This window comes from Tiliqua scincoides, chromosome 1, assembly GCF_035046505.1.
Source record: "Tiliqua scincoides isolate rTilSci1 chromosome 1, rTilSci1.hap2, whole genome shotgun sequence".
Classification (NCBI taxonomy): Eukaryota; Metazoa; Chordata; class Lepidosauria; order Squamata; family Scincidae; genus Tiliqua; species Tiliqua scincoides.
Window position 1 is genome coordinate 170,044,020 of NC_089821.1, and position 288,358 is coordinate 170,332,377.

The following is a 288,358-nucleotide window of genomic DNA, read 5'->3' on the forward strand; positions in this document are numbered from 1 at the left end:
TTTTTCCTCCAGAAACTTGTCCAATCCCCTTTTAAAGGCATCCAGGCCAGATGCCGTCACCACATCCTGCAGCAAGGAGTTCCACAGACCAACCACACGCTGAGTAAAGAAATATTTTCTTTTGTCTGTTCTAACTCTCCCAACACTCAATTTTAGTGGATGTCCCCTGGTTCTGGTGTTATGTGAGAGTGTGAAGGGCATCTCTCTATCCACTCTGTCCATCCCCTGCATAATTTTGTATGTCTCAATCATGTTCCCCCTCAGGTGTCTCTTTTCTAGGCTGAAGAGGCCCAAACACCATAGCCTTTCCTCATAAGGAAGGTGCCCCAGCCCCGTAATCATCTTAGTCGCTCTCTTTTGCACCTTTTCCATTTCCACTATGTCTTTTTTGAGATGCGGCAACCAGAACTGGACACAATACTCCAGGTGTGGCCTTACCATCAATTTGTACAACGGCATTATAATATTAGCCGTTTTGTTCTCAATACCCTTCCTAATGATCCCAAGCATAGAATTGGCCTTCTTCACTGCCGCCGCACATTGGGTCGACCCTTTCATCGACCACCACCACCCCAAGATCTCTTTCCTGATCTGTCACAGACAGCTCAGAACCCATCAGCCTATATCTAAAGTTTTGATTTTTTGCCCCAATGTGCATGACTTTACACTTACTGACATTGAAGCGCACCTGCCATTTTGCTGCCCATTCTGCCAGTTTGGAGAGATCCTTCTGGAGCTCTTCACAATCACTTCTGGTCTTCACCACTCGGAAAAGTTTGGTGTCATCTGTAAACTTAGCCACTTCACTGCTCAACCCTGTCTCCAGGTCATTTATGAAGAGGTTGAAGAGCACTGGTCCCAGGACAGATCCTTGGGGCACACCGCTTTTCACTTCTCTCCATTGTGAAAATTGCCCATTGACACCAACTCTGTTTCCTGGCCTTCAACCAGTTCTCAATCCATGAGAGGACCTGTCCTCTAATTCCCTGACTGTGGAGTTTTTTCAGTAGCCTTTGGTGATGGACCATGTTGAACGCCTTCTGAAAGTCCAGATATATAATGTCCATGGGTTCTCCCGCATCCACATGCCTGTTGACCTTTTCAAAGAATTCTATAACGTTTGTGAGGTACGACTTACCCTTACAGAAGCCATGCTGATTCTTCCATCAGCAAGGCCTGTTTGTCTGTGTGTTTTGAGATCCTATCTTTGATGAGGCATTCCACCATCTTACCCGGTATAGATGTTAGGCTGATCACAAGGCACTAAACATGCTGTTCCTGCTAGTTTTGGAGGTGGAAGGTTTCATCTACATTTTGAAGGCATGAAAACTCCATTTACATTTAAAGAGTAAATAGGTTTCCATTCAAATCTGGAGCATTAGGCTCCATGGATTAACTAAGGGAGAGGATGATTTCATGGTTCAATCTTGCCTTTGTATCTGCGGCCTCTTGCCATCAGTCCTGTACATACTTCCTTTAGTGGTCTGGCCCTTTGCTCTCCAGGCAGGCACCAAGCACCAAGTACACATGTTTGGATTCTATCTTCTGCACATCTTGAATTAAACAGAATTAACAGAAATGGCCACATAACAATGTAGCAAAATGTGCTTCTAAGAAATCTAGGATCCAGCTGTAAGGGTTCTTTTTCCTTTCTTTCTTTGTATGTTTATGTTTTGGGAAGTCCTGCCCTTAAGCATCCTATGTCTTTTCCCAGAGATAGTACAATCTGGTCTTCCTTGTCCCAGAGGACTGTGGTATCCGCTTAGAAATCTATCTTTGTCACCACCAGAAGGCAACTTCCGTAGCTCCGTACAGCAGCTCACAAGCACAGAAAGGAAAAGAAAGACTCTCTGAAAATAAGAAATGGATAAGGTTGACCAAGCTAATATTAATTCATTCTTTTGCTTCTCATAACATTCTCTTTTCTTCTTCTACATCTGAAATTGTTCAGAAAGGAGAACTTTGTAATAGATTCTAATCTTCTGGCACTTATTTCAGATGAAAAATACAAAAACTGGGAAATGTTAGTTGAGATCAATTTTAGAGCAGAAGCAAAACATGGTTTTTGTTTGAAGGTTTATAAACAGAGTTAGTATCCAAAAGTTGGAAATATGCCATATGTTTAATGGTCCAGAGATGAAAAAAGATGAAAGTTTGAATGGATACACAGCTTGCCCCATGCATATTTACTTGTAAGCTTTAATGAGTACGGTCATGACCTAAACCTACTGTTATTCAAGATGAGGGAGCTATTAATCAGTGAGGCAAGACTGGAACACACTTGTCTCTTTTATTGAATCCATCCTGATTACTCCGTGGGTGTAACTACAACTGCATTTAAAAAAAAATTCAATGAGTACTGTGCCCTTATTATAGATAATATCAAACAGTGTAGAATCGCAGCACAGAACTTCCATGCTTACACAGGCTTGACTTTAGTGCTGGTTTGCAGTGACTGGTTTGCATTCAGGGAGCAGGAATGGCAGAGGCTCCTACATTACCAGGTATGGGGAGGACAGCATTTGGCATGGAGGTGTTGAGCTGGCCCTGCCCCCTGAATTGGAAAAGAAGAGGGAGACAGAGCAGAAGAGAAAAAGTGAAGGACACTCATGGGCTAAAAGCACCTCTGATGCTGTAGCCCACCACTCGCCTTTCTTCCACATTTCCTCTTCTGCTCATTCTACTCCTCCTTTTCCAATCCAACGGATGGGCGGATAAGGTGAGTGCTCATCATCAATCTACTGCCTCATGGATATGAATGACAGTCTAGGACAGGGGTGCGTGTGCGTGTGCGTGTGCGTGTGCGTGTGTGTGTGTGTAATGTATTACTGAATGTGCCCAATAGCCCAGTCCTATTGGCTGGGTGGCAGCAGGACTCACGTTCCACTGGTGCTGACTACCATAAAGCAGTCAGCGCCAGCCATAAAAGGTTCTCCAGCACTGCACGAACTTACATGCTGCTAAAACACCAGCAGGAAGGCTGGAGCCTTTCAACATGGTATAATAATATATACCATTTTATATACCAAATATATAATTTATTGTTATATTTCACACCAAGTAATTAAAATTTTTCACACCAAGTAATTAAAACTAAAATTAAAATAAATTAGTATTTTATACCAAGTAATTATCATTATAATTAATTATGTCCTGTAGCAAGTAATCTGCTGGTCTTTAATGGTGCCAGACATGTGCTTAATGGTTATGGTAGGTCTACGTTTGTCAGATTAAAGGTCTTTTTTAAATTTGTTTTTCTGGGCTGGCCACTGAAAATAGTCTTTCGGGAGGTGACACGTGACAGATTAACAGCTGGCAGTAGTGCAGTAGGAAACCACGTCTGGGGAGTACTTTCTATGCTAGATCATTATGGACCAGAATATAGCAATTGTGGCCTACCCAGGCCAAAAGGGCTATTTAAAAAATTGAGAGGAGGAGGCCTGACAGCATCCACTTGCAGAGGGGATAGTAGCTTCCTTTAGCCACCAGGTGGTAGCATTGCACTTCCTTGTAATGCTCTGTTGGCCCAAGTAAAGGGGGAAAACCAGGCAAGAAAAAAAAATTCCACTTATCTATTTAAGTCAGTACCGTCCACAATAAATAAAGGAAATAAAAGAAGACAGATGGTTCTCTCTGGCGACCACAGGGATGTGCTGTAGATGGGGAGGCAGGTGAGGCAGAGCCTCCCCATCGGAGTCCTTTGAAAAGCGCCGCCGCTGTGTGAAGCACCCAAGGACCCACTTGGGTTGGGTACTTTGTGTGTTGCACATGGATTGTGGGTGCTCATTAAAGCTTACATGGCGGCAGCAGCTTTTGGAAGAACTCTGGTGGGGAGGCCCTGATCACCCTGTGGGACTTCCTGCCCAGTGAGGTGTGGCAGCAGGACATCATTTAGGCAATGGTCCAACTCCATCACCTGCCCCAAACTCCAGAGGGCCTTTGCACTACTGCACGCTCGTGTAAGTGTGGAATGGTGCTTTCTCTTGTTCTTTCCCTTGGTGCTTGCTTTGGGCTTTTATGGCTGCTGTTAACTGCTTTGATTCGGTCTTGCCAAGTGCCCCCTGGCCTGAGTCTGCAGAGGCGGGCGGGGCCCCAGGAAAAGGGGCTCCCTGCAAGACGGCAGCCCGGGGTTTGCTGCCCTCTGGGCAGCAGGAGGCGCCCGGGCCGAGCGTGAGTGCGGGAGCGGGCAGGAGCAGCTGATCGGGCGGAGGCGGGCGGCGCGCACGGCAGGCAAGGCCCCTGGGCAGCGGGCAAAGGGGGTCGGGGGCGGCGCGTCGCTCCTCCGCCTGCAGGCAGAGGGGGGGACCCCGGGCTTGGCAGCCCCCGTACCCAGAGGCGGCTGGACTGGCTGCAAGAGGGAGCCTCTGGCGTCCCTGCTGCGCCCGGCCTACGGTCGCCTTCCGGGTCTGCTTGGCAGGCGAAGGTCGGGAGCTGAGCTCTGCTCGTCCCCCGGTGCAGCGGGACGCAGCCAGGAGGCGCCCAGTGCGGTGGCCGGCGAGGCTGCGCGCCTGGGCCCTCTGCGGCTTGTGGCGGGCAGTCCTGTCGATGCGTCGCCTCCCGGAGCGGCGATGCCACTGAGCTCCCCGAGAACTGCGCCCGGCGCTGCAGCCTTGGGCAGGTCGCTGCTCATTCTTGGAGGGGTCCAGACATCAAAATACCGGAGAGCAACCAGGAAGGGGATGAAGCTCGCGCCTTAATTGTATGCTGGCCATGTTTTCTGCGCGTTAAGTGTGTGCCAAGCATGTTTTGCACATTAATTGTGTCAGCCATGTTTGCACACATTGATTGTCTGCAAGCCTGCTTTGCAGGTGTTTGCACACGTTGCGTGCAAGCCATGTTTTGTGCATGTTAATTGTGTGCAAGCCATGTTTAGCACATGTTTGTGCACGTTAATTGTGTGCAAGTGATGGTTTGCACATGTTTGCACATGTTCCTTGTGTGCAAGTGATGGTTTGCACATTAATCGTGTGAAAGCCTTTACATTCTTGTGCACGTCAATTGTGTGCAAGCCCATAAGTAAAGCACAATTTGCCTGTCCACTCGGAAGCAAGTCCCACTCAAGTAGGACTTGAGTATGTACAGTAGGGCACTTGAGTATGTACAGGATTGCAGCTTTAAAGAACCTAAAAAGGATTGCTGTTAAAAGTATTTACATCTGCTTTTTTCCGTCAAAACGTCACAAAGGAGTTTATGTAGCAAAATAAAGAAAAATTATTATTCCCTATCACAGAGGACTTGTAATGTATATATTTTTTTAAAGCCACTGTAAAAAATACTGGGGTAAGGAAGCTGTCTGTTTGCTCTGTATAAGAGGAGTACTGTTTCAAATGTGCCTCTTAGCCCAGTTAGTAAAGGAGGGTGGGACTAGTTTGTGTTTTGCATCCCTGCTCGAGCATGTGCCCTGTGCAAAGCAGTAGTGACTTTCAAGAAGTAGGTCCATCTGCTGGAAGCCAGGGTAAGAGTGGCTGATCTGAAGTGGTAGAAAGGCACACAGAGATGGTCATTGGGTAGGATCTTCAGGGACATTGTAGCTAAGTCTTTTTTTCTGTGCAGTTGAGGAGTCTTTGGCAGTTTGGGGGTACAGCAACAGCATCATAGCAAGGAGGAAAGAATCCCTGAGAAAACATTTGGTGATCTGCTCTCATCCAAGGCCAGGGATATACCTTTGCAGTGATAGAAGCAGTCATTAAGGGTATGGTTGACTTGGCTGTCAGATGCGAATGTTGTGAATAACCTTAGGTATCAGGGCAATCTGTGAGAGGGGTCTCTGGAGGACTCCCTGGCTAAGTACATGGCAAAGGTTGCCTGGGAATGGTATCAAAAAGTTTTGAAAGTTCAATTGATTTTGATCAATCAGAGGTTGAAAGCCAAGGTAGAGCTTTCACAATGCTAACTTGCCTGTTCAGAGGACTTGCTAGGCTGGAAGAACTGTGATGTCTCAACAGAATGGTTTAGACCTCTAAACTTTAGAAGTTCAGTTCCTGGAGAACATCCTATGATTAAGTGCCTGAAAGAGGCAGGTTCCAATAGTTTAAAATCACTGTCTGAGAGAAAGTGACAGGAGCATTAGTTGGAGTGATGCCTTGTTTGTTTGTTTTATTAAAGATTAGAACAGCATGCTGTATGATCATAGTGAGAAAAAGAAGCAGTTGACAAAATGCACATTGTGCCCTATTAAGAGTAATTTAAAACACCTGAAGTTTTAAAATGAAAATTACATGCCCCCAAATTTAGGAGAGAATTCAAAGAGATCTGTGTATGCGCAGAACTTTGCTGATTCGTGTGTCAGCTACTGCTAAAGAGACAGTATCTTTTCCCTCTCCCCCAGTCTTTATACGGGTGCTTCGGATGAAGGGAAACCTGGAAAGGCCCAGTTCATGTTCAGTAGTTATTTTTCAGTATTCTGGATCCTGGCTGTAAGGAAGGACAAAGCGAAAAAGGCAGTGATAGGAGAATACTAGACACCTCAAAGTTAAAATGGGTAACAGGGGCCTGTTTGTAACGGGCACAGCCTGTAGGGGAAATGTTGGCCCATATTGATACCCAGAAGCTCTTATTGGGAGCGCATGCCTAGATTACATTGAATTCAGCTTTGCTTACACAACTGTTAGCTCACACTTGTTTTTCATTTTGGTATCAGAGAATGTAGACTAAAAACTGTTTCCATACCTTTGTTGATATCATTGTAAAGGAGTGGGGGATTTAGGGGAAGGAAAAAATGGGAACCCGCAACTGTAGAGAGGTGAGTTGGAACATGTGCAGTGAGACAACTATGGTTGTTGTGTTAGAAGGAAATCCCTGTTTAGGGGGTATGGGATGTATGTTGGCATACTCACCGGCCAGGCCTGAAACTTTAGCCTGAGTTTGGAACAATCAATTTTTTTTTTCCTTTTTTCTGGGCTCCTCTTCCTCCCTCCCTCACCTAAAGAGTGACTATCCTATCTGAATCACAGAAAGCAATGACCAGAGTACTGTGATATGTTTGTGCTAAACAAATTTTAATCCAGTAGGTGACGGATTCGCTCTCCAGTCAGTGAATCCAGTCTCCACCAACCTGAGATAGGTTTTCCCAGAAGTTAATAATAAATTTTGCAAGTTACAGCAGAAGACTAACTTAGTTAAAAGAGAAAACAATCCTTGTCTATTTCTTTTGTTCCCTTCCTTAGCAAACTGACAGAGGAATAACTGACTTAAACTTCTAAGGTATGTCTCTAAACCTGTTTGTATTTCGACCTCTTACTTTCAGGTTAACAGCTAATCCCCTTTACATTTTCTCTCTGATGTTAGTGCTTTTTCTCTTCTCTCTCCATCCCACACAACAAGTGTGTCTGTTTATTTTACCTGTGTGGGGCAGAAGCCAGGTTCACTCAGTCTTTGGATCTGATTGCTCCTCTCTCTCTCTCTCTCTCTCTCTCTCTCTCCCTCTCCCCCCCTCCCTTCCGCTCCCCCCATGTGGTCTTCCTTCTTACAGCTAACTCTCTTCCCAATTTTTAAAATGTTGTTTCTTTTCCTTCCCTCTCTAACAAGCCAAGAGTGTTTGTATTCTTCCTCCAATCCTTTATTCTGCCAGAATTTGGTGCTGGCTGAACTCTTCCTTCCCTTTCAACTTTAATTGAATACTTTAATTGAATACAGGAGCTTTCCTAGGAAACTTTGAAAGTCTTTATGCAAGTTGTCTCATACCCTGCTCAAAAGAATTTCAGCACAAATCCTCCTCTTTTTCTCCACACTCCCCCCCTTTCACACCATATTCTTTCACAGACGGGAAATGTGCCATCGGATCATGCGTAATAACAGTGAGGATCGCGAGAGTAGCTACCATGTTTTCCCGAAAATAAGACACTGTCTTATTTTTTTTTGCTCCAAAAAACACACTAGGTCTTATTTTTGGGGTAGGTCTTATTTTTTTTTAATGTACAACAATGTACTGTCTGCAGGTCTACTCAGAAGTCAGTCCCTTTATAGTTAATGGGACTTACTCCCTAGAAGGTGTGTCCCCTCATCGCCCAGGAGGATGCCTGCCTGCCTGCCTGCCTGCCTGCCTGTCTACTCAGAAGACAGTCCCTTTATAGTTAATGGAACTAACTCCCTGGAAAGTGTGGAAAGCCTCAGATCCCAGTAAGCAGGGTTGCCTCGCTTGCTGCTTTCTGCCTCAGCTCCTTCTCAGCGTCCTCTGTCCAAGGTAGCACAGCAGGCGCTTTCTAGGTGGCGTGCACAGGGGTACAGCGTTCCCGGTCACGTTGTCCACCCGCCCCCGCCTGAGGACCTCTTCTGCCCCCCTGTCCTGGCCCTGATCACAACTAGGTCATATTTTCGGGGTAGGTCTTATTTTTGGGGAAACAGGGTAGAACTAACACGTAGTTTACCCTCTGTGGCCAACAGATGGACCACTTGGAGGCCTCTGTTATAGTGTGGTGGACTGTTCAAGTGTCATCTTGACAATTGCATGTATTTCACTATGCTGTGGAGTGGGAAAATGTACATGTTTTCATGGTCAGCAGCTTGCCCCAAAATGGCTTGCCATGTGCCGCAATTTAAGGAAGCAAAGCAGTAGTCATAATGTGTAAAGTGGCCTTAGGCTTGTGCTGAATTAAAGGAAGGAGAAGGATTACATGAATCTTTCAGCTGCACAATTGGTTACAGATGGATTTTGGTCGCTGTAATACCAGTATATTACACAGAACTGGCTGCTATCCCTAACCACTGTGCCCTGTTTCCCAGAGGAGTCGGTTTCACTAGCTCAGGGTGTTCTCAGGGACACTTCCTCATCTTATCTTTGACTTTGTACTGTGTTTTGCCAAATTCACATTTGTAACTGGCTTCCTCCTTTAGACTTGTCTCCGTGAGCATGGATTGGATCGACATTGGCTATTCTGCCATTTTGGCCCTTGGAGGTGCTGTAGGATATATTCGCAAAGGTAAATGTTGGAACTGTAGGATGCAGAAAAAGGAGAAAGTACAGTAATTTTTACACCAGCTCTTGGATCAGTGTCATTTCACAGTATAGTTCAGGCCCCGTGAAACATTTCACCTTCCCACTTCAGAAATTAAGTTTCTTACCTTCATTTCATTGTGATACACAGCTCACCATCTGTTTGCTGTCTCAGACAAGCGATTCTGCAATGAAATACTGCTGTTTAACTCAACAATTTGAACACAAACCCAAAGCTATAAATAGATTTTGTTCGCAAGGGCATTTGAACAATTACAATTACAATTACAATTACTCAGTAAATGGTTCCCCGTTTTCTTGTACTGTGCAAAGTATATCTTGTACTTGGTCTAAATAACATTTTTTATTAAGCACTTAATTAGAGCTCATGTGCTAAATAGAATATGTGGAGGGATGGGACCTAGTCCTGATCAGAACTGGGGCTTGTGGAGAGGGCTGCTTTAATCCTCTACCCTATACCAGGGCTTTTCAAACTGGGGTGTCGCGACGCCCCAGCTTGTGGACCCTGGCCTCTGCCCCCTTAAGGGGCGGGGGCAGCCTGGAGGCAGGGAGGAGGCAGCAGTGCGATCCCCAGGATCGCATTGCTCAGGGGGCTGCAGGGGCTTGGGAGCACTTACCCAAGCCTCCTGCAGCCTCCCCAGGGTGCGGGGAGCCCGGTGTGAACCTTTGTTAGGGCTCCCCGCAGCAGTGAAAGTGGAGCAACTGCGCTCCACTTCTGCTTTAGCAGAGGTAGGGCGCGATCGCTCCGCTTTTACATTCACTGCTGCAGGGAGCCCTAACAAAGGTTCTCACCGGGCTCCCTGCACCCTGGGGAGGCTGCAGGAGGCTTGGGTAAGTGCTCCCAAGCCCCTGCAGCCACCTGAGCGGTGCGATCCTTGGGATCGTGCCACTGCCTTCCACCCACCCCTGCTGCCTCCCCCCCGCCCCTGCCAGCAGTTACAGTGGCTCAAACTCTCCTGGAGAGTTTGAAAACGACTGCCCTATACCCATAGTTATTATCATATTGGGGCCATTGCAGCTCCTATTTGGGGGAAAACCTGAACACACCAGTTCTAGTGATGCACTTAGTGTAATGCATACTTTGGCCCTTATAAAGGGCCCTTATAAAGCTATCATAAGGGCCCTGAGGCCATTAGATATATACAGTAGCCCAGTGGCCCTGAGGCTTAGTAGAAGGAGTTGTTCACTGTAGATGTTAAGTAAGACGTTATCCATTTAGCCATATAAACATCCTGAAGGTCCTTGGAGTATCCCTCAAAGTCTGGATGTACTGTTTCTGCAAACTTTAAGGAATTGTTTAGAGGGAGCCCACATAGCAGCACTGAATCATAACTAAAGATCTCTATCGTATACGCAGTCTGAAAAAAGACAGTGGTTGGAATTGTACAAGGTTGTCTGCGTGCAGTCCAAGGTTTCTAGGCCTCTGTCAAACCTCTCAGCCTTGTACTGAATCCTCTTACTCCAGAATAACTGTTTAGGAAGTTGGAGGATCTTCCAGACTAGACAGTTGTCTGGTACAATATGGGGGGAAGGATGAGGCTGTTTTTCAGACATGACATCTGAAGTCCTGATATATGTACAGTAAAGCTGGCCAATGTCAGCTGATGCTTATTCTTCAACTTGAATTCGTATTAAAGAACCAAAATTCTGAGTAATTTTTTCACGTGGGGAAATTTTTTCAATAGGGGAAAGCAACATGTGGGCATGCATTAAGTGATATTTTTGCTTTTTTCCCAAGCTTTCTTGAATTAACAGATATGCATTTTAAATGAATAAGCATTTTTATGTTCCAAATGTTAAAACCATGTTTTTAGCACAGTTTTGTATATTTATATATTTAGGTATATTGTATGCAATTTATTTTCCACCCATTGTTGTTCTTTCCTAAGCTTGTGTATATCTGATCTTTATTACAGGCAGTAAAATCTCTCTGATTGCTGGCCTCATCTTTGGTTCCATGGCTAGTGTGGGAGCGTACTATATAGCACAAGATCCCAGAGATGTAAAAATTTCATTGTGTAAGTACCCTGCTTTACCAAAATAAAGCATAAGAGTTACATTCTGCGCAACAACAGAAGTTGTTAATCTTGTTAAGAAGTTAAGTTACCTTGACTTCTGGGGCTTCTGTTGAGCAAACACTGTAGGGCTTGTAATGTGTTGAGGAATTGGCAGAAATGATTGAAAGAGCAAATCCTGTTTGTATAGAGTTCTGTGTACCTACTAGAGTTAATGTCATTGCTTATATCTTAAACATAGAGCCTACCACATTCTGCTGTGCTCAGAAAGGTTATTGGGAAGTCATTAGTTAGTGTTATTTTGGAGTGGGACATAATTCTAGGTCTCTGTAGCCTTCAGTAGAGCAGTCAATAGAAGGCATTGTACGTTCTGTTAGAACTTTATGTGACTTAGCAGATCATGATGAGTTAGTGAGGCAACCAGTGGGGGAAACGTCAGTTCCTTTCTTTTCTGTAATATAAAGAGTGGCCCTGATTTTATTTAGAAAGCAAAAGGAATTTTGCTGTAAATAGAAGTCTTTGGCCACACACATATGAAAAAGCAACCCTTAATAGTAAAACTTATGGTATATTTGTTTGCAGTCACAGCTTTTATTGTGACCACTGTGATGGGCGTGAGGTTTAAAAGGACCAAGAAACTAATGCCAGCTGGAATCATAGCAGCTCTAAGGTAAAAATGTTTCCTAATTTATTAATTTTAAAATAGTCATTGGGCTCCAGTTGCCTATAGCATCATTGTTCAAATGTTGCTGTTCATCCAGCCCTGCTCTTACTCTCTGAGCCAGAGGCAGGATCTTGTCTGTTCTGCAGTTCACTGAAGTATAGAATATTGTATAGTAACTTTTTGGACTCCTTAGGAACCTAAGGATGAGAACATTTCTTTTTTAAAAACCAAAAGATGGAAATTTTCAGAATGCTGACTTCTGTACCTTTTGGGTTTTTTTCGTCCTTGGGCTTAATATGTAGGTGGCTCCTTAGGAGTCTGAGAAGTTATGGGGTAGTGAGTGGTGGTGATGGACATAGTGAGGAAGCACTGGACAACGTAATTTTTTGCTGCTCCCTATGACTTGGAAAGATTTGCATGCAAATTATACAAAATAAGCATGCACACATAATTTGTGCAGGTAACAAAAATCAGTTTTTTGGCCGGGAGTTTGGGTTATTTTGGAGAAGAATTAAATAGTGCTAGTAATAAAAGTGCATAAATGTATACTCTTCTATCCATTAACTAGCAGCATTTTTGTTAATCTTATTCTTATTTTTTACTTAGCCTCCTGATGATCCTGAGACTCGTTCTTAAGATGGTATAACAGACCAAAGCTACAAGAAACAGTATCTTTAACATTCCATATGAACAGACAAATTATTTGTACTTTGAATGTCTCTATACGAATATCAAGCACTTTTTTGTTAATGACTACAGAAAGGCAGTGTTACTCAGATTTTGGGTGGCATTCTTAGCATTTTATTAGGTTGCCCTTAAATAATATTTTCTGACTGAAAAAAACGTGACTAACTAACCCCTTTTAATGACGATCTTAGTATTTTTCTGGGGTATGAAATTTTTCAGTAATTCCTTATTCCCTCAGAAATAAAGAATAGTCACAGAACCTTTAAAATGCAGGTTAATTATCAGCTGTGCCATATACTTACATACATCCAGTCCTAAACCATTACAGATCATGATATGAAGTGATACAGATTTGTTTTGATTTTACGGATTATGTAATATTGCATCTCATTTATTAACAGATTAGCAAAGGATGTATTTGATTCATATGGCACTAAAATTATTTTTTGATTCAGAAACACACAATATTTTGCTTCTGTCCTAAAATCCAGATGGTAGAACTGCCAAAACTTAAATAAAGAAAAGTTTAATATATTGAAGGCATGCTGTCCTGTAATATATTGTGTTGCTGACATTTTTAAAAAACTTATCAAAGAGTTTTGGATTATATTCTTAGCAGTATTTTCAATATGCAGAATGCATCTCAGTGTTGTCTTTACAACAACCCCATAGGGTAAGTTAAGTATTGTTATCCTATATGAGGCTGAGGGACTGAGACTGATAGGGAGTGGATTACCTAGCTCCACCTAGTGAGTTCATGGAAGAGGGCGAGACATGAACCAGGGAAGTCGTGATTCACAGTTCAGTGTCTTACAGTCCAATCCTATCCATTCCCTCTCCTGCTAGTGTAGCTTGCCAAAAAAGATGAGCTAAATCCGGGGGGGGGGGGGGAAATCAGGCAACTTCAGCAGGAAAGGTGGATTTAAATCCTTATCCCTGCATAAGCCTCCTGCTCTGCACTGGGTCTCCTTGAACTTGCACTAGCAATGTCACTAGCGCAGGTCCAGGAAGAGAAAGAGTCGGGGAGCTGCTGTTGGAGGGAAGAGGATCCACCCCCTCTCGCAGCTTCCCCTTGTTCCTCCCCCTCCCCACCCAATTTTGTCCCTTCCCAGCCATATTACCTTCTTTAGGTGGCTGATATTCTGGTGACATGTACTGGAAGACTCCAGCCTTCCTCCAGTCATCCAGCAGCATGCTAGCCATAAGATTTGGCGGCTAACTATTACATCACACCAAGTGGATTTTGCTATAAGAGCTACTGGTGGTATTAAAAGTAAGCTGTGTATCATTATGTCCCTGTGCCCTTCCATCACTCTCACCTAGAAGCTGTATACTGATCCATTGTGCAAAAGGTAATGTTTAGGATCCAAAGAAAAGACATGTCAGCTGTTACTAGTTCTGGCTGTTTTCACCAAATTCATTCATCCTTCCAAAGAGCCAAGTTAAATGGGGCCAATCTCTTCAGATGTGACACTGTTGCAGCAAAAGCAAAGTTCTGGCCTGATGCCTTATATCCCTTCTTCCCCAAAGTGATCCTTGTTTTTGGAACCCTTGTGATATATTTGCTTAACTACTCTGAAACATACCCTCTAGTCCCTTCCGATTCATGTTATTTTCTGTATTCGTTCATGTTGGTGCTTACCCCATTGCTATAGAAATTGGTGGAGATGAAGAACCTAATCCAGAAAACACACAAGCATCCATTCTTGACTTGAAGCAGGCTTAGGCCATGATCCAAAGCATCCTTATTTAGACGTACCCTATTTGGAGGATCATTAGGAATATGTTTGGAATTTTGGCCATTATTACATTAAATAAATGGAACAGGCATTCTGATCTCTCATTTTGTTGGAAGATATTCAGCCCTCCCATCCCAGTTTCCCCTCCCACCTTTCCCCTGCCCCTAGAGGCACTCTGGAAACTGCCTCTGAGGCAGTTTGCACACAGTTTGCACACAGAGGCAGAAATTACCAGACACTACCAAAAAAAACCTGTACATCTCTCTCTCTCTCTTTAAGAATTAATTGTATTTAATTGTTAAGACAATTATCCTTTGTAATGATTGCATTATTACAGAGTAAAAGTGTCATGCGATAAGGAAACCAGAAGCAAATAATCCATGGTAACTTCTGTTCTAAATTTTACCAACATAACCAGCATTCACATTTTATGGGTTAAAGGCAGATTCTGCCATACTCATGAAGAAGAAATGTGCAGTAGTGAGTGGTAGAATACCAGTGATTCATTGTCCCCTGGGTGACTGAGTAATGTCTAAACGAGACCCTAGCAGCTTTACAAAAATTTTCACGTACTTTATGTATCTTGGCATTCTAACATTTTCAAAAAAAGTTTCAGAAACAATAAAGCTAAGAGGAACTGTGATACTTGACATTAATCTTTCACAAAACAGGCCATTGAGTGAGTAGTGTATGTGAACAAGCAGTGTTGATCAGGTCGCCTTATGCTGACATTTTCGGTTATCTTCACAGCTGATGTTTTCAGAAGCTGAAAATCTTCTTAACCTGTGCAACATACTTGTCATCTGGTGGGGCTTTTCTCTGACTTCCTGGCTGCAAGAATTTCTTAATATTGGGGGTGTTGCTTATTCTTGCTTTGAAGGCCTAGATTACAAAAGAAAAAGCCCATCAAAGAAAAATATACCGACATAGATAAATTTACATAAAAAGCAGTTTGGGTGTTTCCAGATCCGTTCTGAAAAAAAGGGGCTTCCAGCAATTTGCTACTTACCACATTGAGTGATGTTTAAAAACAAATGTTGTACTACCGTAATTTGACAGTGTTTTAAAATGGTAAGTCTATGGCAATCCTTTAGTATACAGAAATGGTTAATTGTGTGAGAAATGGCTCTCAAGAGGTACATGTAATTTGAAGAAACATGATATAGCCACTGTGCTGAAGCTTCCGTGACTGCCTCCCCACCACTGGATGCAGTGCATGCCCCATTGGCACAGCTGCACAGGCATTGGAAAATTGGATTGGGGCCTCATTGTGGTCCTCTCCAACCACAAGCTTTTGCCTGGTGCAAGATTTGTTGGGGTTGTGCTGGTTGCAGGTCTGGCAGATGCCATCTCATCTCTGGGGCCTTTATTTCTGATAGCAGTAGTAGGCCCAATAGCAGCATTCCTAACAGCAACAATTCTTTCAGAGTCATGAAATACAACTGGATACGTTGGTAGTGTGAGCTCTATTTTTTTTTTCTGTTAGCAAATGAAGATTCCTATCAAGGAATTCAACTGCAATGAATTCTCTAGTCAGTCACCTATGAAAAGGTCTGTGATTGTGTGACAAGCCAATTGGAACTTAGAGTCTTCCTTGGAAGTACCTTTTCATTCATCAACACCCTGTATTAAAAGTGGCATAGATCATGTTTACATGCAACCATATTGAAAAATTAGGCAACTTGTCACATCACCATTTTGCTCACCTGCAGCAGAGGAAATTTAGAGAGACTATCAGACTTCAGCTCCTCCACCATTAGAATAGCTTCAATCAGCTGTACATCTGCAAAGCTCAAGTGGTTACCAACAAGGAAATCTTGTCCATGGTCTTTTAAAACCTATGATACATGGGGGGAAAAGTTAGATCAGTTCTGAAGGTGTATGGAAGAGTCATCACCAAAAATCATAAAGACAAGGTTCAGCAGGGGCTGATGGGGGTGAAGCCATAGCCCAGTGGCAGACCCTGTGCCTGCAGAGAAGCCCACTCCCTGACCTGCCCAGGTACTAGGGCTGGGAAAGACCTGTCGGAAATTCTGGAAAGCTGATGCTGCTCAGTGTAGACAGTGCTGAGCTAGATGGACCAAACAGTTGATGAAAGAAATCTGTATTTCTTGTGGGACCAACTGCGTGACATTAACATATGATCCACTTAGTTTTTTCATTTAAATATATATTTTGCACAGTTGCATGTGCACATATGCATTCTATAGCAACCCTACTACATTTTGAGTAGCTATGACACTATGCACAACAGCACTTAAACATTTCAGTACTTCTATATGATTCTGATGCTGCAGAACCATGGACTTTTCCCAATTTCAAGCTTTGTGCCAAGGCTCAGCAAGAGCAACCATTCTGCATTTTCCACTTTCCTGCATTGACAGTCATGTAATGTCATATTGCTGCACAATGTATGTTTCTCTGCCCCACTCACTTACCTTTTCATAAACTGGAAAATATCTAGTTGTGGCTCTCTCAATGATTAAGGCCAATTGCTTTTGTTTGTCCTCAATGGGTTGGAAAGGGAGCAACATTATCATCCCCATTAGATCAGTTGTTCCTTCCACATACATGTCAATCCTAGAAGAAGATATTATCACAATTACTTTTATTCTGTTAATTTTTATTGGTTTACGTTATTTTGATTGATTCTACGAGGACATTACTAAAAAGAAATTGCTTGTGTACAAAGATGATTCACTACCATTGAAATTAATGCTTAGTCATAACTAACTTTCTTAGGGCACAATCCTAATCAACTTTCTAGCACTGGCATAGCTGTGCCAGTGGGGCATGTGCTGTAACCTGCAGTTTGGGGGGGCAGTCATGGAGGCCTCCTCAAAGTAGGGCAATGTTTGTTCCCCTACCTCAGAGTTGCATTGCCCTTAAATCCATGCTGGAAAATTGGTTAGGATTGCGGCCTTAGGGTAAGAATCCCTGTTATTTTTTTAAATAGGCAATGAGCACAACCCTTTGTAGGACTATGTCTACACCCTTTTAATGTACTGTACATCCAACTTCAAGGCAGACAATGTGAATAAACCATGATTGTCACAGCTTCAGGAGGCTGTAATAGTGAGTGGAGTAATGACAAGCAGAAGGTGGTGCATTGCTCGCCTTCCACCAATGCTCTACTCAAAAATCATAGCTTTCCAATGTTGTTTTTCATTTATAAAGTTCCAATTTCATAACATGCATTTGCAGTTTGCCCTTCATACCATAGTTTTTCTATCACTATGCTTTATTATTGTAATGTTACCATATAGCATGTTTGGCCAGTGGCATTGCTAGGGTTGTGTGGGACGCACTGGATGACGTGCAAAGGGGGAGTGACTCCACTACTGGCCAAAATTGTGAAATCTTGGTATTTTTGAATAATACCACCATGTTATATATCATTCAATGCATAATGTCATGCAGAATGCAATGAAACAAACCACCTTGAAATATCTCTATTCTATCAAAAGTTATAGCCAAAAAACCAGCTCTGGTGGGGTAATGGTGCATCCCCATGTGTACTGTCTGGGGTGTTGGCCTGCCCACTGCATGGGAGGAGGTGCATTATGGGGGTGACGCGCTGACCTCCCACACAAGGTGACACAAACCCTAATGACACCACTGTGTTCAGCTGCCCATCAAAGTCTCTGCTTGATGAGTTAGCATTTCATCAGACATGCAATATAATTTTCAGACCTTTATAATTCTGAGCAGCTTAAAGGGTATGGAACGACATCCCAAATCAGAACCCAGGGTGAGAAGTTCTTGTGTGCTTGGGGCCTCTCATTCATTTCAATGGAAGGGAAGCTCTATGCCCTAATATTTTTTGGTCTGCTGCTCCCCCGTCTCTTCACTGAATGGGGAAGCCCTTGTGGATAGGGGAATTTCCATGAACTTCAGGATTCCTATAAAGGATCACTGGAGAGGTAGAACTAATTCATGGAAAAGGATCAGTCAGTCAAGTAAGGAATGGGTCACCAGAATTTGTCATTCTACTTGGTATCTCCTGAGATCCTTATCCAGTTTCATATCTGTAGGAGGAGTGTTAGAAAGCATGTGTACTTAGCAATCTTTGGCAAAGAAACAATCACAAAGGTCATTTTGCTGCTTGTACAAGGTCAGGGCCCTTCAGACTCCAGCATGCGGGCCAGGTCTGGAACCCTTCCAAACCTTTTCCTGCATGACCACCACTTACCGTTCTAGGGAGAAGCCGTGACAAAGTGTTGCAGTTTGCCCCATTCCTCTTCACATCCAGCTTCTAATCAGAAATTTAGGCGCAAAACCTGCTGGGGTGTCAGAGGCCAGAAGCAGCTGGACGCAAAGAGGAATGGGGGCAAACGGAGGTGCTTTGTCATGGCTCCCCCGTGGAACGGTAAGCACCAACCACGCTGGAGAAGCCTTTGTGGGCGTGCAGTGGTCTCCACTTTGGAGACCACTCTAGACCACTGTTCTAGACAGAAACTCATCCTCTGCAGAAGAGTTCCAGCCTTATACTATATAAAGCTTTTCCTTCCTATATAACTGTATTATGTGTTTAACTGGGAAGTACATTGTGGGATATACAGCATCTCTTGAATACAGAGATGCAGAAGATATTTTAGAATTCACATCATACAGTTCGTACTTGTAGCTTAACTGAAAGTAGAAAAGATGTTTCTAGTGCAGATAACAAGTCTATGATAACATCTACGTTTTAGTAAGGTAAGTGTGACCAAGACACAGTACAATGCTTTCTCCTTGAGGTCCTTCCCATGGAGATTGTATTTTGCTGCAATGTAGTTGAGGATAGCTCGGGACTGCACCATCTTCATCCCATCAATTTCCACCATGGGCACTTGCTGAAACAGCAGGAATCCATCTTTTGAAAGAAAAATTTAAAAGCATCATTCAATATTCACACAAGCTAAAACGGAACAAGGTTTTCATTTAACATTTCAGATTGACCCAGTCTGCGTCCTACGAAACCCAAAATGCAAGCGTTATGATCTCCAACTCACATCACAACTTAATTTCCTTGCAGAGCAACTTTCCTATTAGTTTTGATTTTGAGTTTTATTTGAAAGCTTTCTTGCAAGCCTCCTTGTCTTTATTATAATACAGAAAGTAGGATAAAAGTTTTAGAAATAAAATATAGTGGCTTAGTAGATTTTTTTATTTAAAGAATTAATAATGGATAATTATTATCAATAAAGCATGGATTCCTATAATTGATTAATATTATTGATTATAATTAGTACAATGTAATTAATAAAAATTAACCCACCCCTATTTAAAAATACGATCTCCTCACCCACAGACTTACCACTACGCAATTTTTCCAAGTCTTCTTTTGTTTGTATAAATTGTTCTTCAAACTGAAACACAGCAGAAGAACAAAATGTTTTCCCTTGTTAGACATAGATTATCTTGAAAAGAACCATTCATGGATACATGCCTTTTTGCCATCATTTAAAGCAGCTGATGCTTCTTGAAATATTTTGCAACACTACAAGATACAATATGACCTTAAAGTTTCATTTCTCCCATGTTTTACATTGATTTGCTTTATTTATTTATGACAGTAGGACGCTGGGATGAAAATGGGCTCCTTGTACAAATCGTGCTTGAACAATACACAATACGGAGTTTCTTTACCAGTTTCAGAGTGCAGATCAACCACCCTATTCAAAGGATCAGGGAACTGTAAATAACCTCTAAACAGTTCAACTCACTGAACCAACCAGACCGACATTTCCTAAACATTTCTCATGCTTTTCTTTCTCTAATCGTAAACTCAACTATTTTTACATTTCATTGTCATCAATACATTTCAACGTTACTGTTATAAGTCAACTTATCGACAGTATTGTTAAAATGAATGGAAAATTGCTGTGTTCTATAATGCCTTGTAATATTCCATGCTACATTAATGGACTCTTTTCCCTCAGTGAGGAGATAAGACTGGAAGTATGTAGTTATTCATTGAATTGGTGGTATATAATCAGGAAGCTTGCTTCCTGCAAACTACTGTATTATTTTATTGCAACACTCCTGTTCTTTTCATAGGGCTTAGGCATGAGACTTCAGTCGTATCTGTGTCTCCCACAATGCTTACTACCATCCTTACTGGTTTCCAACAGCTCATTATGAAGTGACCTCCTAAGCACTTCTCGTGCAAATTGAGATTTAGGCGCAATCACCCCTGTAATTCTTCCATTGCAATCAATGGGAATTGGAAGCGTCACAGTTCAATCCTATACACAGGTTTGGGCTGATGTGCAGAAGCATTTGCGACAGCAGAACAAAGTTCTGCTATTGCAAAATAGCTGCTGACAGCTCTGATGGTGGCCATTTTGGGAGCACTTCCACAAGAAGCTGCAGTGCTATGTATCCACTGATGGACCCCGCCACACCCACCAGACCAGATAAGGAAGGGTCAGGGGTGGGGAGGGGGAGTAGAAGAGGTCAGGGAGGCTGCAGGAGCGGGTGGATTTGGCAGCAATGGCACACACCAGATCCTATTCCCTCTTTCACAGACTCCCAACCCTTCTTCTCCTCCAACTTGTGCCAGCTATTGAGTGCAGCAGGTCCAAGAATACCCACTGTAGAGCAGGACGCTGACGGAGGAGTAAGAGGAAATAGTTCTGAAGCCTCCCAATCTACGACTACTCCCCTTGCTGAATACAGTGCACTCCTTTTTGGTGTGGCTGCACCATCAGGCGGGAAAGATTAGGATTGGACTGTTAATGCATGATACTCTAAGCTTTGAAATCATTTAGGGTAGATGCCAGGAACAAATTATTGGAACAATGTAATAACCTAAAGGTTAGTGCCCTAAAGATTAGGACACAGGGGTGAGCTGCTGGGACGGGATTTATTCATTATTAAAGTATATTCCTGCTCAGAAGCAGGTTTGTGCTCTGCATTTCACATGTAAGCTAGGCCCAGTATACATGAGATTCTGCACAGATTACAAGTGAAAAAACTTATTTGCAGAAGAAGCCACTCTTTTCAGCCATCAGTTCATTCATCCTCTCCCCCCCCCCCCCACTGCCCACAAACCTCAACTCCGGCTACTGCAAGCAACCAGCGGATGGATTCCATCTTCCCTCTCCCCTGGACATAGTAAAGTTTGGGTTTTGCAGTCATCTTTCAAGCTGTCTTGTAGTCAGGTACGGCACAGAACAGTATTAAGTAATGTCCTGATGCAGAGGTGGGAGAAAAACAAAGACAAAAAGGTTATGGCTCAAACCAAGTGCAGCAGAGTAACAATGGGAACTAAATAGTCCAAAGCTCAAACGGGTAACAGAAGGAGTTTCCATGAAGGGACCTTGAGAAGGGAATGGAATGCTATTTCTTAGTAGTGCTCCTGGTGCTTTCTGGGTAAGCAGGATAATTCTGCACCACTTTTCCCCAAGGGTTTCCTCATGTCTTGGCCAGCTTTCCTTGTTCGTGCTTTTGTTTGCCATGCAACTGCTAATGGTACAGGAGCCTTCCTAGAGAAAAAGTTGTGATCTAAACTGCGAATAGTCATTTTCAGCGTTTGCTAATAACGTGTCTACTGGAGATTCTTAGCCCTCTCACTAAGCTATATTCCCATAGCTTCAGTGGGAAGAAGGTGAAGCATGTGAAAATTCAAATGAGTTACATTTGCATTTCTATTTCTTTGACCATGGATTTACAAAGCCTATGTACACAATGAAGAGCCACTGAAAATCATTCTTTTCCCCCCAATGCGTTACTTACTGTGTATGTTTGCATTTAGAATTTGAAAAGTCTTCTATCTCAGAACAGCTGCACAATCCTATGCATGTCTACTCCAGAAATATGTCCCATTGAATACTATGAAACTTACTCCAAGGTAATGATTGCAGCCTTAGTATGGCAGCTGATCCTACAGCAACAAGCTATTCACCTAGGGAGTGGTTCTCACACTTTTTTGACTGGCATCTCCCTTGACCTACTGGGCCACTGGCCGCGGCTCCCTAATAGGCTACACTCTTATACATTATATAGGGCAGTGGATTTTTTGAGAGGATTCCACAGCTCCCCTGGCTGGTTTCCGTGGATCCCCAGTGAGCCAGAGCTCACAGTTTGGGAAACAGTGACCTAGGAGAGACATCCATGGCAAAGACTACTTTCCCAATCTAGCTGACACAAATGCACATTTTGGTGAGCTGAGAGTGGAACGATAACAGAAGGTTGTCTGGCTGTTAAGCCCTTTACAGACATGGCTTATGACAGAGAAGCATCTCGAGGTGGCTATGACACGGCCATCTGATAGAGGCTCTATTGGTTGTACATGCCACAAGAGATATGCCTCTACCATCACTACAACCACAGAAAATCTGCTTCATCATTGCTTGGTCAAGGCCAGGGAAGTTGAAGATTAATTTGCAAGAGGGGTGTTGCAACACTTTATGTTAATAAATGTTTGATTGAAATGACTAACTGGATACAGTCTGTCAGCAACATCAGTCACTCTGGTAGGACTCCTAAGCATTCTAAAGCTTCCAAATAGACAGACATTCTATGGGTTCAGTATTCTCCACTTCTGCAACTCTATGCCAGGAAAATAGGGTTTTTGTATTTCTGCCCAGGTTGCTGCTGCTGAAGGCACAAAGCACTGTCTACTAAGCAGCAAGTCCCATTAGAGCCAATGTGGCTTGCTCCCAGGCAAAAGTAGATTGCAGCCTTGTTATTACCTGGGAGTAAGGTCCACTGAAATAAATGAGACTAACTTCTGGCAAAGTGCAGTCTTGGAAAAATGCAATGGTGCTGCTGTCTACTTTGAAGTCTGCCCTAGTCCAAAGCCAACATGTTACACAACAGGGGTTGAAAGAATATTGGAATCTAACTATCTCTGAATGATAAGCAGCAGTGTCTTTTGAACCATGAACATTGCAGTTTATGTGAACCACAATGCTATTTGCCAGCTGACTGAAGGAGATAAAAGTTACCCCAAAAGCAGTTCAGTGACTGCTTACATACTGTAATTCCATTGACTTTTGACAAACTACTTCTAAGTGCCCATAACAACTTCAGAGAGGTATGGATGTGGGATAAAGCCACTCTTTCTCTAAAAACACCTATAAAATGTTTTCTAGTTCAAATTTGCTGCTGATTAAAAATGTTAAGGCATGGGGAAAGATACAATTATGAAAGTTTTGAAAGCCTTCCACAGTTTTCTGCAGAGCTACTCTGAGCACAGAAAGGGATGGGCCTGTAGCCTTCTGCCACTGCCTTTGTGATCTTTATTCCTGATCTCAGTTTTTTGTCTCTGGAATGGCTGGAAAATAGATGTTACTTCTGAATTGGTTGCTGACCAATCTATAGTTTGGCATATTTCAGTGTAACTTTTGCAATACTGCCCTTTGAGTTTAAATATGACCATAAGGTTATTGAACTGATACTGAGGATGTTGCAACTAGATTGGCAACTTCTGAACTGATATGGGTGGCTGTGTCATTTGAAGCAGCTTGCCATGTGCTGTGCAAGCATTAGCGAAGTGATAATGGCTATCTCCATGCTCAAAAAGTCAGCAGCTGTTAGAAGCACAAAAACAGACCTTGCTGCAAGCCTAACCACACTTTCCTGAGAGTAAGCCCCACTGAACAAGATAGGACTTACTTCTGAGTAGACCTAGTTAGGATTGTGCCCTGGATTGATTTGTCATTCAGTTGACCCTTGTTGCAACAGAGTAAATCTTTCCATTAGAAAGATTAGAAAGATAGTGGAAATATTTTTTTTGTAGTTGTTCCCCCCCACCCCCCTTTAAGTTAAAGACTGTTTGCTAAGAGAGAGTTTTCTTTAAGCATTTAAATGTTAAAAAGTGGGAGTCAGATATTCTATTGATGGTTTATCTGGTTTGATTTTTAATCTTCAGGGATTTTTATCTTAAACCACCAGTTTGAACATATTATCAACTTTTTATATGAATTAAAAAACAAGAACCGTAATATATAAAAATGGGTCAATTTTAAAACACTAAGGGCACAATCCTAGCCAACATTCCAGCACTGGCATAGCTGTGCCAGTGGGGCATGTGCTGCATCCTGCATTGGGGGGTGGGGGCAGTCACAGAGGCCTCCTCAAGTTAAGGTAATGTTTGTTCCCCTGCCTCAGAGTTGCATTGTGCTTACCTCAGTCTGGAAAGTTAGTTAGGATTGTGCCCTTAAACAAATTTCTGAGGTCCCAGTCCTATCCAACTTTCCAGCACTGTTGCAGCTGCATTGCAGCCTGGGGATAAGGGAACAAATTTTCCTTACCTTGAGGAGGTCTCTGTGACTGCCACTCCACCAAAGGATGCAGTGCACGCCCCATTGGCACTGCTGCACCGCCCTGGAAAATTGGATAGGATGGGGCCCTGAGACAGTGTCAAAGCATCTATCATTTCTTAGCAATGCAAATATAAGATGAATCAGGCTTTGCGCAAGTTACAGCTACAACTCTATACACACTTTCCTGGAAGCAAATGCCTTTGAAAGCAAAGGCACTTACTTCAGAGTAGACATGTATAGGCTGTACTACTGTAATTTTCTAGCTGGAGATTTTATTGTCAGTTAGGCTTGTTTGTCATTTTTTTTCCTAGCAGCATGATAGAAAAAATTCACAGCTAAAACTTTCTCCTTGCTCTGCATCTCTGGCAGGGCAGTGATGAGAAAGTCTCACCTGTTGAACTTCTAGCTGCTTTGCAGCTTTGGATAACACAGGAACCTTTCCAGAAAGAAGGTAATCCAAATGCCCCCCTTCTTGATGTGTAATTAAGGGAAGTTTATACTCAAGGAATGCTTGAATTAAGCAGGCTTTCTCACCTGCCGCTCTGAACTAATCCTGCACATGATTCAGCCCACAGCATGCCTCATTCATGTAACTCCTCTGATACAGAATAAATACCAGAATGGTGGCAATCAAATGGGTTTTATCCACTCCTGCTGTTGCTCTCTATGGTTGCCAACCCTCCAGCCTTGGCATTAATCTGCGGGTGAGAATGGAAAGCCATCCTGGAGATTTCTGCAGGGCCATCAGGAATCTGCAATGTTATACCATGTTGGAAAAACAATCTCCAGGAATAGCTTCAATCAGAGTTGGCAATCCTTATGTCCGTGCTCTCTCTCACTCTCCCTCAGCCAGCATTTGAGTAGGAAAACAACCTCTGCAGTCAGTTACTGTTTTTTTCCAACTCACTGGAGCCTCTTCTCACTGTCAGCATGCTTTCATTTTGCTTCTGTTCTCTTTGCTCTGAAATCCCTGGCTCCCATGCTTCCTTCCTTGCAAGCACTGTACAGTAAAATGTAATCAAAATGCATTAATATGTATTAAACTATAAGGGAGTAAGAACCAAAAAACTTCACCCACCGCTTCTGTTTTCAATAACTTCCAGACGCTAGAGTGTACCGTATCAGTAAATACTCACCCCTGAATCCAAATCCTTCTCAGCTTCTTCTGAACAAAGAAACTGCACTCTGGCTTCCTTGCTCTGCCTTCTATGAAGACTCTCAAATGCTATTGTGTGATTCCTCCTACTTAAACTCAGTTTTTTGTACTTTGCCAACAAGTATCTGAAGACTCTTTCAGCCAGCCCTGTACAGGGGGAGGAGGAAATTCTCTGCAGTGTGTCAGTGCTCCAACAGTTAGAGCCTTCTCAAATTCCAGAGTGGTAAACCATGTTAGCCTACTACAGCAAACACACAGAAAAAGAGTACCTTGAAGACAAACTCTCTTGTAGCTTAAGCTTGATACGAGAAGTGTTCTTGTCGATTGGCAGATTATGAATACAGAGAAAAAAGTGGGGGAAAGCCCACAAATGCAAGAGTAGGTAACTAAGCATAAGTAGTGATCGGGTGGAGCAGAGTTCTGAGACTTTTCTTACTGAGGGGAGGTGATGTCACCGGCTAGAATGCTCAGGTACTGCCTTTGAAACTTTTTCAAAGGACCTGGGCTACATTTTGTCTAGGAGCAGATGTTAATGTCTAGGCCAGGGATATCAAACTCATTTCATACAGAGGGCCCAAGTTAGCATGCTTGATGCCCACTGAGGGCCGGAAGTGACATCATCAAACAGAAAGTGACATCATTAAGTAAACCAGGGGTATCCAAAGTTTTTGGCAAGAAGGCCACATTGTCTCGCTGACACTGTGTCTGGGGCCAGGGACAAAAAGCATTAATTTGCATTTCAAATTTGAATAAATTTACATACCTTTACATAAATGAATATATTAAAAATAACCTTATATGAATGAATGAAGGTCTTGCGATAGTTCACGGCTTATAAAAGGCCTTGCACAAAGTAAGGCTAGCCTTTCCTTTTCTGCCCCTACTGCATCACAGATGTGAAACAGCAAGCAGTGGAGGGAGCCCTCATCCCACAGCTCACCGAGAGGTCAAACAGTTGCCCTCACACTGAGAGCAGTTGCATGGGCCAGTGTGGGCTCCAACAAGTCTCCGGAGGGCCAGAGGCTCATTGGAGACTGGGAGCTCCCTGAGGGCCGCATTGAGAGGCCTTGAGGGCCACAAGTGGCCCCAGGGCTGGAGTTTGGGCACCCCTGAAGTAGGCGATGGCCAGAATTAAGCACTATGTTCTCAGAAAGAAACTCATTAGCTGCAAATGATAGAAGAGAAAATGGGCAAATCTTGTTCTTATTTTCAAGATATGAGAGCCCAATTATGAAGCTGGGATAGCCCAATTATAATGGGGGCCAGATAAATTACTTCCTTGGACCGCATTCAACCCATGGGCCTTATCTTTGACAGCCCTGGTCTAGGCCATCATCTTTCTCAAGGGCTACCTGAGAAACAGTATTTAAAAGATTTCTATGCCTGCTGAAGGACTCCAGGGAATTTAAAAGTTTTAAAGTACAATAATTCATAAAAGCAATAAAATTACAAAGCAAACAACTCATAAATCAATACAAAAGGGGAGCGAAGAATGAAACAAAATGAAACCAGCAAAGAATGAAACAAAATTCAGAAAGACAAGTCTAAATCAGGGATATGACCTCAGCCATTGTCCAGTTTTACCATCACCCCTGCCATGGCACACTATTGTAATAAAATTTTTAAAAAAAAGCCTTTAGTATGCAACTTGTTCAGCCTCCTTAAATGTGAAATGCGAAACTAACCCAGATCTATGTTTCGCCTCAGAAGACCTAAATTTGCAGCCAGTCCCTATAACCAGGAAAGTACTGAACAAATTCTCACACAGCCAGCATCACCCTGTTTTGCTTGAAATTAGAATTCAGATCCCTTTAATTCGCTCTACTCCCAGACCTAGATGGAACTTCCACAAAGCCAATTGGCCAAAATTTGTCAAAAATCTTGACAGGACTGTACAATGGATTTCACCTACAAGCCAACATTATCAAAGATTCTTGACGGTAATAATTGCTGCAGCAAAAAGAAACATCCCCCGAGGATTTAGACAAGAACACATCCCAGGATGGAATGAAGAGACGGAAGAACTTTATCAGAACTTCCTACATAGCGGTGACCCAGAGATTCTACATAGATTCGACCTTCTACATAGTCTGGACGCAGCCTGACACAAGAAATGGGAACAACTTACTTCATCATTAGATTTCAGCAAATCAAGCAGGAAAGCTTGGAGCCTTTTAAGGCAACTGGGTGGTGCTAGCCAACCTGCACGACAAATACCCAGTGTAACCCCTGATCAAGTAGCCTCTCAAGTTGTATCCCTTTCCAAAGCCCCAAGGGAGAAAGAGCACTCGACTACCATCAAGAGAGCCCTTATAGCTTTTGGCAGTCGTCCCAAACGCATTCCAAATTTTCACACCCGTTTTCAATCGATGAAGTCAACGCAGCTATCAGCAGTCTGAAGTGTGGCAAAGCCCCTGGCTTTCACGGCATCCATCGTAAGTTTTTCATACATTCTGGGAGACACACAAGGAAGTGGCTTGGCAAATTCTTCTCAGACATACTTTCAAGTGGATATCTTCCACTGGAATTTTAAAAAGCTAAAGTAATATCAGTTCTGAAACCCAGTAAACCTCAAGACAGAGTAGACACTTGTCGCCCAATTGCCCTTCTCAGCTCATGTTACAAACTTTTGGAGAAACTAATCATAAACAGGATTGGCCCTATAATAGATGAACACCTGCCTGTAGAACAAGCAGGCTTTCGATAAAATTGTAGCTGTGTTGACCAGGTGTTGAGCTTGACAAGCTATACTGAGGCTGGCTTTCAACGAGGTTTAAAAACTAGTTTATCAACCTAACTGAGAGACATAAGAACAGCCTGCTGGATCAGGCCATAGGCCCATCTTGTCCAACTTCCTGTATCTCACAATGGCCCACCAAATACCTCAGGGAGCACACAAGACAACAAGAGATCTGTGTCCTGGTGCCTTCCCTTGCATCTGGCATCCTGATGTAGCCCATTTCTAAAATCAGGGGGTTGCACATACACATCATGGCTTGTAACCCATAATGGATTTTTCCTCCAGAAATTTGTCCAATCCCCTCTTAAAGGCATCCAGGCAAGATGCCATCACCACAGGCTGTGGCAAGGAGTTCCACAGACAAACTACATGCTGAGTAAGGATATATTTTCTTTTGTCTGTCCTAACACTCCCAACACTCAATTTTAGTGGATGTCCCCTGGTTCTGCTGTTGTGTGAGAGGGTAAAGAGCATCTCTCTATCCACTCTGTCCATCCCTGCATAATTTTGTGTGTCTCAATCATGTCCCCCCTCAGAAGCCTCTTTTCTAGGCTGATGAGGCCCAAACGCTGTAGACTTTCCTCATAAGGAAGGTGCCCCAGACCAGTAATCATCTTAGGGCATAATACTAACCAGGTCTATTCAGAAGTAAGACCTATTGTGTTCAATGGGACTTACTCCCAGGAGAGTGAGGTTAGGATTGCAGCCTTAGTCACACTCTTTTGCACCTTTTCGATTTCATCTATGTCCTTTTTGAGATGTGGCGACCAGAACTGGATACAATACTCCAGGTGTGGCCTTACCATCAATTTGTACAACGGCATTATACATAGTATTAGCTGTTTTGTTCTCAATATCATTTCTAATGATCCCAAGCATAGAATTGGCCTTCTTTACTGCTGCCGCACATTGGGTCAACACTTTCATCGAGCTGCCCACAAGCACCCCAAGATCTCTCTCCTGTTCTGTCACAGACAGCTAAGAACCCATTAACCTATATATAAAGTTTTGGTTCTTTGCCCCAATGTGCATGACTTTACATTTACTTACATTGAAATACATCTGCCATTTTGCTGCCCATTCTGCCAGTTTGGAGAGATCCTTCTGGAGCTCCTCACAATCACTTCTGGTCTTCACCACTCAGAAAAGCTTCGTGTCATCTGCAAACTTAGCCATCTTGCTGCTCAACCTTGTCTCCAGGTCATTTATGAACAGGTTGAAAAGCACCGGTCCCAGGACAGATCCTTGGGGCACACCGCTTTTCACCTCTCTCTATTGTGAAAATTGCCCATTGACACCCACTCTCTGTTTCCTGGTCTTCAACCAGGTCTCAATCCAGGAGAGGACCTGCCCTCTAATTCCCTGACTGTGGAGTTTTTTCAGTAGCCTTTGGTGAGGGACCATGTTGAACACCTTCTGAAAGTCCAGTATATATATAATCCTAAAGTCCGTGGATATATAATGTGCACAGGTTCTCCTGCATCCACATGCCTGTTGATCTTTTCAAAGAATTCTAAAAGGTTCATGAGGCAAGACTTACCCTTACAGAAGCCATGCTGATTCTCCCTCAGCAAGGCTTATTTGTCTACATGTTTTCAGATTCTATCTTTGATGAGGCATTCCACCATCTTACCTGGAACAGATGTTAGGCTAACCAGCCTATCGTTTCCTGGGTCCCCCCTCCTTCCCTTTTTAAAGATTGGTATGACATTTGCTATCCTCCAATTCTCTGGCACCGTGGCCGTTTTTGGGGACAAGTTGCTTATTTCAGTCAAGAGATCAGCAACTTCATTCTTCAATTCCTTAATAACTCTTAGGTGGATGCCATCAGGACCTGGTGACTTATTGATCTTTAATTTGTCAATGAGGTCTGAAACATCTTCACTTTTAACCTCTATCTGACTTAATTCCTTGGTCAGGAGGGGCCGTTCGGGCAGTGGTATCTGCCCGAGGTCTTCTGCTGTGAAGACAGATGCAAATAACTCATTTAATTTCTCTGCCATCTCTAAGTCTCCTTTTATCTCCTCTTTCCTCCCTCACCATCCAGAGGGCCAACCACTTCTCTGCCAGTTTTCCTCCTTCTAACATATTTGAAGAAGCTCTTGCCATCTGACAGTTCTGATTGGTTCTAATAAAGTTGCAACCAGACTGTGGCATTGGAATGTGTTCTATTGATCCTGCACAACTACCTGTGTGCGCAGGAGACTAGAACAGGGGTGTCCAAAGTTTTTGGCAGGAGGGCCACATCATCTCTCTGACAATGTGTTGGGGGCCAGAGAAAAAAAGAATTAATTTACATTTAAAATTTGAATAAATTTACATAAGTTTACATAAATAAATATATTAAAGATGAACTTATATGAATGAATGAATGAAGGTCTTGTAATAGCTCAAGGCCTATAAAAGACCTTGCACAAAGGAAGATGTTGCACAGATGTGAAACAGCAAGCAGTGGAGGGAGCCCTCACACTGAGGGCAATCAAACAGCCCTCACGCTGAGAGCAGTTGCGAAGGGCCAGTGCAGGCTCCAACAAACCTTTAGAAGGTCAGAGGCTCATTGGAGACTGGGGGTCCCCACATTGACAGGCCTCGAGGGCTGCAAGTGGCCCCAGGGCCGGGGTTTCGGCACCCCTGGACTAGAGCTAAGTAAATCATCAAACAAAGATTTGAGTAAAGTTAACAGGACAAATGCACTACATAGCTAATATATTTCAGCTTATCCCTTATATATTTCTGCAGTATCCCAGGAAGAAAGGTGGGGTGCAAAGGAAGACAATACACATGAAGTCACCACACATTTCACCTTTAAGGAGCCATCGGTCCTCCCCTGCAACCCACTCAGTGCCCCACAGCACCACGTGAATGACTTGCTAAATTATTACCTGACCATGAGTACTTACTTTGTGGAACTCCTGGACACAGCAAGTTTTTCTCAACTTCAGGTTTTTAAAGCTCCAAAGCTCCACCTTCTGATAGGAGAAGCCAGTGTATTCAGAAGAGAAACACCCCTCTCTATACAGGGAGGGGAAAAAAAAACACATGTAACACCCACCAATACTGCCTGATGTGTGACTTTTTTCACCTATTGAGTAATCCACAATACAAAATGCTTCCTCACATGCATGGCACAGGAAAACTTGGTTTATCTCAAACTTGGGATGAATGTCCACATTCCCGTGTTTATATGATAATCCATGAATTACCTAGTAACCATGATCAAACAATGGTTGCGATGTGTAGTTGAGGTCACTGGAAGTTATAGAGTAAAATCCAATGCACATGTTGTATATACGTAGTTGCTAGTGAGTATAAAACACTGTTCAGTTCTCTTGCTCACGTATAAACTTCTTGTTTCCTCTATGCTCATTACTGTCCTTGGATTTGATTGCTTCTTTCAGGCTCATGTGTGCAGTTTAATAGGTAACTGGAAAGTGGCTATAGCCCAAATCAGAATCTAAACCAGGGGTGCCCAAACCCCTGCCCAGGGACCACTTACAGCCCTTGGGAACTCCCAATTTGGCCTGTGGGGAGTCCTCAGTCTCCAAAGAGCCTCTTTCCCTCCAGAGACTTGCTGGAGCCCATGCTGGTCCAACGCAACTGCTGTCAGCATGAGGGCGACTGTTTGACCTCTCGCATGAGCTGTGGGACGCGGGCTCCCTCCACTGCTTGCTCTTTCATGTTTGTGATGCAACAGAGGAAAGACCGGCCTTGCTTTGTCCAAGACCTTATATAGGCATTGAGTTACTGCAAGACCTTCATTCATTCATATAAGTTCCATCTCTAATATATTCATTTATGTAAATTTATTCAAATTTGAAATGTAAATTACTTTTTTTTCCTGGCCCGCAACACAGTGTCAGAGAGATGATGTGGCCCTCCTGCCTAAAATTTTGGACACCCCTGACCTATATCAATGCAAAAGTGTCCAATTTGTTCATTGCTTTTCATCCACAATAAATCATTATAAGTCTACTCAAGCCTTATCTGAACTACCACAAATGCTTTTAGGCTTATCCGCAGAATTTGTATTCTTTCATAAGATGGGAATCCTAGGTGACTATAGGCCTCAATCTTTTGAACTACTGTGCTGCTAGTGGAGCCACCTATCACTCTAAGAATTCAAGATCCTCTGGGTGTTTAATACATAGCCCAATCTAGCAGAACTCCCGTGTGCCAGTGCAGCCATGCTACCTATTTTACTGGAGCAGTGGCTCCCCCCGAAGCTTCCCATTCCACCCATCTACCCACCCCCTACCGGATACAGTAGATGCCTTTTTTGCATGACTGCATTGGCTGGGGGTGGGAATGACAGGGTGGACTCTGAGACACTTCCAAGCAAGAAGTGTCTGAAAGGCTTAGCATGTTTTTTTTCTGACCGAGTGTGTCCATTCCGACTAACTTCACTTGCCACACACATGAAAGGCAAGATGCAGTTTCTGTCCACACAGTTGTGCCAAATCAGGCATGACACTGCTTGGTCAAATAAATACTGTACTAACATATATCAGCTGAAGAAGGTTTTATTTCATTTTCATCTAGTGACATAGTACAGACATTTCCACTTCATAAACCTTGCTGTTTTCTGATTGATTTGGATTTTAGTTGTGCCTGCTTGCTGTAGTCCAGGGGTGTCAAACTTGTTTCATACTGAGGGCCAAACAGCATTCATGATGCCCGCGATGGGCCGGAAGTGATGTCATTAGGCAGGAAGTGATGTCATTAAACAGGTCATAACCAAAAATAAGCACTTTTTCTCACTTTGGAACTCATTAGCTGCAAATGACAGAAGAGAAAATACACAAATCTTGATCATATTTCAAGATATGGGAGAGCCCAATTTTCATGGGGGCTGCCCTTTTAGCAGTAACACCTCAGCAGTTGAGAGCCTGAGGGCTGGATAAAAAGCTTCTGCAGGCCGCATCCGGCCCCCGGGCCTTATGTTTGACACCCCTGCTCTAGTCCCTTACAATAATCTGAAATACATGGTTCCATCTCAATACCAGCACTTCATCTATTACGATACAGGTGTATCGAATATTTTAATTAATTCCTCCATTTCGTTTGGATCCGTTGGTGGTCTTTTTGGGCTAGCTGGTTGCAGGAATTTCTTGCTCATGGGGATGTTGCTTATTCTTGCTTTAAAAGCCTAAAAAAAGACAGATGTAGAAAAACATTTTAGAATATGAATAGAACTACTTTGTAGCACCACCCATGAATACTCACATGCTACCTATACAACTTAAGGATACTTTCAGTTGATAATGAATAATGATATTTTTGAGAAATGTTTTTAAGGATGCTTTTCTGAAATTTGACAGCACCATTTGAACTTCATTGCAATCATGAATAGGTGATATGTACATGTGAATGTTTACAGTGCATTCATTCATGACTTTCTCAATGGATGTGGGCCCCATAAGTCCTTTAGCCTTTGCACAATAGGCCTTCCCATCTCTGTTCCGAATTGGTGTCAGCCAGACCACATACGCGACTGCCTTGTGCAGAATCAATGAGTGAATCAGTGACATAGAGAACTTTGAGTACAACGTAACGCTGACTGACAGCGGCTCGGCAAGGTTTCAGCAAGGGTCTTTCCCAGGTCTACCTGTGGATGCCAGCAATTGAACTGCTGACTCTCTGCATGCAAGGCACCAGTGTTGGGAACTTAAGTCAGTGACTCAGACTCGAGTTGTGAAAATGTGTACTTTTGGGTGACTTGGCCACTCATGAGTCGCACACATGGAAGACTCTGAAAAAGACTCAAGTCAGGGCTCCCCTGACTCAGTACTCGTCCCCACATTTGCTGACTTGATATGCCTGTGCCTGGGGGTGCTTGCTTACTATTTTCGCCGCAGGGAAAACCTTGGGGGGCAATCATCCCAATGGCGAGCAGTAGGAAGTTCCAGCCGGGAGTCAGGAAAAGGTTCGTGTGAGCAGGAGTGGAAGGTAGGCCTGGGCTCTCTTTTCCCGACTTTTCCTGTCTCTGATAGGAAGGTGTGAACAGATTATCACTGGACAAAGGATCAGCATTTTCATATTTCTATTGGCTGAGGGAGGGCAGGAGGGAGCAGGGGAGGGGAAGCCTCACTGAATTAGCAGCTACAGAGGGTCTACTTCTGAATAGAGCTGCAAGGATCGGGTCATTCTGGTAAGCCTCCCAGCTGCTGCATGTGACCCTCCTCCCTCATGCCACTTCTGTCCCTGCTCATACTCAGTCCCACCCCCTCCCACAGGGCGGGGACATCAGAGAAGTGAGTAAAGGGAACTCCAAGACAGCCACAGACAGAAAGACTCTCCCAGGCAGCAGCCCCGTTTGACATGCAGCGCTGGCTTGACATGCTTGCACGGCAACATGAAAATCACCTGCCTACACCCAGGTGAATGTATCACCTGCCTACACCCAGACCAAGCCTGCAATCGAGAGATATGGCGACTCCGATCTAAAATAGCAGACCCCCACCACCACACAGGACAAATGGTAAAGAAGAAGAAGTAATGATGTAAGTATGTCAGCCCTGACGTTCTAGCTCTTGCATTGTTTTAAATGTGAAATGCCCGCCTTCCTTTAGCTATCTTTGTGCCAAGCTGTGTGATCTTACCAAAGATCAGTGAGAAGCACAGCGGCTGGGCTCAAGGATTTCTGATGGGAGGCTTGGGTACTCTGCTCTCGTCCCCCATGAGCCTTACGCATGGGGCATTTGACTGGCCTAGTGACTTTTCTGGGAATAATCTGCTGGGGTGTAGATCAAGAAGCTTTAGAGGTGAAAGGGGATTTAAATCCTCTTCTGTAAGCCTCCCGCTGTACAATGGACCTGCACTAGCAATTTCTCTAATGCATGTCTAGGGAGAGAAAGGAGGTGGGAAGGCTGCCAGAAAGGCAGATAGATTCTGGTGTGTGCCATCACTACCGAATCTGCCTTCTCTGAGTTTTCCCACCCATTATACCCCTCCTTGCCTGGTTTCACTCCCTCCTTGTCTCTGTTCTTCCTTCCCTTCTCCTTCCTGCCTTCTCCTGCCTCTGTAGATATGGTAACATGCACAGGAAGGCCCAAGCCTTACCACCAGTACCCTGGAAGCGTGCTACTCAGCACACTGCCATAAGGTTCTTTATGGCATCAAGTGCTAGCAGAACGCATGTTTCACCAGCACTCACAGCCCATAGGACTGGGCTGTTTTTCTAGCATGCTATTGTGTGGGAGGAGCAGTAGTGGTGTGTAGTGTAAAAATGATGACAGAAGGTTCCAAGGCCCACAACAAAAGGGCACCTGAGGATCGCAATGCCTGTAAACTAAGGAGCCTTTTGCAGGCTGATCTAGAATGCCACATTTGTGCCAATGAGCTCTTGGCTGTGCTGTCACATTAAATTAAATGGTGGTAAAAGATAAGCACATACTAAGGGTTGTACTCATAGATCTTACTGCCTCCATTGACTTAATGGTGCAACCCTTTTTGGGAAGGCGGGTTCTGTGCACCAACCAGTGACTATTTAAGAAAAACCCACCAGGTTGTAGTAAGTGCATGTAGCCTTGTGATGCAGTGCTCTACATTCACAGCGAACCCTTTTCAAGCTCTGGGAACCTTCACTATCACTATGACATAAATCAGAAATGTTACAGTGGCATCCCATTTATATTTGCTAAAACTGAATGTAGCATTAAACTTCCTGTAGCTTGACTTCAGTGCTGATGGAGGGTCAGAAACAGCCACCGTATTCTCTCATTGTTCTCTCTGGGGTATCCTGTCCTCAGTGTGCTGCTATTTAGTTGCTGATATGGCTGGAGAGCTCCAGGTAGCCCATGAAAACATGTAACAGCTGCTGTCTTGGACAACTCTTAGCCAGTCCTCAGAGAGGCAGTGTGCTTACCTGTAAAAGAGGGAATTTGGAGACTGTCCACCTCTTCTACCCTTCAAATGGTTTCAAGCATTTGAATATCTGCTCTACTCAATGTGTTTCCAACGAGAAAGTTCTGTCCATGATCTTTGAGAATCTAGAATATAGGAAACATTAATAAGCAAGGATCAGTCTTGGGACCATTGCTTTTCGACTTGTTCATAATATCCTGGAGTCAGAAATAAGCAGTGAGTGGCCAAGTTTGCAGATGATGCTAAACTTTTCTGGGTGGTGAAGACCAAAAGGGATTGTGAAGACCTCCAGAAGGATCTCTCCAAACTGGCAGAATGGGCAAAATGATGATGAAAAACATCATCAGCAAAATGGCAGATGAGTTTCAAAGTAAGTGTAAAGTCATGCACATTGGGGCAAAAAATCAAAACTTCACATATAGGCTAAAGCAGTGGTATTCAAACTGGGGCGTTGTGACGCCCCAGCCTGTGGGTCCTGGCCTCTGCCCCCTTAAGGGGCGGGGCAGCCAGGAGACGGGGGAAGGCAGCGGATCGCGCCACTCAGGGTGGCTGCAGGGGCTTGGGTGCACTTGCCCAAGCCTCCTGCATCCTCCCAGGGATGCAGGGAGCCCTGCGCAACCTTCTGCAGGGTTCCCAGGTCAGTAAAAGTGAAAGTGGAGCAATCGCGCCCCGCTCCGCAAAACTGGAAGCGGAGCACGATCGCTCCGCTTTCCCTTCTGATGGGGCTGTAGGGACTGGGGTGCACTCACTAGTCCCTGCAGAAGCTGTCCCTGTATGCAGGGAGCCCTGCACGAGCGCCTGCAGGGCTCCCCAGGTCAGGGAAAGGGAGAGTGGGGTGATCGTGCTCCGCTTCTGCTTTTGCCAGACAGTGTGTGCACCCACAGCAACCCCACTCCCCGCGGGCTGGTGAACAGATGATTTTTCTGCTGGAGCAAAGCAGTTTTCAATTAATGTGTCAAATGGCTTGTAGTGGCTGCTTTTCTCACAGTCTCTCCAACTGTGTTTTGCAGGGAGTGGCTCTCAGGTGGCTGGGTCCCAACCCTCCTGGAATTTCCACCCTCTAGGAAAGACTCCACCCCAGCTGGAGCAAAGAGTGCCCATTCCATGGGAAGGATACATGCAATTGGGCATTTCCCTATGTTTTCATCATTTCAACCCGTGCACATGAGAGCTGCTCACCAAACAGTGACTTTCACCTTCCTAGAATAACATTTTGAGGGTTTTTCTTTAGGGTTTTTACTGTATTCATATCATATTTGATATTAAATGCCTAATACCTCCTGATTTAGGTATCTCAGTGAGTGGGGGCCCAATCCTATCCAACTTTCCAGCACTGGTGCAGCTACAGTGCAGCACCGAGGGAAGGGAACACATGTCCCCATACCTTAAGGGAGTCTCTGTGATTGCCTTCCCACCACAAAATGCAGAGCACACTCCATTGGTATGGCTGCACCGGGACGGGAAAATTGGATAGGACTGGGCCCTGAGTTAGCACACGCCTTTCAGAAAAGGCTTGTTGGATGTAGAAGTTTGCAATCCTATTGTGTGTAACCAAAGCTTGCTTCTCCCAAGGATACCCTTTGCTGAAATTGTTTTAGCTGAAAGTCAAAAGCAGCTTTCCTTAGGTTATGTGCTAATGAAACATCAGGCTGCTGAGGGGCGCTGTGAGATGGGGCTGTTTTCCCATAAAACGATTCTTGCAGCTCATTAGAGTGCAGACTCTTCCACGACATCTTCCAGTTACACTACAAAGTTAGTCAGTAGAGAACAAAGTTCAGTCCTCTTGCTCTGGAACAGGCTCCTTGCTTCTTATCTGTGCATTATTGTCCTTGGGGTTGATTGCTTCTTTCAGGCTCAAGCCTGCAGTTTTAATATGCAACTTGAGAGTGGCTGTGCTCCAAACCAGGATATAGACCAACGCATATAAACTAGGATATAAACCAGTTTGTTCACTCTCTTTCATCCACAATGAATTGCTTTGATTAACTCAAATCAAGCTTTATCTGACCACTACAAGTCTGTTTATATTCTTATCTGCTGTATTTGTATTCTTTCATAAGATGGGAATCCTAGGAGACCAAGGACCCAATCCTATTGAGTCACTGCACTGCTAGAATGCATTCTGGTGCTGCAGTGTGCTATATCAAAGCTGCAAAATGCAACCTATCATTCTGCATAGCCTGTCTGCCACCACAGCCACATGCTAAGGCACTCTGGAAAAGCCCAGCAGCTAGTAAGTTGGTGCGGAGAGCAGTGGCATAGTTAAGGAGGTGCAGGGGGTAGCAGTTGCACCGGGCAACAAGCTTTAGGGGGGCAACAAGTTGAGCTTGACACTAGTGGCCAAAATTGTGAAAATCTTGGTATGTATGAATAATACCATCATGTTATATATCATTGGAAAGGTAATTTAATGCAGAATGCAATGAAACAAACCACATTAGAATATCTGTATTCTATCAAAAGTTATGGCCAATTAACCAGAAAACAAAAACACAACTGACTTAAGGAACAAAAAGTGGATTTCTTTAACTCAAAACTGACCTATGAGAATGATTGCTCTGAAAGCCAATGAAATGTTATTATGATACTGCATGGAACCAATAAGGTGTTAATATGAGTCAGCTCTCATTTCCAGGTATCATAATACAGCTACTCCTGCTAACTGGAAAAGAGGCACTTTTTCAAGTGGAGCTCTTATATTTAGCAGGAAGAGATTAACAATCCCCTTTACTCCAGTACAGTGTCTCTAACCAATAAGGGACACACTTTTTATTTATTTACTTATTAAATTTGATTTTGTCATGTGGGGGGGGGGGCTACAAAATCTTCTTTGATCCCAGGTAGCAGATAGATGCCTTAGATATGTCAATGGCTTGGGGGAGGTGGCAGATAAAGTGGGTGGTAAACTGCTGAGGGGAGGAGGCAGGTTTCTCCCCAATTTTCACTTTTTAAAAACCCCAGGCATGATGTCACTTCCAGTTGTGACATCACTTCCAGGGCATCATTTTGAGCTCCGCACCAGGCTACCCATTCATTAGCTACGCCACTGGCAGAGAGTGGGAGATGGATGGGAGGAATGGGGAGAGGAGGTGGAGGGACAGGGCAGAGATTGGGGTAAGCAGGAGAATGTCAATGTCAATGAATGGGGAGGAGGGAGGTGTTGATGGCAGCAGCACTGTGTATATCATATTCCCCCATCCAACATTGGCATGGCTGCATTGGTGCCAGAGGAATTGTGCTGAATTGGGCTCAGTTAAAACAGCCTGAGGATCTTTGATTAATAGAATGAGACACTTTCAAGAAAGAAGCAGATTAAAGGCTGTTTTGTTTCCAACTGAGTGTGACCCTCCTGACTAACTGAACTTGCCAAACACATACAAAGCAAGAGGCAGTTTTTGTCCATGTGTCATGACACTGCTTGGTCAAATAAATATTATACAAAAACACATAAGCTGAAGATGTTTTATTTCATTTTAGTTTAGTGGCACAGTACAGACATTTCCACTGCATAAATCTTGCTGTTCTGTGATTTGATCTAGTTTCCCGCTATTCAGATTTAAGTTCTCCCTGCTTGTTAGAGCCCTTACAATGGTCTGAAATATACTGCTCCATCTCAATATCAGCACTTTGCTGACTGCGACATCAATACATGGACTATAATCAAGATGCACAATTGAATATTTTAATTGCTTCTGCAGCAGTTTTTGCATCTGTTGGTGGTCTTCTTGGGCTGCCTGGCTGCAAGAATTTCTTAATTGTGGGAATGTTGCTCATTCTTCCTTTAAAAGCCTAAAAAAGGAGAGAAAGGTAGATAGAAAAACATTTCAGAACAGGAATAGAACTACTTTGAAGCACCACCCTTGAATACTCAGTATAGAGATGGAGCAAATCTGAGTAGCCGGGGGCTAGCCCGGGCTGCCTGGGAACAGGGCTAGGATCCTGGCAATTTCACTAGCACATGTCTGAGGCGAGAAAGGGGACAAGGATGCTGCAGAATGGGGTGGGGGGGGTAGGATCTGGTGCACACCATCACTGCCAGAGCCACCATTTCCTAATCTTCTAAACCCCATTATGTACCCCTCACCACATTGTTTTGCCCTCTTCCCCTCCCTGGTCTGCCCTCCCTGCCTCCTCCCACCTTCCCTGTCATCTTACCTGCCTCCGCAGGCCTCTGTAGGTCTGGCAACGTGTACAGGAAGGCTGAGGCCTTCCCACAAGTTCACTGCTGGAAGGCACTTTTTGGCTGTTTTACAGCATCAAGTGCTAGTGGAACACATGTTCCACCAGCACTCACAGCCCATAAGACTGGGCTGTTTTTCTAGCACACTATTGTGTGGGAGGAGCAGTAGTGGTGTGTAGTGTAAAAATGATGACAGAAGGTTCCAAGGACCACAACAAAAGGTCACCTGAGGATCAAAACATCTGTGAACTAAAGAGCCTTTGCAGGCTGATCTAGGGTGCCACATTTATGCCAATGAGCTCTTAGGTATGCTGCCACATTCAATTAAGTGGTGGTAAAAGATATGTACATACTAAGGGTTGTACTCATAGGTCTTACCACCTCCAGTGAATTAATAATGCAACTCTTTGTGGGAAGGCGGGTTCTGTGCACCAGCCTGTGACTATGAAAAATCCACCAGGTTGTGATAAGAGCTTGTGGCCTTATGATCCAGTGTTCCATAGTCACTGCAAACCCTTTTTGAGCTCTAGAAACCTTCACTATCACTATGAACATAAGAACATAAGAACAGCCCCACTGGATCAGGCCATAGGCCCATCTAGTCCAGCTTCCTGTATCTCACAGCGGCCCACCAAATGCCCCAGGGAGCACACCAGATAACAAGAAACCTCATCCTGGTGCTCTCCCTTGCATCTGGCATTCTGACATAACCCATTTCTAAAATCAGGAGGTTGCGCATACACATCATGGCTTGTACCCCGTAATGGATTTTTCCTCCAGAAACCTGTCCAAACCTTTTAAAGGCATCTAGGCTAGACGCCAGCACCACATCCTGTGGCAAGGAGTTCCATAGACCGACCACACGCTAAGTAAAGAAATATTTTCTTTTGTCTGTCCTAACCCTCCCAACACTCGATTTTAGCGGATGTCCCCTGGTTCTGGTGTTATGTGAGAGTGTAAAGAGCATCTCTCTATCCACTCTGTCCATCCCCTGCATAATTTTGTATGTCTCAATCATGTCCCCCCTCAGGCGTCTCTTTTCTAGGCTGAAGAGGCCCAAACGCCATAGCCTTTCCTCATAAGGAAGGTGCCCCAGTCCCGTAATCATCCTAGTCGCTCTCTTTTGCACCTTTTCCATTTCCACTATGTCTTTTTTGAGATGCGGCGACCAGAACTGGACACTATACTCCAGGTGTGGCCTTACCATAGATTTGTACAACGGCATTATAATACTAGCCGTTTTGTTCTCAATACCCTTCCTAATGATCCCAAGCATAGAATTGGCCTTCTTCACTGCCGCCGCACATTGGGTCGACCCTTTCATCGACCTGTCCACCACCACCCCAAGATCTCTTTCCTGATCTGTCACAGACAGCTCAGAACCCATCAGCCTATATCTAAAGTTTTGATTTTTTGCCCCAATGTGCATGACTTTACACTTACTGACATAAATGGCATAAATTAGAAATGTTACAGTGGCATCCCAGGTATATTTGGTAAAACTGACTGTAGCATTAAACTTCCTGTGGCTTGACTTGAGCGCTGATGGAGGGTCAGAAACAGCCACCTTATGTTGGAGTTGGTGTAACTCTGTCTGCTGTCCAGAGGGGGCAGGATGCTGTCCAGAAGGGGTCAAGCTATGGCCCAGTGACTCTGACCTTTCTACCTGTTCTCTCTGTGATCCTTGTGGGGTGTGGCCCTAACCCTTTATCCTCCCTTCTCCTCTGAGCACTTTCTCTTGTACTCTGACCACCAACCTGTTAAGATGGCACACACCAGGGCTCTGATGCCCAGGCCATCTTAAGCACAAGGCATGCAGGGCGAGGCAGCTCCAGGGCCTTGCTATCTCTAAGTGTTAGCTGAACCTCTGATCCTAATCAGATGCTGTAAATATACACTCAATGGAACTGTAAGTAAATAACTTCTTTTTGCAACTTTAACAAGTCATTGCCTCTCTGTCTTTTTTTTATTGATTAGCAGTCAGCTGGGTGAGGGAGGTTCCCGAGGTGATACTCAAAGGGGGAATCCGCTGCTTAAGCTACTCTTCTTCCCCCCAAAGAGGAAACTATTTTTAATTTCCTCCAACACCTTATTCTCTCATTGTTCTCTCTGGGGTGTTCTGCCCTCAGTATGTTATTATTTAGTTGCTGATATGGCTGGAGAGTTTGAGGTAGCCCGTGAAAACATGTAACAGCTGCTGTCTTGGACAACTCTTTTGTCCTCAGAGAGGCAGTTTGCTTACCTGTAAAAGAGGGAATTTGGAGAGACTATCAGCCTTCACTTCTTCTACCATTAAAATGGTTTCAAGCACTTGAATATCTGCTCTACTCAATGTGTTTCCAACGAGAAAGCTCTGTCCGTGATCTTTGAGAACCTAGAAAAAAGGAAACAGCTTAATAAGCCATTCTTTGGGTCAGGGATCTCCAGACTTGGGCCTGCAGCACTAGTTTCCCTGGCCCACAGCTGACAGTTCACTTGGCACAGTGGCTGAGAGAAACAGCAAAGCCAGCTCAAAAAGGGAGAATTGCTTCAGGAACGGCAAAAAGGAGCAAAACCAGGAGACATTTTAAATAGAGTTGCTCCTGTGCAGGTGAATCTTTTTACATGGCTCACTCATACCAGGTTGTGGCAAGTTCTGGGAAAATTAAAAACAGAAGATAAAATTCTTGTGCCAGCCTAGGTGGCAAGACTGCTTTGAGACACCTTTGTAAAAGCAAGCAGTCCCGCTCATTCTTATGCCACCAGCCAGTGCACCTCTGCCTCCTCCACAGGAGTAATTGCAAGTCTCCTCCCTCATATTCTGAAAAATCCCTTAAATTCCTAGTAGCTTGGAGCAATATCCCTGGAAGATTTTCTACCTGCTGCTCAACTGAAAGGTTCCACATAGCCATCAGAGCTAGTAGCCACAAGAGACTTAACGTACAATCCTATGCCTACTTACAAGTATGCTTTATTGTGTCCAGTGGGACTTACTCCCAGGTGTGTACAGGACTGGAGTGTTATTTTTCTTCATGCCTTTGTCCAATACCCTTTTAAAGCCATCTCAGCTTGCGTCCATCACTTTTGCAACACAAACTATAGCATACATACATATAGTATGTCACATGCTTGCTACATGTATGCCACACTGTGCCTTTACCTATTGTTTTTCTCCTGCATTTGACACACATGAATCTAGTCACACTGCTATACTGGTAGAAATGTATAAATAAGTTTAATGTACATAAATAAAAATCATCATTTCTGGCACCCTTAAAAAAAATGTAATGTGACTCTTGTCCCAAAAAGTTTGGAGACCCCAGTTTTAGGAAAATATACACAATCATGGAAATATGAATGGACCTTTTCTGAACGTTACCTCCCTGAAGAATATTTTGTGACTTTACAGGGCAAGGCCCTTGTATCATGGTCCACCTACATCTTACACTAAGCAGGTGTGTAATGCCAGTGTTCTTTTCTTTATGATAAGGGTAAAGTGGATCACAGTGGTTCTAGGACATTTTGCCCAAGTCATATGAATTATTTGTTGCTAAGCATAGAGCTAAGATTGGGAATGACTCGATTAATGCAAGCTGTGCAGAGAGAAATTGATGGGATTAAATGATTCTGTGGATGCCAAAGCAAAAACCCACAGAAAGCCAGCAAGTTTTCATGCAAGTCATTGTGCTATAGTAGTGTTTCTCAACCAGTGGTACAGGTAGCACCAATGATACTTGATGTGGTGTCTGGTGGTACTCACTGGACCCCTGCCACCCAGCAGCAAGACCAGGAACGTGACACAACAAACAGTGGTAGGAGGCTCCAAAGCATGTTTTTCCGTGCTGAAGGAAGCCCTTCTGTCCACCTGAGCCTCTTGCTGGTGTTTGGCACATCTCATCAGGGCTCCCAAACCCAGAAGTAACTGGCAATTATGTCACTGCCAGTTACTTCTAGGGGTACTTCAAAAAGGTGGACCATGTGAAGTGGTACAATAGAGGACAAACGTTGAGAAAACTGTGCTATAGGATTTGTGTACCTTCTTTTAGAATGGATTTTTCTTTAGATTGTGAGTATTTGCAAAAGCTAGAGTTGTGTTGTTTTTTTTAATTTTGTTTGTTGACAAAAATGAGAAGTGTAGAAAGGAGTGTTATGTGTTTTTATTTCATTATCATCAAAAAATAACACCTCTAGCAACAGCCAGTGGAGACACAGCACAATCACTCTCCCAGAAGAAACTACCTGTTGCATCTCTGCACGAGTCACTTTTTGCCTTTTTACAATGTGGAAGAGTATCCAGAGCAGAGACACCTGCTCAAGGGGTCTTGAGGTGTGCACAAGGGGTGTGCTCCCATGAGAACAGGGAAATCTTTCTCCTGCATACTCCTACATTCCAAAACATGTTCCTTTTAAGGCAAGCCATCGCTTCCATTTCAGAAGAATTCAGTTCAGTTTCAGTTCAACAGTGACTCAGCTATTAGGAGTTTCAGAAACACTTGATGATGGAAATGACATTGGATGCTACAAGTTACAGAAATCATTATCAATAATGTTACCAAGGGTTGCAACTGTCTGTTACTATTGAAGCTGGTATCTTACATGGGAGTAACAGCCCCATCCTATCTTTCCACCCACTGAGGCAGTTGCACCAAAAAGGCTTGTACTTCTATCCTGCTGGAAGACAGTCCCAGGTGTTAGCCTCTGAGGCCTGGATGGGTCTACACTGACCTGCACCAGGGAAATCGCTGGCGTACGTCATCATGGACCAGGGTCCAAGGATCGAGTCTGGGAAGGGTTTAGGATTGTGTGGAAGCTGCTACACTGAACCTTCCCTCTTCTTATACCCAATCCACCACCCTCTTGTCTGCCCCTGTCACCGCTCCATCCGATCCATCCACCCCTGCCCCCATTCCATCCTCCCCCTGCCCTGGTCCACCACTCCTACCAGATTACCTGAGTCAAAGGGCCTTCATGAAGACATCACTGCACCAGGGGCCACTGGAGAGGCTTTTATGACTGCTGTAAATCAGTCTCTGCTGGCAGAATGCTCATTCCGCCAACAACTTAGCAGCTCAATGGAACTGGGCTGTAAGTCTCATTGAACAGAATGAGACTTAGTTCTGAGTAAATATGCATAGGTCAGTGGTTTCAGTTGCTTCCTGGTGTCATACCTTTTCAAAGACTGGAAAGTATCGGGTGGAAGCTCTTTCAAGGATCAGTGCTTCATCCTTCTCCCTTACGTCAGGGGGTTTGAAAGCAAGCACCATAAAAATTTCATTTAAATCCAACGTAGCTTCACAATACATATCGATTCTGAAAAGAAGAGTCTTGGCATTAGTCTGGGCAGCTTCTGGTTAGAGGTGTATAACTTGCTCTTTTGCTCCAGCTTCAGTTTAAAAAAAAACTACTACTTTCAATTCCATTTCTTCCATTAACTAAGTTATAATTTTATAATTACGAACTAAATCTATAGATGAACAACAGTTCATGTCAAAAAATTCTTAAAACAAATATAATTCAGATGAACAGAAATTAGCAATGTTCAGTTCAGTTTCATTGGTCAGCTTGGAATTAAGAAAATCCACTTTTTGTTACATAAGGCAGTTGAGTTTTCTTTTTCTGGTTATTCAGCTATAGCTTTTGACAGAATACAGATATTTTCACAATTTTGGCACTAGTAGTGTCAAACCCCCCCCCCCAGTGAAAGCATCACTTGGTACAGTATGCACCCCCTGCACCCTTGAGTGACACCACTGGTTTTTCTACTGGTAGATTTAATTCATAGTCTGTTTGGGGGGAGGACTGTTTGGGGGGAGGACTATCTTCCTTGGAAAGCTATTTCCACTACAGTGAAGTGGTTGCTGGGTCATTGTCATCTGGCTAATTCACAGAAATAACATCTTGAGTTGAAAAGGCTCTTACAGCCCAATCCTATTATCCTCCCCACACATATACACGATGCAGCAATATCGAAAGTGCTAGCATGCGTCCTGCAGGAGTGGCAGTTGCAGAGGCCTCTGGGCGAAGAACATTCATTCTCATACCTGGGGATACCTCCGCAGCATGGAGGAGTCTACTCAAACCTGCAGTAGCAAATTTTGCTGGTGAAGGTCCTTGTAGACCTGTGCTGTGGGACTGGGTCCCCCAAACCCCATTGCTGCTCCATTCCACCCTCCCCCATCTTCATTCTACCCATCCCCAACCCTGTCTCACCTACCCTGATGTCCTACCTGCCTTGGTGGATCTAGAACAGGTGGAGGAAGGCTCTGGCTTTCCTGCTGATGCTCTGGCAGCATGTGACTCTGTGCATTGCCCTAGTATCTTTTATAACTTCTATAAGGCAGATAGTGCTGGCAGAACAGTAGTTCCACCTGCACTAAGAATCCATAGGATTAGGCTGTTATTCTCATGGACAGCCATAAAACAAAACCACATATCTTCAAAGAGTATGCTTTCTTTTCAATTGGGAGCAATCTTCAAGGTTACTATCAGAGGCAGAGCCTCCAGTTGGGCTAGTAGATTTTGTTAAGAAAATGAAGTCAATCGGCGTAGAAGCAGATCTACTAGGATCATTAAACCAAGTAGAAGCCTATCAGGTGATCAACTGTAGATTCTTAGATATTGAGCAGCAGGAACAACGGGGTGCTGCTAATAAGACTTGTTCTCCATTATATTTGTCAATTTACTTAAAATATGGACAGTCAACCCCATATCTACATCTTTTAACTTGTCCGCAGAACCCCAGAGTGCTCTCATTAGCTAGGCGTAATCTGATGCCATCAGCAATTCTATACGGCAGATTTAATGAGGCTCCTTATCCTGAGAGACGGTGTGTATGTCAGCTTGGGGGTGTGTGTGTGAAATCTTATTGCAGATGATCCTGTATTGCCCATTGTATCCAGAGTTGCGATTACCACATCTGGACTTGATATTAGCAAAGATAAGTGGGCGTACTGCTCAGGATAAAATGTGGTGCATCCTCATGGAGGAGGATGCTAAGACTATTGAGAGGGTTGTTAGTTTTCTGAAACTGATGGCAAGACAGAGAGGAATTAGTTTGGTTGATTCTCTGATTAGATATTATTATGCTTATATGCTTATCTTCTGGTCATTGTATTATACCAATAAAGGTTACTTTATTGGCAATTCAAAGTTACTAATGAGCCTGTTTGGGGGTTCCTTGAATGGCTGAGCTCTGGAGAAGTCACATTTTTTATTGTACCAATGAACAAGAACTTCACCACAATCTGGAAATCCAATTTGTTCATATTGCTTCACCCTGAACTTTTACTTAGCTAGCAGTAGCTTAGAGCTGAAATGTGCTGACTCATAATGTGTCAGCAGTTTGTATGATAATCTAAGGAATTCCTTCTTGCATCAGATGTAGACAAAAGGAGAAGAATGTAATAGTGGCTGAACATAGAAATGGTTCAGTACAGTGCTTTCTCCTTGAGGTCCTTCCCATAGAGATTGTATTTTGCTGCAATGTAGTTGAGAATAGCCCGGGTCTGAACCAGCTTCATCCCGTCAATTTCCACCATGGGCATCTGCTGAAAGAGCAGGAGTCCAGCTTGAAAAAAGAAGATGAGAGAAGAAGCCATTTACTCCAAAATCATCACCACCACACAGAATTTTAAGGAGCATCTCACAGCTCTTGTTCTGAAGTCGAGCTCTTTCTCATACAGAAAACACAAAGTAAGAAATGTCTCGATTCTACCCTGGGCACCTTCCAGGTTGCGGAGTTGTTGATGCAGGGATCACTGCATCATGCAGGCTGGCAGGGAACCAGGCCAACTGGGAATGGTAAATAAAGAAGAGTTTTACTTAACTTCTCCTCCACTGCTTGGTCCCCTAGGGGACTCCTCAATCCTACACTAGCTCTTTTGCTGGCAATGCCTTGAGGGGCCTTTGGGGCAGGTCCAGGTTGGGAGGGTCATAGGATCCAGTGGGCACCACTGCTGCTCTTATCTGCCCTGTCCTGGCCCAATCTGTCTCCATCCTGGCCCCCAATCCACCCAAAAATAACCTCTCTCCCTAGCCATGGATCGTCAGCAGCCAATTTGTGGGGTGCTGTCAGCGGCATGAGGAAGCGAGCACTGGAGGCAGTGCTCCATAGACCAGCAGATAGGCTGCCATGACTGCATACTGCACAGACAGAACTGGGCCATTAGAACTGTACTAGGCTCCCTAGCCCCAGAGAAAAATACCCAGAAGGCTTTTAAAGAAGGAAATGCATTTCTCCCCAGCAGAAAATACCTAGTTGAACAGGATCAGTCTATTTGTAAAACCATCTAAGTAGCAGAAAAGCTGCAAGTCTAAGCGTATTCACTAGGGAATAAATTCTACTGAACACATTTGCACTTCCAGCTAAACACTAATGGTCAGAATATGAATGGACAGCCCAGTCTGAACTGGGCTGGCTGCCAGCAGAGTGAGAGTTCTGCGGCCTAATTGCCAGCCCACTGGTGGGAGTGAAGTTGCACCAATGGGCCAGCACTTCCACTGGTGAGTGCAGAGAGGCCACCAGTGCAATGACTAGTGGGCCACATCTACTGGAGCTGGATTGACAGCAGAGGGAGTGTTGGTGGGCAGAACGGGATGGGAGATGGACAGACCTGGACAGGGATTGGGGGCGCGGCTGGGATGGGCGGAGGGCACATATTGATGACGATAGCTTTGCCAAAATCCTCTGCATTGTTTTGGGCCAAACTTGTACCCTTGCTGGAGGGCTAATGCAGGTCCAGGTAACTGCAATCCTGGCCCCTGTGACGCCTAGGTCCAGGACCACAAAATGCTGACCCCCCCCCCCAATACGCCAGTGGATCCAGGTAGGCCCAGAGGGCCCATGCAGAAGTAGAGTCAGGTAAGCAAAGAAATAACAATAATACAATGATACAGTTCCAGCCTTAACTATTGTGGTCATCCTGAAATTGCAGATCTTTCAATAAACACATATAGTAAATACAAACAGAAACACCTATCGTAGGTTTTTGAAGCAATATCGGTTAGGATGCTAAAAAGCTCTTCCGGGTAATGTAGTGTTGATGTTAAGTGTTGTCATGTATAGGAATCCTGTTGACCTCCAGGGAAATGGTCTTCTTTCAAAAACAGAGACTTTGCTGAAGGATATCTGAGCAGCAACTTTTCATTCCTACCCATTCAGACATAGAATAAATAGCTGAGACTCTTCAGGGCACAGTGAAGCAATTGCACTATGAACAAAGTGACTACCAACTTCCCATAGAGGCCCAACTGCTCTTCATATGATTTGTACTAAGCATCCAAGCTGCAATCCTGCAATGTAAAAATTTTGCCTCCTACCATTTATAGCAAATAATCTTGGACATGAGCAAGAGAGCACGCTGGTATAATTCTGTTGTCTGTCTTACTGCAGCGAAAGGTTGCAGTCCTGTGTATACTTTAGTTACTTGGGGCAATGCAGTATATTAGTATATATTAGTATATTAGTATATATTAGTATTTATATTAGTATAATCACAATCTCAATAACAAAAATATAAAGGCCTTACTTACCCTGCCTTAACTTTTCTAACTCCTCCTTTGATGAAATAAGTTGTTCTTCAAACTTAAAAAAAAGAGAAAGATTTCAAGGATCTTATGAGATAACTGCATGCTTCATATGTATCTTAGTTTTCCAGGTTTAGAAGTGCTGTAAGCTTTAAGCTTTAAGGAAGCTTAAAGCTGTAAGCTTTAAGGAAGTTGATTCCATATCATCTCTATTGGGGTCATTCCTGGGATTCATGGGGGGGGGCGAGTGGGATTAGCATGACAGGCAGTGTATAGGAGACCCCAAAGGCACACGGCTTCAGCAGTAGCAGCATCTCCAGTTTGGGGGGGGGGGGGTGGCAGGCTAAAAGCACTGCAAGTGTTCCCCAATGGCACCCGTCAACTTCCATGCTTGCAAGAGCATAACTATGCCAACTAAGCACCCCCGCCCTGAAAGTGTGTGTGGAATCAGGTCCCCTTTCTGTTGCACTGGCAGCTACAGCAATGGCAGTGAAAGAAGACTCTTTCCTGTTCACTGCTCAGTTCTTGATTAGGCACCATCAGTGGTCCTCAACCAGAAAGCTAACTAAGGAGCGGAAAGATGATAGTTCTCCTTCATGTCGACCTCTATAGTTACAGGTACTAGTATAAAGGAGGACTAATGACTGCTCCCCACCACCCTCTTGTAACTCCGTTAGGGGCCCTGCTGCAAGGGGGAGAAAGAGCTGCAGCAGGGGATGGGAAGAACCTGTGGGTGCTGGCTTGCCAGGAAGCCCCTTGTTGTTTCAGGATTTACCTATTGAGCGACACCTAGGCTGTAGGGAGGGGATATATGTGCTTTGTGTTGGCCAAGCTATTATTTAAGTTCTATTTCATATTCCACATAATCAATCATGCCTGAAGAAAAAAGTGCCAGGAAAGGCAGTTTTGTGCTTAAAAAGCAAGTTTTAAAGCAATCTGTCCACCAGATACAACAAGAAGAGGACAAGTTGGTGGGAAACTATTGCCCATCCTCTCCAGCCTTGACATGTAGGACTGGGGAATAGTGACATTCAAATTAGCTTCCTGAAAAACATTCCTAGATAAATGCAATTGTTTCAAAACTTTTTCCAAGGGCTGATAACAAACCTCAACTCCTGCAGCCGCCAACATCCACCTGACCGTTTCCATTCGGCCTCTATCATTAAAATAGTGAAGCTTGGGTTTCCCAGCCATATTTCTAGGGGTGTGATCTAGTGTGAGCATAAATAGAGATCATGTTTAAAGAGACAACGTATGGAAAATGATTTTAGTACAGGTGAAGCAGCACAAACTATAAAAACACCCCACTGATGCACTGAGATCAGTGGTTTCCAATCGGTGGTTCGTGAGACCCTGAGAAGTGGTCTGTGACATATTGGGGGGGGGGGGAAATGATTGCCAATCAAGTGATCCCCTACGGACCACCAGAGAGGTCGCAGAATGGATTACCCACAGCCACAGCCAGCACTGAAGTGTCAACAGTGGTTGTAAGTAGTCTGTTCTTCACCTTCTCTGATACTCCATGGGGTAGTACTTGCTCAGAAGGTGCTTCTCCACTGACCACCAGAGGGGGCGAGACCAGACTCCCACACGCACAGCTGTTGCTTCCAGCATCTCACCAAGTAAGTGTTCCCCCATAGACAACCAGAAAGGGCAAAGAACAGACCACCTGCAGCGGCAGTTGGCACATCCAGCATCTTGCCGAGTGCTTCCCCACAGATTATCAAATTTAATTATATTTTTTGTGAGGGGTGGGGGAGTTGCATGCAGTCCACAACAATTCCAATTTTTGCCTCAGTGGTCTGCGGGCTCCTAAAGGTTGGGAACCTGTCATTTAGATGGAAGTAATTTGATGTTAAAGCTTTTTTTGTCAAGGTTTCCATTCAGAATGATGATGCATGTGCAAATATGGCACACAGTACAGAAAGAACAACTATCAAACTAAAGAGTTAGGGTGAATGAATATTTTTATTTCCATGTTCCTTATTTGGCTTTCGGAAGAGAGCGAAGTTACAATTCCCCAGTTGCAGCCTCTCCTCTCCGAAATATTTCTGATGTCCCTATAGAATTCTCTCTCTCAGTGGAGTATCTAGCGGGGTTGGGGGGCGGTCCACCCTGGCTACCACCCTTGGGGGGTGACACCACAAATGCCCCAACATTGCAGAGGTTCGGAATTACCCCATTATACTATATATCGTTGGATGTGGAATTTCCAGTGGAATGCAATGGAAAAAAACGGATTGAAATAACACCTTTCCATAAAAAATTATGGCCAAAAAACCGGAAACAAAAAAATGCATGGAACCCTATGGAAAATGAAACCGAGCCATATCACATGTTTACTTGCAAGTAGGCGAACTTGCCATAGTTTGTGGAAAGGGCAGACTGAGAGGAATCCAATGACATCAGAATGGTTCCTATCCAATTAAAGCTGCACCCCAAAAATCACCCAAAATGGAAGTCCCTTCTTCCACGCAGATGAACGTATTGAGCCCTATGGAAAGCGAAAGTAAGCCACACGGTCAGGTTTACTCGCGAGTAAGCAAACGTGCCTTGGCTCCTGGTCAAGTCACGCAAAGGGAAATGCAAGGCTGACTGCATGGTCCCAATCTGATGAAAGTGGAACTCAACGAATGTTCCAGAAGGCAGTTCCCCCTCCCCGCCCCAAAGAATGAAACATGCTTCAGCTGGTAAGGTCCATTTTATTTGTTTTTAGGCTTGTAAAGCCAGGTGGGTCCTGATAGTGCTATGCTTGAAATATAAGAATTTACACTGAACTGGGCACTGGGGAGGGTTGAAAATCTCACTGATATTTTTGTGGGGGGAGGGTGTTCTTTCCGGCAGGCCACAGAGAAAATTCACTTGGTGAAACAGGGCTGGCTTCCCCTTATTTATCTATTTGTTTTTCTTTAATTATTTATAATAATTTATTTTATTGTGCTTGATTATGTCACTTCCAGCCATGACATCATTTCCAGTGGGTCCTGGACAGATTGTCATTCTAAAAAGTAGGTTCCAGTGTTCAAAGTTTGAGAACCACTGCCTTAACTCAAAACAGGTCAATGAGACATTCTTGGGGGGGGGGGGGGTGACACCCTAGTGACCAAAATTCTGGAAATCATGGCTTTTAGGAATAATACCATCATGTTATATACCATTTGATGCAGAATTTCATTCGTTGCTTGTGGGGAAATATTCACTGCATTTATTTTTCTGGCCATTATTATTATTCATTTCAAATCCTGAGCTGCTTAGAGGAAGGGCGGTTTAAAAATGTGAATGAATGATTAATAATTAATTTAATAATAATAATAAATAATTTATTATTTATTAATTATTGTTATATAATAATTATTATATATTATATATTATATATAATTATTAATTAACTATTAATTAATAATTAATAATAATATTAATTAATTATGTCATATGGGGTGACAAAAATTTATGGGCCCTGGGTGTCAAATGACCTAGCTACGCCCCTGCTCTCTCTTTTCAACCAACTTATCACGTCTTTCATGACATGCATAAGTCCAGCAGCACAAGAAACCAAAGGTCTGACTACTCCCTTTGAGCAAACCCTCTGTTATTTGCCTTCCTTGTCCCCCTATTCTCCTGAGACTCTACATTGCTCTTTTTAGACCTATATTTTACAAGGTGCATGTAGTGACTTTTTTTAATATAGAGAGATGGATAAATTACAGAGCTGTCCACCACTGCCTGGTAATACCTTGATTGGGAGCAACCAAGTGGGAAAAGACATAACCTTCAAATACCAAGTTTTCCAGAATAAATCATCAGCAATGCAATGTAGCACTTGCACAGTTAATCAAAAGAAGAGCACAAAAAAGCTGGTCATTGTGTATGAGGAAGAGTCCAAAGCCTGCCTTTTACACCAGATGTAAATCACCCCCACCCCCAGACTGCTTTCTTTGAGAAAGAGTTCTGAAAAACTCTCACAATTCTTGCCATCTCACAGCCCAATCTTATGCATGTCTACTCAGAAGTAAGTCTCATTAAAGTCAATGGGACTTACTCCCAGGAATGTGTGAATAGGATTGGGCTGTCACAGTCTTCATTGGTTCTAATAAATCTGCAACCAGACTGTGGCACTAGGATGTGCTTTAATGACCAGGCACAGCTACCTGTGTGTGCAGGAGAGAGAGTTAATCAGCAAACAAAGATTTGATTAAACAGGTCAAGTACGCTCTATAGCTAATGTTGTTGTTCAGTCATGGGCAGCCCAATCCTGAGCTGCGGGACCTGGCAGCTCCCTCACAGGCTCCTGCTGGATCCAGAGCCTCCCGCACTACTGCAGGAGGCTCCTCAGGAGAAGGGGAAGTTCGTCCCCTTCCCCTGGGTAAGGGAAGCAGCCCTGCAATGGGGCTACTCACTTTAGTGGTGACTGTTTGGTTGCTGCTAAAGTGAAGGCACTCGTATAGGGTGCACAGCACTCCACGAGTGCCTAGGATTCTGAGGAGCTCGGCTCTGCGGGTCCGCCTCCCCTCACCCCCCTGGAACTCCCCCGACCATGCCTCCCACCTCCCCGGAACGCCTCCCCCATGCCCCGACCACGCCCCCATTCCCCATTCCACAGCCCGGCGGTCACAGGCACCGCCGAGCCGCGGAATGCAGGCGCCCACTGGGCAATGGCTCAGCACCGGCCGGAGCTGAGCCAGCTCTGGCAGGAGCCCGGTGGTAAGCCCCACAAACATGCCTTATGGCGCAGACCACAGGATTGGGCTCTAAATCGTGTCCAATTCTTTGTGACCCCAAGGACCACAGCACGCCAGGCCCCCCTCTCTACCACTAACTTCTGGAGTTTGTCCAAATTCATGTTCATTGCCTCGGTGACACTATCTGACAATCTCATCCTCTGACATCCCCTTCTCTTTTTGCTTTCAATTTTTTCCAGCATCAGGGTCTTTTCTAAAGAGTCCTCCCTTCTCATGAGAGTCCTCCCTTCTCATGCTCCCTTCTCAAAGCTTCAGCAAACGAACAGTCAGGGTTGATTTCTTGTAGGACTGACTGGTTTGATCTCCTTGCAGTCCACGGGACTCTCAAAAGTCTTCTCCAACACCATAATTCAAAAGCATCTATTCTTTGGTGCTCAGCCTTCCTTAATACATAGCTAATGTATTAAATACTAAATTATCTGCAATAACCCAGGAAGAAAGGCAGGTGCCAAGGAAGGCAATAAACATTAACTCACCACACACTTCAACCTTAAGAAGCTATCATTCCTCCCCTCCAGCCCATGCAATGTCCCCCACAGCTTCACATGAATGATTTGCTAAATTATTCTCTGACCACAAATACGAACCTTGTGGAATTCCTGGACACAGCAAGTTTGTCTTAAACAAGAGGGTGAACTTGGCTGCCTCAGGGTTATAAAACTCTGAAGCTCCACCTTGTGACAGGAGGAGCCAGCCTCTCCTTTTGCTTTTGTAAACACCCCTCTCTACACAAGGGAAAAAAACCACCCATCTATAATGCCTCTGCTGTGCGAGTTCTCATCTCCAACATCACTGTCCTACTAAGTAACCCACAATGGAAAAGGCTTCCTCACATGCATGAGATAGCAACACTCAGTTTATCTCAAGCTTGGGGTAAATGTCCATATTCCTGTGTTTATACAGGTGACTGGGTCCCAAGTATGGAATTTGCCCCTCCCTGGAAAGGCCCTACCCCAGCTGGAGTGAAGAGCACATGTTCCATTGGCAAGATACATACAATTGGCCCTGTCATAAGAATGTAAGAACAGCCCCACTGGATCAGGCCATAGGCCCATCTAGTCCAGCTTCCTGTATCTCACAGCGGCCCACCAAATGCCCCAGGGAGCACACCAGATAACAAGAGACCTCATTCTGGTGCCCTCCCTTGCATCTGGCATAGCCCATTTCTAAAATCAGGAGGTTGCGCACACACACATCATGGCTTGTAACCCGTAATGGATTTTTCCTCCAGAAACTTGTCCAATCCCCTTTTAAAGGCATGCAGGCCAGATGCCGTCACATCCTGCGGCAAGGAGTTCCACAGACCAACCACATGCTGAGTAAAGAAATATTTTCTTTTGTCTGTTCTAACTCTCCCAACACGCAATTTTAGCGGATGTCCCCTGGTTCTGGTGTTATGTGAGAGTGTAAAGAGCATCTTTCTATACACTTTTTACTTCCCATGCATAATTTTGTATGTCTCAATCATGTCCCCCCTCAGGCGCCTCTTTTCTAGGCCCTATTTTTTTGTCATTTTAACCCATGCACCAAACAGTGAATCTTGCCTTCATCGAGTAAAATTTCAAGGGTTTTTCTTGGGGGTTTTAAAGTATTCACATCATATTTGGTATTAAAAGTCTAATACCTCCTGACTTGGGTATCTCAGTGAGTGGGGGGCCCAGTCCTATCCAACTTCCCAGCACTGGTGCAGCTGCAATGCAGCACCGAGGGAAGGGAACACATGTCCCCATACCTTAAGAGAGTCTCTGTGATCGCCTCCCCACCACAAAATACAGAGCACACTCCATTGGTATGGCTGCACTGGGACGGGAAAATTGGATAGGACTGGGCCCTGAGTTAGCCCACGCCTTTCAGAAAAGGTTTGCTGAATGCAGAAGTCTGCAATCCTATTGTGTATAACCAAAGCTTGCTTCACCCAAGGATACCTTTTGCTGAAATTGTTTTAGTTGAAAGCCAAAAGCAGCTTTCCTTAGGTTATGTGCTAATGAACCATCAAGCTGCAGAAGGGCACTGTGAGATGGGACTATTTTCCCATAAAACGATTCTTGCAGCTCATTAGAGTGCAGACTCTTCCACGACATCTTCAAATTACACTACAAAGTTAGTCAGTAGAGAACAAAGTTCAGTCCTCTTGCTCTGGAACAGGCTCCTTGCTTCTTATCTGTGCATTATTGTCCTTGGGGTTGATTGCTTCTTTCAGGCTCAAGCCTGCAGTTTTAATATGCAACTTGAGAATGGCTATGCTCCAGACCAGGTTATAAACCAAGGCGAAAGTGTCCAGTTTGTTCACTCTCTTTCATTCACAATGAATTGCTTTGATTAACTCTAATCAAGCTTTATCTGAACCCCCTCAACTCAGTTTATACAGCTGGGCCCTCTTTATCTGTGGGGGTTTGGTTCCAGAACCCACGTGGATGAGAACTTCAGTGGATGTTCAAATTCACTTACCCTGCTGTAGCCACTGTTTTGCACCTGGTGGACCTGGGGGCTCTCACAGAAAAACCCTTCCTGTGAGTCTGGGTTTTGCTCACCCCCTTTTGAAGCAAGCAGACAACTACAGCTGGCCAGTTTCCCTGCTTTCAGGACACAATGGAACCTGGGTTCCTACCCCTTCCCTTGCCACAGAACACAGGAGCTGTCTCCTAGGATCTGCGTCTGATCCACATCACAGCAACAGCTGCCCATTCTCAGTAAGCCCAGTCTGGGATGCAAGCCAATGAAGGAGTGCCTGGACTGCGAATCAGTCCTGTTCTGTGAATCCCTGACAATTGAGATTTAAAATCCTTGAGACTGAGAATCCCTGTTCTCTCTCTCTCTCTCTCTCTCTGTTTGCTTTGCCTTTCTTACCACCTCCCCGCTAAGTTTTATTTCCTTTGATAGGTTTGCCGTTTCTCTTGGGTGAGAAGCAGTTTTGAAAAGAGACTGGATCTCCAGCAGCAGGCCCTCTCCCCATCAACAAAAAATACTTGGAAGGGGAGGAGAGCTAAGCAAAACAACAACATGGAGCAGGGATCTCAGTGCAGAGTGGGAGACCCAGAGTGGGAGTAGTAGAAAAACTACTTCTTCCCCAAGAGAAACAGCAACCCCATCGATGGAAAGGGGGACGAACTGAAGGGAAGGCAGACAGACCTCAGTTCTGCCCTCTGCTCTCCCCCCATTCTTTTTCCCTCTCTCCTTCCCTGCCCCCCCACCACAGAAAAACAAACCCACTGTTCTTACTCAGTCAGATTGCCCCCAGCTCCAAGAAGGAACAGCTGGGCCTCTCCTATTTTCAGCAGGAAGAAGAGGGCGTGGGGAAGCCCACAAAACTGGCCAGTAGCCAAGTGCTTAATCTGCATTTTGCTCAGAGCCTTTGAAGGGGAGGCAAGGGCAGAGGCAAGGGAAGAGTATACTCTTCCATACTTCTTAAAGTATATGTCATCTTTTTAGTAAGAAATTAGGGGAAATTTAGACAGTGAGCTCACCCCATATTTGATGCTGTAGTGGAAAGAGGTTTCTATAGAAATTTGGCACTTTGGTACTTTCTTTGGATGGGAGGATAATCTGGCTGTGACACTGGTTGCCCCATTGGCTGCTGTGGCTGCTCTGGTCACACCCGTGCCATGCCCCTGCTAAAATACATAAGCTGCAGCATATTTTATTGCATTGTAGTACGTGTATTGTCTGACATGGTATGGTACAGACATTTTCACTTTTTAAATCTTGGCGTTCTGTAATTAAGTTTCCCACGGTGTAGATTTAACTTGTTCCTGCTTGTTGCAGCCTTTGCAGTGATCTGAAATACGCACTTGCTCCATTTCAATATGGTTGAAGCGCAGGTATGGGGGCCATAATCCTAGTGGACTACTCAGTGGAATGCTTTAATGGCTTCTGCCGCTGTTTTTGCATCCGTTGGCGGCTTTCTAAGGCTACCAGGCTGCAGGAATTTCTTAATTGTGGGGATATTGCTCATTCTTTCTTTAAAAGCCTAAAAAAGTGAGACAGACAGAAAAACATTTTAAAGCAGGAATATAACTATTTTGTAGCACCACCTTTGAATATTTGTTACCTGTACCATGTTTACGGTTCATTCGTTATGACTTTATTCATGGATGTGGGCTTCATAAGTCCTAAAGACTGCAATCCTAACCACACTTTCCTGAGAGTAAGCCCCATTGAACAAAATAGAACTTACTTCTGAGTAGACCTGGTTAGGATTGTGCCCTTAGCCTTTCAAATCCTTTAGCCTTTGTGCCATAGGCCTTCACAGCACTGTTCTGAATCTGTGTCAGCCAGACCACCTATGAAACTGCCTTGCACTGAATCAAATAGCAAACCCATGATCTACTGTACTTAAAGTTCTCTATCACACTGACTGACAGTGGCTCTTCAAGGTTTCAGGCAAGGGTCTTTCCCCGTTCTACCTGAAGACACCAGGGACTGAATCACTGACTTTCTGCATACAAGGTGCCACGGAACTATCACCCCCAGCATAATGGGTTGTGGAGGTGGCTTTACTGCCTATACTGCTCTTCACTCCTATGAAAGAGCAGGCTAGATGTAGAAACCTTTTTGAAAGGAATCCTTCTGTGATTTTAACTGTTACAATGGGAATCATTTCAAATAAGAAAACTCTACCTGCAAACCTGACTTTTAAATAAAAAAAACTAGAACAGCCCCCAGACACTCACACACATAATTACTTATTTTATCCTCAATCAGGTTATTTTGCAAACACCCAATATCTGAATTCCAAAATAAAATGCATAAACAGGTGTGACTTAGGTGTAGGCTTATTCTGGGGCACTACAGTATGGGAAGAGCAGTGGTGGTGTGTGGTGTGAACATGACGACTGGAGGTTCCAGGGACCACAGCAGAAGGGCATTAAGGGTTGTGCTCATAGATGCACAGCCTCCATTGAATTAATAGTGCAACCCTTTGTGGGAAGGTGAGTTCTGTGCACCAGGCTGTGCATATCTAAGAAAATTCACCAGATTGGGATGAGGGTTTGTGACCTTGTGATTCAGTGTTATACAGTCACAGTGAACACTTTTCAAGCCCTGGGTACTTTCACTATAAATATGGTGTGAATCAAAAGTGTTACAGTGGCATCCCATGTATACCTGGGGAAAATGAATATGGGCCCAATCCTATTCAACTGTCCAGCGCTGATACAGCTGTATCAGTGGGGTACATGCTGCATCCTGCAGTGGAGGGGCAGTGACAGAGGCCTCCTCAAGGTAAGGGCTGCATTGCAACTGCACTTGAAGCTACAAAGTTGGATGGGATTGAGCCCTGTAGCATTAAACTTCCTGCGGCTTGACTCGAGTGCTGATGGAAGAACAGAAACAGCCAACTTATTTTCTTATTATTCTCTCTGGGGTGTCCCTGCTCTCAGTGCGCTGCTCTTTGTTGCTGATATGTCTGGAGAGCACAAGGTAGCCCATATAAACATGCAACGGCTGCTGTCCTGGACAACCTCTTCTCTTAACCAGTGCTTAAGGGACAGGTTGCTTACCTTTAGGAGAGGGAATTTGGAAAGACTGTCAGCCTTCACCTCTTCTACCATTAAAATGGTCTCAAGCAATTGAACATCTGCTCTACTCAAGGTGTTTCCAACGAGATAGTTCTGTCCATGATTTTTCAGAACCTAGAATACCGGAAACAGCTTAGTAAGCATGCAGTTCTCTAGGTCAGAGATCTCTATACTCAGGCCTGCAGGGATCTCCAAACTCAGGACTGCAGCTTGCAACTGGCCCATGCCTGGCCTTCGCTTGGCACCATGGATGATGGAAACAACAAAGTCAGCTCAGCTGTCAATAACTGATGGAGGAGGAGTCAGGGCAAGGAGGTGAAGTACAAGAGGTCGCAGGGAGAGGAGGAGGCAAATGAAGGAAAGAGAAGAGAACAAAGGATTGAAGAGAAACTGAACAAGTGGAGAGGAGAGGTTTGAGGAAGAGGAGAGAAGCGCGAAGGAAAAGGAAAGGAAGAAGCTGGACAGGGAACAAAAGAAGCAGCAGTAGGTGGAGGGAGAAGGGTGAAAATAGCCCCAACAGTGCCTCAGCTATCAGGAACTTTAGAAACAGTGGATGAAGGAAATGATATTGGATACCATATTACAGCAGGTATGATCAGTATTATCGAGAATGTTTACCAATGATTAGAACTGTTAATTGAGGTTCAGCGATACCCTCCTTATGCTATCTTATGCACACTTACCTAGAAGTAAGTCTCACTGAACAGAATGGGAATTAGTTCAGAGTACATGTGCATAGGTTTGTGCTGGTAATGGCTCCTGGCCACTTACCTTTTCAAAGACTGGAAAGTATCGGGTGGAAGACCTTTCAATGATCAGTGCTTCATCCTTCTCCCTTGTGTCAGCTGGTTTGAAAGGAACCATCATAATCAGTTCATTTAAATCCATAGTAGCTTCACAATACATATCGATTCTGAAAAAAAGAGTGTTGGCATCAGTCTGGGCAGCTGGTTAGCAGCTTATACCTTGCTCTTGTAAATTCAACATGCTCCAACTTTAGGATAAGAAAAAGACTACTTCTTCCACATTGGACACACTCTTTCCTCTAACTTAATTACAATATTATTCTGAACTAAATCTATCTATAGATAAACAATACTACCTGTCTAAATATTCTTCAAATCAGTAGCTAGGGGTGTGTGCAAAACACTAAGTTTTGCAGGGCCCCTCACCACAGTGTGCAAGTGGCCCCTGTCCTTCAGAGCCATTCTTAGGCCACTAGAGCAAAACAGAGGCTAACTGATATTAGCAATGTTGAGTTCCAAGCGTTTCAAATGTTGCAATCCTGACAGTAAACCTATATTAGTAATACTACCAACCTCCTTCTTGCCCACAAATGGTTCAAGGCAGGTAACAATAACATTAAAAAACTCCTCAAATACAACTCTATACAACTCAAATACAACTCTATAAAAAGAGTTTTTTTACACTTTTCTCTAGGAGAATCAATATGTTGTTTAAGAAACAGGAGCAACAACACAGGAATAGCCAAACAATCATAAAACTAATCTCACAATCCACTGAATTACCATGCTAGACCATGTTGCAAAAACTTTTCGTAGATGCATAATGCAAATGAATGTGCACCAGTGGATGCAAAAAGAGTCATTTAGAACGAAAATAGGAAAAAATAAATGACTGCAACTCCCCCCCCCCCAATATCCAACAGTAAGTGCATAATATATGACATCTTTGCTGAAGGTAGTGCACAATAATCCTGTTGGGGGGGTAGAAGGAAAACAATTATATCCCCCACAGTGGAGGTGGTTGCTGAGTCATTGTCATCTGGCTATCTATAGATAGCAACAACAGACACAACATCTTAAGCAGGAAAGGCTCTTATTCTCATGGACCCAAACATTAACAAAACCACATCTCTTCAAGGCTCTGCTTTCCTTTAGTCACCTTCAAAGAAGACAGGTTATTATGATTCTTTTAATAAGCCTCTTTAAGGAGGCTGAGATGTGGACACTGGAGAAGCTACATTTTTATTGTAAGAAACAAGAACTTAATTGAAACTAAAAATCAAATTAATTCACACTGCTTCCCCCTGAACTTTTACTTAGCAGGGATCTGAAATGTGCTGACTCATTATGTGTCAGCAGTTTGTATGATAAAGTATGGAATTTCTTCTTGCAATAGAGAAAAGAAAAAATGTAATAGTGGTCAAACATCAAAATAGTTCAGTACAATGCTCTCTCCTTGAGGTCCTTCCCATAGAGATTGTATTTTGCGGCAATGTAGTTGAGAATAGCTCGGGACTGCACCATCTTCATCCCATCGATTTCCACCATAGGCACTTGCTGAAAGAGCAGGAATCCATCTTGTAAAAAGAAGATGAATTAATGTAGTCATTTCCTCCAAAAGCATCATCACCACACAGATTTTTCAGCAATGGCTCACAACCCTTGTTCTGAAATTGGGTTCAGAACTCAACAGATGTGAGTTCTGCAGGCCTAGTTACCAGCCCACTGGTGAGAGTCATGCTCTGCCAATGGACCAGAACTTCTACCGATGAGCACAGCGAGTCTGCCAGTGCAATTAGTGGCTGAGCTCACTCACCAGTGGTGGGGATCCCATCAGCATTGGAGAGGATGGACTGGGTGGGTGTAATGGGTTGGGGGTAGATGGACAGGGATTTGGGACACAGGGACACTGTGGGGGTGGGCAGAGGGCACATATTGGTGGCAATAGCGCTGCTGAAATCCACTGCTCGGATTTGGGCCAAACACACAACACTACTTGAACTTTCTCCAGCTAAAGAGCTGGTGCAGGTCCAGGTAGCTTCAGAGGTGCCCATGTGGGAGTGGAGTCAAGTAAGTAAAATAACATTTCCTTACCTCTGCTCCCTCTCATGGTCTCTGGGCAACCCAGGATGCAGCAGAATATGTGCCCATTCTGCTGCACCCTGCAGGCAACTTTTACTTAGCATTGGGCCCTAATTCACAAGCAATAACATAATGATGCAGTTCCAGCCTTAACTATTGTGGTTGACCTTTTATAGCAAATAATCTTGGACAGGAGCAAGAGAGCATTGCTGGTGTAATTCTGTTGCCTGTGTTATCACAGCAGAAGGTTGCGATCCTATGCATAGTTACTTGGAGCAGTAGAATAATTCTGAATTCTGTGTTAGTATAACCACAATCTCAATAACAAATATAAAACATTTGAAGGCATAACTTACTTACCCTGCCTTAACTTTTCTAAATCTGCCTTTGATGAAATATGTTGTTCTTCAGCCTAAAAAGAAAAAGAAAGTTAAATATTTCAAGAATCTCATGAGATAACTGCATGTTTCATAGATATCTTAGAGTGCAATCCTAACCAACTTTCCTGCACTGGCATAGCTGTGCCAGTAGGGTGTGTGCTGCATCCTGCAGTTGGGGGGCAGTCATGGGGGCCTCCTCAAGGTAAGGCAATGTTTGTTCCCTTACCTCAGAGTTGCAGTCAGTGCTGGAAAGTTGGTTAGGATTGCAACCTTAATTTTCCAGTTTTAGAAGTGCTGTAGAATTTGAGGGAGTTGAATGATGTAATTCCAAGTCATCCCTATTTGGGTCATTCCTGGGATTCTTGGGGGGGATTAGCATGACAGGCAAGATGTAGGGAACACCCAAGACGCAAGACTAAAAGCACTGCAAAGGTTCCCCAATGGCACACATCCCTTCCTGTGCTCTGGAGAGCCTGCCCCTCACTGATAGTGTGTGGGAACCATGTAACTAGGCAAGTCCTCCTTTCTGCCACAATTGTCTTCAAAACATTTCTCAAAGGTGGGAACCAACCTCAACTCCAGCTGCAGCAAACATCCACCTGATGGTTTCCATTCGGCCTCTTCCATTGAAGTAGTGGAGCTTGGGTTTCCCAGCCATGTTTCTCTAAGTTTGTTCTAGTGTGAACAGGAAAAGAGATCACTTTTAAAGCACCAATGTGTGGGGAAATGCTATAGCGGCAAAGCAGTACAGCCTTTATAGTAACCCTCCATTTATGTAACACTCCATTGATACATTTAGGTGGAAATGATTCAACATTAAGCCTTTTCTTTGTTAACTTCGCCATTTCATAATGCTGATACACAAGCAAATACGGCACTCAGTGCAGACAGAACAGTTGTCAGACCAGTTACAGCCCAATCCTAACACTCCACATGGTGATGCAGCAGCATCAGTGTAGCACCTGTTGTATCCTGTGAGAGAGTTTCAGTCTCTGGCCTGCTCAGGCTAAGGGAACATTTGATTCATTGCCCAGCCTAGGGGATAAACCCAGGCCAGTCCACCAGGTCTACTTTGTCCTGTGCCAGCTCTATAGCTGGTGCAAGTCCCTGTGGACCCAGTTCAGGGGACTGAGTCCGGGAAGGGGGCTAGGATTTGGTGGATGCTGCTACTGTCAAACGCAGCCCCTTTCTGCCCCAATCTACCCTCCTTCCCACCCCTATTATCACACTGTTCTGTCCACCCCCTGTGCAAACTTACTGGGCTGTTGGGTATCTAGGGTCTGCCTTTTGCAACAGCTGGAAAGCACATAGCACCACCAGAATGTGTGTTTTGGTGGTGCTAAGTGCTGATAGGATTGTGCCATTAGAATAAATGAGTATTTTTGTCTTTCTTATTCAGCTTTCAATGGAGAGCAGCAAATACAACTCCCCGACAGTAGCCTCTCCTCTCTGAAAATATTTCCAAAGTCCCTATGAAGTTCTCGCTCTTTTCAACCAATGTCTCCAGATCTGCATCGCATGGACAATTCCAGGGTCACAGGAAACCAGAGGTCTGGCTACTCCCTGAGAGCTAAACTTCTGTAATCTGCCGTCCTTGTTGTACTCTGATCTCTTAAGGCTCTGCATTGTCTCTTGCGTGGGAGAGAGATTTAGAGCAAAGTAAATAAGTAAAAAGAGTTTTGAATAAAGTTAACCTGACAAGTACACTCAACAGCTAATGTACTAAATTTCAGATTATCTGCAGTATCCCCGGAAGAAAGGCAGGGTGCCAAGGAAGGCAATACTCATGAATTTACCACACATTTCACCCTTAAAAAGTCAGCAATCCTCCCCTCCAGCCCTCAGAATATCCCCACTGGCCCCCATGCCTTACACTTTGGAGGGACAGATAGGAGATGCTCACAATGGTTTCTTTCCACTGTAGTGCAGTGCAGTGAAAGGGAGAAAAACCCTTTGGATATAGTTCCCTAGAGCCCAGCCTGTCCCAACCAACCTTTCTCTTGAAAGAGAGTGCTGCCCCACATGAATGACCCGCAAAATTAAAATTATCTACTCTTGAGTACTAACCGTGTGGAATTGCAGGACAAAGCAAGTTCTTCTCAAGCAGGAGAGTGAACTTGGCTGCCTCAGGGTTATAAAGCTCTGAAGCTCCACCTTGTGACTGGAGGAGCTAGCCTATCAACAAGAGTAACACCCCTCTCTACACAAGGAATGGAAAAAAAAAGGACCATGTACAGTGCCTTACGTGTGACTTTTCACCTACAGCATTGCTGTCCTATTGGGTAATCCACAATGGCTTTCATACATGCATGGATGACACAGCAAAATTCACTTTATCTCAAGGTTGGGACAAATGTCTACACATTTCTGTGTTTATACAGTCAACTCAACAATTCCCCTGTAACCATGATTAGGTGATGGCTGCTCTGTCAAATTTCAGCCACTGCTCCAACAAAGCTCTAACACACATGACTGATCTTTGGGTGATGCCCACAGCAATCTTATGCTTAGTTACTTCACATCACTCAATGTGCCTGCTGGAGCAAAGATCCAGTTATCAATCAATGTCTGAAACAGCTTCTAGCAGACAGAATTGTGTTGCTTTAAGGGCTGAAAGTAACTATGTAATTGTAGCCATAGCACCTGGCAGCCAAAACTGTGTGATTGGCAGGAGGTTGGGATCAAAGTTAAGTAACAACCTACTGAAAGAACTTGAATGATAGTCTTGAGAGAGCTGCCTGCTCTTATTTGACTAGTGGCCTTTTCAAATGTTATGTAAAGGTGTGGAGGGAGGGAGGGAACAGAATCACAAGTTCAGTGTAAAGTTCCCTTTACCTCAGCTATATGTGAGAAAGGCATTCCCTATGCAGTTGAGAATCCTGAACTGACCAAGCAGAGAAACACATACATAGTTAAGCATACGGGGACTTTTAGCAAACTCTTTAGTAAACAACACAGAGATCAAACACAATCTTCTGTTCCCCTTCTTCATGCTTTCAGATATATGAAGAGGACTTGCATTTGCTTTGGATTCATATTGGGATTATCCCAATTCTCAGGTTGCAGCCAATTTGCTAGACACAGAGTATGAGCCAGTTCCAGAATACCTGTAGCCCTTTTGTCCTAGTGACAAGTGGAAAAGGTGTGACTTTTTCAAAATGTCTTTCTGCATCCATACACAGCCACACTCGCAGGATCACATGTGCCTGTGACCACCCACTGCCTGAAGCAGTGTATCAAATGCTACCCTCCCTTCCCTGGACTGACATACCAGTCCTCTCTCCTCCACACTTCTCTTCTGCTCCATCCCTCTCTTTTTCAAACTAGGGAGCAGGGGGAGGAGCAGTGGGACCAGACGATGAGCACTGATGTGCTGTCTGAGGTAACATTTCGGTGAGCTTCTTGGATGCACCAGCCCAGCTTTGCATGCCACAGTCCCAGGTTCAAAAATGGCCTTCTCAGTAAGCACAGCACAGCGAAAAGGTTGTCCACCTTGGAGAGCTCCTGCCACTCTGTGCTAGATGGAGCCATGACTTAGCAGAAGACAACTTCCTGTACGCTGCCTTTTACAGGGGGAACTGTAATAAAGCACATGTACAAAGTCCCTGTTCTGATTAATCTCATGATTTAGATTTAGTCTCAAGGGCCACTTTATTTCCATGGTCTGAGATCTCCTGTCATAAGCAGAATTTCCACACCAGTCTCCCATTGGGAAAATGTTTCCTGCCTCCATCACTGAAACACATCCCTGCAATCCCAGAACCTGATGATGCAATATTCAGTGACACACCCCTTTCATGTCTTGTCTACTGCAAGCCTAGGATCAGAAATACAGGAAATCCCACCACGTTTTAAGGGGAGATACTGTAGCTGAGTGGAAGAGCTCACATGCTCTTTGTGGAGAAGGCTCCTGGGCATCTCCAGCTACGTGTCTGAACAGCCTACAGATCTGCTTCTAGCAAGGACAGGCAGCACTACTAAGCTGGATGGGCCAATGTTTTGACTCAGTGTCAGGCAGCTTCCTCCATTCCGGGAGCAATGGAAACCATATATTTGCCTTTTTCCAGAAATGAACACACGCTTGCACGTTACATGGAATATTTTAATGCAAGAACTTACCACTCTTTAAAATAAAAGGCTAAATAAAACACTTAAAAAAGGCACTGATTTCATCCTGTCATTCACCACTTTTAATGACAGAGCAAATAAGCTTCATTAATTGCCCAATGATTTTTAATATTTGCATACATTCTGAGAAGCGGTTTCGAGTGTGTTGCAACTCTTAGACATTTGTAAGAATCTTCAATACAGTGGCCACATAAACATCATCAGGTGGTGGTTTCCGTGGGCTTCCAGGCTGTAGGAATTTCTTAATGGTGGGTATATTGCTTGTTCTTCTTTTGAAAGACTAGAAAGTTAAAAAAAAAAAAAAAAAAAAAGCTTAGAACAAATTATTAGGATTATTTCTCCTTCTTCAGTCTAGACTAAAATCCTTTTAACTGTCTATTTTAATGTACCTTTGAATGACTGTTTATAAGGTAAAAATTGTTCCAAAGCAAAACCTAATGACAATGGGCAGCCCAATCCTGAGCTGCCTGGGGTGCCCAGGCTTGGTGGCACCGAGAAGGGCTGCCACTGAATCCTGCGCCTGCCGCACTACTGCGGGAAGTGCCTTGGGAGAAGGGGACGTTCATCCCCTTCCCTTGAGTAAGGTAAGCAGCCCTGCAATGGGGCTACTCACTTTACTCTACTCACTAGGAAAAGACACTCATGTAGCGCGCGCAGCCCTCCACAAGTGCCCTGGATCCTGGGGAGCTAAGCTCCACAGATCCTCCTCCCTCCCCCAACAAGCCTCCCACCCGCCCCCTGGCACACCTCCCTCCGCCCTCTCCACCCGTCGCTGGCCTCCCCCCTCCCTGAAACGCCTCTTCCACGCCCCCATCCATGCCCCTACCTCCCGTTCCGCAGCTCTGTGGTCCGGGAGACCGACAAGCCACGGAAGCTGGGCAACTGCCCCATGCTAGCACTGGTGAGAGCCCGGCGGTGAGCCCCATGAACGTGCCTTACAGCACGTTTGCGACTGTGGCCAGTGGCACGGCTCCATGCCACCAACCACAAGATTGGGCTCTGAGACTTTTTTGCCTGGACTCTTATGAGACTGGCAGCCATTCTGCATGTAAAATGCTTATTATCATGTGTAGCTCAGTTAGGGCCCAATCCTATTCAATTTTGCAGTGTTGGTGTAGCTGTGCCAATAGGGTGCATAAGGCATCCTGTTATGGGAAAGCAGTCACAGAGGCCTCTTTAAAGCATGGAAATATTTGTTCCATTACCTTCGGGCTGCAGTGCGGCTACAGCAGAGCTGGAAAATTGGATAGGATTGGGCCCTTAGTTGAACTCCACAAGCCTGAATGGCTTAATCCAGTTTTTTTCAAACTGTGGGTTGGGACGCACTAGGTGGGTTGCAAGCAAATTTCAGGTGGGTCACCATTCATTTCATTATTTTATTTTTAATATATTAGACTTGATGCTATCATGGTATGTGACTGCATTTGGGGAAATGCTACAGACCTGTACATTTAACAAGCTACTATGTACGTATATTCTTTTAACAATGATAGAAAACGGGACTTACTCCTGGGTAAGCGTGGGTAGGATTGCAGCCTAGGATTGTTAAAATTTTTCTGCTTGATGTCAACTTCCACTCAAGACATCACTTCCAGTGAGTCCTGACAGATTCTCATTCTAAAAAGTGGGTCCCAGTGCCAAATGTGTGAGAACCACTGGCTTAAGCCATAGGTGAGTACTACAGTCTCATACTTAATGAGGAAGAAAGGAAGGCATGACACGGCCCAATAACGGATTACCTGTAGCTGGGAGAACTGTGCAAGAATATCAGGTTTTTTCTCTTCTAACATTAAAATTGCTTCGAGCAACTGGACATCTGCCCAGCTGAAGTGATTGCCCACAAGAAACTCCTGGCCATGCTGTTTCAGAGCCTAAAATATGAGAAGAGCATTGGTTTAATGTAAAATGTATATCGACTCAATACTGCCAACAGTACTGCCAAGAAGGGACAGCAACCTTCTTCTATTCCGAGATACGATACATGCCAAACCTTGCTACAATGCAATCTTGCACATATCTATTAAGAAATCCCCTTGAGTACAATGGACTTACTCCCAGGTAGGTGCGTATAGGGCTGCAGTCTTATTAGTATACATGGGTGAAGTGGGACAATCTCTGCACAGTACAAAGCATGGCAGGTGTCAGATGTTAACAACTGGAGCAGTGGTTCCCAAACTCTTACAGGGATTTGGGAACCTTGTATGTTTTTTTGGGGGGGGGGGGATGCCACAGTGATTGAGGCACCACCACAACCAAGGGGCTTGTTTACATACCTGGGGGGTAGTGCTGGCCTTTGGCAAGGTATAGGAGGCTCACAACCCTCTCTGCTTTCTCGAAAAAATGGAAGTAGCTGCTGATCTGAGATAAGGATTGTTTACATAGCCACAAGGACATCTGAGGGGGTTGCGAGCCTCAAGAGGCCAGCTCTGCCCCTCAAGTAAGAACGACCCCCTTGGTAGCAATGGAGCTGCAATCACTGCAGTGTTTTCACTGCCATCAAAGCAGGGCCACTTCTCTTAAGGGGGAATGACCTGTTTCTGGTTCCAATGGAATCCCTTTTGGAACCACTGCTCTAGCTCATCCTTCCCTTCATACTTCTGCTCCATTCTTCTCTTCCTTTTAGCATCCAGAGAGTGGGAGGAGCTAGCACATGCTCCCATCAATCTGCCACCTGAGGCAACCACATCACAGTTGGCCTCATGGGTGGGCCAGCCATGTTAGGAAACATAGGTTCAGGTTTCTGCCCTATAGATCGTCTCTGTTCCCAGAATCTTATACATACGATGAAATTCAAAACAAAACAAAAACTAGATTCCATCAAAGAACCGATTTCTGACATACGTTGGGGAAGCCACCACAGAAAGATTTTTCTAGTGCAGCGATTGCTTGTTGGAATGCTTCACAGTCACACAATAAGGCTGCAACCTGCCTCACTGTAAAGGAGGTACCAAGACACATTATCAACCCCATTCAATTTTTTTTAATGAGCTAATAAAAATGTGCTTCCTCTCTATTCTAATGCCTTTGCCATTCATCTGAAGTAACTGTGTAGCTGCCAGGAGAAAACACTGACGACATACCTTTTCATAGACAGGGAGATACCTGGTTGTGGCCTTCTCAATGATATTTGCAAGTTGCTTCTCCTTTTGCTCAGAGAAGGGGTAGAGCAGAATCATATCCATCAGATCCATTGTTCCTCCAGTGTACATGTCAATTCTGTGTGGACAAAGGAGGTGTAGGAGAAAAATAACCTTTTAAATGGCAACTTATCCGGCATTTATCTATTTAATAGGAAAAAAGATACATAGATCTGAACATTTATTAGCTAGCTGCTCAGCCTTTGAACAAAAAGAGGAAGATCTACAGTTTGCAATATCTTAGGATGATACACACTGGAACAATGTTGTCCTTCCAGTATCTTGGCATTTTCAAAAGTTGTTATTGATGTAACAACAATTTTTAATATTGACTTTTGGTTTATCATCTACTGAGCTTTGCACTATCCTGTGCAAATGATTTCTACCGTTTGTTTAAACCATAAACATCTGATTTTTTATTTTTAAAATAGGCAGCAAAACAGAGCTATTTCAGTTCTGCTGTAAAGTACTCCCATAAGAAATGCTGCACTGAAGAAAATAAATGCTTGAGAGTTTCAGCAGTGTCATTGTACCAACAGTATCAATATTACATAGAAATCTTGATATTGAACAACAAGGGCTGTTTAGTGCCGCCAGAACCACATGCTCTCCACTCTATCTCCATGTTCCAGTCAGTTTTGGGAAACCAGCCTCCTTCTTTTATCACCTGGAGTGCCCACAGGCTCGGAGAGCATTCACACTTGCAAGGTGTAATGCTTTTCCATCAGCCGTGTTATCGGGCAGGTTCAGTGGTATTCCATACTCGGAGAGGAAATGCAAGTGTGGTAGGGATTGTATTGAGACCATAACACATACCCTTTTCTACTGCCCACTTCATGACGTTTCACGCAAGAAATATCTAGGCCCTTTGCTAACTAGGATGCAGGGCTGGGAGGACTCAATCATGCTTCAGTCTCTCCTTTCCACACCTGACTCTGAGACCCTTGATAGGGTCGCTTCCTTTTTATCTGGGGTAATTGCCAGACAGAGCTCTGGAACTCTGGGCAGTATGTGAGGAAAAGACTGATGTCTATGTTGTGTTGTCTTTGTATATTTTTGTTTTGTTTTGTTCTCTCTCTGTATTTTATGCCAATAAAGGTCTTACTGAACTGAACATAGAAATCCACTTTTTGTTACAGGATTCCCAGTGTAATCCACTTTTTGTTACATAAGGCAGTTGGTTTCCTTTTCTGGTTGTTTGGCTATAACTTTTGATAGAATAGAGATATTTCAACATAGTTTGTTTCACTGAATTCTCCATGAAAGTATGCATCGAATTATATATGACATGATAGAATTGTTCAGAAATACCAAGATTTTATGAACTGCGAGGTGGCCTCTGTCACCCCCCAGCAGTTTGGCACCCATGGCCCCCTTCCCCCATTTGTATGCCACTAGTCATGACATCACACAATGTCATTGTCACTGGTTCTCCCCAGAGGGCGGGGTGCTGCTGGCTTCATGTTCTCTGTTCCAGATTCTGTGGAGACCGGGAGTCACCAGGCAAAGCAACCAGTGTGCCCTGCCCTCGGGGAGAATGTTATCTCACATATTCCCTGAGGGTGAAGCTTTGGGTGCTGCATTCCAGCTTCTGTGAAGGTTGGGAGCCTTCACAGAAGCCAGGAGGGGGTGCACAAAGCCAGCAGCACCCTGCTTTCAGGGAGAACCCAGAGGTGACTGGACAGTCATGCACCCCCTGGAGGAGTGCTTGGGGCACATGCCTCTCAGGCTCCACCCAAGTTACACCTAAATCCATCAGAGCACACTGAAGGTAGCACTCCTCTAAGAATAAAGCAAACAGACAGCTGAAAAAGCACTTTATAGTTTGAATGGGCAGACAGCTGAGAGTTTCTCAGTATGAGGGTAGCTGGAATCAGGATGCAATCTAAGGAGGGGAAGGGCGCTGCTGCCCAAGTTGTTCTTTGAGTATCTGCTGCCAGCTGACAAAGTGTCTGTTTGCTTCCAATGTTTTCTGCTTGTATATCGGTATGTAATGAACCTAAATATTACATAGACACTGTTGGGAAGCTAAACCCAGGAATACTGCCCCTGGAACGCTTCTCCACTTAGATGTAAAGAGAGCATAAACAATATTTAGCATGAGCATTAACATTTATATAGAAATATTAGGGACAAGATCCCTGTTAGGACTATTTCACCTATCTAGAAACGAAAATGATCCTGAATATTTTTCGCCTTATAAAACCTATTTGCCTTCCATAGCAAATGCAACTTTGGGTGCAGCTCTCATGGCTGTAATGGTCACCAATTCTTTTAATAGAGCTATTAAATAGAGTGAAATGGATACAGTACTGTACTCTCTCTTTCAGGTCCTTCCCATATAGGTTGTATTTCCCTGCTATGTAACTGAGAATGGCCTTGGTCTGGACCAAATTCATTCCATCCATCTCCACTAGTGGGACTTGGCCAAACAGCAGCTTGCCATCTTTAGGAAATAAGAAAAACAAAACACAAGTTACTGATTAGTCATATACTGATCCTATGTATTTGATCTTATGTAGAATTAAGAAAATGTGTTTAACAGCCCAATGTCGACTTGGAAGTTACACATGTCGACTTGGAAGTAAGTCCCTTTATAGTCAATGGGTCTTACTTACAAGTAATTGTGGATAGGATTGCAGGGGGCAATCTTAACTTGCACTGGAAGCAGGCAGGCCAGCAGGCCTGTGCTGCACCCAATGCTTCCCCTTACCCTGTGTGCTACCTGATGAGGTGGCACAGATCCCAGAAGCCCAGAGCTGCGCTGTGATCACTGCAGGATCCTGGCCCTGCCTCCCACTCCCCACCCACCTGCTCACAGTCCTGCCCACCGCCTGCCCTCCACCTACCCCAAAATGCCTCCCTTCTGCCTCCTCCCTGCCCTCCCCATGTCTCCCTGCCTTCCCCATGCCCACCCTGCATTGGTCAAGCTCAGCCAACACAACTCACCTGTGCTTCGGGGTCTGTGATGTGTGGGGTGGCCGGCGCACATCTGTGCACTGGCCTATGTCCTCTCAGAGTGGCGCAAAAGTGCCTTATGCCACTTTTGTGACACTCCCAGGCCAGAATAAGGGACTTGTGTTGGCCCAAGTGCTCCTTTGGATTGGGCCCTAAGAGAATTAAGGCCCAATACTATCCAACTTTCCAGCATGGCTGCAGCCACAATGCAGCCCTGTGGTAAGGGAACAAATGTTCCCATACCTTGAGGAGGCCTCTGTGACTACCCCCACACTACAGGGTAGGCAGGGGAAGAACAGGGTGGACACTGGAGCAGGGTGGGGGCGGATTGAGGCTGGGAATGTGCAGCATCTGCAGTAGTAGTGCTGCCAATCTCCTATCCCCCTTCCTAGCCTCAATCACCAACCAGGGTTTATTCAGACTTGAGCCAGCAAAGTAGCTGATGCAAGTCCAAGTAAATCCATGGGGCAATGGAGGCTTGCCCTGGGGCAAGGGAACAAATACTCCCTTACTTTGAGAAAGCCTTTGACACCTGAAACTCCCCTGCAGGATGCAGCATGCAGTGGGAGTTAGGTAAGATTTGGCTACTGGAGTTGTTTCAAAGATGCTGGAGGAATAGGTAGGCTGCAACTGGCCCAGTCTGCTTTCTGATAATTTTTCCAGAGGATCCTTCAGGAGGATCAGAGAGCTGACTGAAGCAGCTCAGTGAGTGGCAGGCCTCTGAGATCTCAAGCAGAGATGGGTTCAGGGCAACCCTCATCAAATTACTGCTCCTTTCCAACTTGACGCTTGATGTGAGCGTTTCAGTTGATGCCATGGGTGGGCTGGCTGTCTGGCACTCTGCTCTCCTTGCCTGTGTGCCTCATACAAACAACTCCTGGTCACAATCAGGGTAGCTCAAAACAGGTTGCTGCACACGTTACAATTAACAAAACGTTCAGTCTTATTTTAAATACTATTTGGAGCTTCTCTCTTCCACGGAGATTACAGCATTCCTGCAATCAACTACACCCTTTGATCTGGACAGATTTCTACACACGTGGGCTGAGAAAATGACAAAGCCTGAAGCCATCCTTTCATCCACCATGAGAAAGATAGTAATATGCCAATAAAAATTATTTAAAATAAACACATGTTCCTGAGAGGCTCCTGTCATCTGTGACTCATTCACACAAGTTACTACAGTAAAAAGGGCTGGTTTAAGGGCATAATTGACTGTGGCATAATGGCTAAAGGATTAGCATACTCTCAAAGTGAAATGATCTTTGCACCATCATAGGTTAAATATCTTGGGTAGAAAACCAAATGTTTTTTTTTTTCTCTTTTTCTAGTTCCAAATAATGTATATAATATTTTCCATCTATGTGACATATGCAAGACATGAAGAACAGTACTTCAGTACTTCAGTACAGTACTGACGACACGCTGATATACTGATGAGCTGATATACCATAAGGTATATGGTATACTGATATACCATAAGAACAGTGGGGCTGTTCTTATGTTCTTATGTTCTTATGATGAGCTGACCCTCAGTGGCAGAGAGGAGTTGCCGTCAAGTGGAGCGTGGGAGGCGAAGGGCCAGAAAGAGGCCAGACCAGGAAGGAATCCAGCTGGAACAAGGAATTCTATGAAAGACTAGAACTATTCAATTGTAAAAATCCCTACGGGGGTTTAGAACAGCCTGTCTGTGTAAACTACCTTGGATTAAAGTCTGAGGAGAAATCTGAGGACCAAAGAAAGGTGGTATATAAATACCTGCATAAATATACATACAGTATAAGAGAGTAACAGCCCAATCCTATCCAGAATTGGGCCAGTGCGCAGACAGATTTACGTATAACAATGGAACATAGTTCCTGCTGTTGTAAAATGGTTTTTGGTAGCACAGGCAGCATGCCATTGGTGGCCATTTTAGCAGCGCTGTCACAAACATCGACTGCGCAGAAGGGCTGCTGCCAGACACAGAAAGATAGGTCTGATAGCAATGGGGATGGGATAGTGGGCAGATGTGGAGGGGTGGAATAGGGTTGAAACAGGACAGGGAGGGGGTAGATCGAGACTAGGAAGGGAACAGTATTGGTGATGGAGGCACTACCAAAATCCCTTTCTAGCCTTGATCCACCTTCCTGGGCCCTCTTGGGACTTGCGCCAGCAAAGTAGATGGCTCAAATCTGAGTTGATGCAGTGGGAGAGCGAGGGCTTACCCCTGAGACAAGGAAATAAATGTTGTCTTACCTAGAGGAAACCTCTGAGATCTGAAATGCCTTGTGGGATGCAGTGCATGCCCTGTTCATGTGGCTTCATCAGCGCAAGGGGAATTAGGTACAATTGGTTTGTAAGGCCATGTCCCTACTTGCTGATCTCTCACTCTGTTCATATGCACAAATATTGACAGTGCAGGGCACAAAGCCAAAGCAGAAAAAGAGATTAAAAAGATTTAAAAATTTTTTTTAAAATCTAAACGTTACCTGAACTTCCAACGGTTTTTTTAACCTCAGTTGGGTTAGGTTTTTATATATAGTTTGAACGGTTCTGGTTTTTATACTTTGTTTTTGGTTTTTGATTATGTATTTTTCTTGTGCATGTTGTTACACACTTTGAGGAACCTTTTGAGGGCAAGAATGTGGATGTCTGAAATCACCCTTAGATTATTTTTGAAGGTGATTTGAAAGAGGTGTCTGCTGCTTAGAGTCATTCCATCTTCAGTAAACAGGTTTGGCAGGTCCTTTTTACTGTTTCAAAAATCAGCAAAACTCATTTGATCTGAGGCAACCATGGGACAAAAAGAATCTGCATGTATACTGTGGAAAGCAATGACCCTCTCCAACCATTTTCAGTTTGATTAAAAACTGTTGCCTCAATCCAGCTTCGTGATTCAGCCATATGTCTCTTTCCGGCTGAAATGCAAGTAATTAAAGAGTGACAAGGGATAGCACTGGCAGGCAGGAACCTCTTTGCAATCTTGTCCAGCATTAATCTCTCCGCTTTTCATCTAGTTATCTTCAAAGGGGGTTAGGATGCCTCATTTTACATCAAGCTTCAGCAAATCAGGACAGCTGGGTTGCCAGGGGGGAAGGCCAAACCTAGGGCGGAACCCTGGATAGACTAGTCAGCTTCGGTGTGACCTCCCTGGCTTGTATCTGGGGCACTGATGGTGCTGATCTGGGCATGCCTGCCCCAAAACCTAGTGAGAGCATTTGCCCTGTCACTATGAGGGACCTCCTCTGCACCCTCTTTCCAGCTGCACCATCCTCCTTCTTGCCCTTGTCCACATTTCCTCTCTTGCTCCACCTCCACTTCTCTCCAATCCAGGGAGTGGAAGGAGCAGAGGCTGGAGTGTCACCAGCTAGAAGGGTGGATTAGGATCTTTGCAGGGTTAACCCTTGCTGGATCAGAGCAATGGTTTATAAGGATTTATGATGCTATCAGGAGATGAGTCAAGAACCGAAGCATTTGAGGAAACATGTGAGCAGTGGGACGAATCACTGCAGTCTTAATGCAACCTATTCTCCTGGGGACTGGGGATAAGAATAGGCCCTCAGTTTGGCTGTACTTGTCATAAAAGGCGACTAAACAGCCACCGGGTCAATGGGACTTGTTAGCCTGGGAAGGCAGCTCATCTGAGAGAAGGAAAACTCTGATCCCAAACCTCCACTGCCTTGTGGCTAAATCCAGTTATGGAAAAGGCTTCAGGAGTCAACCTCGAGGCAAAATCCAGAGCTGGAGTCCCTGAGGCAGTTCATGGCTGAACACAGTCACGTTCTGGCAACTTCTGCGACGCTGCTGGAACCAACCGTATTAGCTTCTGCCTTTCCGCAACATGGAGAGGGGGGATTTGCTGCATGGGAAACAGTCTATCCTCCATATCTACTTTACCCAGGCTTCGTGCACTGGAGAGGACACTCTGTTCCAGAACCACCATTCAGAGCGCAATACCATAGTCTTCCGAGACTGAAGGATGCCAACACTGCAATGCAACCTGTGTTGAACCTGCAGTTCAGGTTTGATGCTGCCCACAGTTTTCCATGTACCTGCACATATTTTGGAAATATATACCCACAGGATGCAATCTTCCAGGTAATTACATATTTCCATAGTAGCACACTCTTTCCAGCATGGCACAGTTCTGCTGGGCTTTTAGCAAACAATAAAATGGCAAAGCAACTAGCAAAGTTATTCCTGCCATCACCCCCACTCCAGCCACTCTGCAGTTCCACTGTGATAGGTTATCATTCACCGAATCTGTGTTACATGAAGACATCGCCCTGAGAAAGTGCAGCTTTTTTGTCACGTGGAAAAATACTCCAGCTCCACTATTCTGATCAAGTGCAACCTCAGAGATAATTGACAAAACTGAGTAAACAACAGCCCTTATAAATCTGGCCTAAAAACCAGATTTATGTTCATTCCCACAGGAGTTGAACTACTCTGATTTAAAAATTGATCTTAGGTGTACAAGACAGTGTCAATAAACACTGGATTTACCTTCAATTAATTTCAGATACTGTGCTCTCGTTTCCAAATACGTTTCTTCAAACTGGATGAATAAAAAGAAAAAGATGGGGGTTATATTTTTTCTTATATTTAATGCAAGTTCCTTTTTATTACAAATGCTTATTGCATGGAGCTAATGCAGTTGCACAGTTAAGCATGCGAGTTGGAGAATCTGGGCTGCAAAGCTGAGAGCAAAGAAGAAAACTTCTTTCTTAATCAATCTGATGCCTTTTCTTAAGAGAAGCAACTCACGTCCTGTCCAGCTGCTGCAAAGAGCCATCGGATGGATTCCATTCGCCCTCTGCCATTAAAGTAGGTGAGTTTGGGTTGCCCAGACATGCTTCCAAGTAGATGGTCTCCTGATTTAAAAAATGCAGTTAAAAAAACCTCAGAAAATTTTAAATAAACCACATTTTTAAAAAATATGAAAAAGGCTACAACATCTGAGGCTTTTTAACTTGGTGGAAAAAATTGGGGGAAATGATTTATTTTCCCCCCTAATTCTAATGTATATAAAATAATAAATTATAAAAATTTATAACATTTACAAAATTAGGTATAGTATGGAGACAGTGGATAGAGAGAAGTTTTTCCCTCTCACACAATAATAGAAACCAGAAGTCCTCCAAGAAATTTGACTAGTGAGAGACTGAGAATGGACAAAAAAAAGGCGCTTCCTCACACAGCCCATAATAAGTTTGTACAGTTTGTTGCCCAAGATGGGATGATGGCCACTAGCTTGGATGGCTTTAAAAGGAGATTTGATAAATTCATGGAGGGCAAGTCTTTCAATGGCTCCTAGTCATGATGGCTATGCACCATGGCAGGAGGTCTAGTCTAGAGGGTAGAGCCTCCGTTAGCCTGAAGATAACATCAGAAGGTCGCCAGTTTGAGGAGACTGGCAGCTCCCTGAACGGCTGAGAATGGCAAGACCTTGAAGCAGCTGACAAGCTAAGCTGAGTGATTCCACCTGCTCTTGGTGTGAGCAAGAAGCGCCTTGGCTGCCCTCCATGTGAGAGATGGAGCTGCTTATCAGCTTGTGTGGGAGAACTGGAGGTCAGAAAGTGAGACCAAACCAGGAAGATCCATTCTGAAATGTTGTTGGTTCTTGAAAGAGAGAACCCCTGTGATTCTAAAAATCCCCTTGAGGGATTTAGAAACGCCTGTCTATGTAAACCGCCTTGAATAAAGTCAGAGGAGTAATCCGATGACCAGAAAGGCGGTATATAAATACCTAGTTATTATTATTATCTTCAGGCTCAGTTGCAGGGGAGCAATGGCGGGAGACAAATATGCTTTTCCTTCCTGCTTATGAGCTTCCCAGTGACAGTTGGTGGGCCACTGTAGGAAGCAGGATGCTGGAGTAGGGCCTTAGATCTGATTCAGCAGGGCTTTTTAAATGTTGTCACACAATTATAATTACATGATGAAACAAGCCCTCATATATATTTCTTTACATTAAGCATGTTAACCAGTATATGGACAGAGTCCAGTGAGTTCTTCTCCTGGGTCCTTTGAAGCTAAGCAGGGTTAGGCCTGGTTAGCACTTGGATGGGAGACCGCCTGGGAATACTGGGTGCTGTAGGCTTATATACCATAGTCTTTCGAGACTGAAGGTTGCCAACCAAAAGCTACTGAAATGTTATTGTTTAGGCGACAATAACTACCTTAAACAAACAAGTCAGGAACTATGTGGAACCTTCTCATATATCCTGCTTTTCATGGCAATACCTGTTATAAAAGTGGTTCCTTGAGAAAAAGAGCAACAGCTTAAGAGTTACAATGAACTAGGGAACAAATTCTACAAGTATTAATGTTTGAAAGCTTGGTGAAAACTTGATCTAAGCTTTGCTGAGGCCACGCCAATTTGCCCCATTGTTCACAAAAATGGAAGGATTAAACGTTGCTATGAGATCATCATTCAATAAACACATCACAGTTCAAAAGAACATTTCCAATTCTACATGTTTGTGCAGCACTGCTTGTCAAGAGAGTTCAAGATCCACAAGCATTCAGAAATACTGAAAGGTAACTGTGGGAGACTAGCTGCAGTTTAGATGAAACAAGAGATCTTTTCAGTGATGAACCGAGCCCTAAATGAAGAGATCTGCTGCAATTTAGGGTTGATTAAGGGTTCAAATGTGGCATGGTGGTGGCTGCAGAATTTGTGAATTTAAACTCACATCTTGCAATTCTGTAAAAGAGTGGTTCTCAGACTTGTAGCACCAGGACCCACTTTTAGAATGAGAATCTGCCAGAAGTGACATAATCAAGCAGGAAAATTTTTAACAATCCTAGGCTGCAATTCTGCCACACTTACCCAGGAGTAAGTCCCATTTACTATCTTTGTTAAAAGCATATACATAGTAGCCTGTTAAAAGTACAGATGTGTAACACTTTCCAAATGCATACATACAATAGTAGCATCAAGTCTAATATACAATGTCTAATATACAATATACTATCTAATATGTATTAAGATATTGAAATGAATGGGGACCCACCTGAAATTGGCTCGTGACCCACCTAGTGGGTCCCGACCCACAGTTTGAGAAACACTGCTGTAAAGTATTCAGTACAGGTCTTTGGGAAAGTAAATACATTTTGCATTTTAGTTAACAAAATCAGTCACTTATAAGGTTGATTCAATCTACTACTCTTCAGTTCTGCTCTTACAGTTAGGGCACAATCCTAAGCCCTTATGTCAGTGCTTTCCAGCACTGACATAAGGGCAGTGCAGCTCTGAGGTAAAGAAACAAACATTCCCTGACTTTCAGGAGGCCTCCGTGAGTGACACCCAACTGCAGGATGCAGCACATGTCCCACTGGCACCGCTATGCCAGTGCTGGAAAGCACTGACATAAGGGCTTAGGATTGCGCCTTTAAGCATACAAATTAGAATCATCACCCTATGTTAAACAGTTCATGCTAAAAAGACTAAAAACGGATTGCTTACCACTCTACATATTTAGCCCAAGTTTCACGCCATTCTGACAATATTGCAGTGTGTATTGATTTTCACAAGATGTGATACTATATATTGTTAAGTGCTCCTCACTGCCTTGAGCAACCCCCCTACCCCCCAACAGCTCATCCCCACCTCCTGCAAGCAGGAGATCAACCCTAAACATCTCCTTTGAACATCTCATAATGGCTCCCATGGAAATGAATAGCTTCTTTAAAGCTTTTCATGTTTAATTAGAAGCAAAAGTCGGCCTTAACATGCATTGGATTGCCAGGCACCTTTTGTGGAGTTAAATGGTGGTGGCCTGTGAATAACCGAACAGGAAACAGGAGCCTCCAGTGCTTCATTTCTAAAGAAAGAAGTACTGTGGCCAAGACCACAAAGTGACATTGTGCAATTGACCACCTGCATCCAGAAGAGCAGATGACAGCAGCACGATCCTTGCAAATGTTCACTCTTCCCATCCGAAATGGCACTGCACAAGGGGCATATCACCCAATAAGGTGCTATCACCTCAACAGCATAGGCTCCATTCTTGTATCATCAGAACACACATGACACTGCTTAGAGTGAGATAAATAACTGTGTGTTTTTTCACAGTACAAGACATTCACCACTGTGTTTTTAAACAAAAAATGCAGGGGGGGTGGATGTTTGTCTTTCAGACTTTTAATTAGTTGTCCCAGTATTGAATCTATCCTTAGTGATCCCAGCACAAGCTGGCTGTTTAGTAGGGTCTCCCTAGCATTTTGTTTTAGGTCACGAGTCCTTTTGGGACAAGGAATCATTTTTTCATCCCTTTTGCTATGTAAACGCCTTTGAAGACTTCTTTAAAAATATGATCGAAATATTCTTACTAAGAAAACGGATGACAAATAAACGTCCAAATATCTTAAACAAAATGCAATTCATACATAGTAAGTGAAACTGTAGGGGGGAACAAATTATTTTGAACTTTTAGCCCTCCATCCACGTCTGAAATGCATTTAGTGCATTGCCACTGACCCCCACCCCCACCCCAGAAATGACTTTCTTCTATTAAAGCAGGTGATTTCCTCCCAACCCCGGCAATATCATGTGCAAGGAAACTGCATTAAATTCAAGAAGAGAAATGCCTTTGATCTGGCACTGGAATTCATAACTGAGCATGTCCTGCTCCACAGCTTGTCTGCAAACCTGTTTCATCTGACTGAATTTCAGTTTATTTTCCTTCATCATTCCCCCCCACCTTTGTTTTCACTCTTTGCTTGTCCTAATCTACAAATTGCCTTACAACCTCCTTGCATATCTGAAAAGGTGATTATCTCCTGCTTTCTCAACCCATGCTTATCAAATGTCTGCAAATTGCAAAGATTATACACTTGCAGAAGAAAAAATCTGCAACAATTCAGGTAATATTTAAGCTATGATCCCATTAACAACTAACAGCTACTAACAATTAACAACTAACTAACAACTAATGGTGATATGGCTTCCCCATATCAGCTTATTATGTATGACCCTAGTAACAATTATGGATTGCTATAATTGTACTAACCTTTGTAACAGACTGAGGTGCTGTCCCCATCCAGCAGAGATAACTTTTTAGACTTCAGTTTTGTAAAGCTGGAAGCTCCACCTCCTTTGGCATATTCCCCTCCTACTCTCTATGTATGTCCCTTAAGAAAAATCTTCCTAATTCCACCACTAAAGGGAACTGTGTTAAAGCTGGAATGGAGCAGACCGTTAATAAATGAAATGGATGCAAAAAAACAGCAGAATATGTTAGAGCCAAAGTTAATTCGGAAAAGAGTGGAACAAGCCAGAAGAAGCATGTTCTAACTCAGTATGTGCAAAACACAGTGGCATAGATTGGAAATGGTACAAGGATATTTGCATCCTTGACAATTGTGTCCTGGTCAAATGCGTCCGTCATTGGTATTCCTGGACATTTGTGTCTATTTCTGTTTGTTTTGCATCCTGGTCATTCTACTAAAATTGGGCAACAAACCCCATGCTAAATATCCTAAGCCTCTTATCCAGGCCCTAACCCTACCTTTGCATTTTAAAAATAAAAAGTACATCTAATATATACGTATATTGGGACACAAATGTTTCAGGCGCAAAGAGAACAGATGCAAATGTCCAATAGTGCAGTGAATTTGACCTGGATACAGTTGTCCAGGATGTAATGATCCTATCACTGCAGCTCACCACACTGCTGCCTCACCCTGCTCTCCTTGCCCACATGGCTGCTTTTTCTTGCAGTTGGAAGATCAAAGAGCAGGTGGTAGTGACAGCTGCAAAGGTTCCTCTTCCTCCTCCAACAGCACTGGAGGAAGAAGTGGCCAGCTGCTGGCCCAATCCTCTTCCAGTTTGTTCTCAGGTCTCCTCTTCAAAATTTGTTTTTAATGCTTACCTCAGCACTTTAGGAAGGCTTGTGGTTGCATGGCCACCCCAAACCTGGGTCCATTTGTTCGCTACAGCCAAGTTGAAATTGGACTGCAACTGGTTGTGTGAATCAGTCCTATCCTCAAGCAAGTACAAATGTATAACCTCTCCCCCCACCCTTACATATATCACCAAAGATGGGGGGGGGGGGGGGAACTGGCTTCTAGAAACAACTAGAAAGAGTCAGGCTATGGCTAGCATCACCTGTCATGTGACCTGCAGGCTAACATTTTTGGGTGTGTGAAGGATTGTGATCCAAATTACCTATAGGTGCAGGAGTGCAGGCACTTCCAATTATAATCTAAAATCAAAACTGTGTCATGTCCGTAAGTATCTCCCACAACACACAACCTGTGTATTTTTGCCTTCTCAAAAGAGTTGATGACAACATCCCTACACAAATTGTTCTCCATGCATGCTTTTGGACCCTGGAATTGTATGACTTAAATGGTTTCACATTCAAACGGTCAAAAACCACAATTATTTACTATTTATTTATTATTACTAGGATGATGTGAGATTCTAAATTTCTTGACATCTTAATGCAATGAAAGATTGAGTTTTTGTTTTCGCATGCGGGAAAAATCCAGGTTATTAACATTTTATTAGTTATCCTGACGTTGATTGTAGCCCATAAAAGCTCAGGATCATGTATACAAATAAAATAATAACAGTCCCTCCTCAGACAGGATTTAACAGTTGATGTGGTCAGTCTGTGGAACTCCTTGCCGCAGGATGTGGTGACGGCATCTGGCCTGAATGCCTTTAGAAGGGGATTGGACAAGTTTCTGGAGGAAAAATCCATTATGGGTTACAAGCCATGATGTGTATGTGCAACCTCCTGATTTTAGAAATGGGCTATGTCAGAATGCCAGATGCAGGGGAGGGCACCAGGATGAGGTCTCTTGTTTTCTGGAGTGCTCCTTGGGGCGTTTGGTGGGCCGCTGTGTGATGCAGGAAGCTGGACTAGATGGGCCTATGGCCTGATCCAGTGGGGCTGTTCTTATGTTCTTAAGTAACCAGATGATCCCACATGTTCCCAGTTCTTATTTTCTGTTGAAAACTCTATTTGCTACTGCAATATCCTTTTTATCGGATGGAGGCTTCCGTTGGCTGCCAGGCTGCAGGAATTTCTTAATTGTAGGAATGTCACTCATTCTTGTTTTAAAAGCCTAAAATTGAAAAAAAGCAAAGCATTCACAGCAGATTCCCACTTCATTTTCCAAGGACACGAGTTACCAATTGTGTGACATTACCAGGCCCCAGAACGGAGGTTTCAGGCTTTGGGAAGCATTCAACCCTAAGATGGACAATCTGACAGTATTTCTCAAACTGTGGGTCAGAACCTATTCGGTGGGTCGCGAGCCAATTTCAGGCGGGTCCCCATTCATTTCAATGTGTATTCAGTGTGTATTTTTAATATATTAGACTTGATGCTACCATGGGATGTGACTGTATTTGGGGAAAGGTTACAGATCTGTACTTTTAACAGGCTACTATGTATATGCTTTTAACAATGTTAGTCAATGGGGCTTATTCAATGGGGTAAGTCTGGATAGGACTGCAGCCTTTGGAATGTTTGGGGAATTATTTTTTTAAATAGATGAGCAACTGTTTGGGATGGGAGGGCTATGAGGGTTCTTTATTTCAAATAAATTTTTAAATGTATACTTATTGTAAACTTTTAATTTACTTAATTTATTTGACTTTGGTGTATGGGGGTATTAAACATTTTCCTGCTTGATGATGTCACTTCCAGCCATGACATCACTTCTAGGTTAATGACATCACTTCTGGTGGGTCCCAGATTGTCATTGTAAAAAGTGCTAAAAGTGCCCCGATGCTAAAAAGTTTGACAACTGATCTACAAGATAAGCAGGCAGCCCTCTAACTGGCCCTCCTGGACTCCTTGATCCCAGATTGGGTTGGAAGTGCTTCTCCCATGTTGCAGACACCCTCTTTCCTAAACATGTATGCAGTTTAAACTGACTCCATCTTGGTTTCAGAGTCAGAACAGAGGCTTGAACTGGTCAGGTCCATTCTATTTGTTTTTAGGCTTGTAAAGTCAGGTGGGTCCTGATAGTACTATGCTTGAAATATAAGAATTTACACTGAACTGGGCACTGGGGAGGGCTGAAAATCTCACTGATATTTTTAGAGGGGGGGGGTTCACTTGGTGAAGAAAATTCACTTGGTGGAACAGGGCTGGCTTCCCCTTATTTAATTGTTTTTCTTTAATTATTTATTTTATTTTGCTTGATGATGTCACTTCACTGCATATATTTTCTGGCTATTACATTATTCATTTCATTTCATGTCATGACTATTACTATCTCTCAGTCTCACCTACCTCACAGGGTTGCTGTGAGGACAAAATAAGGGGAGAAACCATGTATACCCCTGCTTAGAGGAAGGGTGGTATAAAAATATGAATGTCGTATGGGGTGACAAAAATTTATGGGCTGCGGGTGTCAAATGACCTAGCTACGCCACTGGTCCAAACACAGCTATTTGCAACCTATTTATCCACCGAGTTTTTATCTGCAGATTTGTCTCAATGAGAATGGGGTGGGGGGAACTGAAAGTCGAACACATATTATATAGGAACTTTTTTCTTCTGCTCATTGTGGAGTTAATTGTGGTTCATTTCTTGCACCTGAGGGCCAAACTAGATGTTAAATGGAAGACCTATGGGTGTTTTTCACTTAAAGAAATACTGTAATAACTTGGACTGTCAATACATATCTGCAATTTAATATTTAGTTTAACATTCATTCTCTCCTATGATAGAGCTACAGACTTGAGACAATGTGCTGCCCAAACTCTGGCTTTCTATGTAACCTAAGACAGAAACTCTTGCTTTCATTATGTTTTCATATTTGCTTACCATACTTCCTGGTTCTCAGAAGTATCAGCTTCCAGTTGAAGGCACCTGTCTATTGGAAGTTCTGGAGACAATACCTGTCAACCTTTTATTCACCTCCAATGAACGTTTGTATTATTGACTACACCCCATACTTTGTGGTTTTCCCCAGTTCTTTTACCTGCAGTAAAGGGAACTGTGAGAGAATTGTAGACCCCTTCTCTTCTGTCATTAATATGGCCTCAAGCAATTGGACATCAGCCCAGGTCAGCTGGTTGCCAAGAAGGAAATGTTGCCCATTGTCTTTTAAAACCTACAATAAAATAAGAGGTGTATTGCATGAAAATGGTTCACATATGCTTTTAAGAGTTTCTCTCAAGCATGATTATGGGCACACAATCATATGCTATGTATTTCAATACAAGACACATTCTTGGCTCACAACAAAGTCAGGTTCATCCATCTTGCTTCACTTCAAGAGAAACTATTTGCCTCTCAGTTCCTTATTATTATTAACAGTTTGGTCATCACCATTGCAAGCTGAAATACTACTGTCCAATGCCAGAAATGACACAGGTGTGTGGCATTCTCTTTCCGACCCACTGTGTAGTGTGCTAGCCTGTTGCATACCTTTTCATAAACTGGGAAGTATCGCTTCGTGGCTCGTTCACTGATTAACCTAAGATTCCTTTCCTTTTCTTCAGGAGATAATTTGAAGTGAGCCCTGATTATCCCCATCAGATCTGTTGTTCCTTCCACATACATATCAATTCTGGAAAAAAAAGTTAGTTGAAATAACTTCTGCATTACGGATGATCACTGAGGATAAATATTCATCCACGAATGTTAGTGTTTCTTGATGGCAAACAATGGGAAGGATTTTTTTTACCACCTCTTTGTAGTCACCCTTTAGATACAGCTATCTGTTACCAATCCTAGTATGGATAAGCCTACATATGCACATCTTGTACCCAGAGATTAGGAGTGAATTGTAGCCATGGTATACAAAGCTGAACATAATCCCCCTTTAAGTCTGGTGTTGGGATTGTCTTTCATTAGAACAGGGGACTCCAAACCCTGGCCCAGGGGCCAGATGCGGTCCTCAGCAAGCCTCTTTTCGGCCCACGGCCAACCTCTTGTCCCCTGAAAGCCTCTGGCCCACTCAGCTGAACATGACCAGAACTGTGCTCTGATTGTGACTGGAGGGTGTTCTGAGGGCCAGAGGGCCCATTCATTCATTTATTCATTCATCTAAGTTCCATCTCTAATTTATTTATTTAAATTTTATATTTAAATTTTTTTTCCAGCCCTCCACATCACACCAGATATTTGATTCAGCCCTCTGGCCAAAACGTTTGGAGACCTCTGCATTAGAACATAAGAAAAAGAAAAACTTCTGCATTAGAACATTAGAACATAAGAAAAACTTCTCTCCCACTATGGCTTCCCTGCAGCTTGTAATTCAGAGGCATGCTGCTGCTGAAACTGGAGGTAGTACATAGCCATCATAACTAGTAGCCATTACTATACCTGTCATCCATAGATTTGCTCAATTCCCCTTTAAAGCCATCCAAACTAGTGCTACATCTTGTAGCAACATTACAGTTTTCAAAATTATATGAACATTTACTCTGGTATTCCGGTCACTGCTGACTCAGGATGGGGCTATAGCTCCATGTAAGAATATATGTTTTACATGCAAAAGGTCCCATGTTCAATCCTGCTTGCGAAGGAACTCCCTATAGAAACTCTTGATGAATAAACCAGAGAGGCTCCTGGGAGCTCAAGGGAATGAGAGGGACTGAAGAGGTATTCAGGACCTGACTGGCATATCTCAAGGCAACTTCAAATAAAGACTTGAGAGCAACATTAGCATGTCCTGCTCATCTGTCCACCCTCTTTTCTTCAGAAACTACACCTACCATGTCCTTCCACAACCTGTATGATTTTGACCTCCCCCTTTTGGATGAGGGCAAGGGTGCAGGGCTCACTACACCATTCCAAAGTCCCAAAGTGGTTATATTGCTTTGTAACAACCTCTAGAGCAGTGGTTCTCACACATTTAGCACCGGGACCCACTTTTTATCTGTTAGAACCCACCAGAAGTGATGTCATGACCGGAAGTGACATCATCAAGCAGGAAAATTTTTAACAATCCTAGGCTGCAATCCTTCTCACACTTACCCAAGAGTAAGTCCCATTGACTATCATTGTTAAAATATATATAGTAGCTTGTTAAAAGTACAAGTCTGTAACATTTACCCAAATGCAGTCACATACCATGGTAGCATCAAGTCTAACATGTTAAAAATAAAATATTGAAAAGAATGGGGACCCACCTAGTGGGTCCCAACCCATAGTTTGAGAAACACTGCTCTAGAGGGATAGTGAAGGTAGGGCAAAAATAACAGTCTTGTAGCACTAAAGGCCTATATCTCTTTCAAGTATAAATGTTCAGGCATCTATTGTACTCTAGTCCACAAAAGCCACTGGCATTGCTGGGGGGTGCGCGCCACACCAGGTGAGGATACGCTACGTGAGGATATGCTACGTGAGGATACGGGTGAGGATCCTCCCTGGGGGAGGATACGCTAACATTGCGGCTTTAGGAGCTACCATGACATGCCATACTCTGTTGGATGCGGAATGTCCAGTGGAATGCAATGCAAAAAACAGAATTGAAATAGCTCCTTTTGTTCAAAAGTTATGGCCAAAACACCGGAAGGAAAAAATGCATGGAGCCCTATGGAAAGTGAAAGTGAGCCATATCGCGCGTTTATGGACTATGGCGTACTTGCCATAGTCCATCGGAAAGGGCAGCTGAGAGGAATCCAATGACACCACAATGGTCCCGATTCAATGAATGCAGCCCCCAAAAAACACCCAAGAAGCTCCCCCCTCTCAGTTGTGAGTCTGAGCCCGAAACAAAGTTTACTTGCAAGTTTGTGGACTTGCCTTAATCAAGGCAGGCTGAGAGGCAGTCTGAGAGGACTCCAAAGAAGTCAGAATGGTCCTGATCCAATGAATGCAGCCCCCAAAGACATGGAAAAGGAGGTCCCCCCTCCCAGCTGCGAGTCTATGGAGCCCTATGGAAAGTGAAGCAGCCTCATTTTGCATTTACTCACAAGTAGGCAGACGAGCCTTGGCTGGTGGTCAGGCCAGGCAAAGGGGAACGTGAGGACACCAGAATGGTCCCGATCCAATGGAGCTGGAGTGGAACAAATGTCCAGAGGCAGCCTCTCCCCCCCCCCCCAACTAAAAAGGACAAAATAGTGACTTGAACTGGTAAGGGGAAAGTTTTCTATTTTGCACTTGCAAAGCCAGGAGGGTCTTTATCTTGATGTGCCTGAAATAGAAGAACTTTAAACTGGGCACTGGGGAGGGCTGGAAATCTCACTGATTCTTTTTGAGGGGGGTTATTGCTGGCAGGCTACAGAGTAAGCTCCATTGATTGGGCTCACAGGCTGCAATTCTACCCACACTTTCCTGAGAGTAAGTCCCATTGACCACTATTGGACTTACTTCAGAGTAGACATGCATAGGATTGGGCCCACAGGCTGCAATCCTACCCACACTTTCCTGAGAGTAAGCCCCACTGACCACAATAGGACTTACTTCAGAGTAGATTCACTTGGTGGAACAGGACTGGCTCCCCCTTATTTATTTCTTTTCTTTTAATTTAATTATTTATAATTATTTATTTTAATTTGCTTCATGATGTCATTTCTGGCCACGACATCACCTCCAATGGGTCCTAGACAGATTGACATTCTAAAAAGTGGGTCCCAGTGCTAAAAGTTTGAGAATTGCTGCAATAATGTGTTAGTAAGTTGACATGGGGGGTGTGTGTGTGTGTGAGACTCTACAAGTTTTCAAAATCACTAAAATCAGAGTTTGGAAGAATAAGACCATCATGTTATATATCAATCAATGCGTAATTTCATGCAGAATGCAATGAAACAAACCACATTGAAATATCTGTGTTATAACAAAAGGTACAGCCAAAAACCCAGTGGGGGCGGGGCAATGGTACATCACCACGCCCACCTGGGGCACTGCCCCACCCACTACATGGGGTGACGCGCAGGCCTTCCGCACCGGGTGACTCGAATCCTAGTGATGCCACTGACAAAAGCATATGCTGAAATGTGTTAATGACTACCTGACACTTTGTTCTTAATATTACTTTGGTTCACTAAAGAGTACATTTGGACAAAATTTTTCTGCATTAAAATAGTTATCAATAGAAAATAGCTATGAATACAATACAGTGCTCTCTCTTTCAGGTTCTTTCCATAGAGATTGTGCTTTGCAGCTATATAGCTTAGGATGGCTCGGGTTTGCACTAGCTTCATTCCATCAATTTCAACCATAGGGACTTCTTGAAAGAGCAGGAATCCATCTGTGAACAAAGAAACATCATGTCTAACTTCTTAAGTTCCGATACTGCTCTTCCCTACACTGGACAAGAGAGCACTTTTCAAGAGCTTCATGGACTTTATCTATTCCGACACAATTTGATGTGCAGGACTGCCGCCAAAGTATTTGACAGCTGGACATTACTGGAGAAAATGGCTAGATCAGTAGTGCACCTTAAACTTAGATGTGCACACAAATGTGTGCTATAGATGCATGCTTCCAGTGGCATCCCTGGTGTTAGAGCCAAGGGGCCATATGGTATTGGGCAGTGAGGCATCGCATGGCATCCCAGAGTGCTTGGAAAGCCTCCAGACAGCCTTTTAAACAATACTTCTGATCTTCCGGAAGAACTGTTTAAAGGCCCTTAGGAGTCTCAGAAGGCTTTCCAAGAACTTGGGGACACTGCGCAAGGCTCTGGAGTGCCCAAGTTAGCAAGTGGGGCACCAGCTGGGGGGCGCACTCTGTGGTCATGGCATCACCCAGGGTCACCACTGCATGCTTCAAATCAGAAATGCCTCTATCTTCCCCCCCCCCAAAAAAAAACACTATTAACACTATTCTGATTAGGACCAGGACATATGGGGAGAAGGAGCTTTTTTTCTCAGGTTGTTTTTCCATCAAAATTTGCCCCTCTGAAATGGCTATTTGTTCCCAAAGCAGCAAACTGATGCTCGGGGGCAGGTTTTTGGTGGAAAACAATGTGACTAAAAAATAATGGATCTCCCCACATGCCTCAGTCACCCACCCACTGCATAGTGCTTTTTTGCAAAACAAAAAGGAATAGAAAGAGGCTTTTCTGAAGTGCACCAGTGTCACTCTAAGGCAAAACTCCACTGTGACCCTAAAGCTTCCTTAGTACACATTCAAAGACTTCCCTCAGTCAACTAAAGAAACAGCTTTCTATGTGGTCACATGCATGCATGTATGCACACACAGTGTCTTAACCAGGAAACAAATGGAGGAACCCACTTTTGCACCAGAACTTGGTGTGCTCATTGGACAATACATAGGGCTTTGGGTCTAGAGAGGAAGGTCTTACTCTGTAGCCTTACCTTTTAATAAGTTTTCATATTGCTGTCTTGTTTCCAAAAATTCTTCTTCAAACTGAAAATGGAAAGACATAGCTTGGGTTGTTACAAAAATAGTAACAGAAGGTCCTGTAATACCTTAAGGAATTGCAAACATTTATTATAGCATAAATATTTGGGATTGCCTATGTGGGTGGGTTTATGTACACTGGGTAGTGAGAGAAGATCTTTTTTCAAAATCAAAATGAGGCCCAAAGGTCAACCAATCTAAGAGCTAACAGTGGGTGTGTCACAGTTAGTTGGCAACCTTCAGTCTCGAAAGACTATGGTATTGTACTCTGAATGCTGGTTCTGGAACAGCGTCTAGTGTGGCTGAAAAGGCCGATTTGGGAGTGACAATCCCTTCCACGCTGGGAGCAAGGGATTGAGGCCCAAAGGTCAACCAATCTAAGAGCTAACAGTGGGTGTGTCACAGTACTACATAGAACACAAATGGACTGTTCTATATGTTGACTAGGTAAACATATTTGCTTGATATAAAGCTTTTAATTAATCTGAAGAGTGAATCATCCTAACGCTGGTCATGCTATAGCATTCAGCAGTACCAATGGAGCATGCGCTTCATGCTATGGTGATAAGGGGATCAAATAGCCAATCAAAGGTAAGTAAAAAACTTTACTTAACTCTGGGTAGGGCACCTGTAGGTCTCCTTGGACCCACACCAACTATTTTGCTGGCATAACTCTGAGGAGAAGAAGAGGAGCTGGTGGGAAAATCAGAGATATGATCTAGTGTGCATGTCTGCTGCCAAGATTCATCCCCTCCAGCTCAGTCCCCAACCTGTCCCCTCCCTGTGCCAGAACCTCAAACCTCCCCTCCCTGTTCCAGATGCCAACTAACTGACATGATGGCTATGTCCAGAAAATGCTGGCCCACATGCTATACTTCTGGCAATTTGTGCCAGCGGCATAGAAGCATGTGATGATGTTCCAGCCCGTGCTGCCAGAGTGCGAGAGTTCCAGCAATGCAAGGACCAGATAGGATTGAGCTGTAAGTAGCAGATTGTTTAACCCTTGATGCACACAGTCTAATCTAATTGTCTAGTCTAGTCATAGTCTAGTCTAATTGACCCACCCAAAACTGGATTGTGACCCACTGGTAGGCCACGGACTTACAGTTTGGGAACCACTGAAATAGAAAATAAAGCAATCAAACAAAACAAATGATAATTTCTACTTTATTCCTACACATGTGTGAAAACCTAATTTACAGCCCAATCCTAAGCATGCTTTCCATTTCCTAGGACAATGACATAGGATTGCTGTTGGCAGAGCTGTGGAAACAACTCATTCACAATGGAGCTTATTTACATACTGCAAAATAAGAGCAAGAGACTGGTCATGGCCACTTGGACAGGATACATAAAACAACCACCACACAGGAAAAGAAACTTGTGAGAAGTCTATTCAAAGCAGGAAAGAGCATTCCACAAGCCTTTAAACTAGACACTGAATAGGTAACTGCTCCCTGTACTGGAGGGATGAACACACACCCATGCCCACTCTTGCTGTAGAAGCCCAGCTCACATGTCATCGCTTTTCAACAGTTGGAGCCAATTTTCAGTATGAAGAGTGCAGAAATCCATGAGACTGTCTGTATGCAACATTTCAACAGACTGAGAACGTCTTTGGTTCATGTTTTCCATTCAGTGTTTCTAGTTTGTGTGGTAGTGTTTGGTACAATCTATACCTCAGGCTTAGACAGACGGTTCTCCTTCACACACACACAAACACCTCAAGCCATGTGGGAGTGACTTCTCTTTGGGGGTAATTCTAGGTGGACTCCAGGGTGTGTGGGTGTGAGAGAGAATATCACAACCACTTAAGCAAAGTTGACTCAGGGCGCAATCCTGAGGCACACTTGGGCCAGCACAAGTCCCTTGCACCAGCCAAAGAGGGTCGCAAACGTGCTGTAAGGCATATTTGCACCTCCTTGTGAGTTGGTTCGGCTGGCATGCAGAGGCTGAATTCAGCCTCTGCGCTGACAAAGGGACCAAGTCTTGCATCAGCCAAGTTCCAGCGCAAGATAGGACTGCACCCTCAGGAGGAAAATGCTGAATATGAACATTATTTGCAAATTCCTAGAGCAGTTTGTTTCTTTACCATCATAGCCAAGATGATGTCACCGTACAACCACTGCTCTAAAAGGTCAGCTAATGTGGTCAGAAAAAAAGAAGAAAGAGCACTTGCTAAACAAGCACTTGCTTAGTCTTTTTGCCTCAGATAGTGAAAAGTTAAAGGTGGTTCAGGAGTGCATAAAATTTTCCTTTAACACTCCTAATCAGTTATCACAACTTGGGCAATTTCCATGTGGGCCTAAGGCCTGGCACCTTTCTTTAGAAGTTAAACATTAAACCCGAACTGTGGTTCGTGTAGTGTGCTTTTCTCACTACAGTTTGAGAACGTTTTTTTGTTCTCTTTGTCACCTTCTCCTTGGTTTTAAAATAATATAATACTGAAAGGAGAAGCACATATGATCGTGATGAGCTCTAGAAGTCTAAAAGCCGGGCTTTCTCCCTATCTATTTGTAACTATAAGCATTTGTAACTATTATTACAAATAATAATAATTATAAATAAATAATAAATAAATAAATAAATAAATAATAAGTAACTATTATTATTTGTAATAAGCACATATAACACATGACAATCTAGGCATAAATACAATTAAGTGAAACGTAAGAAAAGCCCTGCTGGATCAGGCCAAAGACCCTTCTAATCCAGCATCCAGTTTCCCAGAGTAGCCAACTCAAGGGAAGAGAAGGCCACAAGAGAAGGCATACTTTTCTCCCACCATAATTCCCCTGCAACTGGTATACAGAGGCACACAGTTACTGAACCTCAACCTTTTGAAGTGACTGGACTTCCTAATGAAAACCAAGAACACAGACCTCAATACCGGCTGCTGCTAAGAGCCAGCGGACAGATTCCATTCTCCCTCTCATATTGAAATAGTAAAGTTTTGGTTTCCCAGCCATGGTGTTCCAAGTGTTGGGTACTCTGAAAAAGAACACAGACATTTCAGCATTTATGGGAAAGTGGAAAGTAATGGCTGTATGGCTTGCCACTTTTTTGTCTTGTGCCTTTTATAGCCGCTTGACAAGCAACAATTCTCCAAGCAAAAAGGAAAGTGTTCCCAAGCATGGAGAAAGCATCACCTGCACAATTTCATCTGCCCAATTGCTGCAAAGGAATGGGGAGGGAGTGGCAATAGCAACTAGCCTCCTCTCGATCTCTCACAATCACATACAAACATATACATACATAGAGTGGCACTTTTACAGATTCAACATTCTGCATAGTAATACGAGATCTATTTAGCTAATGCCAACATATTTATTATTTCACTCCCCATACCACCACCCCATGTAGGCTTCAACTCATTAAACTCAAGACCTTCAGTTACTTAATTCTTCAGGACTTCAGTTACAAATTTTCTCCAAGTTCAAGCAAGCACCAGGCAGGCTGTCCTTCTTGTGACTGCATTAGAAACTGCCAAAAGTGTTTCAAGTGTTTCAGAAACTCCACCCATAGTGTGCTTTCCAGTTATGCAACGTACATTAATTTCTCTCCCCGCTGCAACCAAATGCAATTTGCACAAGTTTTACAGTTCCTAGAGGTGTCTGTAAAACCTGCAATGGCTAGCATGCTTTTCAGTTTTTAAAAGGGGATTACAAGTCTTCTGTGTACAATGTTATATGATTATTGGTGATAATAGTCTCATTCTCCAGTAGATCCATCACCCTGAACACTTTGTTTTTAACTCAGTACTCAGAAGTGCCATTTTGGTTAGCCAAAAAAAAAAAAAAGGTACGTGTGAACTATGTATTAGTGATAGGATGAGAAGATAAACCAGATGCTAATTGGGGGCTTGATTGAATGCTTTTGTGGCCCTTCCCCTTTATCATGAGAACTGGAGGCAGGCCTGGCCCAAGCTGCATGAGCACTGCAAGTGGTGCCCACCTTCTCTTGGATGTGCATCAGCATGCACACCATATCTCTCTCCTCTCCCCCGAGCACTTCCTTATCCTCCTCCCAAACTCACTGACTCACCACTTCTACATTGGCCAGGCAGGGAGCAGAATTATCTGAAAAAAGAGTGCAGACCTATGAGATCTGCTCCAGTGCTGCTGCCACAATCTTTAACAGCAGTGCTGGAGGAGGAGGAGGGTACGCTGTCCCTTCCTCGTTGAGCTTGCTCTTCTTGACCAAAATAAGAAGAAGACATAGTTGGTCAAGTGATGAGCATGGGGCACCCCCCCCCATCAGTCTGATGTAGGTCTCTTCCTGTGGCTTAAACCAATTGCTCCATCTGGCTTCACAGTGGGACCGGCTTGGCTGGAGGGGAGCTTCAACTTCTAGCTGTTCTACCTTTCAAGAGCTTCTATCCCAGTCACTCTGTAGCTGCTTTCAAAAAATGCAGTCATCTAAAGTGGAAACTGGTACTGCAACAGCATGGAGGAATCCCCAATGCTCTGATGCCTTGTTTTAAAGAGATACTTGCATGTGGACTAGAGTTTCATTACACATCTAAAATTGCAAAGCTACCATATGTTAAACCACAAAGTGGTGCTTGGGTTATTTGGAGATATTTCTTCAGGCATCTTGTTCAGTTTCTGGGTTTGGGCTACCATGCCCCGAGAGGACCATTCCTATTAAGGTCTTGGATAACAGTGTGAACTAAGAACTGCTTTTGTTGCGCTCTTTTCATTGTGTGTAATTTTGGAAAAGGAGTTGCACATGCCATTTGGCTTCATTAAGTGCTAGGAGCATGGTAAAGAGGTGGATGATCCAATTTCTGCTTGCTTTGAGAAGGCAGAAAGTGGATTAGTGTAAGTTGCATATCTGTAGCAGGCTAGAGTGTAGTAGTGGTGGCATTAGGGTGAAGGGCCCCTTGAATCTGTCACCCTCTGAACCCCTTGCAATCTGCTGCTTATGCAACCCTCATCACCTCACCTACTGGATGGGCCACCCTCGTTTGAGGGAGCAAACACAGGCCCTGCCAAATCTATGCTCTAAGGGTGACCATAAAGTCTCACCATAACCACTAGCTTTGGTGAAACAGATTGTCCTGCAGAACAAGCAAACACTGAAAAACATCCTCTTAATCGCTATCTCTCTTCTGTAGTCAAAGAGTAAGAATTTCCACTTAAGTTTTCTGCGCCCTGGGTGAAGCCTTGATACAGTAATGTATAAACAAGACAGTACCTCTGCTGCACCCTCCCCTTAGGAAGATAATAAGCTCTGTGTTTATTCTGCCTAAAGCAGGACTCCTGCATGCTGTTGAAGAAAAGTTCCCTGTCAGTTCTGCACCACTCTGCAAACTCACAAAGCCATCAAGACTACAGCCAATATTTTTATAGTACATGCTACTACAAGGGACATTTTTTTGCCATCACTCACCTTACTCCTTCAGTAAGATAAGCCTGTCACACACCCCTTTGCAAAGGCTACAAAGCAAAGGCTACAAAGACTAGAAGAGTCACCTGGGCTTGCTACTGCCATCTATTGGATCATCTTGTGTAGTAACAGTCTAAATTTTGTCCAAAGAGTTACAAGCCACTATTTGTCCCTCCTACTGGGCTGGGTGTCTATCACACTGCTCTCAATTTCTATGTTGTGGCTGTATAGCAAATTGACCCTGCATGTGCCTGATCTTGTCTGATCTTGGAAGCTAAGCAGGGTTAGGCCTGGTTAGTACTTGGATGGGAGACCGCCAAGGAATACCAGGTGCTATAGGCTTATACCATAGTCTTTCGAGACTGAAGGTTGCCAACCAACCAGGCTGAGCATGCATGGGAATGCAGAGTAACAGTCTGCACTTGTGAAACACTTGGGCCTGTGAGGAGGACCCAAAAGAAGATCAACTTGCCTTGGAGCCTTCCGACGATGGGAGAGAAATGGGGATGTTTGGACTTAAGGGACATCTTTGACATTTTTGTTCATGCAATTGTTTCTTTTTATTGTTCATTTATTGTTACCAAATAAACATTGTACGTGCCAGTGCCTCAGTCCAGGGACACTGAGACCCTCTAGGCTTAATTCTATCCCTTGCAGGCACTGAGTGCTTTCTCCAATTAAAGCTTCACTCCTCAAGTTACTAGACCTCAATGAGCACTTGGTAGCTTGCTGAATGGCTAGGCAGGATTCTGAAGCTTTGTCTCCAACAGACATGAAACAGCTTAGTAAAAGGTATTTTAGTTTATTAAGTACATAAGGTTATATAAAGTTACAGTAAGGCAGCAAATGCTAGAGGCATAAACATCTAGGAAACATATCAGCAATAAAATAATAAAGCTAGCTGGCTAGCTCTATTAATCCCTATCTCTCACCTGGGTCAATTACTCTTGTAGATCCTTTAGCCCCAGGGCTAATGTTTTCTTACGCCTGCACTCTCTTGATTGTGCAATCAAGGGCTGATAACCAAACTGGAATTCCAAATATACTGGGCCTGCCGAGAGGCAGAGGGAGCTGTGTTGCCCGGGAACCTAAGGGGAACCAGCTGACCAACTGGAGGAGGGGCCTGCTACTGATCCTGCCCATCTGTTTGGCCTGCAGGTACTTAAATACTGGGCTTACCCAGAGGCGCAGGCCCTTAGCATGAGCCAAAGGGCTCTTTGCCTGTGGCTCTTAGCCTGTGGATCGTAGCTGGGGATAGCCGACTCGCCCAGACACCAGATTACAGCAGAGGACCACTGAGAGGACCCGGAATGACCTTAACACAGCAGAATTTGAGACTATAGTTTACGGCAGCCATTTCATAAGCTAGAGAAGAGATACGTTCCTGAATTTCAGCTACGAGGCATATACATTTATCCAAATGTGTGGAAAACGTTTTCTCCTCAAAGTAAAAATCTTTTCTGCAATACAGAATATAGTTTGCCATCAGACTTGAATTGGCAAACTGGTTTGTACTTACATGGCAAACCAGAACTGCAAGCCATCTTTTGAAGTTACTGTCTGAACTATCTCCATGTGCAGTCCTCCACAAAATTAAGCTTTAGGTATGGCACTGCAAATCACCTAAGATGTACATTTGTGATTATGTGCTAAAAGGTGAACCCTGAGGGACACAAATGTTGGTGGCCGAAAGCAGGCTGGGAACCAAAATATGCAACTGTTTCAGATGCAGCTAAGGACCTTACAGTGGTGCAAACCAGATCTAATGCTAACAGGAGGGATTAAAGGGCCAGTTCAGACACAAATATTGCAAAGTCTGGTCCACACAGCACATGACCAGCTCAACAGTCAACCAATTATAGTTCGGAATTCCGCATACACACTTTTTCAGCAGCTCTGTGGTAGAATTCTAAACCTAGGCCAAACCATATGTGGAAAAACGCAGCAATACCACTAACTCCTGCAACGCCGCTGGAACCAACCGTATTGGCTTCTGCCTTTCCATTGGACCATTCCAGCGACGTGGAGAGGGGGGATTTGCTGCATGGGTAACAGCCTATCCTCCATACCTTCTTTACCCAGGCTTCGCGCACTGGAGAGGACACTCCAACTTCGCCATACGGCATCGGCACAACACGGGAAGCAGCAGTTTACCGGTTATAAGTCTTTGCTCGATTGGCGTAGAGCATGACGCCAGGGGCTGCTTCCGACGGTGGGAGAGATCATTGCATCTCATTGGGCAGCTACCGCCGGCCTTAAGGAAGGCCCATAGCCAGGGAGACAGACCAGGGACAGACTGCACTTGCTCCTGGTGTGGAAGGGATTGTCACTCCCGGATTGGCCTTTTCAGCCACACTAGACGCTGTGCCAGAACCACCTTTCAGAGCGCGATACCATAGTCTTTCGAGACTGAAGGTTGCCAATACAAAATACCACTAACTGTCTCCATATATACACTGTCAGACTGTTCCACACTCCCAATGTACTGCCATTTACTTGTTGCTATATTAGAAAACTACCATTTACTTACTACACCTTGGTGGTGTTTGTGGGGATACACCAACCAGCAATACAAAGTCAGCTGTTTATATATGTCCTTAATACATTTCTGCCCAACACTGCATATATGCAGCAGGGACCAAATGTGTACACCCGTGGGCTGGGCAAAAATGGGTGAAGCAGATACAGTCTCAGTTTCCTCAGTCAAGTAGTCCCGATTTCTCTTACCTAGAAATACTGCTTAAGTCCAGCCATATAGTGTAGCTTAACCACACATACCTTGCAGAAGGTTATCAAATTGCTCTCTTGTCTCCACTATTTCCTCTTCAAACTACAAAATTAAAAAAATACACACATTTCAGAGGTATGGAATCCAAATCATAACTGAGTGTGATCCAAAGACGTATGCTTGAGATCGTTGCAGAAGTTTTCCTTTTTCAACAACAACCATTTTTCAAATGTTACAGAACCATTTCTTATTTAGTACAGAGTCAAATTCCTACAGAAAGTGAAATGCAAAAAGAAATTGACTGTGCTCGTCACTTCTGAGGAGAGTTTCTTTCCTCCCTTGTCCCATGTTGATATGAAATTTCTTGGTCAACTAAAAACAAACTGCACAAAAGGTTAGAACCAAACCAAACCATCACATGCCTGGTAGCTCAAGTGCCTTGCAAATAAGTATTACATAGGGTTTAGTTCACCTGTCAGCACACCAATTGTATATGGTTTGTTGGTTTAAAAAAAAAAAAAAGGGTACTACAATACTCCAACTGCATGAATGGGAGAGGCCTGCCGAGACCCAAACAGTGACCTATAGGCCGGGTCTACCCTATGGGACATTATCTGGCTTCTGGCAGCAATATTTTTACCATGGCATGATACTTGCCTGCAGAAAGAGAAGTACTTTATACTACAGTTCCCATATATGAAACTGCCTTGTATAAAATCAAGTTAGACTATCTACCCCAGCATTGTCTATACCGGCTGGCAGCAATTCACCAGGAGCTCAGGCAAACCTAGGCGGCCTAGGAGTGCTGCTTTGCCCTCTTTTTTTTTAAAACCCATTTCTGCCCAGCCCACATGTGTATACATTTGATCCCTGTTGCGTATATGCAACATTGGGCAGATATGGCCTAACTTGCACATGCCCTTGTCCCACAGATGAACGAGACAAGACAAGGCACCCTCCTCCCTTCCACTCATGGTCTGCCACCTCTTTCAAATGAGTGCAGCATGCTGAAAGTTCCAGTCAGATAAAGGAGGAGCAAGATAGAGGTTCACTATGTTATGAATGTTACGTAGTATAGCTGATTTACGCAGTAGGGTTTAGAAGCCTTCTGTTAAAATCAATTCAGGGCATGTAGTCAAAGAAAGTAATCCTGTAAATAGAGTGGGGGGGGGGAGGAGGGAAATATTATCAACCCTGTAGCGCCCATCTAGCTGAAAGAACAATTCAGCATAGAAGAAAAGCCTGTGATTAGAAATCTGCATACCAACTCATTTACTAATTGTATTGCCTCCTTTAGGTGCAGGATGCACATGCAGTACTGTTGCATTTTTCTCTGCTTCCAACAATGCAAGTGGTCAAATCTCAGAAATCGAGCCCAAGAGATACAAGTTTATTCATTTCTCTTTAGTTAGAACAACACCACTTCAAGTTTACACATGGTATCTTTCCTATGTGGACATACATAAGTGTTAACAGGAAAAAAAAAAAAAACTATATAGCTAAGATGGAACAGGTACCAATTTTAGGGAACCATGACTGCCAGAAGGACCTCAACAAACATACAGGTACTTATTCTGCTACATGTAAACAGTGTACATCCAGCAGGAAAAACAAGCCTTGATAAAGCAATCCCAAGAGACTCAAGGTAGAAAGATGTTTGGCTGCAAAGTCCTCAGAATTCATGAACAATTTCCCTTTTCCCCAATTTTTTGTTGCACCAATATAAGCCTCTTCCTACTATTGTTTAACTATTAACTTATTTTTTGAGGGGATCCAAAGTGCTTTCATGAAAACAGTCTTTTCTCGCAGAAATACGCACACCTCCACACCAGCTGCTCCTAACAACCAGCGTATTGACTCCATCCTTCCTCTTCCATCAAAGTAATACAGCTTGGGTTTTTCAGCCATGATTTCAGGTCCTTGGTTAGATACCCTGAAAGAAAAAAACAATCAGACACATATTTAAGAGTTATGATGATGTCTTGCTACAAAAGAGTAATACAGAGCACAATAAAAGCCAGTCATTTTACAGAACTATCAACTATCAATATTTGTTTTAAACTCAACCGTGCAAACGTTCAATGTAATTCTCCCAGAAAAAGCCATCACTTATCACATCACCATGCTGCCCCTTATGCATGAACTGCTTCCATAATACACCTGCAGGAAGCTCTAAGGCTCACATCCTTAAAATTCCTGCCCCAAGCCTACTTTTCCATAAACAGAATCATATATACTTCTGCCATTTACCTGGTCTCCCTTTACTAGCCCCCCTTTCCTTTGTGACAATATATATAAATGTAGATTGTAAGCCCCTCAGGGCAGGGACCTGTTTTTCTACTTCATGCAAAGCACCATGTACACTTACACTGATGATGCTCTATAAATAAAATAGATCAAATGATAAACTTTACAGCTGTTTGTCTTAACGCAAAGTCAACTGTCTTCTAATTCAACACACTACCAGCTTGTGAAGTATTTTAAAATCTATACCTTATCTTTAAAAAAACCACCACTTTTAAAAAGTGCCAGCAACATGAAAAAGTCATTTTTCCTTTTTTATGTTACACAAATAAAGACTCAAGAACCACTTATTTTGCTTATAGTTTTCACCCACTAAAATTGAGTATTGGGAAAGTTAGAACAGACAAAAGAAAATATTTCTTTACCCAGTATGAAGAGAGTATGTGGAACTCCCTTCCACAGGATGTGGCGATGGCATCTGGTCTAGATGCCTTTAAAGGGAGTTTGGACAAATTTCTGGAGGTAAAGTCCATTACAGATTACAGGCCATGATGGGTATGTGCAAATTGCTGATTTTAGAAATAAGCTACCTCAGAATGCCAGGTGCAAGGGAGGACGCCAAGATGCAGGTCTCTTGTCTTGTGTGCTCCCTGAGGCATTTGGTGGGTCACTATGAGATACAGGAAGCTGGACTAGATGGGCCTTTGGCCTGTTCTAGCAGGGTTCTTCTTATGTTCTCAGTTCCCCTCCCCCCCCACAAACTTCCTTTATAGTATGCTGAGAGAAGCAGAAGAAGCCAGATGTAGCCTGAAGAAGCTCTTTATCCTGTCTACATGATAGTTGGGCTCTCTCAGCACCACCATCATTTGCTGAGCTGTGAAACAATGCATTAGTAGAAGCAGCACTGCTGAAAGGGTAGTGCTGGGAGAGTCCAGTTATCATGGGGGTCATCTTTTCAGCAGTCTAAGATATCACATATGAAAGGCCTCAGAAGGTGGGGAAAAAGAGGGAAAGGTAAACCAAACGGGGTGAGAAAGGGAGAAACTGCATTTGCACTGGTAGAGCCCAATTATCATACGGGCCACCCTTTTAGCAATGCTGCTTCTGCTAAAGCATTACTTTGCAGAGCACCTTGCTGCTGCTGAGCTGTGAAGCTGATAGCTCCAGCTACCAGGGAAAAGCTAGTCATTATTACCTCTGTGAACAGCATGCAAATAGTGGTGCTACTCACTGTAAATAGAAGGGCTACTCACTGGAACAGAGCTTCTTTTCCCCTTTTCTGTTGATGCTAAATGCCAATACTAGCCTTGCAAAGGGGAAAGTAGTTCCAAGTGCTTACAATGCAATAAAGCTACTTGGCATGAAAAGCAATCATGATCTTTTTCAACCATATTATCGAAACTGTCATCAGGGGAAGGGTGAATAACCACTGAAGGGAAACATCTGGAAACTGGTTGCAACAGGTTTTTCTGGTAGTGCTTGCATTTTGTTGGTATTACAGAAGTGGCTAAATAAAGATTGCATAGGCCAAAAGACTGTATAAAGTTGCATACACTATCTGTGTCAGGCAGAGTCCATGTTTTTGGCTATGCTTATGCTGTGCCTGTCTAATTTTTCAGCTGAAATCTGAATACAGTAAAAGGTGTCCAAATTTGCAAACCTATTGTGTTTTGGTATTCATGCTAGGCAAGAACCAGTTTACTAGGGGCAACTGGAGAAATTGGCTAACAAAGCAATGCCTCGGCAAAAGTGGTGCTGCTAAAAAGGCAGCCTGTGTGTTAGTTTGGTTTGTCCATAACTTGAAAATATCATCTAGATGTGCACATTTTCCCTTCTGTTTGCAGCTAATGAGTTTCTAAGTGAGAAAATTGCTTATTTCAGGTGATCACCTACTTAATGACACCAGTTCCGGCCCTCAGCAAGTGCCATGAATACTGTCTGGCCTGCTATATGAAATAAGTTTGACACCCCTGAGCTAGCTGATTTTGAAAGCATCTTTTACTTTTACTATCTTTTAGGAGAGGGGTTGGAGGAGAGGGACATAAACAAAATGCATTTAGAGGAATAGCTTCTTTGCTTGCCTCCATGCAGATATGTTAGTGCACTATTCTAGTAGACCATTCTAGTTTTTGATATTATCAAAGTCAAAGTAACAGACCTATCTACTCAACTTTACTTGGCAACATGTTTGCAACACCTACATCAGATATGTAAAGTGTGAAAAGGAGAGCAAACCAAGTAATTGGGAGGATGGGATTCACACCGACAGGCTGGGACAGTGAGAGAAGGTGTACCAAAAGAAACACAGGCACTCAATGAGTGCATTACAGAAAGCTCACTTCATCAGCCACAAATACTTAGGAAAGAGCACATACACAACAGCACATACAGAGAACAGACTGCATGAAAACAGCATTTTGTCAGTGATGGAACATATAAGTGAGCAGATTTCAGGTCTGCCAGATCTGCTTTGGTTTTTACTAGGTCCTTTTGTACTGCAACCCTAAACAGTGTTATCAGTGTTGTATTTCAAGTACCAAAAATAAAAGCCAGTCTTCCCCTTTCTGAACAAGCTATTCTACAAACTGAAAGACATTCTATTCTAGAAGCCCAAGATAAGGGTCAAGAAGAATTTGGGAACCATTTGCTATTCATTCAGGTTGAAAAAAATTCTCTTGAAAGTAAAAAAAAAAAAAAACCAATCAGCATCTATCTTAGTGTCTCAGGTCTTTGGATTAAGGAATCCTGGGAAAATTGTGTGTTGGCGCTTGAACAGGAGCCCAGTGTCCCTAAGTTAGTAGGAGGGAAAAAAAGTAACTTCTAAACATTTTGGAAGGCAGCAGTACTCAAGAATTCAAATGCTAGCTTGCAGATCTAACACATACAATGTCATTAAAATTGGTCTCCTAATCAGAACACTATTAGAGTAGCCAACACTGCACCATTAAAAAAAGCATGGCGAGGTACAAAATTACAGGCCCATTATCCTCTGTTCTGGCTAAATTAATGGAGAGCAAAATTAAAGACAGAAGTATTAAACACTCAGAACAAGCCCTGCCAAGAAAGAATCAGCATGACTTCAACAAAGGGAAACTCTGGCATGGCATTTGTATCACGTGGGTCCAAAAGTCTTTCTTGGTGGCTTAGCAAGGGATACCTCTGTATAGCATTCTTGACTGTTGCAGCTGTAATGGAAAATGCAAGGACCCAGGAAGATTCCTCCTTTATACACCATGGTTTTAATAATTTTCTAACACTGAGCCTGAAGGGGGAACAAGGAGGAGAAATGCCCTAAGCTTTTAGGGGGGAGCAGTGCTACACGGCAATTCACGCTCCGGGGCACTAGTCACCTGGCATGCTGATCTGAGGACCACCCCTTGAGGGCCTTTCACCCACCAAAGGCATTCTGGGGCCGGGGAAGCAGTGTGCTGCCTCCCTGACAGTCAAAAGGCCTTGTAAATTTCTAGGGTGCAAATGGCAGCAGGAGAAAGGCTTAAGTAGCCCCTCTGTGGTGTTTGTATCACTCCCCATCTTGCAGTTCTCCTACCCCATTAAAACAATGGAGGGGAAAGGGAAGGAATGGAAGAACTACGTCTTCCGCATGCTTCCTTTGTAAGATCTGATTGGGCCAGCATAAATCAAACTGTATGTTACAAAGGGCGCAATCCTAACCCACTTTCCAGCATTGGCATAGCGGTGCCAATGGGACATGTGCTTCATCCTACAGTTGGGTGTCACTCACAGAGGCCTCTTCAAAGTAAGGGAATGTTTGTTCCCTTACCTCAGAGCTGCACTGCCCTTATGGCAGTGTTGAAAAGCACTGACGTAAGGGGTTAGGATTGCATCCAAACAAAGCCAAGATGGCATAGTTTGCTGTGGGATAAGAGACTTCCAGTTCTCCTCGTGCCCCAAAGCAGGCAAGCACAGGGGACTGTGGAAAAGTGTGTGTGTCTGTGTGTGTAATAATCTTTTCCTTTTCAAGCTGTGTGAAAAGATGGCCGGCTCTTTTCTATGAGGCCAAAGTGGCAGTGGCACTACTGGCTTCTCGCACAGGCCGATTTCCAAGGTCTCCCCTTCTCAGGTTTCCAGGGTAGTCATTTCCAACTGCTGCGCTGTGGCACACGGGTGTGCCGCCAAAGATCCACAGGCAGGCCACAGGAGTTTGAGGGAGGGTCATAAGAACATAAGAACAGCCCCACTGGATCAGGCCATAGGCCCATCTAGTCCAGCTTCCTGTATCTCACAGCGGCCCACCAAATGCCCCAGGGAGCACACCAGATAACAAGAGACCTCATCCTGGTGCCCTCCCTTGCATCTGCCATGCTGACATAATGCCTTTATCGGTCAGGCCATCAGGAGACAGGAGCCCCCTTCAGCCACACCGAGTGCCTGGTCAATGGTGTGCCTCGGCCACTTCAGCGCCCTGTCAGCACGCTGTGAGACAGATGAGGTTGGAAATGGCTACTCCGGAGCGGACGAAGCCAAGTCCGGCCCAGGGAGGGAGAGGCGGCTTCCTCCACCCCGCCTCGAGTGCTCTGCCCTGGGGAAAGGCCAGTCCAATCCACGCTGACCTAGGAGTAAGCTCCGTTGACCAGCCTGGCTTGCTCCTGAGTAGACATGCATGGCTCGGGCTGCAGGCCTATCCATGGCTACCTGGGAGCAAGCTCCACTGTCTAAAGGGCCTTGCTTCCGAGTAGACGTGCACGGCATTGGGCTCTTACCCCGAGAGGGCGGGAGAGAGCAGGCGGCTGCCCTGTCCCCGGACCGGCCCCTGCGAGCCAGCTGAGGGGCCAAGCAGCCCCGCGGGCGCTCCCAGGGTGGCGGTGCGGAGAGATCCACCCCCCCCCCCGGCCGCCTGAATAAGCCAGGGCCAACTCAGGGACTGAGCCCTGAGGCGTCAAGACATCAGCGCGCTGAGGCGACTAATCCCGCCCCTTCCGGCCTCCTGGGGAGGTTCTGGTTCCGCCCACCTCCGCGGACGCGTTCGGGCCCCGCCCACAGCACTGGTCACCATGACGACTCTACGGGCATGCCACGCTTGGAATCGCAGGGGTTAGCCCCGCCCCTTCCGGCTTCCTCGGTCCGCTTCCGCTTAGCGGGCGAGTTCGGGCGCTCCACAGGCCCCGCCTCCAGCGCTGGTCACCATGACGACTCTGTGGGGCACCCCCAGTGGAGCCCCACAAGCGACCCAGCGCCGGACTTCGCTGAGTCCCCTTGAAGTCCAGCCAGGTGGCGGCGCTGGTCCACGCGCTGCGGAGATCAAGGCTGCCGCTGGTGCGGGTGCCCTGGGGGCCCTCAGGCTCGGGGGTCACCCTTCCTGGGGGCGATACCCGGTGCGGGGCTTCCCCTCACCCTGCTCGTCCCGCAGCCCAGCGAGGGCGCCAGCGTCGCGGAGCAGTTCTGCAGGCCGCCCAACAGCGGCCTGGGCTTGCACACAGCCAGCCAGTCTATGCGCAGCTGGCTCATGAGGTTTGCAGAAGCAGGCACTGACTGCATAGACTCAAACTTTTAGCGTTGGGACCCACTTTTTGGACCCACCTAGTGGGTCCCAACGCACAGTTTGAGAAACACAAACTCATCAGCATGCTAGAGCTGTTAAACTGGCCACTGAGAAAGAGGATGCTGGACTAGATGGGGTGTGGGCTTCTCCAGGAGGACTCTATGTTCTTTCGGGGTTTCCCAAAACAGCAGGACACTTGTGATGCTGGCTGAGATTCAGGAACACACTTAAGCATCTCAGCAGTAACTGAAGGAAACCTGCACATGGAGAGCGTTGAATTAAGTCAGGGGTGGCAAAAATGCACTTTAAAGCTCACCACTAGTGTACGGATGTAAAAATGTCACACTTTTGAAAGCTAAGGTATCATGAAGCCAACAGATATGGCAAACTAACAGCTCATTCTCTCCCAACATTCAATTTTAGTGTTGTTCTCAATACTTCTTCTAATGATCCCAAGCATAGAATTGGCCTTCTTCACTGCCGCCTCACATTGGGTGGACACTTTCATCGACCTGTCCACCCCCCCCCCAAGATCTCTCTCCTGATCTGTCACAGACAGCTCAGAACCCATCAGCCTATATCTAAAGTTTTGATTTTTTTTTGCCCCAATGTGCATGACTTTACACTTACTGACATTGAAACACATCTGCCATTTTGCTGCCCATTCTGCCAGTCTGGAGAGATTCTTCTGGAGCTCCTCACAATCACTTCTGGTCTTCACCACTCGGAAAAGTTTGGTGTCGTCTGCAAACTTAGCCACCTCACTGCTCAACCCTGTCTCCAGGTCATTTATGAAGAGGTTGAAAAGCACCGGTCCCAGGACAGATCCTTGGGGCACACCGCTTTTCACTTCTCTCCATTGTGAAAATTGCCCATTGACACCCACTCTCTGTTTCCTGGTCTTCAACCAGGTTTCAATCCAGGAGAGGACCTGTCCTCTAATTCCCTGACTGTGGAGTTTTTTCAGTAGCCTTTGGTGAGGGACCGTGTCAAACGCCTTCTGAAAGTCCAGATATATAATGTCCATGGGTTCTCCCACATCCACATGCCTGTTGACCTTTTCAAAGAATTCTAAAAGGTTACCCTCACAGAAGCCATGCTGATTCTTCCGTCAGCAAGGCCTGTTCGTCTATGTGTTTTGAGATCCTATTTTTGATGAGGCATTCCACCATCTTACCTGGTATAGATGTTAGGCTGACCAGCCTATAGTTTCCCGGGTCCCCCCCCCCCTTTCCCTTGTTAAAGATCGGTGTGACATTTGCTATCCTCCAATCCTCTGGCACCATGGCTGTTTTGAGGGACAAGTTGCATATTTTAGTCAAGAGATCAGCAACTTCATTCTTCAATTCTTAATAACTCTTGGGTGGGTGCCATCAGGGCCTGGTGACTTATTGATCTTTAATCTATCAATGAGGTCTGAAGCATCTTTTAACCTCTATCTGACTTAATTCCTTGGTCAGCAGGGGCCATTCGGGCAGCGGTATCTGCCCAAGGTCTTCTGCCGTGAAGACAGATGCAAAGAACTCATTTCTCTGCCATCTCCAAGTCTCCTTTTATCTCCCCTTTCCCTCCCTCACCATGCAGAGGGCCAAGCACTTCTCTGGCGGGTTTCCTGCTTCTAATATATTTGTAGAAGCTTTTATTATTCCCCTTAATGTTGCTGGCCATGAGTGCCTCATAGTCTCACTTGGCCTCCTGTATCACCTTCTTACATTTCTTTTGCCACAGTTTATGGTCCTTTTTATTCTCATTAGGGCCAGACTTCCATTTATGGAAGGAAGCTTCCTTGCCCTTTACAGCCTCTCTAACTTGGCTCATTAGCCATGTGGGAACCCTCCTGGATTTAGTGTTATTAGGTTATTAGTGTTTAGGGTTATTTTTAATCAAAGGCAAATCAGGAGCCTAGTTTGTTAATCCAGCTGTAGAAGCAAGGAAGAGCCTGAAGGCTTGACCAGATCACTGTAGTCAGCAATATTTGCTTTCTCTGAGTCTATGTTAGTTGCTTTCTAATAGTTGCTTTCTCTGAGTTTTTGCCATCACACTTTCCCAAAGCAATAAGGGAAACAAAGTAAAACAGTATTTTTCATTGGACCAAATTTGGTAGACACAGAAATATTTATTAATGTTATGTACCTTTGTATTGGCAACCTTCAGTCTCGAAAGCAGCGTCTAGTGTGGCTGAAAAGGCCAATCCGGGAGTGACAATCCCTTCCACACCGGGAGCAAGTGCAGTCTGTCCCTGGTCTGTCTCCCTGGCTATGGGCCTTCCTTCTTTGCCTCTTAGCCTCAGACTGTTGGCCAAGTGTCTCTTCAAACTGGGAAAGGCCATGCTGCACAGCCTGCCTCCAAGCGGGCCGCTCAGAGGCCAGGGTTTCCCACTTGTTGAGGTCCATCCCTAAGGCCTTCAGATCCCTCTTGCAGATGTCCTTGTATCGCAGCTGTGGTCTACCTGTAGGGCGCTTTCCTTGCACGAGTTCTCCATAGAGGAGATCCTTTGGGATCCGGCCATCATCCATTCTCACGACATGACCAAGCCAACGCAGGCGTCTCTGTTTCAGCAGTGAATACATGCTAGGGATGTCAGGTCATGGTTCAGGTCATGGTTCAGGATGTGGACTCACCTCATGGCATTACAATCTCTGAGCATGAACTGGAGGTTGTCCATGACTTTGTGTACCTTGGCTCAACGATCTCCGACACTCTTTCTCTCGATACCGAGCTAAACAAGCGCATCGGTAAAGCAGCTACCACGTTTTCCAGACTTACAAAGAGAGTCTGGTCCAACAAGAAGCTGACGGAACATACCAAGATCCAGGTCTACAGAGCTTGCGTCCTGAGTACACTTCTGTACTGCAGCGAGTCATGGACTCTTCGCTCACAACAGGAGAGGAAACTGAGCGCTTTCCACATGCGCTGCCTCCAACGCATCCTCGGCATCACCTGGCAGGACAAAGTTCCAAACAACACAGTCCTGGAACGTGCTGGAATCCCTAGCATGTATTCACTGTTATGTACCACTTCTCAACAAATTCACAAAGAAAATCAAATAGCTCAATGGCGCCCTGTCACAAAAGGGCTCACAATCTAAAAAATAAAATAAAAATTACAGAGCACCAGCAAGAACCAGTAGGAAAGACACTGTAGGAAAGACAGTGCACACCCCATTGGCACAGTTGCACCAGCACTGGAAAATCAGATAGGATTGGGCCCTAAATTGCTTACTATAGCAAGGAAGGTCTCTTTTCATTCAGTGCACTAACAAGTTCTTAATATATAAGAGCATAAATACTCTTATGCATGCTCAAAGCCCCACTTTTGCAAAAAGTGCCTTTCACCATAATTTTTCTGGAGAACTTATCCCGACAGAAAAATTCAGAAGGGATTGTTGAAGGCAGTGGTGGCTCAATCCAAGGTTGCCCAATGCCCTTCGCTCCTCTTGCGAATACCCTTCTTTTCGCTCCTCCTCCAATACCTTTGTGCTATACAGACTCATCCACATGCACATATAAGCCTTTGTCATATACAGCCTTTTCACAAGTAGATGTGCACTGAAAGCAACAGAAAAAAAAACAGTACAGTTTGGCCTTGCATTGTCTGAAAGTCAGGAATGGGCAGGCAGCTGATGAGAGCAGAACGTATGGCCATTTAACACTCACTCACTCACTCACTCACTCACTCACTCACAACCACTGACTCGCTCGCTCTAAGAGAGAACAAACAGCCCCGCCCGCTCCGTTCTAGGCTCCGAACGCTGCCGAGACTCACAAGCCGAACGCACGACTGCTCGAGACATCTGCGCACGCGTGCAACCCGCTCTGCGCCCGGCTAACTTTGAAGAGGCAACTCCTCCTCTCTTATTTGGAACAGCTGAAGAGGGCGTGGAGGAGCAGAGCCAACCGGCCAGTAGGAGAGCGCCTAATTTGCATTTAGCCCAAAGCCTTTTGGGAGCACAATCTGAGGGGGGTGAAATGGTGTTTCTATTGCAAAGAATCACTTTTTTTGCTGTGAATGATATGGTTTTCTCTTAGTAAGAAATCGAGGCCATTTAGGCAGAGCACTTGGGGTCTCACCCTACCTTGCATGCAATCGCTTTCAGAGTGCTTTATATAGTTATGAGCCCCACTGTTTCCTTGGATGTGAGGGCGATCTGGCTGCGACATCTGTCACCCCATTGATCGCCAGGGTTGATTCGGCTGATCTGGCTGGCTAGGCGGGTGTCCCCTTCCTCCCTCACCGCTCCATGTGCGTCCCTCCCGAAGCTGCGCGCTCGGTGGAAGAGGATGGCCTCCCAGATAGAAGGAGTGTACCGTTCTTCGGTCAAGGGTATACGATAGCTGCGCTCCCCTGCTAGAACCTCCAAACAAGCTCAAGGTCCATTTGTAGGAGAACGTAGGGTAGTCAAGCTTCCAAGACTCCAGACACATCCAAGTGAGGCGCTGCATGTGGCAGTTTGCCATTCTTTTTGCATCAAACCTTGTTAGTATGTTTCTCAACCAGTACTACCACACTCATCAGAGGTGCTGTCTGGTGGTGCTTGCAAATAGAAGTAGGAGCATGCTTTTCTGTAACTTCAGGAGCTTATTTACATCACCTTCTGGGATTGTGATCTTGTTTTTTCTTTTTTCATTTTTCCTCTGTGAAAAGAGTTGGCAAGCCAAGATTTTATGGTCAAACCGCTCAGGGTGATCAGATGTCATAACCGCAAAAGACGACATGGCAAAATGTAGGACATGCAAGAAAAATGTAGGACAGGACAGGACAGGACAAAATGAAAGCTAAACACACTCATATATTGTGTTCATGGGGTTAACTGAAACACTATATTACTTATTATTAAATTTAAAACTTTATTGCATATAATTTATTACATATAATTTATTAATTACAAGAAGCTCTATGCGCTGCTGGCAGGGAGGACATTTAAGTGCTTTTCCAGGGAATAAGGCTAAAAAGAGGACATGTCCTGGAAAAAGAGAACGTTTGGTCACCCAGGAGACACCAACACATAACAAAGCTGCCTAAACAGAGCTCGATTCTTCTGCCTAGTAGCACATTCTGCATTTGCATGCTTTAAATACTCATAAATGCCATCCATAGCCCACTGTTAAAAATGTGACTATTGAAAAAGGAACTGGACAAGACTTATCAAATTATCAGTCAGTATTATTTATTACAAAGTATGTTTGCTGTCAAGATCATGCAGATTTCTAGATGCCTAGCTCCTTGTAAAAATACATTTAAAAGTGTGTGTGAAAGATCACATAGCTATAACAATGGGCTTTTAAAGAAGAAAAAGTGTTTCAGATTAACCAAGTTTGTATTTACCCTGAATGCAAGATAGGGAATATGTGCAAGATAGGGAAAATACTATTATTAATGCCACTTGATGGTACTTTTAAAAAGGGATGACAATTATCCCTTTTGTGCTTTATTATAAAAGGCTTGGCAGGAACTTCTTCAAATGCGTACAGCATCTGACATATTAGGTGTAAGAAAAAGGAGCACACATACAGGACACTAATAATGCAAAAGATTGCATACTTGATGCAAGATTTACTTGTATGTAAGCTCACTGGGATTTATCACCTAGTAAGCATGTGTTTCAGTGTCTTTTGAGTCTTTTATTTGTACTGGTGTAAAAGGAAAAAAAAATTAGCCCACGTTTATCAGACCAACTTCACTCTTTGTTTACTAGTATGTATACACATATTATGATCCATGGCAGTAGTTGTGGCGGCGGCAGCAGGTCCTCCCCCTCCCACTCTCAGTGTGTAAGAGAAACTGGATGTCCCCCCTTTACTACAGGGGCCTCTTACTACAGGGGCCTCCTACTACAGGGATGCTCCTGTTGATAATTGGGGTGCAGTGCTGGGCAGTGCAGAAGTGACAAAAGTCTATTTCCTGATTCATGCCACTAGTGCCCCTGTTACTGGAAGAATCAGCCTGTAATCAGCCTGCCTAGGAAGACTCTCTGATGCCTGTGAACACCTGGCTGCTGCCCAACCTGTCTGTCCTCCAATGTCACCCTTGCTTGAAAGTATGAAGCTAAATTTTTTTCCAACAACTTGGCTGCATTACTAGCTACAGTAAATCAACTGGTAGTGTAAATTGGACCTTCCTTGGAACTCATTCCTAAATGCCTTCCAGTTCAAAAGTCCCTTGCACTTCAATGGCATAATTAAAAGTGCTGATTAAATCATCTTTTTATTAGTTAAGAGCTAAAAGATCCATTTCAAAGTGTGAAATATGAAGTCAATGGTATAGAGCAGTGGTGTCCAAAGTTTTTGGCTGGAGGGCCACATCAGTTCTCTGACACTGTGTCGGGGGGGGGGGCCTGGGGAAAAAAAGAATTAATTTACATTTAAAATTTGAATAAATTTACATAAGTTTACATAAATGAATATATTAAAGACAAACTTATATGAATGAATGAAGGTCTTGCAATAGCTCAAGGCCTATAAAAGGCCTTGCACAAAGCAAGGCTGGCCTTTCCTTTGCTGCTGCTATTGCATCACAGACATGAAATAGCAAGAAGTGGAGGAAGCCGACATCCCACAGCTCATGTGAGAGGTCAAACAGTCGCCCTCACGCTGCAAGCAGTTGCGTTGGGCCAGGGCGGGCTTCAACAAATCTCCGGAGGGCCAGAGGCTCATTGGAGACTGGGGGCTTCCTGAGGGCCGCATTGAAAGGCCTCAAGGGCCGCATGAGGCCCCAGGGCTGGGGTTTGGGCACCCCTGGTATAGAGCAAGAGGAAGAACACTGTGCCGTGTAATCAGACAAGTGAAATCAGAAGTAATTAGTACTTTTCAAACCACTTTATTAATGTAGGAAGGAGCCTCTTATGACATAAAAGGATTTTTTGCTTTAAAATCCACAATAAAACCAAAGTAGAAAACATGCTGGGTTTTCAATCCCCAGTGATACCTGTTGCCTTACATTTAACTTTGAACACATTTTTTATACAAACTTTTGTCAGTTACAGGACATACTTTAAAAAAAAAAACCCAACAACAACGTTGAAGCCTTCTTTGGCTACAATAATCTAAAACTGTTGCAGATTTGTGGTATTTGCATAATGTGGCGATTGACATTTGTTATCTGAAATGATAGACCAATAAAAACCCACAAAACCTCACCTGTGTACAGCTGGGTAGTCTGGTGTACTACTCAATGTAGGAAGCTGCTCCAGAGCAACAACTTGACCCTAAGTATATTCACTCAGAGAATGTTCAATGGAACTTACTCCTTACTAAAAGGACTGCAGCTTCTTTATAGATTTAGGAAAACCAAATTTAGAAGTGGAATGAAGACATTTCTGTCAGTTCTGTCAATGCAGAGGATTGTTTTTTTAAAAAATTAAATTTTTAATACAGAAATGATGTATCTCACCTAAAATAGATAAGAATATCTGACTTTCATGCTTTTCAGCTCCAAGCTTGCTACTTTGCAGCACTGAAAATAAACAAGCAGTCCCCCCCCCCCCCCAAAAAAAAAAGATATAACAGAAATTGCTAAGAAGAATACTTAGGTCATGGCAAGCTTTGCAGAGATGTGGATTTTTATAAAATACTGCTTGTGTACGATACTGCTTGTGATTTGTATAAATGGCACGAATCAAGACAATTTATGCGCTGTTTTATAAATGGTTTTGGCAGAAGTTACCAAGTAGAAGTAAGACTCTTTTTATGGTACTGGCCATTTAGGGAATTCGGAATATTTTGTCTACTTGAAATACACAGAACAATAAAAGAAGAATTGAAAGCATTAGGATGGACTTCAGTTTGAGGTGTTCCAGGTGAAAAATCATGGCAACATTTTGTGACACTGTAAATTAATTGAGACACTTCTCTTAAATTTAATCAATGAACTAAGTTAATTTCCCCCAACAACAGTGAATTCTTCTGTACGTTATGATCCTAAGCATATCTCATCAGAAATCAGGTTGGCTGAGTTCAAAAGATGCGTGCAGTGCAATCCTAGGCATACTTCTCTGAGAGCGAGCCCCTCGATCACAGAGCCAGCCATTCATGAGTAAAACTGATACAGTCACTTCAAGCATCAGATTGGTGGGTTGGCGCCCCATCGCTGTCATTCACACACAAAATTATTTTATCTAACTGACAAATACTTTCTGAAAATTGTATTGTCACTGCAGAATTTAAAATACCTCAAATTTATCTTGTTACTACTTCATCAGTCTTATTATACATTAAGAGCTAGGGAGGACTGCAGTAGAACTGACAGTAATGCTCTGCCCAGGCTCCACTGGAGGTTGTCATGTCATAGTCTGTGCTTCAATGCCCCCCCCCCCAAATATTGGCCAAGCATAGGATAGAGATAGTGCAGTTGTTGCTGTTGATCACATTTCTATAGCTAGAGACTGAGAAATTGCTTTAGACCACATGCTTTCCACAATAATCCATTAAGTGGGTCTAACTGGACAACAAATGGCATTCTTCTGAGAGCACGGTCAGGTGAGAGTTTGTTACTATTCATTTACCAACTGTAATACTGTAACATCTTGAAGACAAGTCATCACCTTTCAAAAAAAAAATCTCACTTCCTAAATTTTGCCAGAAGCTGGTGAGCTTGTACATGATTGCCATGCTTAAAAACAAAAAGGCTTAGTCACCATAGTTGCCACTTCTTACCCTGGACTGTGTTGCAGGGATGCAGGCCTGCCAGCCCAATGACTGTGCTGTGGTTGTGTTGTCCCTCCTTTCAACAATTGCGGCAAACAGACATCTAAATGTGCCACGGAGGCCATAAGGAAAGGATGAACTGCAAGACCTCATATGGAATGTGCAGCCTTTTCTTCTGCTTTAACTGGAAATTTAAAGAGCAATGTCTGGAGGAAGTGGCACCAAAGTTATCTGCTATTCATCTGAATCCCTGCTAAAAAAGTGAACTTCTATTTTTTGTTTCCAGCTAATGTCTTCTGTCTTATAGAGAAGAGGAAACAATGGTAGCACATGGTTCAAGTCATAGAATTATTCCTACTATAAGAGAAATGTCTTGGAAACAAGAAAAAGGGAGAAAATTCTACCCTGAAGCCTATTGAGCTTTGCAGACTGAAAAGCCTCTGCCAGTGTGGGGGTGGGGTGGGGTGGGGTGGGTGGGTGGTGGTGGTCACTGATTCTCCCTGAGAAGAGAACATTTTGAGACTTCTCTGCCAGTGAAATACATTACACCCCCCTTTATGAAATAAATGAGGTGGAATTTTCTAACTGTTGATCGGAAATGGCAGTTTGCACACAATTTCACAAATGCCAAACCTGGCTGTTTTCCTTTAAAAACAGAATTGGACAGTTTCCATTCCATTTTAGAGCTTCCATCTTTAAATGTCAGTCTTACTGACTTCTACTAAGGTTTGGCCCAGTGTTCTAGAAGCTCCGGAATTCAATTCTAAACTTACACTGTAAAAATAATCTCATGTTAACTCATTCTTGAAGATAAACTTAGTGTTTTGTGAAGGGTATGATTTTATGCCAACATGCAGAAGCTGCTACATTGCACTGGAGAAGGGAACAGCCAGGCAGAATACAACAACTCTTTCGCTTTGCTGCTGGTATTCATCTGTGCCTACCAGCTTTGTCACACTTAATATTGCTTTAAATATCCTCCGAGGACCTTGCTTCTCTACAAAATGCCCCACAACCCAACCAGGATCCCTTCATTTGCAGCTAGTTTTGTTTTCATCTTGAAAAGAAGCCACAAGTATGAAGTGGCACATGGCGAGGACAAGGGCCTGCTTACACACTACAGCTGCTGCACATCATCATCTTTACCAGTTGTTAGAAACTGCAGAGTCAAATGGTAACACCTGTCTGGGACAGTATCAACTCAGACTCAAGAGGAAGAGTTTTAATGTTTCTCTGTGATGAGGGGGAAATGACTGCACACAGCATAGCAGAGACAAGGGTTAGCTGAACCCTTTGCCCTCCAAATTTATTTTCTGCATGCAAGGAGAGTGATGGGTTTTGTTTTGTTCCAGCCATGGGAAAGTGCTCCAACATATTGTTATACCTAGGCCCATTGCTTGGGTAGGGCAACTGATGGCTGCCATGGGCCTTGCACTTGGGGGGGGCATGGAGTGCTGCACCTCACTTCTTGTCTCCATATGCCACTGCTACAAGTAAGTACTGTGGTGAGAAACCACTTCAGAACAAGAGGCAGTAGTTTGAAGCGAAGGGAAAGGCTGGAGCTGGTCTGCACATGCTTCTGTAGCAAGTGCTGAAGGCTGGGCAGAGGCAGAGAGAAGGGACAATCCTACACATGTCTACTCAGAAGTAAGTCCCATTTTTTCCAATGGGACTTACTCCCAGGTAAGTGGGTTTAGGATTGAGCCTTTAGACAAGGAAAGCAGCAGAGTTTTGCCCTCTGTTAAAAACAATGATCTCATAATCTGCCACTTCTTATGCCCTTTACATGTCAGTATGCATCAAGGACTGCCACAGACTGAAGACCTGTTGCATGCAGTCTCCTCTGATCTTATATTTACCAAATGAGAGAGAAATCTCTCCTAAGAGGTTACACACAAAATTCTGCATGCTTGGGGAGGATGCAGGGTATTGCAATTTCCTGGCTATTGTAGAGATTTATGGAAATTGCTGCTTTTAAAATACTATGTTGCATACATCATATGAGTGCTTCAGGAAACCTGTCATATTACACTCTTCCCCGTTTTTTTCTGCTTTGCTTCCTCACTGATGTTTTGTTTTTTTCCCTCCTTCCTTCTTTCTCTCCTTCAGGTGCTTGCTATCTGCCACTTCATAAAGGCAATACATATTTAACATATATTTAAATAGAGAGAGAGGAGGGGGAATCCTCACTTTTTTGGAAGCACATTTAATTTAATTTAGAGTGCTCTAATTGGTATTTTATATTTCAATTTTTGGTAGTTTTTTTGTCCATTTATTGGCCTTTATATTACCCAGTTATTTGAATATATTTAAATGTAAGTAAAGGAGCGAGTGTTTTTATTGGGGACTTAATGAGCTCAAGTTTATTGTTAATTTGAATTTTGGGGTAAATAATAAATCTTAATTAATTTAGGACCCAATCCTATCCAACTTTCCAGCACCAATGCAACCACAATGCATCCCCAAGGTAAGGGAACAAATGTTCCCATACCTTGAGGAGACTTCTGTAAATGCCTCTCCACCATAGGATGCAGTGCACGCCCCACTGGCACAGCTGCACCAGCTCTGGAAAACTGGATATGATTGGGCCCTTAAGAACTTATTTCTTATGCCTTATTTCACACACATACACAGCAATACCCTAGGCACCACACCCTTCTAGGGATGGCCCTGGTCATACACTTGTAGCCTACAGTGCTGCAATTGAGAAAAAAGCTTTACCACTTGACTCTGCTGATGAACTGGCCTTATTTTTTGACCATGTGAAGGGCATGAAGTTCATGCCCAACTTATTTTTATGATTTGCTGCAACAAAAAAATCACCAGTACATGGCCATTAAATCATGAAGTCAAACCCCTGGGGGCTGGGGGATAAGAATAGGCCCTCAGTTTGGCTGTACTTGTCGTAAGAGGTGACTAAACAACCACCGGGTAGATGGGACTCGTCAGCCTGGGAAGGCAGCTCATCTGAGAGAAGGAAAACTCTGATCCCAAACCTCCACTGCCTTGTGGCTCCACCCAGTTATGGAAAAGGCTTCAGGAGTCAAAATCCGGAGCTGGAGTCCCTGAGCCAGTTCATGGCTGAACACAGTCATGTTCTGGCAACTCCTGTGATGCTGCTGGAACCAACCGTATTGGCTTCTGCCTTTCCATTGGACCATTTCAGCGATGTGGAGAGGGGGGATTTGCTGCATTTACAGCCTATCCTCCATACCTACTTTACCCAGGCTTCGCGCACTGGAGAGGACACTCTGTTCCTGAATCACCATTCAGAGCGCGATACCATAGTCTTCTGAGACTGAAGGATGCCAACATAATAAGTCAGTTCTGGATACAAAGCTCATTGCTTATATGCCCAACATGCTATGCTCAGAACTTAACATCAAAGCATATTTGGGAAATGTAATTTTCTTCCTTCTAAATGTACCTTAATTACATTAAATAATGCATCAATTTGCTACATTTATTCACTTGTATAAAAGGTGATCCCCCCAAAAGGAAAAATAGTTTTCTTTAAAAATGTTAATTTTGAAGTTCATCATATAAAAATGCCCCCCCCCCAACCTGATATACAAATGTGTTACTGGTCCTATGAAAATAATTGCTCCCATCATAATAAAAACAATACCAAAATGGTACAAGATTGCATTCAAATACATACAACCTAAAAATAAACTCCTTAAACAGTCTTGGTCATAGAAGAGAAGGATTGATAGGCTGCAAGCTTAAAAGATGTTATCAGAGATGGTCTGATTGCTGGTCATTGTTCATGAAACATGTGCAAGACTTCACCGGTGAGCGCCATATTTTGAAGACCAGTCAATTCGTCCATGGACTGGTTGAACAGGAGGTGGGCGTGGCACCAGCCCAGGTGTGCTTTTCATAGGTATATGAAATGACGGTCTCCCAATATGAGGTCTGACAGCCTTTAGAGAAGTGTGTTCTGCAAATGAATAAGATAAAAGTGCAAGGAGAAGAGAAAGGAGCAGAGGTTATATTCAGATGGCTGTATTCAATTGGTGGCTTCGCCAATGGATCCAAAAAGGGTTTAGAATCAAATTTCCCACTTTTGAATTAACACATATTCACACACACTGGTTCCTTACATGCAGTATAGTACTCTTAAGTTCATTCAATCAAATTCCATTAACTCACAAATTTATCCAATTCACTGTTTTCTGTACAGATCCATGTGACTATAATTTGAAGAGTTTAATGCTTATGAGAAGTCTGAAAAAACAGGCAATGTACTAAGCTAAAATGTATGAAGACACTGTTTGAGGGTAGAAATGATTGAGGTGTCTTCAATCTGTCATATGATTGTAAGGCTTTCCCTCTACCTCCACAATGGAAGAAAATAGGACAGGGAAATTGTTTCACTGGGATGACCAGGAATGAGTCATTGGTTTGGGCTTTGCAAAGGGCTACGAAAAAGTCTGTATTGAGCAAAAGGTCAATATTTTTAAAAATTCAAAATCATATTTCAAAGCAACCTTCATTTTGGAACCTGTATAAAATATGCATTTTTAAAAAAAATTTCCCACAAACGCAGTCTGAAGGACTAGAAATATGATATGCATATTTCTAAAATGGATAATGAATTCTGGGCCTAGGTCACAAATATGAAATTAGAGAACAATTCTTCATTGCAGCATTCTGTTAAAGAAAATATTGGTTCATGTTTTGGTATCAGCCAAACACTTTGAAGTGAATCTACTTTGAAATATGAGCGGCTAAAGGCTCTTCTGTTTGTGCTTTTGATTGGGCACTGTAGACAAGACCTAGGACTTCTGACCATCAAGAGTCAGAAGTCAATTGCTCAAGCTAGTTTCTTTTTTGTCAAAAAAACAGGATGCAGATGAGCACAAGCTGAAGCCTAACATCTGTGCATTACAGGAAGTCCCAAAACAAAGAACTATCTAGAACTATCTTAAATTCTAGTGCAGCGGCAGTTGTACAACACATTACTGTAACATTTTCAAAACAAAACGGAGCTTACGAGAAGATAGGTCTGTAGGAGATGGATCAATAATTGATGCTAACTGAGCTCTCTGGCCAGCAGAGCCAACCTCTTTTTTCAGAAATGAAGGAATATAAGCACCTGTCAGCCCACTTGATCCTGTGTGACCTGAAAAGAAAAACAATGAGACTGATGTAGTGGGTCAGCACAAATGCTTACCAGGCACTCTGCATTTCCTCTGCAGTGACTAGGTTAAAGTAAACACCCATTAATTCTTAATCCAGCTATTGTATATGAATTGGGCACTCTAAATTATAAAGCTTCAAAGACAGTACTTCCTTCTGTCAGTTAAATTAAATTGTTAACCAACTCCCCAATCTCACTTTTGACATATAAACCAATCATGTATTCCTGTTCGTTGACTATGAAATAAGAAAAGATTTAGTATCATGGTAACATCCTGAGTGGGTAGAACTCAAAAATCTATGGCAAACATATCATAAACATAAATTAGAGTCCAATCCTAATGGGCTGTTGCTCCAGCTGCATTGTCGGCACTGGGTGTTGTAGAAATGCCTTAAGGCACTATACTGCCAGTGGGAAACACCCAGCGCCAGAAGAGACACAGTACCAGCCGGCGCTGAGCCTCTGCACTAGAAAGACACCCAGGAGGAGCACTGGGTGGTGGGTATCCTTGCCAGGTAGCGGGGGGCTTTTTGGGGTGTTGGGAGGACATGGGAAGGCAGGGACAGTGCTGCTGAATCCTATGCCCCCTCCTGAGCTGAGCCACCCGACATTGGCCTCCTTGGTTTTGCACCTGCTAAATAGTGAGTGCAGCTCCAAGGAGACCCTTTGTGGCTAGTGAAGTTCAACACAGTGTAAAAGAACCAATGTTTCTTTTGAGGAGACTCCGGTGGCTGTTCTGGCCCTGTAGGATACAGCAGTAGCCATTTCAGCGCCTCTGTATCTTGTGGCTCCGGAGCAGCTTAGGATTGGGCTGTTAGAATTGTACTGTTTCTTGGAAATCAACAAGGTATTTTACAGTTCTTGTCGTTAGGATACATCCTGGACTGTTAGGCCCAGAAATATAAATGACACTGAAAAAGCAGACCAATGGCCTGAAGATACCAGCCATCTCTATTCTTTTTTGGACTTTATTTCCCCCAATGACTGGGAGATCAAACATTCAGAGATGTTTGAAATGAAGCCAGTGCAAACTGAAAGTTTTAGGACACAATCCTAACCAGGTCTACTCAGAAGTAAGTCCTATTTTGTTCAATGGGGCTTACTCTCAGGAAAGTGTGGTTAGGATTGCAGCATCAAAGATTTCTCCAATTATTCCATTTTAATTTAGTAAGTGGAAGCAGTGTTCAAAATGTTTCAATACTGTTTCTTACTGGAGTTCAGCCTGGTGATCCCTCCTGTTACTGCTGGTGTCTTTCCAGGCAAACCAGAATTGGGCCATGGATTAGATGGGGTATCTTTGCTTGAACTGGAGACTGAATTATTCCTTGTGCTTAATCCTAGGATAAGAAATAAGGGTTGCCATTAATATGCTGCAAGAACACTTTAGCTTTACTAATATATAGAATACGTACAATATTTAATAGACTTGTACTGCTACTTAGTAATAATTTGCATGGCTTCTACCCACCATTTTAATGCTCTGGTAAACTGCTGGCAAAATCTGTGCGCCACAAAGGTCAGGCTGTGCTAAATGTCCTGAACTCTGCAGCCTGACTTATCTGCAGCCTCCAACAAATGTAAAAGGCCTTCCTCTCACTTGCCCTCAGGTAGAGATAGGAAATCCAGGGTCAAACTCCTAATGAATGGATGAAACTAACAGAGTAGTCCTGAGTAATTCACTGTTTCCTCATCTAACCTTCAAAGGCTAGTTGTGAGGCAAAAAAGCTTCTCAGAAGTCCTTCCAGGAAAGACTGGATACAAATGTAACAAGACAGGTGCAGTTCTAGACATTAGAACCAACTGCAGATGATGATGATGATGATGATGATAATAATAATGGTAGTTACGTATATACCGCCTTTCTGGTCATGGGATTACTCCTCTGACTTTATTCAAGATGGTTCACATAGGCAGGCTATCTCTATAACTCTGAGGGAATTTTTACAACAACAGAAAGGTTCTATCTTGCAAGAACCGCACAACATTTCAGATGGATCTTTCATGGTCTGGTCTCACTTCTGGCCCCCAGTTGCCTCCCACGCTGGCTGACAAGTAGGTCCTTCATCTCTCACTTGAAGGGCAGCCAAGACGCTTCTTCGCTCACACCAAAAGAGCAGGTGGAATAACTCAGCTCAGTTTGTCAGCTGCTTCAAGGACTCGCCATTCACAGAGCTGCCGGTTTTCTCAAACTGGCAACCTTCAGATGTTATCTTCGGGCTAAAGAAGCCTCTACCCTCTAGACCAGACCTCCTGCCCTGCTATCTAGCTTAAGCCCTGCTATCTAGCTTAACAAGATAGCTTGTTAGTTGTTCTAACCCAATTTAGTAATAAATATTAGCCTCCAATATGTTCTGTTTTTAAATATCAGTTTGCAGAAGTATAGAAAAATTTAGTAAAAAATTTTTTTACTAACCAGGTAAATACCTAGAATGTTTCAAGTAATGCTGTTTGGCTGCAGATATCTGTAATGTTGGTGTGTCCTGACGAAGGTAGGAGGGTGCACTATTGCCAGTCCCTATGCAGGCTGAAGGTTTCAGATCCAAGATACTCTCAAATCTGCAACAGAGATTCACAAACTAGTCATATATATATTTCATGACACATTCCTCCCTCATGCTCACTGCCATAAACACTAGCACGCTTGCTTGTTTGCTTGAGAAGTAAGGAACAAAAAAAGTTTCGTGTCTTTCCCAGGAAGCAGCAGTCAAATTCAGACAAGCTCAGTGCAAATGTAGACATGCGTGGTGTGCTTCAATAGTCAAATATGGAAAGACATTATCCACTAAACTTTTTAGTCATCTGAGTTTGACAGAGGAAGATACACAATACACAGAGCCAAGAAGATGGGAAGAGAAAAAATGGAATTCTTACCTGTGAATTCTTGTTCTGGGAGAGGAAGGGGAGCATTATTGACCAAGGCTGCAATCCAAAGCACACTTACTTGGGTGGAGGAGACCATTAAAATCACTGAACAAAGTGGTACTTATGTCTAAGCAAACACTATAGGATTGGGTTATCAAACTACAACCCCATACACCATTACCTGGGAGTCAGTGGGATTTATTTTCAATAAATATACATGGGATTTGACTACTGCCTACAATCCTGCATGCTTAAGCTACTTTAATTCATGACCTTAATGGGATCTATGTAGCTTAACTGTGCTGGATTGCAGGTCAAGCACTAAATGCATTTTCACACAGGATGTATTTGTGGGTGTTTTGTGCCATTCACTCCACATGTAAGCAGAGAGGGGGGTGGTTTAAACATAATCTACACTGTAGCCAATGTATACCAATCAATGACTGTAAAGTTTATGTGAAAGCTGATTTAAGCCTTGTGTGTGAAAACACCAAGAATTAAAATTGGAAACAAAGTTCTATTAAAATTAGTAAGATGTGCACAGTGCAATTCTAAGAATGCTTATTTAGAAGCAAATCTCATTTAGTTCAACACAACTGTGTTACTCCCTAGTAAGCCTGCACAGGAGTACAACTTTATTCCCAAGTAAATATTATTACGACAGGGGTGCAGATGTCGGGGTGCACAAATTATGAAAGTGCTGAGATAAGAACAATTAAATACACATATACAAACACAAACAAACTTGCCTACAGAGAGCTTCATCATCCTGTCTTTTGTTTTTAAAATCAGTTCTGGTAGGGGAAGGGTTAACATCACCAACTTCTAAGTCCTCCCAATCTTCTGAACCTTTCAATGTTCCACTAATATGGCCCCATCGACGACGGTTCTTTGGTTTAAGTTCACCATTTGCTTTTTCTGTCCCAATGGCTGTTTTCTGTCATTGCAAGGGGAAACGAAATGACACAACATAAGTGAGTGAAGCTCTGAGGTGTGAACTTACTGGGCCAAGATGGTGGTGTAGCAAGAGAAGGGCAAACAACAAGGATTGGAAGTGTTTCTAGTGAGAATGGAATGGGGTGTCAATACCGGAGCCAACCAATATGTGACATTTAATGCCTTAGTAGCGCCAATGGGCTCCATTGTTCCTGAATCAGTAGCAGCCAGACCCAGCAGTCTGAAAATATGACTGGGGGTAGTGCTAAAGCCCTCAAAACCTCACAATGGTTCTGATCCACAGAGGAGCCCTGATCACATGTAGTTTGGCCTTTGGGTGTCACAAGCTATAGCTGCAGTAATCTGACCCCATTGGACATCCTCATACCTCTCCTACTCTTCTACCCCAATTCCTGTCAAAGAAGTCCAAATTATATGGAAATCTTGAATGTAGGATAAATAAATTATGCACATGAAATAAATATATATACTGTATTCTGACCATGTTATTTTTTCTGCAGCAAAACATTTTCATTTATTTTTGCAATGGGATACAAGATTCAAGTAACCGGAAATACCATCCATAAGTAATGGTTTTTCATTCATAATGAAAATATAAGTGTTTATTAAAATTGAAATAAATATTAAAGTAAGCCATATCAAAACCAACAGAAAATGAGTTTTTTGAGGGGCTGCACGAGACTTGTTTCTTGAAATCAACATGAAACACTCAAAATTTTCACAAGTAGAGTCATGACGGCCATGTGTTATGACTTGCAAGTTGAGTCGAGGAACGGGCAGCCCAATCCTGAGCTGCCTGGAGCTCCAGGACCCGGCAGCTCCACGGAGGGCTCCCACCGGATCCTGCGCCTCCCGCGCTATGTTTGTCCCCTTCCCCCGAGTAAGGGAAGCAGCCCCGCAATGGGGCTACTCACTTTAGCGGTGACCGTTTGGTCACCGCTAAAGTAAAGGTGCTCTGGCAAGGTGCCTGGACAGAAACAAGGCTCTTGGGACCTGCCTCTCCCCCTCCCCCTGACACGCCTCCCCCACGCCCCCGGCCTCATCTCCCCCCTCCCCTATGACCCCGACCACAACCCCATCTCCCATTCTGCAGCCCGGCGGTCTGGGAGACCGCCAAGCCACAGAACCTGGGCGCCCACCATGCGCTGGCTCAGCTGGCTGGAGCTGGGTTAGCTCCGGCGGGAGCCCGGCGGTAAGCCCCGCAAATGTGCCTTACAGTACATTTGCAACTGAGGTCCGTGGCGCGCAGCCACACCACAGACCTCAGGATCAGGCTCTCAACTTGCAATTTGGGCTCAGTGACTCAAGCACATCCCTGATACATACAGCAAAACAGCCATACAAGTAAAATTGTGAACAACATTGTGAGAAAAAAATACATGGAGCTGAATTTAGAGGAGAAATGTTTGTAAAAGTAGAAGACAGGAAAGGAAGAAGGGGATAGAGGCCAGGAACAATTCATGCTCGGCCCAAGAAAGTATAGTCTCATTACATTAATAGCCCTGTTTGATGGATACCCTTTCCAAAGTGTGGTGAGGAAGTGATAGCACACTTTTCCTCCTGAAGCATCTGCCCCACTAGACATCCCTGGGTAAAAATGTTTTAGCAAGTCCAGGCATTTAAATTCCAATATGGGTAGGCCTGAACAGTCTGATCAATATCCCAGATACAAAGCAGAAATTGAGCATACAATCTGGGCCTACGTGCATTGGAATTTATGCATGTGTATCCCTTTCAAAATGTTATATCCATGCATAGATGCCCAATGGCCTCAGAAGCACGACGGGCAAACTGGGTGAACAGGGAGTAAAGGCAGACATGCACTCCTCTGACACATGTAGGAGAGAGACTGAAGGGGGTACAGCTTGATCAGACTATTGTCTGGTTAACTGCACCATCTGAAGTATGTCAAAATGTTGGCCTCCATTTTTGCGTTTTTCCAAATGGAGAGGCATCTGACTTCATTATACATGACTCTCTTCCTAAGTGCTAGAGAGGACATTTCTTCAAACCACTGACAAACTTAGGAGTAGTTTTACATTTCCTAAGAGATGTTTCTTAGTAGCCACAAAAATACATGATGGCAAAATTACATCTGCTTCTCTCATAGCTCAATCCTATGGGGCTTTTACCACAGTGGATGGTACATTCTGCTATTGTAAAGGCTGCAGTGGTGCCATAAATGGTGCACTACTGCTGAGTGTGCTGGAGTGGTGCTAACAGCCAGCAGCTCCATGAACATGCCACTAACAGATCTGATCCACACCGGAGCAGGTAGGTAGTGGTGGGGGTGAGTCAAGGGCAGTTCGAGGAAGTAAGAGGGAAGGCTGGGGGCTGTTCAGGGGATGGATCTCAGCAGCAACAGCATGCACTAGGATCCTACCTCCACTTTTCCAGCCTGACCCACCCCCTTCCTCTCCTTAGACTTATGCCAGCAAAAGAGGTGGTGTGGGTCCAACAAGACTCATTGGTGATCAGATGGAAAAACCAAAGCAAGTGGAAAAACCCAAGCAAGAGAATAAGAAATATCTTATTTTTTAAAGGCACAGATCTTATCAACATGTCTTACCTGCTGAGGCATCTTGGTATGAATGTCTGGCAAAACCACCTGACTAGGCTTGTCCTCTCTTAAGTGGTCATTAACAGAGGAGACTGTTTTGTATGGAAATATCAGGGGATGGGAAAGTTGATTTGGCTGGAATGGTCTCGATGAAAGGCGAACTTGTGGCTTAGGTGGAGGCTGTGCAGGCGGGATGGGTTTCATGTGAACTTGTGCTCGATCAGGAAGGTCTCTCTGTTGTTTTCCCAGCTCCTGAATGCAGCGAGAGGTGCCCAGTGCCTGCCCAACCTGGAAGTAAGGATATCGAAGTGCCTAAAACACAACAAAGATGTCCATATTTAATCTGGAAAAATTAAGCAAAACCAACCTAGAAGTTTGTATTGCAAGTCTTAATGCTAATAATGCCACAGTTCTACAAAAGGACAAAATGAAAATAAGAAAAAAAGATCTGAATATGGTTTTGTGATTAACTTAGAGGCCTTTTCAAATAAATAAATGCCTCCCTCCCGGGATGTGGAATGTGGTACCATGAGAGATTTGGGAAGCTTCTACTCCCTCCATTTTTAGCAGACTGTTAAAAGCCTACTTGCTTTGCCAGGTTTTTGGACCGCGATTACTACAGATGACAGCTGCTCTTTGTTGCTATATGACCTGAGCTTGCTATGCTATGTAATTCTGATAATTTATTCATTAATTATTTTTATTATCTTATTGTTCTTATGTTGTGAGTTGCCCTTTGATCATATGGTGAAGAGTGGGATGTAAGCGTAAGATGATAATAAGAGACAACATTCAGCTTCCTGAGAATCTCCACTTTAATTTTTAAAAGAGCAAGTTTCTAGCCCTTGCAGCTGCAAAGATAGCTTGAAAATGTGGGACAATCTCAGAAATTGCTGAAATCTCAGAAGCCAAAGGGTTAATGCTGTCATGATCTGCATAATTCCCACCATTCCCCATGACTGGTAAAACTAGAATTATGGGAAATGTAGGAAGTAGTGGAACCAATTATGCAAAAGAAGAACAATCATGACTATTTGTTCAATTTGCATAATTTATACAGGACAAAACATTTGTATTGTCCCATTCCTCAAAGCTCTCATTATATGAACTGAATGCTACTCCAAAGACTCCTCTCTGCTCATCCGTTGTCTAGCTGTATAGACAACTTAATCCTGGCACAGCTGTTTCTTCAGTTTTAACTAGGGCATAAAGACCTCCAATGGAGATTAAATTGTTATTGATTTGTATTTCTTTTGTCTTTTCACTGCCTACCAATATTAGATCAGACAAGGCTGTCCAAAGCCCTCACCAGTGGCATAGCTAGCAGGGGGTGGTCTACCCCGGGTACCACCCTGGGGGGGGGTGTAACACCACAAATGCCCAAACATCGCTAACATTGCGAAGGTTATGCGTAACCCCATCATACCATATACCGTTGGATGTGGAATTTCCAGTGGAATGCAATGCAAAAAACTGAATTGAAATATCTCCTTTCCATCAAAGTTATTGCCAAAAAACCGGAAACAAAAATGCATTGAACCCTATGGAAAATGAAGCCATGAGCCATGTCATGTGATTACTCGTGAGTAGGCGAACTTGCCACAGTTCGTCGGAAAGGACAGGCTGAGAGGAATCCAGTGACACCAGAATGGTTCCTATCCAATGAAAGCAGCCCCCAAAAAACAGCCAAGAAGGAAGTCCCTCCCTCCAAGCAGACGAAAGTATTGAGCCCTATGGAAAGCGAAAGTAAGCCACAGGGTTGCGTTTACTCACGAGTAAGCAAATGTGCCTTGGCTCCTGGTCAAGTCAGGCAAAGAGGAATTCAAGGCTAGTTGCATGGTCCCCATCTCATGAAAGTGGAGCTCAACAAATGCTCCAGAAGGGAGCCCCCCCCCCAAAGAATAAACCAGAGGCGTGAGCTGGTAAGGTGGGCACTGGGGAGGGCTAAAAATCTCATTGATTTATTTGTGGGGAGTGTTATTGCAGGCAGCAACCCCTCCCCCAAGAATAAACCAGAGGCTTGAGCTAGTAAGGTGGGCACTGGGGAGGGCTAAAAATCTCAATGCTTTATTTGTGGGGGTGGGGGTTATTGCAGGCAGCAACCCCCCTAAAAGAATAAAACAGAGGCTTGAGTTGGTAAGGTGGGCACTGGGGAGGGCTGAAAATCTCACTGATTTATCTGTGTGTGTGTGTGGGGGGGGTGTTATTGTCGGCAGGCTACAGAGAAAATTCACTTGGTGAATTCACTGGCTTCCCCTTAATTATCTGTATTTCTTTAATTTATAATTATTTTATTTTGCTTGATGATTTCACTTCCAGCCATGACATCACTTCCGGTGGGTCCTGGACAGATTGTCATTCTAAAAAGTGGGTCCCACTGTTAAAAGTTTGAGAACCACTGCCTAAACTCAAAACAGGCCAATGAGACATCCGGGGGGGGGGGGTGACATCCTTGTGACCAAAATTCTGGAAATTGTGGCTTTTGGGAATAATACCATCATGTTATATACCATTTGATGCAGAATTTCATCCATTGCTTGTGGGGAAATATTCACTGCATTTATTTTTCTGGCCATTATTATTATTCATTCCATGTCATGACTATTACTAACTCTGTCTCACCTACCTCACAGGGTTGTTGTGAGGACAAAATAAGGGGATTAACCATGTACACCACCCTGAGCTGCTTAGAGGAAGGATGGTATCAAAAGTGAATTAATTAATTAAACAATATAATTAATTATCAATTAATTATCAATTAATTAATTAAGTCATATGGGGTGACAAAAATTTATGGGCCCCGGGTGTCAAATGAACTAGCTATGCCTCTGGCCCTCACCTCTTTTACAAAACATAACTTTATGTATTCCTTTTCTGAAAAGTAGAGATGGGTGCGCAGAGAGAAGGAAGGAAAAGAAGACATACAGAGATGGAAATTATGGGAGAGAACTGTTGAAGAAAAGAATTTTGGCAGCAGCAAGTTAAGAGATGTGTGAACCCACCCAATCAGATAAATATTCTACTGAGCAGAGACTAGTGATAAATGAACAGTAGCCAAAACCATGAACAAAGGAAAAAAAACATTTTGCAACTTCTTTTCTTCCTTCATGGCTTGGAGTCCTCAGCAAGACAGTGTGCTACCCAGCAAGGCAGTGAGCTGTAAAGACAAGTCTAAAGACGTAAGAGCAAACCTGACTGGCTGTTGGCCGCTTTTTGGGGTCCCAGTGCAGCATGTCTCTCATGAGCTGTATGGCCTCACTGCTTGCATTAGGAATGAGGGTTTTGAGGTTATTTGGTACACACTGAGGCCAGCGGAAATTCATGGCACTTGCAAGCTGGTAGCCTTCAGGCCAGTCATTCTGAAAGAAATTGAAGTATGACCATCATTAAAAGAATACTTGTAGTACTGCAAACCCCACAAGATGTAACCCCTGCACAACATTTCCAAAAGAGCATAATCAATTAGCCTGGGGTAACAGGCAGCCCAATCCAATGTAATTCCCCACAAGGTGATATAGCAGTGCCAACAGTACATCCTCTGTATCCTGCTGGGGAGTTATGGTCTCCAGATGCCTCCTTGGGGCAAGAGAACATTTGTTCCTTTGCCCCAGGATAAGCCCATGACACCCCCCCTCCAGGAGTTCGGATTCAGCAGACACCACTGACACCGAACCCAACCCCTTCTCAGTTCCAATCCATCCTCCTCCCCTCCTGTTACCACCCCATCCCAACCTCCCCCACCCCTGCCTCCCTCCCATCTCCTAGCCTTAGTAACCCAGGCCAGTGGGAGTCCAGAGGCTGCTAGCTCATAGTATTGTCTGCTCACCATGGTAGCCAGCCTGCACACACTGGCATGTCATGTTTTGCAGTTGCCAGAAAGTGCCTAGCACCGCTGGAACATTCATTCTGGTGGCACTAGATGCTTTAGAACTGGCCCTTAGAACAAGCAGATTAACTTTTATTTCCACTATCAGGAAGCAATTTAACCAAGAAAATTAGTCACTCAGAAATTAGAAAATTTCTTGAATTCAACCAAGAAAATTAGTCACTCAGGGATTCTTAAAGTTCTTTTCAATCTGAAAACAAGTGATAATACAAAAAGCAGCACATCATCAGTGAGAGAACTATGGGCCCTATCCAACTTTCCAGCGTGGATGTAGCCACAATGCAGCCCCAAGATAAGGGAACCAATGTTCCCTGACCTTGAAGAGGCCTCCATAACTGCTCCCCCCACCACAGGATGCAGCATGTACCGCAGTGGCATGGTTGCATAAGTGTTCAAAAGCTGGAGCAGATTTGGCCCTAAATTCCAGAGAAATTGGCACAGTGTTGGCTGGGGTGGATTTCACCATTTTGGGGGAAATTATTTTAGGTTCTCACTGAGCTGGTAAATCTGTGTTCGGACATACATAAAAATTCTGAAGTGGCAGACCTTGATGGTTCAGTATCTCACTGAGAACTAGGCCTCAGTCTATAACAGCCAGCTTTGTGAACATCATGTGCAGTCTCTTTCTTACCTTGCTAACTAGGATTCATATATAGACAGGATCTAAAATTGCAGTTTAAATAGGTTTCCAATCATAGAAAAGCTAAAATTCTGCTTGGAGGTAAGGAGTATAAACCCAAAAAGAATTAGAGAAATGAGGGAATACATGAAATCTGCTCCTGCTAAAGAGATTTCATAGGATTTATCTTTAAAGACAGATGCCAGGAAGAGAGAAAAAAAATCTTAAGGCTGCAAGCCAATTAAAACTGAGTTGGGAACGCACCTCACAGTGGGACTACTTCTGTTTCAAGTAAATATAGACAAAACTGACTGCACATTCTTTTATTTGCTTTTCCACCAAATTTTAGCATATTTTGTGTTGTCCTCTCTGTCTTGACATTTAACCATTGGCTATCTTTTATCAGTAGTATAACAGCAGCACCATTAAAATACAAAGAAGAAAAAAGAAAACAAGACAAGTACATAACATATTCATAGTTGCATCCCTTCACGTACATCAAACACCCAGTTCTCAGAGCTACCTTTTTTGGTGTCCCCAGTACTTGGCAAATCTTGAAAATAGTATCAATTTCACTGGCACCTGGGAAGAGTGGTCTGAGCGTGTAAACCTCTGCCATTATGCAGCCAACAGCCCAGATATCAATGGGAGAACTGTAATTAGTGGATCTTAGGAGCACTTCAGGAGCCCTGTACCTATAAACAAAAAGCAAGCAAACAATAACAGCAGTGTTCATTTATAAGATGTACCAGTTAAGACACAGCACCAGCTTATTACATTTGCACTGGATAATTACTGCATGAGGGCCCCTTCTCTCTACCCACAAGATTTCTCAACAAACAGAGCTCTCTTGGAATGGGATTGCTCCTCTGTGACTAGTATAATGGTGATCAGGCTCTAAAAGAATTAATACATGATTTCAGGAGCTTTGGCAAAACAAGGAACCCATTTTCACTGATGCTTAAGAGTAGTTTCATCTGTCATTATGCATGGAGTTTATTGCCTGATTTTATGTTATAGTTATAACTATGTTTCTGTTATAGTTTGCTCAGCTTCGGCTGATTCGCCAGCTGCGATCGTACCTGAGCTGCGCGGACCTGGCCACAGTAACCCATGCCCTAGTGACATCTAGATTAGATTATTGCAATGCGCTCTACGTGGGGCTGCCTTTGAAGACGGTCCGGAAATTACAACTAGTACAGAACGCGGCTGCTCGTGTGGTTGCTGGGGCACGTCGGTTTGACTCTGTCGAGCCGTTGCTCCGGCGGCTACACTGGCTGCCGGTTCTGTTCCTGGCCCAATTCAAAGTGCTAGTTTTGACTTATAAGCCCTTTATGGCTCGGGGCCGGGGTATTTGAGGGACCGCCTCCTTCCCTACAATCCTGCCCATGCTCTTAGATCATCTGGGGGGGCCCTTTTGACTGTGCCGCCACTAAGAGATGTGAGAGGGGCGGCGGCCAGGAAGAGGGCCTTCTCGGTGGTGGCCCCCGAACTGTGGAATAACCTCCCCTTAGAACTGAGAACTGCTCCCTCGTTGCTAACGTTTCGGCGTGGACTGAAGACCTTTTTATTTCAAAAAGCTTTTAATTGTTGATAGGCTGGCTGGCGTTCTTGCTTTTTATATGAAAATCCACGGGGTTTGTTTGTCTATTTGTTTTTAGATTTTTTAATTATTGTAAATTGTTTTTAATAATTGTTTTTAATGTTGTATTTTTAAAGTGTTGTGAGCTGCCTTGTGTGCCCGTTGGGCAAAAAGGCGGGGTATAAATTAATAAAATAATAAAAATAAATAAATAAATAAAATAGTTCAGTGGTTCGAACTCATTTAGCTCCGGGACCCACTTTTTAGAATGAGAACCTGTCAGGAGCCACTGGAAGTGATGTCATGACTGGAAGTGACATCATCATCATCAAGCAGGAAATTTTTTAACAATCCTAGGCTGCAATCCTACCCACACTTACCCAGTAGTAAGTCCATTTACTATCATTGTTAAAAGAATATTCATAGTAGCTTGTTAAAAGTACAGGTCTATAACATTTCCTCAAATGCGATCACATCCCATGGTAGCATCAAGTCTAATATATTAAAAATAAAATATTGAAATGAATGGGGACCCACCTGAAACTGGCTCGCAACTCACAGTTTGAGAAACACTGTTATAGTTCATTGCCAAGTTCTATTATGGATAATTTAACTGGTCATCATATTAAAATAATGTAGATCCTCCCCACAGTGCTTTCTCAAAATATGTAAGACACATGCCTTCTTGGACAACAAACCATCCAGTACCTACAGCTTCAACTACCCGTATGCTAGTCAGTAATGTTTTCTGTATGCTTCTCTCCTTTGGGCATTATTGGGTTGACTAGCTAAACCCATAATATACATTCCTAACTTACCCAACTTAAATGGATTGATTTTCCACATTTTTATACTGCCCTTCTTCCAAGGACCTCAGAGCACTGTATAAAGTTCTTCCCCTCTTTTTGCCCTCACAACAACCTGTTAGTTAGGTGAGGCTAAGCATGACTGGCCCAAGGTCACCCACAAAGCTAAATCAGCCATAAAGACCAAGGAAGTTGAATACCTATACTGATTTGGCTTCACATTTACAAGCATGATGGGAATAAAAGTAGTCTTCAACTCCCTACGCAGCACAATCTAGCTCAGGTATTTACCATCTTGTGGATACATAGTCTGTGTAGGGAGGTCTGGACCTAATTTCCCGTGCAAGGCCGAAATCTGCTATTTTCACAAGCTCTGGTCCCATACAGAGTAGGTTTTCGGGTTTCAAGTCTCTGTGGAAGAACCCTGTAATTCAAAACAATCACATCTCAGTCTTTCCTTTCACCATAACTTCTCTGTCTTCATTGTGTGTCTTTAGTTATCAACAACCCTGCCAACTCCCAAACAAAAAACAGCCTGACATACTCCAGTGTCTTTAAGCAACTGCCTGATCTGCAGAAATCAGCAAATGAAGTTATGTATAATATGTTAGCATATCAAACTGCTGTTTTAATGTTCAGAAGAAGGAACCTATAAAAAAAGATGGCAATACTAATCTTCAGTAGTTAAATTTAGAGAGGTTTTGCTGGGATTTAGGTATGCCTGAAAGCTACACTCTCTAGCCTAAGAGCTGTTTCCCCAATCCCAGGGTACATATGGTCTACAATCCTAGTTTGTGAGCATGATGGGTTTGGGAACCTAGACATGGAGTTAAGTGATTAGAATGTGAGAGAGGAGAAAATGTGCACACACACAGCCAAGAATTATGCCTGGTTAACATTATGTATGAACCTCCCCACACACATATTTATATTTTCTTCATAAACTTTCAGCAGCACAACTTACTATATTCTTTTAGAGCAAGCCTATCTTGCCAGCAGCAGCTTTTACCTGGGATGGCAACTCATCCTAGCCCTCTGACAGAAATCTTAGGGTAGGGGGTCAGAGTAGCAATAAAATGCTTTTTTCAAATAATCTGATTTTACAGATACATTTAACAAAGACAACTCCTATGCATGTTTACTCAAAAGTAACTTTCACTATGTTTAACTGGGCTTACAACCTAGAAAATGTAGTTTGGAATTGAGTTAAGTTTTATACCTCTATCATAAATGTTACTACAGTTCGCAATAAATGCTAGTCTTTTGATATAAAGGAGAGGAGTGTCCTTTATACACCATAAACAACATTTTTGCCAAGTAATTTTTACTTGTCCAAACCCAAACAAGAATCCTTCAATCCTTATTACCACCCAAACATTTTAAACTTTGCTTCCTACTATCCCATCTCCTTAGGGTCTATTCACAGTGTGGTTTGGCTGTTCTCAGGCCATTTGGCTTCCTCCCTGAACCTTATATTTCTTCCCTAACTTCCTGGTTTGCAGAAAGATATAATTCGCTGTTACCTCCAAACCAGGCAAACAATGGTTTATCCAAACCATAAACTGCCTACAAAGTTGAAATGAAAACCCACTTGAAACCATCATTTTCAATTTTAATTTGCATTTGGATGCAATGGTAAACTATGATTTGCCACAAACGGGAGGGGGGGAGGGCATATTGGAGCATGAAAGGGGAGGGAAAGGGAAACTCATGAGCCCCAGAACACCAGGCACAGTCCTGATGTCCAAAGCATAGTCCCAAAATCTCATCCAGGTTGCCATTCATATCTTACCATGTTTATGTATAAATGCAAGCCCTTGTAGAATCTGATACATAATATTTCTGACGGTGGATTCTGGAAACAATTTGTTCCTGTAAGGTAGAGTGGATGAGTTGAGTTTATATTCATTCATGGGTTTCTTATATGTGCTGATTTATCTATTGCAGGGGTATCTGAAGGATAATATGAATGGAAACAGCCATGCATATAATAATAACAACAATGTCTTATACACCTGTTTATTCTTTCATTCAGTTAAAAGGAGTCAAAATAATCTTCAGGGGTTGTGGAAAATCCTCATTTTGCACATTTTGTTAACATCCAAAATATCGTGCTCACCATATGCGTTTTGTGATTTGCAGAAATGAATGAAAGCTGAACAGCAATAGTACTTGATACTAAAAGCTGAGCCTCCCTAATCCGAAAATCCAAAATGCTCCAAAATCCAAAAATTTTTTGAGTGTCAACATGATGCCACAAGTGGAAAATTCCACACTGACCTCATGTGACAGGTTGCAGACAAAACGCAGGCACACGACAGCTTATTCAGTATCCCCAAGGGGGGAAAAAACAAAACCCTCCCACCTCCCTTCAGCTGTGATATATTTTTTTCCCATTCCCAAAATATCTCATTAAGTACATGCAAATATTCCAAATCTGAGATTGGAGATCCAAAACACTTCTGGTTCCAAGCATTTTGGAAAAGGGATACTAAACTGTATTCCTAAAATATTGATTAGTTGTTTTTTTAAATTTAAGGCATCTATACTATGTGTTTGTTAGAAAACTGACACACCTTTCTTTCATTAACTGATAAAGGTTCTCCTTCATGTACTCGAACACAAAGTACAGATTATCATTTTCTCTGATAACTTCTTTCAGTTTCACCACATTGGCATGGCTGAGTTTCTTCAAGGACTAAAACACAAGATAAGTCATTTAAATAAGGCAATTTTGGATTGAGGGTTTCAAGATAAGCAACAATGAATCTTTGTCCCTAAACCATGGGATACTGCGAAATTTAAGTACTGGCTGTTAAAAAAAAAAAAAGCTCAGAACTTGCATTAGACATGCACAATGTTCCTTCAGCCTTGTAAGATGCACACCAGTGATGGATATGTTTGCCCAAATGGTTCTTTAGCAGTGAGGCACTCCAGTTCCCTGACAGAATTTGTGGTTTAGCCCAATATAGGATTCCGCAATGGACTTTTGACTATAGTTCTGTACTATCTTGATAAAATCCAGTACAATTTTTGAACTGAGCATGTTCCTTCAGATTCTTCACTTTGCACCTGCCAGTTATACCCATGACAGGTACCCCAATTGTTCCCAATAAGTCAGCTGTCCTTGATAAACAGTGATAGTAGCCTCAAAACAGCTTTGTAATTTAGGTGAAGGAAACCAATACTACTTCAGCTTTACAGCTGTAAATAATATTACAGCTAGGGAATAGACAGCCAGTTTGGTGCAGTAGTTAGAAGATCAGAGTAGGATCACGAAGACCCAGGTCCAAAACCTTAGGTACATACTTAAGTATGTAGCTTATTGGGTGATTTTGATCCAGTCACTCTTAATCAGCCTAATCTAAATAACAAGGTTATTGTGAGGATAAAATTTTGAGGGAGAACTTGATGTTCGTATGAATTGTAGTCCAGATTAGTTCCAATCATGAAAGGAAAAGTTAAGTGGCATAGGTGTGTATATCTTCCTGACTTTTCTAGGCTCTTCCTTTCTTCTGCCTTTCCTTCTACAGTTTTGAGGGCTCAGGTCATTTGGCTGGTGCAAACTGCAACCATCAACTGAGAACTAACTGGCTGCCCTTTGACTGGTCATCAGTGGCTCAAATGCAGCAGCAAGGTTATACATTTCAAATTAACCATGAACAATTTTTAAGTATCACTTGAAAGCATGCACAGCACAGGTCTCATTATAAGGCAGCTACTTAAAAAGCATGCTAGTTGAAACACTAGACTTCCAAGAATGTCTTGACTTAAAATGTCAATTCCATCTCTTTGCAGCCCAGAACAGAGAACTGGCAAGTACCTTAACCTCTCGAAGGTTCATGCATTCCTCCCAGGAGTAAAATTTCCTCTTCATCCTGTGGAGCACAGAACAAGGAACTTAATATCTCTTATAACCTGATACAGTAGGCCATTTCACATTTGTATTTCAGGATGATCATGAAAGAAAAACAGAAGGAGTAAACAGATGTTTATAGCAATTAAGGCTGTGCTTATTCCATGGCTGGGATACAACAAACAGCACAACTATTTCCTGATGCCCCATGGAGGTCTTTGGGCTTGTAATTCTCAAGAAGCCGCTTTCAATGCCTTTTAAAATGTAAAATGACTTTTAACAGTAAAGGGATTTTCAAAAGCACTCTGTTAAAAAGCATTGGTTTGCATTATTATTTATTTTGGGGGTTTAAGCAAAAAAGAATATCTTGAGCTCTGGGTTGTGCAAAGGGTATGCTCTGATGAGCTTGTTCATTCCTGGACATGCAGAGACAGTCAAACATCAATTTATCTAGCATTTGTAGCTCATTAAATAGTGTGTCACAGTACTGTATGCATAAACATACTGTTGCCTCAACAGGTTCCCCCACCCAATGCAACGTGTCAGCAAGTGTCGTCTCATACACGAACAACTTTATTTCTATAAAGTTCTGTTGCTAAACTTCAGCTGGGAATTTAGCCAAAGATGCACTATCACATTTGGACTTTGAAAGAACAGCGCCTCATCTCAACAGACCAGTGATACCATTATAGCTGAACATATTTCATGAGAAACATTTCCTGCTTGTAAACTGATCCTTGCACTCTTCATCCTGAAGACATATAAAAAGCAGAGATGTCACTAAGAGTCCAGTCCTATCCAACTTTCCAGCACCTGTGCAGCCACAATGCAGCCCTGAGGTAAGGGAACAAATGTTTCCTTGCCTTGAGGAGGCCTCCATGACTCCATCCTCACCACAGGATGCAGCATACGCCCCATTGGTACAGTTGTGCCAGCTCTGGAAAATTGGATAGGAGTGGGTCCTAAGACAGCATTCTCATGTTCTCCTTTCAAACTGGGTCACATTTTTGATACATTCCAAGTTATTCAGCCTGCTGATGAGAACAGGTTGCTGGGACGTTTGCTGCAAACACATCCCTGTTGGATCCTTGCACCTCTTGACTGTTTAAGGGCACAATCCTAACCTCTTATGTCAGTGCTTTTCAGCACTGGCATAGCAGTGCCAATGGGACATATGCTGCATCCTGCAGTTGGGTGTCACTCACAGAGCCCCCCTCAAAGTAAGGGAATGTTTGTTCCCTTACCTCAGAGCTGCATTGCCATTATGTCAGTGCTGGAAAGCACTGACTTAAAGGGTTAGGATTGCACTCTAAAGCATTTGGGCTGGTCTAGCACTTGTGTGCCAGAGACTGTGAATACCTCACTGAAATAGGGCACTGTACCATCTCTACTAAAAGACACAATGGTATGATCTTTGCTGAACAGAACTTCTCTGACATTTGCTGCACTTTATTATTACTGGCCAGCATCAAACTTATTGTTATTGGGCAAAGTGGTTGAGAGGGCAGTGGTAATCCAACTTCAGGCTGTACTGGATGAATCATATCTTCCCAGCCATAAGGAATAGAAACTGCTCTTTAAAAAAGAAAGAAAGCCAAAATTCCTAGAAAGTTGAAATTCTGCACTCAAAAATCACACAGTATGTTTCAGTAGAACTAAAGCATTCACGTGGCTCCAGCTGTGCCTATCAAACACAAGGAAACTTGTACTACAACAAACTGTTTTTTACTTTTCCAACGAGGGCCGAGCCACACGGTCAGCTAGATACTGAACCTGGAAGCAGTTAGCCAGCAGTCAGTCACCACAAGCAAACTTTGAGCTCATCATCTTCAGAACTGTTTTTAACACGTGCACAATCACCAAACCATCCCACTTGCTCCCCCTCGAGGCCACTTACCTCTTAATGGCAATCAGCTCTCCTGATTCAACGCTCCTTCCCAGGAGGACAGAACCATATGTCCCATCTCCCAGCTGTTTGATAGTTGTATATCTGTTCATAATGGGGATCTTCTGGGATGCAAACTCATTTCAGTCCTTAGTGTGTGCCTTGCTGCAGCTAAAGCATTTGCCCTTGGAGTGAAGCCAGTTTTTTCGATGGCAGCACAAACACCAGGTATCCAGGACTGTGCAAATGTTATCAGTGCTCATATTTTCCAGGATTGGCTTTTGGTCTGTAAAAATTCAGAGCACAGAGAAATGCTAGCCATTTTCCAAGCCCGATGTCTGAAGATTCTTATTTCCCTGCAGTGTTGCTCACGACCATCATCTACATTCTCTCTAAGCTGCCTGAAGACAGAGGATCAAATTATAACTGACCCTAATACAAGGGTGCATGTATGCTACCGGTAGATAGCACAAACTGCTTGCTTGCAGTTTATATTCTTACTAGACACTGATAAATATGCATACTTGCCACAAAAACATATTAATGTGAAAGATTTTTTAAGAAGTTGATTAATCACCAGACTTTAGCATTGTCAGTTCAGAACCCTGATAGGACCACTTGCTTTAATTGATGATAGTTTCAGTTACTTACTGTAATAGAAAACAATCAAATGCCCTTCTAGAAAGGCAGACCAGAAACAATCCAGACTTACAGAGGCAAATCTATCCTGGTGTAACATAGACCAATGCTTAATCTGTTCAGAGAGACTTAATATACCAGGATTATCAACAGGACCAGCTGCCTGTCTCTCTGTTGAGACATGAAAAACAGTCTTGTTACTTTGTCTCTAATCTGCCATCTGTCAATCATATTCTCCAAGATTAGGTCAGCTCACTTTCAGGAAGTCTGAATAGGACCTTATGTTCAAATTATACAGACCCTGGGGTACTGCACAAGAACACGTGGGTAAAACCACACACATGCAAAATTCTCACACCACTACTGTCATTTTCCTATAGTCACAAGGAACTATCTCAACCTTCATTATTACAAGATTAGCAATAGATCCCTGACCTGAAGAGCACAACGGATTTGCTTTTCAAACGCTATGCAAGCTGCAAATTTATTTATTACTAACATTTCAAATCAGTTGCCACAATGGGTAGCTCGGTTGGCAACCTTCAGTCTCAAAAGACTATGGTATAAGCCTACAGCACCCAGTATTCCCAGGCAGTCTCCCATCCAAGTACTAACCAGGCCTGACTCTGCTTAGATCAGACAAGATCAGGCATGTGCAGGGTACAATGGGTACCAAACACATAACACACTTCAAATTAGTGTTTTTACTCCCCACCTTCAAGGAGAAGTTTAAAATAAAACACATTGTCATATTGCTTTTCAAGGATGCTTATGCTGCAAAATTGTGTTGATCTTTCATGCATTTATTTTCTTATGCTAATTGTTTACAATATTGGTGTGTGCACATGCGCATGTATGTGTGTGTGCATATAGCCAGAATCCATGGACTGGCTCTACACAGGGTTAGAGTCACAGGGAGTCTGTGTATGTGTTTAAAGTGGCTACTACATGGCAAGAGCTTGTCTGATTCTACCTGCAGAGATGAGTTCCCCATATTTAACGTAGGCTGCAATCCTAACCACACTTTCCTGAGAGTAAGCCTCATTGAACAAAATAGAACTTACTTCTGAGTAGACCTGGTTAGGTCTAAGACAATGATCCTCATATGATAGTATATATAATAAACTTTATTGATTTGATATTGTGTTGTTGGCTAGGTCCAACGATGCACCCCCTAACACCCACCACTCACAAGGACTATCCAGCTGCTTCAATGGAGGACCAGGTCTTTTGGGCACACTTGGGACTCCAGGGCTGTAAGTTCCTATACACACCTTCTGGGTCTAAGCCCCACTGAACATAATAGAACTTACTTCTGAGTAGACATGCATAGAATTGTGCTCTAGATCTAGGTAAAAGACATTTATGCTATGAACGTTAATTTGTTTTCCTATGTATCCCAGAGAGCACCATTTCATTTAAATGAATGTGCATCTGAAATTCAAACTGGAATCTTGGGAAATAAAAGCTAATCATGTGTGTGTGTGTGTGTGTGTGTGTGTGTAAAAACATTTTGAAAGCTGTATGGAGATATTTCAGAATGTGGAAATATTGTTTTGCATGGTTCAGACCAAAAAACCATAGGTTGCTAGATTGTGACTGTGAACCTATGAGGTCCTGAGTCCACTTGCAACCTCTGCTCCTTCCCTTTCTTCTTCAACTTCATGTGGAGCTGGGACATCATCTTGCTAAATTTAGTCACAGCAACACATGTTGTCAAAAACGGGGAGTTCCAGTTTAACAGCAGTTTAAGAACCAGAATTTGAAGCTAGTATCAGATTCAGCATCCTGACTTCATATCTTGGTTTATAAACCACTGTTAAATCATTCCTCCTGAATTTGGATAACAAGCTGAGCTGTGATTAAACTAACTAGGACTACCCCTCCCCTAGCAGCCAGGCATACAAGGAAAACTGCATGGACTTGTTCGTTCTTAGGCTCATATTTATGATCCAACAGTCCATGGCACGCCTCATTGTCTGAACTGGGCCCCAGATTTTAACACAATTGAAGCAAATGTGTAAATTTCAAAATCAATAAATATGGGGCGAAAAAATAAAGATTCCTCTTCAGTGTATGAAATTAAAAGATGCAGCACTCTATTCCTCTCATCCTAAGCATATTTATTTGTAAGTAAATCGCACTGATTTCAATGAGACTTTCAAATCACTGTGCTTAAAAAAAGGTGTAGAAGATGTAAACCACATCCACAAACATGCTTGTGTGGTCTTCAGTGGTATCTCAGTCAAATGACTGAGAAGCAACTGGTCTGTGAACCCCAAGAAGCAGAAAGTGAACTTGGTTATACTGTACTGTATAGCTAAGAGAAATTGGTTGATATACATGCCTCTTTACAATGGCAATTGTCTTGGCCAAAAGAGAGGTGAATTAGAAGGGGAACAAAACCCATCTAGCAAAAAAGATGGCCAATTAGCACTGTGGGAAATTCAACAGGAATACAGTATTAATTGTATTGTATTTTAATTTAAAACTGTACACTGCTTTAAGCACTTTTATTATGGAAAAGTGTCCCATAAATATAGTGTAATAAATACATCTATGAGCCACAGAGCCCTGCAGCCATACATGTGAAGAATGAAAAAGGTGTCAATAAGCTTCCCGTTTTTGCTGCCTCCATGGATGAAAGAGGACAACACCTGCTGCTTTTAAAACAATTTGGCCCCAAAACCTAGGCCACAAATGGGTTACCTCAGCATGGAACACAATCATCATCATCACAACAAACAATACTTTGTACAATGACATTCCAGACATATTAAGAAAGGAAGAAGAAAGAACGTTCTTTCAGGAAGTTTTCCACATAATGAGAACAATAAGGCTTTTATAGTGGAGATTCGACCACATTCTGAATATGCACATCCTAACAATAAAAGGGCTCTATAGCATATAAGCCTGCAAAAAATTTTTCTTTTAAAGAAAAGAATGGGAGGAAAATGGATTCCCTTATGTACTATACCTGGAAGACATAAAGCAAGCTGAATCTTTGCAAACATGGTTTAGCAGATGGCTAGTACTAGGTGGCAGTTACTGGTAACTATTCCCCAAGAACTCAATTTTTTAAAATTACTTATTCTAGGCAAGTTGAAATAGCAAAGCATCCACCTGTGGCTGTTCTTGAAATCTGAGTGGCGCAATTTGTGAGTCTCCAAGCTGAACACAACCCATAACCTATGTGGCCTGCTAAGCACCTGACAAGGCATTTGTGTTTGTAGCCCAACAAAGGCAGCAAAACAGGAAGCCTATTGAGACCCTGCTCATTCTCCACCTATACAGCTGCTGAGCTTTGTGGGTCACAGTATTCACTACAAATTTTTATAGGCTGCTTTTCCACAATACAAGTTCTCAAAGCAATGCACATTTTTTAAAAATTAAATTACAATAAAATTTAAAACACACAACACACCACAACCCCCAGATGTCAACACAAAATTATGCAAGCCTGTTTTAAACAAGTGTGTCCCGTCCCCCCCACCTCAGCCCAAACTTGCAGCAAAGCTGGAGACGAACAGGCTCTTGCAGTTGTTAGCTAAAGATCTGCCTCCTGGCCATATTTATTCAGCAATCTGAATCATGCTTACTTTTGAGAAATCCAGGCTGGCATAAGACCAACAGTCAGAAACGTGCTGCTCTAAAAAAAAAAAAAAGAGGAGCTGAATTTAGTTATCAAGCCTGCAGTACAATAACTGAAATCAACAGAACTTTCCACAGCTCACTGATGTATCTCTGCAAGACAAATATTCAGAGCTACCATCTCCAGTCAATCCTCTCTATACTATGCTCTGTACTATGCACTATACTATGCACAGCTTTCAGCAGAAAATGTTCACAGAATAGGCATCCTATCAAGACAGCAGAGCTGAACTGCATTTAAAAGTTACAGCTATGACATAACTCTGTGGCTTAAAACTCTTCTCACAGAAGATGGAGGCCAAATTAAAAACCCTCTCACAGGTCGTGAAGTTTTAGGCCTTTCTTGCAACAGCATCAGCTAAGACTGAGAACACACAGATACAAAAAAACCAGTTTTAAAGATTCAAGACGTAAACCACAAGGAACGTTTCCGTTCTCCCATTACATACAGCCACTGAAACATAACAAAAACCCAGAGAATTTTGAATGGAAAAAGAAAAGCACCCATTCACTAGGGATTATTGTGATTCTCTGAAGCCTCTGAATCTGTCATGTCAACTTACAGCAATGCTCCAAGCGAAGCCTTTTAGTTCCACATGTAGCCTTCCAGGCTACTGAAGGATCTGCATCTGGAGAAATCAAGATTTCTGTCAGAAGAGTCAAAGAAAAATGCTTCATAAACTAGTTGTAGAAAGGCTGTATGAACCCTGCAACTAGAAGCCGTAGATTCTTCCATCAGAAGGAAGCCAAAGCTGTGACAGAATCATCATGGACAGGAAGGAGCTTTCCATCCACAACAGAAACACACACACACACACACAAAGGAAAATAGAGGCACTTAGCAGGACAACCAGGAGCTTTCCCTGGTGAAAACAACTCATCAGCTCCCCCATCTGGCTTTTGGTAAGGAAAGTCAGTAATATGAATAAATTTCATCCCCCTTTTTAATTTTTTTGAGGGTTGAACACAAGCAGGCTTCATTTGAGCCAACGTTTCAACGTTGAGCTCCTGTACTTGTTTTCAGCGCAGTGCCTAACCTTAACTTCATAAAAGCGATAAGAGATACATGTCTCAAGTGCCTTTCCCTCACTCCTCTGTAACCACAGCATTAGTACAGAGAACTTGACAGACTGCCTGAACATGCAGTATGTTTAGAGAGGCTTGAGTTGCACCACAATTCATTATAGAAATTCAGCACCGAACCAGAAAGTATTTGTTTATTTACAAAGAGCTATGAACACTGATGGTGTTAATAGGTGCCCAATTCTAGGATAGGGATACTTAACCTCGGGTCTGTACATGGGCACCATGGGGTCCATGAATCAGGAGCACAAGCAATTTTGTGCTTATGTGTTTATATGCCATTTTCTGATCCATAAATTTCATAAGATTCTCAAAAGGGTCTGTGACCCCAAAAAAGTTAAGAACCACTATTCAATGAGCTTATTTTTTTTAAAAAAAATCCAACACAATATAGTGAGGGAAGGAAGATGATGATAGGTGTAAGCAGGGGATAAACAGTTTCAGTTTTGTTGTATGAGATTTGCTTTCAGTAGATAGTAAACATGAAGGGGCCAATCCTAACAAGTGCATGCTGGCTTACCACCAGCATACACTGTTACAAATGTGCCACACGGGACGTTTGCAGGCCCTAGCACTGGTGGAGTGCCAGTGCTAGCCCAGCGCTGGCCACTGCTGTGCTAGCACCAGCGGAGCACCAGGGCTCTGCTGCTCGGTGTTCACACGGACTGCCAGGTAGCAGACAGGTAGGTGGGGGCGGTGGGAGGAGGCGTGCCGGGGGAGAGAGCAGAGTGGGAGTGAGAGTTACAAGCCATAATGTGTATGTGCAGCCTTCTGATTTTAGAAGTGGGCCACCTCTGCATGCCAGATGTGAGGGACTGCACCAGCATGTAGGTCTGTGGTTGTCTTGTGTGCTCCCTGGGGCATTGGTGGGCCACTGTGAGATACAGGAAGCTGGACTAGATGGGCCTATGGCCTGATTCAGAAGAGTTGGTCTTATGTTCTTATCTGGTGTGCTGTTGTCTCCCCCCACAATAAAAGAGAAACAAATACAATATTTACATACTAATTTATTTAAAAATATATATATATATATAATCCAGCCATGTGTGGTGCTGTATATTATATACAGAAATGGCAAATAACTACCAAAATGAAATAGGAGTAAAACAAATTCCCATAAATATGCTCAAGATCTTCATGTTTTCTCTTCCGCCATTTACAGCTCATGAGTTCCTAAGTGAGAAAAAAGTGCTCATTTCTGGCTATCACCTGCCTAATGACATCTCTTCCTGCTCAATGACATCACTTCCTGCCCTTGGGATGCATCCTGACGGCACCCGCATTCCCCAGGAAACAGCTTGGGGAGGAGTATAGTAGAAGCCGGCTGCTTATGGGGAATTGCTGCGTTCTACAACCATAGAGAGGAGACTAGAGCGACACGTCCCTACCAAGGCAACCAGCGAGTCGTCTTCCTGGCCGTTCCTTCCGGTTTGGACGCCCGCACGCGTGCGCGGAGTCCTGTCTAGCACCACGTCTCGTATGCTCCGCCTGGCCGTTTGGTTGGCGTGTGCGAGGCTGACTGCTGCTGGCGCGCGCTACTCTTCCCCTCTCGCGCTTCGAGAAAATGGCTGCCGTACGCCGCGCTCGCAGTGACTCCCGCTGCGTGGTCCGCTTCTCCGACCGAGAACTCTGCTAGAGCCCCTGCCCTGACTGCTAGCGCCCGAGAGGAGGGGAAATAGGACGCGAGACGCGACCCGCCGTTGTCGGTCGCCCGCAGGGGAGCGCGAGGCGTGAGCCTGCCTGGGGGGGCCGGCCCAGAGACGGCGACAGCGCCGCCGCCTGACGAGAGCGACCGTTGGGCTTGACGGTTGGGCTGGGGGCGGCTTCGGCCTGAGCATGGTGAGGGATGGCGCCTGACGGGGGAGGGGCGCGCGCGCGGAGGGAGGGAAGTTAGGCAGGCTGTGTCCCTTCCTCGCGCAGGCGCAGAAGGGCGGGTCGCGAGCCCTGTGCTGGAAGGTGTTCTGGTAGCTCCTCCCACTGCCAGGTAGAGGCAGAGCCATAGAACTGCAACAGGAAGAAGAAAGCTGCATGAATGTCACTCCTGGCCTCTTGTGTGCGTGGAAGGGCAAAGTGGGGTGCAGCCCCACATGTTGGCAGCCTTCTTACACTAGGGACGTGTGCTGGGTGGGGAGGCAGGGGAGGCAGAGCCACCCTACAGGAGTCCTTCGGAAAGCACCCAGGCACCCCCAACCCACACGCTCTTTTTCTCGTCCTTGTACTGGGCTTGCTTTGCTTGTTATTGGTGTGGATTATGTGTGTACAGTTAAACATTTGGAGGTGATTTACTCTCTGTTTGTGCAAGGATTGTCAGTCATGTGACTGATTTTAAACATACGTCTCAAACACTTGAAAGCTGGTGTGGTGTAGTGTTTAGGGCTGAAGAGGGGCACTTAATACATACAAGTCTAAAATTAAAGAAGACAAACTATAGTACATCTGCTTTTCTCTTCCAAGAGTGAAGAGAAAAGGACTGTGCTGTTATGCCTTGGGTATAACAAGGTATAACATGCATATAACATGTTATATATGAAAGGTTTATGAAAGGCATAACAAGGTATAACTTGGGTATAACATGCCTTGGGTATAGTGAGGGGGAGAGAGACATGGACTCCTTTTCCCCCCGGAAAAAACAAGGTAAAGTAAAGGGAGAGGTGAAATCATTTTTCTTCTCATTAGGTTTTTGAGAAGGTAGCAGTAAACATCACTTTGCTGGTGCCTCATGGAAAGAAATAATTCTTTTCTTCTAGGAAAAAATGAAAACAAAAAAAGGAGAGATTGGGAAAGGAAAGAATTTACCATACCGCAGAACAGAAACCATGTTTCCTTTCTGTTTGTTCCCCCTACCCTTTACGTAGAAAAAATGAGAAGTAGTTTCTCTTTTGGGATGTTGTGAGAAGCAACCACAATAGTGAAATGCTGCTTGTACCTCACAGGGTTGTTGTGAGGAAAAGAGGAGAGCAGCCGCGTACACTGCCCTGAGCAATTTGGAGGAAGGGCGGTATAAAAATGTGATAAATAAAAACCGAGCCCAAGAGCAAACACCCCTTCATCTCCTGCACTCTGTACATGCTACAGGACTCGGTACAAGTCATGTGTTTGGGCTGGTTACCAAAGACAAATTTTGTGAACTTCTGTATATCTGACAAAGTGCTAGTAGTTGGCGGCCTCTATCTTGGAGACAGGCCTCTGATGAGGATCTCAGAGGACATGTGGAAGCTCACAGTAAGAAGATTCCTAGTTCAATGCTTGACTATCCCCATGTGTTCTAATGGTAAATAGTAGCATACTTGTTGCTTTTACAAAAGAGCACAACTCAGCAAGTAAACTCATCCTTGGGTGCCTGGCAAACTTCTGCGAGTCTATTAACTAGCTTTTTGTAATAGTAAAATGCAATCAGGACTGTTTCTTCTCTTTCTTGTTCAATCTTTTTCTTCTGTTTCATAGAAATATTGTGTGAATAAATTTCATTTTTAAAATGGTACATTGGTGCTAAATCTGGTTATCTTTCAGTGGAAAGGTCAGCCAGCAAATATGGAGTTTTCATATATCACATTTTCCTCACATCAGCATAATGGCATTAGTTGCCTGAGCTATGTATTTGCAGCAGAAAATAAATACATAGAAATAACCAACCTAGAAATTACCATACATTCTTATTTCATGCTGAGATAATGCAGAAAAAATAATGTACGAATGAATTCCCAACTTTGAGTAAAGGTCAGTTTGAATCATTAGGTGGGTTATTGAGAACCTTCCCTTGAATCCACCACAGTGTAAAACTGAAGACTTGTAATGGCATAGGCATCAGGTTGGATCTAGAAAATGGTTTGGCTCTAACCCATAGTCCTTCCTGCTGCATTAGTTAACAGATTGGAGCAGGGGTGTCAAACTCATTTCCTACAGCAGGCTGAATAGCATTCATGGCACCTGTTGAGAGTTGGGTCATTAAGCAGGAACTGTTGTCCTTAACCAGAAATTAACACTTTTTTTCTCACTTAGGAATTCATAAGCAGCAAATGACAGAGGAGAAAATATGCAAATCTTGATCATAGTTTCAAGATATGGGAGAGCCCAATTATCACGCAGGCCACTCTTTTAGCAGCGCCACTTCTGCCGAGGTCTCGCTTCACAGTTATCAGCTGAGAGGTGCTCTGCAAAGTGATGCCTTGTTGGAAGTGGCGCTGCTGAAAAGAAGGCCTTCATAATAATTGGGCTCTCCCACCATTGTCCTTCTAGCAGTGCCACTTCTGCTAATGGGTCACTTTCCAGTTGAGAGCAGCTGATGGTAGTGCTGGGAGAACCCAGTTATCATGGGGGCTGGATAAAGAGTGTTATGTTTAACATCTGCGTGTGGATTAGAGTGATTCATCTTAGACTATCTATATGATTTTGAGATACGTGTGCAGCTGTGTGTCTACTAATTTATGTGACTTATTTTCTCTCTATCAGGCAGAAGGTGAAGAAGATTGTCACTCTGACATGGTAAGCACAGATGACAATGAAAGGTCTGGTGAAGCTAATCTTCAGGTATGTGTGTATCCTATTTTTGTGGCATGAGGTTAGACATCCAATTTTATTATGTGGTCCTTGCATTTCTTCCAGTGTTTGCACATGTTGACCCAGTTAGTAGTTCAGGGTCAAGATACGTTTTTAATAGTTAAACTGTCTGATAGCATGCCTCACTTATTTCTTGTGACTGAGGGTCCAATCCTATCCAATTTTCCAGTACTGGTGCAGCTGTGCCAGTGGGGCATGCGCTGCATCCTATGGTGAGGAGGCAGTCACAGAGGCTTCCTCAAGGTATGGGAACATTTGTTTCCTTACCTCAGGACTGCATTGCAGCTGCACTGATAGTGGAAAATTGTATAGGATTGGGCCCTTACTTAAGGATTTTCAGTATCACAAATATTCATCCATTCATTCATTCATAGGGAAGTTTTGGAAATTCATCGAGGTAGTAATGTAGGTGCATGTGTCAGAAGGAAGGAAATACTTCAGTGAACCTAAGGAAGCACATCTCATTCCTGCAAAACGATAATGAGATCTTATTCTGCCAGCTGTGAAACATAGCACTTCTTCATGCTTGGAAATGTATCCTTTATCTGACAGATTAGCCTAGGTCAGCGGTTCCTAAACTAGTGGATTGTGACCCACAAGGTGAACCAGAAATCGGCCAGAAATCAGGGGGTGGCCCAGGTATTGATGCCCTGATAGTGCAGCAGCGATTGTGGTGCCGGGGGCATCCAGGGTCATTTTAACGTGCCTGGGGGGCTGCTGAAGCCTCCATGAGGGACCTGGAGACGCCTCCATTCGGTTGCCGATCGGAGCTCAGGGCAACCACACTGAGGCTCACAGGGGAGCTGTGAGCCTCCAGGACCTTCATGGAGACTTCAGCAGCCACCCAGATATGTTAATATATCCCTGGGTGTCCGCAGCACTGTGATCGCTGTGGCGCCATTGTGGCCATCCCCCTCTCCTCCGCCACTACTTATGAGGTTCCCAACTCCCTTGGAGGAGTTTTGGAACCTCTAGCCTGGACAGACATTAATGGCATTTTTACTTCCTGCAATAGTTTTATTTGACTTAGGGCTCATTCCTATCTAACTTTCCAGTGCCAATGCAACTGTGCCAACAGGACATGTGCTGCCTCCTGTAGTGAGGGTGCAGTTACAGAGGTCTCCTCAAGGTAAGGGAATGTTTGTTCCCTCACTTCAGGACTGCATTGCAGCTGCATTAGCATTGGAAAGTTGGATAGGTTTGGGACCTTTAGTCTGCAATCTTGTACACTTTTTCCTGGGAATAAATCCCATTGAACATGGCATCTTAGCATCTTAACACAACGCCTGCCAAAATAAATATTTGCAGAATTTGGAGCTCATTCTAACCATTCCTGTTTTCTTGCAGTGGACAGCAATTTAGCAAAGACAACAGTTACTTAAGAAAATTTGCCTTTGTTTTCTAGCATGCTACGTGAATCCACAGAACTACTTTTACTGGATTAGAGTAGTGCTCGCAAAGCACTGATTAGGGTCCTCCCCAACAGTTCTTTACAGAATGTACCCATAAGCAAGACTTGGAAAATACAGTAGTTGCTATTCCTAAGTGCCTTCAATTTTTCAGTTCTGCCCAGAAAGCATATGCAACATCTTATGCTTGTCTGTGTGTGTTGAACAGTTCATATGGGAGATAGTGAATTGTTGGAACCAAATACTTTTTGTGATATTTCAGTTGCACAGAGACTGAATACACAGATACAAAATTACTAAAATTCAACAGCTGCATGCCAGCTCTTGTTGAGATAAATAAGTCTTTCGGTAAGAATAGAATACAAGAATTCATTTGTTTCATGTAATCAAGAAGAAATTATTTTAGGTACTTGTCACTTGTGACAAGCGACACTTGTCACTTCAGTCTCACGTATGTAAACATTTCTACCCAAATATTGGACTTCATTTCTGGATTTCTAGGCAGAGCTCCAGATGTTCAGAGCACAATGGATGTTTGAACTTACCCCAGGGGTGAGCTCTACTGCTTTGGAAGCTCGATCCTACAGAGCATCTGCAAGAGGGCCTTCAATAAAGGCTGTAGATACCAAAGGAAAGCTGGAACTAGCAAAAGAGGAAAAGGTAACGAATTGGATCTTCTTAAACTACGACGTTCCTCTTTGGCGAGCTAATGGAGTGCTCCGTTCATAGGCTACGTGAGGGCACAGGCTGTTTTTCTGCTTCTGTCCTTATCACTTTGCCATCCTTGACCTTTTCACGCCATTTTGTTTCTTGAACTAATAAATACACCTGTAGGTTTCTCTTAACACTAACATGTCTAGAAAGAAATGAAAAATAGATATTTGGAACATGTTGAATTAATAAAACATCTAAGATTTCTTTAAACCTAAGTTCATTGAAGAAAAGGTAGAAAACAGAAGATTTAGGGCAGAATATTGATCTTCTCACTAGAGAACTAGACTAGTGTTTCTCAAACTGTGGGTCGGGACCCACCAGGTGGGCCGTGAGCCAATTTCGTTGGGTCTCCATTCATTTCAGTATTTTAATATATTAGACTTAACGCTACCCGGGAATGTGACTGCATTTGGAGAAATGTTACAGATCTGTACTTTTAACAAGCTACTATGTATATTCTTTTAACAATGATTGTCAATGGGGCTTACTCCCAGTGTGGGTAGGTTTGCAGCCTAGGATTGTTAAAATTTTTCCTGCTTGATGATGTCACCTCTGGTCATGATATCCATTCCCATGAGTTCTGACAGATTCTCATTCTAAAAAGTGGGTCCCGGTGCTAAAAGTTTGAGAACCACCGAACTAAAGTAGAAACATCGAGAATACTAGTCTTATTGCTTACATGTATGGCTAGAATGCAGTCAAAGAAAATAAATAGCATGTTCAGTAGTCTAAAAACACTGAAGAACTTGATTCATCTCAGTCACTTGTCAAGTAAGGTTGAAAACTTTTATTTGAAGAAAAGGTGAATGGAAAGGTATAGATGAGTGACACACACACACACAAAGCATACCATTAATACTGTCAGTTTTGCTATGTATATGATAATTGAGTAATTTTTTTTTTTGCTTGCTTGCTTGTAAGGGACTCTTAAACAGTTGACTAATTTTCGTGCAGGCAAGAGAACTGTTCCTGAAGGCAGTGGAACAAGAACAAAATGGGGCTCTTTATGAAGGTAATCTAGCATTTGCATTTTAATAAAACATTGGCTACTGTGGTGAAAGACTAAAATTATATCTTAATTGCTGAGACCAAGGCAACTGTCAACATGGTTGAGAGGTAAGCAATATTGTTCTCTGCAGCTCTCAGCAACTGTGATGCAGAAATGAGATGAAGACCGTTAAATATGATTCAGATGACATGGTGCTTCCCTGTGCCATGGCTAGAGTAGAGCTGTTGACATGCGGAAATCATTTTGGAAGTGTTGCTGAACCTTGAGTCTGTTTAAGGGCTGTGGAAAAAGTATTTTTTCTGAATAACCTACCTCACAGGGATGTTGTGAGGATGAATAAATTCACTGTAAGCACTTTGCATACTGAGAGGTACAGTAGAAAGGAATGATGATGGAACTTATTGGTACCTTGACTTTGAAGAAAATTCTGGAATATATTGAATTTGAAACTTTACAAAACTAATATAAATTTTTATCAGTGTGAATTGGTGAGAATCTCTTGCCACTGGAGTTCTTGCCCTTTGTAGAAAGGAGCTCCTGTAGTGTACATGGAAAGGATTTCAAACAGAATAATTTTATAAATATGCACCACTGGTTGGCAACCTTCAGTCTCGAAAGACTATGGTATAAACCTACAGCACCCGGTATTCCCAGGCAGTCTCCCATCCAAGTACTAACCAGGCCTGACCCTGCTTAGCTTCCAAGATCAGACAAGATCAGGGATGTGCAGGGTAACAGTATGGTAACAAAGTATTGAAGCTTTTGATTATATATTTAGAAACCTAGTATCTCTTGGTGTCAGATCAGTTTTGTTGACACTGGTAAAGTTGTTAACTTTCATAGCTAAGCAGTCTTTCTTTTGTGCAGTCATGCTATTTGATATTTAGCTGGCACAACTGAGTACATTCACTATTGTAAAACGTATTCTCAGCAAGCTGCATCATGTGCAAAGGCTACTAGGCTTTAAAGTTTTGTGGGCCATAAGTTACTAGTAATATGGCCTGTCTCTTTGAAAACAGGTTTAGAAAATATGACTAGGTAATTCTTTCTTTAAGCATACTCACTTAAACATACACAACTTTTTTCTCAGCTTTGGAATGCTTTTGGGAAGATGTTTTGGTAAAGAAAACATTCAGGAAACACCAAGAAAATCCTATAGTTTTAGGAATGCAGTCTGCTGACTATACCTGAAAACCGCTCCTGATGGGTGGTCCAATAACGTGGAAATAGTGAGCTTAAATAAGATTATACAAGTGGAATGCATATTAAATGTTGGGAGGTTTTGGTCCAGATACTCCTCACTTATCTAAGGAAAAACTCAAGTAAAATCTAACTTGATATGAATTGGACTTCTGCAAGCACTCCTCTTTTTCACTTCTATAATTTGGTGGTCCAACAAATATTTACCAACCTCAGAATTCAAGCAGCAGTATCAGTGTTGTAGAATAGGCAATTTTAAGAAACTATACGATCTTGCAAACTTACATAAGGTATGTTGCTAGACTGTCTTATTACAGTCCAATCCTGAGCTTCCCGGCACCAGCTGGAGCAGTGGCACCATATCAGCTACTTGTGTATCCAACAGGTACCAGGAAGGTGCTGGGAGTCTCCTTGGAGGAAGGGGCCTTTCGTCCCCTTCCCCCCTGGGGAAAGCCTGGTATGGGGCTTCTCAAGTCTACACTGGCTAGTTTGACAACACAGACTTGAGAGATTCTGGTCAGGCCTTCTGGCCTGTCATGGAGTTCAGGATCTGGCAGAGCAGGATCCTGACTGGCACGGACCCTGTGCCAGTGCTCCCTACTCTCTGGGTGCCATAAACATGCTTTGAGGCACATATACAGTACCCAGCACTGATGTTAGAGCTCAGCATCAGCGCTGGGTGAGTTTAGGATTGGGCCCTTAATGCCTGCCATTAACCTTTGTGCTTTTCTTTCTAAGGCTACTGTGTTGCCAAATAAGGAGGCTTGTTGCATCAAAGCTAGCCCTTATCCCAGTGTCAGTGTTACTCAGCACATTTCATCTTTTCTTTTTAATCAATTCATTAAAATGCTGCTGCAGTCAATGACAGTTTCATTTTGTGCTGAGGCAGTGAAACACAAAAGTGCATTACATCTGTGTTCATGTCTGTTAAGAAAATATTTCTCTTTAGTAATGTCCTGTGATGATAATAATAGAACCCTCTTGGCTTGGCACACAAGCATGCCATTAAGACCTCTGTGCTAGTATGCTTTTCTAGTCCAATAGCATTTTAGCCATATTCAACATTTTAAAACAAATTTTTGATATTTTTAAATATCTGCTAGCTTTGCCCCCCAAACAAAATTTGTTTCTAATTCTGGTCACACACTAGGTCTGTGTTAGAAAGGCTGTATTGTACGTAACATGAAAGACGTTGGAACCACACCTGCCATCTAGTTCTGTATTTATGGCTGGTGGGTTAGTCCACTGAAGGCTTATAGTTCTGTAATGTTGATACTACTTGTCTGTAAATAAAGAAACTTCACAACATTCTTGTGTATAAATAACTTTGGTATTTTTACAAATGTGACAGACTGTATGTGTGGAAGCTACTTTGAATCAGTGGAGCCTCTGTAATGAGACTCTAGGTCATTGCTGGATAGTACTAGTTCATTGAAGCTGATATATCTTTCAGAGCACCAGTACTTACATTAAGACCCCTATATGGAAGGTTGCTGGATTCATTTATGTGGTGATAGTGTCATGGGGGAACCACAATCCCTCAACCCTGCATTGCATGAACCAGCCCACTTGTTTATAAAGATCACTACACCAACCTTTTGTGAGGCACTGTGCAATTTGGACCATGTGCCATCTCATGTAATAGTCTGTATATGGAATTCTGTCATTTAAAGGATTTTATCAGTTTCCATGGGAGGACTGTTGGCCTTTAGAGGTCACAGGTAAGCCTCCCTCCCCTGCACCTAGCTCAGTTTATTATGAGCCTACCTCACATGAGTGGATTTTGAGTTCTATCCATACTGAGTGCAAAATGACTTCTTTAAAACTTTACTTCCTGGTGATGCCTGTGTGAACTTGAGAATCTGGGAGGCTTTTCAAACCACACTCTCATGTTTTACAAATCAAGAATTTAGTATTGGATACCTGGGAAATACAGCTAACCTATAGCTAGTGGTGTTTGAAAATTGTGTTTATTTTACTTAGAAGTAAGCCTCTTGTGTTCAGTAAGACATAGGTCCTAGGCCTGACAGCCCAGTCTGAATAGCTCTGTTCTAGGCTGTAATCCTGTCTTACTCACTGGAAACAAACAGCTCTACAGCAGTGAAGTATCTAGCCTTAAAGATTATTAGTTCTCTTCTTTCCCATCCCAGAAGTTTGAAAAAGCAAGGGGGAGGTGGTGGTAGTGACACCATTATCATCAAGGTCCTTCTAAACTTCCTGAGCTTTGGGAGTGGAACTTAAGCCAGGTATGGAAGGGGCTTGGGCTACCTGAACTACACACCAATTGCCTTTTGTGTACAATAATAAAATACAGTAATGTTTATAGTATTTTCTGTATAACTAGTCTTTTAAGTGCTACTGATGAACATCAGAGGTAGACCTTAAGTCCTTGTATTATTCTGCAAGAATAGCATTATGGGCTGCAACTACCCTTCTTATCATACTTATCAATATTTTATTTATTATAAGTTTATTGTGCCCTTTTCAAAGGTGCTCATGATGAAATGCATGGTTCTTTCATCCCCCTTTTAAATCCTTAACAGTAACCCCAAGAAGTTGGTCAGACTGAGAGACCGCATCTGGCCCACGGATACCCCAAAAGTTTCATGACTGAGGGGCATTTAGCTCACCTTTCCCTGAGTGTAGTCCAGCAGTAACAGCGATATCACATTGATTTAAGAAATTATATTGAAATCAGTAGGACTTAAGTAGTTTGCTATATGTGCCTTTAGAAACTGTATTTTAATTATAGAATCATTCATTTTAATCATATGAAAATAAGAACATATGTGATTAGAGGTTTTATTGTTAAAAACACATAAAAATGCAAACACAGCATTTTGTGTTTAAAATATATGAATAAAAACACAAAACACTGCCTTTTGGTGTTTAAGATATTGTCCAGAAATTAAAATAGATTACTTTTCTAGTTAGAAATAATACTGTGGCTACATCTGCTGACACTGTTCCACTTACGTAGTACACTTTTAAAGTGTTTAAAATTAATAAAAAGGAGAACTTGGGAAAAAACTTTTCTGCCTTTCCAATAATGAAATATATTGGGGGGGGGGAAATAAAACCATTTTTAAACACCCCTAGTGATAAGGCTGTCTGGGTTTTCCTTGTTGCTGAAGTGTTTAGTTTGGTTTACCTTCTTGTCACACTTAGGACCCAATTCTGTCCCACTTTCTAGTGCCAATACTGCCCCAAGGTAAGGGGAAAAAGAATCTCTTATTTTGAGGAGGCCTCAGTGAATGTCCCTCCACTGCAGGATGTAGCACATGCCCCATCTCCCATTGGCACAGATACATTGGTGCTGGAAAGTAGGATCAGATTGGGCCCTTAAGCTGCAGTCCTGTCCACATAGACCTAGGAGTGAGCCCCATTGACTATAATGGGATTTACTTATGAGTAGACAGGCATAGACTTGTGTGTGAATAGGACTCTCCAGATTAAACATCTAGCAGACAGATTCTAATTGCTTTCTTGGGAATAATAGTAGAAGGATAATGGCCAGTTTATATCTTGGGCTTGCAGAAGTTCCATAGATTACAATGGGATTTTCATCACTTGATAAGAAGAAGAATAGACCTCATAAAGACAATAATTGAAATGAGTAATCAATTTCTCAGGAGGGATCACTTCCTCATATCAAAGTCTGCTTCCAGATTAAATTCCCTTCACAACAATATTTGGACAATGCATTTCACACACCATTTCCACTGTTCCATTATTTGAGTCAAACATTTTAATACTTTCCTGTGTATTCCCATTGACATGAAGTGAAGTAAATCCAAATGGTAGCACAATACCAGAAATGTTCTGTTTTATCCACTCTTTAGCTCTTCAGATGTTAGGGCCCAGTCCTATCCAACTTTCCAACACTGAAGCAGCCAAGCAATGGGGTGTGCGCTTTACCCTGGTGTGTTATAGCTGTCAGAGACCTCGAGATAAGGAAACATTGGTTACCTTGGGCTATCTCTTACTTTTTTCTCCTTACCTTGGCCCTTAGACTGCAATCCCATACATTCACCTGGGAGTATGTTCCATTAAATTCAGTGAGACTTACTTCTGAGTAGACATGCATAGGATTGCACTATTCAATATCTTGACAGTTTTATGTAAAGGATGTATGCTAAACTGGTTGAGATATTCAGAAAATAAGTGTTGTACATTTGCTATCCACTAAGCCTGCAACCTTAAGAACATTTGTGAGTAAGCACATTTTATTTGACAGAGTAGTAATTATTTCAGAATACACTTTTAGGATTGGCCTGTGAGAGAATCAGTCTCTCAGAATTTGAGTTTTCCATAAAACATGTTTTATAAATAGAAAGCATTCAGTGCTATTCAGTGCTTTATTATGGTTTGGATGTACAGAATGATAGTCGAGTTGCATCACACTGGCCATGAGCATAGTCCACACTAATGATTAGAAAAAGGGGAGACAAACTTCCCATATTGTAAGCTATTTTTCTTTCACCCTCATTTTTCTCACAAAGAGGTGGTTTTAAAGGCCTTAGTGCCTACTGCTATTCATTGTGAACAGTAGACCTCATGTGCCATATCACAGTGTTTTGAAAAAAGCTTGTAACTTTCGAAAATACTCCATGCAACATTTGGGGATGCCATTCTAGATTGGGAAGTCTAAAGATCTAAATTAGTTGTATGGTATTTTGGTCCTTTTTGCTTATTAAAACTGATACCAATCATGTCCAACTTTTGGAAACGGCAGACAATTTTTTGAGGAGTTGTGAACTCTTCTCTGGCTTTCCATCTCTTTGCTTCCCTGCCTTGATTGGACCAGAAAAGAGAGCCCATTCATCACTAATGCAAGGGAGTGGGCTGTATCTTTTTTTTTTTTGGAGGGGGGGGAGATTATTGAAGGATCCCTTTTTTGCCTTCAACTTCCAATATCATTGTGTAGTGCAAGGTCTACAGTAGCCCCCTTCACTATCTGAGAGGTTGAATAGGTACTGAGAAAGTAATATTTGGTTCACTATATTTTTAAGGATATTTGAACAGTTCTGATTATTTAGGATTACCTTTGTATAAAAAAGGTTAATAGCCTTATTTAACATTTGTACAAGCAGCTCCTGAGATTTTTTGAGACACACTCACACACCTGCTCCTCCTTCCTGTAGGGTACCAGTTTGATTTTTAACTGATAAATTTACATTATGGAAGCAAACAGTGCACTGCTTAAACTTCCATGTTAGTTTATAATTGCCAGTAAGCAGTATGCAAATTATGAAAGGTTTTGTTGTGTTTAAAACTGGTCTTTAGAATGGCTTAGTAAATATGATGTGCATACGTCATCACGCTTTTGAAGTATATAGTTTGAATGAAGTACATAGTTTGCTTTTTGATATAGTACAATAACTACATATGAGCTTTTCAAACTATGCTGATCTTAGGAGCACAGTGTTATAATTATTCAGTAATGTAAATATAATCCATTTATATAGACATTACCTTTGTTTTTAGCTATTAAGTTCTACCGGCTGGCCATGCAACTGGTCCCAGATATTGAGTTTAAGATCACCTACACCCGATCTCCAGATAGTGATGGTATGGGGAAAAGCTAGTAAGTACAGTATGTTAATTTATTGTTTTGAGGACTGAGATGCTGAAGTGAAAGTGGGGTGCTGAGCTGCAATCCTAAACACACTTAAAACTCAATGCTATTCCATTGGACATGCATAAGTCCTCTGAATTAAGTAGGCTGAGGTGCACCTGACTGCATAGTATCAGTTTGTTTATTAAGGAGCAGATATCACTGAACACAGTAGGATTTACTTCTGAGGAAAGAATTAAAATCCTGTATGGCTAGCAGTCCAATGCAGTCACTGCAAGTAAATGCTATTGAGTTCTGTGCCTTCACACTACTATTGATTTGATCCAAAGGTTCCCTTTTCTGACAGAATTACTCTTCTGAAGAAAGCGTCTATCTGTCAAGTAAAGGAACCTTAGGGTCCAACTGTATGTTTTGGACAAGGCTATGTACCACTTTAATCCTTCACCTTAACATCCCTCCAGGCACTTCTTATTTCATTTCTTATTGAACCACCGCAAAAGATAATGGACAATTATTCATATCCAAACTTATACTAACAGCACAGTCTTGTGCATGTCTACTCAGGAGTAAGTCCTGTTATAATCAGTGGGGCTTACTTCCAGGTAAGCGTGTGTAGGATTGCAGCTTAAGACTTGGATCCAAAGAACTACATAGATATGCATATGCCCAGCAGAGTCTAGCTTCTTCTGTTTGATTGGCAGATATTCATGGTGTTTCACAAAATGCCTTTCAGACTTAAAGAAAAGTTTTAAAGGAAAGGAAAGTTTGAAAAGTACTTTGTGATATGGTATGAAGATTTACCACTTGAAAGGCAGAAGTTAAAAGATTTTATTAGACCCAAGTTCTTAGAGGTGCTTGAGTAGTTTCTGGATCCAAGTCTAATTAAACTCAGGCTGAATGCAAATATATTGAATGCTATAATAATGATCAGACACTGAAACAAATTTGCATTTACTCAGAAGTAAGTCTGATTGTTTTCACTGTTCAGCTTTAGGTACAGTCCTAGGCACACTTACCTGGTAGTAAACCAGATTGAACAAAGTGGGACTTATGAGTAACCTTACATAGGATTTACCTCATTTACTTGGAAGTAAGTTCTGCTGAACTCAGTGAAACTATAGACCTTACTCCCAAATAAATGAGGCCATCAACCCAATTCTGCATGTTTACTTGTAAATCTCCCTGATTTCAATATGGCTACAAGCTTTCCTAATTGATATTTTCCATACAAGTAGAATCATCATATTATCAATCTCTTTTTTATTTTAAGATGCCAATATATAAATTATTTTAGTACCTTAATTATTATACAAGCTAGATTTTGGTTTCAGAGTTTAAAGGCTATTGCCTCTAATTTACAGCCCAATCCTATGCATGTCTACTCAGAAGTAAGTCCCATTAGATTCAATGGGGCTTACTCCCAGGACACACAGATTGGGCTGTTAGTCTTCAGGGTGACCAAATTATGTCTAGACATGCAAGTGATTAGTGCAAGTATTCAAAGGATCAGAACCTCAATTTATAAAGAAGATGTTCTTAAATTTTATTCTGGGGTTTTACATTAAAATCTCCCAGAGGAGATCTGGTAATTATGAGCTAGAAGTTAATTGTGCAGGGTCATGCTGGAAGCTTGAGAAAGTTGGGGAATTGAACTCCAGCATTATAGATTTCTATACCATATTTAATAGCAAAGTTGCAATTAAACAGAAGGTAGTATCAATCTGTGTGGTGGGGCACATACCAAAAGGAATTACTAGACAAAAACCATGAGCAGTTTCATTAACTCAAAATGTGTTTTATAAACAGGTAGCATTGTACAGCTGACTGTATAATTCTTATTAAGTGTTTTCCTCTCAGGTGGTTTCCTGTTACAAAAGCAGAAATATGAAAATAAAATCTGACAGGCATTCACATTCCTATTTGCTTACTTTGTGTTCTGTTTTCTGCAAGTTCGGTCACCTTAATTCAAATACTGTAAATTATATGGTTTAGCAATAAATCCTTACAGTGGACATGTTAAAAACAGTGGAATAATAAAATAAATATCTATAAACCACAACTGAACACAAAGTTACCAGGAGATACAAGGCAAAACTAAATAAGTTTTAATTAAAAACTATTAAAAACTAATTTAAAAAATTAAAATTAAAGTTTTAATTAAAACTAATTAAAAATTTAGTTTTAATTAAAAATTAGTCTAAACAATAATGTTTGTAATGTTTTTTATAACCTAATTGCTTTAAAAAACTTGCAAAGCAGTCCTGCACATTTTTATTCTGAAGTAAGTTCCATTATTTATTGGGGCTTACTTCCACGTGAGTATGTATTCAGTTGAAGCATTGATTGCATATTCACCTGGAAGTAAGATTGCATTCAATTGTAAATTAAGTGTGCATTCAGATTTATTTTATAAAATAACCATAACAGTGGCGTTATCAAGTAGCATAAAATATTACTTTCCCACAGCAAAGATAATATCTATTAATATAACGTGTTACAATCTTAAGTCTACTTATTAGGAAGTAAGACCTATTGAACTTAGTGGACATTGCTTCCAAGTAAACACTCTTAGGAGTATTCTGTAAATACTATCCTCAGTTTTTTCCATTCATTTCACTACAGCAGACTGAACTCTGTAAACATGCAGCTTCTAAAATAATTGTGCAGAACATCTTCCAGGGTGTAGTATAACTGTATCAGTCAGAATGATTGATCCTGGTGTGCTTGATTTTTCTCTCTTAAACAGTAGTTGCTTTGAGGGAAGGAATATGGATCAGGACTGTTGTGTGAAAAGGGGGTTTTAACCCTTCTTCCCCATCCTGATCTACAGTATATCAAGTTTTCATTTGACTGCCATTTTCCCCAGGATGGAAGCTTGCATTGGTGCCAGTAAGTCCTTCTCTCCCAGAGCAAATAGCAAAGCAAGGGGGGGGGGGTTCAGATTGGAAGCATGGTGGGACAGAAGGTTAGAACCCACCCCACTGCATGCTGTGGTCTCAGTCTGGATTACCTATCTGACTACTATATAGGGTAGAAAACTCAGGTATGTCAGGGCCAGTCGCATTATTAACGTAGTGTATAGTTGTGTTTCTCTCAGCCATTCACCTACTGCAAATGACACACCCCAATTAGCTGTTCTCCCCATCCACCCATTCCAATTGTGTATTTGTCAATCCATAGGAAGTAAAACTGTTTGGAGAGAGGCAATTTAGACTGTAAAAAGATAGGCATGGAAAGGGTTAAGGACTTGCACACCCCACTGGTTTTTTGATCTCATTTTCCAACTGGATTAATTTTTTTCAGTACTGCTGAGATGTTGTACATCTAAATGTAATAATCCTGTACTACAATCCTGTCTCAGCAGGTACAGGTATGTTTCAGTAGTCAATTTCTTGTCAGGCATATTGTATAAAACAGGGGTGGCCAACCTTTCAACTTAGGGGTTCCTGGACCTTTAACAATTGTGTAGAAGAAAGAATTTCAGCAGGTACAGCTTGTCATCTATGAGATGATAAGCTGTACCTGTGGAATCCCCCTCCCCACAATTGTTAAAGGTCCAGGAGCCCTAGAATTGAAAAGTTGACCACCATATAAGCAGATTTTGGCCTTGACTTTGAAACCTCAATGTGGACAATGCTATCAGGATTTGTGCAGTCCTATGTTGTTTATGCAGAAATAGGTGCTATTGAATTGTATGGTACTTATTTCCAAACAATTTTGTGAGGACTTCAGCTGAAGGTGCTCATCCTAGGAGATAGAACCCATTGAGCTCTGTGAGTCATCTCTGAGTAAACAAACATATTTTGGATTGAGCTGTATCTGTGTTTCAAAACCCAGTGTCTGATCAGGGTTGGTTTGATTTTGAACTATTTCTGCTCCTGTGCTTTTAGCAGCAAGTTCTAGGCACACCTATACTTGGAAGTAAATTTCAATGAAATTAACAGACTTCAGCCTAAACTATATTGTAATAGGGTTGCAAGTTGAGCATTTGTTTTATTTCAGTCTCAAACCGTTTTCTTCTCTAGCATTGAGAATAATGAGGATGATAGCAAGATGGCTGACCTTCTGTCCTACTTTCAGCAGCAATTTACTCTTCAGGAATCATCCATCAAACTTTGTCAGCCTGAGCTTGATGTGAATCAAACTCATATTTCAGGTAAGGGAATATTGCTTAACAGAATATTGCATATAATAAAACCTTTTACTTGTGCCTTTGAATTTGAAACTTCCTGTTTTAAATAATTGGAACCCCATTGTAAGGAGATGATCAGTTAACTGCTTTAAGAATTTATACTGTCATCTGTTTTGTCCTGCTGGTCTTCAGTGGTAGACCTTTTAAAACTGTTGCTGGTGCTTGGTTATATTCCTGATAATTATTCTTCCCCCCTTGTTCCTTGATAGCATGTACTGTAGATGTACATGCTAACAGCAGCAGAAGTTTACTTTCTACATTCTGACATCCATTTTTTGTGCTAAATAGATCAAAGCTGCATGTCTCATGTAAGCATTCTGTTGCTGAGCATTAATTTAACAACAATTGTGGTGTGATTAACACTTATGATGTAAGAGAGATTCATTACTTTATGGAGTAACAGCTGTTTGGAACCAACACATTGTGTGACATCATGAAAGAACTGCATTTAAGGGCACAATCCTAACTTCCCGTTAGGCACAAGTCTCTTGCGCCAGCCTAGGAGGGTCACAAACGTGCCATAAGCACATTTGCACCTCCTCAGGAGAAAGCTGCGTCAGTGCGTGGAGGCTGCATCCAGCCTCCGTGGCAGCTTCCCCCAGATAAGTTGCATTGGCTGAGCTTGGCTAACGCAGGAGGGTGGGGAGGAGGCGGGAGGCATTCCTGGGGTGAGGGAGGGTGGGCGATGGGCAGCCAGGGGGGGCGAGCGGGCAGGGAGCAGGAGATGGGACTGGGATCTGGCTGTTATGCTAGATCCCAATGCCTGTTCCCGAGCAGCACGGAGTGGCTGCAAGCTGCTTTACTGTCCTTGGACTTACGCCATCCCCTGACGTGGCGCTTGTCTGAGGAGACCTAGAGGGGCTGCTGTGGCTTAGCTGGGGGCACGAGGAAGAGTTTCCCCTTACCACTGGCTGAGCCACTTTGGTGGCCTATCTCGTACTGGATACAGCACAAGCCTCCTGGCCTGCCTGTTCCAGTGCAATATAGAATTGCGCTGTAAGAGTCAAAATATTTTTTTAATTAAAATATAATGCAACTCTTAGTAAGTTGAATTATTCTTATCCAAGTCCCAAAGAATTTGTTTTGGAAACAGCTATGTACAGTAGGCTTGGATGATTAATTTTATTATAATGTACTGTATAAAGTACAGTAGATTTAGATGAGTAACTTAATTATAATTTTCTACTTATTTATATTTCCCTTAGCATTGCCTATGGAGCTGTTGATGTATATTTTTCGATGGGTGGTTTCCAGTGATCTGGACCTGCGATCTTTAGAACAGTTATCGTTGGTCTGTAGAGGTTTTTACATTTGTGCCAGGTACAAATGAAACTGTCATGCATGAAACTTTGTGATGTATGTGCTGGTTTGGATTAAATAGATTGATAAGTACAGGGCCTGTAGATTTGTGGTCTTTTCATGTGTATTTGTGTGTATCTATATGGTCTTGCTTAGTAACACTGGATTGGATAGCCTTAAAGTCCCTTCCAGTGATGTAATTCTAAGGCTACAATCCTGCGCAAGCTGACCTGAGACCTGAGTAAATCCCACTGAACAAAGAGATTTGCTTCAGAGTTAACTGAATCACATTACATTTTAGATCCTGAGATTGGATCTACACGTTCAGCAGAATTTAGGTGAGAATGAATCCCCACAACTTAAAATGGCCATTTTTCCAAATGTTATTCTAACAATAAATGTTGTAAGTGCTACATTGAAGGCAGCGTTTAACAGTGTTGTTCTGGCAATGGATATAGTTTCTGGTGTTCACTAGGCTAGCCTAAGGCATCACAAAATGTGTGTGATCTTGCATCTAGTGAACATATACGTTTGATAGACTCTGAGAAGTAGAGGCCTTGCGTGTGATGATACTCTTACTCAAGGGGATGTATGATACTTGTTACGGAAGAAAAAAATGCTGCTCCTACTATGAATTTTACATGCAGCATCATTATACGTACTATTCATGAATAACCTCTTCTGGCCACACTGTAGTTGTGCTCTTCCCTGTACTTTCAGTATTCTTGACGTTCAAGTTGAAGCTTGTGTATTGAAATGATTCTATTCTCTTATCAGAGACCCTGAAATCTGGCGTCAAGCTTGTTTGAAGGTTTGGGGCAGGACCTGTAGCAAAGTTGTTCCTTATACCTCATGGAGGGAAATGTTTTTGGAAAGACCCAGAGTTCGATTTGATGGTAAGCCTAAGAGGTGTTTGAAATGTTCCAGTTAGATAAGAAAAGTTGGGCTTTTGTCTTTGCCACACTTGTCTGATTTTAAATCTCTCTGTATTACGATAACTAAGCAATGACAAAATATCAAGAATGTTTTGTTAATTAGTATCCTTAGGGTATGAAATTATCCTAGCAGAATTCAAAAATTGAAATGGATCAGACTGTTTCATATCTGACCTTTTGTTATTATGCCACTAGAATAACTACAATTTCATTACATTAGCTAGTGTGCAGTTGTAAATTATAGTTGCATGATGTCTGTATTAGAAATTATATTAGTTTGTAAGGTTTTTTTAGATGAACTTACTGTACATCATGGAATATTTCTTTAAAAAATAGTCTGTAGACTAGAACTCGGAACTCACAGCTTCTTCGCTACATTTTTGTAGGTGTGTATATCAGCAAGACAACATACATACGTCAAGGAGAACAGTCTCTTGATGGCTTCTATAGGGCATGGCATCAAGTTGAATATTACAGGTACAACTGTTGTAAAATCAGAGAGTTGATTATCTCTTTCTTCCAAGTGCAGTTCCCACATAATCCCTCACGCTACAATCACAGCATGACTCGTATAAATGACTGTAAGAATAACAGGATTATTTTTGTGAGAAAGTTTAAATGTAATTGTTTGCAAGAATGGGAACATATTGATACTGCTAACTTGAGCAAGATCTGCATCTGCAAGAGGGATCTGAAGGCCTTAGGAGTGGACCTCAACAGGTGGGAAACCCTGGCCTCAGAGCGGCCCGCTTGGAGGCAGGCTGTGCAGCATGGCCTTTCCCAGTTTGAAGAGACACTTGGCCAACAGGCTGAGGCAAAGAGGCAAAGAAGGAAGGCCCATAGCCAGGGAGACAGACCAGGGACAGACTGCACTTGCTCCTGGTGTGGAAGGGACTGTCACTCCCGAATCGGCCTTTTCAGCCACACTAGATGCTGTTCCAGAACCACCTTTCAGAGCGCGATACCATAGTCTTTTGAGACTGAAGGTTGCCAACATGATGATAACTTGAGCAAATAGAAACTCCTTGGGGCTTACTACTGAGTAAACATGCCTATGAGTGTGCTGTCAGTCTACATATACTAAATTGCTTCAGGACTGGAGTCTTAGGGCCTAATCCTATCCAACTTTTCAACACTGATGCAACCTGCTGTGGGGAGACAGTCATAGAGACTCCTCAAGGCAAGACTCCTTACCTCCTCAAGGTAAGGGAACATTACCTGTATTGTAATCCAGGTGTATTGCCCTAATCAACTGTATTGCGGTTGCATTGGCTCTGGAAAGTTTAATAGGATTGGGCTCTTAGTTTCTCAGCTATAGTTTTGTTTTCAGAAGTGCTCCAAGTATTTGGAAATCATTGCAAATCAATCAGAGATATTATCCTGCACTGTGAATGAAACGGCTCCAGTGATTCTCTAATTATGGGCAGCTCCAGAATATGGAGCATGAGATTAATTACTGTTGGATTAACAGTCTGATGCCCCAGTCTTCATGTGGTATATCTGCTTGCATTACTAAATAATTCTAGCAGCACCAGTGAATCCTCATCATTCGGTAAAATTTCAAAAGCTATCCGTTTTGCTCCTTCCATGACTAAGGTCCAAAACACTATAGGGTGACTATCCATGAACACTATCCATGAACACTTCTTCATGTGCAGTAGAAAGCTATTTCGGAGCCAAACTCTAGGGGTCACACAGAAGCATTTGGATGCAAGCACAAAGCTATTTAGATCCCTTCCTCAGTTTCAAGTAGGAACAAGTGTAATAAATACACCTAGGTTTTGTTTTGCACGTTTCTGTGAACAATCCCATAACTAAAAACTAAAAAGCAACTTTTCTGTTCCCAAGTTAATCTTATTTACATTTGTAGGTATCTGAGATTCTTTCCAGATGGCCAAGTAATGATGCTAACAACTCCAGAAGAACCTCAAACTATTGTTCCACGTTTACGAACTAAAAGTGCAAGGTGTGTTAAAATTTTGGCATCATGTGACTTTTCATGTTGAGAGGGAGTACCTAGAACCTTTAATTAAGGAGCTGCAATGTTTTGGAGTTGAGCTGTGTTAAAATTGTTCAGTAAACTATTGTACCATTATTATTCAAAGATTCTAGGGATAAGCTAAAACACAACTTAAGCGGCTTGAGGGGTGCAAACATAAGTAGTCATTCATGAAAGGAAACCAATATATTTCAAGTACCTTTAGCTGGGGGAGAAGCACATTTTAACTCAAGTCTTTTCCTTCTAAACCTTAGAACTGAAGCAATCCTGCTTGGCCATTATCGCCTTTCCCAGGATACAGACAATCAAACCAAAGTATTTGCTGTAATGACAAAGAAGAAGGAAGAGGTACATGTGAAAAACTCTAGCTATATTCATTAATACAGCAAGGAAGCAGTAAATGCTTTATTTACTTTTGTCTAAGACAGGGATGGGCAAGCTTCCAACTTTAGGGATCCTGAACTTTTAACAATTGTATGAAAGAGGGAACCCTGATCTAAGAGCTAAGTTACAAGTAATATCAATCATATGGTTTGCCCTTCTGCTTTTGTACAAATTAGTTGGGGGGGGGGAGGATGTACCCTTCTTCCCTTCACTGTAATCCCAATGAAAATTCCACCCTCCCCACTAATTGCTATTTGCTCCAGGAAGACAACTGCTAATGGCAAATAGCAGCTTGGAAGGGAAGATAAATTTTTCAGGGCTGTGACACGTGGTGGATAGAATTTAAAAAGGTACAGTATGAACTTTCATATTGTGACTGGTTTAGAACATGTAGCATTTTGCATGTGAAAATACACAATTAATATAGTCTATCCTTGGATGCCATATGCAAAAGAGTGGCAACAAGATCATCTTGTTGGCAGGCATCTTGTCTTGTGTGCTTCCAGATGCATCTGGTGGGCCATTGTGAGATAAAAGACCTTGGACTAGGAGGGTCCCTGGCCTGATCCAGCAAATCTCTCGTAATTCTCTTCATGTTCTGACCCTGGTTTACAGATTTGGTGATGATCTCAGCTACTGCTGATTCTTGACAGCTCTTTTTTCTTTATTCTTTCTGTAGAAACCAATTGATTACCACAAATATAGATATTTCTGTCGTGTCCCTGTTCAAGAAACTGATCACAGCTTTCATGTAGGGCTACAGCTGTGTTCCAATGGCCGCCAGAGGTTCAACAAACTTGTTTGGATTCATCATTCTTGTCACATTACTTACAAGTATGTTTAAAAACTGGGAAAGTAAAGAATAGTACTTGGTTGCGGCAAAGAAGAAGTCTAGCCAGCTTTGAATATAGCTTTTGTTTATTGACCTCAGTGATGGTATCTATCACATTCGACAGACTACTTTAGGTGACCTCACATGCTTCTAATTCTGAACTGCCCTGGGGTTCTGGATGAAAGACATTGGGGAAGTGCTGGGTTAAGTAGTGCTAGCTGTTTTAATTTAACTTTTCTTAACCTTTTTTAGTTCTACAATATACATTTTGTGAAGTGCATTCAAGGGTTAAGATGTCTGCACTTGACTTATCCTTGTAGTTTCATGCACATATTCATAACTATCTTGCTATTTCCACAAATTTCTTCTTTAAAATTTGGAGCAAGAACTCTCATTTTACCAAAAAGTAAATTTGTCAAAGAATAATGCATGTGCATTTAGCAAGAATGCAGATATTTGTATGATCCATATGATTGGAATATAATTTTTTTGAAAACTGAATTTTCAGTACACGGTCATGCTTTTTCTTATAATGCATAGTTCTGCAGCTTTCATTCTTTTGCATAATTTATTCTGCTTCTCCTCCAAGTACTGTTTAGATGAGCCAAGTACTAAACAGGGCTGTCATGTGTGTCCTGCCCACCCTCTTCCCAAGGGAGAAATTCTGGATCAGGGAAAGACATGGTTTGTCAAATCAGTGGCGCAGTCAGCGGTCTTCTGAGTAATCTGTCTTTAATGATAACATAAATACACCAGGCCAGAGAAAGCTGAAACACAGACAATGGGTTATATCACCCTTCTCCATCCTTGGCTGAGGCCCTTGGTTCATTAACTCAGGTGGAGACCCTGAAGGGATTGGGATTCGGGAGTGGGGCAAAAGCGTTGCACAGACTGAGCCCACCCAGGATCACAGCAGCAGGTTGGCCACTACTCTCCTCCAGACCCTTAGAATTCTTAATTCTGTAACTTTTCTGGTTTCTGAAACTAACAGGCAGTGGCCCTTACCCTGTTAAGTTTATATTCTTAATTTTGTTTAAAAAGAATTAACTTTAGTTTTCAAGAAGTTGAATTTTGCATCCCAAACTACATTTTCCACTGTGTTTACAATCATTATTGCAGCATGTACAAAGTCACAGAGCCATAGACAATTGTTATTTTTTACCATAAGCCCATATTAAGAGGATGAGAAGATTCCTGAAGATCATTTAGTTCAGTCTTCTGCATTAAGGCAAAATATCGGTCAGGTCTGATGCATTTCTGTATTGTTTTTCATAGGTCTACTGGTGAGACAGCAGTCTCTTCTTTTGACATTGACAAGATGTATACCCCATTGTTCTTTGCACGAGTGAAGAGCTTTACTGCTTTTTCAGAAAGGCCTCTCTGAGAAGTTCACATCTCTTCTCTTATTCTTGCATGAAGAAATTACAGCAAACAACACTTAAGTTATAAATGTGTGTATATATTTGAATTTTATTTTAAGATTAAGGGATCTTTTTTGGAAGAATATATACTGGAAATACAATTGATTTAGGGTGGCAGGGTTATTCTATTGGTCTGAAGTCAAGTTTACATGTTATTTTAAACTTGTTTATGTTGTGAAAAGACTTTGATAACACATAAAAAGACATTTTTACCTTGTCATTTTATGAGCAGATTTACAAGCTGTTCTCTTTCTCCAGCGTCAGGCTTCATCTGCCTATGCACCTTAAGTTCAGGAAGCGTTATAAACCTACTGCTGTACATAAGATATGATGTGTGTGCTTTGCGGGAAGGCTCAAAATGTGAATAATTTGTCCTACATCTGTGTGTAGCCAACAGGAACATAAAATCAATATACACTTTGAAATACTGTATATGTATTTGGGTTGCCTTTCAAGAAGTGACATTGACTTCACTGTAAACTGCAGCCTTATTGAAAAATGAAGCAAAAGTAGGCAAAGTTGGAATCTTCAACTGCTGCCACGTTTCATGGTGACATTGTTTCATACAGCCCCGGTTCCCAGACTCATGGCCTTTGCATTGGAAGGGATGGAAGAAGAAAGTACCAAGAACAAGCCAGCCACATTGGGGAAGTGGCTTTTTTCTCTTCCAGCATCTCTTCTGGGTGTCATAGCAAAGCCGTCCTTCTGCAACACTACAGAGTGCTGAACTTGTTTGTGCTTTGTTTGAATTCTGTTATGCAAATGAGAATAGGGCTGTACTCAAGTTTGTCTTCTGTTGATTTCACTCTTCACCTGACTGCTAAAAATCTTGCGAACCCCTTTGGGTGTCTTTTGTCACACGAAACAAATTTTTGCTTTCTGGGACTCCTACAGATGTTCAGGTACTGTGTGCTGCTTCTCCTGCGTATGTACTTTGGGAGTTGGATGCAAGTGCTGTATGATGCTTCTCATAAATATGTACTTTCAAATATAAAACTAAAATTTCTAAATGTTTTTCTTCTGTCATTTTGTGTAACATTTCTTTTATAATTGGGCTCAACCCTTTGAAATACTGAATTAGATGATTTATCACAGGTGTGCCCAAACCCCGGCCCAGGGGCCACTTGCACCCCTCGCAGCCTCTCAGTGCGGCCCTCAGGGAGCCCCCAGTCTCCAATGAGCCTCTGGCCCTCCGGAGATTTGTTGAAGCCCGGACTGGCCCAATGCAACTTCTGTCAGCGTGAGGGCGACTGTTTGACCTCTCGTGTGAGTTGTGGGATGAGAGCTTCCTCCACTGCTTGCTGTTCCGCGTCTGTGATGCAGCAGCGGCAGCAAAGGAAAGGCTGGCCTTGAGCTATTGCAAGACCTTCATTCATTCATGAAAACTTATGTAAATTTATTCAAATTTTCAATGTAAATTAATTCTTTTTTTCCCCCGGCCCCCGACACAGTGTCAGAGAGCTGATGTGGTCCTCCTGCCTAAAACTTTGGACACCCCTGATTTATCACATACTTCTAAACATTCAGCATGTTATAGATGAAATGCGATACCATCTGTGTGGGAATCTGGCGAGGTAAATCAGGCTAAGTGTTTTTCCCGAGACCACCTAGTGAGCTTCATTACTAAGTGGAGATGTGAACCCAGGTTGCTCTGGTCTGTTCCAACTTTTGTATTCATTATACCAGGTGTCTGTGAAAATCAGGTCAACTTAAGGTGGTGGTCAATATGAAGAGGTAGTCAACTTTGGAGGTTCTACTGTAGTTACAATATCAGTCACCAGGGCAAGTTCCCCTGAGTGTCTGTAATTTGTGATGGGGATGTTTTCTTGCCAAGTAGCTGCTGTGGAAGCTACAGGACAAGTATGCTGTCCTTTGACATCCTCTGTGGGTTTGTTGTACCATGCATGAGTGGCTCAGGGTGGTGCAGCAGTGGGATGCAGAGGAGAAGCAAATGGTGGGAAAGAAGTGGTCTTGCTCCTGATTCCTGTTGGCCCAGAAGAGCCTCCTTTCACCCATGATCTTCCGTATTGGATGAGCTGTCTCAAGTTGTGGGTGATGCAGACAGCCCACTCTTGTCTGAAATGTCTAAAGGTGTCCATAGATAAGTAATTACTCCCTCTCCCCTGTACTTTGGAAAACTGGGGGTGGAGCAGGGTGATATCTTTCCTGCCTTTGGTGTGGTCCACAGCAGGGATGTGTGGGCAGGGGACGTAGCCTCCCCATCATACTCCAAGGAAAATACTCCAAGCCTCCCCTGTGATTGTGTGTGTGCTCCACCCACTTTCTGAGGGGAGGCTGAGCCTCTATATAGGGAAAGACTAGAGCTATAGCAGATAAGAACTCAGCCTTCCCCAACTCTCCTTGTTCCAGCCTGGAGTAGGTTTTGTTGGGTTGGGGAAAACCTCATCTTGGCTAAAGAGCAGAAAGAATTTCCCTATTAAAGTTGACTGGCCAGTAAAGTGCTCTGCATGTGGTTGGCATGTCTGTGGGTAGTGACATTCACTATGCTGAAGCCAGACACTAGTAGTAATTTTCTAACCGCTAACACACCAGTTACTGGGGCGAACATAACACATCCGCGTGTTAGGGTGCAATCCTAACCCACTTTGCAGCATCGACATAAGGGCAATGCAGCTCCAAGGTAAGGGAACTAGCATTACCTTACTTTGAGGAGGCCTCCATGAGTGCCACACAACTGCAGGATGCAGCACACATCCCATTGAAACAGCTATGCCAGTGCTGGAAAGTTGGTTAGAATCTGGGCCTTAGTCAGTCATCCAAAGATATATTTTAAGTTATGTAAATGTTTGGACCAGAGCATCTTTAGGCAAAGTTTTTCTTCCATAATAGTAATTTTTAAAAAATTCAATCATGTGAAATCTGAGATTTCCCCCCTCACTTTCTTCCCTTTGCCCATGTTCTTCCCTCTTCTCCTTTGAAAATGGTGTCAGGTTTGTTGCAGTCCCCAGAACCTGAAGTCTAGGGGAAGACATAGGGGTGTGCTTGGTCAGCCATCATGCTACTGAAATGAACTGTGCAGTTGCCACACAATTGCACGGCCATGTTCCCAATAGGCTTCCTTCCCTGGTTCCAAGCGGAGTAGGTTGTCCTTGTAATGAGCAATCAAATCAGTTGGCACTGCTAATCGATGTACTGGGAATGTCCTTGCTTGGGAGCAGTGGGGATGACTGGAGTTTTGGAAAGTGGTTCCTCCTTGGGGGAACCCCGCTTTCTTGGTTAAACACAGAACTGAACAACCATGGGGAAACACTTCCTTGTGAAAACTGGAGCAGCAAATCACATGATATGTCAGAACCAGGATATTTTCTGCCCTCATAAAGGCCAGCCCTCAAGGGAAAACTCCTGCCCTTTCAGTGGGCAAGTGCTACTGGGGTACATGTAGACACAGGAAATCTGCCAAAGGATGACTGGCAGGACCGGAGGAGGGACCAGTATGCCTTTTGCCATGAAGAAACCCCCAGATTGCAGTGAAAGTGTGGTTGCAAATCCCACTTGGGTTGACAGTCACGGATGTGATTCACGGATGCAATTGTCTGGTGTGGGCCTGAGAAGTGGTCAAGGGTAAGATGGTAAGCATCCAATTGATTTAGGAAGAGAAACCTAGCTTATGTTGTGGATGAGCTGGCTGGCATCTGGGAGTCTGGCACACAAACAATTGTTCTGAATGAACTCTGCAAAATGGCACCAAACACCGTTCTGGCCCTCTTTATGGAGCAGCACAGCATGCACAGGTTTCATGCATAGCAGAAGTCTTCACGCACATGCAAGACTACTATGCTAGAAATGCCACACCTGCTCAACATTCTGACTGACTAGCAGCCCCAGTCCAGTGCTAAGGTGCTGAGTTTGTGTCCAGGTATGTGCCATCTGAGCTTCCCTCTGAACTCTGTCCAGAGATTAAGAGTTAAGAGAAACTGAGGTCATGTAGTTTCATTGGGAGGGGAGAGATTGAGAAGCCCTCTGGTGAGAGTTGTAGCAGGGCTGGACGAGCCTGCTCTTGAATGAGGTGTGTGTGACCCTGACACCTTCAGGGCTGGGGAGCAGGGGAGCTCTCAGTCCTGTGGTTGCTATCAGATGACCCCACAATGCAATAAAAAGGTAAGTTACACATTGCAAGAAATCTATTTCTCTGTTGATGTAAAATGTCACTGTAAAATACCATTTTTCAATTGCACCCTGTATAGTTTTGAGCCACAAGGTTAGAATTGGGAGATGGTCAATTAGCTTCCTGCGATTGAACTGCTAAGGTCAAATATTCCTTGGAGTCAAGAAAGACTGCATTACATTACTAAGAAATGTAATTTTAAAGGAAAACTTTTAATACATTTTGACAGAGGAGCACTTGACTGATCAAAACGTATTTACATCCTGCTTAAATATACAGCAAGTATCATCCATTGCATTTCATTAACCATTTTAAATTGCATTTTAAATTAATTTTTATTATCATTTAATAGTACTAGCAATAGTAATCCAGTCATTGCTTAAAACAGAGAAGGCTTTGAAAAAAGTAAACACGTTGGCTAAGCTTGGAAAATGCCTATATTGTAATTGGATGAAATATAAGCAACCTATTATCATTTAATACTGAATTTGAGCACCGTGCCCTCAGGATAAGTCTTGTTGGCTTTGATGATAAAATAGCACTTAGTGCAATAGTTTATCTAATGGAAAGAAACCAGTTGGTGCTGTACTGTATAATTTATTGACATCTAGAGAATGTGGCCAGAGGGCTGTTAACTACACCTTCATTACACTCTTATCAAGTGAAATTACTTGTCCTGGAAAATTACAATTCTATTTTCAGTCCTGTGTGGTTAGGTAAGAAAAGCTTTAAGCTTTAACTAAAATGAGGCCTTGTCAGCTACATGGAATGGAATGCATTCTTCGGCTTGCTAAAAGAATTATTTGTTGCTGCTCGGCCATTAATTCTAAGGAAGGGGCCACTGGGAACAGGGAGTAACTGATAGCAAACTCAGGACCCATGTCCCCATCCTTCAAATGGGGCAAATCCCATTGCTCATTCATGCCCCTCTTGCTTCGCAGCTTGGCAGTAGGGCCAGAGGGATATGGCCTGGGGCTGCCAATTACCATTTACTAATTACCATTGGCAGCCCCAGGCCTTATCCCTCTGGCCCCTACTGCCAATTTTTGGCAGAGAATTACCAATTCTCATTCTGGATCCATGGCATGTATTTTATAAATATTTTGTTATAGAACATGCATCCCTTGGGGATTGCAAAGACTTGGAGGGCGGAGCAAGCAGACATCTCATAATGAATCCCAGATGAACAACTATTATGTCTTTGGTAGAGTCAGTTCCAAACATTATTGCAAGGTGATCGGCTACATTTCAAGAAAATGAAGGGCAGATATGTGGAGAAAACAAGATGTTTCATTCACTACTATGCTGTAAGAATTCGTCAAAAAAATTGTGAAATTGGTGGTGGCTAGCTATTTATGGTTACCTGAATACCAGGATGGGATTGCTGAGGTACTGAAATGATGGAGCCAACAACACTTCATGTTGTCTTTGACTGAGTCAGCATGACTGCACTCCGAGTCCTCTGATGAGGTGCTATTGGGTGAACAAGTTGATTGTCATTTTGTGCCGAAGCATGAATGTATGTTGCAAATTATCAGAATGTATTCTTCACTGAGGTAACTGTGCTCATTCCTCACTGTGGTAACCATGTTGATTGTTTTTCTTACTGCTTCTCCCCAAAGCATTGGTTGTTGTGAAGATTTCAGACTGCTGATGAATAAACAATGGTCAGCCATCAGTGGTTCTGGGTTTCAGTTCTGTGAGTGGGTAGGAGATCCCTCCAGGTAAAGCCCTAAATGACTCTCATGACCAAAGGGTGGCAGAACCTTCACAAAAATGCATAAGCAGCACTTGAGGACTGTAATGAGATCACAAAGTATCAGATGTTCAAGCCATGGTGATGAGATTAATCTACATAGCTAGATTATGTGGACAGTAAATTCTGCAAGCTTTCACATTTCCCCTGCAGCTTTAGAAGGTTAAAATCTTGTTAGCAATATCTGCAGAAATCAGTTTTTAGCACTAATATCTCATAGGATAGTTGTGACCCATGGTTTGGACTCCAGGAGCATTGGCTCACTTCTCACTCTCTAGTTTTTCCTGTTGATCACAGATCACCACCTTATCTGTTCTGGTGCAGCCTGGGTGGGCCATTGGCAGGTGCATGGAGCCTCCAGCTATTTGCACCAGCAGCTCTGGAGTGCACAACAGCAGCACACCATTTGTGCTACCACAGCAGTGGATTGCGAGATCCCGTGTCGTAGGCCCAGAATAAGATTTGGGCAAAGGCACATAAGTAAAAATGCAACTCTACCTGCAAGTTGACAAAAAATAAAAATAAAAATGAAAGGAACTTGGTATAAATCAATAATAGAGATCATTGATTTAATAAAAAATTACTGGTATGCAACATAGAAAGTTCTGAATTTCTTGAGAGATGGGAAGACTGGTAAGCAAAATATTGGTACTGACTATGACAGAAACTGGTGTGTGGAGGGGAGTGTTGTCTCAGACTTCACAGCTGTTATTTTTCATACTTGGTGAAAGACTGATTTACTATGAGTTGCAAATTAAAACACTGGTCTCTTGCCACTAGAGGACACTCTAGGCTTTTGATATTTTGATATCCATTTAAAGTGTAGAAAACAGGCTAACTAGCAGTCCCATCTGTTTAGGTCAAATTTACAGCTGGGGTCATAGACATGATTCCGGCTTAAGACTTGCTGGTGCTTGAGGCAGCTGCCCCCCTTACTTGGTAATGTGCCAATATTTGCTCCTTCTACAATCTGGATTGAAAAAGAAGAGCATACATTTATATTCTAGTCTGATAATCTGGCACCACTGAAAAAAATGTTCACAATTCAATACAGTACTGAATGGGTAGAAACAACTGCTGGTAACATTGTGACAAAGCAGTTTAAAACCATTTTACCAGAGGAGAGACATGAACATGCAGTTCATGCATGCACATGCACTTATGAGTAGTTCGGGAAAAAGTAAAAGGACAAATTTGTCCTTTGTCATGGTCCATGTATAACTTAATGAAAATGATTAAACTGCTATTGGTGAGATTTTGGGACAGATTCTGACTAACGCACAGCACTGGTTTCTTCTCTAATCTAAAGCAGTATCACGGGGAGGGGTGTGTGTGTGTGAAATAGGCTCAGGGCAATATCTAGCACTGTTGTGAAAAATAAAGCCTGAAAAAAAGACTAAGGTTTCCATCTCTCTCTTTTTTTTATGGCAGAGCTGCCTCAGAGAGGTGACAATTTAATAGACACTACTGGCCTTGAGATGCCAGGCTGCCCTATAATATAGTGCAGTGGTTCCCAAACCTTTTTGACCTACTGAGCCGTTAGCCATGCTTTCCCATTAGGGCTATAATCCTATACATTGTATAGGGCAGCAGGTTTTTTACAAGGCTTCTGCGGCTCCCTGGGGAACTTCAGTTCACAGTTTGGGAACCACTGGTATAGTGTTTTTATTGTCTTTTAAAAGAAGCTTTTCCTTTAATATCAATAGCTTGTGGGGAGCAGGGGCATAATTGTGATTATAATCATGGCAGGAGCTAAATGTTCAAGTCACCTACACCATCATGGTTTCAGACCATTTCAAAGGACAACCCTACACCCCATGGTATTTGTTAAAAGAGAAAAAATGAGCCCAACACACACATTCATTGGCAAACAGTTTGGCCCTAAAAGTAACATGTACTTTAACATAGAGGAAGGGACAGGTGAAAGAGGAAGCAGAATGATAAAGAGATTGGGCAAGGCAAGAGAAAATTGCTGGAAGCATTTGATCAACTAAGCTTCACCTATTAAAAAAAAAAGGAAATAAATTCAGAGACTATCTCAACTTGTATCACACAACAGCACAATGCAGGGAAAGTCTGTATTGTTTAAAATAGTGGTTCCCAAGCTGTAGTCCAGAGACCACAGGTGGTCCGTGAGACCCTGAGAAATGGTCTGTGAGGTCTCAGGGGGAAAAAAGATGATCATCTTTGATCACTTCCAGTGTCTCTTTTCAAGTGAGCGCTCCCCCATGGACCACTGACGTGTCAGCTGTGGCTGTAGGTAGGCCTGCTCTGGTTGTCCAGTGCTTGCTGAAATGCCAGCCGTAGGAGGGTCCTTTCCCCACCCTTTCTGGTAGTCTGTGGAAGAGCATTCACTCAGTGAGATGTGAGATGCTTCTCCACTAACCACCAGAAAGGGTGGAGAATGGACCCCCCACCCCCCGCAGCTGGCATTTCCATTGTCCCTCCAAGTGCTCTCCCATGGGCTACCAAATTGAATTGTATTTTTTTGTGTGGTGGGGATGGAGGGGGTTGCATGTGACCCACAACAATTCCAATGTTTGCCTCAGTGGTCTGCAGGCTCCTAAAGGTTGGGAACCATTGGTTTACAATGTGACAGTTAACTAGGAAAATAAAATGTGGAAGTAAAGCCCAAATAGGAACAGAACATAAGAAGGTGCCTAATCTTGTATCATGCTCCTGCTCCATTTAGTCCAATATTGTTCTCCAGGGTTTCAGGCAACCCCAACCTGCCAGAGATTGATCTTGAGGCCTTCTACATGCAAAGCTGACATATTGCTATGTCTGAAAACGTGTATCAAGTAACACTGAAAGTAACCCTGGAAGACTGAATGGTGTAAGAGACACTGCAACCGTGTGTTTATGTGGCTCATATTGCGCCACACTGAACAAGGGAAGACATTTCCAGGATAATTTTGCAACGTATCAGTATAGATGCGTAGATGAATATCCAGGGATACTCTACATCTGATGTTCACAATGGCTTTGTGCTGGTTGATGTGGGCTGTACTTGTCCCCACTGATTTCCTTTTTCTTTCAACCACTTTTTCTCCATCGGCACAAAATGTGATTGTGAATTCAGCAAGCCTTTTTTCAGCTGGGCTTAAACAATGGCTTTTTCCAGATAATTTACCTTTTCTCCTTTAAACAGAGAAGTGCCTCATTGCAAAACCTTTCTGTGTGAAGTTCCCCTACACATTATGAATGACCACAAGAGTCGACAAAACTAAAATTGTTTCTGTTTTAAAGCTACCGTGGCGGAGATTCAGATATTTCACTCTTTGCTCACCTGTAAATCTCTATTCTCCTCTAGGAGTAAGACAACAGCAAGGATGCATGAGAAATTATTCCCCTCGGACAAAAGGACACAGGATGTATGCTGATAACTTCCTCTCAAACAAGGGTCTTCCTTCAAGGCCAGTGGGGCACATCCCTTCTTGATGGGAAAAAACCTGAAGAAACCATTAAACTTTCTTAACATAGAGAACAATTAAGACAAGACAGCTTTCCAAAAGATCAAAAGGAAAGAAAAAAGAAAGAAACTGACCTTGGGGACGTTCTTCAAGAGTTCATCTAAGCCAAGAAAAGACTAAAACCTGCTGTTGTGACCTGGAGGCTCAAGAAAGAACAAACTGTTATCCTACTGCTGCTGAGGAAGAATGGAGATTTACAGGTTGTTAAAGAACAAATGCTCCATGTCTCTCCCTGAAGCAGGATGACAGTCTAGATCAGCAATTTTCAACCTTTTTCATCTGGCACACTGACAATGCACTAAAATGGTCAAGGTACACCATCAGGTTTTTGACAATTGGCAAGGCACACCATGCTGCCAATGAGGAGCTCACATCCCCATTGGCCAACTAATAAATGATCTTCCCCCAAATTCCTATGGCACACCTGTGGACCACTCGCAGCACACTAGTGTGCCACGGCATAGTGGTTGAAAATGGCTGGCCTAGATACATGGCTCACACAAAATTGGTAACCCCCAGAAGAGTCTTTAAAGGACACCTCTGTTCATCCAGATTTGGTTTTCCTCCCTGAAGAACCTGTCTCCCCAAAGCAGTTTCCAATGGTGATGTCATTCACTTTATAATTTGTGGTAAAGGTATGGCCAGTGCAGAGGCCTTGCAGATATTGTCCACAGCAAATCTATCTATGAAGCTTTTTTTTTTCCTCAGTGGACAATAGTATTGCACCTTTAGCACTTCCAGCCACCTGACATTAAAGGTAGCCAGCTAGAATGGCTTCTGTGATCTATATAGATAAGATGGATTTTGATACCTTTTTTTCCTTCACAGCCTTAAGCAGTCATTTTCTCCCACAAGAACCTACCTAATCCTCGCTTCACTGGACCTTCTTTTGGTGCTTCCACAGTTGTAGGCAGCAGCTGGGCCTTCCCAGTGGTGGCGCTTCATCATTGAAACGGCTTTCCCTGACAATTTTGTGGCGGAGAGGGGAAGAGTCCAGCCTCAGCTACAATGAAGGGAACTTCCTGAATGAGAAAGACTGGCCTGTGTGGGGTAGACGAGTCTGAAGGAACTAAGGGCTACCCTTTCTCTGAAAGCTGCCCTGGAGCAAGCAAGAGCTTGGTCAAAGGACTGGACATCTGGTCATAGAGAACAAAAGCACAATCCTATGCAGGATTGGGCTTCAGGCCAGAACACTTTGCAACAGCGGAACTATCACAAAATGGCCACCAACAATGCACAATGTTAGCAGCCATTTGGGAGCACTGCTGCAAGAGGCAGAAGTGCTCCCCATTCATTGCTGGACCCCACCATGGCTGTTGAAGCTGGTAAGGCGGCAGCAGCAGGAGTGGGGAGGAAGGTGGGTGGAAAGGCTGCAGGAAGGGTGGATCTGGTGGCATGTGCATGCCAAATCCTATCCTGACAATCAGCAGCCTTCCCACCCCTGTTCTCTTCTCGAAATGTGTGTCAGCTACAGAGCTGGCACAGGTCCAAGGAGACCCATTGCAGAGCGCGAGGCTTATAGAGGGGTAAGGGGATTTAAATCTCAATTCCCCTCCAAAGCCTTCGGAAACCCCCCCCCCCCACTGGATACAGTGCACTTTTTGGCACTGCTGCACCAGCGGGGGGGGGGGGGGCAGGATAAGATCTTATCCAATTAACCTGGGCTGGCAATAGCCTCATTTGTTCTGGGCCTGTCAGTCTGACAAGAAGTTGGCTGGAGTAAGGAAACTAAGAGACAATAGCGAAACGACCCGGAAACACGCTTGTGACCCTTTCCCTCTTGTTTTTTATGCCTTTTTTTTTAAAACAACAAACTCTTTAGCAGCACTATATGGGTCTCTACCTACTACTCAAGCACTCACCAACCCCTCTTCAGTGTCCTATCTAGCATCCTTTAATGTGAACCTTCTCCTCAGGTATGAAGGGGAGGGGGGTGTGATGCCCACAGACCCTTGAAGGGCATTGAATAAATACCCTACTCCATCCTTCTTTGATTTCATCAGCATGGCAAACAGTGGTAATTAAATTTGCATAGTTACTATATCCATAGCTATTCAGTCTGAATGAAAATTGCCACCAAAAATTCTTAATTTATTTTGTTGTAACTTAAACTCCTTTCTTCCTCAGTGTAGGCTGACCCTCGAAAGACAATTTTTGAAAAAATCTAGTTGAACCTGAAAAGCTGAAGAAAATATGAAGACAAGAGATGAATGTTGTCTGGGTATGTGACAAAACAGGGATGATCTCAATCTTGTTTTTCCTCTTTGTTTTGCTCTAATTAAAAGGCCTTTTATGAGCACAAGATCATATACTGGCTAGTAAATGTATATGATTATCATGCTTCTGGAGCATAATGATTTGTCCTGCGGACATTGTTTAAGCTAGTTACATTGGCATCTCTAAATTGTGAAAAGCTACTTTTTAAGACTTACTTCAAGTTAAGATGTGATGCTGTCAGTTGCCCTGGCATTGGGATCCACCAATCATTACTAGTCCACCAGCTGGGTTGAGGATGAGTGAGACTTATAGGAGTACTCAATTGCAAACATTCAGTGGTGGGAAGAGAGCCAGTGTGATGTAGTAGCCAGAGTGCTAGAAGAGGATTCTGACCTGAATTCCAGTTATTCATGAACACCAGTGACAACTTCTTCAACTGTGGTTGAAAAATGTGTATCTAATTGGAGCTGTCACTCAAGAAAGGGTACTGTATTTCAAGGCCTAAGAGAGGGGGGTGAAGGGGGTAATTTGTACCCGGGCCCAGGGTCAGAAAGGGGGCCCAGGAGCCAAAGAAGGGGGCCCAGAAAATTCCTGGGATCTTACATTTTCCAATCTCACCCAGACCCACTGCCCACGCAGAATGTTGGGGGCATTACCGTGGGCACATGGCAAATCCAGTTTGCCAGAGCCAGGACCTACTTTTAGGGCTGCCAACTTTGGTTGATGATTTTTCTGGAATTTTTTTTCCCCCAGTACGATGTAATGCATTTAGCCAAGGAGGCCCTGTGAGGACCTCCTGGATTGCTTTCAGTAGTCTCCTGGAAATTGATCCTGATTTCTGGAGATTCCAGGCCAATCCTGATACGTTGGGCTATCCTACCTGCTGCCTTGATTTTCATGGATCTGATATTCTCTGCAGAGGCATGGGAAGACAACATCCACTGTACTCACTTAGATCAAGAGCTGGTCGGACAAGGACTTGCTGACATCATTTTAACAGTGTTTTTCTGAATTGCACAAGCAGAATTTGCAGTTGGGGGGGCTGGAACATCCAGCAATTCCTTTCTCTACTCCCCATCAGCCATTTGTAGGATTAAGAGTCAGGCGCTGCTGCTTCTTAGGAGTGAAGGAAATGATATCTGCCCCCTTGGCCAAGTAATGAACATGGTACCTTTAATTAATCCATAATCTTGCTTTGGTCTGTGATAGTCCTGTAAAGTACAGAAGGTCAGACTATGAATACAAATGGTTTTAATGCTGTCACTGATTTAAGTGTATGACTGGCTATCCTCAGGGAAAGAGTACATTGTGAAAGGCTGGATTACACAGTGAAGAACACTTTCCACATAAGTACTAACCAATGCAAGTAGTGTGCTTGTTGGGGCAACTGGTTATGAAAAGCCAATCTAAGCATATCAAATTATGCCTTTAAGGTTTTATGAAAGACACCTTGGCAAGCTCGTTGTAGAAAGGAGATGCACACAAATTGCAGGTAAATGATGCATGGCTGAAATTTAATGCATTCTTGTAGCCCACATCTCAGAGCAGTGAGAAGTTCCAAGAGCCCAGGTTCTGATGGCCTTTAGATGAGAAGCCACTGAAGGCTTATGGTGTCTTTGTAATATTTTCTTTATATATGAACAGAAAGAGCCAGCAAGCTCCACTCAACCACTTTATTTTTTAAAAGCCCCCTGCAAGGTCAACAAGGAGACAGTGTGGAAGGGAAGGCAAGGGGTGGGAGCAACCTTTACCTCTCCCTATGGCTTTCCTGGGAGTTAAGTGACCACAATGACAGCACATCTGTGGGAACCCAGTCTTCCGCCCCCATCTGTTCTGAGGGAGTTCTTGAGGCAAGAAGAGATGGGCAGCCCCATTCATGGTCTTCTCTGCCTGTCCCACTGCCCCCCCCCCCCCGGCCTTGCTCTTCAGGACTGACCTGGAGTCTGCAAGGATCAGCATCAATCTGACTACTGAAAACAATCCTGGAGATGTTTGCAGGAACTTCTTGTTTTAAATGCATTACTGGATATCACAGTGGGGAAAAAAATATATATATCTAGGAATAGTTTTTGTCAGAGTTGTTAAGCCTACTCAGAGAGTGTTATCATCTTTATTATGATCTCCCATCCAAACTCAATCAGTGAAGCCTTGCCGCTCAGGATGCCAAACTGCCATCAGTTAGGAGCAGGACTGTGGTAGCCTCAAGATTGTGGAACATTCTCCCCTTAGATAGATCTGTCAACCTCACTTGGAAACAGGCAAATACTTTTTTATTTGGCTGAGAGCTAGACTTTTTTAATTGCTGACCTCTGTGGCTTTTTATTTGTTTTTAGCTTTTATTTTTTATGCTGCTATAACTTTTTTTTAAAAATGTAAACCACTTTGAGAATGTAAAATAGTACTCCTGAGGGGCAGCTGAAGGGTTGCTTGAGGGAATGTGACAACTGTCACGTATGATGAAGCCAGCAGTTCACCTTAAAAACATTCCCACCCTGTCACATCAAGAGGTAGGCCATTGGTCAGAAATCTAGTTTTAGTGGAGGACTACATTGAGAAGGATATGATAGTTGATCAGGTCTCATCACATGTCCAAAGGAGATTGCTTTGGAGATTGCACACACTTTTGAGTTGGCAAATTGGGGGGTGGGGATCATGGCCAGTTTGAGGGTTGTGGGGGGCCTCCTATGTGGGTGTGCCACCCTAGTATTCACACTGTGTGGCTAAGCTTGTGTTTGAAGATAGGGCTATCCCAGATAGCAGGCACCTTTGTGAGTGTTCTCAGAGCAGTTAGGTGACTCTCACAGATAAGTCTGTATGTACTCCACATTTTCCCAAAAGGGCATAAGTATATAAACTGCCATAACACCATCGAAATATGATTCTGTCTCTTTCCTTCTTTCTCCTTTGAGGAGATCTGACATGAGTCAGAGCTACTGGGGGCCCAGTTCTATCCAACTTTCCAGCACCAGTGCAGCTGCAGTGCAGCCCCAAAGTAAGGGAACAAATGTTCCCATACCTTAGGAGGCCTCTGTGACTGCCTCCCCACCACAGGATGCTGTGCACGCCCCATTGGTACAGCTGCACCAACACTGGAAAATTGGATAGGATTACGCCCAGGGCCTAAAGAAGAGGATGTATCAGTAGGTGTGCCTTTTCTTGCTCCTGCCACTCTCTCACATGACAAACAGTACTTGTCCTTTCTTATGGGAGGGGAGCCCTGCTTTCTGTAAAACAGGTCACTCCTCTCTGGGTCCGCTTGCATGATGGACCAGGAGCTCTAACACCTTGTTTGACCAGTTCCATTGCATTATTCCTTTTTGTACAGCTTCTCTTTTCGATGTCACATCCTATCAGTCTTTTCCAACTTTCTGCAGGGTTTCACACTCTGATCAGTTTTGTTAGTATTGATTGAGATCCCTATATTTTATTAATCTGATCCCAGCAATAGAGGAGTCTTCTCAATGCTTGTCTCTCTTCTCCGAGGACAACCAACATCAGGTGTTCTCTGTCAAAATGAATACTTTGGTCTATATTAATCCTGTTGCATGTTTGTTCAATGTATGTCTTCCGGCTGACTGAATTCACTGAAACCTTGAGCTGACTAGACCAAGAAACAGAGAGTGGGTGTCAATGGGCAATTTTCACAATGGAGAGAGGTGAAAAGCAGTGTGCCCCAAGGATCTATCCTAGGACCGGTGCTTTTGAACCTCTTCATAAATGACCTGGAGACAGGGTTGAGCAGTGAGGTGGCTAAGTTTGCAGACGACACCAAACTTTTCCGAGTGGTGACGACCAGAAGTGATTGTGAGGAGCTCCAGGAGGATCTCTCCAGACTGGCAGAATGGGCAGCAAAATGGCAGATGCGCTTCAATGTCAGTAAGTGTAAAGTCATGCACATTGGGGCAAAAAATCAAAACTTCACATATAGGCTGATGGGTTCTGAGCTGTCTGTGACAGATCAGGAGATAGATCTTGGGGGGGGGGTGGACAGGTCGATGAAAGTGTCGACCCAATGTGCGGCGGCAGTGAAGAAGGCCAATTCTATGCTTGGGATCATTAGGAAAGGTATTGAGAACAAAATGGCTAATATTATAATGCCGTTGTACAAATCAATGGTAAGGCCACACCTGGAGTATTGTGTCCAGTTCTGGTCGCCACATCTCAAAAAAGACATAGTGGAAATGGAAAAGGTGCAAAAGAGAGCGACTAAGATGATTACTGGGCTAGGCCACCTTCCTCATGAGGAAAGGCTATGGCGTTTGGGCCTCTTCAGCCTAGAAAAGAGGCGCCTGAGGGGGGACATAACTGAGACATACAAAATTATGCATGGGAAGGATAAAGTGGATAGAGAGGTGCTCTTTACACTCTCACATAACACCAGAACCAGGGGACATCCACTAAAATTGAGTGTTGGGAGAGTTATAACAGGCAAAAGAAAATATTTCTTTACTCAGCATGTGGTTGGTCTGTGGAACTCCTTGCCACAGGATGTAGTGATGGCATCTGGCCTGAACGCCTTTAAAAGGGGATTGGACAAGTTTCTGGAGGAAAAATCCATTACGGGTTACAAGCCATGATGTGTATGTGCAACCTCCTGATTTTAGAAATGGGCTATGTCATAATGCCAGATACAAGGGAAGGCACCAGGATGAGGTCTCTTGTTATCTGGTGTGCTCCCTGGGGCATTTGGTGGGCCGCTGTGAGATACAGGAAGCTGGATTAGATGGGCCTATGGCCTGATCCAGTGGGGCTGTTCTTATGTTCTTAGTCAGAAGTATGTTCTATTGGGAGCAGAGTAAGTTTAGCTTACATCCAGGAAAGTGTGTATAGGATTGCAGCCTAATTTATGTTAGAAACTGTGAATAACTTTAACAGTATCATCATTTTTTCTAACCCATCTGTCAAGTCTTTATTTGTTTCTCCCCTCCAATCATTCGGTGGTATTTTCTTCTATTCCACTTCTGTTGTGTGCTTTTGCAAATTAATACCACAGTGAAGGTCACAGTACAGGTTTGACTGGCAGTGACATGAAAGATGGCCTTATCCATCATGGCACCCTGTCTGTGGAGCTCACTGCCAGTGGAGAGCAGATTGGTTCCCTCTCTACCTATAATTTGAAAAAGTCATATTGATTTTGTTTTGCCTTTGGGACTTAGTCCAGTTACTGTCTATGAGTTTGACTATTGTGTCTCTTTGCTACCCTGTGATTGTGGTGGTGTCTGAGGTTTTATTGTTCATTATTTTATTATTTCAGGAGGATTTTTTTTAGTATTACTATTTTTTAATGTTATTTGTTAGCTACCTTAGGTGATTCCTTATGAGGAGGAAAAGGCAGGGTATAAATATTTCAGTAAATAAATAAAAGATGTGTCCTCTATAGATGTCAAACTGTTTTTAATATTCAATATTTAATATATTTATTTATTTATTCATTAATTTTCCTATCCTTTTTCAGATTAATCCATGTTGTTGTTTATATACCACTTTTCAACATATATAGTAATTCATTTCAACAGATTAATCCATGTTCATATATTTATATACCACTTTTCAACAAAAGCAATTCACAAAGTTCTTAGCTATACATATAAATAAATGGTTGGCTTCCTTTGCCAAAAGCAGCAAATATTATATTTTATATATGAGTGACAATAAGTAATCAAGAAGCCAACAGAATCTGGAGGTTCTGAATCAAACATAAAAGGAAAGGAACATTCTGTCGCCTATCATGGCCAACATCTGGGAAGCTTACAAAGAAGGCCAGAAGTCAATGGCCCCCAGCCTGCTGTTTGTGCCCAGGGTCTAGTAATCAGAGACCCTGAGAACACCGGTACCATTGTAGCCATTGACTACTAGGCTAATCGGTCTAATCCAGGTGTGATCAACAGAGGAAATTCCAGCAGGTGCAGCTTGTCTTCTCACAGATGACAAGCTGCACCTGCTGGCATTCCCTCCTCTAAACAATTGTTAAAGGTCCAGGAGCTCTCAGGTTGAAAGGCTGGCCATCCCTGGTCTAATCCAGTGGTTCCCAAACTGGTAAGTCATGATCCACCAGCCAGGGAAGCACATCCCTGCCCCTTTAAGGGAAGGCAGCAACATGATTCCCAGGATGGGAGGGGGGTTTTCTACTCACGCTAGGCAGTGCTGGAGTCCTGTGAGGTCTGGGGAGCGCAGGCCTCCCTAAGCCTCTGTCACTGTGAAAAAAAGAGAAAAAAAGCACTTCTGGTTTTGCAACAAAAACCAAAGGTGCCCTTTTTCCTCTCTTTTTTTCCACAATTATAGAGGCTTGGGGAGACCCCCGCCCTGGACCTCCCAGGACTCTAGCACTGGCTGCAGGTCCATTAAAAAAAACCCTCTCCTATCCCTGGCAACAGCACGATTCTGGGGATTGCATTGCTGGCTTCCCTCCTGCCCCAGCAAAGATGTGGTTCCCTCATCCTGAAGATGAGTTAGGGAACCACTGGTGTAATTCTTTGAAAAGGCTACTTTTAGGGAAGAGACTTCACAGTGGCAGAGTGAAGCATTAGCCACATGCTTTCAAATCCAGTCTTATACCGCTGCGCATCTTGTCATTGTTATCTGGGGTGGCGGTGGTAGTTGGAGATTCATAGTTATAGGCTTCACAAAACATTGTAACACAAAGCATAGTAAAAGTCACAAAATGTGTTGTTATCTGGTTGCAAGATGAGCCACATCTTTCTCTTCTAGCTTGTAGCTAGATGTGCAGTAGTAAAAACCAGGACAGGCTCATGCAATTCACAAATTGCAAAAGAAATTTTGAAACAGCTCATAAATCTGACTTATCACAGCTCTTGCCAATGCCACCCGCCTTGCTGACAGCATTATCTCCTAAGTAACAAAGTACTTTAAGAAAAGGGTGAAACCAGAGGGATTCTAAAGAGGTGAAGCAAACAAAAGACAAATTATGTTTGCCCAAGCCCCATTGACAAAAGCACTTTGAGAGGTGCTATAAAATATTTTATTGCTACTCAGTTGGAAACATTCTAATCACAGGCTCATAACCATAAAAGTCGTTAGCGCTCACACACCTCAGTTTATCTGGAGGTGGTTTGGTTGGGCAGGCTGGATGGCTTCAGCCTGCACATATGCAATCTGAAAACAGCGGTTCCAAAGCTTCCAAGGGTCTATTTTCTGATTCAGAATCAGCATTGGGATTTAATTGTTTCCTTGTTTCACTCTTGTAATAGAGTGAGATGGCCAAAGATTATGGTATAGGGTACCATTTTAAAGCTTACCATGTAATGCACCTGGACCCAGCCTCTGACCATACAAATTCAGCCAAGTGTTGACCAGCTCTCAAAACCTGTTCAGATATGCAGTGAAGTTGTAAGGTGGGGGTAAATGAGCTTTTAAAAAAAAACTGCATAGTGGAAGTAGAAGGAGACACGGAATGATGGTCTCCCCCAGGTGGTTATAGGTGCCGTATATGAAGCTGAGCACCAGTTCTCTGAAGCCACCCTCACTGGGGTGTCTGAGAGGAAATTTATCAGGGATATAAAGGTTTTTGCGGCTCCTTTTGGGAGTACAGAGATTCTTTTGGGGTTTCCCTTCTCCATTGGATCATAATATCATATGATCATTGGATTATAATTTCTATGAATCACAATCTATTTTTTTTCTTCCAACTATGCGGGCTTACCCAAAATGTGAATGCTAGCCTTCACACAATAAATGCGAATGTTTTCTGACATCCCAGGAAATTTCCAGCTCCCCTCCATTGGCTTCCAGGCCTCTTTTTGATCCAGGACCTAAGTACGGTTTACTCCCTGCACACCCCTCTCATGGGCCTGGTGGGATTGGAAAATGTCTCAGGAAATTTTTGGCCCTTTCCTCTGGTTCCTGTACTTTTGGTTCCCCCCTTTTGACCCTGGGCCCGGCTACAAATGAACCCCTGCACCTGCCCCCTTCTCATGGGTCCTGCTGTCCAACTAATACAAGTGCAGCCCTCCCCCCCCCATCTAAGCTGTTCTAAGGCCCATTTTTTACATTGCACATCAACAAAAGCAGGGTTACCACAGAGTGTACTAGGGAGAGAATTATTATTGGTTCTATGGACCAGAGCTTTCCAAACTCCTACAAGGGAGTTGGAAGCACTGTAAATGTGAGAGAGGGAGTGGGGAAGGCAACAACCTGATACCCAGGATTGTGCTGCTGCCGGGGATGGAAAGGTTTATTTTTTTACTTACCTGCAGCCAGTGCTGCAGTCCTGGGAGGTCCAGGGAGTCTGGGGAGCCCTCCGCAGGGCTTCCCATGCTTGCAAAAGTTAAACAAAAAAACCTGACCGCTTCTGGTTTTGTTGTGAAAACTGGAAATGCATGTTTTTTCTGACTGCAGGAAAGTAAAAAACAAACAAACAAAACCCCATTCCCAGCAGCAGCGCAGTCCTGCTGATTGCATGGCTGCCTTCCCCCCAGCCTGCCCCTTAAAGGAGCACAGACAAGTACTTCTCTGGCTGGCGGGTCACGACCCACCAGCTTGGGAACCACTGCAATAAACAATCATTTAGTTATAGAAATATTTATTTCTATACTTTTTTTTCTTCCAACAACCAAGTCTTGGACCTTCCAGATTTATACCAACAAAAGATCTGGCATAGATCCAGGTAGGCCCATCAGGGACCAGGGAGTGTTGGAGAAAATAAGTCAAAAATGTCTTTACTTCTCTGCTGCTGCCCAAGCCCCAGCCAGCCTGTGGAATACAGCAGAGGCTGTGTCAGCACCAGGGCCTAGGAGAGGGGGGTAAAGGGGGTAATTTGGGTCAAAAGGGGGGCCCAGGAGCCAAAGGAGGGAGCCCAGAAATTTCCTGGGATCTGACATTTTCCTGTCTATTTAGACTTGTTGCCCGTACGGGATGCTGAGGACACTACCATGACTGGGGATGCTGGGGGCACTACTGATGCCACATGGGTGGGTGGACTTGGGCTCCAAAGACTTTTCCAGCTGTCTCAACCCTCCCCTCACCCTGCTTCGCTCCTCCCTGTCCCTATTCTGCTCACTCATCAGTACCCTCTCCCGCTCTGTTTCACCCCTCTCCCTTTGCAAAGGGGCTCAAAAGAAACTTTGTACCCCCTGATAAAATTCCTCTCAGAGGCCCTGGTCAGCACCACTACACCCTCAGGCCAGCCAAGGACAGGACTGGGTCATTAATGTGTTATGGCTACGAAGAGTGTAAAATCCTGAACCACCATCAGCCCTGCGTTTTTGATGCACTGGGAAGATGAGGAGGGGAGAAAAACCCCTTCTTGCCTCCTCTACTGCTCCCACCTATTGACAGGTGAGTAAAGTCTAGGGGAAGTGTGCTTTAGGAGTGTGCTCAGCCATCTGGTTCTTATACCAGCAGGAACACTGCGCAGACAAACTGCTAGGCAAGGGGTATTTGGTCTCTACCCAATGCCCTGCTTGTAAGATTCCCAGAGGGATTTCCTCAGTTCAGCCAGTCTGTTCATGAGGTGGAATGACACAACCTCCTGAAGATGATGAAGGTGATAGCTATGATATGATGTTCCTGCCTAATTTGTGAAGCCTGCTATGTTTTCATCACAAAGGTGAGCCAATCAGGGTTAGGTCTTTAGATCAGATGTTTTTTTTTCCAAAGAGAGTCTAGGTTTGATCCAGAACCTGCCAGAGCAGCTCTTGGTTGCAAGGCAGTATCATGTTTGTGTTTGTGATGGACATGCCCTGCTGTGACTTTGCTGCTGGCCTGGAGTAGCTCTTGTTTCTGTTTCTCTTCACCATCTGGAGTTTCAGGTTGGTTTACCACTCTAGGGTAAGGGAAAAACCTCAATGTGGGAAGAAAGATGAGTCCTGGTCTCACTTAGGGAGTCTCCCTGCACAGTCTGTCAATACCTCACCAAGGAGGAGGAACTGAACCTGTTCACTAGTGTTCTCTTCTGAATGTAAGAAATAGACATTCTTACAGATGAGATGGCCAGGGGCTCCCCATGTGCCTCTAAATATCCTCTGAAACTGATGAGGTATTAACAAGGAGGAGGTCAGGTGCCTGGGAGGAGATCGTTGTGGGTGGTTGGACTGGTGTAAGCTGGGCAGATGCGACAGTTAGGGAAGCCACCACTGCACTATCGTCCATGCCCCTTCTGGTCAGTCTCATCCATTTGCAGGTGCCAGTATGTTGGGTTAAGACTCATCCTGCAACCCTCATGCCACAATGCTTGGTAAGGAGGAAGCAAACCTGGATTCAGCAAGCAGCTCGTGGGGGGGGGGGGAATGCGCCCCCTTAAAGATATCCAGATACTAGTCTGCCCAGTGAAGCCTCACGAGCCAAAGGGCAACGTAAGCAAATTCCATGTTAATCCTGGCACCTGATGCTGGGGGTAGCTGGCTTGTGCCTCTCAGCAACTATAAAGGCGGCTCTACTAAAACCCACCAGTATCTTCCATATTTTGCAAGACTCTAGCGTAATCCCGCCATCCGCTCCTGGGCCTAACTGAAAGGCCTCGTTATCTAGCACTAGTAGTGAAGGCATGCAAGACAAAAAAAAAAAAAAAAGGGAGGGGAACCTTCCTGTGGGAAGGGGAAAGGGAGCTGACCTGCCAAATGTGCTGAACCTGCATGTCTGGCAGCTGGATCTGCAGTTGTAGCCCTGACAGGCATGGTGTCTTATGTCCCCATATTCTAAACTGGCTGGTCCCAGAGGGCACATCCAAATTACGGCTGAGGCGTAAATCAAAATCCCTTTAGTCAAATAGCCCGATTCTTGCAACTCCCTCCCCTCCCCAGCCGGGGGGGGGGGCAATATCCCTGTAAGATATTTTGAGTTTCTCTACTATCTTGACCACCAGACCCCAGGCTGCTCCTTGTCAGGCACATAGTCTAAGTTGCCTGGGTATTTGGGGGGGGGGGGGAGGCAGCAGCCACAGCCACCTGCGCAAGCCAGTAAGGTGCTCTCTTTTAGGCCGGGGGGGGGGCTGAATTGGGCTGGGGGTAGTGCCCTCCTACAGGCAAGTGTGGACAGGATTGTAGCCTTAAGTCCAGCTATGTCTACCCAGAAAAAAGACCCCTTATACTTGGTGGGACTTATTCCTTGGAAGTTGGAGCAAGGATCTGAGCCCTATGTTCCAAGCCTCAGCATGCGGACTCAGAAGCAAGCTCCATTATAGCCCCCATGGGGCTTGCTCCTTGGAAAGTGGGGCGAGAACTGCAGCCCTATGTTCCAAGCCTCTGCATGCCCATTCTGAAGCAAGGCCCCTTATAGTCCATGGGGATTACTCCCAGGAAAGTGTGTCTAGGATTGTGGCCAGAGTCCAAGGCTCTGCCTACCTTCTCAGAAGCAAGGCCCCTTATAGTGCAAAGGGCTTACTCCCTGGAAAGTGGGGTGAGGACTGCAGCCCTATGGTCCAAGTCTCTGCATGCCTACTCATAAGCAAGCCCCCTTAAGGTCCAAGAGGCTTCCTCCCTGGAAAGCTTGGTTGGGATTGCAGCCCCAGCGCTTAAGCCTCTGCCTGGTTCCTCAGCTGTAAGCCCCATTACAGTCCCTGGGGCTTACTCCCATGAAAGTGAGTGATGGCGGAGGCATGATGCCACAGGGATCCAGAGGAGGCAGCGCCCCTCTCCAGCAACCCCTGTGGGCAACGGCAGCCCACAGAGTTAGAAGGCGGCAGCCTGCCCCCTGTCTGCTCAAAAGCAAGTCCCCCTGCGCTCCACAGGGTCCAAACCCCATCCCTACCTTACATATCAAACAGCTGCACATGGGATCCAGTGCAGGAGGCCTCCTCGGAAGTTGCACTGGTCCTGAGTCCAAGGTGGCTGGATGGGGTCAGGTCTGCCTGGTGCCCACGAGCAAAAAAGGAAGGGGGGCTGTTGCTGTGTCCTTAAATTACCTCTGCTCCCCCCCAGCCACAGCCCTCCGCCAATCCCTTCAGGGGAAGGGGCTCATGTGTTCCGACCAGGCCATACAAACTATGATCTCCCTGCTGTAATTGGGCGATCGGGATTCCCTCTGAGGGCAGGAAACTTACTGATGTGCCTGTTTCAGATGGTTCCCCACTACAGCGTTCTTCCCCATGTTCTGCATCTCTGGTTTTCAACCAAGGAAGTGGGGTTTCCCTAACAGTAAACACTTTTTGATAGGTGGTATTTCCCAACCCTGGTTTCTTGCAAGGATGTTTTCCAAGAATTAAGTGACTTTGGGCCCAATCCTATGCATGTTTACTCAGAAGTAAGTCCTATTGTGTTCAACGGAGCTTACTCCCAGAAAAGTGTGGATAGGATTGCAGCCTTTGGGGGTTCTCCCTGCTGCAACCCACTGACCAAATCAATCAAAGTGTACAATATCAGCCAGCAGCAAGAGGAACACAAGGCGTGTGTGTGACTTTTCCAGGGGAAACAAGAACTAGGGGGAAAATGATGCAAAAAAGCAGACATTCCACTTGCTAAAATTTCACGTGTCTGTTTTTGCACACAGGAAAGACAAGTACTGCAAACCACCACCACCACCCCGCCCCGCCCCGGGCACATTGTGTAAGTATTCAGTATTATTAAAATAAAGTAGTAGTTTTGAAACTCTATGTCATCTATCCATCAGCCTTTGTGTAGTACTCCCAAAGGTGTGAAGCAGGCATGTCTGGTGAGCCTTGAAAGGCTTCGCCCTAACAGCCACTCTTCCACCTCTTCACTGGAGTTGCTTAAATCTGGGACTGGTGGATTGGCACAAGCTGCCACCTGAAGCAGCCCACCATCACTGCTGGCCACCTTACCTCATTTCACCACGCTCCTCCTGGCTCCTGCCATTTCAACAGCCAGGAGACCTGATCAGTAGAGATGGTGGGTCAGAGGAGAGTTGTACAGGGAGATCAACAGGGCTTGGGGGCAGGTGGGAAGATTAATGGGTTGGGGGCTGCTGGGGTGGGAAAAATCATCAAGGCTGCAAGATGGTGTTAGTAAGAGGAGATTGGCTCATTCTGCATCAGGGGCATTATTTAACAAGGGTAGGAGGAAACTGAGTGCCACAGGGGGAGCGGCACCTGGCCTCATGGCACCAGGAGTCCTGGACTGGACTGGACTCCCCCTCCCCCAGCATTAGAGACTGTTGGAACCAGAATGCTAGAGTAGATGAACTTGGGGTCTAATTCTGCAGGGTTCTTTAAAAATGTTGAAAGAAATCTAGGTTTGATAACTCACAGCTCAGAGGCAAATAATTCTCTTATAACTCAGGCAAGATCAAATCTGCAGGTGTGGAACCCTACAAAAAGACTTCATCAATTTCGCACCCCCCACTGTCAACCTCCTGATTCATTTGTGTCCTAATAGTGCTTCCTTCACTTCCTTATCAGTCACCTCCAGTGTTAAAACCTTAAAAGTTTAACAACTCTAGTGTTAAAACCTTCCCTGAAACGATATTAAACACTCTCTTTTTTCAGCTGAATGATGTTCTGTCAGCAAGCATATCGGGCTCAGCAGGGGTTCATTTGAGAAGAATTGTGCTCCTACTGTAACAACAGTCACGCGAATCAATAAGAATGGAGGTGGGGGAGGCAGGTGTATGTGGGCCTGCATATTTGAGTCTTCTTAAGAGGAAAACTCGAAACTTCTCTTTCACATGAAAAGAATGGCCCAGGCTTTTCAATTGTTACCACTTTGAGAGCAGCTTAGAAGATTTTAAACATCTTGATAAAAGTGGAGAAAGAAGAGGAGGGACCCTAACCAGTTTGGGACCAGCTGCCATGTTATGCTCCAAACTGCCTAGGTGTTAAGATCCTCTTCAGCAGCCATTTTATGGGTTCTATGCTATCTTTGCTGAGATGGGAGGCAGAGCCTCCAAGAGGAATTTTATCAGGGGGTCCAAATTTTCTTTTGAGCCCCTTCCCAAAGGAGTGGGGAGATTAAAACAGAGCAGAGGAGGGTGATGAGAGGGTGGGTAAAACAGGGGTGGGGAAGAAACAAAAGGCAAGGGGAGAGTAGCAACACCCAGAAAAGTCTTTGGAGTCTTCTAGGCTTCCCAATGCAGGGGCCAGGTCTACCCACCTGCACAATGTTGGCAGCTACATATAGTAATATTGAAAACCAAAGGCACTCTCTAAAAACTTTTAAATTTAGAAAATCATTGCAGAAAATTAGCATCCTAGTATTTAGGCTCACACTAGAATGGAAAGTGTCCTGTGTGTACCAAAGCTTACTCTGCAGCAGCTGTAGTCTGCAGCTGTGTCCCCGAGTTCCTGTACCCTCCTTCATGGCGAGCAGATCCACAAGCCAAAGAGCTACTGTAGCAGGCCGGTTTCCTCCCAGATTTGACACTGTATTAAAGAGTGTCACGTATGTGTTCCTCAGCCCAGCAGATATGGCTTGCAGCAGCAGCTGCCACTGCACACCCAGCATTCCACACAGTTAGCAAGTTTGGGTGAGATCAGAAAATAGAAGATCCCAGGAAATTTCTGGGCCTCCTTTTCGACCCTGGGCCCAGGTACAAATTGCTTCCTTTACTCCTCTCTCATGGGTCCTGGCCGTCACTACTGTATGTCTATTCCCAAGTAATCTATCTGAAAAGTCCAATATCTTTGCAGTCAATGTGAAGATTTCAGAGGCAATGCAAACAAGAGTGCAATCCTAACCAACTTTTCAGCACTGGCATAGCTGTGCCAGTGTGGTGTGTGCTGCATCCTGCCATTGGGGGGCAGTCACGGAGGTCTCCTTAAGATAAGGTAGTGTTTGTTCCCTTACCTCGGAGTTGCATTGCCTTTATGTCAGTGCTGGAAAGTTGATTAGGATTGCATCCCAAATCAGTTTAAGTGGTGTGGACAACTCAGATTCTGAATACCTTGTTTTGACATAGAAGGCAGGATGTGGTGTTGAAGTCAGGGATCTGAGAAAAAAAAATTATCTAAGGAAAGACACTAAAATAAAACCAGCATACCTGCACTTAAACTGGTTTAAAGTCACATCATGAATACTGATGCAGTGTCATCATTTCTATGCATACTCTGTAGAACCAAGACTGCTGATTTCCATAAAAATGTTGCCATTTATGCACTTTTAAGACCATCACTCAAGTCAGCCTAGGAAGGCAGCTCATCTAAGAGAAGGAAACTCTGACCTCAAACCTCCACTGCCTTGTGGCTACATCCAGTTCTGGAAAAGGCTTCAGGAGTCAACCTCGAGGCAAAATCAGGAGCCGGAGTCCCTTAGGCAGTTCATGGCTGAACACAGTCACGTTCTGGCAACTCCTGCGACGCCGCTGGAACCAACCGTATTGGCTTCTGCCTTTCCATTGGACCATTCCAGCGACGTGGAGAGGGGGGATTTGCTGCATGGGTAACAGCCTATCCTCCATACCTTCTTTACCCAGGCTTCGCGCACTGGAGAGGACACTCCAACTTCGCCATACGGCGTCGGCACAACACGGGAAGCAGCAGTTTACCGGTTATAAGTCTTTGCTCGATTGGCGTAGAGCATGACGCCAGGGGCTGCTTCCGACGGTGGGAGAGATCATTGCATCTCATTGGGCAGCTACCGCCCGCCTTAAGCTGGGCAGTCCCCAGCCAGTAAGGTGTTGCCTCGCCACGGTCCGTTAACCTCATGGGGTGCGTGGGGTTTAGGGTGAAAACCGACAAGCGGATCGACAACTCTGCACCATGCAACAGAAAACAGAAAACTACTGCCCTAAAGCTGGGCACCTGGAACGTTAGGACAATGACACCTGGCTTCTCTGATGACCTGCAAGAAATAGACGACGCACGCAAAACAGCTGTCATCGACATGGAGCTGAGCAGACTGCAGATGGACATCGTCGCCCTTCAAGAGACTAGGCTGCCAGATTCCGGATCTGTCAAGGAGAGAAATTTCTCATTTTTCTGGCAAGGAAAACCACCAAACGAAACCAGGGAACATGGCGTTGGCTTTGCGGTCAGAAATACCCTGCTGAAATCCATCATCCCACCTACTGTGGGAAGTGAAAGAATTTTGTCCCTGCAGCTCCAGTCATCAGCAGGACCTATCACTCTCATCAGTGCTTATGCACCGACTCTGTCGTCTCCAGCAGAAGCCAAAGACAAATTCTATGATGACCTGGCCACCACTGTCAAGAAAATCCCTGTAAAAGAGCCATTGTTCATCCTCGGCGATTTCAATGCTAGAGTTGGTGCTGATAACAGTTCATGGCCCACTTGCTTAGGTCAGTTTGGCACTGGGAGGATGAACGAAAATGGCCAACGCCTGCTAGAGTTTTGCTGTCATCACGGTCTCTGTGTCAGCAACACATTCTTCAACACAAAGCCCCAACATAGAGTCTCTTGGAGACATCCAAGATCAAAGCACTGGCACCAGCTCGACCTGATCCTCACCAGACGCTCCAGCCTTCCCAGCATCAAGATCACACGCAGTTATCATGGTGCTGCCTGCGACACTGACCACTCCCTGGTGTGCAGCAGAGTGAAACTGCAAACAAAGCGACTGTATCACACGAAAAAGGAAGGAAGACCTCGCATTGATACCAGCAAGACCCGGGATCAGAGAAAAGTGGAGGAATTTGCACAAGCGCTTGAGGAATCTCTTCCAGGCCCGGCCGACGCAAACGCATCCAACAGATGGGAACATTTCAAGAATACCGTTTACAACACCGCCTTGTCCATATTCGGCAAGAAGACCAACAAGGCGGCAGACTGGTTTGAAGCCCACTCTGAGGAGTTGACACCAGTCATTGAGGAAAAGAGGAGAGCTCAAGCAGCATACAAGGCCTGTCCCAGTGAGCGCAACCTGCAGGTCCTCCGAACTGCTCGCAGCAAAGTCCAACAGACTGCCAGGAGATGTGCTAACGACTACTGGCTCCAGCTCTGTTCCGAGATACAGATAGCAGCTGACACGGGCAACATCAAGGGGATGTATGATGGTATCAAGCAGGCCCTAGGTCCAACACAGAAGAAAATTGCCCCTCTGTTCCGAGATACTGTATCTGTTCCGAGATACAGATAGCAGCTGACACGGGCAACATCAAGGGGATGTATGATGGTATCAAGCAGGCCCTAGGTCCAACACAGAAGAAAATTGCCCCTCTGAAGTCTGCCACAGGCGAGGTCATCCAGGATCGGGCGCAGCAGATGGAACGCTGGGTGCAGCACTACTCTGAGCTATATTCCAGAGAAAATGTAGTCACCGAAGAAGCACTGAACAACATTGAGTGCCTGCCTGTGCTGGAAGAGCTTGACAGTGAACCAACCCTAGAAGAACTTCACGTGGCCCTGGACTCCCTTGCCTTTGGCAAGGCACCTGGAAAAGACAGCATCCCTGCTGAAGTCCTAAAATGCTGCAAAGAGATCATCGTCACTGAGCTGCATGAAATCCTCTGTCTCTGCTGGAGAGAAGGTGGAGTACCTCAAGACATGAGGGATGCAAACATCATCACGCTGTACAAGAACAAAGGTGACAGGGGTGACTGCAACAACTACCGCGGCATCTCTCTCCTTAGCGTTGTAGGAAAGCTGTTTGCCCGAGTTGTACTAAAGAGGCTCCAGGTACTTGCAGAGAGCGTCTATCCAGAATCGCAGTGTGGATTCCGAGCCAACAGGTCCACCACTGATATGGTATTCTCCCTTAGACAACTGCAGGAGAAATGCAGGGAACAACGACAGCCACTCTTTATAGCCTTCATAGATCTCACAAAGGCTTTCGACCTGGTCAGCAGAGACGGCCTCTTCAAGATTCTCCCCAAGATTGGATGTCCACCCAGGCTCCTCAGCATCATCAGATCTTTCCACAAGGACATGAAAGGCACTGTTGTCTTCGATGGCTCCACATCAGACCCTTTTGACATCCGAAGCGGAGTGAAGCAGGGCTGTGTTCTTGCACCAACCTTGTTTGGGATTTTCTTCGCTGTCCTGCTGAAGCAGGCCTTTGGAACTGCAACAGAAGGCATCTATCTCCGGACCAGATCAGACGGAAAGCTCTTCAACCTCTCCAGACTGAGAGCAAAATCCAAAGTCCAGCTGAAATGTCTGCGTGACTTCCTCTTTGCCGACGATGCAGCTGTCACTACCCACTCTGCCAAAGATCTCCAGCAGCTCATGGATCGTTTTAGCAAGGCCTGCCAAGATTTTGGTCTGACAATCAGCCTGAAGAAAACACAGGTCATGGTTCAGGATGTGGACTCACCTCCCTGCATTACAATCTCTGAGCATGAACTGGAGGTTGTCCATGACTTTGTGTACCTTGGCTCAACGATCTCCGACACACATTCTCTCGATACCGAGCTAAACAAGCGCATCGGTAAAGCAGCTACCACGTTTTCCAGACTCACAAAGAGAGTCTGGTCCAACAAGAAGCTGACGGAACATACCAAGATCCAGGTCTACAGAGCTTGCGTCCTGAGTACACTTCTGTACTGCAGCGAGTCATGGACTCTTCGCTCACAACAGGAGAGGAAACTGAGCGCTTTCCACATGCGCTGCCTCCGACGCATCCTCGGCATCACCTGGCAGGACAAAGTTCCAAACAACACAGTCCTGGAACGTGCTGGAATCCCTAGCATGTATTCACTGCTGAAACAGAGACGCCTGCGTTGGCTTGGTCATGTCGTGAGAATGGATGATGGCCGGATCCCAAAGGATCTCCTCTATGGAGAACTCGTGCAAGGAAATCGCCCTACAGGTAGACCACAGCTGCGATACAAGGACATCTGCAAGAGGGATCTGAAGGCCTTAGGGATGGACCTCAACAAGTGGGAAACCCTGGCCTCTGAGCGGCCCGCTTGGAGGCAGGCTGTGCAGCATGGCCTTTCCCAGTTTGAAGAGACACTTTGCCAACAGTCTGAGGCTAAGAGGCAAAGAAGGAAGGCCCATAGCCAGGGAGACAGAGCAGGGACAGACTGCACTTGCTCCCGGTGTGGAAGGGATTGTCACTCCCGGATTGGCCTTTTCAGCCACACTAGACGCTGTGCCAGAACCACCTTTCAGAGCGCGATACCATAGTCTTTCGAGACTGAAGGTTGCCAATACAATACAATACTCAAGTCAGTACGAGTGTAACTGTTTGGGATTTATTTGTTTTGTTGATGAATTGCAGCCTGCATTTTCAGTAATTGACCCCCTCTCCCTTTGGTTGAAAAGAGCAAACCATAACACCTGAAAGGAGAATATTTAAGCCAGGGAATTTCATTGGTACTACCTTCCTGCAATACACAAAAATATGACAACAAAGAAAGCTTGGAAACACACCTGCCAACTTATGTAGAGCAGCTATGAGTGTGTGTTCCCACTATAACACGTTTTGAGCTGTGTTAACCTCATGTTTCATGGCCTGTAACTCTCATGTTTAATTCTGAGCATGTCTCATGCTCTGTAACCGGAGTGCACACTGGGAAGAGAACAGTACAAAGTCTGTGACTTGCTTACACTGCTCAAGAATGTATATTGATTATACAAGGTGGAGGCTAGCAGGGAATCTTCCTTACTGCTGGAAGGGGCAGCGTGGGGGATCACGAAATCATGTCATCGTAAAGGAAAAAGGTTAAAAAACATCTCATTGTGGCAGTGATCTAGATTCAGGTATTTTCTTTCATCTTCAATGTACGATTCATTTCCTTTCACAGGCAAGGAAGTTTGGTAATAGTGATGAGTAGTGTCTTCAATGAGGCAGGGCTCTTCAGGACTGAGCGGGCAGAAGGTAGAAGAACCATTGTTGCCATAATTCAGGTGTGCTTTTCCTTCACATGTCTCTTCTCCAAACATATCTACATTAGACCTTAGTGGATGGTAGCCAACCCTTACTGTAGGTGGAATATTAAGAGCATGTTGGATGCCAAAATCAATAGTATTTATGGAGGCTAGAGTTTCGCAGTGTAGACCTGCAAGAAATGTAGTAGAACCATTGCAATATTTGTCTGCAGGGGAATTTCTTCCTAGGTCCATGTTCTTATTCCAGGTTTGCTCTCTGTCTTCAGAATATGCAAAGGCTGGAGGTTCCAGGTCTCTGCTGTCATATTCCATGCTCCCCATCTGTTTGCACTTGTCCAAGTATGTAGTGCAGCCCATGTCCTGGGCATGCTCAATTACATAGGATGATTTCCCAAAACTGCAGCCTTTGGCAAGAGACAAACAATTATTCAGCATCTGCTCTTGAGGAATTTTGTCTCTGAAATGTTCAGTGAAGCAACTGTGTGACTCAAAGTCTTCCTGCCTGGAAATAATTAATGGCAACGTGTCTTGGCTTTGTATCTCATCGGTCAGGGACTAAAGAAAGAAAAATGTATCATCACATTATGCAGCTAAATTAAAACTCTGTGACTAGAGTTCTAGATGAGTTCTTTAGAACTAGAAGCCCACCCAAAAAATTGGTTGGTTAGTTCAGATCAGTAGTGAAAGTCAGCCCATCCCTCCTGTTGTGGGGATAGGGCCAGTGATAAACACATACGATTTGCTCAACACCTCTCTTTGACATGGTAAAATGCATTTGACTGAAACACTTGAGTTACTGGATTTGTAATGGCATACTACTCACAAAACACACCATTATGTCAGTGTTATAGCTAATTGTATTTTTCAGTCTTACTGGTGTACTTTTTATAATGGTGGTAAATTAGTATTTGTAGAAACCAAGCACAGTAAAACAACCCCCTTGTATACAGGGACAGTTGCGTTCTGGAGAATCCATCCCTTCCTTTGTCCAAGAGCAAAGTGATGCTCCCAGAAAAATGTTGAAAAACCATCTAGTTAAATCCAGTTCTATTTTTAGGTTATTCAGGGCCCAATCCAAAGGGTCACTTGGGCTGAAGCAAGTCCCTTGCGCCAGCCTGAGAGTGTTGCAAAAGAGCCGTAAAGCACTTTTGCACCACTCAAAGAGGAGATAGGCCGGTGCACAGATGTGTGCCTTCCCACACTGCTGTGGGCCCTAGGGAGAAGGTGAGTTGAGTCAGCCGAGCTTGGCTCATGCAGGGGTCGGGGGTGTGTGAGGAGGGAGTGTTTTGGGGCAAGGGGAGGACAGGGCAGGCAGTTCCTGGGAGTGGGCAGGTAAGCAGGTGGCAGGGCCAGGACCCAGCAGTTATGCTGGGTCCTGACCCAATTCCTGGGCAGCCCAGGGCAGTCCCGAGCTGCTTAAATTTGTGTCACCTCTTTAGTGTGACACAGGATAAGGGGAAACATTTCCCCTTGCTTCGGGCTGCACAACTTTTGGCCCCAAACTTGTGCTGGATGCAGCGCAGGCCCGCTGTCCTGCCTGCTTCCAGCACAAGTTAGGATTGTGCTCACATTGCATTCTAGGTGTGTCTTTCCAGATGTTGAGGCATTTTTCTTTCTTTTAAGAAGTTACATCCCCTGAGGTCAGTGTACACACTCAGTGACAACAAAAATGATGTCAGAATGATCATGGACCTTGATCCAGAGAAAACTAGTTGCATTACGTTTCACTGAAGCCAATGGGACTAAAGTTAGGCTGGATGAGCTCAAGCAGAGATAGACAGTGTAACATCTGTAGGCTGTATACTGCCTGCTAAAGCTTTTATTTTTTAGTCATTCCAGTTCCAACTTGGGGAAAGTATGGGACTGCTGAAATAAAGGGAACCACCTTGGCTCACAATTCCTGCTTTGCCAATCCACCAACAACAAAAGAAGTGGAATGATAACGAAATCACAGAAGTCAGCAAATTCTGGATTGCTCCCAATCTTCAGTAGCACTCAGGTGTGATCAAGAAAAAGAATCCAGAAAGTGATTATGCACATTGATTCTTAATGCCTGAGACACCACAGCCTGTGAGCAGGTAATCCTCTATCCCTGTGTCAAAGTACCAGTATTCTCATTTTACTTTCTCTTACCATCCACTTCTTTAGGGACAAGTAACAGTTGCACTTGAAGGGACATGGAAGACCCTCATTGACGGACATGCCACAACTGACACAATGCACCTCCAAGACTCTCAGTGACTTTCAACCTTTTTCAACTCACAGCACACTGACAAGGTGCTAAAATTTTGAAGGCACACCATCAGTTTTTTGACAATTGACAAGGCACTGCATGGTGTTGGTGGGGAGGGGGGCTCACATTCCCAATAATAATAACTGACCTCCCCCAAACTCCTGCTCTAATTTATCAATTTGCTTCTCTACACACACTCCATCTGTCATAGTGAAGGGCATCTTGCTAGTTAATAAAGTGAATGTTACCTCAGTATCTTTAGTCCATTTAAGTCTTGTGGAAATGGGTGGAACAACCATTTTATGTGCCTTTTGTATTGATCTTCTTGTTTCTGCTTCTGATTTTGTTTCTGGTCTTGGGTGATCATGAGCCCCCTTTGACTTGAAACACAAATGAACAGAGGAAAAAAACATAAAACCATGGAATATTTACAGTGCAGTTTTCACTGGGTATTAGTGTCTCAGGTGCCTCATTTCATGTAGCTTATGTTTCTTCCAGAGGCACATTTCATTTTGGATTAAAGCTATAGGTTAAAAAGGAAGTCTCATGTCCCATTTGCCTCAACAACAAAATCATTCCAAAATATATGCACATAGAATAGTCCAGAGGTTCTCACACATTTAGCATCGGGACCCACTTTTTAGAATGAGAATCTGTCAGGACCGCCTGAAGTGATAACATGACCAGAAGTGACATCATTAAGCAGGAAAAATTTTAACAATTTTAGGTTGCAATCCTACCCACACTTACCCAGGAGTAAGTCCCATTTACTATCCTTGCTAAAAGAATATACATAGTAGCTTGTTAAAAGTATAGATGTGTAACATTTCCCCAAATGCAGTCACATCCCATGGTAGCATCAAGTCTAATATATTAAAAATAAAATAGTGAAATGGAAGGGGACCCACCTGAAACTGGCTCATGACCCACCTGGTGGGTCCAGACCCACAGTTTGAGAAACACTGGCATAACAGTATTAACAACAATTAAAATTAGTTTCTTATGGCCCAATTCTATCTCCTTCCCCTGCCAGCATAACGTGTTGTTATGTGTGTTATGTGTGTCCTCTTTTATTTAGCAGGGGGAGAGTAACTGGCCCACCTCACCCCAGCAGTGTCTTTTCTAGTGGCTGTTTGCCTGTGTTTTGCATCTTTTAGATTGTGAGTCCTTTTGGGACAGGGAGCCATTCGTTATTTGATTTTTCTCTGTAAACCGCTTTGTGAACTTTCTATTGAAAAGCGGTATATAAATACTGTTAATAATAATAATAATAATAATAAATATTGAAATGAATGGGGACCCACCTGAAATTGGCTCACGACCCACCTAGTGGGTCCCAACCCACTAGGAATAGGCTATTTTGCAAACAGAGTCTGGGTTAAAAATTCAAAATGAAAAGAGCGTTCACATATAAGAAATGCAAGATTATCTTTTCTTAATCCATGTTCTTTGCAAGGTTATTGAATTGTGATGTAGCTTTTTGCAGTTGTAGCTAGGAGAAAATGCACAAATGAGCATATCACTGATTTCCATGATGATTCACATGTGATTTTGATCCCTTCCACATCAGTAACCCAAGGATTATGACAACAGCCCATTTTTGGTTGCAGTCCTATGTACAGGGAGCGGGGGTAAGCTCCATTCAATTCAGTGAATCACACTTCTGAGAACACCGCCATTATTTCATATCCTACTTTCTGATATAAATAACAAAGGGCCCAATCCAGAAGGGATACTTGGGCTGACACAAGTCCCTTGAGCCAGCCTGGGAGGAGACAGGCCAGTGCACAGGCATGTGCCGGGCTCCCCATGCTGATGCGGGCCCCGGAGGACAGGTGAGTTCTGTTGGCCAAGCTCAGCTGGCGCAGGGGTTGGGGGAGCACAGGGAGGGCAGGGAGGAGGTGGGAGGGAGGCGTTACGGGGTGGTAGTGGGCGGGTGGCAGGCATTCCCAGGGACAGGTGGGGGGTGGGGAGTATACAGTTATACCGGATCCTGACCCCGTTCCCAGGCAGCATGGCGCGGCTCCACCTCATCAGGTGGTGCAGATCCGAGTAGACCCATTGGGGCCGCTGTGACATGGGGTGAAGGGAAACATTTCCTCTTGCCTCGGGCTGCACTGCTTTTGGCCCTAAACTTGCACTGGATGCAGCGCAGGCCTACTGGTCTGCCTGCTTTGTAGCCCTTCCCAAATGAGAATGGCCAGGCTGGGTGGATAGTACACATAGCATTGTGACACTGATGTGGCCCTAGGGTTCTGAATATCTATTACGGAAAGATGATTTAAAGTGTTTTCATTTAATTTTTCAAAGGAGAAAGCATTTACTTAAGTGGGTGCACAATCCTGACTCTGATTTCAGCTGGCACAGGCCCCCTGTGCTGGCCTATGAGTGTCAAAACATATTCACAATTACTATCCAGCTGGCTAGGCTGGTGCAAAGATGTGCGCTGGCCTGCTGGCACCAGATCCGGACCTGGAGGGGGTAAGTTTGTGCCGGGCAGGCTGGTGCAGGGGGTGGGAGAGGGGTTGAGAGGGCATTCCAGGGATGGGGAGGGAGCTTGTTGGACCAGGGGGTGGATTGGGCCTGGGAGAGGGATAGAATCAGCCGTGGTAGTACAGGCTGAATTCTAACCCCCACTCCCAGCATGATCGGCTTTACACAGACCACTCGGATTTGCATCAGCAAATTCATTGGTGCAGATTCAAGTAGCTCCATAGGGGTGGCTAGGGCACAGGTTAAGGGGAAAAATATCCCATTAGCCTGAATTATGCTCCAGCCAGCATCATGCAGTTCAGGTCAGTCAGCACAGGCCAATCCAAAGTTAGGATTGGGCTGTGGTACTAGTAACATTAAGTAGATATATATTGGGTTATATAACTGACAATTTTTTTAAAAAGGAAGTAATTCATATAGTTTTACATCAAAACAGAAACATTAGTTTTTATGAACATGTGTGATCTTGTACATAGTTACTCAGGAATAAGGCTCCTTTAGTTAAATGTGACTTGTTTCCAGATATGTCTGAACTGCATTGTTGTAACTAAAGACAAAGCAAGATGTAGCTGCCACTGGTTCTAGAGGGTAGAGCCTCCGTTAGCCCGAAGATAACATCAGAAGGTCGCCAGTTCGAGAACACCGGTAGCTCCCTGAGCGGCAAGACCTTGAAGCAGCTGACAAGCTGAGCCAAGTTATTCCATCTGCTCTGAGCGAAGAAGCGTCTTGGCTGCCCTCCATGTGGGAGGCACTGGAGGCCAGAAGAGAGATCAGACCCGGAAGATCCTTCTGAAATGTTGTGTGGTTCTTGAAAGAGAGAACCGTTTATGATTGTAAAAATCCCCTTGAGGGATTTAGAAATGCCTGCCTATGTAAACCGCCTTGAATAAAGTCAGAGGAGTAATCTGATGACCAGAAAGGCGGTATATAAATACCGAGGAGTTATTATTATTATTAGTAGTAGTAGTAGTAGAACTCTTCTCTGAGTCAAAACTCACAATTGTCCCCTCTTTTTTTGTCATACATATTTAATGTTTCCTGCACCTCTGTGTACTTAGCAGTAGTGGCAGTCACATTAACTGAAGCAATCTCCATCCTGCCTTTTCAAGGTACAAAATTGGCACAAGGCAGCTAACACAAGGCAGCTAAGTACAATAAAAATGCAAAACAATGAAACAACTATATACTAGTATACTATAGTATACTATACAAAACAATGAAATTAACATACTATATATTAAAAACAGAAGCTAAAAGGACATCTCTGATAAAAAAAATTGAAACAGATTTGTGAAATAAACTTTCTTTATGTATGATCAGAACTTTCTGAGACCTGGTGACCACTTTCTTAGAAATAGGATCTCAGATTATAGAGATAACTTTACAATGACCCCAAATGGTTATTCTTATATGTCAGAAAAGATTGGGCTACCTGGACAGGTTTCATGGATTTCCTACTGAAGATGACTGCTTCAGGTTCCCTTGGGGGAGAAAGATGGGATAGAAATTTGGTAAAAATATATAATATATATTTTCCCAAGGGAACCTGAAGCAGTCATCTTGCGTAGGAAATCCATGAAACCTGTCCAGGTATTGTGGTATGAGCCAGTGTGGTATAGTGATTAGAGAGTCAGACTTGGGCAAGGAAGATCTGGGTTCAAAATTTCACTCAGTCATGAAGGTAACTGGGTGACTGTGGGCCAGTCACACTATATTTCAGCCTCACCTATCTCACAAAGTTGTTGTGACATCAAAGGGGTGGGGGGAAAGGGTCCTTGGAGGAAGGGCAGTATAAATATGTGAATAAATATCCAATTTTGTAATTTCTGTGAACATAAGAACATAATAACATAAGATCAGGGCCCATCCAGTCGAACTTCCTTTATCTCACAATGGCCACCAGACACCTCAGAATACACTCAGGACAACAAGACATCTGTATCTTCTTGCTTCTCCCTTGCATCTGGCATTCAGAGATAGACTACCTCTAAAACTTGGAGGTGGCCTATGATCATTGTGGCTTGTAACCTGTGAACTTTTCCTTCATAAATTTGTCCAACCCCCTTTTAAAGATTTCTAGGCCAGGCTACCATCACATTCTGTGGTAAGGAGTTCCACAGGTTAATTACATGCTGGGTAAAGAAATATTTCCTTTTGTCTGTTCTAATTCTCCCACTAGTCAATTTCAATGGATGTCCCCTTATTCTGGTGTTTTGTGAGATGGAAGAGAACTTCCTTCTGTCTACTCTATCCATCCCATGCACAATTTTGTAAGTCTCAATGAGCCTCAGTCGGCCTCCTTCTTTCTAGACTGAAGAGGCCAAAACACTGTAGCCTTTCCTCATAAGGCAGGTGTCCCAGCCCATTAATTTCATGCAGTTGGTGTGAAAAAGACTCAGTTTTGTTCACCATCAAAATACAGCTCAACCAGGACAGCAGATTTGCCTTGAATCAGTCTGACAGTTCTCATTTTACCAACCTGAAAAAATATGAATGATCCTTCGTGTCTCCAGAAGTTGGTTACAGGATATCCACCGTGACCTCGACAAGGAATGAGCTTCAAAGGCCCACTGCAGTTCGGGCAAGATTTTCCTGTAAGTAAATGTTTTCCCTCAAGTGAACTTTGTTTTAAGAAGAATCCTTGCTGTCTCCATGTATTGCAAAATGTAACTGTACAGTATAATTCTTTATTCTGGATTTAGGGCAAAACCATTTTGACCAGCATAAGAAGTAGATTGTGTATGAGCAGAAAATGTGTCCAATGACCATGGCAATAGATGTCTGATGCTGCAATCTTATATAAACTTACATGGGAGCAAGTCCCATTCATCTGAATAGGACTTTTGAGTAGACGTACCTAGGCCTGCACTCTTATTTTCATTCCCTAAACACATTTACTTACAAGTAAAGCTCCCATTAATGTCTAAGTAAGTATGCCTTGAATTTAAGCTGGCACTACGATCCATGAGTGTACCTAGAGCATTTTTAGGTATGCAAAAAGGCTTTCCTAGTTTTCATGTCTGATGGGATGCCCTCCAGAATACCTCCCAACCATCTTGCATGAAGCATCTTTTCAGGGCTGCAAGGGCCTGTGGTGGAAAGTGGATGGTGGGATTGGGGAAGCATCAGGGCATGTGTAGAAGGTCATGCATGGCTTTTGGATCCCATCCATTACATTGCAGTAAGGCCCATGAAATCAACAGGACTTACTTCTAAAGAAAGTCTTCAGGACTAGCATATTAGACAAGCGTAAAGAAGTTTTCGTAGAAAATGGATTTGACTGCAGCAAGAATGAAAGAGCACACACAAAGCTCAAACTCAGCTAAAAGTTTCATATTGACAAGCAAGATATCAGTTCAGTACACTTCTACCTGAAATTAATTTGTGTTGCAATTTGTTTGCAAAGTGTGTGTCACCCACTAACTCTTGTTTTGGTTACTTTACAATTCAAAATATATACACAGTCACCTAGCTTTGTCATCTTTTGGTAGTCTCAAATGTGTGATCAAAATGACTTATTTTGAGTACAATTGATTTGAATATTTTGCAATTAATGGAATTTCACTGGAAAAGCTTCTGTTGAGAGAATTACAAAGCTGTCTCAAATTACTATTGCTTCTTTTTAGCATTTCATGAAGCAATTATACATTTTGGAAATTACTCTTTCTAGTACCACCATTGAATTTTTACAATATTTTTTTTTCCAAATTAAAACAGTCAGTTTCCAACTTTTATTTAGTATTATGAATGCCTTTTAATACAAATTCCCCATTTATGACATCTCTGTTGTTGTAAAACTTAAACTCTGTTTTATTGGTTCTAATCATATCTTCTGTTCATCAGATTTTCAGGACCTGGAAGAATTTAGGAGGAACCCACAATTAAAATTATAACCAAGACTGTGTGTTTACCGTAATTCCATGCAAATGTAAAATTTATTGCAATGTTCTATTGGTGCTAATAGAACCTCCCTCCCTCCTGGCTAAATCATAGTATATTGTAGTAAAATTTTGTGTTTGCGTTGTGTATTTGTTATTCTGTATTTATTTCGTTTTGTTTTCTGATGCTATTACTTTAGTCCTGACCTCTAGATAGAACATTTGATACACTATAGATGAACATTTTTAAGAACCCAGTCAATTTTAAACAGAAATATTTTGATTTAATAAGTTTCAGAGCGCAATCCTAACCTGTACTACAGTGCAATAAGGGACAAAACTGTGAAGCTATAGGTGATAGTAGATCACTCTGTAAATGCTTTTGAGGCCTAATATCTGTGGGACCACAATATCAAATGAAAACCCAAAGTGATCAGCAGGTGGTCTCAGGTATGCAGCATGATTAGCTTCAAACACACACACACTTACTTTGCTGTTTCTGCCGGGCTTTATCACATATTGCTGGTCTCAGATAGATCTTCCTCCCATCAAGAGCTGAACAATCATTGCTGCAGACCACTACACCAAGGCAGGATTTCTTTAAGATACGCGAGTTGTGATTGTTGGTGTTCCGCATTGCCCAGCTACTCAGGTGCCTCTGAGCATTTTTATCATCCGCACTATAGATATATTTTATGTAGGAATCTGGCCATTCCTGGAAGCAATCTGTTTGTTTCAGGTTCTGTTGAAAACCCAAAAATTTAACATTTCAAACCCAATACAGTGTTTAATTTCAAGACAAGATTCTGATTGTCTCTCTTTTTTTCTTTCTACAGTGATGCACTAAGTAACTTGGCTTTGGAACTAGTAAGAATTTTTCACATTGAAATTAATGTAATAACTGTACTCCATCCTGATTTTCACTATAAAGGCTGCTTTCAGGAATGAATTAGGTATGTATAACAAGGGAAAGGTGTACTGCCTTCATTTTTACTCAAATTATTTTGATTGTTTTCAGAAACTTTTTTTAAAAAAAGCGGAACTACTTAGCATGGAAACTTGGGTGGTATTTTCCTTTAGACATTTCTTTTGCCTAGAAATTACAAACTGCTCTTTGAACTTAGTGGAGATTAGACATAAGTGGCGATTAGAGATTAGAGATGAGTATGCTAGCATTCTATTGGTACAGATTCTAAGAAAGAAATTCTCAGGAGGAAAAAAAAACCGAGTGTGCATGTGTCTACTCAGTGGTTCTCGAACTATGGGTCACAACCCACCAGCGGGTTGTGACCCAATTTTTGGTGGGCCGCAAAACTGACAAGCTGATAGTTTACAGGAATATTATATTGAGCAGGATATAAACTGAAACAAAGAAGCACATACACATTTACTCATGAGTAGGCAACCGCGCATTGGTCCATTTTGAAGGGAAGGCCAAGGGAAATGCTACACCACCAGGGTGTCCTGATCCAATGAGTGTGGAGCAAAATAAACGCTTCAGAAGGTGGTCCCCCACCGTAGTAAAAAGGATAAAAACAGAGGCTTGAGCGGCTGATAAATCTGAAATTTTTTTTGTTTCATAAAGCTAGGTGGGTTTCAACAGAGTGTCTTTTTAAAAAGTGGGTCCCAATGCTAAATCTTTGGGAATCACCAATCCATTCGATCCTAGTTATATTTCAGGATAATGCCATCTTGTTTAACCACAAGCTTACACTGTGAAATTTTGTGGTTTCTGCGAGCTGAACAGTTATAATTTTGAACAAAAAAATCCACTTAAAAGTGGTTTTTACAAATTACCACAGTTATCAGGATCTACCCTACACGCGAAATCAATGGGATTTAAAAAGCATTTAACTTTGCCTGAATTATATTAAGACTTATACATAGACCTCAGAACTAAGAGGCCTTCACGACTTCTTTGTACAGTAGTATTTTGCCTCTACAAGATACATATTCCTATTAATTTAAGATGATGCCCACATCTTAAATGATCTTCTTATCATTTAGCTTCATGGTAAGACTTAATAGTACCTATAGTATATTTTAATTTAGAGGGTTCAAATGTCTAATGGAACAATGATTACTGTATATTTAAAAACAATTCAGTTTTGAGAGTTAATGGACACAATCTTGCATAGCACTTATTCATTTCAGTGGAGTGTGTGCAAGAGATGTTCTTGGTGAAATGTGGTCAAAGAAGGTAAGATGTCATATACTGTATTAATAGACAAGTGTTTGGTGGATTGAGTACACCAACTACCAAGCCCATTTTGATCAACTAAAATCACTCTGATGAAGGGTATTGCCTTGTCTAGTTTGTGAACCTTGTTCTATGAGATCAGTGTCAGCACCAGGTTGTCCTGAGCTGAGGCTTCCAGCCCCCCCCCCCACTTGCCTCTGATGGCACATTAGGCACTATCAGTGCCACTGGTACTGGGTTCAGGGGTGGTCCAGTTAGGTGACTTGGCCAACTGTTAACACCACCACAGTCAATGTGGTACAAATGCTCTGCAAATACAGTGCACTCCATCCATGAAATCAGCTTCAAGCCCCTTGTTAAATGTCAACAGTTTTCAGTGACAAGTTGGCATCATGTATCAGTCTGATGATGTTCTAAATGCGAACAATGCAATAGTTCCTTGGGGCAAAAATCTCTTTTGGTTTACATGATTCTATGAAGTGCCTGCCATGTATGCTAGCACTTATGTAAGTTGTGTTATACAAATGAAGGGGACAGGCCAAAATATGGTTGCTTTAAAAGGTCATTTAGAATAGTTGCCATTTCTAAATTAAGTCTGGAATGGTATATACATACCTTGGGCAGCTTGATGTCATTGATGTCCCAGCTAACCAGTTCCCTATTTTGAGAAGCCAAGCTTCCTTGGTCCATGGTGACATCCTCAGGAACTCTCAGCATTTCAGAATCCTTCCCCTGGATGTACTGAGTCTCTACTGTCCGCTTTCGATGTTGTCTTGCAACCTTTGCTCATGAGCAGTTAGAACCAGGAAGCTTTCTCCTGCAGTGAAATGATAGGTTGCTCATTAAAGATAAAAATCAGTATCCTTTTGCTAGAAAAACTTGTTCCATTAAAAGTTTTGCAAGCAGCCAAGATCATGGAAAGTTGTGCTTTGAGACAAGAGTGTGGTCTTAGGGAGCCAATGTTTACAGAGAGGAAAAGCTCCAAATATGTTATTTCCCTTATTCTGGTATTTAAGGAACCAAAGCATACCTTGTTTTAATACTTTTATACTAGTTAAACCCACACATTGTCATAAAAAGCAAGTATGTTAGTCAAGCTGACATGTTGCTTTGCTAAGTTAGAATTGTGTTGTAAGAGTTAATAGAAACAACTGCTATTACTAGTTCCTTTTTTTTTTTCCTTGAGTGCCCATACATGGAATGTTTTACATTTTGGCCCCAAATACAGCTAAAGATAACTAAGATGAAGTCCCATTCGTATCAATAAAACAAGCTGATCATGACTAGCTTAGGGCCAAAATGGACAAGACATGGGAGATTTTCATTTTTGCTTAAAAACAAGCTCTAGTCTGTATCAGGGTGGTGCCACTGTGGATCAGGATGGAAAGGGGGTCCATCATTTCCCCCCATGCCATTTCCCCACTCTAAATTTCCTTCTCCTAAGCTGTTATCTGGCCCACCAGGGAAAATATGAAGTGCTGAAAATTCATAAATGCAGGAGTCCACAGCACTGCTTTTAACACTAAAAATAGAACAACTGAGAGATCTGATCATAAATCTCTCAGGGCCCAATCCTATCCAATTTTCCAGTGCTGGTGCAGGTGTGCCAGTGGAGTGTGTGCTGCCTCTTGTCATGGAGGGGCAATCACTGGGGCATTCTCAAGGTATGGGAATATGTGTTCCCTTACCACGGGGTTGCATTATGGCTACACCATAGCTGGAAAGTTGGATAGGATTGGGCCCTAAACCATTTCTGCCCCTGAAGTCTTATTGCTTTCAGCAGAACATAGTCCTAACTATGCTGCAAGGCCTCTGTATGTAATAAAAATAAGGTGTAATATATATATATATGTTTGTGTTGCTTCAGAACACTCAACACTTCCAATGTCTCAGCAGTCAAAATGATCAAAACTTGGCCTCATAAATCGGGTGGGTTAAGACATTTACTAGAGAAGCTGAAACCTGGGCCCTCCCCCCCCCCAAAGTAAGGGGCATTCCAGTTCAAATTAGAGTGGGTGTTCGATAGGTAGGATTGGTTTATTTTTCTGATGACCTCCTTATACATTACCATTCGTTCATTTTGTGTGAAAAGAGAACTGGAGAATACTCATGAAAGGAATGCTATGCCCATCATAATGGTACAGAATTGGAAAATGCTAAAGGGTTATGTAGCCTAATGCCTGCTGTGAGAGAAGACTATTCCCATATCAGTGCCCCACAAATCAAATGACAAAATCCAGAGCACAGGTCACACAGCAGGTATTCCAATGCAAATGTTCAGATGGATTGCCTGTTTGGAATACTCACTGATCCAGGAATGTAATGGGGCGGGGGGGGGGAAGCAGATCTCTGGGATTTCTCTTATAGCAGGAGAGATGATGTCATCAGCCGGAGCACTTGCATACTGCCTCTGAAATATTTTTCAAAGGAATTTAGCTCAGAAGAAACATCAGGCTCAGCAGGCAACATACTGAGACCTTTGCCAAGAGACATAGGAGGTCTGGTCTAGAGGGTAGAGCCTCCATTTGCCTGAAGATAACATCCACAAGGTCGCCAGTTTGTGGCAACTGGCACCGTGCGACCTTGAAGCAGCTGACAAGCTGAAGCCGAGCTATTCCATCTGCTCTGAGCGTGGGAGGATGGAGGCCAGAATGTGAAGCCCGATCAGAAAGAAACATCTGAATGTTGTGGTTCTTGTAAGATAGAACCTTCTTTCAACTGTAAAAATCCCTACGGGGATTTAAAAAGCCTACCTATGTAAACCGCCTTGAATAAAGTCTTGAATAAAGACCAAGAAAGGCGGTATATAAATACCTGTATTATTATATCCACAGGCCATTGTCTTTTGTAACAGCTGCCTGAAAGACTGCCTGTAGCTCTTGTTATGTTAAGATTAAAAACCTAAGCAAATTGACCTCCCAGGAAGTCTTCCTGAACACCAGCACTCTTGTTAAATTTTTTTACCTGGGATAGTATTTCTGCCCAATTCCCACCCACCAATGTAGCTGTGCCACCAGAGTGTACGCAGCATCCTGCCGAGGGGGGCAGTCCCAGAGGTCTCCTCTGGTTAAGGAAACATTTGTTCCCTTGTCCAGGGGTAAGCCTCCACAGCCCAAATGGCCTGTGCCAACCATTTTGATGTGACTTTAAGTGGACCAGGAAAAGGAATGGGATATTGGTTGCACCACTGCCTGCAATACCACCCCCTTACTGAGCTTGATCAGCCCCCTCCCCATTGTGGTCTCTGCTCCATCCCCTCCTCACCTCATTCCACCTATCCCCGCCTCCCAATCTCTCCCCACACTGACTTACTGGGGCTCCTCGGTGGACTGCTGGTGTGTGGCCATGGCATCCTGCTGCTTGTGGTGGTGGCTTGGCCGCACTGAATGGCATGTTGCCTTGTGCAGCCGTTATAAAGCACACTGCACAGTCAGAACACATGCATGGGAATGGGGTATTCCATGTTTCAGTTTTAAAACGTTTGTTTTCGACTACCACAACCCACTCTAAGGGTCTCAGATGAAATGAGTGGGACTTTTAAATGAAGAATAATAAGTTTCCAAGTTGGACTACAGGTGAGGAGAAGAAAACACACTGATGTAGCAATTTAATGCTTTTTTTAGTGGGGGGGAGGGGTTAATATAGTCTTAGTGGATCATGGTCATGATAGGCTCTTGCAGCAACATTTACCACTACACCAGATCTACCCTCTGCATGTGGCCTACTATGTAAGAGCCCGTATATTCCATTTTGCAGTAGCAAAAATTCCATTTAAGTTATATCCAAAAATTAGAGTCCTATTAGGTAATGAGTACTACCTTAGAAGATTTGATGATGCATTTTATAATGCAGGAAGGTCCCTGTTGTTTTTAAAATTGCTTTCTGTGATGATACTGTTTCATGATTGATTTTTAATTTTCTTCCACATTAGAAAAACTCCTTCATGATTTAGAACAGATTATTTTTCTGTATCCCAGGCTGGCCAGGGAGAAAAGCATAATGCAGCATCTGATTGCACCGGAATGAGATAGTATCTGAATAATGCAGAATGAAAAAGAGTGTCACAGTGAATAGTTAAGCAAAGGCACTGGGTCTGAAAAGCTTTCTGAAAAAATATTAAGCATTATTGATTCACTAGGTCATAGATGATCCGTTACACGAAATGCTGTATGGCTACCACTGTGGTGTCTTGGGTGAGCGCAACCAATTAGGGTCACCTGAAATGAGAAACGTATTGATTTCAGTCTTCCTCAATTTGCCATCATTCACTGAAATTTTTGTCATATAATCTCTGCTGTGACAAGAGTCCTTTTGCTAATGAGCTAAGTCTGCCATCTAGTCAAAACAATACCCTTTCAAAGACAGGAAAGCACTATTTTATTGAACAAACTATTTACAAGGTTAAGAGAAAGGGATCTAGATCTTCCATCATGCTCTGGACTTGATCAGAGGATGTCATTCTGCTACATTTTCAGGCAGAGGATTTCAAATTCCATTTTCTTTTTTCCCCAAGAGCAGTTCTCCAATGGCATTACAAGCAAGTGCGCTTGTTGTACGATTTCTTCGCATTTAGTATATTCCCATAAACCACTTCTCCTGTGGCCCCTCAGCTGGATCAACCAGGGTGGACACTGGCCAAAGGCCCACAGCATTCAAAAAGTGCACTCGACTGAACTGAGAGCCTAATCCTATCCAACTTTCCAGCACCGTGCCGTGCAACCCCAAGGTAAGGGAGCAAATGTTCCCTTAACTTGTGGAGGCCTCCGTAACTACCATCCTACCACAAAATGCAGTGCACCCTGCACATGCTTGATCTTGTCTGATCTCGGAAGCTAAGCAGGGTCAGGCCTGGTTAGTACTTGGATGGGAGACCACTTGGGAATACCGGGTGCTGTAGGCTTATACCATAGTCTTCCGAGACTGAAGGTTGCCAACCAACCCTATTAGCATGGGTATACCAGGGCTTGAAATTTGGATAGGATTTGGCCCTGAGTCCTTCAACCTCAGTCCTGGTGGCTGTGGTAGCACCCAGTTCACTCTCACGGCAGAGAGCACCATGGAGAGCCCAGTGCTGAGCTTTGCTACAGGGCCTCCAGCAACCTGGCGCTAGCACTGAGCCCCTGGTGCTCTAGTCACATGGTAGTGAGTCCAGAATCTTACAAAGGTGACATTGGAAGCTGCTTTACAATGAGTCAGACCATCATGCTCAGTACTGCTGACACAGTCAATGGCCCTCCATTTGCTCTCCAGGCTTTCAGGCAGAACTTTTGCTCTGCCCTACCTGGAGATACCAAGGGTTGAATAGGTCCTTTTGCATGCAAAGTATCAGCTCTACCACTGGGTTACAGCAATTTGATTTTTTCCATTACCAGTCATTTCTCTTTCAATTTTTTCCAGCATCCCAAATTCTTTACAGATCTTATCTCATTTCCCTTGACAACACATCTGTGACTTTGATTAGGCTGAGACAGTGATCTCCTGAATTTCACTCTGTGAACTTCAAGACTGATTTTTTGTGGGGTGGGATTTTCATCAGTTCCTCTTTCATCAAACCCAACACTCTGTCCAAGGTTGTGTGTCTTATTTCAGTCCTTCTGAAGTCTGTATGTTTCATAAGCTGCCAAATAAGAGCTCTGATTCTAGTTACACGCCTGCAGCCCCAAGTCCGCCTTATTTCCCCTTAATTCCCCTCCCCACTCCCAGTTCCCACCACGATGAACCATAACTGTAAGTTATACAGATCAGCTATGACTTGTGGATAGAAGCTTTTGATTGCTTTGACTGTGTATTGTGTTCATACACCTATGGCACAGTAGATGGCACCAGAGACATCCTTTTCCTTCAGAGTTCTGTCAAGCGGCTGTGTCATCATTAGGTGTCATGCAAATCCTCTAAAGCAGTTTCTCAGACTGTGGGTGGACCCATTCATTTCAATATTTTATTTTTAATATATTAGACTTGATGCTACCATGGTATGTGACTGTATTTGGGGAACTGCTACAGACCTGTACATTGAACAGGCTACTCTGTATATGCTTTCAACAGTGATAGTAAATGGAACTTACTCCTGGGTAAGTGTGGGTAGGATTGCAGCCTAGGATTATAAAATTTTTCCCCCCTTGGTGATGTCACTTCCGGTCATGACATCACTTCCGGTGAATCCTGACAGATTCTCATTCTAAAAAGTGGATCCCGGTGCTAAAAGTGTGAGAACCACTACTCTAAAAAACTCAATATTTGGAATGCATTCTGTAGAGAGTCTTTCAGTTGAAGATACTCCAGTATGAGCTCATCCACATCCTTCTCAGTGTCAAGTGTTGCATCTCTCCATGCATGTTATTGCGTTCTCAAATCAGACTGGCAGGGGTAAGTCTCGGTCACTGTGTGATTCAAAGAGAGAATGTAGTGATCATGATCACAACCAATAAAAATATACCACATTCACATTACAAGTGTTCAATGAGTTTCACATACATTATTTCACTAATCTTTAGATCAGCTCTTTTAAGTAGGTAAGTAGTATCATGGCTATCCCCATGAAAACATGACCTACTGGAACACAGGAGCTACTCGTATACCCAGACTCTCACTCTTCATCACTAGCTATCCTAGCCATAATACTTTCAGCAATTATTGTGATGCTGTTAGAAGTTTAAGAAGCCTCACTAATCACTTGGTTTCAGGTGGCCATTTTTTACATGGGATAGTTGAGTTTTCAAGATGTCCTTGACTCACAATAATTTAAGAATATTACCTCTATTCAAATGTCATTTTGGATGGCAATGGTGGTGGTGGTAGTAGTAATAATAATCCCAGTTTCCAGAATTTTAGACATATTAATTTTTCCTCTCTCTCCCCTAGCTTTTATAAGAGTTTACAATATAGTTAATAATACAAATGAAACTAATAGCAGTGGATAATGTTATCATTAGGTAAAATATTATAATCATAGCACTCCCAACAACTTCCAGATTGCGAACAGCAGCTGGGAGTGGGCTGGCCACTGCAGAACATGTCTTTGGCCTTTTTGAACCCACCAGACTCAACCTGATCAGAGGCACCTGCCCTTCCAAGCCTACCCAATTTGGCCCAGAGCACCAGTCGCTTCCAGCTTGCTAGCTTGGAGCTCAGGCCAGAGATGATTGGCGTCTCAGGCCCAGTCAGGCAAACTCGTCCTGAGCCCACCCAACTCAGCCCAAGGTGCCAGCCTTCAAACTCCTAGCTCAAAAGCCAGAAACAACTGGCACCCAGACTGAGTTGGGTGGGCTTTGAAGACACAAGGATGGCCGAGGCCAAGCCTACCCAACTTGGTCCAAGACGCCAACCACCTCTGGCCTCCGAGCTCAGAAGCAAGAAGCAGCTGGTGCCTTGGGTCAAGTCAGGTGAGCTCAGAAGGTCTGAGAACGAGCCTGCCTGACTGGACCTGAGGCACCAACTACCTCTGAGCTCCAAGCTAGCAAGCTCAAAATAACTGGTCAAGTCAGGCAGGTGAGTCGCTCTGTTCAGAGATCTGCAGACTGCAGCAGCTTAGCAGAAGCTCAAAGTCAACCAGGAAGCAGCACATGCATGCTGCTTGCAAGAACATTGGAGTGCCGCCATCTTGGATAGGCCTTGCATGGCACCCTCCAACTTCCTTGCCACTGGCTGTACCCAAGGGATGGCTCTGGCCTTACCTTAATACCTATTAGCCATATACACCCTTCCATTTAGGCCTAAGATAATATCTTATTGGGAACAATGTCAGAAGGATAGTAGTCATGAGAGTTAGTCACAGCAAAAACAAGTAGGGGTCTTGTAGCACCTTCAAAATTAACATTTATTTCAGCATAAGCTTTTTGTGGACTACAGTCCACTATATCAAACAAATGAAGTGAAAACCTCAGCAGGCAGGATCTTATTGGAAAAGTTTCCGATTCAAAGGACAAGAGAGTCAAGGCAGAGAATTGTCCTCTAAGTTTACATTGCGCAGACCTCTTCATGTTCCTGGAGGATTACTGCATTATTTTTAGAAATATGGTCAGTCCATCTCACCTGATGTTTAGGGATGTGTCCAGTCCCGCTCTTGTGGTTCACCTCCATTTTCACAGCTCATGACCTGAACACACTCTTAGACAATTGTCAAGTACCATACGTCTGTCAATATTATCAGAACAGGACACTGGGGCATTGAAACGATGCAGTTAATTAATCTTCATGACAAACTCTGTTAAGGTTACTGCTCTATGAAAGTTTCAAGAAATTTACTCAGACACCAATAGATACTGTTTCCAAAGTTTTAATGTTCCTGAAATTCCACAAATTAGAATTTCAAACACTCTCTTTAAAAAACATTCTATCTGGAAGAAAGCATTCAAACAAGGTCAAAAGATAATGTTTTAGTTATTTTCTTCTAATGTTTGTGGATTCCAAGCATAAATTTCATCAGCTTGCTTCCTGAAAAACCAATACAAATGTAGCCTTTGAAACTGAATGATGTAGGAGTTTTCCCAAAACTTGTGTGCATAAGCAGTGGCGTCACTAGGTTTAGTGTCACCCCGTGCAGGATGCCAGCGCATCACCCCCCATGCAGTGGGTGGGGCAATACCCCAGGTGGTGGGCTTGGTGATGTACCATCGCTCCATCCCCACTGGTTCTTTGGCTGTACCTTTTGATAGAACAAAGATAGAACACAATCTGCATGAAATTACGCATTGACTGATATATAACATGATGGTATTATTCTTCCAAATTATGATTTTAGTGATTTTGGTCACTAGTGGTGTCACACACCCCCCCAAGGGTGTCAACTTACTAACACCTTATTGCAGCAGTTCCCAAACTTTTAGCACTGGGACCCACTTTTTAGAATGACAGTCTGTCCAAAACCCATCAGAAGTGATGTCATGGTGGAAGTGACATCATCAGGCAAATTAAAATAAGTAAGTATAAATAATTAAAGTAAAACAAATAATTAAATAAGCAGAAGCCAGCCCTGGGCCATCAAGTGAATTTCCTCTGCAGCCTGCCTGCAATAACACCCCCCTCCAAAACCAGTAAGGTTTTCAGCCCTACCCAGTGCCCAGTTCAATTTAAGAACTTCTGTTTAAACCAGACCACTGTCAGGATCCACCTGGCTTTGCAAATCTCAAAAAAGTTCACCTTATCAGCTGAAGCCTCTGTTTTGACCCTTTTTAGTGGGGGAGGGGGAAAGCTGCCTTCTGGAGCACTTGTTTAACTCCAGGTGCATAGGATCAGGACCATTCTGGTAGTCTTGCATTCTCCTTCACCTGATCTTCCACACCAGCCGAGGCACAATTGCTTACTCACGAGTAAACTCAACCGTGAGGCTTTCCATAGGGCTCAATAAGTTCATCTGCTTGGAGGGAGGGACTTCCTTCTCAGGTGTTTTTGGGGGCTGCATTCTTTGGATCAGGACCATTCTGGTGTCGTTGGATTCCTTTCAGCCTGCCCTTTCCAATGGTCTAAGGCACGTTTGCCTACTCATGAGTAAACATGCAATACGGCTCACTTTCACTTTTCATAGGGATCCATGCATTTTTGTTCTCCGTTTTTTTGGCCATAACTTCTGATAGAAAGGAGATATTTCACGCTGGTTTTTTGCATTGCATTGCTCTCGAAATTCTGCATCCAACGGTATATAACATGATGGTATTACTCCTATACACTGCGATTTTAGCATTTCACCCTCCCTGTGTGCGTCACCCCCCGTGTGCGTCACCCAGTGCGGTCCGCACCCCCATACCCCGCTAGCGATGCCACTGTGCGTAAGAATGTTAGATTTTTGATACTGTTGCCTCTTTAACAAATTTTTCTCAGTTCATGTGCACAAATGTACTTGTTTAGTAATTTTGGTGTGTACATGTCTTTCCCCTTTATCTCTCCCAAGAGCTGGCCCAATACTTCCTGATGCTTGAGGAGGCATGCCAAATGCTGCCCCTTTACCCCCTGCTGCTCCCACTCTCCAATGTTCTACTCATCAACTCCCCTCCTCTCCACATTCTCTCTCTGTCCTCCTCTTCCAATTCAGGGAGTGGAAGGAGCAGTGGAGGCAAGTAGGCAGGCAGAGATGAGCAACACCCCCCACCACCACATACACATACAAAACCACTGCCTGAGATTACCCCTTCAGCTGGCCTCATCGGTGGGCCAGCCCTATCTCTTCCAGTCTTGAACTATCCATATGCTATAAATAGAAAAAATGATTCCATTTTGGGGGGAAAAAAATAGGAACTACTCCTCGCAGTGAGCTAACTCATCATAGGAGAATATGGAAGAATGCAAGGGATCAGCAACTAATTATTGTCCGGACTTCAAAGCTCCAGTCTAGAGGAACACTGAATTTCAGTGCCAATGATTCTACTCAGGATATCGTAGAGTATAGGATGGTGCACAGAACTTGGAAATTTGAAAATCCTGTTCTTTAAGAATGTAGCATAGTAGCTGTGACATGGGGTGACAGTACAGTACTAACCTAAATTATAGTGTTCTCAGAATTACTAAGGCAATATGTAAAGCATTTTCAACAGGAAAAGTGCTGTGCATATTGTAAAAAGTTTTTTTCTTCTTCATAGAATATAGAAAAGCCCTGCTGGATCAGGCCAAAGACCCATCTAATCCAGCTTTCTGTTTTCCACAATGGTCTACCAGCTGCCTCTGGGAGCCTACCCAGTCAGCCAAGACTCAGCGAAGGCTTCTGGCCCTTGCCATAGGGACAGCTCAGCTGATTGATGGCCAGCATTAAATGAGGCTGGGATGTTGGAACCAGCCTTTAGAGAGCCACAGCCAGCAGACTGGCAGGAAGCACTCAATTCTGTCCACCTGCACACCTCCACTGATCCTTCTCCTACCATGCCTTAGATTGGAAAAGATCAGACAGATGTGGGGGGGGGGAGGGAATCAGACAGATGTTGCAGGATAGCGGAGCACTGGACTAGAGCAGGGGTACCCAAACCCCGGCCTGGGGGACTAGGATTCACATCACCCAGTGCGGGAGGCCTTCGCATCACCCCATGTAGTGGGCGTGGTGATGTACCATCACCCCGCCCCCACTCATATTTTGGCTGTACCTTTTGATAGAACACAGATATTTCAATATATAACATGATGGTCTTATTTCTCCAAACTCTGATTTTAGTTATTTTGAAAACTTGTAGTCTCTCTCTCTCTCTCTCTCTCTCTCTCTCTCTCACTCACTCACTCACTCCAACTTACTAACACCATTGCAGCAGATCTCAAACTTATAGCACCGGGACCCACTTTTTAAAATGACAATCTGTCCAGGACCCATTGGAAGTTATGTCATGGCCAGAAGTGACATCATCAAGCAAATTAAAATAAATAATTATAATTACATTAAAATAAAAGAAATAATTAAATAAGGGGGAGCCAGTCCTGTTCCACCAAGTGAATTTTCTCTGTAGTCTGCCTGCAATAACACCCCCTCAAAAGAATCGGTGAGATATTCAGCCCGCCCCATTGCCCAGCTTCAAGTACTTCTATTTCAAGCATATCAAGATAAAGACCCACCTGGCTTTGCAAGTGCAAAATAGAAAACATTTCCCTTACCAGTTCAAGCCTTTTTTTTTTTTTTTGTCCTTTTTAGTGGGAGGGGGGAGGCTGCCTCCTGGAGCATTTATTGCGCTCCAGTTCCATTGGATCAGGACCATTCTGGTGTCCTCATATTCCCCTTTGCCTGGCCTGATCACAAGCCAAGGCACATCTGCCTACTCGCAAGTAGACGTGACCGTGTGGCTTAGCTTTGCTTTCCATAGTGCTCAATACACTAGGAGGGAGGGACCTCCTTCTTGAGTGTTTTGGGGTGGCTGCATTCATTGGATCAGGACCATTCTGACCTTATAGGATTCCTCTCAGCCTGCCCTTTCTGACGCACAAAGGCAAGTTCACCTACTCATGAGTAAACATGCGATATGGCTCAGTTTTACTTTCCATAGGGCTCCATGCATTTTTTGTTTTTTGGCCATAACTTTTGAAGGAAAGGAGTTATTTCATCATGATTTTCTGTATTGCATTCCGCTAGAAATTCTGCATCCAACGGTATATGGCATGACAGGGTTGCCCCTAAAACCGTGATTTTAGCATGTCACCCCCCAGTGTGTGTCACCCAGTGTGGTCTGCACCCCCGCACCCCCCTAGCGACGCCACTGCCGGGGGCCACTTGTGGCCCTTGGGGACTCCTAATCTGGCCCCTGGCGAGCTCCCAGTCTCCAATGAGCCTCTGGAGATTTGCTGGAGCCTGTGCTAGCCTGATGCAACTGCTCTCAGTATGAGGACAACAGTTCAACCTCTCACCTGAGCTGTGGGACCAGGGCTCCCTCCACTGCTTGCAGTTTCACATCTGTGATGCAGCAGTGGTAAGCAAAGGAAAGGCTGGCCTTGCTTTGTGCAAGGCCTTTTATAGACCTTGAGCTACTGCAAGACCTTCATTCATTCATATAAATTCCATCTCTAATAAATTCATATATGTAAATTTATTCAAATTTTAAATGTGAAGTCACTTTTTTCCCAGTCCCCAACACAGTGTCAGAAAGATGATGTGGCTCTCCTGCCAAAATGTTTGGACACCCCTGGACTAGAGTGCCAAAATTTTTGGACACCCTTGGACTAGAGCTCCACCCCTGGAGGAGCTAAGACTGGCATGTGACCTCAGTTGCCAGTGGAGGTCAGGAGGCAGCATTTGTCATGCCACCTCAGATGCCAGGAAGGCTTGGGCTGGCCCTGCCTGGTTCTATATTGAACTCACTCTCTCAACACCATGCATAATTTTATGGGTCTCAAACACATCCCCTGTAACCAGCTTTTTTCCAAGATGTAAAGCTCCCCAAACATTGTAGTCCAATTTCAAAAAGGAGATGTTCCAGGCCTCTGTTCATTTTGGTGGTCCTTTTATGTGCCTTTTCCAGTTTTTAGCCTTTTGCACAGTTGGTAGTAGGGAAAATGGGCTTCAGTGCTTTGTGCCTTGTAGTGGCAGAGTTGTACAAAATAAATACATGCACATTTTGTTCTGTTTGCATTTTTTATACAGGTTACATAATTCAGTTTTTCCTGGTGCAACGTTTTGAGTGATTCATTTAATCAGTCACAGCTATTTTCAGGGAATGAATGAAACCTGGCAAAAGTCAGAATACGAATTTAAAGGATGCGTCCTTCTGCAAGAACAAACTTCATTTTGTCGAAGACACGAAGGAGCAGCAGCAGTTGCGAATGTAAAAAAAGATTGTTGCAGCCAGCCTAATAGCCATTTTATGAACAGCTCAGACAATCCGAATCCTACTGGAAGAACATCCATGTTTATATGCTCCATGGGATGCATCAAGTTTCTTAGCACGAAAGCTGGAAACCTGTCCCCACACAGCTGTGGTGGGTACTCAATTAGATTTAGAACTCAGTCAGCTGTGAAGAAAAATCACACTGGGAAATATATGGCAGTTTGAAATAAAAACACATTAACATTGCCATAGGGCTGAAGGACATAAAAGACTGCTTCCCGTTCACATTACCAAGATAACTGAAAGCAGGCATCCTCAGGAGCTATATTAAAGCAGCCATTTTGGAACTGGATCCTGGTTTAGTTGGGGTTTTCAGTATGATATAATCCAAGTGTGGCATCTTTTTGTTCAGCTTTGCTAGTGACACAGAATGATCTCAAACACACTTTTAAAAACGTCAGCTACTTTGTCTTCTCCTCAGAAACACTGTTTAGGATGCAAGGTTTTTTGACTTTCAACCAGATTGACTTCCTTATCAGTTTTTGAGGAGCCATCTTCATGAATTAGTCACAGAGATGGAATACTATAGCTGTAATATGCCAATAAAGGTTCTGTCCATCTACTATAGCTGTAACAAATTCCTCTTGCCCCACCGAAGCTATTGTTGTTGGTAATAGCTGTGTTCTAAGAGTTTACGTAGATCAACAACATACATGGAATGAGTACAGCAGGTCTAAATATATGCTCACATTAAAGCTATCCATTATGGTTTTCCAGCTTAGCGCCCTCCATCATGACTATATTTTCCCCTCGTTTATGCCCATTTTGGGATGCTGATATTGGTCTTTTAATCAGCACACAGTACAGCCCATTGCCAGAACATCAATACTCATCTAAGGCAAACCCTACCTATTTCTTTAAGAAATTTATACTTTTTACCACAACACTAGTACTGAACAGTGGGAAAAACTGTACTTGGTCCTGGATAGCAAACACCATACCATTCAAGCTAGTAAAAGTTATAGGATGTTCATAAAATAAATTTACATCCATGGTCAGTAACTACTTCTCCTGGCAGGCCACTATGAGGAAAGAGCAGTTAGCCCGCACTTCAAGCAACTTAACAGCAAATACAGTTGTTATAGACTCAGTTTTATACACCTTTTGCATCTAAGGCTGCAATCCTAACCAACTTTCCAGCCCTGACATAAGGGCAATGCAACTCTGAGGGAAGGGAACAAACATTGCCTTACCTTGAGGAGGCCTCCATGACTGCCCGCCAACTGCAACATGCAGCACATGCCCCACTGGCACAGCTATGCCAGCGCTGAAAAGTTGGTAAGGATTGTATCCTAAGTTGGTAACTAGAAGGCTAAGAAACTGTCCTTCAAGGTTATTCCATCAGATAGTTGCACCAAAGCTTTATTTACATCTTCCAAGATAATTAGCACCAATGTTAAACAAATCATAATCCATTACACACCATGCACTTGCCTATTAATTTGAAACAAGATTCAAATCTCTATATGGAACTTAGTTCCACCACTCAGCATATGTGTATTAGAATTCAGCTGTTACATACATCAGAAAGGTGTAGTGTAGTAGACAGTGGCTAGAAGTAGCTAGGGAGGCCTGGGCTCTAATCTGTTGAGCCATAAAGCTTACTTGGCAACCATAGTCATATCTCTAACATACCTCACCGACTTGTTGCAAGAATAACTGAACAAGTACCAATCCCATATACACTGCCCTAAGTTTCTTAGAGGAAGGGCAAGTTAAAAGTGTAACGACTATCAATTTATAAAATGGATGTCCATGTGCAGGCAGGATAGATACTTCTATGGGGCAGACATAGGAGAAAACTGTAGAAAAATTATGGGATTGGAAACACTTTCTCTTATTCTCCACCCTGTCCTCCCCACCAAATCATCTTAGTTCCCTTATACTTCTGAAGAATATGTCCTGTGGAGGTGGGGGGATGTGCTCGCTGAGGGAAACAGAGCACAACTGAGTGCAAGACACAATGCAAGAGCTGGACAACTCTCCATTTATCACTTCCTGTGAACCATCCTATATGGCAACTCCAAAAAACCAGGAAGTGGCAACAGCACTGCGTTTTTCAGAGATCTTGGCATCTCCATGATCCTCCCACCCGCCAGTTTCTGTCTCTGATTTTGCCCTCCACAGCTGTTCAGGATATGGAGGCTGAAATTTTGCCTCAGTTCACCCCATCCCCTGATCAATTTGTTGCAGGAAAAACACTGACAAAGGAAGTGAAAGCACATTTTACCCTTTTAAAATGGGAGTCTGAAGGGAAATGTAATTATCCCCTCTCCTCAGTTCTCAGTTTTTCTCCTCTGCATGCCTATGGCATGCAAATAGTCTGATGAGAGACAAAAGAAATGTTTTCCTCTTTGCCTTGTCAGGGGACATTATATTCTGATTGTCAAAACTGCAGAGAACTCTTACAAGGCATATCAAAATTGTTACCTTGCAAATAATGGATGACAGCTCTATTTACAGCAACTTTCATTCTCTCTCTGTGGAAGGTTTTTAACAGACTCTGACAAGAGCCTCATAAGAACCACAGGGAGAAACACCATACCCATGTAAATCTACAGTGGTATTGAAAGCATCACTAACTCCTGGCGCAAATGATTAAAAATGTCAAAGCCAAATACATCTTGCCTGCTGGGGCTCCCAAGGGCAGAAGACGGCAGGCAAAGGGAATGAAAAAGGTAATTCAATGAAGCAAAACAAGTGCAGAGAACCCAGGGCATTGCCCTTTGCATTGTTAAATGATGCTCAAATTTTAGTGGGGGCATTGAATCAGGAAACCCAACTTCCTGACCTGGCTCCCCCCCTTTTAGTCAGATTATAATCTGCCTGTAACCTTAAAAAAATAGTAGCTAAGAGAGATAACTCAAAAGTTAAGGGGATGGGGACCTCTCTGATTGTCTTCTAATTTGAACACTACCAGGGCTGACCTAAGACTTTCAGGTATCTGAGCCTGGGTGCCAAATTAGAAGATAACTAAGTAGCATGAAGAACTACTCTTTCTCCCCAGTCTGTCCTGTTACATTTGAAAACTTGGAAGGGACCAGAGTGGAAGCACAAGAATGGTGGTGAACTGGAGATGCTGTAGCCAACTTTTCCGCACTTGCTTTTCTGCTCCAGCTCTTTTCAACTTGCTTGTTGATGAGGAAATGGTACAGCTGTTTGCAATGCAGGTGATGCAAAATGGGCTGACTCTCTCCCTGCTCTTTGATAATATGCTGCCTGAGGTGACTGCCTCAGGTTGTCTCATTGAAAGGCCAGCCCTGATCACTGCTGTCAAATATATGTGAGGGAACAGACAACCAAGCCAGCTTTGGTGAACACAGGTTAATAGAAAAGCAACTGCCCCACTTCTGGTATGCAAAACCAAGGCAAACCCACTCCTTTGGTGGCCCTCCAAAGTTGGCCCTCCAACTTAAGACAGAATTTACCCTCTTTGAAGGAATTTACCAAACCCTGTTTGGTAGGAATTTACCCTGTTTGAAGGGATTTACCAAACAACTAACTACTGGTATCTGAAAAAAATAAAAATGAGCTAAGTCTAGTATTCTGTATCTATTTTATAAAGATATACTGTACAGTCATTATTGATCAAAGCCCCTAAAATCATTAGGTGCTGTGCAATGGACTACACACACACACACAACTGTGAAGTGCAAATACTGTTGTACAACAAGCACAGAAGCTCTTCCTTTGGACTAGGAGGGAACTTTCTCCTGGCAAGGTTCCTGCACTTCCAACACCTGTTTCACAGAAGCATGTGAAGCTTGCCCGGTTGTTGAACTTCTGTACCAGCAAATGCTGCTAAAACCATGGGAATTTGACTAGGGAAAAAAATCTGTAATCCTACTCCAGCCATTGGAAATTGTTCTGAAAATGCACAGACACACAAACACATGCACAAAAAACCAAGCCTACTTTTACTGCCATAAGGGATAGAAACCCAATTTGAACTCCATAGTCTTTTAATGTTTGTGTGGAATAAATCACAGCCCTGGACCCTCAAAACATCTTTATCGGCTAGACAGTGGAAAACCCATCACAGCAATTATGAACTATTCCAAAAAGGAAGCTTAACAGTTCCCTAAGTGCCTTTTGAAAAAGTTCATACTCATACTCAACAGATGTTTGCAGCTTTCTCCTTTATCTGGAAAAGAATCCAAGAAAATGTGTCAATATGGGTGAGGTTAGTACTACAGACTCATCCCTGTTAGCAATAGCTCCCTTGCTGCTGCTCAAACTGCCAGATTAGAAACTGAGGCAGTATCTTTCTAACACCATGAAAGACTCTGTATACTGTAGTGGGTGAAGAATTCACTTGTACAAGACTTTGCAGCATATTCATCCATGAATTATTAGGTAGATAAGACCACGAGAAGGAACACAGAGCATGTGTTTTGTCATGTACTTCTGCCTAATTATAAATATTTGCATCAACAGCCAATGTCTCAATCTACTGGGGTGTAGGCCCAGCAATTTATATGCACCTTTTCTTTGAGCATTATTGATGGCACAGCGGGTTTTAGGAGAGGACTGTTAGATGATAAATAGTTCTTCACATTGCAGAGCTTGTTACTGCTGAATACATCAAAAGATACTGGAAGGTGCTGATGTTGCAAGCTGGTAATGAAGCTAACAGAAACAGTGACGTTTTACCTAATTGACCAGTAAATATGCGGTTCTCAAGAAGATTGAGAAAGATACCAATCTTTCGAGACTGAAGGTTGCCAACTCTCTTGACTGGAAACCAGCTTGAATTGAGGTCAGGTTGTGCCTGTGCTGCAGAAAATTTTCTGCCCCTGCGGGTGTTGCTGCCATGACAACAGCCTTCTTCTCTTCACCCACCACCACCCACCTGACTCGCATCACATGATGCTCTTGCCATCGCTCACCCTTCCCTCCAAACAGGGTAACAGCTGCTGCCACTGTTTAAAAAAGCATATGTAAGGAGGCAATTCAGCCCCCACCTCCTCACCTCACTTTGCTTTAGAGCAGTCATTTAAAATAAAACAGGAAATGAAGGACATGTAGCATATAGCACTTTAAAAAAACAACTGCATAAACTGGCATAAGAAACTCTTTTTCAAAGAATTTTGGGCAATATTCTTCCATTTGGGATCCTTAACCTTTTCCCTCAGCACATTTTTCCAAAGTTCTTAGGAAGTTATGGGGTTAAGTACAAGTTCCATGCTGTTGCCACCCACTTTTGCCAAGTCACTTTTGGAGAGTTTAGGAAATTTTGTGCGGAACTCTACTTAATCCTTCCATACCCATTTCTCCATTCCAAATTCACTCCAGCAGCTTTCTCGTGCACTTTTGCCATGTATTGAAGGGAATGGACAGATAGAAGTAGGTGCTCCCTGAGGCAACCACCTCAGTCAGCCTTATAGATGGGCCAGTTCTGCCAATGGTGGCCAATGAGAATGCCCCAAAAGAGCATGCTAACAACAGCCCTTCCCTCCTGTCGCTCCCTCCAGCCAGCCAATGGTTTTCAGAGATATACTTCTTCAGAACATGAAAGTTCTGAACAGCCAAACTGCGAAAGAGATGATGTAAGAGAGAAGAATCACGTCACTTCAGTTTAACAGCCTATCAAAGTTGCAGAGAGCCATTTTAAAAGTTGCCCCTTGGACAGAATTTCTCAGTGTTTGTCCCCTGCCATAACACTTCACATGGTCCACCAATTAGAAGTACCACCGGAAGTTAACTGGCAATGATGTCATTGCCAATTGCTTCTGGACTGGGAGGTCAGATGTAATGTGACAAACACTGGTAAGAAGCTCAGGGTGGAGGGAAAGTCTTTTTCAAGTGCATAAAAAGTACATGCTGGAGCTCTGCCTGCCAAGCCTCCAACCACTGCTTATCATATTAAGTTGCTGGTCTCACTGGCAGGTGGTGGAGGTGCCATGCTCACCACCTGACAGCACCTCAAGTATCACCAGTAATATGAGTACCACAAGTTGAGAAACACTGCCCTAGAATTACGTGCAACAGGGAACACCACTTAGTAGCAACTTGCTACTTGCAACATTGTTCTATGCAGATTTACTCAGAAGCAAGTCCCAAAAAGTCAAGCAAGACTTACACCCTAGAGCAGTGATTTTCAACCTTTTTCATCGCTGGGCACACTGACAGTGTGCTAAAATTGTCAAGGCACACCATTAACAAACCATTGTTAAAAAAACCTCAGTTTTTTTAAATAATTAACACCATGCTGCTGCTGAGGGTCTAACATCCCCCTATGGCCCTAATAATGTGACCCTCCCTCAAATTCCCATGGCACACCTGCAGACCATTTGCAGCACACCACTGTGCCATGGCATACAGGTTGAAAAATCGTTGCCCTAGAAAGTATACACAGATTTGCAGCCTCAGTGTTAGTTTGTACACTTCACAGAAATAAGTGAAGACTGAGGTTGTCAACAATGAGAAGTTAGCCTCGGATGTAAAGCTGTATCAAATCCACAGAGATGCCACAATATTGAAATGCAGGCACAGGTGATCAAGAATGATTTAATGATTAAAAACAAAACATTAACAATGCAGATATTTCAGACAAGCTAGGGTTCTTCTTTATTTTTAGCACACATTTTTAGACAGCATATCTGGAATGGTGAAGCTGCTGTATGAAATATGTAAAGACTTTTTGCAAATCAGTACCTAGAAACCAAGACAAGTACACACAAAGCTTTGAGAGCATTATTTTAAAAAGGACAAAACAAAAAGACAAAGTAAAAGAGTGCCGTCTCTTTTCAAAAGCAAGGAAAGGAAATCCACAAGGCTTAATAGGAGAATTCATTAGGTCCCTAACATCAGCTGTGCAAAACATTGGTAAAACTGATATTACATATAAATATCAAATCAAAATATATAAACTTGGGTATAAGCAACAGGATGGCTAGACAGAGTTCAATGAACAAACATGTTAAAGAGGCTAGAACACCAATCACACAGCATAACCATTACAGATGTCTGTTTTACAACTGACACTGCAAGTGCAGGGAGAACTTTACAGTAAACAGTAATAGCAAGAAGCTTCTCTAAACAAACCTTTAACAAGCCAAGGAAGTACAGGTGAGATACATGAAAAATACTTAAGAAAACAGACACATATCACCAGCATGTTTCCAAGGGTTTTTCACAGGACAAAAATAAAAATATGGCATGGTGCGATTTGTAATTTAGCAAAACAAACACAGACACAAACACACTAAAACCCATAATCCCGTCCCCCAAGCTACCTTTGCTATAGGCACATTTTATAAAGTCAATGGGCTGGATCAAAAACACTACTGCATGAGTGGAAGGCATTTCCATTCATACAAGAGGAACCCAATGTATGCCTGCCCCCCTTCCAGCTGTAGCCCTCTACACATCCCACACTGTTCAAGGGTTCGGAAGCCTAGAACAGGGGCCCGCTGGGAGCTGCAGGAGGAAAGTGTGAAGCCCTGTTACACATGCAAACTGCCACTTAGACTCCAACCCAATGTTTGCTAAAAGTTAAATCCCAAAAAGTTACTTCAAGGTAAGTTCTTAAGTTTATGTTTTGGTTAAACAATTTGTATGCTTTAAGACTGCTGAGGCATCACAATTGCTGCAATTTCCAGAAAGCCACTCTTGCAGTTTAAAAAGACACAAGGAATAAGGTGGCCAGTTGCATCCTTCAAAACCATCAATGAAGGTGAAGATATGGGTGCTGTGGCTTCTGCCCAGTTCCTTCCTTAGAAAACACTATGGGCAAGAGGACACCCAGGAAGAAACAGGCAGGAGAAGTGAAAGCTCATTCACCTCCTACTTTTACAGCAGTTTTAAAAAGGCACAAGCCTAAATTTGCAGATTTGAAGCCTGGCAATTCCTCAGATCCTCTAATACAAGACCTCATACATCCTCTAATGCTTAGAAAGAGTTGACATCAAATTCAGTGTTAATGAAGTATTATTTAGAAAAATAAGTATTGTGCAGAAACATTGAAGGGGAAAAACCTGTTGCAGGCATGTGATAATTTATGAAAGCCATAAGTTCAGAAACTAAAAGGTGCTAAGTATGACACAACAAGATCTCCTGACCAAAATAAATGATGGTGTTCTTGCAGCATCTGTCCTTTCAAAGATAAGGTATGTGTATGAGAGTTACTTCCTCAGTGTACCTACCATTTCCAATTTCACTGCAAGTTGTTGCAGGCTCCTAATATCGCATTCTACCCAGGACAAAAGAACAATGGCTTTTAGTCACTGAAAGGAGTCAAGCAACTGAGGCTGACTATTGTACACTTTACTTTGTACTGGTGAACTTCAGATGTCAGCAACATGAATACCACATTGATTACAATGCGGACACATGACATGCTTGCAAGTGAGCACTTGCCCGGTCTTATCCAAGTTGCCTTCAACAGGTATTTTGAAAGGAAAATGCCATTTATACATACGCATGCCCTTTAGAACTCATGTAACACACGTTTGTTTGGGTACAACTACCCTAGTACCAAGTAAAAGCTGTCTTGTGCCAAAATGCCCCTAGAGTGAAACGTCTCCATGAATTTTCATATCAGTATTCAGTTTTGGGCCCTGTTTTTATTTTAAATTTAAGGCATGTGTGTATTAAACTACTGAAAAAAAACAAAACAACTTCATTATACAAATTACAATTGCATGCATTATCTACAGTTAAAAAATATGAGTTTGGATTAGTTTTGAAATTGTGAATCATAATTCAGCACCTATCATATTGACTAGTAAGGCAACAGTAGTGTCTATATATGTACAGATACAAATATACATATATATACACCCACACACACGCATACACACATACTACAATAATACTCTCTTCCACAGTTTAGACTCGGGTCTGTGACCACCCAGTATTCTCCTCCTCATCAACTTTTAGCTCAATAGTTTCTAGGATGTTTTGCACTGGTTAAGTCCTACATAAATCATCACTATTCTAGGCAGGAATAGTTACAGTAGCTGTCAAGAGTTATCAGTGCACAACACGTATTGTGCTTACAATCAGATGATTTTTTTTTTGTTGCCCGGAATATCAAAATGGTTTCTCAGTTTGGTCTTCAATCCTTCCTTTGTTTTCTTTGCTTCACATTGTTCTCGAGAGAAGAAAAGCTATTTGTGTACCCGTTCACAGAAGCCGTGGAGCCATTCTGGTATTCTTTCCTTCTGGAGGCTGCTTTCTTGTTGTAAGTCTAAAAAAACACCACACATCAGTCAGTAATAGCCTTTTGCCAGAGCCACAAATAAAGGGACAAATTTGCTGTTGCACTTAATTTCATCTGACATATGCCCATCCCTTCAGGTGGATTTAAGGCTCAGAGACAAACAGTTGTTTTTGAGAACGCTGAAGGTGGTATGAGAGGCATAGTTTCTCATGGGATGAACGGACACACAGGCACACACATACAGTCCCTTGATAGGTTTTTGAAGGACAAAGATCAGAAAGGACAGTGGACTGAGGAAAGAAAGTGAGCCTGTACACAGCAGACCATGACAGCTCTATCACACCATTCTCAACTCTATCAGAAAGCTACCAAATGGAGTGGAGAAATGTGCATTCCAGTTGGTGGTGAGAGGGTAGAAAGGACAGAAGCAACAATCACAGGGTGCTGGGAGGGGTGTGTGTTGGAGGAGGGGGGGAAGTGCTGCATCACCTAAATAAAAGTTTAGCAATCAATCAAGCTTGAGATGTCCTGCCAGGAGAACCAGAGGCAGTTATAGGAATTAGTAAAAACATCAGCCTGAGGCTGGAGACAAACAGTAGTAAAAAGAATGCAGTCTTTAGATTTCAAAGTGACTTCAGAGGGCTTTCATTTCTGATGGTGGGTATGTACACCAAGGATACTTCTTTTGTTCTACTGTCAACTGTGGTCAAACAGGTCACATACCTTCATGTTGTTGGAAGGCCAGAATAGAATAGAGAAGCATTTTTCAAACTGTGGGTCAGGACCCACTAGATGGGTCACAAACCTATTTCAGGTGGGTACCGAGCATAGCACCTAGCTCAGCTACCACTAAAAACACAGAGCTGAAAATACAGGGTTTTGCCCTGAATAGGTGGGAAAATGAGATGCTGGAAAGGGGGGGGGGAGGGTTGTGTGGTTGGAGAAGGATCCAAATCTGTGTTCTACTTTGACTTCTAAGCCAGAATGTTTAAATTCTGAAAGCAAAATAAGAGCATGAGTGCACTGTGTAATGGGAGCTTTGGCTGATCATGGCCTAGGTTTGAAGCTTAAATTGATGTCACTTCTGGCCATGACATCACTTCTGGTGGGTCCTGACAGATTGTCATTCTAAAAAGTGGGTCATGGTGCTAAAACATTTGAGAACCACTGGAATAGATGCATCCCCCAATATCCGCAGGGGAAAGATCCCCCCCTGCAGATACCAGAACCTTCAGAGTGCCCCCTTAATCTCCTGCTTCCTGATAACATTTGCTTAGTCTTCTCTAGCATTCAGACTGTCCACATGCTTGTCTTCCTAAAAGCTTGCATGCTTATAGCAATTTGGAAAAAACCCTGCTAGAAGAATCAGAGGAAGTTGAAAAAAATATGTAAAACCTATTTACATAATGTAGAAGTAGGAGGAGCATATGCACAATAAGCAGTAATCTTTTTCAAACTGCCCCAACTGCTATAATCTACCTCCAGTCTATGGCTATGTATGGCCAACAGTTTATCAGAGAGAACAAGGAACAGCTTTGTTGACAGTCACTGCCGATGGGAAACACATTCATTCCCTCTTCCAATGTGATCTCTGGACAAATAGATTTTGCAGCCTTCTTAGAACCCAATCCTAAGCTTGTTCCTAAGCACCAGCTTACTGCTAGCATTCTACTGATTTTAGAAATGGGTTATATCAGAATGCCAGATGCAAGGGAAGGCACCAGGATGAGGTCTCTTGTTATCTGGTATGCTCCCTGGGGCATTTGGTGGGCCACTGTGAGATACAGGAAGCTGGGCTAGATGGGCCTATGGCCTGATCCAGTGGGGCTGTTCTTATGTTCTGTTCATGCACCATTCTGCCGGCTGAGCATCAAAGTTAGCCCAGCACAAGTCCATACTGGGCCAGCTCCGGCACTGGGCCTGTGTTCTGCTGCTTGGCAGTAGCCCAGACTGCCTGGCAACAGAAAGATTAGTGGGGATGTGGGGGGAGTGGAGAGGAGGCGTGGCAAGACCTTGGCAGTGGAGCTTGGCTCCAATGGTTCCAGAGCCCCGTTTTGGACTGTGTGGTCTGACATGGGACTCTTCGATTCTGCACCGGCTTGAGAGCTGCTACAGAATCAAGTAGCCTCATTGCAAGGCTACTTCTCTTACTTGGGGGGAAAGAGACAAAAGTCCCCTTACTTCGAGGTGGTGGTGGCTGCCCAGGGCGTGTTGGATGCCGCAGCTGCTATTTCGGTGCCACAGCAGCCCCAAATGCCTAGCAGCTCAGATTGGGCTGTTAGAGCACTTCTAGCAGTACCTAGGAAAGCAGATACTAGCTCCTAGCAGTGTGGCCAGCACTTAAGCGACAGGCACAAAGGTATATATCCAATACACCTCTATTCAAGAGTGCCCATGACAAGACAACACAAACTCTCCCCAGATTCCAGGAGCTGTTTTGGGCCATTTTAGAATTTTAATTTGTTAAAGCATATACAGTACATAAAATCAGCATCTTTAGTCCTTTAAGAAAAGAAAGACACACACACTCTGCTTTCAGCAATGCTCTATCAGTGCAATGCTTCAGAAATTTTTCTATAAATGATGTTTAAAAAAGAGAATTGCTGCTTGTATTTTTAGTTTATATTATTATTATTATTATTATTATTATTAATAACAGTATTTATATACCGCTTTTCAACTAAAAGTTCACAAAGCAGTTTACAGAGAAAAATCAAATAACTAAATGGCTCCCTGTCCCAAAAGGGCTCACAATCTAAAAAGATGCAAAAGAATACCAGCAGACAGCCACTAGAACAGACACTGCTGGGGTGAGGTGGGCGAGTTACTCTCCCCCTGCTAAAAAAAGGAGCACCCACTTGAAAAAGTGCCTCTTACCCAATTAGCAGGGGTACATCCCGATTCTATTAATGTGTATCAGACTAGTAAGAATGGCCACAATTAACAGTACAAAAGAAGCTTTTCTTCTCCCCCCCCCCCCGGTCCATCAGAGGGATTCCTCCTTGCCCTCCCCAGTATACAGTTATCAGTATGTGTACAGAGTTATCAAGCTAGTATTACTGGCCTGAAACCAGTACCTAGTTACTCTGGATGATGCTCCCAGTGCTATTGAAAATATCATATTCATACAGCTAACTAAATGAACCCTGGCAGCTGGGGCAGAACAGTACCCAATGTGTGAGCCAGTAGCAGCTGTTCCACTTACAAAGTGCTCTCTGCTGCTGGCAAGCAAACATATAAGAAACTTCCCCACAGTTTAAAATATAACCCAGGTGCTTACAATATATAGCAGCAACAGCCATTATGCAATAGCTGCTCTTCCTCTGTTAGTAAAGGCTATATTGAGCATGAATACGCAACTGGTCTAACACAAGTCAGGAAAAAATATTTCATACCAATTACATAAAGAGTGTGATTTAGTAAAAAACTCCACACTGTTAACAACTGGTGACAATCCAGAGAAAATCAGTTCTGCATATGTTCCCTTAATTCCAATGGAACAAGTCAGGTCCAAGGGACCAAAATTAATAGCACTTAAGTGCAAATAGATTTCTTTGGACTTGGTGCATTGTGCAAGATTGCAATGAAGTTGCGACTGGTAGGACATTTCCATTTTTTATTCAAAACTAAACAACTTTTGAATCTCTCTCTCTCTCTCTCTCTCACCCACTCACTCACTATAAAGGAAGTTCCTCCTTGACATGTCACAAAAGTTTCTAATGTCACACAAGATTCTAAAGCCCAATCCCGTAGCTGGACATATAGGCTGGGCCAGCTGATTCCCTCTTTTTTGGTCAGCAGGGGTTTGAAAAGTAGTGTAAGTTCCCTTCTCAACCTGTTACACATAGCAGGCAATGGATGGCTTCACCCTACCTAGTGGCAAAGCCAACCTGGGCTCCAGAGTTTACTACAGGGCTTTTCTAAGCACATCAATATTGCTCTCTTTCAGACATCACTGTTGCACATTCACATCAGCTAATTCAGACAACTTACCTCGCTGAATTACATGATATGGAGGAAAAAATTTCAAAATGCTTTTAACACAGATAATTAGAAAAAGTAACCTGTACTGGGATCAAACAACTCACACATTTCAAAAGAGTATTCCAATCTATGAACTTCATCACATTTTTTTAAAATGCATTTTTTTTTTGCAATTAAGAAGTTTTTTGCAAATTTTTCTGCAATTACAAAGAGTGAGCAGCAAACTTAATTTACCTGAATATAGAAATTTGTGAAGAGGATAATTAAGGAGATCATATAGCCTATCTGGAAGTACAGCCATCCCAGAGGGAATGGACAAGGCCAAACGACCCCGCAGCTTGTCTGGAAGATTGTCAGGACAAATTGAATCTGTAAGGCAAAGGGGAAAACAAACAGGTAGGTGGGGAAGTAGAAACACCAACACCACCACATTCAAGCCATTTCTTAAACAGTATCTATGGGCACAAATGCAATGATTTTTAATTGCTTTTTGCATGTGTCATAGGGATATGCTGGTGATGTCCCTTTAAGACCAAGGTTCCCTCTCCCCCCCCCCAAAGTGGGAAGAGTGATTTATTGACTGCTTTGAATAGAAGTTATTCAGCCTATTAAAAATACAGAAACTTGTGCCCTCTGAATAAACTCAAGTATTCATAATTAGCATAGAAAAATTATGATTACAGAAAAGGAAAAAAAACCACTTTGAAAAACTATGCAATAAGCCTGACATTTACTCCACAATTGCCACTTACAAGCATCCCATGCAGCAGCTCTAAGTGCATAGAGAGCCATTTTTTTTAAGGTTCTAGGCAAGATCCAGTTAGTATGGGATGCATGGCGATGCTCGACCTCCAGATGACCAACTCCTCATGCTCCAACGCACGAGAGTTTTCAGCAGTGAGGTACTCCATTTCCACTATATGCAGCCCCCTTATATGCTCTGGTCTTCCATTTGGAGCTGTCATTACTAGAGGTGTTTGAAAACTATTATTTACTTTAAATAACCTTCTCGACCTTCAGCAGAGCTCCCCAGGTCAGGGAAAGTGAGAGTGGGGCGATCGCAGCCTGCTCTGCTAAACTGGAAGCTGAGCGCGATCACTCCACTTTACCTTCTGATGGGGCTGCAGGAACTGGGGTGCACCCTCCAGGGCTCCCTGGGTCAGGGAAACTGAGAGTGGAGAGATCGTGCTCTGCCTCCGTAAAACCAGAAGAAGAGCGCAATCTCTCCACTCTCACTTTCCCTGACCTGGGGAGCCCTGCTGAAGGTCGCGCAGGGCTCCCCGCACCCCCAGGAGGCTGCAGGAGGCTTGGGCAAGTGTACCCAAGCCCCTGCAGCCCTCCTGAGTGGTGCAATCCTGGGGATCGCGCCGCTGGCTCCTTCCTGCCTCCTGGCTGCTCCCACCCCTTAAGGGGAAAGGGACCAGGGCCCTCAGGCTGGGGCATAGCGACACCCCAGTTTGATTACCACTGGCCTAAATGTAAAACCTTCATACAGCAATAATGCAAACGTCAACAGTGGTCTCTTCCAAGACTCTGAAAAAGGTACAAGTTCAATTCCTTTCGAATCTGGGATTCAAAATGGACATCTGTTCTAAAACATCAGAACACTTCTAAGGCCTTTCCTCCCTTTTTGAATATAGTTCCCTTGCATTAAAACAGGTTGGCCACTGTCATATACAGAGCAAGATGCATGTGACAAGTTCCCCACAACCCATCATCAACATAGCAATTAACAAGGAAAGGTAAACTCCAGCTTTACAGATTTGGACTGGGGTGATCAATAAATGGGCTGAAGGAAAGCACAAAAACCATGACCCTCATTATGTGGCGATATGTCAATTAAGCTCCTGCATGTACTAGTTTGCACAAGAGAAAGGAAAGAACAAAAGTGTAAACCACTCACCAGCTGCCCCTGAGTGATGTACTTCTTCCACCAGAGGTACGGACGCATGGATGGAATAGCAGATAATCCATAGTAGGAGTACATGAGGACATGAATAAAACTGTTAAGGGTGGCACCAAAATAGGCTATAAGTGACAAGAAGAGAAATTGTTTTAATATTCTTTGCAACTGCATGCACTTCACCAACAACCACCTTCAATTGCAAAATTGCTCCAGATGAACTTTCAGAACCAGAAAGAACATAATCCCATACACACAATATAAAAGAGCTAGAAACACTACAAAACAGCCAAGTCACATCTGTCAAGTAAAATTGGTTTTAACTGCTTTAATTGCACTGTATTTCTCTCCCCAAGGCTGGCTCAGATCGTGTTTTTGAGAGGTGCACCAAACAGCAGCAGATCCCCAGCTCCCTCACAGGCCCCAATTCAGGTACAGCTGCAACCGATATAACATGCATTCATCTGAGACGAACATTCACTCCCATGCACATAGCACTGCAGGTGGAAGAGAGTACTCCCTCACGCTTGCTGTTTAGTACAGTACGAACAGGGCCTGTATCAGAAGAAGCAGATATCCCCTTTATGCATTTCCCCACATTTAAATCCTCAACTTTTGAGGAACCAGACATAAGAATTCCCAGCACTTTTGTCCTTTAACTCTGCCAAACTGTTGTCACCCTGCTTGCCCTTCTTTCTCTTCCCTGCTCTTAAAAGAGGCATCCTGGGATAGTTATAATGTTGCCTTCACTGAGCCTATATGCCCTTCCTTCTCCACCCCTTCCTTCTCCACTCCACCCTTCAAGCTCATAAAGGTACTTTATTATTTATGTGAGTGTAATTAAAATAATTACTGGTTCAAAATGGGTGTGGGTGCTGTTTTATGGACTGTTATGAATGAATATGGGTGATTTTTTATTGTTTTTGAATTATGATTTTTGCAAAGACCCAACATAGCTAACAAGACAGTGGCAGGATACAATTAAAAAAAAATACATACAAGAGGATCTGCTAAACTACAATGGTGCATGTAGGTGGAGTCCACTTGCCCACCTATGTGAAGAGCTTATGTCTCTCCTTGTTGTACAGCACCACACCCACTGCTACCTCCTCTAATGGCCGCAGAGGGAATTCTGGGTGACTGGCATTCACTGGCCACTAGAGGGAGAGGTGGCAATGGTGCTGAGGGTGAGAGGTAAGCCCACAACCCTGCCTGCTTCACTTACCTTTCTCCCTCAAAGTCTTCATCACCATTGCTGCTTCCTGTAATGGTTGCAGTGGACCTCCCAGCATTTCCTCCACTGGCCATTAGAGGAGGAAAAGGAGGTTGTGGTGGCAGGAATAGCCTAATGGCAGAGGTAAGCCCTGAACACCAAGGGCAGAGGTAAGCCCTTTCCGTTCTCTTTCACAGTCCTTTCTTCTCTCTTCTCACTCATTCTCCACAAGACGAGGATGGAGTCCATCCTAACACTATGGAGGCAGCAGACAGGTATGCCAACTTGCCGCCTCTCCAATTTCACCACTTTCCAATGGATGGGTCATGCCTACTAGCTTGTGTGCATTTAGGACTTCACTTCACTCTCTGCACTCCATATCCCATTGTTTCTTATGGAAATGAATTCACCTCTAACTCTAATATAGGACATGGATGTACATAGGGTCTTCATTAACCTCTATTTGCATTATTTCATATGAGGGAAATAATGAAACTTTATAAATAGTTTCATTATATGGCCAAACTATCTGGTCCCAGACTCTGATGTGAGGACCCCCCCCCATATCACAATGCAGATTCTCATCTAGATGCATATGTATGCAGCCTGTATGCCTGCAAGGGTGACTTTTTTCTCAAATCTCTCTTTTGCTGGACAGCTACAATTGTTTCCTGCATATTGTAGACACCAGGGATGTTAAGGTCTCCACAGTCTATATGCAAAGAGGTCTGCAAATGTTCTGGTTTCCTTGTGGAGCCATTGCCACATGGCAGATTTTTTGACAGCTTCTGTGGGTGGGTGTGGTCTAAGCAGGCACTCTGGGCAGAATTTAATGGCTATCTCCAGTTGTAATCTTACATACACACCCATCTACCCACCCCACAGGGTTGCAGAAAACAAGTAATTAGTAAAATGCAAATGCTCCAACAATGAGCCAGAGGCATCCATCACGGACAAAACATTTTAAGCTAAGCTAATTGCTATTGCCATATATGTAATAAAGCAAACTGAAGGATAGACATCTTCAGCAATTAGAAATTTGATGGACCCAAGGACAGTATTTTGACTTCAAGCGATTGGACATTTTGCACACAACAAGCCTCCATCTTGGGAGTGGCTCACCACTAAGTGGCTCACCACTAAGTGATATTTTAGGGCCTCCCCTTGAATAATTAGCTTTATAATTAGCTTTATATAAAAGCCCCCCAGAACTTTTACTGGAACTTTTACTGGAAGTAAAGGAAAGGAAAAATACAGAGAAGCTGTATTGTACCCAATTGCTCGCCAAAATTTACTCCTCAAAAGATCCACTTTCCTGTGTTCTGGCTAATAAGTTCAAAGGGTCCAATAACCAACAAGCACTCAACCTTTCCTTTTAGTATTTCTCCCTCTCTCTCTCTCTCTCTCTCTCTCTCTCTCTCTCTCACACACACACACACACACACACACACACACACACACACAGAGGGGGAGAGAGATCCCCGCCATGAGTTGTAGGATTACTTACAGTGGCCACAAGGCACCCAGTTCATAACAAACCACCAGATGTTCAACATAGTTGCATGGTGATAGACGTGAAGAACAGTGATTTGGTGGTTGTTTTTTCGTAAAATAAAGAAGAATGTATCCATGAATTCAATGAGCTTTGAGAAGTAGTACCACCAGAGGACTCGTACGATCTAATAAAAATGGAAAAAGTTCAGACATTTATTCCATTTTATCATCACAACCAATTTAAGAAACAAGAACACAGCCAACCACCACCATTTTATGTCATCATAGATCAATATACATATCTGCACGAATATGAGTTCAGGGCATTTTCATTGACTTAAAGAACGGTAACCACCCCAAGGTTCCAGTGATGAATAGTCTTTGTTCCACAACATCTGCTGGAGTCTGGTGCCTTCACACTTCCTTACCAGCAGCATTCAGATTGGGTGACCTTTGGAAGTGTGTTTAACTGAACATGTCCAATCCCAGCCAGCAGAAAGGCATAACTGTCTGTGGTTGCTGACAATTGCTACACATCATTGGCAATTGAGACAGGATTGCCATGCACTTAGACATACCAATTATAAGAGATTAGGCCAGTGAAAGAGGATGCAGCAGTAGCAGCCCCAGTCCAGTGTTTGAGGAATCCATTTGCCCACCATTCTCTCCTCCCAGCTGTAGCAAGCAGGTCATGTTGGTTGCTTGGAGGGAAGAGAGCGAGTTTGGGTGTTGGAGAAGTGAAAGATACTAGAGAATATTTTCTTGTTGCCTCTGACCACAATGTTGTCCTTCTGTTTATATACTACTTTTAGCATGCAAAGCACTTTCAAAGGTTCAGTGGGTCCTCCCTCACAATTTCCTTATGGGCTAAAGATTGCTGCAATTCCCATTTTACAGATATACCCAGGCCAACAGTCAACAACCTGCCCCAATGAAGATCTGTGGCTAAGACTCCAGTGGTTCCCAAACTTTTTCAATTGTTGTCTCCCTTGACCAACTGGGGCAATGGCCGTGGATCCCCATTAGGGTTACAATCCTATAACTGTTTTTTTTGCAAGGAATCTGCTGCTTCCCAAGGAGCCACAGCTCACAGTTTGGGAACCACGACCTTATTCCAACATCCATTGAACAAGACTAGCACTCCTAATGTGGCCAAAGCATATTTTGGTTGCAATTCAGAAAGTTGCAACCAACTCCACAAAGACAACTGGGCCTTTGTCGTGAGTTTTTCCTCCAAGAACAGACTCTTGACCCAGTACACACACTGCACAACACTCCAAGGAGTTTCAAAACCAGCTTGTGATATTGCCATGGGCATCCATATAGTATTCAAAGAAGAGCCAGGAGAGGCCTTTGGTATACCTGAAGTAGCTGTTTGGATTGCAGCCACAAAGCTGAAACTGTAACTAAAACAAAAGATGCCATAAATCATAAACCTATTAAAGCGCACCTCAGGTGCACTGAGAGACACAAGGGAGATGTTAAATCTCATCACTATGATGATCTCTGAAGAACAATCTGGGCAACAGCGGAGAATGCTTGCATGTTCCCCAAGGGAGGCTGCTTTACTCCAGGATGGAGAGAATGAGGCACAGAGGACTGATGATGTGGAAGAGAGCCAGGACCCTTGGCAAGATGTAGATGCTAACTCTTCCAACCATGACACAAAATGAGCAACTATTCTGGTTCTACAAACAGGCCCAAACCTGCAATGTTACAGGACACAGAACTGTAAAAACAGCACATTTTGAGAACCAAACTACATGCGGGCTGGTGAAGCATGGCAGCTAAGAATTACAACATGGGGCTGTGAATCAAGAACTTTCTGGTCTGAATCCCACCTCTCCTATGAACTCAGCAGACCCCTCCCTCTCAGCTCAAGATTCTCACATTCAACATGGGGACAATGCTTCTTTTACAAGGGGTTTGTATGGATTCCATCAAGGTGATACATGAGGCACACTGAACATACAGAAAATGCAGACACAAAAGTTGAGTGTTGGGAAAGTTAGGACAGACTAAAGAAATATTTCTTTACCCAGTGTGTAATTAGTCTGTGGAACTCCTTGCCACAGGAAGTAGTGATGGCATCTTGCCTAGATGAACAAAGCCACCTCCCAGGAGTTTCTTGACTTGGAGCAAACAATTTAACACACAAGAAGGGTCCCCAAGCTGTCCTCACCAACGCCATGGTCAAATACAGTTGAGGAGCCATGGTAATGAAGTTACTGGCCTCCTAAGCTAGCTACTGCACCCTTAACAGGGAGCAAATGCAACAGAAGGGCCCATTTTGGACCAGGGATAAGCCATGAAGCCATAGAAAACAATTATTTGATGAGCACACTCCACAAAAACCCACAGAATTCTATGTGACGAAAAAACACACCCCTTTCTCCCAAGAAAGCAGTTCTGGCTCTCTTGCCCTACTTCCCTTCCTCAAACCATATTCCCTGTAAGGTGCCTGCACCAGCGTACAGACCCCTTTTCCTATGCAGCATTATTGCCGTGTTGCGATTCTATCTCCAAGGTGCTTGGTGCCGACATCATGTATCATCATCGACACACAAACTTGCTTATATTTTTCCTTATTTCTCTCATGTGCAGTCAAACTGATAACACCCTTGGTGTAGCTATCATTCTTACTTGTAGGTGTTTGTAAGTCTAGAATTTCTGGTAACGTTTCACTCACTTACTTGAAACCAACCATTTCCTTGAAACCCTTGGCATTATGCCCTTGTCTCCTTGCTCAACTATAATCTGGATGAAGTATGTGCAAGTAAGGCCGCAATCCTAACCAACTTTCTAGCACTGATACAGGGGCAATGCAACTCCGAGGTAAGGGAACAAACATTGTCTTACCTTAAGGAAACCTCTGTGACTGCACTCCAACTGCAGGATGCAGCATAAGCCCCACTGGCACAGCTATGCCAGTGCTGGAAAGTTGGTTAGGGTTGCGCCCTAAAACAATCACATATATACTTCCCCTATTTGCCCCTGCCTCACCCCCCCCCACTATTGCTGTCTTTACGTCAATATCTAAACCACTGGATACGTCAATATCTAAACCACTGGATACGTCAATATCTAAACCAATATCTAAATGGCCAGCAACATTAAGGGGAATAATAAAAGCTTCTTCAAATATGTTAGAAGCAGGAAACCCGCCAGAGAAGCGGTTGGCCCTCTGGATGGTGAGGGAGGGAAAGGGGAGATAAAAGGAGACTTAGAGATGGTAGAGAAATTAAATGAGTTCTTTGCATCTGTCTTCACGGCAGAAGACCTCAGGCAGATACCGCTGCCCGAACGGCCCCTCCTAACCGAGGAGTTAAGTCAGATAGAGGTTAAAAGAGAAGATGTTTCAGACCTCATTGATAAATTAAAGATCAATAAGTCACCGGGCCCTGATGGCATCCACCCAAGGGTTATTAAGGAATTGAAGAATGAAGTTGCAGATCTCTTGACTAAGGTATGCAACATGTCCCTCAAAACGGCCACGGTGCCCAAAGATTGGAGGATAGCAAATGTCACGCCTATTTTTAAAAAGGGAAAGAGGGGGGACCCGGGAAACTATAGGCCGGTCAGCCTAACATCCATACCGGGTAAGATGGTGGAATGCCTCATCAAAGATAGGATCTCAAAACACATAGACAAACAGGCCTTGCTGAGGGAGAGTCAGCATGGCTTTTGTAAGGGTAAGTCTTGCCTCACGAACCTTATAGAATTCTTTGAAAAGGTCAACAGGCATGTGGATGCAGGAGAACCCGTGGACATTATATATCTGGACTTTCAGAAGGCGTTTGACACGGTCCCTCACCAAAGGCTACTGAAAAAACTCCACAATCAGGGAATTAGAGGACAGGTCCTCTCGTGGATTGAGAACTGGTTGGAGGCCAGGAAGCAGAGAGTGGGTGTCAATGGGCAATTTTCACAATGGAGAGAGGTGAAAAGCGGTGTGCCCCAAGGATCTGTCCTGGGACCGGTGCTTTTCAACTTCTTCATAAATGACCTGGAGACAGGGTTGAGCAGTGAAGTGGCTAAGTTTGCAGACGACACCAAACTTTTCCGAGTGGTAAAGACCAGAAGTGATTGTGAGGAGCTCCAGAAGGACCTCTCCAGACTGGCAGAATGGGCAGCAAAATGGCAGATGTGCTTCAATGTCAGTAAGTGTAAAGTCATGCACATTGGGGCAAAAAATCAAAACTTTAGATATAGGCTGATGGGTTCTGAGCTGTCTGTGACAGATCAGGAGAGAGATCTTGGGGTGGTGGTGGACAGGTTGATGAAAGTGTCGACCCAATGTGCGGCGGCAGTGAAGAAGGCCAATTCTATGCTTGGGATCATTAGGAAGGGTATTGAGAACAAAACGGCTAGTATTATAATGCCGTTGTACAAATCTATGGTAAGGCCACACCTGGAGTATTGTGTCCAGTTCTGGTTGCCGCATCTCAAAAAAGACATAATGGAAAAGGTGCAAAAGAGAGCGACTAAGATGATTACTGGGCTGGGGCACCTTCCTTATGAGGAAAGGCTACAGCGTTTGGGCCTCTTCAGCCTAGAAAAGAGACGCTTGAGGGGGGACATGATTGAGACATACAAAATTATGCAGGGGATGGACAGAGTGGATAGGGAGACGTTCTTTATACTCTCACATAATACCAGAACCAGGGGACATCCACTAAAATTGAGTGCTGGGCGGGTTAGGACAGACAAAAGAAAATATTTCTTTACTCAGCGTGTGGTCGGTCTGTGGAACTCCTTGCCACAGGATGTGGTGCTGGCGTCTAGCCTAGACGCCTTTAAAAGGGGATTGGACGAGTTTCTGGAGGAAAAATCCATTATGGGGTACAAGCCATGATGTGTATGCGCAACCTCCTGATTTTAGAAATGGGTTAAGTCAGAAGGCCAGATGCAAGGGAGGGCACCAGGATGAGGTCTCTTGTTATCTGGTGTGCTCCCTGGGGCATTTGGTGGGCCGCTGTGAGATACAGGAAGCTGGACTAGATAGGCCTATGGCCTGATCCAGTGGGGCTGTTCTTATGTTCTTATGGAGTAAGAATCTTTTTTCAATTTGTGTAAAGCACCACAAATGTTGATTGCACTATAAAAAGAAAAGGATTTCAACATCATTGGCCTTGATGTGCTTGCTTTCCATGAAACACATGCAGATTTGGTGAATCCTGATCTAGGTAATGGAGCGAACAGAGGAGGAAGGCTTCAAGCCTTCCTGCATTGCAATTCTAACCTAGATCCCCCCCCCCCCCCACACATTGCCTTCCTGATTTATCATATTTATACATGCAAAGAGGTTGGTTTGAAGTCAACCCTCATGTGCCATCAGCTATGGCAGTACCATCAGACTTTACCAAAAGATGTGTGGATAAACATGACAGTCATGTTTGTGGGGTCAAAAATGACACCACCACAACAGTCTTTAAAAATCACACAAACTATGGCACTAGCCATGAACAAACCAGTATCCTACTTTATATCCTGCCTTGTTTATTATCTCTGATCAGAACAGTCTGGATTTTTCTCAGTTTGGACATCACAGCAAATTTTTGCTGTACTGTTAACTTGGGACCAGAAATGCAAAATTTCCTCCCCTGACACATGTGAGGTGGTGGTGGAGGGAGAAAGCACATGAGACAAGCTCATGCATACCACACAAAGCCATGATTTTGTACAACATCCAAACTAGGCCACTGTAACTGCAGTGCTGCTGGTTATGATAATGTTCATTTTTTTAAAATTCAGATTTAAAAAACGTGAAAGCTGCTCCTGTCTGTGATCCAATTTTATCATGTTATATAACGAGCTACACATTTTGCGTCTATCTCACAATATCCTCTACAGGGATATCATATATTTGATTCTTTGTCACAAGTTATTAACTTCCACTTAAAACTGTCACAGACAAATGTCAGTAAGAGTTCCATTAAAAGGAGTATTTAGTGCTAGGAAACAAAAGAATTGAAAATGGGGGGGATTAAGTGATTATGATCCTTATTCCTTCCTTGGTTGTAATCAGTGGGGTAATTTAGAGGCATTATCTCCGATTAGAGACAATGATATGATAAAAAAAAATAGTTTCACATCTGAAAGTTCTTGACTGCAGGCTGACTTCAGTACAGCTTTTATAAGAGTGATTTGCTTGTAGGGTGAAAGAACCTGTATAGGATAACTAGGCAAGCTATTGTAATGTTCCTATAAGCTGGCACCAGGAATTCCCTTTTTCCCATTCAGGGAAAAGAAGTTTTCCAGTTTGTTCATTTGTCCTTGAATAAGGACAATATGGTAACATGGTTAGTATGGAAAGTAGGACAAGTGAGACCAAGGTTCAAATCCTCATTCAGCCATCAAGCTCACTAGATCAAGGTAACTCAGGGCACAATCCTATCCAACTTTCCAGCACTGATGCAGCTGCAATGCAGCCCATAAGTAAGGGAAGAAGTATTCTCTTACCTTGAGGAGGCCTTCATGACTGCCCACCCGCTGCAGGAACAGTGCAGTAAGCACAGCTGCATCAGCACTAGGAAGTTGGCTAGGGTTATGCTCCCAGTCACACACACAGTCTCTCTCTCAGCCTAACCTATATCACACAGTGTCAATGCAAAGCTAAAACAGGGGAGAAGCGAATCATAAGCTATGACAAGTAGAAAAATGAGCAATTCCTGTGCCAAGTTATGTTCATATACAAATCACCCATGCAAATCATGAGTAGATCTACAGGCAGATAGGACTGGAGTTTATGGTGGGAAGGCATCAAGGCTATGCTGCACCACACAAGATTGCAACTCTTAAGTTTCAAGTCCACGAATCCATAAGTTGCAACTTTCCACCCAATGCCTGGAGGAGCAGCAAAGGTTCCCTCTCCCCACCAAAAAAAGCTGGGATTCCCTCCCTCCTAGATTATGGTCCTGATCCAATCAGAGTTGTGCCAGCTAATTATATTAAACACGCACACACAGGGCCAAAAAATACCACTACTTCACATCTAGTTTGGCTTTCAGAAGGATCCACTGCTGATCTTGAGTTGGACAGAGGACACTTATAGTGTATTTCAGAAAGCTAGAGATGGTCTGAAAGGATTGGTGCAGTTTTGGTTTTTGGTGAATGAGTTTTGAATCAGAAAAAACCCTGCAAACCTATTTGATAAAGGCCAGCGGTAGACCAAAGGAAATGTTATGGGTACATAATGGGAAGCGAAACTTCTGGCTGAAATCTAGTTAAGTTTTTTACTGTTGACTTAGATAGTACAGATGTCCTGTGGTGCTCTTGCTCAAGGCACGTGTGTTAAGGTTGCCTTCTCCCAGCAGCAATGACACATGGCAATGTGAGGTGTAGGAGGTGTGAGTCAAAATTTGTCTTTTGTTCCACAAGCAATAAGAACATAAGAACATAAGAACAGCCCCACTGGATCAGGCCATAGGCCTATCTAGTCCAGCTTCCTGTATCTCACAGCGGCCCACCAAATGCCTCAGGGAGCACACCAGATAACAAGAGACCTCATCCTGGTGCCCTCCCTTGCATCTGGCCTTCTGACATAACCCATTTCTAAAATCAGGAGGTTGCGCATACACATCATGGCTTGTACCCCATAATGGATTTTTCCTCCAGAAACTTGTCCAATCCCCTTTTAAAGGCGTCTAGGCTAGACGTCATCACCACATCCTGTGGCAAGGAGTTCCACAGACCGACCACACGCTGAATAAAGAAATATTTTCTTTTGTCTGTCCTAACCTGCCCAACACTCAATTTTAGTGGATGTCCCCTGGTTCTGGTATTATGTGAGAGTGTAAAGAGCATCTCCCTATCCACTCTGTCCATCCCCTGCATAATTTTGTATGTCTCAATCATGTCCCCCCTCTTTTCTAGGCGTCTCTTTTCTAGGCTGAAGAGGCCCAAACACCGCAGCCTTTCCTCATAAGGAAGGTGCCCCAGCCCAGTAATCATCTTAGTCGCTCTCTTTTGCACCTTTTCCATTTCCACTATGTCTTTTTTGAGATGTGGCGACCAGAACTGGACACAATACTCCAGGTGTGGCCTTACCATAGATTTGTACAACGGCATTATAAAACTAGTTTTGTTCTCAATACCCTTCCTAATGATCCCAAGCATATAATTGGCCTTCTTCACTGCCGCCGCACATTGGGTCGACACTTTCATTGACCTGTCCACCACAACCCCACGATCTCTCTCCTGATCTGTCACAGATAGCTCAGAACCCATCAGCCTATATCTAAAGTTTTGATTTTTTGCCCCAATGTGCATGACTTTACACTTACTGACATTGAAGCGCATCTGCCACTTTGCTGCCCATTCTGCCAGTCTGGAGAGATCCTTCTGGAGCTCCTCACAACCACTTCTGGTCTTTACCACTCGGAAAGGTTTGGTGTCGTCTGCAAACTTAGCCACTTCACTGCTCAACCCTGTCTCCAGGTCATTTATGAAGAGGTTGAAAAGCACCGGTCCCAGGACAGATCCTTGGGGCACACCGCTTTTCACCTCTCTCCATTGTGAAAATTGCCCATTGACACCCACTCTCTGCTTCCTGGCCTCCAACCAGTTCTCAATCCACGAGAGGACCTGTCCTCTAATTCCCTGACTGTGGAGTTTTTTTCAGTAGTCTTTGGTGAGGGACCGTGTCAAACGCCTTCTGAAAGTCCAGATATATAATGTCCACGGGTTCTCCCGCATCCACATGCCTGTTGACCTTTTCAAAGAATTCTATAAGGTTCGTGAGGCAAGACTTACCCTTACAGAATACAGTAAGAGATATGATATCCAGCATCTCCAGTACAGGGAGATGGGCTGCGTAATTTTCCAGATACAGGATCAGAATGTCTGTCTTGCTGCAGTGATCAGTTTCACTGTGGAGCCACTCAGAATGCTTCTGAGCAGCTTCCACAGGCACCAGCAGGCTGCAAACCAGAAATCAGGGCTGTTGAGTTCACTAAGGGCCCACTGCTAACCAGTGTGGTAAAGCACATTTGTGAGCCCTTGGCGCCGGTAGAACTCTGTGGTCACCTGAACCGCTGGGTGGCAGAGAGGTAGATAGGGACATGGGAGGAGGCGGGGAGGAGGCATGCTGGGGTAGGGAGTGGGGCAGGAGGGAGGTGGGACTGGTGGAGCTCAGCTCCACCCAATCCTGAGCTCCATGTCAGGTTGTGCTGCCCAACATGGAGGCTCTTGATTCTACAGCAACCCAAAGGCTGCCACAGAATTGAGCAATCTCATTGCAGGGCTACTCCCCTTTTCCCAAGGAGCTGCCAGCAGCTGTCCTGTTTCACAAAGGATGCTGTGGCAGCTGTTTCAGTGCCACAGCAGTCTCGGTGGAACAGGCAGCTCAGGATTGGGATGACCTAGCTAATAAAGCTTTCTGGATTATCAAGTGCTGGATATCCCAATTTTTACTGAATTAACCCAAACTATCTTAACTGGCAGATTTGAGCCACAGGGTGGCTGACTCTAGCACATTCTCACCTTTTCCTTAAAGCAATAACAAGTCACTGGCTTCTTAAACATTAGTAGAATAGGATATGTGTAGATAGTAGATAGGGATGTGAGATAGGGATGTGTGTCTGCTCCCCTCTCCCCCTTTATCACTGAGAAGCTTTTAATGCTAGAAGAGAAAGAGCTGGAGGAAGAACAAACACGGGTACAGCTGTACCTTCAGAGGAGGTATTACTTGGCATTGTTTCTACATAGTCTTCTCTTTGTAGTGGCAGTCCTTTGAAGGAATGCGTGCGCATCAGCCTTGCCCTTAAAGTTTTCAGATAGCCGAGTCCCCCTTTGCATTAGTAGGTGCTGAATTCTACTCCTGAAGTGCAATTTTATTCTAGACAAGTATATTTCTCCAGCCTCAGTATACCAGATTATACACACAAGGTCTTCTCCTGGAACATGAACCATACACAGATCTTGAAATGGAAACATTGTTTTCTACAAGCCTAGAGTTTAAAACCAGGAGTATCAACTGAAACTGCATATGTTGCTACACCAGGAGCTGTATAAATAAAATGCAAGTTTTCTATTTTATACAGACACATATTGTTGAATTTAGAGAGAATTTTGTTGTACAACTTCAAACTAATCCAATTGCTTCTTTTACCTTTAGAGCACTATCAGGTTATTCATGTTAAAAGCAAGGTTTTTCTTCAGCTATACCAACACAGAAGCGTGCACGTCCTTCCAAAATATGCATGCACGGCACACACATGCACGAACTGTACTGACCTTCAGTCTCAATGCAAGAAGCAAAGTAGCAGAGTCAGCTTATAGCGTTACCTTCATATCAGCTTCACCTCCACTGTGCGTATCCTGACAGAAGAAATTGTATCCTCCTTCCCATACTCCTGTCACCAGCTAGTAACAAAAATGAAAAAAGCTGTTGACAACGTTGCACTTTTATATTTCAGGTTTACCAGTAACCTTAAAGTGTTAAGGTTTCTATTAACAAACAAACATCTGTGCTATCTTACAAATGTCTGTAGCCTCCCACAGCAATGTTATCACAGCCTGGAGATTTGGTGTGTTTTAAGAATGAAAGGAGGAAGATCTTGAGAGGAAGATCCCTTCTCCTGATGGGCACACATTTATGTTCCACAGTGATTTTCTGACTGTAGTTTTCATAGTGACAAATAGTCACAGTTGCTCAAACAAGTTGGAGCTGTATAGTCTCTCCTGACCCTACTTTACTTGGGCATTTATAGAGAAAGCAAGAGCAAAGTTTCTATTGCAAAAACAGCCTAATTTTACACTTCCCATCAACCTTCTATTTTAAGCCTCCTTCCTGAATTGTACCTCAAGAAGCTCTCTTACAGAAAACATTAGCAGTATAATTTTACATTGATTGTACATAATCCCAGCCAAGTGGATATTTGCAAGTAAAATACAATTCAAGGAGAGAGCAAATGTAGGTTCTTAAAAGGACAACCCTCCACTGTCTTTGATGGGATGTACTCCCTAGTAAATACATTTAGAATGGCAACCTAGCAGCCCAATCCTACCTAAATGCCCTGAGTGGCAATGCAGCGGCATTGGCATCGCTTCTGCTGTACCCAGACAGGGAATTTTGGCTGCAAGAGGTCTCCTTGGGGTAAGGAACATTTGTTCCCCAGCAGCCACAACAGGTCAACTCAGACCTGTGCCAGCAATATTGCTGGCACAACTCTGTGTTGATCCAGACAAGTGGCTTAGGTCCAGGAAGGGGGTTTGGATGCAGAACGCACCAGCAACTGGACTTGCTATACCTGAATGAAGACAGATGCAAATCCTTTGCAATCTCAGTTATAGAGAGCTGTCTTCTGACACAACTCTGCATTCCAGATCTGTATTCTTGTTTCCAGTAACAAATAAGGTCATGCTTTTGGTAACCAAGGCAAGCAATACTCTGGTTTTTGCCATGCTACCTAAAAGTAATCTAGCATTAAACTATGATACTTTATTTTACCTTGAGAATACTAACTTTTCTTTGTTTATAGTTTGCTTCTTCCTCCTAGCAACACAATTTACATTGCTGCATTCAGGTCCACACTTTTATGACAGATGACAGACTTAAGCACACAGGGAAATGAGAACTTGACCATTAATTGTTCCCCAAAGAATTAGCCATAAGCCCTGTGGCAACAGTAGGCTTTGGGCTTTCTTTTCTACTTGTAATAAAGAAACTTAATGCAAGTCATTTAGGCAGTAGCTTACTAAATGTCAACTTAGTCTGTTTAAAGAAGCTAGAATTTCTTAACCTTTTCTAGAAGGTGGAGGTTCACCCATAACTGACCTTATTGACCATTCCTATCAAGTCACCACAAAACAACCAGAACAGACCGCATCCTCTGTCTTTGGAAAAACAAACTCAGGTAAGCTTGCTGCAGCTGAATAGGCAAATCTACTCTTTACTTCCACCAACAGCAAAAGGAACCAGCCCTCTTATTAGGGCCTTCCCAGGCAAGCAGACAGAATGGATAGTCTGGGTGGACCTGGGAAAACCTCTCTTTCACAGTTAGTGCTACTGTTGCCCACCTGGGGTAGGCCTAAAGAATGGTGGCTATAACAACAGGATTTCTCAGACTACTATTTCAGAGTTCAAGGTTGGTGCCTTGGGCCGTCAACTCCTAATTCTTAAAATGAAACTCCAGCACAACTAGAGTTTAACCCTAAAACTCATCTCCATTACTATTGAGGGATTCAAACGAGGTACTGCCAGACTAGACCTAGACTGCCTGGTGGGCTAGAATGCCACTAGTGAAAAAGGAACACTGGGGAAGGAGGGCACACCAGGTTTTCACAGTACAGGTCCAGCCTATTTATACACAGATTTTTTATACATGGATTTGACTCAACGTGAATGGCCCCTGCAAATGAGAAAGAATGTGCTGATCCCTGGAGAAGGGAAAAAATGCATCCCTTTAAAATCAGTTTAAAAAACTGAACAGTCCTTTAACAACAGCCTCCATAATGAGAGAGAGAGAGAGGGCAGCAGGCTAACAAGCCATCAATCTTTCTCTCTCCTGCAGACCCCTCCCTTCCTCCAGCAGGTGAAAGAAAGGTGATCATTTTGCATTGGTGAAGGGAGGGGCTGAGTGAAGTGCTGATGGATTGTCTTCTTAATGATTTATCTTAGAGTCAAAAGGTCAGCAAGGCTATCTTTCAATCACTGGAGCAAAGAAACTTTGTTTTTTAAATTGATTTGCTATAGTGCTTTTTTTTTTTAATCCACTTGAATAATTAGTCTCATCCTGTATATACTTGACTGATTTAAAATGTATGATTTAAATATGTCACATGGGCTTCCATTTCAGAGATCCGTGGCAAGATATAGGATCAGACTGAAAGAGTTGATTGGTCACAACTATGTTCCTGGCATTCAGTAAAAATAATGTGATAAAATGAGTTACAATAAGCACATCTATGCAATTATATAGCATCAAAATATTTAACCTGAAATGCCTACCACAAGTGTGTTATCTCACTTGGGCATATTTGTCATGTCAAAGTAGGTTTTCCAGTGGAAAAGCAAATACAGGCTAACCGTATCTAAACAAATAAATAGCTGCTATCATTTGTACACAATTAAGAAAAAATTTCAAGTGATATGAAATGTTAAGTCTGCCAAACAGAATGAAAGTAGTCTTATTTTGGTGTACAAATTTTGGGGAGAGACCATTTAGAATTTTTTTTGAGGGGGGGAAGATATCTCAACTTTCACTCAAGGCATTTATTCACACTACAGTTCTACCCTGTTCTCCTTCAGAGTAGTTCAAAGCATCTTGAATGAAGCTCTAACTCATTCTGTACTGGTCAAGGTCAGAGTGGCTTAGCTGCCAAGAAGGGATTATACCTGGTGCCATAACAGCATTCTTTCGAAACACCTGGTTCTGTTACCTCCAGTTGGGCAGTGGTATTCTAGGCAGAGTATATCCAATACTCTTTGACAACTGGGATAAATGGACTTTGGATATGCCAGCCATGCACCCTGACACTCTGGATTTGCAGGCTTTTTAATACTGGGGAGGGGGATACCTGTGAACTGGGCAGGTGCCTGGGTTGGCCTAGGTCAGTGTTCTTCAACCTGGGGGTCGGAACCCCAATGGAGTAGCGAAGCCTCAGTTGTGCAGTGGTGGCAACTTACAGAAATGAAAAAGGTTGAAGACCACTGGACTAGAGCACCACCAGGTAAAGGGGGAGTCATCTGATGCACTCCTTCAGGTCCCAGGAGATTCTGTCCCAGTCCTGCTCAGGATCTTAGCAACTGTGCTAAAATAGTTTTCACTAATGCCGGGTTTTGTGATAACAATTTCTGCTTTCTGTAATGAGAATATTTTATTACAGTGAACAATGCTGGGAGAACAGGGGCAAAACAGGGGCAGGAAGTGGGTGGCTCAGGTCCCATTGGGGTGTGACCAATGATGGGTCCCTAGTCTCATACTTAATTTATAGGGGTCATGGCATGAAAAAGGTTGAAGACCACTTGCCTAAGTGACATTCATGATCAACTGAGCCGAGCAGAAGTCATCTCCCCTGCTTAAAAGCCATAGTCACTTACTCCATTTGCAGCAGTGCTTTACTACTAACCCCACTTTGTGGCAATGTGAAGACTGGCACTTTCATATGGACTTTCCCCCCATACCTCATTTAGACAAGCAACAGAGCTTAAATATTAGATTATATACTCTAAGCAAACCAACAATTGAGGAAGGGGCAAATACATATTCTGGATTCAAGTTGGCCTGAAAATGACATGTGACAGAATGAACAGCTCATTAATATTGCCCGGATTCTATATATGCTGTTTGAGTGGTACTGCTATTTTAAATTAACGCTCCAGGTTACTTTACAGAATGTGAGCACTGCTTGAAATATTAACAAACAAAGGTTGGTCTATCCATTTTCAACCAGGGTAGAAAATTAAAGTTGTACCAGAGACTGGTTCGCACATACATGTATGTGATTTGATTTCCGATTACCCAATAACTTGGACATCACCTCCAAAAGCATCTCATTTCAGGCAACATGAAAGCTCCCTGTGGTCTTTGACCTATGATGTGTTAATGGTCACTAGCTTAGGTGACTTTAAAAGGGGATTAATGGAGGACAAGTTTGAGTCATGATGGCATTATGCTCCCTCCAGGTTCAGATGCAATATGCCAGCTCTAGGGAAACAACAATTCCTCTACATCCCTTATTTTTGTTCTTGCAGAAGCACCTCCTTGGCCACTGCAGCAAACAGGATACAAGCCTTTGGCTAGATCCAGTAGGACTCCTATATTTATACAAAGGCTATTTTACACATTCAAATTATTACTAGATATTGTAGTCACCAACATGCGTACACAAAAATATGCATCAACATGCACATATAAACAAGGCATAAATATGCCTATACAGCTTCATTCTAGCTGTTTCATTGATTCAGCCTCAGTTCTGCAACATTTCATCCCTGTTGCTACATAATCAAGCAAAAATGGGAATTGGTGCCCTACTATTTGGACAAGTACCAGCTCCCCTGGATAACCCACAGATGCAACAGAACCCAGGTGATTAGAACACATATTATGTGAGCATGACCACAAGAACTGTGGCATTCTGCATTCAAAGACAGAAAAATCAGAGCCTATTGCAAAGGTCAAAGCAGAAATTACAAAACTCTCAAATATGCACCTCCTTTTTTCTTACCTCATAGAACATATAAAGAGATAGCAGCGTAAGTCCAAGGTTATAGATCACTAGTATACCCCTGCATGAGAATGGCTGTTTGGTCTGCATGTACTTTGGTCCTAACCATACGATTAACAAGTATAAGACAGAGAAGATAAAGGTAGGTGTGTAATTCTGTAGAAGAAACCATCCTTTTACTCTGGGATCTGGAAAGAAAGAACAAAAATACAAACGTTACTATCAAGACTTAATACCTGCAAATATTTCAGGCTAGTGAAAAATACACTCTGCCTTTCATAATGATAAGTATGCGGAAACACTTGCTCCAGAACAGCATCCAGAGCCTATACTCCAGAGCAAAGGGAGCTGAGGACTACAGCCTGTGCTGGGTTATTTTTACCCTTTAGCAAGGTTTTTATAGCAAAAGCTGGATAAAATGGCAGGTAAATACAATTAGAAAGGCCAATTTTCTGAACTACGTAATACCCCCCATATTACAATTTTATTTAATTGTTTCGATGCTAAGAGAATTACACTCTCTTTACAAAATGGGACCTCCCATAGTAGCATTTGATACTAATCTTCATGCTTATCTCTCAAATCTCGACTTCAAGTACATTCATTTCGAGTCACTTTTCATTCTCTCATTTGGATTAACTTCTTATGCTTAACATATGCTTAAATTTTTTTTTCCTACTAAAATGCTTAGCTTTGACTGGACTGTGTCCTTAATTACTAAACATCTACACAGGAAAGAACATTAATTCTTTTTTTATTCATCCTGATGTTGTGAAGCTGTCACACTTTGTTCAGGAGGCGTTTGTTCATGAATGGTCTTTCACATTCAGGCACTTTAGGTGCCAAAGTAAACACTGAAGCTGCTATAGGATTTCAGCTCTATAAGGTACTCAGTGACTCAGATTTTGTATCAGCTCTGCTTGAGTAACCCTGTTGAGCTGGCTATGGACACAGAATGAAACCAATGCAATCCCAAGAAATTCCGATGAAGTATGTCTAAACATGAAAAGGTGGCTTCTACGCTACACTCATGCCTGTACTATTCAGGGGATAAAACCACAAAAAGTTAGAGCAGATGAAGTCTTGAGAGGCTGTTTCATGAGTTTGGGAACAGGAAAAGACTTGGTTCAGCAACATACCAGTCACCCATTAATGCAGCTGGTTTTTCTCCCAGGGAATACCTCCTCTCCCAGTTTTGTCCTGGTGAGTACCTGAACATGCCACTTCCATTCTCCCAGGGAATACCTCCTCTCCCAGTTTTGTCCTGGTAAGTACCTGAACATGCCACTTCTCCAAAAAATTAAGCTGGCCAAGACAATGATGCCATAAATTAGAACACTGCTTTCACTGAAGTCAATTTTTTTTTAAAGTCACAAATTCAAGCACTTGCGTCATCAGTGTCTAGAAAAAGCTACCTTCATTCAAAAACCACAGCCTGGAAAATACCTTTATTGGGTATTGTGATCAACACGCCTTTGCACTGAGCAAAATTATTACCAGAATGGAGGAGAAATAAAGGGCAGGGAGAAAAGAAACATGGCATGCAGTAAGAGACCCAGAGTCTGTAGTCTAGAACAAAGTCAATACGGAGCGCAGAAGAAACTATGAAGACTTGATTAGAATAGCCTCACCAGGCACTAGACACGGAATTTAGAAGGCACCTAGGGCTTCTCGGACATAAAAATAATACCTGGGTTAACAGTTTTGCAAAGTTTAGTCCATACAGGGACATGAAAACACTTGACCGCTATCAGGGCCTAGATGGTTCAATCTCCCCCATGCAACTGACATACCTCTTGGTCCAAGCCAAACATCCAGATAGCTATTGATTGTGTTATCCAAGGATTCCATTTTGTAACCTAGGTGGTGGGAAAAGATTAAGTTATTTTCCTCTTCCATAAAAGTGCTTCCATCATGATAAAATTTATAATACAAGATTACAGTATTGCTTTGAGTTCTTGACATATTTTGTACACAACAAAGTGAAGGAACATTCTTTTTGATATAATAGTGTCACAATCGTGGTGATCATGCTGCTGCTATCACCATTGCCCTGCTCCTTAAGGGGGCCATGACAGAGCTTTGCTGGCTGGGCATCATGACACCCCAGTTTGGGATCCTCTGACTTAAGGCATTGCAATGGCAGTTTCTTACCAGAGAGAAGTACAGCTCAGTGGTAGAGTATCTGCACAAGACATCTGGAGTTCTTATGCAGGGAAAGTCCACAAGGCGGCAATAAGTGGCTTGCTCCTTTTTCTGGCATCTTTCTCAGAACATTACCAACCATTGGCCCTGTTTGTTCAGTATTTGTTCTTTAATAACCTTGATTGTGAGTGTAGCAAGAATACGAAAGGCTAGCTAATAATAAAGTGATCTTTGATATACAAGGCCTCCTGCAATATCTGCAGGGGTTCTATTCCAGGAACCCCTGAGGATAATTAAATCTGTGGGTCCAATCCACCTCCAGAAGGTCCACGTGAGTCCAATCTGGGGTTTGGGGACCTGTGGATACTGAAATCTGCAGGTCTTGAATCCACGGATACAGCGGGCCCACTGTACATGTATTGACAAGGGGATACAAAGGTTACAGCAGATACAAACTATACCACAAATGTAAGTGGAGAAGATAGGAGAACTGGAAAGAGAATGAACTTTATTCTCAATTCAGTCAAAATGTAATCAATAATTTTCAAGCACGTGGAACTGACACACAGGGGGTACCAAACTCAGAGGAAGGTCTACATATTCTTAAAGATATCTCCACTACCAGTTAAAATGTTTAACTCTGGTACACATACAGCAAAAAGTACTAAAAATAAAAACGGACATTTTCTCTAATAACACACCACACAACATACACAAAGTATATGTGTAATTCCTAGAGGGTAGACGTATTGGTCTCTGGCATCCCAAACAAGGCTCTACGCACATTTATTTTGCATAAGCATTCATTAACTTGAATCAATTTTATCGGTTTTATATGAAGCATACCCCAAAAATGGTAACGTGTTTCAATATTAGTTTAAATTTATACACGTAAGACAGAAAACTCAAGGACTACTACATACACACCTGAAATGGGACTCTGGTTTTTGCTCAGAATAAGTGACTGTAAGTAAGCCCAAATATACTAATTAGAAAAAAAACCTGGAATCCAATACCCATATATCCAAGGCACCCTGAATATTAAAAGTCGGAAAATGAGATATTTGCACATCTCTTTGTGTCTCCCAAAACGGTTACTATACTTCCACCAAAGCCCAACCAATCAACCAGCTTTCATTTGGTATGTGTCTATACCAAAGATTGGGGGGGGGGGGAGAAGGGGCACTTATACAACCAAACAGTGACAACCACGGGACATGACATTTACTTAGTAACCAAGTCCCGCATTCCAACGCACACAAGTCAAACTGCACATAGGGAAGACTGTTGGGCTGTGGAATGTCCACTGCCCCCTCAAATGCTTGACTCAGTGAAAAATAGGCAGGAAGGAGGACAATGAGAAAAAGAGGACTTCCAACACCAGCCAGGAATGCATGGCCATACTTGCCAAATGCAAGCTGAATTTACCAGCTTAAACAAAGGTGTTGACATATAATAAAATCTTCTTTCTTTTTTGAATGCAAACTACCAAGGATTGCTCTCCTATCTAGTCAAGGTAGAAAGGTTTCCATCTTCTCTTGTAATTATCTAAGGGAGCAGCATATTCCCAAGCATCTTGCCATGTGGGTCACTCCACATGATCCTCCTGTTAGTTCACCCACTAACAACTGATATGGTTACATACAATAAGCCACAGGAGAGGTGGGAGTCTGTACCTTTTTCATCCACTGCACTACTTGCTAATGTCCAATTTGCCCACAAAACTGGTTTGTTGCACTGCCTGTAGCAATGAAAATACTTGAGCAAAACAGCAAAGCAAGCAGGCAGTGCAGACAGTAGAGCAGGGGTGTTCAAAGTTTTTGGCAGGAGGGCCACATCATCTCTCTGACACTGTGTCAGGGGCCAGGACAAAAAAAAGAATTTACATTTAAAATGTAAATAAATTTACATAAGGTTACATAAATGAATATATTAAAGATGAACTTATATGAATGAATGAAGGTCTTGCAATAGCTCAAGGCCTATAAAAGGCCTTGCACAAAGCCAGGCTGGCCTTTCCTTTGCTGCCACTACTGCATCACAGATGTGAAACAATAAGCAGTGGAGGGAGCCCTCATCCCACAGCTCACGTGAGACGTCAAACAGTTGTGCTCACGCTGAGAGCAGTTGCGTCAGGCCAGTGTGGGCTCCAACAAATCTCCAGAGGCTCATCGGAGACTGGAGGCTCCCTGAGGACCGCATTAAGAGGCCTCGAGGGCTGCAAGTGGCCCCAGGGCCGGGGTTGGGGCACCCCTGTAGTAGAGGAAAGAATGCTATGAAAGGAAGTTAGTGCTCCATCTCTGTCACAAGTTGGAAGTCAAATTCCACAAGCTTCCTGTTGAAGCCTCCCTGACAAAGAAAGGCATTTCTTTCACACCCTAACTTGACTGCAGCGATATATACTGTAGTTTTCGCTCCATAAGACGCACTTTTTCCCCCCAAAAAAGGGGGGAGTCCCTTCAGGGAGAAAGGCGGGGTAAAAATAAAGTTATTATTATTGTTATTATTATTATTATTATTATTATTATTATTATTGAGCAAATACTGCAAAAAAAAACTCCGCCCCGGCCCCAGCCCCGCCCGCTCGCTCTGCTCCGGGGGCAGTCAGAGGCTGAGCTGGCGGGGGGGGGCTCCTGCCTTCCCTCAGCGCCCGCACAGACTGTGGCAGCGCCGGACAGAGCATGAGGGCAATGAGCAGCAGCTCCAAGGCACTGCAGCCCGCCAGAGCCTGAGCCTCGCAAGCCCGTGTGTCCACTCAGAAGTAAGTCTCAGAGTCACTGGGGCTCACTCCCAGGAAAGCGTGGGTGGGGTGGCAGTCTCGCTGCCCAATCCTGTGCATGCCTACTCTGAAGTAAGTCCCATTAGAGTCAGGGGGGCTTACTCCCAGGAAAGCCTCTCTCTCCCCCCATCCCAAGCCTGGAGCATCACATCCTCTCTCCCCTAAGCCTGGAGCATCACAGCTTCTCTCTTCCACCCCCCAAACCTGGAGCATCACAGCCTCTCCCCCCCCCCAAAGTCTGGAGCATCACAGCTTCTCTCTTCCCCCCCCCAAGCCTGGAGCATCACAGCTTCTCTCTTCCCCCCCCCCAAGCCTGGAGCATCACAGCTTCTCTCTTCCCGCGCCCCCCCCCCCAAGCCTGGAGCATCACAAGTTCTCTGCAACACAAACACTTCCCCCCCCTCTCTCACACACACAGGCTGCCCCCTTCTCTTACACACACAGATGCTCTGCCCCCCCCACTCACACAGCAGGGGAGGGGCGCTTTCACTCACCTCATCCAGCATCTGAATGTAAGCCCCCCTCCATCACAAAGAAAAAACTGTCTCCTTGGTCAGAATGCCAGTGTTTGCTTATTGCACAAGCCCCAGGTAAGGCTCGGTTCTCACCATAAATCCAGAGGTTTGTTGTGTCTTGAGAATTCAAGTTATGGTTGGACTTTCCACTTGTTCATTTGTATTGGAATCACGGAAGAACTGGCAAGGAGGTAGATGTGGTGTCAGCAGTGGCCCCTTTAAGGGTAAGGCCTGGGCATCCAGCAGAGTGTGCTGCACAGCTGCAGCCACTGGAAGGCAATAGGGCCCTCGGGGATATAAGGAGTACCAGAGGCAGAAAGGGTTTGTGGGTTTTGAAGGAGTGCAGGTTGGAGGTAGGAGAGGAGACTGACTGGGTTTATTGAATTTGGAATCTGACTGTGGATTGTGACTGGACTTGGATACCCTGATGGATTTGACTGACCTACCTGGAACCTGACCTTGGACTGTAATTTGGCTTATCAAACTCTGATTGATGGGACTGATTTACTTGGCATCTGTGGACTGGAACTGGACTCACTTTTGCTTGCTGCACTGGTGAGTTGCACAAGGGGGACTGATCAGCCTTAAGCGGGCACGAGGCCCAGTGGATTGGGATTTGGCAGAACATCATTGTAGCAGAAAGATAATGTGATCCCCTATTTGTGTGCACCTGCTTTTGTGAGCTTCATAAATTCTGACTCTAGCGATGATGAGTTCTTGGGGTTTCCAGAAAACTAGAGTACTCAAACCTTTAAGTCTCTCCATTTGTTAATGACAGTGATAATGGTTCTTAATGCCACTGTTGACTGCTGTTCACTTTACATGGTTCAAATGTTGTTCTGTTATAGTTTAATATTTTATTACACTACTTGGTTCAGAATATTTTTTTCCCTGTTTTCCTCCTCTAAAAACTAGGTGTGTCTTATGGTCAGGTGCGTCTTATGTAGCAAAAAATATGGTAGTATGGCTGAAAGAGTTACAGAAGAAAACAGTCTGAAGAATCTACCAACACAAGAAAAAGAGCTCCCATTTTCCAGCAACACATCTTCATTCCTATCATGACAATTAGGTTGTTACCTAACATTTATTGAGAAAAGGAATGAACTCTCCATTGCATTTATACAATTAAGTTTCCAAAAATGTTGCAGTTAAATCAATGTCTTGTAAAAAAAGCAAGGGGAGGGGGAGTTCATGCAGAGTACCTGTACTTCTTTGACCTCCCCATAAAATGCGACTTTATGTTGGCAACCTTCAGTCTCGAGAGACTATGGTATCGCACTCTGAAAGGTGGTTCTGGAACATCTTCTAGTGTGGCTGAAAAGGCTGATTCGGGAGTGACAATCCCTTCCACACTGGGAGCAAGTGCAGTCTGTCCCTGGTCTGTCTCCCTGGCTGTGGGCCTTCCTTCTTTGCCTCTTAGCCTCAGACTGTTGGCCAAGTGTCTCTTCAAACTGGGAAAGAAAGGCCATGCTGCACAGCCTGCCTCCAAGCGGGCCGCTCAGAGGCCAGGGTTTCCCACCTGTTGAGGTCCACTCCTAAGGCCTTCAGATCCCTGCATGACTCCAAGGTAGGGGAACATCATTCTCTTATCTTGAGGAGGCCTCTGTGACTGCTTCCCCCACCCCCAACACAGGATGCAGTGCATGCCCCATTGGCACAGGTACACCAGCACTGGAAAACTGGACAGGATTGGACCCTTGGCCTTCAACAATGATTCTTCAAGTGAGGCAGACCTCCTGTGAAGGCATGCACAGTTTCCAGGGGGTTACGAGTTCCTTTGTGATATCTACTGAACAATGTAATGCAAGAGGTTGCATACCTCACTTCTCTTGTTCATTGTTGGCAAAAAAGATGGCCTTATATACTGGATACATTCTATTTTCCACCCCCTGATAACTTGTCATTCAGAGCCAAAGCAAGCAGTGAATAACATCTGCCACAAGAACTCTTGTCATATCTTAGGCACAAAGGATACACAACTAGATAATGACACTGATGTCTTGAATCATAGTTCTGCCTTTCTCATGTAAGAGACACCATTTAAATGACCAAAGGCAAGTGTGGGCAGGGACAATGAACCCTTCTCCCAGCTGGGCTTGCTTTCTGTAATGGAACCTGGCTGTGAGACAAGAGCCTGGAAGCATGAACTGCTGAGCAGGGTAAGGGAGAGGAGAGTGGCAGAATCTGAGCTATCTCCCCCTCTTCAAATCTTTTGGTTCTCTTCAAATTTCACTGCCATTGTACATTGGAATGGCTGGGCAGACCCATGCTTTAAAGATGCAGATCAGATAGTTGGGCCTTAGTCGCATTTTGCAAGAGGGATTTTGCAAGTCACATCTGCAAGAGGGATCTGAAGGCCTTAGGAGTGGACCTCAACAAGTGGGAAACCCTGGCCTCTGAGCGGCCCGCTTGGATTACAGCATGTGCAGCATGGCCTTTCCCAGTTTGAAGAGACACTTGGCCAACAGTCTGAAGCTAAGAGGCAAAGAAGGAAGGCCCATAGCCAGGGAGACAGACCAGGGACAGACTAAACTTGCTCCCGCTGTGGAAGGGATTGTCACTCCCGGATTGGCCTTTTCAGCCACACTAGACGATGTTCCAAAACCACCTTTCAGAGCGCGATACCATAGTCTCTCGAGACTGAAGGTTGCCAACTACCTTGGAGTCCCATTGCAGCTGCACCGGTGCTGGAAAGTTGGATAGGATTCGGCTCTAAGTCAGCATAGTTAGTGCATATTGGCCAAACCACTTCAGTGACAATTAGAGGTGCACTCTAGAAAGGTCTCCAGAAGTCAGAGGTTGGAGGAGTCCAACCAAAAACCTCACACAGTTTTTAGACAAGGAACATCTCACATCAATGTTTAAAGGGTAAACTCTTACATTGGGATAGAAAGACTTGAGAACTTAGTCACACTAACTTTACCTCAAGAAATACTCTTGATGCTCTTGCAGAAGGTGCTCTTTTAAAAGATGTCAAAATCACAAGTGGAGCAAAGCTTCCCACTTGCTGCTAGCTCAGTCGTTGCTTTCAAGCTGAGAGCCAGTCCTGGCAGCCACAAAAGAGCAGCTTTCACCTGCCTTTGCTGCCTTGTTAGGAAATGTCCTCTGATATTTGAGGAAGCGAAGCATGCTAGAAATTTAGGAGTATCAAAGCATCTTTATCAGAGTAATTTCAGCCTACCTAGCAATGATCACACTGCCCTACATTCCATTTGTTAATTGTCCTCCACTATTTCATTATTTCTTCTAATACAAGGTATTTGTTCTAGGCTCTTTCAGGCTGTACACGATTGTATCTAAAAATCAACCAGTGTGATTGTTTTCTTAACTACTAGAAAGGTATATTTTTCCCAATTAAGAAGACAAAACTGATCAACCAGGTAATTTCCTTTACCTCTGGAGCTATTAAAAATACACCTGCTTTTATAGAACACAAAGGAACTCTTATTTGTAAAGTGAGGTGCACTGGGTCTCTTCCCACTGACTTGGAAGCTCAGCTCCAATCTCAAATTTTAAAAAAAGTGTCTCTGTATAAAAATAGGGTTAACTGCTAGAGAAGGTGCTGGCATCATAATTATATGGTTCAGAATATTAATTTGTCCAGCCTGTAAGATTGGCTGTATTTTGAATTGGGTGCCATTTTCCCCAAACGTCCCTGGCTCATCACATAAAATGAGATTATTGCCTATTCACAAACAGCATTTGGGTTAAACTGAATGCATAGCAACTCCTCTTTTCACCTGTTTCTGCTCTTCAATGCACTGGGAAAGGCTTTGGTTACTCAGTGGCAGTAAGTGAAATCCAGAAGCGCTCCATTCCAGTAAACCAATGGCTGAAGAAAGAGCCCTTCACAAATCCACAATGCTATGGGAGATACAAGTCCTACTGTTGAAAGTAGGTTAGGGTGCCAAATGCTGGCTGAAGTTAAACTTGCATACAACTGCATTTTCCAAAAAAGTTTGTGTCCTTTTATGTCATGGAAGAGTATTCAAAAACAGTAGTGTTAATAAGGAAACAGCTGCATGATTTTCTATTTAAGCAGTGTTTTCTGTGGCTCTCTATAAGTCTGGCTTCTGCTTTTAGGGGTAAACTGTAGACAATTCAATAGAAAAAAGAAGGACTCATGTCCTTTTGTACCTGGGATGCAAAATGGATGGAGGCACTTCATTCACAGACATTAGAGTGTACTCTTTGCAAAGGCCCTTTGCCAGCTTTTAAAAATGTAAACAATATTCTGTAAGGAGCTCTCTCTGTGTGGGTTGTGTATCCAGTCTTTGTGTGAAGTATAATGCTTTCACTGAAGAGGCTCGCATTACACTGCAAGGTCACCATGTTTTGTTTCATCCTCACTTCATCTTGCATGAGTCATGCCAAATTATAAAACAAGCTGAAAAGGTTACATTGTCATTCCAAATTGGTCTTGTACTTTGGTTTATGTAACCCAGGAGTTCACAACCCAAATAACTAAATTTTACACTATCATTAACTCAAGAGGTCCACAGAAAAACCATGTGTGTGAAATATTTTACTTAGATGCCTTTTTTAAGCCAATCTCAGCCTTCAGCATGAGGGAAGGTTTCCTGAATAAAAATTCTGTAGCTTAAGCAGGTCAGAATCTAAAATCTGCTCTGCTCCAGGGATCATACAAGACATTTTGCTGCTTGAGGCAAAGCTTGGTATGGCACCCCCTCGCCATACAAAGTATTTAAATATTTCTACCCTACCTTTCCCCTTGCAACCAATGTGTCCAAGATAGGTTATAACATTAACACTTATTTTACAAACCCAATACACAACAAAAATACCTAAAGCAATAAAAACACAGCAAACACCACAACAGTAGGAGAGCACCTCATAATAAATTTAAATTGAGGCAAATAAATTGAAGAGGCAAGATGAAACAAAACAGTTTTTAACCCCCCAGGGTAAGGCCAACAGGGGGGGTAACATTCTCAGCTCTTAAGGGAGTAACAAAACTATGGTGCCAACACAGCCCTATCCCATGTCACACCAATCTAGTTTACTTATGGCACATGTAGGAGCCCCCCCCAATTGAACATAGGGGGTGGGCCATCCCATCCATACAGGAGAAGGCAGTTCCTCAGATCCCACGCTATAAAGGTCAACACCAGCACCTTGAATTGCACTTGGAATCAAACAGGCAGCCAGTGGAGCAGCAATCTGAGTTCAGCTTCCAAGCTGCCATAGACAATGTACAGAACGCAGTGTATAAAAAATATACATGTACAAAACCAAACTGCTAAAGCAGCTTCGCAACTCAAAAGTCAATAGCCCTCACCATGAATACTTAAAAAGTTCAAGGCCTAATCACATCGTTGGAGAAAAGAGGTGGTCATACAGTATTTCCTTTATAGAATACACTACAGATCTGAAGACTTTTCAGGAGAAAACTTTGCTGAACACACCAGCATACAGCCAGGCAGTTCTAACCCCACTCCCAAATTCTGCTGTCAGCACACATTTCCCCAATTCCACACTTGCCCCCTCATTTTGTCTTCACGTTCCTCCTTCTCATGCAGAAACTGCAGCTCCACAGCAGCTTCTTGTAAAGCGGCTCAGAAAGAGAACGCCAGGATGGGCCTCTGGCATGCTCTGTCAGCCACTTTACAAGGAGTGGTGGCAGAGCTCCCAGCCCCACACAAGGAGGTGCCATACCCGTCATGTGGAACCCGTCGCTTCTTCTAAAGTAGTAGGTGACGTGTCAGTACCAGGTATCATTACCTCATCAGCACTGGAAAACTTTGAATAGGATCCGTACCCTACATGGTGTTTGTCAGAAATGAGGGCTAGTATCTACCCCTCAGTGTGATTGCGGGTTCTCCCACCAAGCCATGTACCACATTGTGTCTGGCTGCAAACTGAGGGCGTCTACTGGCCCATGGTCTGACTTTTTCTATGAAGGTAACTCTGTCCTTGAATGGCTGCATGAACTGGACCCTGACATTGGATCTAGTCTAACTGATATATGTCCATGTATTATATGCCATACGCTAAATAAATAAAACTAGGTATCATCCCTTTTCCCTCTCAAATCTAAGGGAAAGGCTGCAATCCCACACATCATTACCCAGAGTAAACCTCTCTGAACACAATGGGGCTTACCTCTGAGCAAACAGTAAGCTAAATCAAGGAGGAGAAAAGCAGTGTGAAGTTAGAAAGGAGGTCTGAGTGTCCTTCTGCATTTTACTGCACAGCACCCTGAAATTGCAGCAAGCAGCCCTTTTTAACCCTAAAGTAATTGATTGTTAAGAAATGCTCTTTCTAATTTATATGTATTCAAAGGAATAAAATCCCTAGACACATTGTGAGCAACCTGCATTAAAAAACAAATAAACAAAAACCCACAAACACCTATTCTTAAACTATACAAACTGTGGCTGCAATCCTAAGCATACTCACCTGGAGTAAGCTCCATTTAACTAAATTGGACTTGCTTCTGCATAAACATGTATATGGTTGCACTCTGTATTAATCAAATTCAGAAGCTGGAAAAATACAAGATGATTTGTTTCCATTTTAATTATTTGGAAAGCATTGTAAGGCTACAATCCTATGCACACTTACATGGGAGTAAGTCTCACTCAGTTCAACAGGACTTACTTCAGAGTATACTTTCATAGGTTTATGTTGTAAATTTGATGTTTGCTTCTCAGTAGGTTGTGGTATATAGCTCTTACCCTAATCTCCTCAGCATGAACTCTTTTGAGAAATTTGAACATAATGGCCAGTTCTCTGCTTGACTTACAAGAAGTACAGCTATTTGCATACTCACCACCCCAGTTCTGCTACTGCAATTCAAGTTCTTTGGGCTGCAATCAATATATGCTTACCTAAGTTCTACTGAACTCTATGGGGCTCTCTGCTGAGTAGACATGCAAAGGATTCAGGAAAAGTTCAAGAAACCTTTGGGCTTCACAGAGCTCTTCCCGCAAAAGCCAGCCAGGCAGTCTGGCAGCTAGAATGGAGAGGCTGTGTGAAAGAGTTGGAACAGCCAGTGCAGGAGGAAAGAAAATACTGAAGCAAGAACGGGGAAAACCTGAATCTCACAAGGAAGTAAACATGATTAAATGTGTTTCCTTGCAGATTGACATGTCTTAGTTCATGTTTCCCAGATGCTCAATGTCTATGCTTGGGACTTGGTAGATGAACTGCAATTATACCTTATTTTATTCCAGTCATGGTCAAAACAGAGAAGACACAGGAGATCTGTTTTAGTTTTAGCAAGGGTGCTACAGGGTAGGGTATTCAACCTCTCTTTAGCGTGGTTTTCTTCAATTTAAATCCCCCCAAAGCGATTTGTACCCTGGGGAACACAAGGAGGCCCATGTAGCCCAGTAACCTGTTTTCCACAATGGTCAAGCAGATGTCTCAGGGAAGCCCACAAGCAGGCCAGGTACACAAATAGCCAGCCTCCCATCTCCCCCTCCCCGCAACAGGTATTCAGGGCATACTGAACCTGAAGTTAGCATACAGCCACTGTGACTAGTACTCACTAATAGACTTGATCTCATGAACCCATCTAATCTCCTTTTAAAGTCATACAGGCTAGTGGTCACCACATTCTGTAGCAGTAAATTCCATAGTGGACTTCCAATATTTGTATATTTTCTCCAGTGGAGCAGATTTCTGCTTTGGAGAGGCACTTTGGATTAGAAAAATAGAATGAAAAAAGTTCCACTTCATCAATCAAAACTGGTGACCTAATTATCTATTTTAAAAGATTTATATCCTGCCTTTCCTCCTAAAATATAAGGCACTCAAGATGATTTGCTATAAAAAGTAATAAAAACAGAAAACATCCCAACACAGTAAAACATCAGTACAAAATAAAAACAGCAGCAGCATGATGCCAATAATATGCAGTATATCTAAAGTTATCAGACACAAGGAATATAAAATACAAAACCAACAAAGCATATGCAAAAGGAAACAATGAAATTAAAAAAAAGTTTTGAGGCTTGGCTAGTAGGGAGGGAGGGCATCATTTGTCATTCTCCCAGGAGATAGTTCCACGACAATGGTGCTGTCACAGAAAAAGGCGGTGCTCCTAACTAAGCACACATTAAATGCTTATTTGTTGATTGCTTATGAGCTAAGCTACAATTAGAACAAGTTTGGATTTGCTTACAAGCATGCCAGGATACAAGAATGGGATCCCAGTTTCAGATCCTTGTTTGCAACAGCAAATCCTGTTTGCTCTAGATCAGGGGTCTCCAAACTTTTTGGCCAGAGGGATACATCAAATATCTGGCATGGTGTGGAGGGCTGGAAAAAACATTTAAATATAAAATTTAAATAAATAAATTAGAGATGGAACTTAGATGAGTGAATAAATGAATGAATGGGCTCGTTCATTTAACCTCTCTGGCCCTCAGAAGACCCTCCAGACACAATCAGAGCACAGTTCTGGTCATGTACAGTTGAGTGGGCCAGAGGCTTTCAGGGGACAAGAGGTTGGCCATGGGCCAGAAAGAGGCTTGCTGTGGACTGCATCTGGCCCCCAAGAGGGGTTTGGAGACCCCTGCTCTTGATCATGAATCTTCTCACACTGTCTCTTACTTATGCAGAGCCTATGATCACAATTGTCACACTGAACCATGATTAAACTATGATTTAGGGCAGTGGTTCCCAAACGTTTTCAACTGGTGGCTCCCTTGATCTACTGGGCCATTGTCCGCAGCTCCCCATTAGACCTACAATCCTATACATTGTATAGGGTGGCAGGTTTTACGTGAGGACTCTGTGGCTCCCCTGGCTGGTGACTGTGGTTCTCCAGGGAGCCATGGCTCACAATTTGGGAATCACTGGTTAAGTGTGATGTCTGAATCGGATATCTCTGTAGAAACCGGAACACTCAAGTCCTCCCTAGAGGAAACATACTAGGGTCTGGTTCAGAGATAATATTCCCAATCCAAACAAGCCATCAACAACAATAAGCTCAAAGCACCCCCCCCCTTATGATGCTCTTGTTTGCCATAATACCTAAATAATCAAACAATGTTTTATGAGTGCTCCTTATGTACAAGGATCAAACTGTGGTTTGCAGTAATGGTTTGTAAACAAACGGTTTGCTCATCGAATGCTCCAGAAGGATATCCACTAAAAAGGATAAAAACAGAGGTTTCAGTTGGTACGGTGAATTTTTTTTTCTGTTTTAGACCTACAAAGCCTGGTGGATCCTGATAGTGATCTGGTTTAAACATAAGAACTTAAATTGAACTGGACACTAGCAGGGCTTTTAATCTTACTGATTTTGAAGGGCAGGTATTGCAGGCAGGCTACAGAGAAAATTAAATTGATGAAACAGGGCTGGCTTCCCCTTATTTAATTATTTGTTTTACTTTAATTTAATTATTTATAATTATTTATTTTAATTTGCTTGTTAATATCACTTCTGGCCATGTTGTCACTTCTAGTGGATCTTGGACAGATCTTGGTCATTCTAAGAAGGATCCTGATGTAAAAAGTTTGAGAACTGCTGCAATAAGATGTTAGTAAGTTGACACCCACGGGGGGGTGGTGGTGGTGGTGGTGACACCACTAGTGACCAAAATCACAGTTTGTAGGAATAATACTATCATGTTATATATTGGTCGATGTGCAATTTCATGCAGAATGCAATGAAACAAACCGTGTTGAAATATCTGTGTTCTATCAAGTAAAGCAAAAAAAAACCAGCGGGGGTGGGGCAATGGTATATCGCCATGCCCACCACCTGGGGTATTGCTTCTCCCACTGCACGGGAGGGGGTTCATTATGGGGTTGATACACTGGCCTCCTGCACCAGCTGATGAGAACCCTAGTGATATCACTGCAAACGGTAACAAACTGGGAAGTCTTCTATGATGTTAGCGACAGACAAGTAGGGGAGGGAAAAGTTAAGTTTATACCTTGTTCCCAACCAGAAAATGACTAAATCAAATGAGAATCCAAGCTCATCATCATCTTGACACTCAAGATACCAAACCCACAAGTCTGCTGCTTCTCTGCTGTCAGTTTTGCTACCAGTACATCTGGCAAGGAGCAGGTAAATGAACCCACAAATGTTCCACTGCATAGAGTGCATGTTTCCTCTCCTGCTGCACCCATACTCTTCCTGCATTTATTTATAAAATACTGATAAGTGCAAGCAGATTGAGGAGTTTGAAATTTTTAAGAGATTACGTTCAAGAGAGCTAAGCAACATACAATTGCAAGACAGTGGATAATTAAAATCTCTCTTGGGATCCTAAATACTTAGGGGAGGAGCTGCTGTTACACCAATAACTGTTGTACAGATCTGGTGCAAACACATATTATGGCCAAAAGTGTCAATAACTACCATTAGCTGCTTCTGCTAGACTTCTGCTTCTGTTCATAAAGCACAGCGTGGTACTTTCCAGCACAGTCAGATGTGGAGTTTTGCTTTTCTCTGTTTAAGATACCCTTTGAAAACCTACCTAAAGGAGTGCCCAAAAGTATTATTGTGCAATTTTGAATATTTTTTTAAAAGCTTAGCCTTGTTCAAAAATACAAGCAGAAGACCACTATCAAGAGACTCCAAACACAGCTGAGTAATACAAGCATCCATTAAGCAAGCAACTTATACTTTCAGTTGTCTTCAGACTTCTTAAACTTTCAGAGAGGATTCAAGGTTTTGATCTGCTTTGAGCACAACTGTTTGTTTAAAAACAGCATACAGGTGGGGCCTCTGTATCCATGAGGGGTCCATTCTTGGACCCCCCTTGGATACAGAAAATCATGATAATGAAATCTGCAGTTTCACCCCTTTAAACCCTCCAAAGGTGACCAGAGCTCTGCCCCGGCCACCTCCAGAGGGCTTTCTGAAGCCCTTAGAACCTCGGTGGGCTTCAGAATGCCTCCTAGAGGCAAAAAATGACTTCTAGTTTCCGGATGAAAACCAGAAGTCACTTTTTTTGCTTCTAGGAGGCATTCTGAAGCCTGCAAAGGTCACGGGCGGATCTGCGCAGCCTCTGAGGGCTTCAAAAAGCCCTCCGGAGGTGACCAGAGCAGAGCTCCAGTCACCTTTGGAGGGTTCCGGTTGAGACAGATCCGTGGATGGAAAATCCACAGATAAGCAGACTCAACCTGTATAAATCCAAACAATTTGCTTTTCTCCACTAGATGGCTCCACCAAGGCTCATCACATAGCAGCAGAGCTAAGAGCAGGGATCATCTAGTTCAGTCCCCTGGTGGCCAGAGAATGACCAAAGCTTAGATGCACTGCAGAACAGCATTTACGGGAAATAAACAGATTCTCTGCACACGTATACCATTCTGTATATTTTCTTGCATGTTTCCACTTTCTCCATCACTACATACCACAGGCTTGAATGAGCACACAACTAGAGATGACATCACCCACCAAAGCCCTCTATATTCACACACAAAAAGCCATTCTGGAAGGGATAATGAGAACCACTTTAGTTGTTTCTTAGCCCACTTCTAATCTGCTTCAAACTACTCCAAAACTGCTCTTCACCTCACAGGGTTACAAATATGAGCTTGCCCTTGCCCACAACAACATTCATTCCTGGGTGGCCCATCTATTTGCTCCTTGGGCTGGCTTCCTTCCAATTAGCCTCTTCAGACACTGGGTAGATAAATGTACAGTATTTTAGGAAACACGCTCCTCCTTTTTCCTTGACAACCCACCCCCCATAACATACACACCTATCATTAGTCATTCAGCTCCAGGCATTACCTTCCATTTCAGTCTCCTGGTTGTACAAAGCTTTCTATCCGATAGCTATCTGGGGCCTGAAGGAGAGACTAAGGGGAGTTGCCAAGTACAAAGAAAGCTTCGTATAAAAAACATTAACAGAAATTCATCAGCCAGAACATTGAAACAAGGTGGCGAAGTAGAAAAATGTGCTTGCCTTTCACAGAGATACGTCAAAGTCCAGTTTCAAGAACACTGTTCTCGTTTGTAACAAAGTAAAGGTCATTTCAAACCCGAATTTATTTTATTGCTTTTCTAACATGAAGGGGAGAGGGGAGGACATCTAGTTTAAGGATTCCAGAGAGATCGTTTCTGACCTTCTATGCCACTTTTCCAGCACTAACAAGTTAGATGAGAGAGAACAGGGTGCCCTAGGAAACATAACAGGCCAAGTAAATTGTATATATTTAAAAAACAAAAAATCCAAGGCATTTGATCTGTGCATCGCCTCTTCTCTTTCAGATGTACACCTCCCCAAATCTGTATATTCTTCCTAATAATGCATTATAAATGTATGGCTGGGGCAAGGGGGGGGAAGTGACAAAGACACAATTTCAGATAGCAATGGGAGGTCACATGGAGACTGCCTTCATTTTCACATGATAAAATGTTCTTGCAGAGACTCAATTTTTGGTACAACATGGTCACTTAACACATTCTGAACACAGCTTTCAGGATGAAATAACTGACCATATTTTACCACATGGAATACTTTCACAAGACTGCTTTTATTTTTATGATGCTTTAACGTGGACTAGAATCTGGAGCTCGAAGTAAAATAAAAGAAGAAAAAGATAATGCAGAAACACAAGATGACAAAGCAAGAGGGAAAGACTTAAGTGAAATGAATATTGTAAACAGGCAATGGAGTCAAGAAGAAAAGACATGGAACTGTTACACTTCTAACCACCCATCTCATCTGCCCGTAAAATTACCACCTCAGAAATTATTTACCCATGGTAGCACAAGAGATCTGCCTATGCCAATGTTGCTCCAGAGTCTAGTCCACATCAAAGCATCATAAAAATAAAAGCAGTCTTGTGAAAGTATTCCATATGGTAAAATATGGTCAGTTATCTGTGTGGTTGCATGTTCCTTTGCCCTTCTCAGCACTGGACAATGATGTGGAAAAGGGCAAAGAAACACACTGTGTGAGAATGTCAGAAGGTCTCCCCCCCTCCCGAGTCCCCTGCATTATAGAATAGGAGACAGACTGAAGAGAATTTAAAGAGAAACTTTTAAGAAATGATAGGTGCTGCAATTCTGTGAACCCATATAATATTTCATTCACCACGAGACACTGTGGTCCAATATCACTAATTCAGTGGCACTGGAGCAGTGGCCCCAAAGTTCACTGCCACTCTAGCAGAGAGAGAGAGAGAGAGAGAGAGAGAGAGAGAGAGAAAGAGAGAGAGAGAGAAATGTACAAATTAATCAGCCACGTAGGCTAACTACATGGCTCCTTCTCAATCAGGTTATCACCTCCTACTTGTTGTTGACCTTGCACATGTGGTTCTGACATTTTCAGGTCTGGAACATGATCAAAGATGGCAAAGCAGCCCCCAAATTGCTGTGGTCATGTACGAACTGTGCATCCTTCCAGTCCAGCTGCTTGGCCACTTTCCATTCCTACTCATGCACGAGGAATGCCTTATCTCCTTGCTGCAAGAGAACACTTCCAAGCATTGGAACCCCTGCTAACTGGTTAAGAGGCACTTTTTCAAGTGGGTGCTCCTCTTTTATTTAGCAGGGAGAGAGTAACTGGCCCTCCTCACCCCAGCAGTATCTTTTCTAGTGGCTGCCTGCTGGTGTGACATCTTTTTAGATTGTGAGCCCTTTTGGGACAGGGAGTCATTAGATATTTGATTTTCTCTGTAAACCGCTTTGTGAACTTTTTGTTGAAAAGCGGTATATACGGTAAATACTGTTGTTATTGTTGTAGCCAACCAACAGTCTGAAAGAATTTGGGACACAAGTGGCAAAAGAAATCTGAAGGTCAGTTCTGTACAAGTAGCGCAACAGCTTTCAAACGTCTGGGGTTGACATTTTATTACAATTTGACCTTGGAATAGTTAGGATAAAGACTATTGTGCTATTTTGCCAATGACAGACCTTTTCACTCCCCATTTGTCAAGACTTTGTATCTGAAAGAACAAAGCCAAAGGGGTCTCTTCAATTATACCTTTGCTCAAGATCAACAAACAAGACTGGGGGTGTGTTACGATTCCAAAAACACTTCTTTGAAGCATACATACTGCCAGACAAACATACTGCCATGCCATGCTGCAATCCACATTTCTGGGGATCAACACTTGAGAAAGGAAACTGTCAGCTGAGAGACATAATTTCTCAAAATTTCCAACTCTAAGCTGCATTTTAATAGAAGAACATGAGAAGACACTCAGGTAAATCCTATCACATAGATGCTCACTTCAATATGGCTATGAAAACGAGAACTGGTTGGTGGAACTTGCAGCACCTCAAAAAGAGGCAGCTGAGGAATAAAAGTAATGCATTGTTTTTTTAGTAGAAATGTTAACATTCAACTTCACCGTTCTTGAATATTCAAGCTGAAATAAGCCAGACTTGATTTAGCTTGATTTGTGCTCCACTCTCAGTTCCTGGTTTGACAGTCCAGGTGAAAAACCCACCTCTAACATTATGAGGCCTTTTAAAGAAGCATGAGATGCAATCATACACGACTATCACTCTCTGCTTACCATTAACAGAAGCTGGGGGTGTTGAACATAAGCAGGCAATACCCAAACTCCAGCTTGAACTTGCAATAAGTGAAAGAAAGGCCTTTGGATTTATTCACCTTGATGTTGTATTGAAAGCAGCCATCAAGGAGAGAGAATACCAATAATTTAGTGGTGCATATCCATGGGTAAGTAATTCACAGCAATGGACAAGAAAAGCATTGTTTTGAAGATGCTTGAATCAGGATGCTTGAACTTTAACTGGCGATATGCAGGAGTTCATGGGTGCTTCTCAGGGGAAAGAGAATGTGATTTCCAGCAGATCAGTGAGGTGAAGTAGCCAAGTTGATTGGCCCATCCTGTGTCACAATACCCTCAAAGTGCTTGTCACTGTAGTAGATGATCACAACTGCGTCATCACAGTGCGTTGAGGATTGCATTTGGTCTTATGACTCAGCCATAATTATTCAAGGAAAAGGAACACAATTCCTGCTGTATATCGTTTTCCAAGCATGCAAGGTGGTTCTCATCACAGTTCTATACTTTGTAGAAAATCTTAGATTTTCAGCAATCCAATTCTAAGTATTTTTACTTTGAGGCAAGTTCCACTGAATCTAGACCTACTTTTCGGTAAGCATGCACAGGCTTGCAGCCTCAAAGGCTGCTGTTAAGAAAGCAACCAAACATTTAATTCCTCACAAAGTCACCATATACATGACATCTCAAGAAAATATACACACACTTTATAGAGACAAATTTATTATGCTATAAGTCATACATATGCTGGTTGAAAATCCCTTATCCGAACTGCTTAGGATGGGAAGATATCTGGATTGTGGAATAATTGCATTAAATATAATGAGAAAATGCTCTTTCAGTGTTACCCATATGGGTGTCTCCTGGCCTCCAATGTTTTTCAACCATGTCTATACAGGTACATACTCCACAGCAGGGAATAGAACTTATAGCCTGTACCTGCACTGTATTTGGGAATGAGTCTAAGACTTTCTAGTTTTCACTCTACAGAAAGTTTTTGTTTTTTTTAAACTCTTGGACAAAAATATCCTGATTTTGGAATAGTCCGGATAAGGAGTAATTTACCTGTACTATGATTCGCACATATACTGCATACACGGAAGCCATTGCTTGACCCAGTTAGGTAGTAAATGAATTTGACCTGGGTTTCTCAACCAGTGGTACTCAAAGTGATGTCTGGTGTTACTTGTGGGACCCCCACCAACTGGCAGCGAGAGCAGTAATGCACCATGGCAAGCAGTAGTAGGAGGCTCAGCTTGGCAGGTAGAGCTCCAGTGTGCACTTCTTATATGCTTGAAAAAGCCCTCCCATCTGCCCTGAACCTCTTACTGGTATTTGTTAAGTTCCGTCTGGTTTACCAATCTGGAAGTAACTGGTAATGACATTATCAGTTACTTCTGGTGGTACTTTCAGTAGGTGAACCATGCAAAGTAGTACAGCAGGGGACAAACACTGAATTAGACCAAGTGCTCCAAATGTTCCCTATTGATGCCTATCATTGGCAGACACTGTTGATTAAGGGATCTGCAGCCATCCACCAACAGGTGTGCTGGGATGGTTCCACACATCAATGGCTTTAGTGTTAACAGGTTTTCTACAATGAACTATGTATGAATTAGAGCTCCTCAAAATGGGTGTGTATATATTTTTAGACACCCTGTATTTAACAGCTGTGAGAAGTCACAAATAACACAAATACAACTTTTCAAACTTCCCTGGAAACAACATGTGCCCAGGTATTGACTGACCTTAATAGCCAAGGGGCCTTCAAGTACAAATGTGCAGCAGAACCGTCAAGTACATGCTTTAGGCATTTCCTGGGATGCTTCTTCTGTCTAGACCAGCCTCCATCCTGCAATCTCAGCACACACTCACCCGCAGTGCTCCTAGCACCCAGGAATCTGTGCAAAGCACCCCAAGGCCATAGCTATGAACATCTGGAGCAAAGTTGTAATTTAGCAGGGGGAGAGTAACTGGCCCACCTCACCCCAGCAGTGTCTTTTCTAGTGGCTGTCTGCTGGTGTTGCATCTTTTAAGATTGTGAGCCCTTTTGGGACAGGGAGCCATTAGATATTTGATTTTCTTTGTAAACCACTTTGTGAACTTTTTGTTGAAAAGCGGTATATAAATACCTGCTGCTGCTGCTGTGTTGTAATCTCACAAGTGGAGGGAGGCTCCGATTGCAAGCTTGCAACTTTGTTCCAGACAGGTGTGCTGACACCCGTGCGATTCCTTGCCATGAGTTCCTGGAAACCAGGAGAGCATGGAGTGCATACTGAGATGGCAAAAGAGGGGCTCAACTCTTGCAAACTTCTTGCCTGCTTGGATGTGCCAGGTGGAAGGCTGTGTGCCCCCCCATTCGTATTTGGCCAGCTGGAAAACTGACAGACTCAGCCCTTCCTGCGACCCTCAGGAACATCTCCATGACCCTTGTTTGGGTCGTCACCCTGGGTTTGGGAACCACTGATCTAGACCTTTCACATCTATAAGCCACAAACATTTTATCCATTTCAGCATATTTGTTCATTTGCTTCAACATTCTCTTCTACTCCAACATAAATTTTATAACAGTAACAAGAGGGACATAAGGAGTAGTAAGAGACCAAGACAACATTAAGATACATAATTTTCCATGCGGAATCAGCTAGGACTGGCTGTTTTACTGGTCAGTAATGGGCAAATATATATTTATTTCTGACGATTTTGCTAATTAGAATTAGCAAGTGAACTGTTCTTTAAAACAGTCAAATTATCTTTAAAAGTAATACACACTTTAACAATGTTTGGTTTCCATAGAGGTGCCCAATTCGCTAAACAATTCTTTTTTTGCATTTATCCTGGAACACCATAGCAAGCCCACAGTTGCTATTTAAAAACAACGAACAAAACAAAGTAACAACTATTAAAAAACAAAACAGTAGTTTTAAAGACAGCAGTGCAACAAGCCAATTCTTCAAGCATCATGGAATATTCAACCACAGACACACTGGTGGCCAGTAAATGGTATCTGATGGATCTTTTGACCAGCATGACAATTTTAGAATCAATAGCAGCCTTTGGCTGAGTCTAGTTCAAGTTTACAGGCTCAAGTTTACAAAAAGGTCTTTTCCAATAGCCTTTAAACAGATATTGGTGCCTGAAAATGCATGCAAGCAATTTTGCTTAGGAAGGGACAGAGGAGGCATGTTTGAAGTTCTAGCCATGCTGAATTCTGAAGGACTCCTGCACTGCAAGAGACAAGCAGAAGAAAAATACCCAAGACATTGAGTCCCAACAGCACAAGATCACACACTAGCCCAGGGTTTCTCAAACTAGGGCATCATGATGCCCCAACCAGAGCGCCCTGGCCTCTGCCCCCTTAAGGGGTGGGAGGAGGCAGCGACAGAATACCAAGGATCACATCGCTAAGGGGGTTGCAGTCCCTGCTGCAGTCCCCCGGCAGTGTGGGGAGCCCTGTGCGACCTTCCGCAGGGCTCCCCAGCCTTCCAAATGTTAAAACAGTGCAATCACGCTCCACTTCTGGTTTTGCAGAGGCAGGATGCGATTTCTCCGCTTTCACTTTCTAAGCTTCAGGGGGCCCTGCAGACGGTCATGCAGGGCCCCCCACAACCCCAGGAGGCTGCTGCAGGGACTGGTAAGTAAATGCCAGTCCTTGCAGCCCCTTTAGCAATGCGATCCTGGGGATTGCGTCGCTGCCTTCCCCCCCACCCCCACTGCCTTCCCCGCTCCCATGCAAGGACTTACTGCAGTCTTCAAACTCCCTGAGAGTTTGAGAAGCGAAGCACTAGCCTCTAAGGAAATAGCGTGATTTCACTATTTAAAGAACAGGTAAGTTAAATATGAAGGAGAACCAGTTGGCATGGCTAGCAGGGTAAGGAAAAGTATGTCATTAGAGATCAAACATTTTCAATAACCAAAAATAAACCATACAGCGTTGGTTTCAGGGCAACATTCCTGTAGCCCTATGATCACAAAGCATTTAATGTGATGTGCAGAATGGTTGAGGTGGTGGCTCGGAGGAGAGGTTAATCCCTCACACGTGGAAAAAAATACAAATTTAACCTTCCACAACTGGCAACCAACAAAATTTAAAAGCATGGGTAAAGCTACTATCAGGATGCTAATGGGTGGTGTTTGTAGACAGAAGGAAAATTTCCCTCCATGTAATTGTTAAGCAGTAAGTCTTACACAGTGAAACTGCAAGGAACAAGCAGGAAGGAGCCTTGTTCTGCCAGTTTAAAAAAAGAACAGCTCCACTTACGTATTCTGGAGATTTTTATCCTGCCTTTCAGTCTTTGAAGAGCCCCTGCTCCCCAAGGTGACTTACATTAATTAACATGTATGTTAATGATGCAATGATCAAAAACATGAATCATAAAATATTTCTCCTCCTCCTCCTCCCAGTGGTGTTTTTATGGCCACTGGGAAGGGTGCAATCATGCTATTTCATGTTCCTATGCGGCTCGAGAAGGTGGTCCAAGAATTGTTCTGATAATAAGCTGGGGCAGACTTGCTGCTCATCCTTCTGCACAAAAGCAGCTTCGGTTTTGTTCTCCATGGAGGAGTATCACATTTTTTAAAAATGTTTTTAAATGTTTTTATCTGCTTGTATTAATGTTTTTAAAATTTGTTTTTTTTAATATGTTGTTAGCCGCCCTGGGTCCCGTTAGGGAGAAGAGCGGGATAAAAATAAAGTTTTATTATTATTATTATTATTATTATTATTATTATTATTATTATTATTATTAATCTTCCATTGGTTTGCAGCAGCCCTGCTCACACAAACAGGCCACTCACAAGAGCAACTGCTCAGGTTCAATGTTCTTCAACCCATGGACTGCAACAAGTCTCATACAGGGGGGGTCACAGCTCTCTCTCACACATGCACCACAATCAGAACACCAAGTCACTTTTCCGCTCTGTGCCAAACACTCTTATGTTACTTACAGCACAATTCTAGGCATGTCTACTCAGAAGTATGTCCCACTATATTCAGTGGTACTTACTCCCAGGAAAGTGGGCATAGGATTGTAGTTTTAGACTAGGTATGGTCACAAATCACAGAAACAGTCCTTAGAAATGACACACCCTTGTGAGAGAACATCTGGGACAACAATATATGAAAGCCAAAGGAGCAGTAAAGACATAGGAAGGAAGCAAGATGCCACTTCAAACCCAGGAAAGGACAGAGGAGAAAGAATAAATCCACAAACTTCAGCAACTCACCTCCTCTTGAATCAACCTACAGGCACAGCAAGAACCATTTTTTAAAAGATATATACAAATATTATACTTCCCCAATCTGCTTGCCAGCTACTACCACCTGCATATTTTCAGCTCTTTTACACCTACTCAACTATGCTTCAAAGACTAACACTCAGGACAGAAGCATAGATTCTGAAGGCAATTACACAAGAGCCCATTAAAATTGTGTCAGTAGCCATCCCCCTCTACTTTGTACTTACTGCAGTAAGCTAGTAAATGGAAAGTTGAGAAACCAACACCCATGAGATTAAAAGACAAAGATTTGATCTTCATTATTACATTGCATAGCTAGGACTTTTTGTCTATACACATTGGATTAGGTTTCAAATCATTGTTTTTGTCCTTACAAAAAGGTAAGAGAGGGGAAAGGTGATGCAAGGTCTCGTGAAAAAGGACATCAAAGCAAGATAAAATGTTGAAGGTTCCCAAACCAGCCTTGTTGACACAAACTAACACCAGTGGTATGCAGTGGATAGAGCCATGGATAGGTGGCAGAGCACCTGCCTTGCAAGCAGAAGGTTCTTGGTTCAATCTCCAGGTGAGACTAGAAAAGATTTTATTTAAAACCTTGGAAAACTGCTGATCAATACAAACAATACTGGCTCAGTTTTACTGATATTCTGAAAAGACAGCTTTCCATGGTGGGTTGCACTCAATATGGTCATAAGCCACAGATGGAACTAGCAACAGGGGGTGTTGGCATTTGGTTTTCTACATTAGCATAAGATGCAAATTTAGTTCACAGCAAATCAAAATCAATATGAGAGGTTCCACTGCTTATCCAAGTTTACATATACAGGTCCAGCCTTGTTATACATGGATTTTTCATACATGAATGGCCACTGCAAATGAGAAGGAATGCGCTGATCCCTGGAGAAGGGGAAAAATGCATCCCTTTAAAATCAGTTTAAAAAACTGAACAGTCCTTTAATACCCTCCTTAATATGAGAGGGGGGGGCAGCAGGCTGACAATCCATCAATCTTTCTCTCTCCAGGTGACCCCTCCCTTCCCCCTGAGCACTGAAAGAAAGGTGATCACTTTACATTGGTGAAGAAAGGGACTGAGTGAAGCCCTTGGAGAAGGACTGACTGATGGATTGTCTTCTTAATGACTCTTATCTTAGAGTCAAAAGGTCAGCAAGGCTGTTTTTAAATCACAAAGAAACTCTGCAAAGCAAAAGAAACTTTTTTTTTTAAATTGATTTGCTTTAGTGCATTTTTTTGCCATGCTGAGTGTGAATAATGAGTCTCAACCTGTATTAACAAAACAGCAGTCAAGTACATTAATGCTGAGAATTCTAGAAGAGAAAATGGTATGTTTAACAGAACCAGAAGTGGAGCCTTTGATCCAAAGTAAAGCAATGGGTCTCTGGGCAAGGCCAGACCTTGTACAGTCTATGTACAGACCTTGTACAGTCTACAAAACATAAGATCAGCAGCCTAATTTAATGTCTCTGCTGCTGGACTGCACTACTTCAGACTGCAGGTGAGAAACTGTGACTGTTACAATACTTATATATATGTCGAATGCACACCCTTACTATTCAAGAATAGCACATCAAAGAGATGGGTAGGCTAGAATCTTCAGACTGCAGGTGAGAAACTGTGACTGTTACAATATATATATGTCGCACACACACCCTTACTATTCAAGAATAGCACATCAAAGAGATGGGTAGGCTAGAATCTTCCACCCATCATGTTTTAACTTTGATTAATCAACTTGTCTTTGCATAAAGGTGTATGCCAACATTTGGACCCTCTGGTCTCATTTCAGCAATTAAGTAGTTGGGTGCTTAAGATTTAGGACAATATACTCAATTCTCCAAAAAAGTCTTATGAGGAGATAGATGGGAGAGCAGATAGGTACAAAAGTCACTCAAGTTGTAACAACTAGTTTATTCTAGGTGAGCCACACAGTCTTGAATTCTAGAGGGGGGGGGGCCTGAGATAATCTTAGTTGAGTATTACCATAAATTTAAGGTGTCTGTTGCAGTATGACTCCTCAGAGAGCTTTTGTATATAGTGATCATTCTGGTTTAGATTAGGTATTCAACTTACCAGGATTTTTTTCAGATAATTATATATGAAAAATCAATGTAAAACACATTCAAAGCTCCTACTACAAATGCACAATTAAGAGGGAAGCATCTGATTTATTTTTAAAAGCAGATGAAAGAGAAAACAAGGGAGACAAGAAAATCATGCAAGGCAGCTTTGAGGGCTTAAATGGTGGATTTCTGTGCAAAAAGGACAACCTTCTATGATGTCACTGGGATTTTTGTGCCTGATCAGCATGCCTCTAGCCTTTCTGGTAATCATACTTACAAACTTAGTAGAAACTGAAAGCTGTTGTACCTGCCCCCTTCAAAGCTAGGAGCTAACTCCCACCAGTAGCGGAGCCTGGCACAAAGATGTAAATGCTAGCTAAAAGGCAGGAGATCAGGAAAGGCAAACCATCTGAATACTTGCTGGTACAGCAGGGCAAAAGAGTGTAATCCTGCTTTCAAAATTAGAAGTAAAGCTGAGCAATACAAACAGCATAAATACAAGGAATACAATCTCAAGGGTTTTAGGAAAGAGCCTTGCATCTCCCTAATCACAAATAAAAGAAACAGAGAATCATTCTCTTCTACAACTAGTGATGTCATAACAGGACTCACAATTAACCTACTAAAAAGTACAAAACATGTTTTTCAGATGCTTTATGAACTGAGCAAGAAACCCTTGCTCAGGATTGTTTCCCCAGAAACCGTCCTCTTGACTCAGAATGTAAAACAGAATTCTGTGCATGCACATCAAAGTTCTATCTTTTGTTTAAATAACCCCTTACTTGTTAACATTCTTTGAGCTTATGAGACCAGCTATTCTGTCTAGGCAAAGTTGGTGTAGAGAATATCTGGGTCAATGTTCACAACAGTTCCTTGCTGTGTCCTCCTTCCCCATTACCCTATTCCCAATTTTAAAACTCCCTCCTGATCCGAGGTGGGGGACGCAGAGGGAGGGCGAGGAGTACATAAGACAATTTCCAGAGAGCAATATGAAAAGGTATATACGTGTGTTATGATAATTACCTATTCACTAGCATTACAAGCAGAAGAGAACTCTTTGGGGGCGGAAGAAGTGGCAAACTCTTCTTCATCTGCCACAAGATCCCTGAGAGGTTCAAAAAAAATGAGCTAATTCATCGCTTTTCAACTAAAAAACAGAATTCCTTTCTTAAACAGAAGCCCCTGGACCTGCACTACAATTAGGTAAGGCAAGGCAATTTGTTGCTTCTTAATGATGACCACCTGCGCCAAAGTGTCAATTACAGTTTTTACCATAGGGATTTTCTGCCTTCGGTTTCAACACATCAGAGAGGTCTCTACATGAAAAAGAAGCAGATGCAAGCCTACTTTTGGAAAATCATCTAATGTGATGTTTTATAGACCTCAGAGTCTTTAATATCAGTTGCATTTTCCATTCCTTTTCCTCCTCTCACTCTTGCTGCACCATTTCCTGCCTTTACTCTCTCTGCCTGCACTTACCTATCAACTCTTTCAAAACCATGAAGTACAGTTCTGCTCATAATGTTGATTTTTTTAAAACCAAAAATATATTTTCACTGCCCTCCACTAATTTTGTTTCTTTAACCAAAAGCAAAACATCTGGGGCATTCTT

General features: G+C 43.3%; 10 protein-coding genes across 21 annotated transcripts in view; 2 read left to right on the forward strand and 8 right to left on the reverse strand.

Annotated features, from left to right (window-relative positions):
* The first annotated feature begins 3,738 nt into the window (after window positions 1-3,738).
* TMEM14A (transmembrane protein 14A) lies at window positions 3,739-12,858 on the forward strand. Of its 4 annotated transcripts, none has more exons than XM_066640518.1 (6): window positions 3,741-3,959; window positions 7,167-7,203; window positions 8,833-8,918; window positions 10,870-10,971; window positions 11,551-11,638; window positions 12,239-12,858. In XM_066640518.1, exons 3-6 carry the CDS (start codon window positions 8,849-8,851, stop codon window positions 12,276-12,278), a joined length of 300 nt encoding a protein of 99 aa, XP_066496615.1. In that variant the 5' UTR covers window positions 3,741-3,959; window positions 7,167-7,203; window positions 8,833-8,848; the 3' UTR covers window positions 12,279-12,858. The 4 variants fall into 4 exon arrangements, with proteins under 4 accessions (XP_066496624.1, XP_066496615.1, XP_066496596.1 ...); XM_066640499.1 differs by lacking the exon at window positions 3,741-3,959 and adding an exon at window positions 4,150-4,230; XM_066640507.1 differs by lacking the exon at window positions 3,741-3,959 and adding an exon at window positions 4,295-4,699.
* A 1,475-nt stretch (window positions 12,859-14,333) lies between these two features.
* LOC136663683 (glutathione S-transferase-like) lies at window positions 14,334-25,620 on the reverse strand. Its single transcript, XM_066640539.1, has 7 exons — window positions 25,451-25,620; window positions 21,097-21,236; window positions 19,358-19,409; window positions 18,781-18,913; window positions 16,497-16,638; window positions 15,765-15,896; window positions 14,334-14,940 (listed from the first exon to the last, which is right to left on the reverse strand). The coding sequence occupies exons 2-7, from the start codon at window positions 21,181-21,183 to the stop codon at window positions 14,818-14,820; spliced, it is 669 nt and encodes a 222-aa protein (XP_066496636.1). The 5' UTR covers window positions 21,184-21,236; window positions 25,451-25,620; the 3' UTR covers window positions 14,334-14,817.
* A 13,901-nt stretch (window positions 25,621-39,521) lies between these two features.
* LOC136663691 (glutathione S-transferase-like) lies at window positions 39,522-57,802 on the reverse strand. Its single transcript, XM_066640552.1, has 7 exons — window positions 57,716-57,802; window positions 50,865-50,968; window positions 49,764-49,815; window positions 47,667-47,799; window positions 45,401-45,542; window positions 42,496-42,627; window positions 39,522-39,862 (listed from the first exon to the last, which is right to left on the reverse strand). Exons 2-7 carry the CDS (start codon window positions 50,949-50,951, stop codon window positions 39,734-39,736), a joined length of 675 nt encoding a protein of 224 aa, XP_066496649.1. The 5' UTR covers window positions 50,952-50,968; window positions 57,716-57,802; the 3' UTR covers window positions 39,522-39,733.
* Window positions 57,803-58,131: 329 nt separating this feature from the next.
* LOC136663696 (glutathione S-transferase-like) lies at window positions 58,132-65,365 on the reverse strand. The gene is made up of 7 exons (XM_066640564.1): window positions 65,288-65,365; window positions 63,792-63,895; window positions 63,201-63,252; window positions 62,203-62,335; window positions 60,784-60,925; window positions 59,995-60,126; window positions 58,132-58,463 (listed from the first exon to the last, which is right to left on the reverse strand). The coding sequence occupies exons 2-7, from the start codon at window positions 63,876-63,878 to the stop codon at window positions 58,344-58,346; spliced, it is 666 nt and encodes a 221-aa protein (XP_066496661.1). The 5' UTR covers window positions 63,879-63,895; window positions 65,288-65,365; the 3' UTR covers window positions 58,132-58,343.
* A 2,070-nt stretch (window positions 65,366-67,435) lies between these two features.
* LOC136663705 (glutathione S-transferase 3-like) lies at window positions 67,436-82,495 on the reverse strand. 3 transcript variants are annotated; one of them, XM_066640577.1, is made up of 7 exons: window positions 82,443-82,486; window positions 78,193-78,299; window positions 77,932-77,983; window positions 72,799-72,931; window positions 70,429-70,564; window positions 69,088-69,219; window positions 67,436-67,628 (listed from the first exon to the last, which is right to left on the reverse strand). In XM_066640577.1, the coding sequence occupies exons 2-7, from the start codon at window positions 78,277-78,279 to the stop codon at window positions 67,503-67,505; spliced, it is 666 nt and encodes a 221-aa protein (XP_066496674.1). In that variant the 5' UTR covers window positions 78,280-78,299; window positions 82,443-82,486; the 3' UTR covers window positions 67,436-67,502. The 3 variants fall into 3 exon arrangements, with proteins under 3 accessions (XP_066496674.1, XP_066496681.1, XP_066496690.1); XM_066640584.1 differs by lacking the exon at window positions 82,443-82,486 and adding an exon at window positions 80,445-80,523; XM_066640593.1 differs by lacking the exon at window positions 78,193-78,299 and having other exon boundaries at window positions 82,443-82,495.
* A 1,354-nt stretch (window positions 82,496-83,849) lies between these two features.
* Window positions 83,850-106,964, reverse strand: LOC136663720 (glutathione S-transferase-like). 3 transcript variants are annotated; one of them, XM_066640603.1, is made up of 8 exons: window positions 106,800-106,964; window positions 101,654-101,767; window positions 94,598-94,706; window positions 91,670-91,721; window positions 90,468-90,600; window positions 86,829-86,970; window positions 86,380-86,511; window positions 83,850-84,507 (listed from the first exon to the last, which is right to left on the reverse strand). In XM_066640603.1, the coding sequence occupies exons 2-8, from the start codon at window positions 101,740-101,742 to the stop codon at window positions 84,382-84,384; spliced, it is 783 nt and encodes a 260-aa protein (XP_066496700.1). In that variant the 5' UTR covers window positions 101,743-101,767; window positions 106,800-106,964; the 3' UTR covers window positions 83,850-84,381. The 3 variants fall into 3 exon arrangements, with proteins under 3 accessions (XP_066496700.1, XP_066496710.1, XP_066496719.1); XM_066640613.1 differs by lacking the exon at window positions 106,800-106,964 and adding an exon at window positions 105,236-105,315; XM_066640622.1 differs by lacking the exon at window positions 106,800-106,964 and adding an exon at window positions 99,885-99,936 and having other exon boundaries at window positions 101,654-101,682.
* An 8,119-nt stretch (window positions 106,965-115,083) lies between these two features.
* Window positions 115,084-145,312, reverse strand: CILK1 (ciliogenesis associated kinase 1). Its single transcript, XM_066612394.1, has 15 exons — window positions 145,233-145,312; window positions 144,618-144,667; window positions 140,392-140,665; window positions 138,462-138,516; window positions 137,215-137,336; window positions 136,431-136,510; window positions 134,930-135,062; window positions 132,774-132,945; window positions 130,937-131,104; window positions 127,755-128,057; window positions 124,978-125,165; window positions 123,780-123,922; window positions 122,578-122,703; window positions 121,220-121,348; window positions 115,084-120,163 (listed from the first exon to the last, which is right to left on the reverse strand). Exons 3-15 carry the CDS (start codon window positions 140,490-140,492, stop codon window positions 120,009-120,011), a joined length of 1,875 nt encoding a protein of 624 aa, XP_066468491.1. The 5' UTR covers window positions 140,493-140,665; window positions 144,618-144,667; window positions 145,233-145,312; the 3' UTR covers window positions 115,084-120,008.
* Window positions 145,313-147,211: 1,899 nt separating this feature from the next.
* On the forward strand, window positions 147,212-172,307 carry FBXO9 (F-box protein 9). 4 transcript variants are annotated; one of them, XM_066612396.1, is made up of 13 exons: window positions 147,213-147,591; window positions 150,202-150,279; window positions 152,220-152,378; window positions 153,387-153,444; window positions 160,129-160,228; window positions 164,245-164,375; window positions 165,617-165,731; window positions 166,488-166,606; window positions 167,032-167,122; window positions 168,516-168,611; window positions 168,899-168,992; window positions 169,708-169,862; window positions 171,136-172,307. In XM_066612396.1, exons 1-13 carry the CDS (start codon window positions 147,589-147,591, stop codon window positions 171,242-171,244), a joined length of 1,308 nt encoding a protein of 435 aa, XP_066468493.1. In that variant the 5' UTR covers window positions 147,213-147,588; the 3' UTR covers window positions 171,245-172,307. The 4 variants fall into 4 exon arrangements, with proteins under 4 accessions (XP_066468496.1, XP_066468493.1, XP_066468495.1 ...); XM_066612398.1 differs by having other exon boundaries at window positions 150,202-150,234; XM_066612397.1 differs by having other exon boundaries at window positions 150,206-150,279.
* Window positions 172,308-202,303: 29,996 nt separating this feature from the next.
* On the reverse strand, window positions 202,304-213,983 carry GCM1 (glial cells missing transcription factor 1). The gene is made up of 5 exons (XM_066622695.1): window positions 213,909-213,983; window positions 211,583-211,835; window positions 209,695-209,807; window positions 204,971-205,102; window positions 202,304-203,044 (listed from the first exon to the last, which is right to left on the reverse strand). Exons 1-5 carry the CDS (start codon window positions 213,981-213,983, stop codon window positions 202,304-202,306), a joined length of 1,314 nt encoding a protein of 437 aa, XP_066478792.1.
* A 19,080-nt stretch (window positions 213,984-233,063) lies between these two features.
* The window catches only part of ELOVL5 (ELOVL fatty acid elongase 5), a 68,740-nt gene continuing 13,445 nt past the window's right edge, over window positions 233,064-288,358 (reverse strand). For both annotated transcript variants that reach the window (XM_066640735.1, XM_066640743.1), the window contains exons 2-8: window positions 261,307-261,372; window positions 259,514-259,701; window positions 254,627-254,704; window positions 244,353-244,524; window positions 241,633-241,757; window positions 239,964-240,098; window positions 233,064-235,772 (exon numbers count right to left, since the gene is read on the reverse strand). In XM_066640735.1, coding sequence (XP_066496832.1) covers window positions 235,641-235,772; window positions 239,964-240,098; window positions 241,633-241,757; window positions 244,353-244,524; window positions 254,627-254,704; window positions 259,514-259,701; window positions 261,307-261,364 — 888 coding nt within the window. In that variant the 5' untranslated portion in view covers window positions 261,365-261,372 and the 3' untranslated portion in view covers window positions 233,064-235,640. The remainder of the gene's footprint in view (window positions 235,773-239,963; window positions 240,099-241,632; window positions 241,758-244,352; window positions 244,525-254,626; window positions 254,705-259,513; window positions 259,702-261,306; window positions 261,373-288,358) is intronic.

Bases quoted from the DNA above. Each gene is read 5' to 3' on its own strand.
- TMEM14A (XM_066640527.1), top strand. From the start codon at position 8,849: ATGGATTGGATCGACATTGGCTATTCTGCCATTTTGGCCCTTGGAGGT. The intron at 8,919-10,869 runs GTAAATGTTGGA...TCTTTATTACAG, and splicing joins TGTAGGATATATTCGCAAAG to GCAGTAAAATCTCTCTGATT. The intron at 11,639-12,238 runs GTAAAAATGTTT...TTTTTTACTTAG, and splicing joins GGAATCATAGCAGCTCTAAG to CCTCCTGATGATCCTGAGAC.
- LOC136663683 (XM_066640539.1), bottom strand. From the start codon at position 21,183: ATGACTGCAAAACCCAAACTTTACTATGTCCAGGGGAGAGGGAAGATG. The intron at 18,914-19,357 runs GTAAGTCTGTGG...TTCTTTCAAAAG, and splicing joins CTTGGAAAAATTGCGTAGTG to ATGGATTCCTGCTGTTTCAG. The intron at 16,639-18,780 runs GTACTGTGTCTT...ATCTTCTTCTAG, and splicing joins GACCTCAAGGAGAAAGCATT to GATTGACATGTATGTGGAAG.
- LOC136663691 (XM_066640552.1), bottom strand. From the start codon at position 50,951: ATGGCTGGGAAACCCAAGCTTCACTATTTTAATGATAGAGGCCGAATG. The intron at 42,628-45,400 runs GTATGACACCAG...CCTTTTTTCTAG, and splicing joins ACTTTCCAGTCTTTGAAAAG to GTTCTCAAAGATCACGGACA. The intron at 39,863-42,495 runs GTAAGCAAACTG...CTCCTTTTTTAG, and splicing joins CCAAATTCCCTCTTTTACAG to GCTTTTAAAGGAAGAATGAG.
- LOC136663696 (XM_066640564.1), bottom strand. From the start codon at position 63,878: ATGGCTGGGAAACCCAAGCTCCACTACTTCAATGGAAGAGGCCGAATG. The intron at 63,253-63,791 runs GTTGGTTCCCAC...TTTTCTTTTTAG, and splicing joins TTGCTGCAGCTGGAGTTGAG to GCTGAAGAACAACATATTTC. The intron at 58,464-59,994 runs GTAAGCAACCTG...TCACTTTTTTAG, and splicing joins CCAAATTCCCTCTCCTAAAG to GCTTTTAAAGAAAGAATGAG.
- LOC136663705 (XM_066640577.1), bottom strand. From the start codon at position 78,279: ATGTCTGGGCAACCCAAACTCACCTACTTTAATGGCAGAGGGCGAATG. The intron at 70,565-72,798 runs GTACTGTATCCA...TTGTCCACACAG, and splicing joins GACCTGAAAGAGAGAGTACA to AATTGACATGTACACTGGAG. The intron at 67,629-69,087 runs GTAATCCGTTAT...TTAACTTTCTAG, and splicing joins CACAGTTCTCCCAGCTACAG to TCTTTCAAAAGAAGAACAAG.
- LOC136663720 (XM_066640603.1), bottom strand. From the start codon at position 101,742: ATGGCTGAAAAACCCAAGCTGTATTACTTTGATGGAAGAGGAAGGATG. The intron at 91,722-94,597 runs GTCTGTGTTCTT...TTCCATTTTCAG, and splicing joins TAGCAGCAGCCGGTATTGAG to TTTGAAGAAGAATTTTTGGA. The intron at 84,508-86,379 runs GTAAAAGAACTG...TTTCAATTTTAG, and splicing joins CACAGTTCCCTTTACTGCAG to GCTTTTAAAACAAGAATGAG.
- CILK1 (XM_066612394.1), bottom strand. From the start codon at position 140,492: ATGAACAGATATACAACTATCAAACAGCTGGGAGATGGGACATATGGT. The intron at 136,511-137,214 runs GTGTGTCAGTTT...TCTACCTTACAG, and splicing joins TATCAGTTAATGAAAGAAAG to GAACAAATTGTTTCCAGAAT. The intron at 131,105-132,773 runs GTAGCTCTGAGA...AATTTCTTTCAG, and splicing joins TACTGGGGACACCAAAAAAG to AATGACTGGCCTGAAGGCTA.
- FBXO9 (XM_066612396.1), top strand. The intron at 164,376-165,616 runs GTAAGGGAATAT...TATTTCCCTTAG, and splicing joins GAATCAAACTCATATTTCAG to CATTGCCTATGGAGCTGTTG. The intron at 166,607-167,031 runs GTAAGCCTAAGA...ACATTTTTGTAG, and splicing joins ACCCAGAGTTCGATTTGATG to GTGTGTATATCAGCAAGACA.
- GCM1 (XM_066622695.1), bottom strand. From the start codon at position 213,983: ATGGACCAAGGAAGCTTGGCTTCTCAAAATAGGGAACTGGTTAGCTGG. The intron at 211,836-213,908 runs GTATGTATATAC...GGTTTTCAACAG, and splicing joins ATGACATCAAGCTGCCCAAG to AACCTGAAACAAACAGATTG. The intron at 203,045-204,970 runs GTAACATTCACT...TTCTTTCTTTAG, and splicing joins AATGGACTAAAGATACTGAG to TCCCTGACCGATGAGATACA.